This window comes from Blastomyces dermatitidis (assembly GCF_000003525.1).
Source record: "Blastomyces dermatitidis ER-3 genomic scaffold supercont1.7, whole genome shotgun sequence".
Lineage (NCBI taxonomy): Eukaryota > Fungi > Ascomycota > Eurotiomycetes > Onygenales > Ajellomycetaceae > Blastomyces > Blastomyces dermatitidis.
Genome location: NW_025544780.1, coordinates 330,248 through 551,665, shown reverse-complemented (window position 1 = coordinate 551,665; position 221,418 = coordinate 330,248). Strand labels below are relative to the sequence as shown.

Here is a 221,418-nt window from a genome sequence, read left to right as displayed (position 1 = left end):
CATGACAGGTGGTCCCGTTGCATGATGAAGCTGTCAGTAAACAGAGGTCTTCAAATCATCAACAGAGGCTGAATATATTGCATTCTTCAAGACTGTATATAAGATTGTCTGTCTCTGAGAGCTTCTAGAAGACACTGAATTCATCTCATCTCATCTCAACAATCTGAATGCTGATGATCATCTCATTCTCATCACAGTCAATGATCTGACTTATATAATTCATGCTGATAATAAGTTCATCATAGAGCTATTCTCTTCTGAAGCAATTTCACACTGCTCAAAGTATATAGAGGTTTATTTTCACATTCTTTAGAATCTTGTCTGCAAGAATGAGATATCTATCTGATATGTTTTATCTGCTGAGAATGCAGTGAATGAGCTTACTAAATCACTTGAAATGTTGAAATATACGCGTTGGAAAGAGAATATAAAGAAGATAGAGAGATAGAAGGATAAAAAATGATGTATATCATGACTGATTTTTCATTACTTCACATTTTTCAGTCATTTTTTGTATCTATACTTGATTTGAAGACGAATTTTGTATATAGCATTGTGTATAGTTACTCTGATGAGTGAGGGTGTCAGGTCACGTGATCTGGCTTACTAATTCTTTCATTATATAACTTCTTACAAAGCTAGCAATCTTTTAATCATACAAGCTTTACATCTTTCATATAAAGATTATATCAGATATCTTATCAGAATTGAAGAGTTAGTTAGATACTCAGTTTAATAGAGATTTTAAAGCTTTTTTATATTATATAGTTGAGAACTTTATGAGAGAAAAAGATATAAAAGAATATTTCAGATCTACTTATATAAAATAGTATTATAATAATTAGAAAGATTCAGATTATAATTTATTATAATATAAATTTAGAAGTGAAAGTAGTATGAGATCTATTCTCATCACTATAAATAGTGAATAAAGATAATTTGAATTTCTGCAATTTTATCTGTTATAACTTATAATGAACTTTTTAACTTATCTCTTATAATTTGAAATATACTCTTGTCAATATTCATATGAAGCAACTGTTCCCTTGTCAATCAATTGAAGTATTTATCAAATTGAGATATTGAACTGCTTTGAATTGAAGATGAAACAGCGGATTCAATGGAAGATTCAATGATGAATTTGATGAAAGATTTCAACAGTGTATTTAATAAAAGATTCAACGGCGGATTCAATGAAAGATTCAACAGCAGATTTGATGGAAGATTTCAACAGTGTATTCAATGAAAGATTTCAACAGTGTATTCGATGAAAGATTCAACGGTGAATTCGATGGAAGATTTCAACAGTGTATTCAATGGAAGATTTCAACAGTGTATTCAATGAAAGATTTCAACAGTGTATTTGATGAAAGATTCAACGGTGGATTCGATGGAAGATTCAACAGCGGATTCAATGGAAGATTTCAACAGTGTATTCAATGAAAGATTTCAACAGTGAATTCAATGGAAGATTTCAACAGTGTATTCAATGGAAGATTTAACGGTGGATTCAATGGAAGATTCAACAGCGGATTTGATGGAAGATTTCAACAGTGTATTCAATGGAAGATTCAACGGCGGATTTGATGAAAGATTTCAACAGTGTATTCAATGAAAGATTCAATGATGAATTTGATGAAAGATTTAACAGCAGATCTAGATGTGAATGATAATGAGATTATGAATTCAGTTCTTCTATTTCTTTCATCATATATTTCATCATCATCACATTGATTATCTCACTTGAGAATGTCATATTGAATGAAGTTGAAGCTGTCAGAGCTGAAGAAGAGAATATAATCACTGACATTTGAGAGATCTGTATAGAAGAATTGATTGTAGAAATTATAGATTTATTCTTCTAATTCTTCTTCTTCTTTCTACTTATTAATCATTTTATCATCTCTCTTATTCTTTATCTCATTGATAATCACCTGTTCATACAATCTGTATGAGATATCAGGTTCAGAGGTAGAGATTCACAGATATAGAATTCTCAGACTGAGTCTCTATATTCTTCTCATTCATCTGCTTCTTCATCTCATCATTGACCGGATCCTCTCCATTATCCGGAACTTCTGGAACAGGTAGTTTGAGGAGACTGAGATGCAGAGTAGAAGTCTTTGTACAGGCTTGCAAAGCAGCAGGACAGCAGGTTGTTGTAACTTGTAAGACATATTGAAAAAAGGATTGATTGATATATGTGGATTTGATGATAAAGGTAAGAAAGACGCATATTTGGATGATATTGAATGATTCTAGAGAAACATGGATATTTTGATTTTTTGGTGGTGTTTTGCTACTAATTTTCAGGGGGCGCTGGGAAAATTCTGTTTGCGCAAGTAATATGTCCGCCACAATATGTCCGCCACAATAGTTCACCTGACGCCGCGTATGCCGGCTCGAGCCTCCACCCGTCGTTGACGACTTCATCTCGACTTTATCTCGACTTCATCTCAACCTCCATCTCAACCTCCCCTTAACACCATCTTAAGCTCAACCTCTCCCACCGCTTCATCTCTTCATCTTCCCATCCCGTCCATCCCGTTCAACCCCTATTCCAATCTGTCACTGTTGACCGCTGGCATTTGCTTTTATCTCCCCCATTCCTGCCCGCTTCCCCACCTTTCATTCCTGCTGGATTCCCCTCCGGCCCTTCTACCGTCTCTGTCACCAACACATACACTTGCAATTACAACCACGGAACGGACTACCCACTACCCATTCCTTTCGTATCAGGTTTTTCAGAACAGTATATGAGCCTGACTATTCTCCCGGAGCTCCTCTTGCTTCCGCCTCTATAACAATTAGAGTGAAAGCAGTGACTCTTTCACTTTTCCAGAAACCGTATCACATTTCCATACTCATTCTCTAATCGGCTAGCTTTCTCGAAAATTAAGATATCATTTGCCAAACGAATAAAGTAAAGCAAGGTCCAAAAACCAGATTCGTCTTCTATCCGAGAATACCACGGAAGGGAAGAACAAAAGAAAGCAAAGCAAGATCTCATCGCTTGTTGCCTTTTCTCAATACACACAGAGATTCAAGTTCGTCGTATATTGCCTACAGAGCGAAAGCTGAACACTGTCTAAAGCTTCAAGACTACTAACTCGTGTTACTTGTCGTGACCGCTACAGCAATCACAGCTCCGATTTGAAAGCCATTCCTCACCTGCTCTCCCGCAGCCTCTCTCCGACAAAAATATTTCCAATTACTCTCCTCTATCCCTTGCGAAGGGCTATTGTCCTATCTAATGTAAACAGGTTATCATGGAGCGCAACAAGCGTATGTACTATCGTGTGACTGACTCCTTGTCTCTTCGACCCCTCTATTCTCGACTACCTACATACTGACACTAACTGATCTCATTCATCATAGTTGTCGTGACCATCAGTCCAATCAACTTCAAAGACCCCATCGAGAACCGTGTCCTGACTATCTCTTCCGAGAAAGATGAGATCGTCATCGGCCGCTCCTCTAGAGTGCCAACCAAGGACCTCAATCCGGCTCGCGATAATGCCTTTTTCGACTCCCGGGTCATGTCGCGCAGCCATGCCGTAATCACTGCATGTCTGCAAAAAAAGGTAACACTCTCTCGCTTTTCCATGTATACATATGTATACCTCGGGATGTCGTCATTACATGAGGTCTAATCTGGTTGGTCTGGAAACATAGCAAGTATCCGTCTCCGATACCGAATCTATGCATGGTACTTGGCTGAACGGTAACAAACTTATCAACAATGAAAAGGCGCTTTTGGGGAATCTCGATGTCTTGACATTCGGAACAAAGGTTACTCGCGGCTCAGGTCTGTGGTTCCTCTCTCCCTATTACATCTAAAAAGCTCCCTCGACACATCTAATGCATTCATCTTCTTACAGAGACTTTTGAGCCCCTCGAAGTTCGTCTCACCCTATCATGGATCAAGGAAGTGTATGTCTTTTTTTTCCCATGCACTTTCCCATTTGTTCACTATTACAGTTACCAACTATCCTTTCTTCTAGGAAACCTGCCCCGGTGGACCCTCCAAAGCCCAGCAAGCGTCACTCAGTCAATACCTTCGTCGTGCCTGAGGACGATGACGACGAAGATAAGGACTTCGATGACCCGCAAGCTGAAGCTATATTTGTCAAACGATTTGATATTGAGCCTTTACCCCACGAGCCTTCAGTCTCCGCTGATTCCGATGTGATATCAATTCACTCGTCAAATAACGATGGCGAGCAACAAGAAAAGTCTTCTCCACCATCTTCCATGCCTAGTAGATCCGGGGAAAAGGAGGATGATATACCGAGATCCGAGCAGGATGTCAGTTCTGAGTGTTCCCCAGCCAGCAAACCCCCCTATAGTTCCGTTGCTGTGGCACAAAGTGAAGTTACGGAAAATCAAGTGTCGCAGCGTCCTATTGATTTAGCATCCGACAGCTACAACGATGTCAAGACGGCGCTGCCGACCCTTATTAAAAATGACAACATATATGACGCAGAGTCAGAAGACGAACATAGCCAAGTTTCGCAGGAGGACCTCTACCCTAGCTCCAATACTATGGGAGAAAGACTTGAAATTGGGACTAAAGCCAAGTACAACCCTGATTCTGGCTTGCCTCAGAACGACAACACCAGAGCCAACGAAAATACCGGCAACACAACTGAAACCGGCATTTTGAATTCTGCAGAATCTTTTAAAAACCTACATGCAACGTGTGCTATGTCTGAGAAGCTCGATCGGCCCTCCCAACTAGCCGATACGACGAGTCAACCTGAATACCCCCGGCCCGTGACTACTACTCAAAATTTTCCCAAGCCCGGTGATTGCGATGATAACAGATACCGTGCGATTACGAGCTCAAGTATGCCTGAGGAACAAATGAATACTCCAAATCCCTCAGGTTTGGACTATAAGCCAAGCCAGGCCGAATCAAGTCGACATAGGGACCGCAATCTTGCTCTGGGCCCAAACAGAGCAGCCAGCCCTTCCGACAAGGCACTTGCTAGACCGGCCATGGGCGATTCATATTATTCTTTCTCTGAGGACAATCCCTCTGGCCGATGGATCCCAGCTTCTAACAAAAGCCATCGCCCATTCGGAAACCCCGGATCCGTTGGACTAGAATCGCCTGCAGAATTATTCGACGGGCTAGTGCCTTCGACCACCAGTGACTACTTGTTCCCCCATCTTCCACCCTTACGGCTGCCGTATTCAGACGGTCCATTTACCGCTTCAAACGAGGAAGATAACAATTGTCTAGATGATTCCGATTGGTGGGTTGCTCCATCCCTCCTTGCTAACATATACTCAGTCACTTATTCTTTGGATAGTGTACGCGACCATGGCCTGGCTGAGAACACCAGGGATCTATACCGCTTCGGCTCGCCTTTCTCGCCCACTCGTGTGCATGTACCGTTTCCCGCGGCGGCGTACCCCAACTCATCTCATCAACTCCAGTACGCCCCCGAATCGCAACCTCAGCGGCAACACGCTTGTCAGACCGCGGGTGATGGATCAAGCCATCCGCCACAGCCTAAATATGCCAATACCATGCCAAAGAATCGGAAAACAACGACCTCTATCCCAATCGCCAACATCATCGATGGGCACAAGAAGGTCACCGAGCTTAACCCACCAACCAACCCACTAAAACGCAAAGCGAACAAATTAAATCCAGAACCCATGCTAGCAGAATCATTCAAAAGCATTAACGATTTCTACAGTGGTGACGGTTGCGACGATAATGAAGATGCCAGCTTCCCGGACGCCCAGCCGCGAGACCTTGTCATATCTCCAGACGTCACATCCCAACTCTCAACATCCAACTCAACAACCAACTCAACAACCAAAATCGACTCCCAGGATCTCGGAGGGCCGTCCTTCTCCAGTGCAAGAACAAATGAATCAGCACATCCCCCACCGCGGGCGAAGAAGATCAAAGTAGAGACACCAGACGTTCCACGCGGCGCAGAGGCCAAGACTAGTTTTGCCCGCTACGCCGCCAGCGCGTTGTTGGGTGCTGCAGTTGGTGGAATTGGTGTTGTTGCTGCGTTGGCGTCGCTCCCGCCGGATTTCTTTAACTAATTCAGGATTTTATTTTGGCCGTGGTTGTCTAGGGGTCAGAATTTTGTTCCTGCTCATTCCTTTTTCCCTTTCCTTTCTTTTTTCTTTCTAAAATTTTCATCTTGCCCATTACGTTTCTCATTTTTGAGCGGGGGTTAATATTCAAAAATCACTGAAGGGTAGGGAAGACTGCGTTTCGCAGATGATTTAAGCTCCCTGCACCCCCCGGTAGCGAAACGATCTTCGGTTCGGCTCTGTCATTTTGATTGCCTTCTTGTTCGATCTTAGGAAGAAGACGAGAGAATTTTACTGACCTATACCTTGCCTGCTGGACTCGGTACCATGCCATACTATGATACGATACGAATAAGCTAGCTGACAATATGGTTAACTTACTAAATATTCACTTCTATTCAACTCAAACCCAGCACAAAATTAAGCCAACAATGATATGGCGCAACTAGGGTTTCAGGTGCATGCGGATGTCGTATTCTACGGCGGAATGACCTTTATTATGACTAAATGTTAATCGCGGATGGAAAGGGGGGTATATCCATCGACCTTCTTATCGGGTGGCGTTGGTTGAGGCGTTTTAACTTTCATCAGGGCAATCATTCAATCCCTTTTCCTCTTCATTTTTTCCTATCCTATTTTCTTTCCTTTACTGTGCGATATGGGTGCATGCGGATCTCATCCCTTTACGACACCTAAATGAAAAGTCCCATCCCATCCGTAACTACCTCACCCAATGCTCATCCCAAATCTTGACAATGGGTATGGCATTCATTTGACATTTCCCTTACGCTTCGCCTTTCGACATGGCCATAGTTCTCATCTTATTTTCATGTCTTTGTTCTTTTGCCTTGTTTAATATTTCTAGGTTTGATGTTTATGTTTGTCTTTCTAATTGTTATTCTTTCCCCTCAATAATCACAATGACATGGAAGAATCTCAATTTAAAGATGCGGGTTAGCTCTTTTTTATCTCCCCAAGCTTGCTTACTAGGCAGTTAATAATTTCTTTTACTTATTTACTGGATCTTTTACTACGTTCATTTTTAGTCTCCTTGAGGATTTCTTTGTAACTGGAGAGAAAACTACAAGAAAAACTATTGAAATTTGAATAGCAGAAAGAAGCCTAGCATTCCTCTCCTATTTCAGTGGTGATTTAGGAGAAATTGAAGTTATCCAGGCGTTACTTTTTAAAAGTTACATAGTCAGCAAAATCAACCCGCGTCGGCACGCCGAAAAGTTTACCAGGGTAGTTGAATGAACTAAGAGTGAATGAAACTCTTCTCTGCTTGGATTATGCAATGAGTTTAATTATCTTGATCTAGTAATTATACAGAGCGCAGGCATGTCGAATCCAAACAAAAACAGTTATAAAAAGAGCAGTAAAAAATATATATATCAAGCATTACAGCAAAGAAAAGGAACATGAAACCTGTATTCGCCAACGAGGATGTTAATAGAAATGTGGAATAGAGAGAAGACCGTGTGTTTGGCGATGGACCGATGCGGGGGAGGGGGATTGTACAAAGCATGGTATAATTGTAAGTTATATGGTGTCCAGCATACACAAACGTAGACCAAGGTTGGAGAAACTGAGGCGTGCAGTGTAGGGGCGAGAATCATATGGTACAAGCAGGACGTAGAGGATGAGGAATGTTGGGTATTGTGATCTTAGGCATAAACGGATAAAAAAGACAAGCAAAACAAAAAAACTCCAAATCAAGTTTGCGAATGCGAGGGATACAACGGGGGATTAAAAAATGTAGCATATTAGTTAGGTTGAGCGGGTAGGCGACAAATAGCAAGCATCACGTTAGGATAGTCGTCACCGCTCTGGGGGAGAAGATATAATATGTCAGTGCACGGAAAATGGCGGCGTCGTCGTAACGGTTTCGTATATTTGAGAAACATTTCCAGACAGATGGTACTTGACAAAAGCGTTCTTACGCAAACGGCGAAGCGGCGGTTGCAGGGACAACAAGCAAGTATTGCTCAATGTTCAATCGAGAGGGTCATGGCGGAATGTACAATCGTCGCCTTTAAGACATTTGCCTTCCTTCCAGTACCTGCAAGGAACGAGGCCTGCTTTAGGCTATATCGAGTGAATGGCCCATTAGTTAAGGAAACCTAAAATTTAAAAGGGCCAAGGCAGCTTACATGTTTCTTGTGCTTGAAGTCTCCATTCATCCTAGGCCGCTTGTTGCCATGTCCGTGACCATGCCCGTGCCCGTGGCCGCCGTCGTCATAATCGTTATATCCACCAATCTTTTTATGCCCGTGACCATGACCTTCGCGCATCCGCTTCCTATCCGCATCCTCATAATAGGACCCATGCTGCTGTTTCGGCTGATTCTGATTATAGCCCACAAGTTGAGACGGTGGCTGCTGTTGTGCTTGTGCCTGCACCGTCGCGCCGGGATTTTGGAACTGCGAAAGGATCGAGGCGAGATTCGGGGCCTGAGATGATGAAGGCACTTGGCCCTGGGACGGAGGAAAAGCAGGAGACCCTTGTTGCAGCTGTGCTTGCGCATTCATGATAGCAAGGAGTGCTTGGATGTCTAGGCTACCTGGCAACGCCCCGGGTTGGGTAGCCTGCGGAGCTTCAGGGATTTGCAGCATTGGAGTAGCAGTGGGCGGACCTTCGCTTGTGGGGAAGTGGCCAAAGGTTTTCTCCAGGTCGGATATAGGGTTTAGTGGCTGAGATTGTTTAGGTTGTCCTGGTTGGGGAGCTTGCTGGATGAGTTTGAGTAGAGAAGCAATGTCCACGTTGGAGTTTTGCGGTGTCATAGCCGATTGGGGTGGTTGCGGTTGTGTTGGTGGTGGTTGCTGTGGAGTTGGTGCTCGGGCTGCGAAGTACTTTGCTGAGCGCGCCTGTTTAATTAAGAATGTTAGAAGACTGCACCGTGAAAACATTTTTGACATGTGCTTATATACCTTTGTTCGATCTCCCGGTTCGCCAAAAGGGACTTCCGGCTCATAAGCTTCATCCGGATCAGGGGCAGGTGGTTCTTTAGGAGACGTCGGAATATCAGCTGGCGATGTATAGAAGACGCTTAGAGTTTTGGCTTCACGCTGCTCCTGAGCTAGCTTTTCGGGGCTCTCGGGTTCCTGAATTCCCCCTCTCTTGAGGAAATTCCTCTGACGCTCTTCAGGATCAAGCTCTGAGAAGTCGATCTCTAATCGTGACGTTAGTAAGCAAAATAAAAGAAAAAAAATACGCAATATTTGACTCGAAAGGGGATCGATCGTCTATACCTATTGGTGAAGTGTAAGGATAGAAGGTTTTTTCTCGAGCTTCCGGATCATCGTCATCATCATCATCATCCAAATCATCCATCCCCCGATGAAGTTTAAGTGTCCTTCCCTCGCCTCCTACATCGGCAACATCACGAATCATGCTGTCATCATGGCCAATTTCTTCCTCGGGATCATGAGTGAACAGACGTATTTCAGTCAAAACATCGTCTGGTTTCCAGCTGACACGAAGCTTACGGCGCTCTTCTTTTCTAAGCCGTTTCTTGCGTTCTTCCTCTGTTTCTGGAGGAAGATCTTCTGCCGGCTTGCTGGCCACCAATTCCTTCGGTTTGCTCAAATCAGCCATTGTCTCTGAGAATGAGAAAGCGGGTTTCGGGGCGGCGGTCGGCGGCGGAGTGGGCTTCTTTTCCGGAGGTGGACTACACATCTTATTAGCATAGACCTATTCACAAAAGGAGTTAATCAACACATACTTTGTCTTCTCTTTAGCAGCAGCTGCTGCACGCGCCGCATTCGAAGTTCCTGGCTTTTTCGACGCAGACATCAAGCTGCTAAAAAGGCTCGGAGTCGGTTTTGGGACTACCATATTAGGTTTCGGCTTGGCAGCAGCAGTGTTTCCGGCTGCTGCCGTGGTTTTGGCATCTAGAGTCGTGGCTGTGGTTCGTTTGGTGGCAGCTGCTGCTGTGGGTCTCGCAACAGGTTTGCCGTTGGAAGGGGCTACAGTTCGTTTTGTGGACGGCGAACCACCTGTCTCCGGTTCACGAGGCCTCTTGGCACCTGCAGTGGGCGGAGGCTGGTTACGGATAACGATTTCGGGGTTCATAGGCACCATTCCATGTTCATCAAGCGTACTCTCTGTCTTTTTAGGCGTGGTCTTCGCGATTTCAGCCTTCCTTTTCGTCAACTCTGCGGCGTTGGATAAAATTGTTTGGGCTAGCTGCTTAATGACGTCCCCCCCTTTCTTCACAAATCGGGAGAGAATCTTGTCATTTTTGGTTTTCTCAAGCATGGCTTGATCCATTGTCACAAATTTTGTCATGAGCTATCGTCCCAATCAGTAACTACTCCAAGAAGAGGCAATACGACAGGTAGAGCGAAGTTAAATATTACCTTCAAAATGTTCACTGTCAGAGGCCCATCGCTATCTGCTGCCGTGTGTCGATCAAGTAGAAAGGAATATAGAGCGGATACGATAATTGGGTGTTCACCGAACCTAATATTGATATAAGTATCTTTCTCATCGTGATCGATTAATTTCTTTAAAGTAGAATACTCCGTATATGAACGAGGAAAAGAAGCAAACGGACAAGACAGTCAAAGGCTAGGTCGCAACTTGGGGGGGGGGGAAACGCCCTCGCGTATTATGACATGACACCGCCGTCGAGTTCCGAACAGCTGGTATCTACATAACATTTTAAGTGGCGCTTGGTAGGGGTAAAAGTGTTGGTACAATTAGATGCAGCGAAATATAGAGGCTAGCACATTAATTGTGCAGGCTATTTTAAGCTTCATACGTTCGCTGCACATTAACTCTCCTTCAGAAAATTCTAAGAAGTAGATGTAATAGCGCTTGGTTCTTGCCTTTGACATAACGCAAATCAAGCTAATTGTCCACACGAGACATTATTACTTGTAACATATCTTCGATTTTCTTCTGAAATTTTCTTCTGCGTTTTATCTCCCCAAACAACTACAATTTGGGCGATAATAATGACATGCCAGGTGTACAGAAACAGGGAACGAAATAAAAATTGAACATACCTTTGGATGATGGCTGGATGGCCACCGTCTAGCGCTGTTGTCACGATCAAATCTATAAGACGCCGTTGCAATATGACCTCCTTCTTAATTTCTGGGATTTTATCCTCTTGATTTTGATTCTCAGCTGCTTTTAATATTTCGCTCTTAGCTTTCCAAGTATCGCGGACGCCCTTGACAAGTTCCGAAAATACCGTCAGTGCGTGTCGTATCGTAGATATTGGTGGCTGTTTATTCCTCGGCGACCAAACTGCTTTTAATGTGTCGTACTTGATGGCACCTTCAATATCCAGAGGGCGCAAAGGCGGAAGAGGGAATGGCTCTGGTGCGACGTCAAGATCCGATGAACTATCGAAGTCACTACTATCCGAGCTAGTTGAGGCATCGAGAAGCCGTGGCCCTTGCTTCACCACAGCTTTACTTGCTGTCTTTGTGCGTTCCTGAGCCTTTTCTGACTCATCTTTCTTCTTCCGTTTGGTTGGTGGCTTATCAGCTTTAGTTCGCGCTAGTACTTATTAGCGGGATGTCCGCGATGCACATATCAAACAAAGTTGATGCAGAGTTGACGGTAAGCGTACCTTTCGTTGGCTTCTTTCCGCTTGCTGTAATTTGGGGAATTAGCTGCACCGTGTTGAAATTTTGATTCGCGCCAACCAAACGAGGAGCGATCTCCGCACCGTATGCCTGATAGAGGCTATGTCAAATAGTTAGTTATACAAAACCCCTTTGAAATAAATGGGACTGAAAGGCTTACTCAGGTGCAGGACGGTTGTCTAAATCCGCAGGATTAATGACATAAAAATCGTTTTGGGAAGAGCCAGGTTGGATCATTGAATGCTGAGATGCAGAAAGAAACTGCGGATCAATGGTATTATGATATGCAGAGCTCGGATGACGCGTCTGGAAGCCATTTGCTAAATTGATGGTATCATTCTACAGATGGGTTAGATCTATCCTCAAGAGGTCAGTGTTAGAACTCACTTACTTGCATATCATTTTGCAATGGCACAGGCCTTTCATAAGATGGCAGCGGACTTCGAACGGGGGATGGCGCGAGTTGCGATGCATGATTTACTCTCTGCAGATCAACTGCACGTTGCTGACTAAATCCATTCTGAGTTGCTGAAGGGGAATTCGCATAAAAGTTTTGGGGATCGAAAGTGTATTGGCGATAAGGGGTATTTTGTTGCGAGGCCTCGTATGGAGGAGGATTCGGTTGTGGAAACTGGTTGATATGGTATTGCGCCGGCAAGGTATAATTCTGCTGCGATTCTTGTACCATCTGAGGTTGCAACTGAGACTGCAACTGAGGCTGTAATTGAGGCTGTTGCCATTGTTGTTGTTGTTGTGGTTGTTGTGGTTGTGTTTGCGAATATATATCTTGTGGTTGCTGCTGGGGTCTTGATTGGGGGTTGGCATGTGCGGCCTGAAAGACGGGGTGGTCCCAGCCTATACCAAAAGGCGGACTATCGGGCTGATTGGAACTGTACAATGGGTGTATCCCCGCCCAGAACTCTCCGGAATATGCATTTGTCGCGGGTTCAGGCGCAGGTGAAGGGTTCGACGAAGGGTCCATGGTCATTTTGACTCCTCGCCCCCTTTGTTTCTTTCTATGTCCGGTTCAGGGTTGGCCAGGTCACGTGGTTGAAGAAGGCGGGAGAGACGGTTCCTCCCCAATCTGGGTTGACTTATTGCCGCTTTTAGGATCAAGCTAGGGGAGGGGAAGGGATTGGACCCGATCTAACTGTATGCGTACTAGCGCGAGGCTGTGAAAGGACAAGCCAATCTCTTTTAGGAAAGACAAGGGTGCTGCCCAGTCTCTGGTGGTTTCAACAGCAAAGCAAAGTTTGATATTCAGCCCCTTCGCTTGGGCCCCCTTTCTAACAGTAATAGCTGGCAATATCTGGCTGTTTGTGCTTGATGCTTGTGGGTCTTCTGCCTGTGCTGGTGCAGAATTGTGTTGGGGTGTGTCTCTCTCTCTCTTTGAGGGTTTGTTAGGTGACTCTTTTTTTGTTAAGGGCCCCAGAAGGCCATTTGTTGCGGGGCTTTCAATAAATGTTAGACGTTAAAAAGAGAGTAATATAAATAGAGAAGAGAAAAATGAGCATATGCAGGAGGATCAAATCGGCTTACTTTGCCCTCCTGATTGTCAGTTCTGGCCGAAAAGTGTTTGGGGGTTGGTTGCCGGCTTTATATGGAGGAAACTCTGCTGCAAAAATAGACGACCACCCAAGAGGAATACACCACAAGTCAAAAAGTACAGCAATATCCACCACAGCAGCCGCTCAGCTTCTTCCAAATACCTCCCAGGCTGTATTGTATTGTTTTCCAACTCAAAATTCTCTCAAATGTCCCTCTTCTATCCTCGCACCTTGTTCCTGCGCGGTATTCTCCTTCTGGAGCCACCAACTTTAGGGCAGCCTTGCCAGTTTTCCACTCGCCTTAGTCCACGGAGAAAAGTCTCATACAGGAGCCCGTACCTCAGTTTTTCAGCTTAATAGCATAGTGAATGCCTTTACGATGAGAATTCAGCAGTTGAGAAGGGATATGCGGGATATGGGGATGATGGAGAGTGCGTTTGTTGTTTGAGAGACGATGGGAACTGACCGGCACGACGACGTTGTTTTGTCATCCGCCACCGGTCCGGCTGATTTTCCGGAAAGAAATAGCGGAAGAATAGTACTTCCGGGACTCCGAACTGCTGATTATGTCATCAGTACATCGCGGCGCAGAGCGATTATACAGAAAACTTGACCTCGCTAAGTGCGCCACTTGACCTCGTTACATAATCATGACCCCGACCTCGCACAATACAGTAATAATCAGTTGGTAATTGACTTTCAATCTTTCAATCCACTCAATCTTTCAATTCACTCATTCTCATTCACTCAGTTCATCAATCAATCAAAGCATATATAGCTGATTCATAATCAATTAAATGAACAGACAAATTCATATAGAATATAAAGAGATATTTTACAGAATTTTAAAACATATTAAGATAAAAATATTTAATAATTGATTTTAAATTGATTTTAAATTGATTCTGAATTGATTCTGAATTAATTATAGTAATAAAAATAGATTTAATCTATATATTTAAGTAATTAATAATTGATTGAAAATCAGTTGATAATCAATTCAGTATTATTATTAAATTCAAGAATAATTTCAGTATTGAATTGATTTTGAATTGATTTTAAATTGATTTTAAATTGATTCTGAATTAATTGTTAATTAATTATAGTAATAAAATAAATTCAATCTGTATATTTAAGTAATTAATAATTGATTGAAAATCAGTTAATAATCAATTCAGTGTAAATTATATAAACACTTACTTTATTATTAAATTCAAGAATAATTTCAGTATTAAATTGATTTTAAATTGATTTTAAATTGATTTTGAATTGATTGTAGAATTGATGGTAAATAATTAAGAAAGAAAGAGTGGTTTCAAATTACAAGAAAAGATGTATTGAGCGAGGTCAGGTAGTGGCACGGGCCACATTTGCGAGGTCAGCTTACATAACGAGGTCAAGTGGCGCACTTAGCGAGGTCAAGTTTTCTGCTTCCTGTACTGAGATCTGGCGATAGCGACAACAACAACCAGCTATTATGTATCTACTTTGCACCGCCGATTGATTATGATCTGCGCCGATGTCCGGCTCGAATGACTTCCGACCATACTTTTTATGCTCTCAGTAATCTTTAAATAATTCATCCGAGGCAGGAAGAGTGAACTCTTTTCGAGCCCCGCCAACCCTCCTGACAGGCGCATCTCCGTCTATCTACTTCCTGATGGCTTCACATCTTCCTTCTCTCCGACAGAGGCAAATTGGTATGAACTCTGCTCTAATGGTCCTATATTGAATGTGACTAATATATCCCTTTATTTATATAGCTTCTATTGAGAAGATCCTAAATCTGAACCATGAAGCGCCTCACCAGAATGACTTCCACAGCGACGCTGTTGGCCCTACTGGCCTAATACACTCCACTCCAATACTCAATGAAGATGGCGATCCCATATGGAAAGTGTTGGTGTTTGATAACTTGGGCCGTGATGTTATAAGCAGCGTTTTGCGAGTCAACGATCTTCGAACATGGGGTGTCACAATCCATCTGTAGGAGTGCTCTTGGAGTTAATTCGTGCTTTCAGGAGTATACTTTCTTTGCTAACGCATGGGAATTAGAAATATCAAAAGTCTTCGATGTCCAATTCCCGACGTTCCTGTGATATACTTTGTTGAGCCAACTCCGGAGAACATAAAGCTTATAACCTCAGACTTAGAAAGAGATATCTACTCGCCTGCATACGTGAACTTTATATCGTCGGTTCCACGACCACTCCTAGAGGACTTTGCCTCTCAAATAGCCTCCACGGAAACATCAGAAAAGGTTGCCCAGGTTTACGATCAGTATTTGAATTTTATCGTTTCGGAGCCGGATTTGTTCAGTTTGGGAATGGGGAAAGATATGTACTGGAAAATAAACAGCACCCAAACCACAGATGAGGAATTGGATAACATGATAGACAGAATTGTGAGTGGTTTGTTTAGCGTCAGTGTCACTATGGGTATGCTTCTCCTTAAATATTCTTTCATCCTAGTGCCTCTCACTAACGCAAGTGAAGGCTCCATTCCGATAATCAGATGTCCGAAAGGAGGAGCATCCGAGCTAATTGCGACTAAACTCGATCGCAAACTGAGGGACCACATATTAAATTCCAAAGATAACTTGTTCTCTAGCTCCTCCCAACGGCACGGTGCTGGGGCCCCATCAAGTCGTCCTGTTCTGATCATCGTCGACCGTAACGTGGACCTGGTGCCCATGCTCTCCCATTCCTGGACTTACCAATCACTGGTCCATGATGTCTTAAAAATGCATCTCAACCGTATCACGGTTGAGGTACCGGTCGACGACTCGAACCCCACAAAGGGTACAACCAAACGTTCATATGATTTGAGTGTGAACGATTTCTTTTGGAACCGCAACGCAAGCGTCCCTTTCCCGCAGGTGGCCGAAGACATTGACGCCGAATTAACGCGGTACAAAGAAGACGCGGCCGATATAACGAGAAAGACAGGCGCTTCTTCCATCGAAGATCTTCAAAACGACACCAGCGCATCGGCCCAACACCTCAAGGCAGCTATCACACTCTTGCCAGAGCTACGGGAGCGGAAGGCACTCCTCGACATGCACATGAACATCGCCACTGCTCTCCTCAAAGGAATTAAGGATCGACAATTAGATAATTTCTTCCAGCTCGAGGAAAATATTACGAAGCAGAATAAATCGCAAATTCTTGAAATATTATCCAAGCCTGACGGGGGCACAAATCCATTGGACAAGCTGAGGTTCTTCTTAATTTGGTTCTTAAGCACAGAGACAGACCTCTCCAGAACAGAACTGAACCGCTTTGAAGAGGTACTCATGCAGGCCGGATGTACCGACATTAGCGCAGTTGCATTCGTAAAAAGGGTCAGAGAAATAACTCGGATGACAATGATGACAACCGCTACCACCGCAACCACCCAACAACCTTCCTCCGACCTCTTCCGCGGTTTCTCTTCTCTCTCAAACCGTCTTACAGACCGCATCACCTCCGGCGCCCTTGGCGCGAATTTCGACTCCCTAATATCCGGCGTAAAGAACTTCCTCCCTGTAAACAAAGACCTAACTCTAACGAAAATCACGGAATCGATCATGGATCCCGCGGGCGCATCAAGTTCCGCGATTGCAATGACAGAGAATTACCTCTATTTCGACCCACGCAGCGCAAATGCACGAGGCGCCGTCCCACCGGCGGCCTCGACCCGAAACCAGCAAGGTGGGAGTAGCATGCCCGGCGCACTTGGCGGTACCGCACCAGGTACTGGTGCCAGCTTCGGCCAACGGCGACAGGGATTCAGCGAGGCAATCGTATTCACGGTGGGCGGTGGGAGCATGGATGAATATGGCAATCTTCAAGATTGGGCACATCGAACAGGGGGCGGTTCCCTAGCCGGCGGCGGTGGGCTGGGTGGCTCTTCGGGCCCGGCTGGTGGGGTCAGCGCTGGAGGTGGATCAGGGGTATCTGACGCGATGTCAAGACGAATTGTATATGGGAGCACGGATCTAGTTAATGCGACAGAGTTCTTGACTGAGGCGTTAGGCAAGCTTGGGAAAGAAAGCTGATTTCTAATACAATGTTTTCTCATTTTTTTTTATAATATATTGTTACCTCCCTCCAGCCTGATATAGTGCTCCCTTCTGAGAATGTATCACTCAGCACACACTTACCTGTCATCTCGTGTACGGCGCTAAAGGGTGATTTTTTATTCGAAGAGGCGTTTTTGATCTTTTAGCGACCTATTCAAACGACTTGAGAAATCGGTCTCATTTACTAAATATCAGAATGTGCAGCGTCTACAGGTAATGCCACATCATATAATGTTATTATGGAGTTTGCATCCCGCTTCCGAGTTTACAGTCATGTTATCATGCTGCAATATCTTATTCTTGACTAACCCTAACTTCCTACGCGCCTATCTGGACCACAAGGCCGCTATCACATGAAGATCATTTGGCCCCTGTCAGGCCTGAGCCTTTATGTATATTCCTATTGCAGTTATTAAAACAGTCTGATAATCGGCAGGTCTCGTTTTCCGTGTCGAATTATCATTGGCCGTTTAACTAATTTACAGTTACAGCCTAGGTCCACAGCAGCTTTCTCAGCTAGTGCAAGCAGGATGTTCAGCTTTAAGAGTTATCGGGATGCTGAGCGTTGGATACTAATGTTCTCTTGCTCCCTTATGTTGGTCAGGTTATTAGATAAATCCACTTGAGACATCGTGTCCCGCTAGGATTTCGGGCAGCCCTAGATATGAGTCCGACAATGTCCTACATATAATTCAGGCCGCGATATGTGTCTGTATCAACCGGGCAGACGGCAGCAACACAGCATATCCAATAGGAAGCGATAACTACTAGGATACACAATGTTAAAACGATCCGGCCCGCCAGAGGGTGAAAAACGCACTGCCCACACAGCTGCTCTCACTCAAGCACGCCCCTCGCCTTGGGAGATTTAAATCCATACGAGCGGTGTTGACGGGATGGTTCGCAGCACCAGGCTAGGTGCAGATGCCATCGGCTACCGGCAGCTGTCTCCTGAACTCAAAATCAGAGTGGTTGATCCCTCGAGTTTTACATGCACGACGTTGGCAATCCTGTAGCGGATGGGCGGGCGGTATGATCCATTCTAGAGGCCGTTCATCCATATCCGGATTATTCTCCACGTCCAGGGATGGCGGTTCCCTTGTAGGGCAGAGGAAGAAAGATGAAGAGGAATCATTACTGAGAAAACGGATATGTTTCATATCTGAGCAACAGAACCGCCGGTAGTTGAAAGGGTGCGGGATGTCTGCTCTGGGATTCTCGGGTATTTTGCTCTATTTTACGATGGCCATTGCTTGGGTTAAGTTTGGCGAACATTGCATCCTGGCAAATTGTGTTCCTGGGGTACTTTTCTCTTTCTATTCTGACATTTCTTCCTGCTTGTGTAGCTTCAAATCTACAGGTTGCATACGGAGTATTGTTGAGATTGGAACTATATGCAACCAAAATGCCAGGTCGCGAACACGCCGTACGATATCAAATCTCCCGAGAAGAATCAGGGGTTTTGAGGCACGTTCCGTTGCACGTTTTGTCTTCGTGGCTATAGATATATAAGTTAAAATATAGATTTTCATTTTTTATACTCAAGCTCAGTATTTATGGTGGCTGGGGTAAGCAGGACTTGACATCTTTATACTCATAGTGAAATTTCAATACGGTCCTCTCCAAACCATATCCATATACCCCCTTTTCCCGCGTCGATAGCCTGGAAAAATTCGTTCAGTTGTTAGTTGGTATAGAGCCAATGTGGCTCAATCCTAGGCTCTCTTCACAACCCAATCAATTCTACTGAATTTCCTAACCTCCAGGATTCCGAAGGCAAGTCTCAGCTCTCTCAGACTAATTGCCCCATTGAGAATTCCTGTCCTCCTCAGACGAGACAAGGTCCAACCCAAAGATATTATTAACACTTTACTCCCTGGCGAGCCCCTGTAACTCGATCCCAACTGGACCGTCCTTGCAACGTCCTTTGTCGTTTCAAATATTCTCTCTCGCTCTGACTTCACTTTCTACAGTCATGCCGTGCCATTGGCTATTTTGCTGCTCTCGATCCTGTCGACAATTGCTGTTGGTGATCCGATGGCAACTGCAGCACATCCAAAGCGTCAATTCTGTCAGCGTCACTGTCAACGTCCTGTGCTCCTTTTCCTCGTGTGCAATATGCCTACATAGTAGGATAGAATGTTGGTTTGGCTCAATAGTTAACTGGATAGACCTGGGATCTTGACAGCTGCTGATACCTGTTGGCGGACCCTTTTGACTTTTGTGTCAAGGTGCTTGATAGTTATCCTGTTATTTAGTTCAGCCCTCTCGCTCGCGGATTATGATATCTTGCATCCAATTAACTACGCATCATTCTCTGGCTACCTTGTCGGCTTGGCCTGCTTTAGTGTCTCCCCGACTCAAGGAGAGATAGTTGCAGTGGTCTTGTTGACCTCTGTACACGGTTTTAGAACCTCTGGCAAAATTATACATTCGGCAAAATGAGGATTAAATAATGTGCCCACTTTCGTTGAGCTTGGGCTGAGCCTTGAACCAGTTTTTATGCAGACAGGACACCGAATATAATAACCACGCCAATGTAGGAAGCAAGCCAGGGAAGTGCCGTCGTGCGACTACAAACCTCAGAGCAGCTCACCCTGATTAGTTGGCTTGCGGATATACTTATTTACCACCTACCGCCTGGCTATCCAACTTCATATCCTTCCCTTTGAACGCTCGCTCGTGCTGGACCCCAAGCCCACCGTTGATGACCGGGATCCAGGAGTAGCCTTTGTCTACATTTGTTTGGTTTGGCGACCTTCTTCTCCATCCAAGCCAGCCAAATTTTCTGTGATATTGCCAATGGACCGAAGCGAAGGCCTGGTACGGTACCCACTGCCATCTTCGCTCCGTGGTCCCTTCACATTCCGTCACATGAGAGTTGATTCTGCGCTGGCACTTCCTCCCATTCATACACCGTTTGTGGAGGAAAAGACTCCCAGTACAGCATATACGAGCTGGGCACAGCTGGCATACAATGTGCCATCTTCCTTGATCCCATACGGATTGCTTTGTTTTTTTCTATCGTCCTTTTTCTAGACAGATCCTGATGCTCGCTGGCCACCCCACAGAACCCAGTAAATATTCCGTCCGTTCCGGATTCTCCATTATTCAGCTCGTGAGGGTTTGTGTCATCCGCCATACTACCGATATCTAACGCCTACTCCTCCGATTAGTATTTCAGACGTGCATGATAATATCCTCTAGCGCTCTTGTCAGAATAGATTGTTCCCATGCACCATACGCCCCGCGTTTTACCTCTCTTCCTCCTTTCCACTCAGTGGGAATTTGACATATTGCCCTACATCATCAAACCCTGGACGTTTCAACCGCATGCTGTAGGGCTGCTGCGACCACACGGTTCCGCCTTGGCGGCAATGCCTATTTCCGTGCTTGATTTGTCAATTCGTCTATCTGATAACAGACCGTTATTTGACATGCTATGCCTAAAATATCTCTCCTGGGCTGGGCGGTGAGAGCCGGGCCACCGATTACAGATATGCTGCGGCATATGAGAGCTCTTAGCTGTCCATTCTACTGGTACCGTACTACCTGAATTGGGGTCATTTGAAAGCACCAATAGAAAGAACCTATTCTGCAGTTGGCATGCAACATATCTCCTTCTTGTCGAGTCCGCAGCCTCTGTTGGCCATTCCTTTGAGTCAATTGCATGACACACGATAGCTGCCCTCCAACATACTGCGCCCCATTTACACAGACTTTTTTTTTTCTCGAGCCATGGCTGACTTCTCAGAGAAGCACGTGGTTATTGCGCTATTTGTGTGACAGCCACTGATGCCCCTGGGTTTGAGCAAGTTGAAAGCGCCAGCGTGATGAAATCATTTCTGCTGACAGGCGTTTGTTTTGGTTGTCCTTTTTATCAATCTTATCACAGTCGCCTATTTTCTGTTAACCCCTCCTTCGGCGCTCTCCTATGCCGCGAGCCCCAAGCAATCCGGTGCTATTTCTTTAAATTTGGCCGACTAGAGGGTCATCAAATTTCACCATGTCTACCCTATCCCTATCAATAGTTCGCATCAAGGCTAGGTGAACTCTGAGCGAAGTCGGGGTCCCGGATTGTCGAATGCCGGAAGCGTGATCATAATCCCTATCCTCCTAATTCGATATCCCGCTATCGTCAGGCCGGAAAATCCAAACCCCCACACAAGGTCAGCCGTTAATTGGAAAGATGTTATTATCTTTGCCTGTCACATCCTCCCTGGTGCCACGGCAGGTCCAAGGTATTGGTACTGTTGCATATCTCTCATTGCTTTCTGTCATAATAATCTACACACCCTTATTGGGTACACTCTCCCAACACTGAGTGGAATATGCGATGGAGGAATGGGACGAACTATATAATGGAGTTGTTCTCCCGCCCTTATCCTCGTCATCTTGATTGCAGTTCTATATCAGGATCCCCTTCACTAGTATCTTCTGAGTCGAACACGACTACTTATTGTCATTTCCTGCCACTGGTTTTACATAGCGCGTCTACGCACCTCCTTTGAAAGATCTTCTTGTCTCATTACGTGGTCTCCATTAGTTCAGGATTTCATTGCTCCATCCAGAACCGGCTATTGCACATTCTGTACGGCGCTGCTTCTGTGCCTGTTCATTAATCTACGTCAACCATTTCCGCTATACAGCTCCAAGCACAAGTGTTAAAATGGAGAGCATGACCCCAATGGAGACGCCTTCTTATCTCCTTGACCCAGGCCACAATTCTTGTATTGGCAGAAACATTGTTATTGATTGTCCCGAGTGTAAGGGGGGTCCGCGGTAAGTGCTGAGGCTGAACTACACACTCTCCAGAAGTTCATACACTTAACCAATCGTTCTTCCAAAGTTATACGTGCGCGCGTTGCCACCAGAGGGGTATTTTACGATACCCTTGCTGGCAATGCCAGCCGCAAGAAGCTGTTAGGCAGGCTATAGCCATGCGTTCTGCCCCGGCAAGTGCAATTTCATAACATCAGGAACAAACGGTAAGTGAAACCCACCTCTCTCAAACAGCCATGAACTGTTGAATGGGCTCCACTGGAGGGAGCGGGTAATACACCCCCTGATTTCATTTATTGTACTGATCAACTTAATAGATTGCTAGGGAGCTTGCTCCCGATTGAAGCCGTACTCATATTAACTTCGTGGTATGAGGCGACTACATATTTAGGGACTTACTTAAGACGGCTGGCCGAATAGAGGCGATATTTCAACTCGTTTTTGCTACAATTGATGGCCTCTACAAACAAATTGCACCCATTTCCCTCTTAAAATGGTTACTTGGAAGCGTCCAACTTTCGCCCCGGCCGGCATCCTTGTATAGTGATATAATTTCCTTCTTCTATCTTTCTTGCGCCTTGTATTCTCCACAACCCTTCCATGATCCCTCCCCCACTTTCTACGTTCCATGGCATCTTTCTATTTCCTTTCACAAACTTAAGATATTCTGATATGTGCAGCTCCTACATTTCTACCGAGGGGCGTTAAGAAAATGGGCGCTAGAGAATGGCGCATAGGTATTTGGTGACATATGCATTCACGAGCTCTAACGATTTTCTTTTCTTCCATTCGTCCCTCTTATTCCTTGTCAGTTTCGGCTATATCATTTGGCATGCGCGGCTGAGAAATTTAACGCCAGGTGCGTTAGAGGGATTGCGATTGGAACGGGTGTGGAAACGGCGATAGGAGTGAGATTGGGACCCCCCTGACCCTTTGTGTGTTTGACCTCAAGCTATTCATGATTTATTCAACCCGCATAGAGGTTGACTTTAGGGAATTCTCTCTCTTTTTGTTTATTATTATTTTTTCTCTCGCTGTCTTACACTCGCTCCAGACGACTTACCTATCAAATTAGGTTATGAATATGAACCACTATGACACCAATAATTTATACTACAATCTATTCCGACCTTGTATATGCACACAGCTTATTCTAGTACGACATGCACACCCCGTAAACGTGACAAACCCCATATCACAAATAAGATAGTTAATATGTATGCGGTACGCACAGAACAATGCATACCAATATCCTAGGAAAGACCACATACCTACCACCAAGATACGTATACCGATCAAGTCATGCGCGGTCAACGTGGCTGGATACCTGTGACCTCAAAAATGGGACTAAGCAACGCTGAAATACAAAAATAAGTCTTCTATCCATCCACTCGGCACTCCCCGCTTTTGTCGCGTCGGTTATTGAAAAAAGTAGCCTCTAGTCGCGGGACAAAATAAAATATGGAGAGGTGGGGAGAATTGTACAGTACTTAGCAGGAATTGTGGGGATGAGATTAATGAAGCAAAACAGAAGAACCAAGATTTTCAAGAACGAGAGGTTGAGTAGATATGCCCTGCATATAAACAGCACATGATGCAGAGAGTGAAACAGCCCGCAGATAAAATAAATCATGATATCAGCCACCTAGTTAAAAAATCATTTCCGAAACTCGCAGATGCCAGATCAAAATCAAATCCCTGAATCTCACGTTCAACGCCTAGCCCCACCTAAATAGTATCTCCAAGGAAAAAGAAACGCCACATTCGTCCCTCTGCATTCCCCTCGGTAAACCCGTCTGCTCAATCGGCGAGTCTATGTATATGTAAATCCAGTTAGAAGATCGTTATCTTGCATAATGAAGTACAGTAACCATATAAAAAAAGATATCAGCAAAAAAACCGAATATCTACATAGTAGATACGAACCTGTAGCTAACCAACGTATCCACGCGATGATTGCTAGTACTGAAACTTCTCAGCTGCACCTTCTCCCCATTCTCAATTTCCTTGGCATCACTATCACCCCACTCCATGGGTACCTCGGAATCGGCGTCTGCATACACGAGCACGTTGAATGTACAGTTACCATCCAGGACGGGGAGGAAGGTGACAGAAGCGGTGATCTGGCGGAAGATCGCTTGAATTTCTTCTTGGATCTCCTTTTCGGATTTCTCGGGTGGAGGGGTTGCGGTGGAGGCCGGATTTGTGGGGCTGAAATTTCACATCGTTGTTACGAGCAAGTTAGCCAGAGATTTTGAGCACGGCGAACTATATGTACACATTTTGTAGCCGAGTGGCAAGGAGTTGGCTATTAGTCCACGTACATAAGAGCATTCTCGTTATCGGGTGACACCTTTTGCGCGGATCGACTCCGGGAAGATCTGCTGTTGCTGAATATTTGGACCTGCCATTACCATAAAGAGTCAGAGTCGCATCGACTTGGCATCTTCATTGTGGTGGGATGAAAGTGTTTTAAGCCTACGTCGAACTGCCATCTTTCGACATGCTCCCCTGTATCCTTGCTTGTGATCACAATGACGAGCTTGGATATCTTGCCTCCAATCATCCACTTGTTGAGCTGCGACATGATCTTTTTTATATAAGCTTTGACTTGGTCGTCGGAGGACACTAGGTAGACACTTATTAGAGAACGGGGGTACGGAGAAACAGGTAGCCAGCCACCAACCAAGCATATTCAGGCCATATTTCTTGACGCTGTGAAAACCCATCAGCATCAATTCTTCTTGCCCATTCAAGAATTATCCTGTGTGCCCTCACGCTGTGAAATCATCCGCTGGATATACCCCGCGTTGGAACCTATGACGTCTGGTCGTTAGCTTGCTTTACCCCCCCCCCCCCCCCCTCTTTGCGCTGGCCGCTTCTTCTTGCCCGGGTCTGCACGTACAGGATTGAATGTATGGAGTACTCGAACTACAAATATCAGCATCTGTTCAATAGACTGTCTGGTATTTGGTAAGCTCGCTTACAAATTCCGCAACTAATTTCGAGGACCCTAAACTCCAATTATCAGATTGAACTCATGTGGTGCGGGGTGCCGGTTCATTCAAAGACGAGCAACAGACGAGCAACAGACCCTTCAGTGACAACTTATGGACTTTTGACTTCTCTTTTTGCGTAGACATTTTGGCAGAGTATGTGTATCAATGAGTGAATATGAGAAGATGGAGGATGAAGATCAGTAACTAGCAATTGCTCGTATAACGACTAGACGGCGTGTCGAGCAAGAAGATGAGAAAATGCCATCGCTGGATGTTTTCTTGTTTACTCTCTCGGCGTCGCTACGGCAATCGCCAAGTCACGTTAACTACTCCGCGCTCGGCCCACCTTCCTTTCTGGGCCGGACTTAGCAGAGCCGCAAATTCTCGCCGAAAATCTTTGAGTTCCAAAAAGAGAACTTAAAATCTCCACCGAACACAGAAGGCTGCCCACCGTGAGATATTGGATGAATTACCCAGCAACAATACCAGTGACGCCTGATACCCGACGTCAATGCGGATATCCCGATGCGAGGATGTCTGCAGTCAGTCAAATGGCTGACCTCAGCAGTGCGGCAGTCCCAGTCCCTTACTTCGTCAACTAGATTCCCGCGCCGGCTTTTCAATACCTCGACCCTCCACTATGCGCAAGGCAGGAAGCCAGTCTCGGAGCTAGAGCAACGCATCGCAGCAATCCCAATTGAACGCTTCCGGAATTTCTGCATCGTTGCCCACGTTGACCATGGCAAAAGTACGCTTTCCGACCGTCTCCTCGAACTTACTGGCACAATCGAGGCGGGTGCGAACAAGCAGGTTCTGGACAAGCTGGATGTTGAACGAGAGCGTGGTATCACCGTCAAGGCACAGACATGCAGCATGCTCTACAATCACCAGGGCGAAGACTACCTGCTGCATCTCGTCGATACCCCTGGTCATGTCGATTTCCGTGCTGAAGTGTCGCGGAGTTACGCGAGTTGTGGAGGGGCCTTACTGCTCGTTGACGCTAGCCAGGGGATCCAAGCGCAGACGGTAGCCAACTTCTACCTTGCCTTTGCCGAGGGTCTCAAGCTGGTGCCGGTCATAAATAAAGTCGATTTACCCTCCGCAGACCCTGAACGCGCTCTAGACCAGATGAAAAACACATTCGAGTTGGACCCCAAGTCCGCTGTGCTAGTATCTGCAAAAACCGGGCTAAATGTGGAACAACTTTTACCAACGGTCATCGAGCAGGTTCCTGCGTACGTTCTATTTTTCTTTTTTCTTTTTCTTTTTATTTTTATTTTTTGGGATCCAAACCCTAGTTAAGAAGCTGTTCCCTGGTGCTAACACGCACACATTATTTAGGCCTGTTGGAGATCATACAAAACCTCTCCGAATGCTTCTTGTCGACTCATGGTACTCGACCTACAAAGGTGTCATTCTCCTCGTTCGAATATTTGACGGTGAGGTTAGAGCAGGCGATCAGGTTGTATCATTTGCGACTGGGTTGAAATACTTTGTGGGGGAAGTCGGCATTATGTATCCGGGACAAACCGCCCAGTCTGTTCTCCGGGCCGGGCAAGTTGGTTATATTTACTTCAATCCGGCTATGAAGCGCAGCCAGGAAGCCAAAGTAGGCGACACGTATACAAAGGTTGGCTCAGAGAAACTGGTCCAGCCGCTCCCTGGATTCGAGGAACCTAAGGCCATGGTGTTTGTCGCAGCATACCCCGTGGATGCCAGCGACTTCCCTCACCTTGAAGACAGCATTAACCAGCTCACATTGAATGACCGTAGCGTCACATTGCAAAAGGAGTCGTCCGAGGCGTTAGGCGCTGGGTTTCGACTCGGTTTTCTTGGAACCCTCCATTGTTCCGTTTTTGAGGATCGTCTACGACAGGAACATGGCGCGAGCATTATTATCACACCACCAACCGTGCCATTTAAAGTTATATGGAAAGACGGGAAGGAAGAAATCGTCACAAATCCCGCTCTCTTCCCCGAAGAAGAAACGCTGCGCGCAAAAGTAGCTGAACTGCAGGAGCCATTCGTCCTAGCTACACTGACGTTCCCTGAAGAGTACCTAGGAAGAGTCATAGAACTTTGCGAATCCAACAGAGGCGAGCAGAAGAACCTTGAGTTCTTCACGTCAACCCAGGTGATTCTCAAATACGAATTGCCCCTGGCCCAGCTAGTTGATGACTTCTTCGGCAAACTCAAAGGATCCACAAAGGGCTATGCCAGCTTGGACTACGAAGAATCCGGTTGGCGACGTAGCAATATCTCCAAACTCCAACTTCTCGTAAACAAGGTCCCTGTCGATGCGGTGTCGCGCGTTGTGCATGCGAGTCAGGTGCAGCGGCTAGGACGTTTGTGGGTGAGCAAGTTCAAGGAGCATGTTGACCGACAAATGTTTGAAATAGTGATACAAGCCGCTGTGGGCCGGAATGTTGTGGCGAGAGAATCGATCAAGCCGTTCAGAAAAGACGTGCTGCAGAAGCTGCATGCTTCTGATATTACACGACGAAAGAAGCTGCTGGAGAAACAGAAAGAAGGGCGGAAGAGACTCAAGGCTGTTGGGAATGTGGTGATTGAACATAAGGCTTTCCAGGCCTTTTTGGCGAAATAATTCAATCTGTTTTTTATTTTTATTTTTTTTTCCCGCCCCATGTAGAATATATATCAGCTATACCACTGCTGTTTTTTGGGTCATCTTTTGCTGTACATTTTTTGCATCTGATATAGCTAGAGCATATTTGGGCGTTGACACACCGTTTTTGTTTTGTCTTTTATATATCCCCGATAAGATCAACTCGATTTCAACAGGAAAATAAAATAATTATCAAATTCAATTCCTACTCAAACCATTCAAGACGTTGTGAGTCGCGCTGTCCACAAAGTCGTCGCGGGCGGGCCAGGAAAAAGTTTTCGTCGCCAACCCCGCCATCGCCGAAAAAAAAAAAAAGACGTCAAGAAAGTCCAACGATGACTGACTCCAACTCCCAACGCAACTCAAACTCCTCACTGAAATCTAGATGCGCCACCCTCCCATCCTGCAAACTCAACTATTATTTGATCCATAAATCTATTCCTACCCGAGCTTCAGCTTATACCATTAGCTTCAACTTGCGGCATAGCTTCGCACCGCCAAACACAGGCTGAGAATGATTGCTTCGTGATACCGGTGTCATGCAGTCTGCAGAGGCTGTACAAATCGACCTGGGAAAAGCCCAGGTTGTGGATCGCGTGCCAAAGGTCATCAAGGAGATAAAATTCGGCGTCCTGTGAGTGAACCCCCGGCGAAAGAAAAGAAAGAAAAAATTGGAAAACTTAGTTGCGACACGGAGTAAGAACCAGTGAGGAAGAGTTTGACTAACCACAACACCGCCCTGCTATTGCAGCTCGACCCAAGATATCGTCAGTCAAGCCGTCGTTGAGGTTTCGGATAGGAAGCTCTTCGATCTCGAAAATGACCGCGCCGTCGCCCCCCACGGCCCTCTCGACGGGCGCATGGGAATATCTAGTAAGTCGGGTACCTGCGACACATGCGGCGGAGCATTACAAGTCTGCAGCGGGCATTTCGGTCATGTAAGGCTGGTTCTACCGGCTTTCCATGTGGGTTATTTTAAACGGGTTATCAGTATTCTTCAGGAGATTTGCAAGGTTGGTGGTTCTTCCTCCGAGTTCTCTTACTTCCTTAATATATATATGTATCTGTGAAGGCTGTTTATTTGACTGACACAAGGTTCCTTCTCTCCCCGCACAACAGGAATGCTCCCATATCCTCCTTCCCGAAAATGAGCGGCGGGCGTTTCTTAGAGAATTAAGACGGCCTGGTATAGATAACCTCAGGCGTATGCAGATTGCGAAAAAGATCAACGAGCGATGTCGAAAGACGCGCACCTGCTACAGATGCAACGCAGTCAACGGCGTAGTGAAGAAAGCTGGAACAAGCGCACTGAAAATCACGCACGAGAAGTTCCGTGCCTTCAACGCATCGTCGTCCGTGAAGAAGATTCCCCCGCCTAGCAAAGTCGTCTTCGATCAGTCGTTCGAGGAAGCAAAGAAGAGCAATCCGGATATCGAGAAACATTTCAAAAAGGCACATGACGATCTACACCCACTGCGCGTGCTGAAGCTGTTTCGCAGCGTTTCGGACAAAGACTGCGAGCTTCTTGGTCTGAATCCCGAGGAGGCTCGACCAGAAGTGTTTCTTTGGCAGTATATTCCCGCTCCACCAGTGTGTATCCGACCGTCGGTTGGGCAGGAAGCTGCCAGTACCGAAGATGACTTGACAGCAAAACTTGGGGATATCATCCAGAGTAATATCAATCTCAAAAACGCACTCTACAAAGGTGCACCGGTACAAACCATTATCGAATGCTGGGATTATATGCAGCTGCAGCTTGCGGTGTATATCAATAGTGATGTGCCGGGGTTGCAGAAGGCTGATTTCGGAAAACCCATTCGGGGCTTCTGCCAACGACTCAAGGGAAAACAAGGGCGATTCCGAGGAAACCTTTCAGGGAAACGAGTGGACTTCTCCGCCAGAACCGTCATTTCTCCCGATCCGAATCTTCGAGTTGATGAGGTTGCTGTGCCTCAACTGATTGCCATGAACATGACATATCCTGAGCAGGTAACAAGATACAACAAGGAAAAGCTGCGACAGCGAATTCGAAACGGCACAAAGACTTGGCCAGGAGCAAATTATGTTTTCAAGAAGAGCCAGAATTTTAAGATGAACTTGAAATTTGGTAACCCTAACCTGGTTGCCAATGACTTGGAAGAAGGGGATATTGTCGAGAGACATATTGAAGATGGAGATATTGTTCTGTTCAACCGACAACCGTCCCTCCACAAACTCAGTATCCTCTCTCATTTTGCTAAAGTTAGACCGCACAGAACCTTCCGCCTTAACGAGTGTGTCTGTAACCCCTACAACGCCGATTTTGACGGCGATGAAATGAATCTACATGTCCCTCAGACCGAAGAAGCGCGAGCTGAAGCGATGGAATTGATGGGAGTTAAAAATAACCTGGCAACGCCAAAAAACGGCGAACCTATCATTTCCGCTATTCAGGATTTCATTACTGCTGCTTACATGCTGAGCAGTAAGGATGTTTTCTACGATCGCAAAGCTTTCACACACATCTGCCTTTACATGCTACAATCTGATACCCGATTTGACCTTCCTCCTCCCTCGGTAATAAAGCCTCAAATGTTGTGGACAGGGAAACAAATCTTCAACGTGTTGATGCGGCCCAACAAACAATCCCCAGTATTAGTTAACCTAGATGCAGCATGTCGAGGATTCAAAGCACCGAAAGGAACTCCTCGTGACTTGGACGCCAACGATGGATGGCTCTGCATTCGCAATTCCGAGGTCATGTGCGGTGTCATGGATAAATCTACCATCGGATCCGGCAAGAAGGATTCAGTATTTTATGTTATGCTTCGAGATTTCGGTCCTGAAGTCGCAGCTGAGGGCATGAACCGGCTCTCAAGGCTTTCCGCCAGATGGTTCACCAACATGGGTTTCTCAATCGGTATCACAGATGTATATCCTGGCGACAAACTACTAGAAGAGAAATCCCATATTGTAGAAGACGCCTACGCACAGTGTGACGAAGTTATTCAATTATTTAGAACCGGGAAACTCGAGAAGGCTCCTGGATGTGACGAGCAGATGACAATGGAAAACACGATATCCGGTATACTCAGTAAAGTTCGACAGCAAGCTGGAGCGATATGTATCGCAGAACTGAGCCGATGGAATTCTCCTTTGATAATGGCCACTTCCGGGTCCAAGGGTTCGGATATTAACGTCGCTCAGATGGTCGCCCTCGTCGGCCAACAAATTATTGGAGGCCAACGGGTTCAGGATGGCTTTCAGGATCGAACATTACCTCACTTCCCCAAACATGCCCGCCAACCTCCTGCGAAAGGTTTCGTGCGGAATAGTTTTTTTTCGGGGTTGACGCCGACAGAGTTTCTTTTTCATGCCATTTCTGGAAGAGAAGGTCTTGTCGATACAGCTGTTAAGACTGCAGAAACTGGCTACATGTCCCGTCGATTGATGAAATCGCTTGAGGATCTGTCGTCGCGGTACGATGATACTGTAAGGAACTCGTCTTCAAATATTGTACAGTTCCAGTACGGCGATGATAAATTGGACCCGGTCGATATGGAGGGCCGAGCTAGACCTGTCCATTTCGATCGTACATTTACTCACTGTGAAGTGACCACTTTTGACAATTCTGACAAGGGCCTTCTTCCAGATGAGATAATCACCTTGTGCCAAAACTTGCTCGCTCCGGCGCGCGCTAAGCTTACAAGATTTGACCTGTTGGGCAAGAATTTAGATTACAACGACCGAAGTGATCACGGCATCGATCAACTGGAAAGCGCCAGAGATTTTCTTCAGTCCATTGAGGATTATGTACGTGCGAAAGCTGAAAGATTGAGGGCCATCGACGGTGGAACTGAGCGACGAGGAAGGGGTATAGATCATACCGCCAAGGTGTCAACCAAAGCTCTCACCTCATTCATCACCGCCTGCTTAACCAAGTACAAGAGAGCCCAAGTTGAGCCTGGCCATGCAGTTGGTGCTGTCGGTGCACAATCAATTGGAGAACCGGGCACGCAGATGACATTGAAAACTTTCCATTTCGCTGGTGTTGCGGGTATGAGCATCACTCAGGGTGTACCGCGTATCAAGGAAATTATCAATGCCTCCAAGGAGATCAGTACACCAGTTATCACTTGTGAGCTGGTTAATAAACATGATCTTCGTGCAGCACAGATTGTTAAAGGCCGAGTTGAAAAGACCTTTATCCGCGATATCATTTATTACATCGAAGAAGACTGGACCGGCAACGAAGCGTACATCAATATCAAAATCGACTTCTCCACCATTCAAAACCTTCAGCTCGAACTAAACCTCCAAGATATCCTTGTGGCCATAAAGAAACACAAGCGATTCAAATCCGCAGATTTGAAGTTCCGCTCCTTTGGCTCACATATCCACATCTTCGTCGACCAACACGCTACCCGAACGGCCCTCTCCAAGACTGAAGAAGCCGCTACTGGTGCCGACCCATACATCCGCCTCAAACACCTCAAGCGCCTCATCCCCAACATCCAGGTTATTGGCCATCCCCAATGTGCCCGAGCCATTATACGCACAGACGAAACAAACACCACCAACACCTTGCTTGTTGAAGGCTACGGCCTGCGCGACTGCATGACCACCGACGGCATCAACGGCCACCACACACGCACAAATAATATCATGGAAGCCCGCACTGTGCTCGGCATTGAAGCCGCGCGGACCACCATCGTCGATGAAATTAGCGAGGTCATGAAAGACATGAGCATCGACCCACGGCACATGCAGTTACTCGCCGACGTCATGACATACAAGGGGGAGGTGTTGGGGATTACACGCTTTGGTCTCGCCAAGATGCGCGATTCCGTGCTACAGCTGGCTAGTTTCGAGAAGACGGCTGATCATCTATTCGATGCGGGTGGGGCGGGGAGGACGGATCTTATCGAGGGTGTTTCAGAGTGTATCATTGTGGGAAAAAGTGTGTCGCTAGGCACAGGGGCGATGGAAGTGGTACGTGCGCTAAACTTTTATGAGGGTCAGATTGGGCGGAGGAAGACGGCCTTTGAAGACGCGTGGGTGGATATCTGTGAACGTGGGGGGCATGCAGCTAGGGCGGCGGACAGAGGAGCAGGGCCGAGGGCTGCGAAGAAACAGAGGAGGGAGGGCGTATAAGGAGCATAATGTAATTTAAAAACGTTTTTATTGTCCCTCTACTAGTTCGTGTTTCATATAGACGCACCCCCTCCTCTCCCCCGGGACATTCAGCGCTCTGATGCTATGTATTTATGATCTGATTTATGTTATGCATGTACGTATATATTGATTGACGCTTGGATGACATAGACTACAATAAAGGAGATTAGGAAAATTGAGAGCATCAGGAAGCGTTGTCCGTTGAATATCTATCTATTCACATGACTTTCTTGAAAGGCTCGATCGAGTGTCTAGCAGTACAAACATCAACATCCAGACATCATGCACGAAATCCTAGGTATTCTATTTGTCGGAGCACGGCTCAAGCCAAAAAAAGAAAAAAGAAAAAGAAAAAAGAAAAAAAAAGTAGAGAGAAAGAAAGAAAAACAACTCCAACGCATTCCAATGTCTCCAGGCCAATGCATGATTCGACCTGAAAAACTTCTCCGGCGCAGGCAAAAAGACCGTATCCAATTCAATCTATCCATTAACCCGAAGTGAGATATCGTCCTCCACTAGATTCCCGAAACAAATTCATGCCAAGTTATCTCATGTCGAAGGCGGTTCTGGTGGCAGGAGAGGTTTGGGGGTCCGACGCCGCCTGGGTCGTGGGGGGTATCGTTCCTGTCGCTCTGCTTGTCTGTTCAGTAGGCTATCGACCCTTTGCCGGATACTCTCAATCCTTTTGTCCAAATCTATTGATTTTACCTCGTGTCAGCTATTTTGCATCTCGCTCAATCCCAGGTCATACAGGGAAGAGGGGGTAATTCAAATTCCGCGAGCGAGTCGGGTAGGGAACGAATATCTTACCATGTGCGTTAGGGTGTTCCTCATTCTCGTGTAGGGTGACGTTAGATAGCTTATTTGAAAGGAGATTCCATTCTGTTTGGACGTCTGCATGTGTTTCTGTCGGAGTAGGCATGGACGGCTGAGTATCCGGCTCTGGGGTTTTTTCAGCAAAATCAATAGGTGCCCCGCGAGACTGTGATGCGGTATCGGTATATTCCTCTATCAAGTTCGAAAGGGGTGAATATCTATCCACGTCCGCCGTCTCTCGCTTCGGCAAGACGCTATGATATTCTCCCATCCCATCTCTTGACCCGCGTTCGAGATCTTCAGAGGACGGATTATCGTCATTCCCCTCTTGCGAACCTCGCTGATTGTTATCCTCACGAATATATTTAGGCATGGCGAAGAGAGCAAGTTGTTCAAGATGACGTGCGAGGTGACGTTCGAGATGATGAAGACTGAGGACTTGCTCTCTACATAAAGGACAGTCAACAGCAGATAAGGTGTCCACGGGTCCGGAACTTTGCAGGAGAGCTGCGCGGGAATCTCCTTGTGGCAATTGTGCAGCTCGATGGGCAGTTTTCTCGTGGTTAAACCAGGTGCGTCGCCTGCTGTACACCTGGTTAGGCGTTGAGCAATCGCGGAATGTGCAGACGTACGGCTGCAGGTCATCAAAAACGTGTCGTGCCCAGGATAAAGGCCCACGAACGGATATCAGATAATAGCAATAGGGACATTCAAAGCCTTCAGGATTGCTCTCGGCTTCTTCAGGGAGCGGGGGGAGGTGCAGTTTAGTATCATCACCGACTGTTGATGCGTAGGAAGTTTCCGACAGGGCGGGACCGATGTCTGCGTCTCCCACTGCCGCCGCGCCATAGATGAAGGTTGTAGCCGTAGTTTCTGACAGTAAGGTCCTTCGTGCAGCTTCTGTGTTGGAGGTGTCTTCAACCAACGCTGTGGCGGTCGGCTCATCCCCCAGAGCAAACTTTTCATGGTGTCGTTCACGGCCTTTCAAATATTCCCGTCGTTTCGTGATGGCTTTACCCAGTCGCTGGGTGAGCCAGCGTTCTGCATGAGGAAATTTCTGCTCAACGTGCCGAATGTCAAACAGCGTGAAGTGGGAGAGATCAACGTTGGTCTTTAACCGGTCATGTTGGGCTGGCTGGCGAATGACCATAGACAATTTGTAGAGGCACTTGATAACAACTGTAATGTCCTCTAGCAGCTGGAATAATTCTGCTGGCTGAGGGAGTTCCTCCTCGTGCGGAATAGATCCATCGTCTGAATCGTCACTGTCTGAGCATTCTTCAATGTCTTCGTCTTCAGGCGGCCTTTCTCCAGATACAATGGCGAGCACTATAGTGGAGATGTTTCTAGCATCAGCTGTGTTCTCATTGAGACAAAGAGATATTAAGAGAGAGGCAAAAACAAGGCCAGAACAAAAGGTTCGAAAAGTAAAATGAGGTTTTGAAATGACAAATTGTTTCCGTTTATAGAGAAGAATAGCTATATCTCGAATATTTCTAAAGTTTCAAGTTCGTTGAAATTCTCGCGGAACAGAGACCAAAACAATAAAAAAAAAAAAAAAAAAAAAAAAAAAAAAAAAAAAAAAAAAAAAAGGGAATACGACGACCAAACGACCAAAATAAAAAAACAACCAGCCCTCACCTTCGCTCAAGGACCATTTTAAGGAGTCCAGGAGAGAGGCAACCTGCGCTCTAATATGGGATGCATCCCGGAGGCGATATTCCAGCGACGACCGTCCGCTCTGATGTGCGCCTATATTACCGGTCCAAACTCGCAGACGGCCATATTCATCCTGCAGTTGTGGCAGAAACCTCTCCAGTGAAGGGACATATTGCTCCAAGGAAGTCGGGATGTCTATTGATTCATCGTCGCCGCCATAGTGGAGTGTGAGCGGACTATGCCACGCCGCGATGATTTTGTCGCATCTGGAGCAGGCCTCCCCAAACAGATACAGACAGGCAACGAGTCTGTTGGACAGAGGCGAGGGCATACTATTAACTATCGCTTTCAACATCACCGTCCTCATGCCACAATACTTTGAAACAGTGCCAGTGAGCTTGTGGATAGTCGGCTACCTAATAAATCGGCGACCAGTGCGTCTCGCTGTTGAATTTAAACAACAGCTGTAGCCCGATACCCAACACAGCCGACTGCAGGCTAGCTAATTCAGATGCATAGAGACCCAATCGTGGCTGGTATGCGGAAAGACGGCGTTGATTTGGGCGAACAGGCTGGGCGCTTAACGCAACCTTCTCAGTCGTCGTCTGAATCTCTTGAACATATCCTCTTCCTCAATTCCTCCTCGCAAGGTTGATCCCAAAGGGACTCCGCCACATTTTGTTAAAAAAAAAAAAAAAGGGTCTTTTCCAGGCACGTCCTACTGTTAACTCGCAGCGAGGCAACTAGATAGCGCGCAGAGCCTCAAAAAAATGAGCGGTTTCGAGATTGCCGGCGTTGTTCTCGGGGCTTTTCCACTCATCATCCACCTTGCTGACGGGTACATGCACGGCGTACACACAATTCAAGGCTGGACCAGACATCGGAGTCAGTTGATGCACTTAAAACAGCTCCTGGAGACCGAGCAGACTCGGTTCCTCAACACATGCGACAGTCTGTTTCGTGCCTGCACACATGCCTCAACGTCCGAGATAGAAGCACTGCTTGCCGGTGTCGACCCTACGGGTGTAGAATGGCTGAAATATCAGGAATCACTACGGGACTTGCTTGGCCGCTCGTACGAGCCCTATATTGCGACTATATCGGATATGAAAGATGCGCTAGAGGAGATGAAGAGGATTCTCAATCAATTTCAGGTGGGAAATTCGTTGCTTTTTGTCTTTGGCCGCCGCGAGCGTCGGTGCTAGCGAATTTTAAAAGAGGTTGGCAGTTCTCAGCGTCCATTCAACTCAGATATCGTTTTTGCCGTTGTTCAGCATGAGATCTCGCAATCACACACACACACACACACACACATCGAAAACAGATTCACTAATAGCCCGAAAGGAGACTCCCAGGACAAAATCTAGACGCGCTCGCCGACTCGCCTTCACGCTTTCAAGGCACGGACGTGAAGAGCTGCTGGACCGCATTAGCAAGAACAATAACATGCTGGCGGCTTTGTTTGAGCAACGACAACGATTAGAAGTTAACAGGAGACGATCCACATCTTCGGGTTACGGGCGAATACGGCAACATTGTATCAATATATATCATGCCCTCAACCAAGCCTGGGGGTGTTGCTGCAATCCTGGCCATATTGCAAATTTACATTTGTCAACGCTAACGGTCAACGAAATGGCATTTCCGGCTGATATAAGACTGCGAATAGTATTCCAGGCAATGGCAGACCAAAATACTGTCACAGCAAGGTGGCAGTGGCAACAGGCATATATACAGCAGGTCAAAATGCCGGAATCAAAGCCATCCGAGCGGCCTGTCTCAACATCATTTATATCTTCCGCGAAACTTAGTAAGAAATTGTAGGTGACAATCACCTTCAGGCTCTATAGGATAATTTTATTTCTGATGCTCTCCGACCTTTTAGGCCTTGGCTGAAGCAAAAGAAAAAAGTAACATTTGCATTACCCGCGAAAGAGAAAGAATCGCTGTCACCATCGACCCCGTCCTCATCGTCATCATTACTCTCGACAGCAACGACTTTAGCTCTGCCGGCCCCTACCAGCAAGCCGCCTCCACCACCCTTAACCCCCACCAACGCTCCATCGGGGCTTACAATGATATCAAATCTTTGCGCCACGCTCTCCAGCTTGACTTTGGAAAAGTCTCCCAGCCCCACCCAGGGGTCCTGCATTGGGTATCTCCAGGGACATTGCGGGCTGCCGCATGAACTCCACTTAGAACCACCCGATACTGACTGGGAAGTGATCTCGCTTCATGATGCGATTCAGGTATATCTCTCGAACACGCCCAGTTCGCAGGGGGAAAAGCCAGGCAGCCAAGTGTCGTCACCACTTCGGCGAATCAAACCTTTAACGCGCAAGGAACGATTTAAATTAGCCGTTGCCGTTTCGACAAGCGTTCTTCAATTTGATGACACGCCCTGGCTCAAACAACCCTGGGGCACCAACGACATCCATTTCTTCGTCAAGCCTTTCTCCTCAATGCCAGAACAGGCCTATTTATCAACAGCCTTCTCACAAACCAGCCAAATACCCACGAATCAGCAGAGCCGTACACAGTATCCACCTTTGATCCGCAATAAAGCACTCTTCACTCTAGGCATCGTGCTTATCGAACTCGCCTTTGGAAAGTCTTTGAAAGATTTGAGAACAGACAAGGACGTCGAGGAGAGCCTTGGGATGCCAGATCTCGTCGATACGTTTACCATTAAACGCCTGTTGGAAGCTGTAGAAGATGAAGCTGGATACGACTACAGCGAAGCCGTCCGCCGCTGTATTGAATGCCCCTTTGACGGTAAAGAAGCAAGATTTACAAACGAGTCATTTCAGAGGGCAGTGCACAACTGGATCATAGAGCCGCTGAAAGTAAGCTTAAATAACTTCTGCGGGTCAGCGAACGCGGCCAGTTTGTAAGCCATCTCAGCTTTGGCACATTTCATGGGCACTGGGAGGTTCCACAAGCAACGCCATATGTTAGGAATCAAATAAGAGGTTGTTGTTTGGTAGTTAACTTTGGTTTATCTAGAGACATACACACCGCTGAGGATATGGGTAAAAGTAAATCTTGAATAAAATACCTACTACGTGGAGATATCCTTCCTTTAACCAGTACCTACGGAGTACAGTGGAATCAGTTTCAATACAAAAGAAAAGAATTAGGGTTAGGGCTATTCCGTGCCCTAACCCCAGCCAACCGCGGCATCCCGTGGTCCCGTGATCCGGCAAGAAGATGCCTCGGCTCATCAGTTAGTTAGTTAACCATCAATTAATTGTATACAAGCTTCAGCTCGGCGCCGAGCTGTGAAGAAAGAAGTACAGTAATAAATGTGAATTGAATCGATCGATTGCTTCACAGGAAAAGGAAGCAGGATAAGATAGCGACCTGAAGCCCATATGTAGATCCAAAAGAAATCCAACCCCTGCTGATAAATGTAACGGGTTCAAAAGGTCATCGCATGGCGGCCAGCAATTAACAACCACACCCAGCAGCAGCAGCTTATCCCTTATCCGAACTACGGCGGCAAGCATGTGTAAAAATAAGATGTACAGTAGTTAGCCAGGAGCTCCAAGCCTACGGCGTATCCATATTTATTATTGGCATCAGATCCAGATCTTTTCCCTTCTTGTTGTCTCACTCCTGTTAATAATATATACCACCAACCCGTTACGCTATATTACAATCCTCACATAGCCACTCGAATCAAACCAGGGAGAATCCAAGCCCGACTCTCACATAGCAGACCATAGCAAGGCCCCTTTGTAGAAGCGGAAATACACTCCTCTACACAACTCACCATGGCTGCTAGCTTACCCTCATACAAATACTTCAACGTCACCTTTCCGCAAGAATATGTTGCCCACGTCGAAACCAACCGGTCGAAGAAGTTGAACGCCTACTTCGAGCCGTACGCCTTGCCTCCCCTCCTCCCCTCCTCCCCTCCTCCCCTCCTCCCCTTCGTCAATCACACCCAACTAACCAAACCCACCACAGCATGTGGCTAGAACTGCGCACGATCTTCGACACCCTCTCCGTCTCCCCCTCCGTCCGCTCCATCATCTTCACCGGCGCCGGCCCTGCCTTCACCGCCGGCCTAGACGTAAAAGCTGCGGCCGAGGGCCTCCTCAGCGGCCCTGACAAAAGCACCACCGACCCAGCCCGCACCGCCGCCAAACTGCGCCGCCACGTGGCTGACTTCCAAGACTGCATCACCGCCATCGAGCGCTGCGAGAAGCCCGTCATCATCATCCTGCACGGTATCTCCTACGGGCTAGCCGTGGACCTGGCCTGCGCCGCGGACGTGCGCCTGTGCTCCGCGGACTCGAAGATCTGCGTGAAGGAGGTGGACATCGGGCTTGCGGCAGATATCGGGACGTTGTCGCGGCTGGGCAAGATCGTGGGTTCGTTCGGGTGGGTGAAGGAGGTGTGTATGACGGCGCGGATCTTTGGCGCGGACGAGGCGCGGCGGGTCGGCTTGGTGAATGAGGTGTTTGAGTCCAAGGAGGCAGCTGTCCAGGCTGGGTTGAAGATGGCGCATGTGATGGCCAGCAAGAGCCCCGTGGCCGTGCAGGGGACAAAGGAGTTATTGAATTGGTCGCGGGATCATAGTGTCCAGGATGGTTAGTATTTTTTTCCCTTTTCCATTCTTAATCTGAGGGGCCGAGGAAGAAGGAGGGAGACTGGGTTTGAGGGGACTATCCTGACAAATCACTAACATACGTATGTTCAACCAGGCCTCCGATATACCGGCGTTTGGAACAGCGCCGCACTACAGACGAGTGATATTCAGCGTGCTCTCCTCTCCGGGCTGGAAAAGCGCGTCCCGACGTTTGAGAAACTGTAAGAGTTGAGGCCAGGCCAGGTTCACTCTCGGGAAATACCTACAAAGGCGTTTTATTTTTGTCTATATACGCGCACATATATATATATCTAGGTATATCCCAGCTGCATGCTGCATGGCCGGTATACATATGCACATGCATCCATCCTGTGCATACTAACCGAGAGAAGCCAGTCGCGGTATAGAGCAGTCTTATATTCCTCATGTATATAGAGGGCTTCGATTTGTCTATTTATTTCAACTAACGACGCATAGCTGGCTCCACGTAAATAAATATCCCGAGAAGAACAGTTCCAGAAATTTTAAAAAAATAAGAAAAAAGAAAAAAGAAAAAAGGTTTCGAAGATAAATCATATGAATCAGAGACAGGTTCAAGCTATGTAGATACCCATAGAAAATAGTGAATAAAAGCATCATTAGGTCGGAATTGATAGCGTAGGGAAAAACAAGGAGGAAATAGGGAGAAAACTGGGGATAATCATTTCCATCATTTCGTAAGAAAATATTAAACGTTAAAATTCACCACCCACGTTCATATGCGCCGAGAGTATGCCAAAAAAAGAATAAAAAAATATATTTGACGTTTTAGAACATGAACCATCAGCCAGAAAAATGGGCAAAACCCAAACATGGTGAACTGAGTAAGAGCATGCGATATGAAAGGATAACGCAAAAGGGTAAGGAAAAAAAAAAAAAGAAAGAAAGAAAGAAAGAAAGAAAGAAGAAAAGAGAAAAAACCCAGGCATTCCATAAAACAGAGGACGACTTCAACCTTGCAAATAGCCTCTCCCCCTCCCGATTCCCACCGTCTGCTTCTACCCCCCCCTCGTCGCCCCCGCCAACTCCTCCAACGCAGCCCGCACACACCCCCTCTTCCCAACCCTATGATAATAAACCATCAATGACGGGAAGCGTGTCTCATCCAAATAACCAACCTCGCGGATAATATCGCGCACGACAGGCCACAGCGCGCAGTCCTCGATGTCAAAGAACTGGCCGGCGAGATACGACTTGCCGCACAGCATGGCTTCGAACGCGTCCATCTGCTGCAGCACGCCGTGCGGGGTTTTCAGCTTCTGGAAGCGGCGCCAGGAGCGGAGGAGTTCGTCTGTTTCGCGGAGTTTGGAATGGAGGGATTGGTTCTGCTGTGTCTGTGTCTGTGTCTGTGTCTGTTCCTGTGTCTGTGTCTGTGTCTGTGTCTGTGTCTGTGTCTGTGTCTGTGTCTGTGTCTGTGTCTGTTGTGGCTGCTGTTGTTGATGCGGAGTGGAACTCGGGCTTTTGGACCGCAGTTGTGACTGGGGCTGCGACTGCGACTGTGATTTCAAAGGCAGTGGTCGTTCAGTATCGACGAGCCCTTTCTGCTTCGCGACGTGCAGAAGTATACAATCGTCGCCCGTGTAGCACGTAGCGCCGTCCACGTCCATGAACACCGGGCGCGACTCGAGGTTCTCACGCTTGTGCGGGATCGAGAGCGTACCCCGCAGCGCAGCAGGGAACTCATCGATAGTGGCAAGGTCATACCGCACGCCATTCTCCGCAAAGCAGATCTGGACACGGAGGTCGGCGACGTCGTCGCCGCTCAGCAGTAATTTGCCAGCAGAGGTAGTGACGAAGTTGACGACGTCGAAACCCTGGCCGTAATGCGCCTCCCAGTCGAAGTCGGACTGTTGGTTCTCCTGGCCAAAGGCTCTGATCATCCGTTCTGTTTCAGGGGAGTCGCCGTGGATGACCTGGCCGGCTGCTTGTTTGGCCTTGGAGACGGCGCCCTGGCCCCAGATGGTGTCTGCTTCTGGGTTCATGAAAGTGCCGATATGGCGGAATGTGAGGGAGATACGCTCGCCGCCATACGCGAGTTCTTCGGGCGTCTTTTCCGAGTCTGGTCGTTTATCGGCGCGGATGGCGTGGAGCCAGCGCATGTTCGTTTCCTCGCCGAGAATGAACAGGGAGTTGTGGGGTAGTGGGACTTTTTGGGTTTGGCGTCTCGTTGTTGAGCCTTCTTTAGAAGGAGCTTCGTTGCCGCCTTCTGCTGCATCTGCATCTACCGCATCTTCGGCTTGCGCATCAGCTTTTGCGGCAGATGATTTAGTTCGTAAAGTCATCGTTCTCTGTGCACCGAGACTGACGTTGCAGATATATGAGCCTCGGACGATATCCAAGGTTTTATCAGAATGTTCGGATATTCTATCCTGACCATCTCGGTACAGTTGGATAAGAACATGGTTGAGGGGATGGCCAAGGTGTTTCTCAACGACATGGCGCACGTTATTCACGGTTTTGGAGAAAGGCAGGAGGGGCGGGGACTCGTCTGCTGGGTGGCGGTAGATAGGTATCGAATTGTCTGGCTGCACTGCGCCCTGGACGGCAACTAACCGTGGGACCTGGCCTGACATATGATACATCTTTTGCCAGTTGACCTCCTCGCGTAGCAGCTGGAAAGACTTGGGAGATATAGCTAGGTCGTAAATAATACGGGAGTCACCCTCCCCAATGGTATCATCAGGGCCACGGAGGTCTGGTTGATTGTGCTTGTTCTTCTTATACCGGTGGGTTCCATGGGTTGCAGCACTTTGCGACGCCTGGAGGTCGAGCGACTGTCTCTGTGGCTGTGGCCTGTCGGGTTGATTTGTGTCATCCCGCGAAGCTGTCCTTCGGGGTTTTCTCATCCGCGGACGATTAACTTTACTCTTATGGTCCCGAGTGGTAGGAGCGGCAGTGGAAATGTCAGCGGTACGTAGAGCCGGTCCAAGGAAATTATCCTCGAAATCGTCGCCCTCAGGCTCCCGCTCCCCTCGAACAAGACTAACATCACCCGATTGCGACTGGTCTTCGCCAGTGGTGTTTGGCGGGGATGGATGTTTAGGGGGGGATTTCACAGCGAGAACACCCATATCGTCCTCGATACCAACAGGAGTAGATGCAGTCGATTGCTCGGGCCACTCCGAGGTGGGCACGGCAGCTTCCTCCCAGTCCTGTTCTTCGGCCAGCTCCTTACTTGTAATGCCGTTTGCGCCCATCATATCCGCCATGCGTCTCATGGCGTCCTCGTGGCGCGCAAAGCTGCGGAACCCAAGACAGTCCTCTATTAGGGTAACGTCCAAGCCGTGCGAAACCGCATCCAATGCAGTAGCGTAGACAGAAACGTTCGACAACGAACCGCAGATGTAGAGCTCTCTAACAAACTGGGTGCGGAAGGAGAGCAGCAAACTTTCGGACTGAAAGGCTGAGTAGTCAGACTTCACGAGGATAGTGTCTCTGTCATGGTCGATGGCGGAGAGGATCGGCGCGGGGAATTGACAGCCGACGCTCTTCGGCTGGCAGCAGCGCCGAGTCCCATCTTCATTGGGTAATAAAGGGCGGGATAAAAACGCCTCTGGATCGTCCGAGTAGGCAGAGAGCGGTTCCCGGCGCGATTCCCCACTGGCGTTCTGCTGTCGTCGCTTAGCGGAGGTGGCATGCCCGCTTCCACCCTCAGCGCCACCATTGGAGCTGGTACCCGTCCTGCCGGTATTGTTATCTGCGCCCGGGTGGCTACTATTGTTCTTGTCCTTGGTACTGCTATTGTTACTGCCGGGGGCAAGCGGTTTGTCGACGACGATCACCTCTCCGCCACTCTCAGGACGGAAGATAGGGCGACGCTCCTCGACTTGAGTCTGCACCCAGACCACATCGCCAGTCTCGCGGAAGCGCTGAGCCAGCCCAGCGATGGTATCGAGGAACTCGGGGACATTGCGCACAAATAGGGCCCCGTCCGGTTTGACGAAATCGTTCTGGAGGTCGAGGATCAACAGCGCCTTTCGGCTGGGGACATTGGGAAGACTTTGCGAGAGGAGGCTCGTCGGAAACATTGCAACAGGTTTGTTTGGTGTGGTAGTGGTAGTGGTGGCGGGCCGGGGGGAGAGGGGGGGTGGAGGTTTTGATAGTCAAATACTATTCGGCTTGGTTGTATAACGTTCTGGATATGATATGAGAGTCCAAGGAGAGGAGGGAGGGAGGGGCAGGGCATCAGCTCGCAGTCATGGTCGGTAAGTAGTTTTATTAGTTAACCCTAAGGAGGGATTCGCTAACTATTAATATTATGTATTATTGTAGAATAGATAAGTAAATAAGTAAAAAGAAAATATCTGGGGGGGCGGCAGCGGGCGATATTTTTATATTTATATGCCTGGACTGACTCTGGTTGCCGGCGAGCGGAGCCAGCAGCTGCACGGCGACGAGAAAAGAAATGCGAGACTGCGGCGGGAGGAGAGAGAGATGAGATGGAGAAAATAAAATAAAATAATAAAAATTACAACCAAGGCCTGCGAGGTGAATAAATAAATAAATAAGATATTTAAGTAGAAAAGGGCAGTATTTATCTCAACTTGCTGCGGCGACTTGTAGTAGTTATTTAATATAACTATTTTATAGTTGTAGTTACTCTGTAGTAAGTAGTTAGTTATTAAGTTAACTAGCTCTTCAATATCGACTTTTTTTTTTCTCCGGCGGCAAAGACACCGCACGCACAAACACGCTCTGTGTTTCTGCTCGGATTTGACCTGTTGGATTTTATTAATTATTGTATCCGTATTTTATGATTTTTATTTCTCATCCATCAATTTCCTTTTTCGTCAGCTCTGTTCGCGCGGTGGCTAATAATTTCTTATTAGCGTGTCCATCACCATTCCGGCGGCATTGAGATTAGGGTTGGGGTTGGGATTGGGATGGGGGATTTGGAGCAGCGGCATCTCAAAGAAATCACATCAACATCACTGGTTAAGACATAAAGGAGGAGGAATCTATCTGAGAATGCTTTGTTGGTTCTGCTGGGTTTCGATCTGCTCTTCCACTGACTGACTGACGTCGGCCACAGATCAAATAATCAGCAAGTAGGAGTAAAAGAAGAAGAAAATACTAGTCCAGGCGAACTCTAATCGAGCTTTCTGGGCTTTTGGCGAATGAGCTGGCGATGATGACAAGGCAGGCTTTGGCAGACTAATAATAAGTAACTAAGAGTAATCATATAGCAGTAGACAAAGGAAAAAAGAGAAATTCTAAGATTCCTGAAAAGTGGCTGGTTCTGAATCCTTAATAATCATAAGCTACATAATGTTGATTACAAGTGGAAGGGTTATTTATCTATTCATATTATATAGTTAGAACTAGAGCTACAATACAGATTATAATTTCTAAAATAAATCGCTCAATCGAATTATTTATATCCAGCCTGTTTCCTCTCAAAAACAGGCATCCTGCGGCAGTGGCGGCAGTGGCGGCAGCATCAAATCCACCAAGAGCTTGTTCTGCAGAATATATTTATATCTGTTATTATTAGTATTATTAAGTATTATTATTATTGTTATTGCTGTCTTTCTTCACCCTCAATTCCAGCAACCTGATTCTCCCTACAGAGTGCCCTCCGAAGATATATACATATATATAATATATCCATGTTTGCGGACCGTGTGCAGACCTGTGTCTATTATTATTGCTCACATTTTGCTTTTCTCATCTCATCTTTTCTTTTCTTTTCTCACATGCAGGAATAGTCTCAGATTAAGTTTGCTGGATATCAAACACGTACAGTTGATTGGACATTGAGACTCGAGAGTCTCCTCCTCCCTCTAACACTTACACTTGTCTGGCTTGGACTGGGAACAATAGCAATGTATTGAGCAAACATCCACAGTGTACATGTACAGTACAATAATAATAATTAATAAGAACATATTCATGTTGCCGGCAGACATGACAAGCCCATCCCAGAATTAGTCTGGACTCTGTACTCAGAGACAGAGACATTATAAGTAGTTATAATACTAAGCACAAATGATGACTCATCAGCATGTGACAGCGCCGACATCGGGCCGTTTCGGTCCAGGCGGTGAGCCCAACAAGGCAATTGGCGGCGGCAGAATAGCCTTGCCAGCAGAATTCCCCGATTCGGAAGTTTTCGACTCAACCTCAGCTTCTGCTCTTTTTTTTCTTTTTCTTTTTCTTCATTTCTTCATTTCTTCATTTCTTCATTTCTTCACCGGTTGCGAACACATATAAATCATTCCACACCGTTCAATTGCCCTCGACTTCTCCCTCTCCGCTCCCAATTGCCTTCAATTGCTTCATTTCAATTGACTCCCTCCCTCCCAACAGACAGACAGATACACACACACAAAATGTCCGCCAGACCCGTTGCTAAGGCCCTCCGTGGCCCTGTTGCCCGGTCCCTGTCCACCGCCTCCAGCATCCCTCGTCGCTCCTTTGTCTCCGCCGCTGTCTCCGCCTCCGCCCGTCCTGCCGCTACTTCCGCTCTCAGAGCTCCTTTTGTCGCCGCTCCCTCTGCCCAGCAGACCCGTGGAGTCAAGACAATTGACTTTGCTGGCACCAAGGAAACCGTCTACGGTGTGTTTCCCCATATCTCTGTCTGTATTCAACTGAACCGGGGGGAGGGGATGCTGACGGTGTCCTACCAGAACGTGCTGATTGGCCAAGAGAGAAGCTCCTCGTATGTTCCTATCCCCAATTCTCACAATTAATTAATTATATTCCATGCAAATTGGTTGGTTGTACTCGTTTTCTGACCACTCTCTAGGAATATTTCAAAGATGACACCCTCGCCCTCATTGGCTATGGCTCCCAGGGCCACGGCCAGGGCCTCAACCTGCGCGACAATGGCCTCAACGTGATTGTCGGCGTACGAAAGGACGGTACTTCGTGGAAGGAGGCCATTGCTGACGGCTGGGTGCCCGGCAAAAACCTGTTCGAGGTCAACGATGCCATCAAACGTGGCACCATCGTCATGAACCTACTCAGCGATGCTGCCCAGAGCGAGACATGGCCAACCGTCAAGCCCCTCATCACCAAGGGAAAGGTATATACAAACCTATTAACCTATTAACTCTTGCTGTTTTCTTTTTTCCCATTTTGAAAGTTTTTGCGTGTGTATCCGACCTGACCCAATCCTACAGACCCTGTACTTCTCCCACGGTTTCTCCCCCGTCTTCAAGGACCTCACCAAAGTCGAGGTCCCCACAGACGTTGATGTAATCCTCGTCGCCCCCAAGGGCTCCGGCCGCACCGTCCGCTCCCTCTTCCGCGAGGGCCGCGGCATCAACTCCTCCATTGCCGTCTTCCAGGACGTCACCGGCAAAGCCGAGGAGAAAGCCGTCGCCCTCGGCGTTGCCGTGGGCAGCGGGTACCTGTACAAGACCACCTTCGAGAAGGAAGTCTACTCTGACCTCTACGGCGAGCGCGGCTGCCTGATGGGCGGCATCCACGGCATGTTCCTCGCCCAGTACGAGGTCCTGCGCGAGCGCGGCCACAGCCCCAGCGAAGCCTTCAACGAGACCGTCGAAGAGGCCACGCAGAGCTTGTACCCACTCATTGGCGCTAATGGCATGGACTGGATGTATGCCGCGTGCTCAACCACTGCCCGCCGGGGCGCCATTGACTGGAGCAGCAAGTTCAAGGACACCCTCAAGCCCGTGTTCAATGAGCTGTATGACAGCGTTAAGGATGGCCGGGAGACACAGCGCAGCTTGGAGTACAACTCGCAACCGGACTATCGGGAGAAGTACGAGAAGGAGATGCAGGAGATTCGGGATCTTGAGATCTGGCGAGCTGGAAAGGCCGTCCGGTGAGTGTTTCTGGTTTACTTCAATTTTTTTATTTTATTTTTATTTTTTTATTTTCCACGCCCAACTACATGGAGCTAACTAATCCATCTGCAGATCCCTCCGACCTGAGAACCAGAAATAAACAACGAGAAAAACGAGTGTTGTAAGAGATCTTATGGATAGAGGGTGTCTGTTTTTTTTCTTTTTTTCTTTTTCTTTCTTTTTTTTCCCCGTCTGGGCAAGAACCAAAAAAATGTGTATTTCTATCTAATCCCCAGGACTACATTTTTGTGTTTTGATCTTTGCGATAAAAAGTGACTGGGTAAAAAAGAGAAGCTTCCAATGTTTTTTTCCCTGACGCCGCATGCACTTAATAAAACTTAATCCTTCCATTTTCTACCCCGTTATTCCCCGTGTTTCCAGTTTCCCTTTTTCACTTTTCGGTGTCCCGTCCTTCTTGTTTTGCGCCATTTCCTCTGCCATCGCTCGTGTTGTTTTCCCCTTTCTACGCCCGGTGACGGTGACGCGGGTGGGTGTGCAAAGCCTCGGCTGTGGAAATAAATGGCCCACACCGGCGCTGCCAGTGTTGCTTAGTATAGCTAACGACGTCAATATATTTTCTGCCATGTTACATTCTCCGAATAATGTTTGCGCCCTTCTCGTATTCCCGATGATATCAATCCCTTAACTGATCTGTATATGTATACGGAATATGTGGATATAAATACCAGCTTCACCTTGCCTTCAATTCCGTTCATTCTCCAACTCTATTACATCACCACCGCAATCCAACCCCAGAAAGTAATTCCCCTCCAGTCCAGGCCGCCCCACTGTTGAACCGCAAGAAAATACCCCGTACAAAAAACACCAACAACCAAAAACATCAACATGACCGACCCAACCCACTGGCTCCCGCTCACCACCTCCAACGTCCTCGCCGCCCACGACCTGGTCAAGCCCTACATCCACGAAACCCCAATCCTAACCAGCAAGACCCTCAACCGCATCGCCTCCACGCCGCAAGCGGCCGAAGCGCTCGTCGGCACGCCGTTCGAGGGCCAGCCGCCCGCGCAGCCGAAGATAAACTTCTTCTTCAAATGCGAGAATCTGCAGCGGATAGGCGCGTTTAAGGCGCGGGGCGCGTTCCATGCGCTGTTGCGGGCTGTGCAAGTAATGGGGGAGGAGGAGGTGAGGCGGCGGGGGGTTGTTACGCATAGTTCTGGTATGTCTGTGTCTCTATCTCCCAGACCAAAAACCTCCCTCCCTTCCCCCCCCCCCCCCAAACTAAACCAATTGTATCCACTCAGGAAACCACGCGCAAGCCCTCGCCCTCGCGGCCTCCACCCTCTCCATCCCCGCCTACATCGTCATGCCCTCGATCTCCACCCCGTCCAAAATCGCCGGCACGCGCTCCCACGGCGCCAAAGTGATATTCTCCGGCTCCACCAGCCAGGAGCGCGAAGCCGTCGTCGCCACCGTCATCGCCGAGACGGGCGCCATCCTCATCCCGCCCTACGACCACGCCGACGTCGTCTTGGGCCAGGGCACGGTCGCCGTCGAGCTGGAGAAGCAGGTGCGGGAGCTCGTAGACACGGATGCGGGGTTGAGTGTGCATCCTAAAGAGAGAGGAGGAGGAGGAGGAGGAGGAGGAGGAGGAGAAGGCGGGAGGGGCAGGCCCGGCGTGCTCGACGCGGTGATCACGCCCCTCGGCGGCGCGGGCTTGACCTCCGGCGTGGCGACGTATTACTCGACGCGGACGCCCAAGACGCTCGTGTTTGGGGCGGAGCCGTCGTTCCAGGGTGGCGACGACTGCCGGCGCGGGCTGGCGGCGGGGGAGCGAGTTACGAGCGTGAAGACGCTGACGATTGCGGATGGGCTGCGGACGCCGGTGGGGGAGGTGGGGTGGAGTGTTGTCTCTGACAAGGAGAAGGTGAGGGGTGTGTATGCGGTGAGTGAGGGGCAGATTCTGGCTGCGATGCGGCTTGTGCTGGAGAGGGTGAAGGTTGTTGTGGAGCCGTCGGCGGTGGTGGGGTTGGCGGTTTGTTTGTTTGATGAAGGTTTTCGGAGGATGGTGGTTGAGGAGTGTGCGCGGGAGGGGAAGGAGGGGTGGGATGTTGGAGTTGTGTTTTCAGGGGGTAATACGACTGTGGAGAGGATTGGGGAGTTGTTTATGGGCGGGGATAAGGAGGAGTGAGATGTAGATGTTGTGTACATACTACTAGTAGTATATGCACATAGACAGTATAGACGTAGAGGGCCTTTTCATAGCCATATAGTTCATAGTTCATATATACATAACATAACCGGTTATTTAGTACACCTCGTTCTATCCCTCCCCATCTCCATCCTCATCAATCCACCTAACGCCTCCCCCTCCCGTATGTGAAAAACCAAACAACCTCTCCGCCATTGCGTTTCTCTCCCTGTCCCAAGTCAACCCATGCCCATCCACCCACCCCACCACTCCCCCTCTCCTCACAGCATCTTGCCTCTCTCGCGCCTCTCCCTTGATCTCCTCCATCGTTAAAAACGGGGCAAACGGCCGGACAACTTCGCGCTGCACAACGACTCTACACGTCGGGAACGAGGGCCATGGCCTGGGCAGGTGCGGACGGAAGGATGGGCGGTGAGATTTATAGAGCGGGGTACGTGTAGTGGTCTGCGCATGGAGGGCATGAGACGTATTGTTGCTGTGGTGAGTGGACTGGGTAGCTCGCAGTAACCCCCACGTCGTGAAAACGAGCGGACAGGAGAAGGTTTGTTGCAGGGCGCGGAGTGCATGGATGATCTGATGTGGGAGCTGGGATTGGGCCGTGGGTGTATGTGTAGTTGAGTTTGTATCCGTATCATTGTGGTTCTGATTCTCATTCTGGTCCCGGGCCCGCCGTGCCCTCTCCTCGCGAACGCCATGGATGTTAAGGACCTCCATCTCACGTCTATCCTGCCAGTAAAACGCGCTTGCGCTATCGAGCAGGATGGCGTGGAGCGGGCGGGAATGTGATGCATGTTTATGCTCCCCCTCTGTATATGTCGTGCCCATGCCACGCAGAAGATAGCTTTCTATACTCTGTATCGTAGCCAAGAGAGACGCAGAGGACTGTGGGCGAAAGACATGGACATGAGAGAGGGCGGTGTGGAGCATTGTATTCATCCCTTCATCGTCACCTTCTTTTCCTCCACCTCCGTAATTGTGTCCAGCTCCGGGAAACGATATCCCCTGCTCCACCGCACTCTCTAGTACAATCCCCCTCGCAACTTCGCGCAATCTCGCAGCATCAAACCGACAATCTGTGTCGAGAAATACGACAGCACTACTACGTCCCCGTAGCGCGATGTTCTGGTAGGTACATGGTAGAACGGCGAGGGCGGTGATGTAGTACAGTAAATGAGTTTTGCCGTCTGCGGAGGCCGGGGAGGTGATTTCGAGGACGGGCTGGCGGGGTGTATATGTTGCTCCAGATGTATATGGTTTGGGGTGGAAGCTGCGGAGGATGTCATCGAGGGGTTTTATGCCCAGTGGTGTGTAGTGGGGAGATGTTGGCGGTGGGGAGTGCAGGTGGTGGAGGGTGTGGAGGAGCTTGAATATATCATATTAGTATAAATAGTATATCATATCTCCATATATATATTGTTGTAGAATACCTCCGCCAGATTCTCCTCCCTCACCTCCCTCAGCAGCCGCTCCCCATGAGCTCGAGCTTGTTCAGGACCAGCGACTACATTCGTGCTCGCGCTCGTCATCGTTCAGACACCAGCATGCATGCATTCCCCTCCACCAAGTATCCAGTTCACTTGTAATCCCCCATGCGATGCACGCGCCAGCAATGCCCTGGTGACTCGTGAGTGTGTGGTGTTGCAACTTCGGTAGGGTGGGTTGGTTCGTGGAATTGGTTATTTAAATATTTAGTTAACGCAATATTTAAATATATTAATAGTTGTCCAGATTAGTTTCTCCGAACTCCGCAAAATATAGTCCTACGCCTTTCTCATTGCTATTAGTATTAATGCTTCATCTTCTAGCAACACACCTTACCCCTTAATTACACTCTCATGCCAATCAATCAATCGCTCCTATTCTCTCCCACCCGTCAAACGTATCCATCTACTCCAATCTAATCCACAATGTCTCCCCTAACGCACTCCTTCCCGACCTCCGCCCTCCCCACCGCAGTCCAAACAACCACAAAAAACTTCCAGGAAACCGCCCGAAAGCCGCCCGGTGTGAACCTCTCCGAATGCGCTCTGATGGAGATGGTGCAGTACTCCTGTAACCCACCGGAGAAGGGGCCGCCACAAGGAGCTGCAGGCGGCGGTGTCATAGAGTGCGAGAGTGTGGTTCGGTTGTTTAGGCGGTGCGTATCGTATGGCACTATATGCGTATTCGTATAATTCGTATATTTATTTATGTACGAGGATTTCCAGCTGACTTTGGTCGTGACAGATGTGCGGGAGGGCTTACGGTTGAGACTACAACGTGGGAGAGGAAGGGGAAGGGAAAGAAAGAGGAGGGAAAGCAATGACCGTGTAAATGTTTGCGAGAAGCACAAGAAGAACAAATAACGCCACGAATTACGAATAAACTCGGATGGTATGATAAATATTCATGAACGATGCATGTGCCGTATCGTCCTTGTAAGACACGCAAATGGCCATTTCTATGCCATTCCCAATGTTAAATCCCAACCCAAACCCCCCAAACCGAAACTCCTGGCATCGATAACCTAGAGATGGAAGAAAACGAAAAGCGAACAAAAGAACGAATCCACCTAATCCCTCTGCTAAACCAACGCGCCCCTAGCCCCTTTATTATTACTATTATGCATCGTCCGCTTATCAACCTTGCGCACATCCGCCCTCGTCTGCTTCCGCCAATAAACTCTGTCGCAATTCACAATCGGACTCAACTCTAGCGTCCCATTCTCAGGAACTTTCAACGGTGACGACAACGAGAACTCAGCATCAGTCCCTAACCCTCCCGCCCCGCCTCCACCAACAACCCCCTTAACCGCCTTCTCGAACATACTCTCCATACTCTCCAACCGGCTCCCCCACAACTTCTTCCCGCTATCCCCATCCCCACTCCCATCCGCCCCATCTCGAAATAGCAATCCCTCCCTCCCAGCCCTCGCCAGCTTCCTCAACGCCTCCTCCCCCAAGCGGCCCTCCTCTGTGGCCTTCTCACGAATCTTCCTCGGATCTGTCTCTCGCGTCGTAAACACCGGCGTCTCCTGGTAGGTGTGCTTGCTGGGGAAATTGGGGAAGTGTTTGGGGATATGTGTACTCAGCTGGCGGTGTTGGGTGCCGCTGAGATCTGGGCCGAGGAAGGGGAGGTCTGTGGCTGGGTTGGGGGCGGAGGGGGGTGGGGTGGGGAGGGGTGGTATTATTTGTTGTTCCCGTTGTGGGGACGGCGGTGTTAGGTATTTGTGCAGAGAGTCGAGATGAATATTGGTATTTCGGAAAGCATGTTCGAAATCGAGGGGGATGGGCTGCATGCGGCGACAGGAGGACATGGATTGGCGGGTGTAAGAGAGGATATGCAGGATGTCTACAATCGTCAGCAAATATAGATGCAACCTTAAGTTACTGAAGGAAGCATGTAAATATAAAGTATAAATGTAAAATACATACACTCCTCAACCGCACTCCTAAAACTATCCAGCGCAACTGGGTCCGCATGAGTGAAGCCGCAGTCGTGGACGAGCACACCAATGGAGAGCTTGAGTAATGTATCCACGGCGGTGGTGTCTGTGAAGGCAGAATCAGGCAGGTCTGGTGTCATAGGTGTTTGGAGGCGGTGATGGTATTCACGACGCTGCCGTTTTTGTAGCGAAGAGGCAGAGGCCGCTGTAGCAGGGGGGATGGCCATTGTGAGGGTGTAAGCTGGGCGACTGTAGGATGAGAGTTTGGAGTTAGGAACTAGGCGGCGTACTGTTGGGCAGTGAGCCGGAAGAGAGAATCGAAGATCATATACACGTTGACATCAGATCTGCTGCTCTGTCATCGGCTAACAGAATGCATAATAGGACCGTGTATTGTATCGTGATTGCTGTTGACTCTATCAATCTATCCATGGATGCAATAATGTGTTGGAGCGCAAAGAATGCGCAGGAGAGAAGGTCACGTGGAGGGAGCTGGCCGTTGTGGATTCGAATGAGGATGAAGATGGAAATTGAATTCCTATAACTATAGATGTATTTGTATGTCTGAGTAGGTGATACTTTCTCTGCTACTCACATCTCCCCCTTCCAATGGGAAATCCATACATTAATTCCCTTTTCCACTAGCTTTTCTCGATATCCAACACGGCGCTGCCCGTTTTCCCACGTGATCCCGGCTCCCGAGTTAATCCGAACCCTCTCACAGCAATCCAACATCAGTCCACTTGCCCATATTCCTGCTATTGACAACAACCACCACAACATCTACTCCAATCCCCCGTGTATCGGACACCAGCTGCATCCCACGTTAGCCTGCTAGGCCTGTACATTTACTCCCTCTCATCCCGCCCAATCCCGGAGCAATGTCCGCCATCCAACCCATCACGGGTGTAAGTTGCTTGCCAAAGTTTCCCCGTTCAATTCGCCCGCACCGGTCGACTCTCTTCACTCTCAATTGAAACCAATCATGCTAATTAGTGTATGTAAAGATGCTCCGTCGGGGCCTCGTGCTGGATCTCAGCACTGCCTTTGGTGAGTCTTGATCCCGATTCGCTCGTTCGTTTCGTTGTTCGCGACGGTGGCTATTCTGTAGATGTCCTGGAGCGGGAATCGGAGTGGGGTCCTAGGAAGGGACATTATATATAAGCCGTTGCCATTTCGTCCCCGGTTATATACAAAGACAAAATACATCTCCGAGTCCCTCAGTCCCAATCAACAATCTCCAAAACGAATAGACTAACTCATCTCCCCTTCCAATCAGGCCTCGGAACCACCTTCGGCTACCTATTCTGGTACGGTATGTAGCAACATATCCCACCCCCCCCCCCCCCATTTTTTTTTTTTATCTGTATGATGAACAAATCATCTAACCCACAATTGAAAACCAGGCTACCACCTCCCCCGCGTCCGGGCCCGTGACCGCCTCTATGCCCGCCTCGAAACTGAGCGCGCCCAAGGACTGCTGAACTAAGCAATAAATATGAAAGAGTGAAAACGACGAAGGGAAGGCAAGATAGGATGAGGATATAATATGAATGAATCTCCGCTCAATAAAATTCCACATCCCAATTCCAAATTTCACTTTCCAATTCCACTCGGAACGAATCAAATCGAAGCGAAAGGGCCGGATGAACCGGGGTACAACCGCATTTTGCATGTACATTGTACATTGTATATATAACTATGAATTCCGAATTGAAAAAGTTTTGCTCTACCCACTCCGCCTGTTTCTCGCCCAGCTATCTAGACCCCAAAAAACAAAACAAAACTGAAAGCGAACCGGTATACGGAGCTCGGTTTGATTCGCAAACAAGATTGGATGCGGGTGGTTATTCCTTTTCTTTTTTATCCTCTTTTATTTGTTGGGTTTTGTATGTCTTTGTGTTACGTGTTGCATTATGTACATATAACGAAAAAAAAAGAGATTTCTGTTTGTTGGCCTGGTTGGCTTTTGTTCAAGGGAAGCTCTATCTATTTTACGAGGGAATTAGGTATTCTCGGCTTTTACATCCTACTCCGTGCAGCCCAGTCTATCTTAAATATGCGGGGAGGGATATTTAGTATGCATAATTCTTTCAGTGCACCACAAAGATATGTGAGTGAAGAAAGTCCATGTAATTGATAGATATAGGATTTTCCATATTATCCACCTTTCTCTCCTTCCCTTCAACCAAATAAACACCTCACTCTGGCTGTAAGGAGGTAATCTTCGGTATCCGGAGATTCCCATTTGTTCACTTGGTCCCCTCGTTCAATTCAATTCAATTCAATTCAATCCAATCCAGTACAGGTGAAGATAGATAGCAGATGATGGCTATAGCTGCGAATACATGCATGGTATTGCACACCTGGTCGACGTCCTGTCAAATAACCGCTGGTATTTCAGTCTCCGGCCCATAATCTCCTCGCATTTCACCAGATCCGTCGATGTTTCGTTGCCCAATACGCACTACGCACATGGGTCGACAAGTCAATGGACTCTATGAGCCCTGTCCTGTGTTTCTTGATGATTTTCTTTCTTGTTGTTGCTGGCACTGCTGCTGCTGCGGCATCCCCCATGGAAATATTCGGTCTTCTCCACTTCAATTCCAATGGATATAGAGGAGCGTTACCTTACCTATCCCTACCAGCACTCACACAACCCGTAACTAACTGTTGTTAAGCCTCAAAACCGCCGGCATAAACCCTCTAACCCCATTACTCAACCACACCCTCCCCAGCTGGCCCTCCAACTCCCGCAGTTCCTCAACCCTCACAACCTCCTCCACACACATCCCCGCCGCAAGCGCATATCGTCTCGACGTCCCCGCATTCCCACCACTGGATAGCGGCGGCGTGACCCAGTAATAAGAGGAATCGTCTGCTGGTCCTCTACTATCACCGTCACCAATATCACGCGCCTCCCCAGGCACAGGGATCGATGCCGCCGGACCAAGACCCTGTTTTCGCCGTCGACGGAAATACACAGTTGTTATGCTGCCCTCCATCACCTCACCGGCAGGGTTATATATCAGCACCTCCGTCCTATCAAGCGGCGATGCAGTAATTCCCGCGCGCGCGCGCGATGCCGTGTAGTGATCTCGCGCGGTGGTTTTGTGGCGGGTGAAGAGTGACGGGTGGGTTGGTTGGGTGTCAAGTCGTACCGTCCACGGTTCGATTGCTACCCTTGCCGCGGGGGTTGCTTCCGCATGAATGACATTGCAGGATAGGAGGCGCGAGAGATCTGCCGTTGCGCTTGGTAAGACTAATAATATATTACTGGGCGTTGAGAGCGGTGGTGGGGGAGCGTTGCTGGTGATCGGGACAGCTTCGACCGTGAGGGCGCCGGCGGCATCGAGGAGGACACGCAGGCGCCAGGGATGGGTTGGGTCGGATTTGATATGCTCATTAAACTTTTGGGTAAGCTGGGAAAGGACTGTTTCTCGGGGTTGTTGTTGGAGGAGGGCGATTGCGGCGGGCCATTTAAAGTCGAGGGAGGCGGCGAGGAGGCGGTCGTAGTGGTAGCTGAGGAGGTAGTACGGGGACGTTCTGGGGGAGGGGTAGGAGTTTGATATATCCGGGGTTCTGGGGAGATCTGGATCGTAGCGGAGAGTCGAGATGATTTGGAAGTTGGGGGCTGGTTGGGACGGCTGCATTGCAAGATGTGGCGGGGAAGATGAGGGGGGATGGGAAAGACAGCGGGATGTGCTGCTGAGGGGGCAATGCTATTCCTTTTTCCTTTCTTTTGGGGTATTAGTTCCAAGCGAAAGCAATCTAGTTCTCAGCATCTGATAAAGGCCAATTGAGTAATTTGCGCAGTTGATAGTTAAGTAAATTGGTGCGAATAATTGTTAAATAAACAAAGATGACTGCGGTGGTCAGACGTCATTGCTGACTCAGCGACTCAAATAACTAACTAGTTAAATGCTTTGACTTCATCCAGAGACGAGAAACAACAATAGACAATATCAGCTACAGACATCAACAACGTTCACTACCTCGTTTCGAGAAGAGAGCAGCGTGGATTGCGCCCTACCAACCATGCGTACAATCGGCTGGAGAAATCTTATCAATTCGAATTGTAACCCCTGCGTTCCAGAACTAGCGATGTAACTCACAGCAGACATGTTATGAGAGCTCTATAGCTCCGGCCCAGCATTTCAGTTCGCATGGATGGCATCTCGCTCGGACAACTAACACTGCAATTCGATTTTACTCGCTTCGACTGATTACTGAGCGAATCACATCTTCCTTGAAGGGCCCATCCAGGATTTCCACTTGTTCCACCTGTTCCACCTGTTCCACCTGTTCCACGTCGAATCCACAAGGTCCTCCTTCACCCTAGCAGCGCTATCGCAAAACATATCTATCGCTTTTGTGCAGCACTAGACAATAGCGCGATATCGAAAGGGAACCTTGTGAGAAACAGCTCTTCAAGGTAGAATTCAAGAAACAATGGATAATTACGGCAATGAACAGGGCATACAGGGCGGTCTGTTGACTAGTAATTCTGGCTATATAAGCCATCGAGATACCCGCCGGGAAACCGACATCTCACCACGGAGTTCAAGTATCAAAATTCTCAGGGCCTCGAAAGACAATTCTATTATTCCCCCCCGGCCTTCTTGACCATCACCATGAGGCTCCCCATACCTGTTGTGTTTGCGTCCGTTTATGCGGGAGCTGTCCTCGCAGTTCCCCATGCAGATTGGAACCCAGCACCGCCATGCCATGCTTGCGCAGGTTGGCTGCAATGCAACCACAGCCCGAGAAACGACTATCCCATCCACAACTCTTGCAATGCCACCGAGCGGAGGATGATCCGTCGCGGTTTACAGGATGCCATGACTCTAGCTGCCCGGGCCAGAGACCATGTGCTCTGGTATGGCAAAGATTCCGCTCTGTACCGCAAGTACTTCGGCGATGGCCCGACTAGCGAGGTAATCGGGAACCTAGAGCGGGTCGTCAGTGGGAAAAAGTGGAAGACGTTGTTCCGCTGCGATGACCCGGATGGGAATTGCAAGCATTTCCCCAGTTTGTCCCCACCCCCCTTCTTCCCAAAATTTTTCCAAGAGAAATGGCCAGTTAATCCCATCTAGAATACGGCGGCCACTGGCGCGGCGAAAACGCCACCGACGAAACCGTAATCTGTGCGTTATCCTACCACACACGGCTATATCTCGATTACTTCTGCACGCGCGGGTATACCGTCTCCGGTTCACCGCGCAACACCTACTGGGGCACCGACATGCTGCATCGGCTGTTCCACATGCCTGCCATCGGCGAGTCCTACGTTGACCACTTTGCCAGCTCCTACGAGGACGTGATGCACCTAGCGAAGTATAATTCCACCTACGCCACGCGAGATAGCAATACGCTGCAGTACTTTGCGGCAGACGTGTATGGGCATGAAGTCGCCGTGCCGCATTTTGGGTGTCCGGGTAAGTGGGAAGAGGAAAAATCGACGACTACGACGATGCCACCCACTACTCAACCGACACAGGACACACCCACACCCACGGTTCCGCAGCCCCCAGCGCCAACCGTTCATGTACCACCGGTGGGTTGATTTTCCCTTACGCCTTAGTTGCCCATTTAACCCTTTTAGCTTCCAGTATGGCTGTGGTGCTGTTGTATCTTGCTAACACGTTATCTGTTTATCAGAATTGCCACACGCACGAGGGCGGAGAGTTGCATTGCCTCTAGGCCGCATATAGGGCTTTTGAGGAATGCAAGCTCGACCATTCTGCAGGTATGGCCCGAGGATGGAGGAGGGGCAAGGCCCCCTCTCCCCATCACGAATGACAGGGATAGCGGAGAGAGAATGCATGTTGGATGTCCATGATACCCACGCGTATACCAAGCCAGCATTTAACAATACAATGATAAGAATGACTTAGAAGAAAAGAATATGACAATCGGATAGAATAGGGATAATCGACTAGAATAGTACGCTACATCCTTTGTTCATTTCATCTCCATCGCGCCTGCATACTTAGCCTCACTCTGCAGAAGCTCCCAAGCTTCCCCTGACACAACCATCGTCTTGCACAGCCACACTCACACCGGGAGGGATGGATCATTCCCCTTCTCATTTTAACTACTCCGTACTTCAGCCCTACCAGCCCGCGCAGCCACAGCTCTTGAACCAACCGTGATCAGATCAGGCCATTTATTATTATTGCCTCTCCACAGCTGAATGGCGGAAACAAGTGATAAAATTTCTGGGACGGAGCCTCTTATTATTCTGCCCAATCTTGTTACTCCATAGACGAGGGGTTCTGAGCATCGTTGATCAAGTATTCTCTGAGATAGTCACCGCTCTTCCCGAGTGTAAACCACATACAAAAAGGCTGCGCCGTATACTTGAGTAAAGATGTGTAGCTAGTCACCATTCAGACAAGTATTTATTATTATGGAGTATTATAGTTAGACCAGCATCTCACCTCCCATCAAAGGAACCCAATGCCAATCAACACAGCATCAGCAAAAAGTTGCAACCCCCCCCTTCTCTCCTTTCAGAAATCCATATACTAGCATGCGCCTCCACCGAACCCACGAACCCACGAGCCAGCTGAGGCGGCGCTAAGTAGTAGTTTTTGAGAGTTCTACTCAAGGATTTGTTGGTTAGTTTGCCTAGGAAGTCATTATTATTATTGAATGCTGTGTCGAGTGTCGAGGAGCTAATACTATATATTCCATGGCTGTATTATATATAATAAGATACCTGTATCAGGCAATATGGTATTATACGGTATTTACAAGTATATTGCTTCGTCCGCTGCTTATTATTATTATTATTATTATTATTATTATTAGTCGACAACTACGGCATACACCGCTGCCCACTAGTACGCTGTAAGGAAGTAACTAACCAACCCAGTCCAGTCCAATCAGCCGGTGGATCGTGGCTGGCCAGATGAGTGCTATATTTAGACACCGAGCAGACGGACGGCAGACTGCAGCTGGGCGGTGTTGGTTGGTGTTGGTTGGTGGGCAATGCAATGGTGGCTAAAGGGAGCAAGTCGGCGTGCAATAATGATCTCTTTGTCGCTTGGGTTGGATGCGATGGCATCTTGTCCTGAGGATTCTTTAAATCTCTTTTCTTCTTCTTCATCTTCTTCTTCAACATACCGCGATGGATCTGGTTTTGCGGGGATGAGATCAGTCTAAAATTGCCCTCATGTCATTATTGTCCCTCGCACGCATGTTCACATGGAACTTACAGCACATGCATCCTTGCATACTCGCTGTCCAAACCCCCTAGAGCGATAATATAATTGACAGTTCAAGGGACGAGGAATTTACCAGTATTAATTATCCCAGACATTCCTGACAGCTCACGGGCTCACAGGCACTGAAATGAAGTCTGGACATGGAAACCAGGCGGATATAAAAGATGCCCCCTAATAACCATTCCATACACAATAAAAAAATAAGGAGAAAAATCAAACCTCGTGTTGACCCCCCTTTGGCTCCTTAATATAAAGGGAAGAGGGACAACGTTAGTTGGTCTGTAACAGCAACCCCACCCGCGTCTCATGTACTCGGTTATATAATGCCCTCTCTGGGCTCTCTCTGCGTCTGTTTCGATCAGACAGACAGTAACTATGGATCAAGATCTGCAGCTCATTTCCCGCCTTGGTCCAAGACTCCAAGAGCCCTCGGGGGGTTTGTGCGGGATGGGTGGGTGGAACTATAAACTACTTGTACTGTACTCCGTACTACGCAGCGTAATCCGTTGGCGGGTTTCAGATGGAATGCACAGGGCACAATGCTACCTGTTCTGTTGTGGTTTAGTGGGTATTTTTCAGTTCAATAACGTGCTTATACGGTGTACCGCGCTTGGAAAGATAAACGCTCAATCGCTAATAACTGTCGATTTAATAATAATAAACGACCTCATGTCTCTATAACTATCCGTGTATGTATAGGCACCTCTCTCATACTCAAGAGAACTAGCTAGATTTCAACCGCCGGGAATTTTAGGGGCAATTGGGGTGATCTCTCGAAAATGCGGCACAGGCAACATATGCAATGCATGGGAGGTTTATCTTATTCTGATCACATTGCTACCCTTTTTCCATCCATGCATCGATAATCCGTCTCGCCTGCTAAGTGGATGCTTAACTGGCAAAACGTATGCCGTGGGTAAAAAGGGCTATCAGTCGAAATCAAGTTGAAACACTCAAAGAAAAAGAGCTTTATTAGAAATTGGTTTGGCAGCGCTCCGCTACATGTATGTGTTGTGGTGATTTTGTCCCTCTCAACCTGCCAACACCTCTCGAATTAGAGAGCTGGCGTCCCTGAGTCCCTGAGATTTGCCCAGGGCTCGACTGAGACAGGTTTCGAATGTGGGATCGAGAGGGTGGCTTGAAAAGTTATTTTTGATTCTCTCTCCGTGGGTCTTGAAACTTTATCCCCGTTATAATCAAACTATTATTATTGAGGCGGTGCACCAGCAGGGGACGATAATAATAATAATAATAGATGATAGACAACCCTAGGAAAATCCACACTCACTCAGCGCTGAGCTGAGCGGGCCGGAGGCGGAGGGTTGTGAACTGAAGAACTGAAGAACTGAAGAACTGAGGAACTGAGGATATGCAGGTGGTGATGTCGTGCGATCCTCCATGAGCGAGCGAGCCACTGATGTAGTTCAACCAGCCGGGACAACGTCGGGAGGGTGGGGCATGAGCGGATCATATAGACGACCTGTAAATATATGTTTAGGCCGGCAAGTTGGCATCATGAAGTCGACTACTACGACTGCGTAGAGGGTAACGCGCTGGGAAGTGCGAAAATATATATATATCGAGGTAATAGATATATATTTCTATACGGAGTAGAACTTGTTGGAATGCTGTAGAGCAAGGAGCAAGCACACAAAACACATGTATACCTTCAAACCTTCTGGAACCGTAACTGAGCGTATCTTAAACATGACGGGACGGACTAATAATCACCACAAGGTGCGGTCAACATCCATTATTAGTAATAATATCAGATGTACGGATGTATGTATGGATGGATGGATGTTGGGCTGTATTTGGCGTTGTACGGTAACAGTATGGTATTAAACCGCGCGAATCAGCCTGCCCAGCCGCGCGTAATATGATTGGGGGTCAAAAACGGTAACTTTCGGGGAATCTTCCTCTGGCCAGGTACGTATGTTACCTGTACATACAGTGTCCGCTAAAAAGTTTGAGACCCTCCCCTTCTACGCTAGGCTTAATATAGTTTAGGGTTCGATAGTTAGTATACAAAATATTAATGAGAATTTGAGGAAGAATCATGCCAAGGTGGATCAATTAGGGCTTTTCAATACTAAATAGTGACTACGCTAAACTATATTAAGCCTATGTAAAGGGCGGAGGGTTTCAAACTTTTTAGCAGACACTGTACCTAACCTATCAAACCACAGGCCGGCCTTCGAATGACAAAACAGCGCGGAGGCAACCCGAAGTACCGCGGTATCATACAGGTAACTATAGACACAGTGACAGATACAGATACACATACACATACCGTACCGTACACACCCGCCTCGAAATAAATCGTCTCCAAGTTCCGTTTCAAAGGCCTTTGCTTTTTTGGCTTTATTATCTTCTTTTTTCCTTTTTCTTCATTTTCTTGTTCCTTTCGTCCTTCAGCTGTTGTTGTTGTTGTTGTTGTTGCTGCTGCTGCTGCTGCTGCTGTTGTCATCGTTCGTTGATGTTGCTGCTGTTGGTTCATTCAGGAAATAATAATAATAAGAAGAAGCGCTCGCTTTCCCTCGTCTCTCGTTTCCTGCTTCCCCATCGTTGGTGGTGGTTGTTCCTGGGCTCGATCATCGCCCGACTCCTCGTCTATCTCCCTGGCTTAACTAGTTAACCTCTTCCACCGCCAGCTAGCTTGCCTGCCTGGCTTCGTTCGTCCCCCCTAAAAAAAAAAAAAAAAGAAAGAAAGACATCTTCGTCGTCTTAACTCTTCTCCTCTTCTCCTCTTCTCATTCTTGTTCTCTCCACCCAGCCAAACACTCATAACCCCCTTGCCTGTCTGCATCGCCCACCAGCCTCTCGTTTTGACTGTGTGACCGCAGCTGCCTCATCATGGCCTATCCAGGCTCGAACTCCCCAGGGGGTTATGGCGAAGGCCATCGGCTACATGACCTCCCCCCGTCTGGCAATGTAAGCAAGCACCTTATTCGTATTGCTACTTTGGTGGTGGAGTGCTCGCGGCATTGAGATCAACCCCCCCTTGTCCTTGTCACTTCTGCTGCTATTTACTTCTCGTTTCAGACTTGTATATACAACGCAGGAACAACAACAACCTTGCTAACTAACCCCTTTCTCGCTCCTCCAGCAATATAATCTCCCCGCTGAACACGATGCCTCACAATCGCTTCTCCACCAAAACCAAGGCCCATTCAGCGGTCCCTTTGACGACCCCCATCATCAGCACGGTGGCTCTCCTGTCCGACCTCCCTCGAGATATAGCCTCACAGAATCTTACGTAACCGACCATCCCCAGTCCCAAGATCAATACGGCGGCCACATGGAAAACCCAGCTGCGGGCTTCGGTGTCCCTGGCCGCGTTCCATCCCCCTATACTCGGAGCGAAACTTCCTCCACCGAGGCCTGGCGTCAACGACAGGCTCCTGGTAACCTGCGCCGTTATGCCACCAGGAAAGTTAAGCTGGTTCAAGGCTCCGTGCTCAGTGTCGATTATCCCGTCCCCAGTGCTATTCAGAATGCTGTGCAGGCTAAATACCGAAATGACCTTGAGGGTGGTAGCGAGGAATTTACCCATATGCGATGTGAGTTTTGTTTCTCCCACTTTTTTTTTTTTTTTTTTTTTCCACTTCCCTAGACAGCTGCCGCCTTGCTAATTTGGTATCTTAGACACCGCTGCTACGTGTGATCCCAATGAGTTCACCCTACACAATGGCTACAATCTGCGCCCGGCAATGTATAACCGCCATACCGAGCTGCTGATCGCTATTACCTACTACAACGAAGATAAGATGCTTACTTCGCGCACCCTGCACGGTGTGATGCAAAATATCCGTGACATCGTCAATCTTAAGAAGTCTGAATTCTGGAACAAGGGAGGACCTGCTTGGCAAAAAATCGTTGTTTGTCTGGTCTTCGACGGAATTGACCCATGCGACAAAGATACCCTCGATGTGCTCGCCACCATTGGAGTCTACCAGGACGGCGTGATGAAGAAAGATGTTGATGGAAAGGAAACCATCGCTCATATTGTGAGTACATATGCACACCGTCTAATTTTTGCCCTCGCCACTTTACTAACTACCAGTCCAGTTTGAATATACTACCCAACTATCCGTCACCGCAAACCAACAACTGATTCGACCACACGATGACGGCCCATCGACGCTTCCCCCCGTGCAGATGATGTTCTGTCTAAAGCAGAAAAACAGCAAGAAAATCAACTCTCACAGATGGCTGTTCAATGCTTTTGGCCGAATCCTCAACCCGGAAATCTGTATCCTGCTCGACGCAGGTACCAAACCCGGCCCTAAATCCTTACTTGCACTTTGGGAAGCTTTTTACAACGACAAAGATCTTGGTGGGTCCTGCGGTGAGATCCACGCTATGTTGGGTAAGGGCTGGAAGAACCTCATCAACCCCCTCGTCGCAGCGCAGAACTTCGAATACAAAATCAGTAACATCCTGGATAAACCGCTGGAATCCTCTTTCGGATACGTCAGCGTGTTGCCCGGTGCCTTCTCCGCTTACCGCTTCCGTGCAATCATGGGTAGACCGCTCGAACAGTACTTCCACGGTGACCATACTCTTTCCAAACAACTTGGCCCCAAAGGTATCGAGGGCATGAATATTTTCAAGAAGAACATGTTCTTGGCCGAGGATCGGATTCTGTGTTTCGAACTTGTAGCCAAAGCCGGGTCTAAATGGCATTTGTCCTACGTCAAATCGTCCAAGGGGGAGACTGACGTGCCTGAGGGAGCTGCGGAATTCATCGGTCAGCGTCGTCGGTGGCTCAACGGCTCGTTCGCGGCGAGTATCTACTCGCTCATGCACTTTGGCAGAATGTATAAGAGCGGCCACAATCTCCTGCGCATGTTCTTCTTCCATATTCAGATGATTTATAATACGTGTACGGTTTTCATGTCTTGGTTTGCGCTTGGTATGTCTTATTTACTATCCTTATTTCGCGAGAGAAACTCATCCCTTTCACGCTCTTTTTTTTTCGTTTTTGGACTATTATCGCTAATGCTATGTTCTAGCTTCCTACTGGCTCACAACTTCCGTTATCATGGACCTCGTTGGCAGTCCTCCCGCTCCAGAATCTGGGAACCAGCAGAGAGCATTCCCATTCGGCAACACGGCTACTCCAATTGTAAACACGATTCTGAAATACTTGTATCTGGCCTTCCTACTCTTACAGTTTATTTTGTCGTTGGGTAACCGGCCTAAAGGGTGAGTTTTTAACCGTATAATTCCATGATCCCCAACAAAGGAACCAGGGGAGCTCAGAAACATCCAATTCATGACAATATAACCACACTGAACATGCCCACTGTTGATGTACGGTGGTAATTTCTGTGGTGGTTGTATTGTGACGAGTTACACGCCTCGCCGGCATATTCTGCAGCCCCCAGATTCGGAGTGTGGACTTCCCTACTTTATCATTACAGCGGACGATATATTAACCATTACTTCTTCAGATCCAAACACTCGTACATCACCTCCTTCGTCTTATTCGGCCTCATCCAAGTGTACATCATCATCCTATCCATGTATCTCGTCATCCGTGCTTTCAGCGGTGGCACACTGGCTTTCACAACAGACCAAGGCATTGGTGAATTCTTCAAATCCTTCTTCAATTCCGAAGGACCAGGAATCATCATCATTGCCCTCGCCGCAACCTTCGGTCTCTACTTTGTCGCCTCCTTCATGTACCTCGATCCCTGGCACATGTTCACGTCCTTCCCCGCCTACCTCCTAATTATGTCTTCCTACATCAACATCTTGATGGTCTACGCCTTCAGCAACTGGCACGACGTTTCCTGGGGAACAAAAGGCGCCGACAAAGCCGACGCACTCCCTTCTGCACAGACGCAAAAGGAAGATGACGGCAAAGCCGCTGTGATTGAGGAGATTGACAAGCCGCAGGCAGATATTGATAGCCAGTTTGAGAGCACTGTGAAGCGCGCGCTGACGCCCTATGTGGAGCCGAAGGTGAAGGAGGGCAAGTCTCTAGATGATTCGTATAAGAGTTTCCGGACACGGTTGGTAACCTCGTGGCTGTTCTCGAATGGGATTCTTGCAGTCGCTATCACGAGTGAGGATGTTAATAAGTTTGGATTTACGGTATATTCTTTCCTGTCTTTTTGCTTGCTTGACCCATCCACCCCACTCCAGTCGGATTCCCTTCGCCCCTGTGAATGCCCATTGCTAACATAACATCCAATAATCTAGTCCCGAGCAACCAACCGAACCACACATTTCTTCCAGGCTCTCCTGTGGGCAACCGCAGCGCTGTCTCTAGTCCGCTTCATCGGCGCTTGTTGGTTCCTTGGCCGGACGGGTATTATGTGCTGCTTTGCGAGACGGTAGTTTTATTTGTCTTACCTTTTTTTTTTTTTTTTTTTTTTTTTTTTTTTTTTTGGCGGGGTATCATGGATTGTTTTTTTCTTTGCTTATCTTTTCGGCGGCACGAAACCTAGAGAGAGCCAAGGAGAGAGAAAGGGGAAACGACAAAATGAAAAGCGAAGAAAGAAACTGGTAGCTGGCATCTGGCAGCTGGCCACATCCCCCCTGATTTTTTACGAACATGCCCTTTTGGTTTTATTTTCTCCTTCGATTTTCCCATATTACTTTCCCTGTGTCGTTTTCCTCATGTTTCGTTGATGGCAAGATGTATTTTCCCTTTCTTTCCCTTTCTTTCCCCTTTTTGTTGCGTGCTGACCGATTTGCGTGAGAGTCTCTGGAATGTGATGTCTGTTGTCCCTCTCTATTCCCCCCAACTCTGCTGCTGCTGCTGCTGCCGTTGTTGTTTTCGTCGTCGATCTTAACGTCTAGCTCCGTCCTAACTTTTGTTGTAAATGTATTAAATCCTAGATGACGGCTGATTTTTTTCTATCATTCTTTTTCTTGTCCCTTGGTCTCCCCTACTTCTCTTTCCTTTTCCTTATTTGCAAATGCGTGATTGGTTGGCTCGCTTGCTTTCTGTTGTTACTGTGGCTCTTTTTAACGCGTTCATGATGATCTGATTGAATAATAAGGACACAACGCTGCGTACAGGATATAGGTACTGTTGCAAGCTAAACAATAATAGTTTTCCTACTTCATGCAAGCCCCGTGTCTTCGTTATTTGTCGTAACTTTTTATGTCTGTTGCTCTCCTCTTCTTTTCCATCTTACCTGCCCCGATTTAATCCTTGGTCTTAGACCCCTTAGCTTTTACAAAGAAAAGGTTCATTTCAATGCTGCCTTATGATGTTTTAATTTTCACTTTCTGTTCCCCGCCATGGTGCTTGATATGTCTGCAGCAAAGAATATGTATACCCACATTGAAGTGCTCGGGAGCCTGCATTACAGCCCTTTATTTCAAGAAAGAGACAAACCACTTTTGCAACGGTTAAGAAACTGTCAATTTCTGCTGCCTATATCAAAAACCAATCTGCACAGCCGCCGCTGTTCTATCCACCACGACAGCCTATGATTTCCACCCCTCCAAGCACCCCAAGCACCCCAAGCAACCCTATAACCAGCCCACTTCCAGGCGCCGCCGCTAAACTTAGCCTTAACCAATTTTTGGCAGGCAACATCACGTGTCTTGCCCCAAACCAAACCAAACTATCGTCATGTCATCCCATCCTGTGCTGTTGTCCTCGTTGGCTTTGAAATCTCTCTCATCTTCAAACCGTCAACAACCTCACAGTCTAGTATTTTCATTGCCCCCTCTCCCCCCTCATTTCTCTGACACAGCATAGTACAAAAATAATCCACCAGAGCACTTGGCCCGTGTACATACCCTGAAATCACACGCCACTTCCCCTTGCCCCCTTCCCCCCCCCCTCTCTCTCTGTTCTACCTCCTATTTCAGCGGGATCAGGTAATAAGATAATATAACATAGAAGATCCCGGCTTAGGTTACCTTGACTTCACAAACGCTTCATTTGCTTCCGACCTCTCATTTTCCCTTTTCTTTTTGGACCATAAACCAGCCTCTCCCCGCTGATATCAATCGATCGAAACCCGCCCCCTTCCGCCCAGCGCTCTACCTATTACGAACCTCCCTGCCCTCTTCCTACCCTCCTCCTACCTTACGAACTCGACGTGCTTTCGTCTGATAACCAACCCAAGCCCAAGGCAAAATTCGATATACACAACTGAATTGGGCTGGAAAAAAATCTTTCACGTCTGGGGACGGTTACACCGTTTTCTCATCTCGGGTTCTCTCTCTTTTTCGTCTCGTCTCTTTTTGAGTGGTTTTCAGAAACGGCTGAACCGGCTGGCTACACGGCTTTAGGAGGGAGAATACGAAAGTCTCTTGTTTCTTTTGTTAACGGGAGGAAGAATCGGTGGTTGGAATCCAGCAAAAGTTTTTGACTTTTTTGATTCTGCTCTTTTTTTCTCATTTTGTTGTTAAGGGTCTACGGCGCAAACGTAACAGAAAAGTATCAGGGGGAAAAACACACGGGACGCTGTTTTTGTGTGTGTGTGTACGGGATGCAAGGGTAGGAAACGGGAAAAATACGAGACGAGAAGGACGGGGTATCAGGCAGACAACAGGCGAGGCTTGTTGTGTGGTATCCTTTGCATATACTTTGCACATATAACGCTTTTGTTTTGGTGATTGTGTACCTGGAGCGCAGGGGTTTTCTTTTTGCAAGATGTTGAAGATATTGTCTTTGGTAAGTTAAATTGGCTGTGCGTTGTTGTTATTGACATCATCTTCTCCCTTCCCCTTTTGGCACTCCATTTTCAAATATCCCTGGACCTCCAGCACTTCGTTATCATTCACTGCTTATACTCCCTGGCTTCTGCTTTTATTTTTTTTAGAGACAGAATACATAGAAACTAACTGTCCCTGTGCTACAGAAAAAGAAGCAGCAAGAGGAGGCTGCTGCTGCTGGGCAGGTCAAGAATAAAGTCGGAGGTGCTAAAACCCGAATTCAACATGGTATGTTTTGCCAACATCAATATTTTGTGATAGGCGAAAATCTTTTCCGACTGGCGTAAATTAACTATGAACTTCGTCGATGCACGCTCACAGATCTAATCCGGGTCGGAGAACAGGAGGAAGACAGCAGAGGGACTGCACGTCCGATTAAATTTCTGTGGAAGGATGGTGATGACCCGTTTCATTTTAGCGTATTGATCGAGCCTGACGAGGGTGTGTACAAGGGTGGTTCGTTTAAGTTCGACTTTGAGATTCCCGAACACGAGTACCCGTATGCACCTCCTCGAGTAAAGTGCACTCAGAAGATATACCACCCGAATATCGATCCGCAAGGGAATGTGTGTCTGAATATACTGCGAGAAGGGTGGACAGCCGCGCTGGATGTCCAAGCGGTTGCATTTGGCCTACTGGTGCGTTCCCCTCCTTTTAGCCAAGGAGAAATGTAGAACCACAATGAAGAAAGTGAAATAAACTATGCGTTCCCAGACTAACACCAGCACGCAAACAAACAGCATATCTTCATGCACACTACATACGAAGATCCCTTGATCCAAGAAGTCGCTGATGACCTTCGGCTAAACCGTGAGGGCTTCAAGCGCAACGTTCGAACAGCCATGCAGGGGGGAACAGTGAGGAATATAAAGTACGACCGTGTCCTGAAGGGCTGAGATGAGCCAGGTGATTACAGTAGCAATAGAGGCGTTGTACTGAACGGGACAAAAAATAGAGCGGGGTTAGCAGAGCAAAATTCCGAGGATATCATCGAAACGAGTAACTATGTCCAAACTTTGAATGGGATAGAGATATTGTAATAGCGTACTGTACATACACTGCATGTGCGCGGTCCTCATTTTTTTTGTTTTTGCGTTCCTTCCGCGAATTATCTTTAGAATTATTTTATTTTCACGTCTGCCCCTCCATCTAAAAAACCGTTAGGGTTGTTCAGTTCATTAGCCCGATGTACTGGCTGTGCCCGTGAGTTAATAATGTCATGTCACACAGTATGCAGCAGAGTTGAATATCCTTTCCCAATTTCCTCCATTTCCATATATGTGAATTTCATAACAACAAACTATATCTCTAAGAAAGATGATTATCATTGACGAGCGCCACTCCTAGGTTGGAGTCATTCGAAATCAATGTGCTGCTGACAACGGCCTTTTATGCTCTATGGTATACTTAGATGGAGCACACGGGCACGCCGTAAAGTACCTCCGAGTTGCAAAACCCCGTGTGATATTCAAAATTCAGATTTCAGAATGACAATCAACAATACAATCCTCGGCATGGAACGAAAAAAATCCCCATAAGAACAACCCTCCCCCCCCCCCCCGGTAATCCATACCATCCTCACGGACACTCAATTTCAACAAGAGTGGCTACCCCAAGATGGTTCCCCCACAGAAAAGTGTTATTCCGACAGACCATACGAGCCGGGCTGTCTGGGCAGTATTCCGGCGGAACCCAGAGAAACTTTTCGCCGTTGCGTATCACCCATTCGTCTTGAAAATAGAGCTTCAACACGGGCTGTCGTTCCGATGCTGGTTGCGTGACGGTTGTGATATTTGGAATGTTTAGCAATCCGGATTCAACTTCAACGCTTGAAAAATCATCAGGAGAGCCTCCAATTTCCCAGAATCCAGTGTCGGTTTCAACCTTTCCCACTTCTGCCCCTGTTGCTATATCCAGCAATTCCACCGTATGAGAATCCTTTATGACCAGCAATTTGTTATCTTTCGAGAACGCAATAGCTCCATTTCTGATTAAGCATCGGGTTTCAATGTCTCGGAGATGCTTTCCTGTGGAGACATCATGCAGAGCGATTATGTCGCAAGGGGAACCCGAGCGGCGGGTTGAGGAAGCGAGCAAAGATCCGTCATCTGAAAATTTACATGGGGTCCCAGTTCCAGGTTTGTGCAAGAACTGGGTGGTTTTCTTCTCCAGATTGCAAAGGCATATCCTGTCGTCATAGTCAGACAGAGCAAATGCTTTTCCATCCTCCGAGAAGATACAGGGCATAGCGCGAGGATAACGGGCCTCAATGTGACTTAGATCAAGCAGCAGCTCATTTTCGCCATTGGACAGATCGGTTAGGGTGACAGCCTTATCAGTTTGAGAAAAGGTAGTCAAGAACCTATTATCTTCTGAGAAGACCAGGTGGCTAAACCAGTTTCCGTTGATGAATAATTTGAGATTAACAAGGTTATCGCATATCGCAACTCCTCCATCATACTGTGAGGCGGCCAAGAGCTTAACATCTTTGGAGAGAGCAATGGACAGTATGGGAAAAGGATCCGTGTCACCAGACGACTTAGTTATGTTCAAATCCCAGAGTCTAACAGTATAATCCATCGACGCAGATCCAAGAAGTTTAGTATCTCCCGAAAGCGCAATGCTTGTTACTATACCTTTATGGCCTGTGAGGACGTGACTGATACTGCCAGATCCTAGATCTATAATGATAATGATGGATTCAGATGCCACAACAAGGAGCCCGTCGTTTTCCGCGAATGCCATCATCGACTTTGGGTATTCTGCGGTGAATTTGCGCAATACTTTCCCATTGGATGACTCTCGGATTAGAATCCAGCTAGGGGAGCAATGTGCGAAAAGCTTACGGTTGGCGGAAAATGCGGTCACAGTAGCCAAGCCCCCGTGGTCTTCAAAGGAGTGCAATGCTTCCTCGGTTGACGGATTCCAGATTTTTATCACATCTTCTGACATTGAGACAATATCCCCGCTGTGTGAAAATGAGAAATTGCGCACCCGGTGCTTATGTCCGGTAAATGTGCGCAATAGGCGTTTCTCACGTACGTCCCACACTTTGATTTCTCGTTCTCTTAGTGTAAAGGCTAGATAACTACCATCCCCGGAGAAACAAAGATGGTTATGCCAAGGAGGGTCGCCTGTCTCAATCGTCTGTAGAAGCTCTCCTAAATCGGGGTCCCACAGCCGTATGATATGGGGAGATGCCGACGCTAGAACCTTATCGTTCGGTGAGAATAGAACAGTTACGAAACGTTCTTCGGATTGAGCAGGTAGCTCCCGGAGTACCATTCCTGTAGACGGTTTAATTATCTGTATCGAAGAACGGGCCGCAATGGCGAGGAGATCACTATTCCAAGCAAACGCAAAGTCGTAGCTGCTGGGAGGATGTTGGAATTTTTGCCTCTGTTCTCCGGTTTCAGCGTCCCAAAGTATGACTGCCTCGTTTGTTTCAGCGGCAAGCAACTTATTATCGCTCGAGAAGAGAATCTTTGCAATATATCCAGTGTTGCTATCAAGCGTCTGCAGGGTATCCCCCCAGTCAGTGAGGAGACCCGACACACGGCGGATCCACGACGGGACATGATCTTTAAACTGCTTTTTGACAACGCTGCTCTCTGGAGCGAAAGCCAAAGCTGACGAATAAACCTGAAGAGGTGCAGTATGTATAATCTGCCTGTTTCTCAGAACGAAACGTCTTGCGTCATTGAGGAATAGTGCTAGAGCGTTGCTCTCACCGGGCTATATTGTTAAAACGTTAGTTAGAGGGACGACGAACATTTTTGAACACAGGGCTACTTATTTACCGCAGTTAAATTTAGCAGCGTTTTGATCATTGGGATCGCCTCTGAAATCCTCCCCATGAGTGCGAGGCCTTCAAGCCAGTGAATGAAACGCTCCTGAAGGAACTTATCGACTCGGTCCTCATCGCGGATATGATCGCCACTCTGCTCCAAATGATATACCCAATGACGGCAGGCATACTTTACTTCATTCGGGAGGCACATATCTATCGTCTTCCTGTCAATATCCACTCTAAACGTGCCAGGTACTTTTATATCGCAAATGTTCGTTTTCAGAACCCCAGGCCGAGATAATAAGTCAAGGCATCTAGAAGCTACGCGCTTGTGTTGGTTCATTTCGTCGAGAAAGAACGGGGATTTGCCGCGCTTTTTTGTGTCGATAAGGAAATCGCGGAATGAAAGATGTGACAACCGGACGGGGGAATCTTGGTTATTTGGAACATTCAGGACCGAGTGAAGCATTTTCAGTCTTCGGTCGACCTCCGGTTTTTCAAGCCCGAGGAGATTTTCCAGTGAATTTGTGGACAGAGGCTCTGTGAGAATTATAATTGAGCCAACAACTTCTTCGAACTCAGCAAGCATAACCTCTTTCTCGTCTTCATCGAGACCAGTGAGTAACTGGTCCAGCACTGGAAGATAAGTTTTGTCGAATTTGGATGTCTGCGCGGCTGTTCGGTATTTTAGTACCAACCCTAGGCGCTTTTCTGGGTGGAATCTGGGATCGCCAACAAATCGACACGTAGTGGCCGCAAAAATGAAGAGCGGTAGCGCCATGTCCACGAGGATGTTGAGGCGACGTTGTCCAGGCCAATCTGGAGGTAGAAAGGAGTCGGACGTGCTGAGCGATTGGTTATGATCGTCCTTGACTTTCGATAGTTCATGCTTCAGAAAAACTGATATATCATGCGCAATGGCGGGGCGTGGGATATCATGCAATACTACGTCACGATGCATGTCTCCTGCCATGGCCTTAAAAACCCAATCGAATCGGTAATTCCGGCCTGCTAGTTACGAAGATCCGCAAGTTTATCGACTGAATAGTTTTCGTCCTGGCCAAATGGTGAAGGATGGCTTTTATATCTTGCTCGCGTTCGCATTCATCTAAAGCATCAATCACAATAACGAGATGTGGTGCCTTTGGAAACCGTCCCGTCAACTCAAGCAAAGGCTCCAAAATAAATTTCTCAAATTGCTCGGTAAGAGCCTTCTTGACCAAGTCAGGATCTGCTTCAATAGCCTTTTTCACATGTTCTAACAACACCGGCAATTTGGACACCATCTGGGCGATAATGGTAGTGAAAAATTTCGCTGCATGGCCACGGTCGCCTTCGCCCCTTCTGAAAAAGAAGCTGGCACCTAGAAAGCCCATGCCAGAAAGGGTTTGAGCCACAGTTCGTGAAATAGTAGATTTTCCGGTACCAGCCATCCCATTTAGCCAGAAGATGGCCTGGGACTGTTGATCCGTTGCCCAGTTAAAAATCTGCTGAAGGATATCCGTTCGGGTATCAGGGTGGCATTTTGGGTCACCCTCGTTGGCATGAGAATCGAAAGATGCCCCCTCAGCAGAGGGTAGGTGCGATAGAACTGTTGAGAGTGTTGCGTTATCTTGATTCTCTACTATGCTGAGAATAGCAACTCTGTATACACTCATTGTTAGATAATAATCCCTTAAAAACCAGTTCAAATTGATGTGTGGCTTACGTTTGATCAATCTGCAATGCTAAAAGTATAGTATTCCTACATCGCTCCATGTTCTGGAGACGTTTTTCGAACTCTTTGCTCTCGAAGGGCCACTTTAAAGACGACCGAAATTTGATGAAACCTGCGATCTTGCGGGGCTTCTTCGGCTTGACTCTGGCTTCCAGCTCTGAGAGCTGCGAGTGGCAGTCGACAACCGCATTGTGTAGTTTCTGCGAGGAAGATAGCTTCGCGGTATTGGGACCATTCAGAAGTTGCTTGGCATCATCGAGAATGTCGAGCAAGGAATTGATTTCCTTCTCGAGGAGTAGTTTATCAGCAGACGCAGCCCTGACCGCATTGATATACGTGAGACACTCAATGGCAATCTTCGCGGTCACCTCCACGAGCGCAACAATATTTGCAACTGCACTGACTGCTTCCATAATAAAGCATCCTCAACGCATAGAAGACAATCTTCATCAACGAAGAAGCGTAATTCACGAAAGGATAGAATTGCTTTCTCCATGATCGATGAGGTTCAGAGTGACAAGCCATGTCATTGCCTGCCTGCCAGCCTGATCCCGAAGCCGCCAATTACAAGGCGGGCGCTGCTCTGCATTGGTGTCACGCCATCATTAGCTGGAGTTTTACCAGTCGATTTGCACATTTAGGCGCCATTGGGCAGGATATATGCATCGCTTCGCTGTGCAGTTTGGCCGGTGACCGCACCCAATTGGGCGGAGGATAAAGGCTCAAACGACGACTGAAACCGCAGTGGTCTGCCATACGAACAAAACGACCTCCCAAACCAAACAATATCTCATGCCTCTCCTGGATCACATTCCTGAATGTTCGTAAGGGTTTGTCGGGTAGTAGCTGGAGGCGACCCTTGAACTAGCCCGAACTAGGGCTACGGGCCGTGAGCACCCGGCGGGCACTAGCAGACGTTAAATTAGCTTATCTACCCAATATGCCTCTAGATATAGAGTAGATTGTTGAAAAATGATTTTGTATAAGTGAAATAAATGGATGAGCCTGTAAGAATTACAGGGTTCTTATAACTGAAAGGTTAACCTTGGAATAGAGGTTGTTACTTAAACGGGCTTACCAATCACATTCTATATAATTTCGCCACCCATCTCTCTACTTACTATGTAACCTGTTTACGACACCCTTTCGACTCCCTTCGATAGCGAAGCATGGAGATCCCAAAAGAAACACCAGAGCCGTATTCGGCCATCCTAGTAATAGAAGAGGAATGGGCATGCTGGGACAAGAAAGCCATTATGAAGGCGCTTTTTGATCCTGTTGAGTATCAGAAGTAGAACTCACCACCTGCCTTCCTATTGATGAGAGCTGTTTCTCCTTTCAAACATGATCTCATCTATGCTATTCATAGCTTCGTATAAATAATCAAGCTGATATGCTCGTGCTAGGTGGAGAGATTGGAAACTCAACTTTGCGAAGGAGCAAATTGAAAGGTTTACTGTGGCACAGCGGCCTGACATGGTCGAAAGTCTGAAGGAGCGTTACCTTCCCTATGTTTTCTCAACCGTACTCCTCCAGGACCTCCGTAAGTCCTCTAAATGTCTACGAAGCGAGGCCAAAACTTCTTAAATGAGTCTCAGCTCACAAATAATGTTAGTATTCCACCTTCTGAACCGCCAGGACTTCAACCTATAGCCTACTATCGTCTAGAAACCCTGAAGGAGTTGTACGATGCGGATTGGACGACTCTATATCGTACGAATATCAAAGCTGTTATGGAAGCCTACAGAAATGGGACCCTGAAAGTCGTTAGTGGTGCAGTATCCTACTGGTATAACGGTCATATGAAAATTGCCCCAACTCGGGAGCCGGTCAATTTAGAGGAGGAGCTGCCAAAATGGAGAGCAGAACATGGGCCGGAGGGCATTGGGGCGAATCGGTACGTTTCAATTTACTTTTTCTGGGCCTTCAAACAAATTGGGCATTGGAAACCAATTTTGTGTGTGTTATCTTCTAGGTCTCTGCTCCGGTTCCCCAACTTGCTTCTCTGTCTACTCATCCGCGCGATCCTCAGAGAATCCCCAATGACCCACGCGTATACGAACAATCCGATATGCTTAGCGTAGGTTAAATTGAGCTTCTTTCATTGCGGGGTAATCCTATGTATGTACAATAAAATGATATCTTATTCCGTCCATGTTTCTTCTAGATCTATGTGAACGTTAGGCTTCCTTGGTCTGGATTAATACATACCATTCTCGTGCTTGACGACACAGGATCTGCTTATCTCGAGCTATTCAATGAAGACTGTTCCTCACTTGGATTTGACCCATTCATGATCCCGTCTGATATAGTTCGAGGTTCTGTCGATCTAGTAACCGCTTGTGTTGAAATAGAGGCCCAGTTTTTGGCGACTGATCTCAATTAGCCCCCCATCCAAGCTCTAGCCACTGTAAGGCGTGACGTGTTTGACGGAGAACGAAGCCGGTGTTCTGGACAGATTCTCAGAAAAGCGTTGTGTATAACAACTGCTCCTGGGGACATTGGGAATGGAGCGCTGATTGTCAGCACTCGGAAAACTCATATCATCCGTGCTCTACTAGTGTAGGAGCCCTCCTCGCCACCCACGCTTGTAGTCATATGGAAGGCCCTGGGTCCTATATGCACAAGTGCAAAACCTCGCCCGGGTAACTATGTGTTAAGGCACACAAGGGCTTTTTTCTCTCTCTTTTGTTTCACATTTTCCTTTTTTCTTTTCCTTTTCCTTTTCCTTTTTTTTGTCCTTTCTCGTGTTCTGCTTGAATCATTCGATTCACCTATAAGGACGTACATAGTTTCGCTAGGGTATAATAAGAACGCATCTGCTACTCTGATTGGTGAATATTTTTCTGAGTTTCTATTGGTCAATAACGCTGAGCTTCCAGCAAAGTTACCGTAATAGACTTAGTTAGCGCATGATGACTAAGCCTCCTGCTCCAGGCCAACCAAAAGCGGGCAAAAAAGGCATTGAATTGGAGGGCAAAGATCGAAGAAACGAAAAAAGAAAGCAGCTTGACGTTGTCGATATCCAACTCCCGTAGTTCGCAGTTTGAGTCTCTTCCGCCAGTCGTCAAGCTTCTTCGGTATCTCTTCTGATAGGCGAGACTAGACGCCAATGCCTTGACGATGAAGTTCTTCGAAAGCACCTTCAACTACGACTACTCTTTTCCCGCTGTCTCCCTCGCCTACTTCCTCCGTTATCCGAACCCTTACTCTCGCCATGTCCTGACGACCGATGTCATTGATCGCTATGTCGATCCTATCACAGAGCGCTTGCATACTACCCGGCTGATACTCAAGAGATCCAAGATTCCCTCGGCCATGTTGAAGTTGCTGCCCAAGGGAATTGGTGGCAGTGAGAATTCAGGCCAAAGTTTTATCCTTGAGACTACCGTTGTAGACCTGAAAGAAGGCTGGATGCAGACGGAATCGCGGAATATGGAGTGGACGGGCATCCTCAGCGTTGTGGAGAAGCAACTATACCGACGCCTCCCTCCCCCATCGGAAAACGGCAGCTCCAAACCCCGGACGTGGTGGTCAGGCTCGTCCATTGATGAGCCAAAGGATGAGAGGACAAGCGTGAAAACCACTGTTATATTTCGATCAAGCCTAGGGCAAGCGATGCTCAATCGTCCCAAGAAGATCGACTCTTTCTCAGCAGGCGAACATGCTGAGGAAGATCCTCATAGCAGACGAGGCCTCCTTGCATCATGGTCAACGGCCGGGATCCAGCGGACAATTGAACTCGTGGGCGTAAAGCGGACCCGAGATGCTGTGCTGAGGAGCAAGCAGGGCATGAACGTGGTTTTGGAGCGGTTACGAAATGGCGGAATCGTCGGTGTCCTGGAGGGGATGCGGGAGGATCGTGAAGCTGGCCATGAGGGGCCGTGGAAGCGTGTCTGGATGCACGGCGTTCACGGTCATCACGAGCAACCCCATTCCCATAACAATGCCGATGACGATGGTTAAGTTGGGATCTCGCCAGCGGACATGGAATATCCTCGACACCCTGCATTATCCAGCATTGGAGTAACCAATTGCCCTTCAATCGCCTCGTGGCTTTGGCCCACTCAAACATAATTTTCTACTTCATACAACAAAATCAGCATGGTGTTCTGGCGTTACGGTTCTGGATTTCAAACATCTCCTATTCCTTTGTTTCTACTTTTGAAATTTTGCGCCATTTTGACCTTTTACATAGTTGATTCTTTTTCTTTTCGATGTGATTATTAGCATTATTATTTTTCTGTTAGCTGCACAAAAAGCTGGCAAAGGGTGAGCAACAAAAAAGGAAATGACCCATTCCTAACCTGTACATTATTCTACCCGTCAGATTAGATATGGCGCATGGTATATGGAGGTTGGCGGTTGGGTGATTGACTGCCTAGTGTTGAACAGGCGCTCTGAGTTGCCTGTTCTTCATGTATTTACTTACCTTTTTATATATATATATATACATATTTTCTTCTTCCTTAGCCGTCCTGATATAGTTACACCGGATATATAGGAAATGCAACGCTGGCTACGCCCTTAGAGAAGATTTCACCGACAGACCCTTTGCCTCATTTCGTAGCTGTTGCGAGAATCCGATTGTACAGTACTATACAACATCGATATTACCAGTATATATATTATTTAATGACAATCATAATCAGTTCTTAAGTACTAGTACATTAGCTTTCCATCATTTTCACGATATTATATAAACTACTATGCAGGTGTGTGTTCTCCGCAGTTTTCCTGCATGCAGCTAAATGGTGGCTACACATTAAATATTCCCCCTCCAAACTTTGTCGACATCACCAGCCCACCACCACAGCCTTAAGGAAGCCCACGACCACCCGCCTCTACTGTGGGATATATCCGCCTATATCGACGCAAGAACACATACCCGATATCAATGGGTTAGTTCGACTCTCACGGATATAAAATAAAAGTCAAAGCGCTCACGCTAGCCAAAATCCACAGACCGTCTGTCGTCATTGTTCCGCAGCCCTATCTATCCGACGACGCCTGCATCGCATATATATATTGGGAAAGAAAGATATATAAAATATATAATACGAAAAATACTCGGAATATCAATCTCTACTAAATCGCCCCATCCATGGCGGCAGCACTCGATGAGGAGGACCTCTCCGTATCCCTCCCATCCCGGGAGCGCGATAGCACCCCGTCGCACAAGAACCGCGGCCATCCCGTTATACCACCAAAACGTACCCGTCTAGACTACGCCGATCAATCTCCTGACACTGCCCGGGACATGCAAAGACTGGACCAGTACACTACCGTTAAGATACTGGGCGAGGGTTCGTTTGGCAAAGTCAAGCTGGCAGTGCACCAGGCGAGCGGGAGGCAGGTAGCGCTAAAAATCATACCGAAGCGGAAGCTGCTTTCTAGGGATATGGTAGGGAGGATTGATCGGGAGATACGATATCTACAGCTCTTACGGCATCCGCATATTATAAAACTGTACGTACAGTGATTTTGTAGTTCCCTTCTCAGATTTGGATGTCTTTTTGGTATATTTCAACTTGCTCCAAGGATTTTGTTGAACTAACCAGATTATTTTGTTGTGGGGGTATAGGTACACCGTGATTGCAACGCAGACCGATATTGTCATGGTGCTCGAGTATGCGGAAAAAGAACTTTTCGACTACTTGGTGAAGCGTGGGAGATGTAGCGATGAAGAAGCCCGCAAGTTTTTCCAACAGATAATTTGCGCAGTCGAATACTGTCATCGTCACAAGATCGTTCATCGGGATCTGAAACCGGAAAATCTGCTCATTGACAAAGATAGGAACGTCAAGATAGCCGATTTCGGCCTGAGCAATATCATGACTGACGGGAACTTCTTAAAAACGAGCTGTGGGAGCCCCAACTATGCTGCACCGGAAGTCATATCGGGGAAGCTCTATGCAGGTCCAGAGGTGGATGTATGGAGTTGTGGCGTGATCCTTTATGTGCTACTGGTTGGCAAGCTTCCGTTTGATGACGACTATATTCCCGCCCTATTTAAAAAGATTGCTGCGGGAAACTTCCATATGCCGTCGTACGTGTCGACCGGTGCTGCCAAATTGATACGGGCCATGCTACAGGTACATCCTGTTCATAGAATCACCATCCCAGAGATCCGCCAGGACCCTTGGTTTCTTAAGAATCTGCCGAAATATCTCCAGCCCCCAGCAGAGGAGTGGGTCAGCTCGGGAGCAAATCCCAACGGACCCATTGACCCCCGCAAGATCGCACCCGGGCGGCCACTTGCTGTACAGGAGAAAATTCAACAGAAGGCGATTACCAAGCTCGAGCAGAGAATGGGTGTTGATAGGGAAGACATATATGACGCGTTGAAGAACCCGGAACCAAGTGCGATCAAGGACGCGTTCTTCATCATGGTGGAAAATGAGATGATGCAGACGAACTGTAGGTTTTTAATTTTCAGATCCCAATTGATATTTTTATTTTTACGAGCATGTTAATACTGACTTGTTCGTAGCCCCTACCGACTCTAGCGAATCGCCAGTCACCTCACCTGTTTCCCCAGAATCCTCGGCTTCACCTATTCCTGTTGGTGGCTCTACCCGTAGCGCCAAAAATGCAAATCTGGCGGCACCCCCCGCTCATCGAGGGCAACTCTCAACATCCCCCCCTCCAGCATCTACACCGTCACCGGTGCCAGCGTTCACCATTCCAGAGGTCGAAGAGGAGCGCGTCAGCCATGTACGCATTCTACCTACGAGTTTACCGTACGTTCACACACAAATAATGGACCAACGGGAGAGGGAGCGACATGCTCCGTCTTACGAACAGTCGACGGAGGAATCGCTCGGGCGACAGCAACAGCAGGACTGTACCGAGATCGAGACGGATAGCCACAAAGAGAAGTCTCCGGAAGAGCAGGCTGCCACTGCAAGGTCACTCAAGCCCCATTCACGCAGCCTTGTTGATCTGGAAAAGCTTAGCTTGGAGCCGCCCGAAGGGCTCGAGAAGATTTCTTCGCAGCCGAAAAGATCGCGTAAGTGGCAGTTTGGTATTCGATCTCGCAACCAGCCATATGAAGCCATGTTGTGTTTGTATAAAGCTATTCAGGCGCAAGGTGGCGTTTGGGAAATCCAACCTGCTGAATCTGGTAAGTCTTTTATGTTATTTTACTAGTCATTAGTTTTGATTAGAATAAACCCCAGTTAACATCCCCGTTTCCCGTACCGCAGACAACGATCCCCCGGCAACCCCTGAAATGTCATCAGAAATACCAAAACCCTTGCAGAACAAATATCCCAACCTTCCATCAGACTACTACATCCCCAAAGATCTCTGGTTCATCAGAGCCCGGCTTCTCAAGGAGGGAGTCCTTGCTCCAGGTCCATCAAACAGTAGCCATTCCAGCCGCAGTGATCTAGAAGAATACCGTCGACGAATCAACCTATTAACAAATCCGGAAGAGAAGGCAGCTGCCACCGCCGCCCTGTGCAGGAGTAATTCGGTGGATAACCCAAGCCTGACAGGCCCTGCCCCCACAACTTCTGGCGGAACCGGTAGTGGCAACGCTAGTGGTGCAGCTCTAGCGTCCTCAACGCCCGCCCTAGGATCCTCGTCCTCATCCTTACTCCAGCACCCCGGCGGGATTGTACACGGCGTTTGGGTATTCATCGATATTCAACTATACCAATTGGAAGAGAACAATTTCATGGTCGACTTCAAATGCGATGGGTACCAGAATGTAATCCGTGTTGAGAACGAGAGGGGAGGTAGTAGTGGTAGTGCCGGTGCTGCTGAGTGGAGGCCGGTAAGCAAGCGGATTCGAAATAAGGAGAAAGAAGTCACTAGCCCCTTCCCATTCTTGGACGTTGCATCGGATTTGGTTGCGCAGTTGGCTGCTGCGAATTAAGAATTGGGTCATTTTCTTGTTCCTCTTTCGGAATTTTTCCTTACATTTGCCCTAGCTACCTCCTTTGGTCATTTAGGTGTTATAGTCGTGGTGTTGCTTTTTGCATTAGGCCCTTTCTCAGACTCAAATCCATATGTATGATGATGTTGATGATGATGCTGACGACGATGACGATGTTGCGATTTTCGGTTATTCGATACCATTTGCTCTTTTTTTATATGATTGCTACGCATTGATGTGACATACAGACACACATCCAGAAAAAAGGAAACCAACAAGGTATTTCAGCGGAAGGAGAATGAAATAAATTTCGTTTTACGATCATTTCGGCGGCGTGTTGCATATTTCCGATGCTTCCCGGGCCAGTCAACACCATCCGTACATATGTCGAAAAATAAACATATCCCATTTCTGGTGTTTATTCACTTGCAACGCCTTGCCATAACTTTCGGAGAATGTATACCAGACGACGATAGAAAAGTACGGATATCCAGTGTGTTTGCATATTATCAAAAAGGAATGGAAATACCAGGTTTAACGTTATTTATGTCTACCGCTACCGCTGGTTCGGTATTACAATGATACGGCTACATCAATATTGGAGTTTGAATTATATGTAGGTTATAATCATTTCCCCCTTCTGTTTATTTCACCAACTCCAAAAAGGAAGAAAACACACAAGAAAAGGGGCCGGGGAAAGGAAAAGCGACCAAATGATGAGAAATACCATATCGTCATCCTTAGTCGTATGCCCACTTGGGAAATTCATACATCTCATTCTCATCTTATTCTGTCCCTGGAAAAGGCCATGAATTCGAGGGAACGGGGCTTTGTTTTTCATCGGGCCAGGACGAATATTTAATCTTCTCTCTGATGATCCCTACTTTATTGATTTTCCCCGCTTCTGTTTTGTGCTTCGTTTCCTACTGCGTACCGCTCACTGACTAGCTTCTAGATAGGACCCCGGTTCCGGTGGTAACCATTTGTTGGATTCTTATGTTCCAAGAGGGCCATATATTTATAAAATGCACTTGTATGGTGTTCAGCAGGGACTCTATATACATGTATATATATGTATATTGAGTTGCCCTCTCTGTTGTCTCTTTGCCGCGGGTCCAGACATTTCCCAGTTTATTAGTTCATATTAATGGAAAATTTAATCAGACCTGGGGGTGAGTTATGATCCCTCGATCTCAGTCATAGCAAATCCCCCCTGTCCATAACTAGAAGTTAAAGTAAACATGGGATACACCACAGCATCTCTATTAGGGGCCCCAACGTTCCATCCAAAAATCACGTGATGGCATTCACATCGACTCCTTGGCAACAGACGTCACCGGAACAAAAGCTCTTCTACCATTGCCATTACATCATCTTTGTATCACCGATCTCCTCTTACATACCTAGGTAGCTAGCTACTTAGGTAAAATACAAGTCAATTAGAAGCTATTTCTTCTGGTACAAAAGTTTATTTCAGCGCATGTGCTAGCCAGGAGCCACGATGGAAGCTCCCGACCCATGCTCGAATCCCATGGATCGAGATACGCGGCAACATTGTAGCGACTGTGAATGGCGAAATTGTTTGGGTGGTCGGGCCAGGGATGTTAGATGAGTACATAGATCCCCCGTCTGTTTTGTCTTTCCTTGCTGACATGGGCAACGACGTGGAAGACCCCTCCCCTTTGATTTTGGCGTTTGACAGCTTGCTAATCTGAATTGATTGACACAGGCAACACATGAAACACGGGATGCTATGAGCCCATACTTTCCCCCTTTGACTCCGGGGTGGTAATCTTGGAGTGTAGCTTTTGCTAGAGCGGGTAGATGTGTCCTCGATAACTGTTTGAATATACTAGTGGTGTGGGATTTGGGCCACAGCTCGACAGAATATAACTGCGATGAGATGAGATTGTGATACAGAATGTTTTGCTCCATCACGGCTTGCTTTGACAGAAAATCTAGGCCTGCACCACATGGTATGACTTCTACCCTGGGTACCTAACAGAAGACTGCATTAGATGTACCGAGCCACATCTAGACAAAAAGAGCAATTTTAAAAGAGAAAGTCAAAAGTGGCCTCAAGTATATACCTTCTGATGAATGCTGAAAAGAAAGTTATATGACGTAGCTATTTGGTCAACCTGCCCCGCAGCCCGAATATGCCGAATTGCCCCCCCCCCCCCTTCTGCATATTTCTCACCCTGCTGCTTCTTTCTTTTTTTTTTCTCTGTTGAATTCTAAATCGTGCAATTCATCTCAGGAAGTTATCAATTATACTCCCCTATTTGGATCTGACATACAGTGCCTAATATTGCAACATTCGGTATTTCAATTTACTTTCATCACATCTCATACATTCTCGCCATATAGTTGGTTAAAGGGCGTGCACAACGAGGACCGTCAAAATGGGACTGAGAACGGTTAACCTAGTCCTTCGGGGCATTGAGGTACGCAATCGCAGACGTCCAACCAGACACTCTTGGCTTCCGCCCATGAGAAGAGCGAAAGGAAGGCGGGAATGGAAGAGAAGAGATATGATAGCTGATATAGGATGCATTTCACCCACTTAGGCCATCTTCACTGTGATTATCATGGCACTTATCGGCAACATGATATCAGATGCATTTCACGACAGCTCGTCAACAGTGAACTACATCCTCTTTGTGTCAGCGTTTTCAATGTTGACGCTCTTCTACCTATTTGCTGCCGCGATCAGCGAGGCATTCATGATCCACCCTAGCGTCGTGTTCCTTGTTGATCTACTGAACACCATCTTCATTTTCTGCGGTGCTATTGCTCTGCCGTCGAAGCTGCGTGTGCATTCCTGTAGCAACGAGGTACGTGCAGAACAATTAAGGTTGAAATAGTGGAAACCTCCAAGGTTTTAACGATGCTGACAATTTGTCTGTGGTGTGCAGACATACACCTCAAGGAACTCGATAACCAGGGACTCCCCGAGCCCAGAAAAGCGTTGCCGTGAAGCCCAGGCAGTTTCTGCCTTCCTTTGGTTCCTGTGGGCGGCGTTCTTGGCATCCACGGTCATCTCTGGGCTCGGTATTCGCGGCATGATGGTTGACATGCGTGGTCCACGTCCTGGCCGACGCACCCGCCCGTCCATGTCCCAGGTGTAAGAAAGGCTAGATCTGTTGTCGGGGGAAGGGAGGGGGGGTGGAGACTGTGAGAAGGTTCGATGTATGTGATGTTAAAGTGTAAAGCGAATCGTGCAGTTCGGTTGTCGATGTCATTGAGGGTAGCGATTTTGTTCCTCTAGGGCAGGGCATTCTTTTTAACGATTTCAATAGGTTTCTGGCGGACAAGAAGTTCAAAGCTTAGCTTACGATCCTGAAAACTTGGATTAGGCGCGACTGTGTGACTGGGAACGTGGTGACCCCAGGCAAAATGAAAAAGGAAGTACGAAAATAAGCGATTGATTGATGAGTTCTATCTGTCGAGGTCTTGTCGAGTCGATGTGGTTTTTATATGGCACAACACTCATCCAAACCCAACAAGAACAAAAATATCCAAATATCCCGGGTGATGGATCTTTGTTGCATGCATGTGTGAATGATGCATTCAGGCTCTTGTTTACCCTTCTTGAGTTTCTTGTCAATTCTTATTGGTTTTCACACATCTACTACATATTCAGGCTATATCCAAGTTTTTTGCTTTTTTCATTACACTTAATGTTTCATCAATGGGTGAGAAGGGAGAGAAGTGGTAATGGGCGCTTGCTGTTGTGCTGTTGTTCGCCTGGTAATTGAGCTGGGCGATGGGTTCAGAGGCTGGGTCCTGTATATATATCTATCCGTCGGCGTTCGAGGTGGTTATTTCCGGTGTACATTACAAAAATGTTCTTAAGTTATGGTGAATTCCAACTCTCCGACTTCCTGGATGAGCTCCATGTACTGTGTTGAAAGCATCATTATTTCCTCAGGGCATGTTCGGTTGCACATACAAGTCTGTATAACCTTGTATTAGAAGACTCATTTACATGCTCTTGCGCTAGATCCCACTCTAATGCATACTATTCGAATTTGATGCTATTCAACCCAACTGAATTAATTATATATAAATAAAAACTAGAAAATATTGCGGTTAGGGTATTGGGGTACTCTATGTCCTATATTACCGCATCTACGCTGCGTACAGCAGCTCCACCCATTTCCACTTCTTTGGTCAGATTTAAGTATGAAGGTCAAATGGCCAGATTGATCTTAGGACCCCTTTCGTCTTTTACCGGCTCGTCATAGTCATTTGTCAATATAGCACTCAACATACCAATGAACAGGGAGACAGGTCGCGTTTCAAATCCTGGGCCGCCACGAAAAGCTTGTACTCCTTCTCAAGATCTGCTAGTTCTTTTGGTGTGGGTAGGGGGTATGCACTGGAACCTGCAAACCCTAACTAACTCTTTTCCAACTTCGAGAAATTTCAAGTAGCTCATGATGAAGAGCCACAGCGCCGTCCTTCCATGTCCCGTAGCTGTAGCGAAACGGTCGAAAAAGGTTTTCATCCATCAGCCTAGGTTCAGAAAGTTTTGGCGTCAAAAAATTGAGAGCAAACTTCAGAAGCTTTGGCGCATAGGCCTCCAGGTTCGGTAGGCATAGTAAAATCCGGTACTTCATCTGCATATCAAAAGGCTGGCTCATACTAGCTGATTGCCAATCAATAATACAGTTAAAGTAGAAGGATCATCTTCTGACACAAAGATGTTCCATTTATGTACTCCGTAGACCAGGGTGGAATCACACTGGAGTGGCAGCAGACTGGATCTGAGGATCTGTAGACATTTTCTTTAGGACAACGTGGGCATATTTTAGGAAGTTGAGATGCGCTTGAATAGATCCAAGACCAGCTTCAATTATCGTGGCGGACATAACGTGATCAACCACCCAACGCCCGCTTCATATCCATGGATGGGAACATCATCATTATCGTTATTAATTAATGTTATTGCCCGTGTCCATTCACACCCCGGCCCGCTTGAGCTTGAGGAATAGGTGGTTGCGACCGACCGTTACAAATCCTGGCCAAGTATGTTTGAAAATGCGGTGCGTTTCGTTGGAGAGGGGACATATACGAGGAACTAATCATAATAAATACAAGCATCAACCCCCTTACCCCCTCTACCACCCCTTTCACCCCCTACTCCCTTTACCATCACCACCGCCTCTACCGCCCCGCAGCCCTTCTATCACTTTCACTCTCTACCTCTACCCCCTCTACCACTTCCACTCTCTATCTCTACCTCTCTACCCCCCTCTTATCACCCCGACCACCACTATCACCCTTAGCACTCTCTTCCACTCTGTATCACCTTCATCATCATTATCAGATTAATCAGAGCTGTACAGGCTGCAGAGCCAGCTGTTCAATCCCATCTGAATTCAAAGAAGTGCACATGACATCACATGAGATCATGTTACAGAGCATTTGGCAAAATGAACATAGAGAAGAGTATAAAGAATGTAAATACTGTAGAGAATGTATGAAAGAAGCAGAATGAAAAAAAGAATGAAGATTTGAAGATTGATCTGAGCTGTATGAGTCAGAGCATTCAAATATTTTTGATAGAATGCATATGATATCACATTACAGTGTTTTTTGCATGGAAAAGTTGGTTTTTCTATAATAAATAGAGTATATTAATGAATGTATAGGTTGTAATGAATGTAGAGAAGAGTATAAAGAATGTAAATACAGTAGAGAACATCTGTAAAGAAAAGAATGAAGATTAATATCAGAGCTGTATAGGCTGCAGAGCTGACTTGTTCAATCCCATCATATCCATTGGATTTGATGGGGTGCATGTGATATCATGTGAGGTCACATTACAGGGCATTTTAGTCGGAAAAGTTGGTTTTTCTATAATATATAGAGAGATTTAACTAATTACTTGACTGAGCTTTGCAGTGATGAGATAATTGAGCATGATAAATAACTATGTGAGCACAGCTGACTTTTAACCGTTCCCAAAGGTATGTAGGACCTGGAGCTAGTTTGTATGTATCTTTCTGCCAAAACTGCGATAATAGCTGCTTACTCTTCTATAAGAAGAAGATTGAGTTGAAGGAAGTCGAACCCGCTGTCAGATAACTACAACAAGACAGCACAGAAGCACCGCTGTTCTGCCAGTCATAGCAGATGTGAATAGAGAAGAATTCCAGCCCTTCTTCCGCAAAGAAATAATAATAATAATAAATGCAAGAGAATCATACGAAATGGCAGTCTTTAAAGCCGGCCAGGGAGCGAGATGGAGCTCCAGCTCGTCGCCTGTGAGCCTGAGAGCCTGTGATTGTCTAAATATAGCCCCCCGCGAGATTGGCATCGTCCAGAAGTGCTAATAATAATATTTTTCTCCTGAGAGGATCGCGACGCCAGCGCTTGGTCACGCTAAGCCCAGCCAGCGTATGAGCTGAGACGCATCCCACGAGCCAAGGAGCAGACTACTGCGACCAGCCCCGCTGGCCCAAGCCGCTCAGCAGTTGCGAACCGCGGACAGCTGCCAGAGTGCCAATGATGCCTCGTCGGATATGACAAGAGGGCAGTGCGGCTTTGGCGGGCATCCTTCCTTGTAAGCCCTCGTATCTATTTAACGTCGCGCTGGCGTTCCTTCTTTAAGGCTTGGATCTCCCCCCCTCAGCCTCTCTCTCACCCTCCGCCGCGTCGATTTAATACGCCGACATATTTTCTTTTTTTGCTCAGATTTATTATTCTCTCTTTTTCTCTTTTTTCCTTCTTCCTCTCCTGTATCATTATTTGCTCAGCGCATTCCCTTTGAGAAAAAAGGAGCCTCTCGTTGGAAAAAAAGTTCCGCATCAATAATCGTGGTAACCTCTCTATACCCGTTCTCTACGTTTTTCGTCCAATAAGAGGCATATATATATAGACGGAAGGGTTCCGTGAAAACAAAATGAAGACCACGGGCTTTCTGCTCGCCTCGTGGGCAGCCGTTGCTTCGGCAAAGTTTTTCCAGATCGAAGTGAACACCGTCCCAGACAAGCAAGTCAATCTCGTTGCCCAACTGGATCGGCTTGAGCGAACACACCGTAAGTCAGAAACCTCTGTCCTAATTCCAACGAAGCGCCGCGCAGGGTTCTTGATATATGGAGTCTGCACATCTATATCTATATATAATATCTATCTACACTACCGTACAGTGCACTAACGCGTACAACCAGGCTCCGTAACTAGCGGACTCGGCGCTTCGGTCGAAGAGCCAGGCGTCTACTGTCAAGCATACTCGGACCCCAATGGCCGTGATGAGCTAGGAGAGCCATTCTGGAGGGGCAAGAGCGTCGTTTTCTCACAGGAGGCGGGTGAAGTTGTGCCCATCGGCTCGTTTATGTGCAAGGACACGGTCGAGAAGTTGAGGGACGATGGTGTAGACGACGATGATGACGACGACGATGATGACGACGACGATGACCTCGACCTCGACGATAAGGATAAGGGAGGTGACCTGGACGGTGATCTACAGGACGACGACGACGATGATGATGAATACCTCCAGGGGGACGACGATGGTGATTTCCAAGGGGACGATGGCGATGGTGGTGATACTTTAAAGGGCGACGACGACGACGACGAGTACATCCAGGGGGACGAGGACGATGATGATTTGGAATATGATGGGGCGGACTACGATGATGACGACGATGCCGGAAAGGATGAAGGAGCTGGCCTGAATCGCCTCAAGGGCGATGATGATGATGACGACGATGACGATGATTTCCAGACCGAAGGTAGTGGCGGGGACGAGAGAATTGAGTTGAAGGACGGAGAATACGACGAAGACGGTGATTTGGCCAGCGGCGGCGACGACGATTTTGAAGCTGGTCTGGATGATGGCGACGACGATTTCGACGCTGGCCTAGATGACGGCGACGACGACGATCAAGATGATCCGTTTTTGGACGAGCTAGACAAGAAGGCAAGTGTACAGTTCCGCACCAGCATTTACAATTTCGTACGAGGAGAAGTACAGCTGGGGAAACTTGTGTCAACAAGTGCGCACCTCCTCCCTCACCTCCCCTCCCCTCCCCCGTACACACAGAAATCACACATGGCTCGGAAACCAAGAGCAAGCAGGGGCAAATACGCTAACTAATGTTATCTTTCAACCAACAGAGGATGTAAAGCTCGGATCTGAAGTGGTCGAAGCCGTCGTCACTAGGGCTGAAGGCGTTTCCATTTCCTCTGTTAGCTGCCAACTGTTCGCGGACGCCGAGGGCAAGGAGAAACTGGGCAGCCCTTTCTCGATCTTGGACGTAAGGTTCGGGAGGGATGCCGTGCCGGTGATGGCGATCAAGTGCGATGTCAAGGGGTAAATAATATAATGGTTGCGCAGTTTGTGGAGGAAGGAAGAAAGGGGAGTGCCTGAAGCTGGCATATTTGGATGATAAGACAAATATGGAGGCGGCGGCAGCTAGATGCAAATGTTTTTTTTCTTTTCTTTCCTCCTGCTTTTCTTTGTCCAAATCATTATTCCCATTCCTCCTACTTATATATATCCGTTTGGTTATTCCTATCCATTTTTGTTTGCACCTTTTGTGTGTATTGAGGGCCAGCCCCGTTGTCTACTGGCTTTTCATTTTGTTGTTTTCTCGATAGAGATACGATACCATCCCGTATATACTGCCACCTGTACCACATATTCTCATTATATTTACAAGCCGTTTAAAGCTCATTTATCTATAATAATTATTTCCTCTGACTATCAAATTTTTGTAAATAGTGAACCTTGAAAGAGACAGTATATCTCCATTCCAAACCAAGCCGACAACGCAAGAATTCTGCAGCGTCAACTCGTTCCCTCCGCGGCGCAGCAATTATTCATCACACAACACGCCAATGCGCCTGTAGACATCGAAAGGGGGCGGCTTGGACTGTTCACGAGAAAACCACCCCGGGATGAATACGGGGTCGCAATGCAACGCGGGTGCCAGCCCCGAGGTGGTCCCCGTATTTGGTGGGGAGCGAGGGAAAAGGAGAAGGGCTCGGCTTGCCCTTGCATTCGTTTCGAACAGCGGGGCGAGAGAGGGAGAGAGAGAGCATATCATATCCCAGGCCACGGAGAAGATCAATTTGGATCAGGTTGAACGGGTTGAGTCCCAAGATTAAGATTGTGCAGAAGGCAGCGTGGGCAGTGTTCGTTTCTTTGTGGTGGTTCTGCAGCTTGGCCAAACGGTGCAGTCGGCTGGCATCATCCCACTGTACTTAATATTTATGTACGAGAAAACGAGAAAACGAGAAAACGAGCCATTAGGTCCCGCTTTTCAATCTTTATTTTTTATTTTTTATTTTTTTATTTTTTTATTTTTTTTTATTTTTTATTTTTTATTTTTTTTTTGGCTCACAAGGGTGTCAAATTGCCAACTACACGGTTGTTCGACGACAAATCGCTATGCCTCTTGTTTCTGCACTGAGTGATCAGAGTGACACGTCCACCTGGCATTATCAGCCCTGCAACAACAACAACATGCGGTGGAGTTGTGAGCGATAATGAGAAGAACCCTAAGGGTCAGAGCTTGAGAGAAAGGAGAGAGCTTAGGGCGAGAGTCAGTTGTTCAGAAACTGTCCATGGAGGCGTTCACAACGTCACATGCTGTCATTGAATGGTTGAATATGGCGATGATGAAGACATGCAAAAGAAGCTGCCTCTCCGCATATTATCATTGTCTGGGACCACTTGTCGCAGCATTTTTGCAATGGGTCGACAACTCGCGGGCGGCTGCTATGTAGAAGCCTGGAGACGTTGACATGATCTACCTACCCCAGCTTGTACTGTACACGTACAGTTGCAACACTGTATACATCGCAGTTGGGAGGCTCCCATCAATACACAAATATATATGGTTGACCATGCGCCTACAAGGAAAAAGGGCATCACACTCTACCAGCCCTGTGCTGGTATGCCCTCATCCCGTCTTTACCCAGTCAGTCCATAGACTGCCCAAATACCAATCCCCAAACCTAACCAGCGCAAGCCACTGGGTGCTGCCTTGGGGAAACCATACTGGTGCATCTCCCTCCTGTCACTGTAAGTCACTCGCCCCCTCTCTTCGGCCCCCCGAACCTTTCTGGCGGGTTTCCACTCTCAGAAACGAAGGTAGGTGGTGAGGGTGAGACGCGGCGGTGGAAAGTAGCCCACATATATATTGTGGTAATGTTATTGTAAGGAGCAACATGAGCGACAAGCACGTGTGAGGTATACCAAGATCCTAGGGCGTCAGTGGGGTGGTCCAACATTTGGACGATGCGTCGCAGTTAGAACCGTACTTCATAGCTAACCTGGAGTCAGTATCTCAGCATCAGGTTCCCAAATAACCGCGAAATGAGTCATCTGTGGGTATGGGCGAATCACCCAAACTCCCAAGCTGAAGCAGAAATAAACGCCTTTTACAAGAGAGCTTGATCCCACCAAAATGAACCTCCGTTCTTTAGATAACCGCGGGACTACCGCATTCGGGTGGCACCACCACCACCCCTCTGCCAATGCCGGGCAGCAAAACCACGTCACTGCACTGTAGCTATCGAACTGCGACTTTAGGTTCTTGTGTGTTCTACGCCTATGGAAGTTATTATGACTTAGGGAAACCGCTTCACGGGCGCGCTGTGAGGGGCTGCGTAATCTGTTGACAGCTGCGTTTTGCCTTGAGCGAGAGAATGGAGGAAGGGGTCGGAACCCGGGGGGTTTAAATGAAGAAAACAAAGTCAACATTGAGAAAAGAAAGAGAGGTGACGTGAAATGCGTTCTCACTCGTCTGTCTCTAGCCAACCATCCTGTGCTCCTTTCATGAGGGCTGTTGCAGGGTGCTCAATGAAGTGATTATAGATAGACCTATCAAATTCGGGACATTCAGAGATGGCAGGAATGTTTGTTGACCAAATCACATTAGAAATCCAAATTCCTTAGGGATTGTTTCCTCAGGAACTGTCATACTATATATCCTGCGATCAAGTTATTTAAGCGGCGGACAGGCTGTTGATAATTCAAAGAGGATGGGCTGGCATCATGACATGACAAATCTAAATTAGTTATTTCAATGTGGCAGGCAGAGGTATAAGAACATGCACCATCTCACTTTGTACAGAGTATTTCATCAAGGCAATAGTCAATAGTTACACATATCCTTGGATTACTTGGTCCCTCTTTGATATCGGGATGTTTATTTAGGGCCTGTTCGGTGCGTCCGTGTGTACTCGTTCTTTTTGTACGGATCTCCACTTTTTTTAAAAAGTACAGCCCCAATCTCATGACTGTTTGGTGAGCAGAGCATCTGTACTAATAGTACAGCTGCTTTTTACAAAGTACAGATGAAAAATACCAGATGTTCAGTGGATTGAGCGGCTGTACTTGTATCTTTTGTCAAGATCTTATGAATAAGCCATATTTAACTTCAACAGTGTGTGATGATGTAGAATAGCACTTTTAGAGACAATATAGTGTAGAATAGTATTCATAGTGAAGACAGTTAACTAATATTGATTAGAAAGAAGCTTATAAAAACACATTCTTTTTGAACAGACTCTGAACTCTGTTCAAAAAGAATGTATTTTATAAGCTTCTTCTTTCTTTATCTCATTCTACAGAAGAATATTGTCAGTAAAGATTATCAAGGTGATGCAACACTGGCTTGCTACTAAATAATTGATAAATATGCTATTTTTAATGAGATCCACTATTGTGTTCAAAAAGTACGGACGCACCGAACAGGCCCTTAGTTCCAGATTGCTTGGTGAGGCCTGAGTCATCTCCGAAGTTGCAGGCTCTGATTGGCCAATCAGATCCCGTCAACACCCCTCCAGGCTGCTTACATAAAGAGCGGGCACCGTAACGAGTTTAGCGCAACCCTAAGTCGGGGAAACCCAATTGGGAAGCCGCCAATCACAGGCGTGTCTGGCACCTCCTAATCAGGACTAGCATGCGCTAACTCGCGCTAGCCAGCGCTAAACACGGCTCAATCTCTCCGCGGGCCAGCCTCAGCCCAGCGCGACGACATCATCATCAACCGCCGAAGATCAGCATCGACCATCGACTTGCGCTGCCTCAGCCCCCCGCCGTGGCCTTAAAGAACTCAGACCTTCTCTTCTTCACCCTTTCTTCCCTTCTTTTAATTCTCCTTTTTATTCTCTTTTGTTTCGCCTCGTCCGTCTCTTCTTCGCCCCGGGGAAGAGTACCATCCTCCCTCTCGTTTTGCCCAATCCGTTCAACCTTGATCTCCCTCCTATTCGTGCAACGGGAGAGAGATTATAGGCATCAGTGTGCTCGACAAAGACTGTATGAGAGAGAGAGAGATCTGAATCTGGTGCCACTCTCTCCAGCGCAATCCCTCCAAGGTTGCCCTTCTATCTATAGAAGCAGGTAACACCTTTCCCTACGCGCATTTCTCAGCGTCTGGTGGATTACTTCTAGATACATTATTCCTGAGATATCTCTCCTGTATATTCATCCGCCTCATAACTTCCAGCCCTTTTTCTTGTATTCCTAGGGCAGATATACATACATACACATCTATACGTTCTTAACTCTTCCACATTCTTTGCATAATGACCACCTCCTTCCACTATCAATCCCCTCGTGTCGAGGAGGACACTGAGTTTCTGGACCTAAACCTCCCCAATGTTGCTTTTGATGACTTCTCTTGCATGCCCCAATTCGATACCTACCCCACAGCCGACTGCGAGTCGATTGATCTCTCTAAACTCGATCATTTTCCCTTGGATAGTTCGCTCTGGGACAATTTCAACCCAGACTTGTTTGCCTCTAGCGAGCCTTCCATCCCTCTATCTACTTCGGCCTTGAACGACATCTGTTCCACCGACTTCAATTCCCTCCCTGACCCGTCCTCCATTTGGTTTGATACTCTGCAAATGGGTCATGCCTCGCCCAACTTGTTCTCTCCTGATTCCACTTTTCCTGAATCCGCTCTACCCTCCCCCGATTTAGATGACTCCACCCAGCGCTTGAACTGGGTTAAATCCACGCTCAAGGATCTTGCCTTGGCCAGAGCAGCCAAGGATACTCGACCTGTATCGCAGAGGACGAAGCAGATAGATGCTTCAATTGAGTTGTACCTGCAACTTCAAAACGATATTAGCTCTGGATTCCTGGAAGACTGCAATCCCTCTGCCCAGTCAATGGTCTGGCAACATAGCTCGACCACCCTAAGCGATTCGTCATTCGATACTAACTCCTTCTCCGTGACTGGATCCCCCGGTTCATCAACTGGCACTGTCCCGGAACTCTCCCCCGCGTTTATGACAAGGGCTGGGTCAGCATCCGCCGGACCTTCAAGAACTACACTACCACCTGCAACTGGTGGAGTCGAGATGGTCCTGGACATGAATCTGAACGAAACCACATCTCTGCCGAGGAAGCATCGCCCAAAGACCCACGAAGAGCGCCAGAGATATATCGCTGTCCGTAGACAGGGTGCTTGTGAATGGCACCGCAAGCAACGCAAGCGGGTATGTTCTGTTCCACTTTGTCTTCAATCGTACTTTCCCCTATAATATTTTGGACTAACGCCTCAATTTTTAGTGCACATGTGTCGACAAAACGGAATCCGCCATCACCACCGTCAAGCGAAAGAAGCTGATGAAGCATGTCCAAAACCCTTCACCGCATTGTTCAGGCGCTATCCTACCGCTTTCGAGCGGAGATCGCTGGCGTCGCACCAATGTCCGGCCATCAAGCGGGCCGCTGGAATCCTCGTCCCCACTAGACGGGTGCCCCGTTCCCAAGATCACCTGGCAATGCCACGGAGAACGAGACCGGCCATTCGACGATTCACAATGTCTCGGATGTTGTGGATCGGAGGAACCCACGACGCCACCTCTTATAATTATGGCCAAAGCCAGGTCTATGCGCCAGGTTCACAAACCGATTATCAATCGTGGAACACTGCAATTGATTGAGAGGCAATCACCGATCGGGTCAACGGACTGCGACCCGAGACATGTCCTTCAATCGCATCCGCCAAACCTGCTGCAGACAAGGACAGAAACTCAGGCCCCGATTCCATCGCGTCCACAGAATGCAGTTGGTTTGCCTGGGTCTTTCGGGCCAGTACAGGATCTGCATATTCATATAATTGCAAGTCCTGGACAGCCTTCCTCGTCCTTCAATCCACATCTCTCCGGCGGCATCGCGGGAGATACTCCAATTTGGCCTATGCTAGAGCATTCTGGAGGGAGAATCCCTGACCACAGGCGCGTCGACGCAGCCGTCTCTGCTCCTGCGTGGGCTGGAGACAGACCGAGGAATTCACGTCTGAATGTGGTACCGGAGCCACCAACAATACGTGGAGACGTTGAGTCCGTCTACAGAGATGGCCAGAGTAGGGCTACAAACCGCGCCCAAACCGATGATTCTTCAATGGCCATAGCGTCTCTACGCGTCGTTCGTCTAATATTGAGAACGATATTAAGGCTAGCTACGCGATCTTCATCTCTATTTATCCCTTGTTCCAAATCCAGGCAACCATTCCATTCAATTAGAAAAACGGGGATGCCACATGCCGTTCGAAACAGATCAACTTCCCATTCTGAATGGCGAGAACCGAGCACCACCATGTCGGTACTATTACTAGCATGGGGATGCTTATTTGTCTCCCCAATCATGTCAATCGTTGCCTTTATCCTCTTACCTCATGTTACCCGAAACCTCTCGAAATCGAACCAGCTATCCAGGGCGGCCGAAATTAATCGCATTTGCCACCAACGTGTGCAAGGCGATCTAAGCCCTACCAGGGAGCAGTGCGGGGCGAAAATTCCAGCCACTCCTACCTCGATAGTCGGTAAACAAGCAACAGTGACAAGCGATAGGGAACACCTCATTTCCAGACTAGGACGCCACATAGAAGCCCAGCAGAGCAACAGCCCACTAAGCAGGAATATGCCATCCAATTTCGATACGATAGCCCGAATAGGGAGATCAACAAAGAACGTACGAAACAACAGGGCACACGCCTCTGAGAACAGCGCAGTTGCTTGTCCTGACGCCCTCATGGCCCTATCCCTCGCAAGAACGCAGTTCCGCTCTCATCACGATTACCCAGCACCGATAGAGCCCAATTCAGCTACCTCAAGCAGGAGCCAACAGTCAGAAAAACGGTAATTTTGTTCGGGCTTCGAAGTCAACATGTGGTATGTTAGCAGCTGCGACGGAACCAGGAAGCACAAGCCCGAGGGTGGCGGTTGCTTTTGCTGAATATTTTGATATTCCGTGTGCATCTCTTTTCACCCCTTCAGATGCCGGACAAAAACAGAACGACATGACATCGCAGCCTCTTCGTCCCTCTTACGTCCATGTTTACTTATTACTCCCCCCGTCATCATTTCCCCCAGCGCCTTCAACGGGGTAACTATCCGCTTTCCGGCCTTTCAGTTTTTGTATTTTGTCGTCTTATTACTTACTCTATATACCCCTCATTTATTTAACATTTCGGTTGCTTCTTGTATTTAGCACCATCTTCCTCTCGCACCTTAGCTAACATGTCACGAATTTCCCCTCCTCTGTCTCCTCACTGAGGCGAATTGGTATTCCCAATGGTCCACTTATTCTTTTTTTTTTCCCCGCTTTTTACCCGTCCAAGAGGGCCTAGGATTAAATATAAGAAGCAGTGTGGGAGTAAACAACACAATGAATACTAAACGAAGGGGTAAAATACGATTAGGTTGGACAGATCGACAAGCCTTGTTTTGAGATTGGTTATATTCTTGATACGGGCAGTGTAAATTTTATATGCTATTCTAGAGATGAATTAGTATTAGAGATATCTATTGCTTCTTCGTTCGCTTTACATCATAGTACAGCAAGTTTCCATGGGGGATTGCGGATAACGAAATTGAGAACAATCTCAAGTTGTAATTATGTATGACCAGAGTTAGAAATAATAAGAAGTGGTACGGATGTCGGCTGTTTATACGACCTACTCCAGCTGGAGATCTTGATAATCAGGTAGTTTCTAGCTTCTAGGTCATAGTTATTAGAGTAAGGAGAATAATTAGTTAGCCTTTATAAAATAAAAATAACAAAATAGTAATAAAAAGGGAGGTGCTCATTTGGCACCTATCCTCCCTGTAAATAAAGGTCGCGAAAATAAAAAAAAATATAGATGTCGTATAGAAAAGAAATGACATAGGAGCAACCCCATCCGCAAGCGACTCACGAGTCGAGTTTACTACCGGTGTCGTCTACGGCGCCGTCGGCGGTTCTCATGCTCGTAGTGGCGCCTGTGGGATACTATATGAGTCCCCGGCTGAACCGTGAACTCCCCCGCACTTACAGGCTGGTTCGTGCTGTCAGCGCTGCTCCCGTTATTGTTATTGTTGTTGTTGTTGCCATTGCCATCACCACACTCCGCGTTATCGTCATCTATGCGCTGCTGTCCCAGCACTCGGGGTAGTTTCTGTTTAAAGGATTCATGGACATGCTTGGTAGCCTGCACGGCGCCGACCATGCCACTCACCCCTGAACCCATAAGGACAAAGGGGGCGAGGATCGGGGCTGCCAGGGAGGTTGCCCAGAGGGTTATCCCGATCCACCCTGCGGTGGAGGCGGCAAATGTGGTCGCTGCCGCAGCGTCTTGACCGTTACTCGGCGGCTGATATATGTTCCCGACATCTTTCAGGTCAAGAGAGTAGGCGTGGGTGTCGTTTAGGGTCGGTAGGTTAAACCAGACGTACTCCTTGGAGTCGTGCTTTAGGCCCTGGACAGTAAGCGGGAATAGCTTGTCTGGGAAAATCAGCGGATCCTTGATGAGCATAGGTCGATAGGCGGGGATGATGAGATGGAACCGCGCTCTTCTGTTGTCGTCTCTGTCAAGATGCTGTCTCAGGAAGATCATCCACAGGCAGAGGGCGTCCAGGTTTTCGGATACGCCCAGGAGGTTCGGAGGGAGCGGGTTTTGAGAAACGATGTCGAAGAAGTACCCGTGCCAGTCGGTGTCTGGGTGGTACAGGAAGTAGAAATGCGGGACACCATCTTCGTGAAGCAACGAGGTTTGATGCCTGATAACTTTATAGACCTGCTTTGCGAAGGTTTTGGGAGCTTTCAACCCCGTCTGTGCCTGCAGCTCACGATGGATGTCACGGCCGATCTCCTCAAGAGCAGACCGTCCCTGAAGAACCTCAACGAACTGAGCGACGACTCGCAGCCCGTCAAGGAATGCCGAAAACAGATCGAACGCGTTTTTGCGCTTGAAGAAGACGGCCAGAGATTGTGCGCATGTTTGAATGCTGGGGATGCCTTGCCTGACTGCGTCTCCGGTTTTCCGCATTTCGTCCCGGTATACTCTCCCATTCCTCTCGCTGTTATACCCTTCCCATATATCTTTAACCCCTGCGGTTAGATCAACCAGGTTTGGAATACCGGGTATCAGGGACCATGCTTGGTTTGGATCGCTGCCCCCGGGTTTGTGACGCCTTCCGGACGCTTTTCTCTTCCCCTTGGCGGCAGCGAAGAACTCGCCCAAACCCACCATATTATTTTGACTGGTGTTGATATATGGGTAGACCAGGGATATATAGCTGCTATGTTCCCATGGAAGCTATCGAATCTGGTGGAGAGAGACTACCTGGGGCAACTCAGTAGTTAGTTTCGAAGGGGGATTCAACTAAATAATATGATATTGAATCTCTGGACTAAAGATATACATCAAACAAATATAGCCTGGACTTCATACCTGGGAATATAGAAATGTGAATATACACCGCCCAGCGTTACTATTCTGACTCAACGGCGGCCCGCGCTCGGTCAAATATTGGGTGCGGAAGAATATAGAAAACAAGGAGACGAAAGTCGATATAACGAGCAGAATACAAAAACACATGAAACGTGCCCTCTAATCTAACATAGTGGGCATTACTCCAGTCGGTCCCAGCAGCCAGTGCGAGGCCACCAATCCGCGGCGATTGTTGTCTCTCTGATATCCAATTGGCACCACGTATATTTTCACATACATGTTCCTCTTTCTCTGTGATAAAATCAAGGATGACCTTCTCTGAAAAGGAAAGCAGAAAATTAAGCCTCGCAGATTAGAATGGTTATGTCATAACCAGCCTTGAATTCAGAGGAGACGAACGTGCAAACCATGATAAGCAGACGACACAGTATGCCATGATATACATCTGCAAAAACGGTACGCTTTGGAAGCAGATAACCAGTATTTATGCTCTTCTATCAACACAGTGTAGTAGCGTCCCCATGACGGAAAGTTACATGCGACTGTCTGGGGATGGTTCGATGCGAGATGCAGGTTTGCGCAGGCTGCTTGCTACCTTTAAGATATACTTGTTTCGAGAGCCGAAGAAAGCGAATATAAAAGCTTGCTAATAGTAAAATTGAAGGCCGAATGAAGTATTATAAGCTGCTTTTCAGAAGTTGATGTTTGTGTCAGGTCACGTGATCTGGCTTACTAATCCTTCCACCATATAACTTTCCACAAGCTAGCAACCTTTCAATCACACAAGCTTTACACCTTCCACAGGTTATGAGACCCGTTTTGCGCAAAATCGCTGCCAATTCGGGATTCCTTGTCAATATAATCTATTTGAACTACTGCTTCATTCGATACGCCCATCAGGAGTTAAAATCGTCTTATTCTATCAGTATTGATGCGTTTGAGATCTTGATGATCAATAATACTACTGCTCGCTTAAAAAAAAAAGAGGCTTGCAGAAAACGCACCACATTTGCAAAAAAGCAAGAAAAGAGAACGATATTGGCAAGGATCCAATAAACGAATATCAAGATGGCGGATTCAATACGATCTCGCCCACACACACGTTCGCGATCTCGCGTCCTTTCCACTGGTGGACATCCTCCTGGAGCCTTTGAAAGCTCCATTGTTGAAACACCCTCTCGATTCGAAGCTGGTTTGAATTCAGATCCTGACACGGTCAGGCTGGCCCCCCGATCTACTCGACAGCTTGATGCTGGTTCTCTTGATGAGAATAATGGACACCCAGGTGTCTACCGTTCGGGTGAGGCAATATCAGATCAACAGATGAAGCATCTCAAGATGATGCTTGAGATGGACAAGGGGAAGCAAAGAGTCTTAGAACTCGAACTACAACTGGAAAAACTCTGTCAACAGAGATTCTCATCCTTCACAGATCAATCACAGAATGTCAACAATCACTCTGTCACCACATCAACAGCCACATGGAATCCTAATCTCAGTGAAAGGTTGGAATTCAACCTTTATGAACTGAATAGCCGTGTTGGCAAGGCTATCTCCCAATTCAAGGAAGATGTCAAGAATACTGTGAGACCAAACAGTCTGACTGGCACATTCAATTACACCACATGAAGCATCTTCATGAAATCGAAACTGGTTAATGCACAGTGCTGGTATATGATAGAGAAACAACAGACTCAGAACCCTCTACAAAGAGATGATGAATGGGCACCATTCTGGGACGCCAGAAACTGGTGACTCTACACATTCATCTCAAACTCCTTGGGTGCAGGTGTCAGACCACATTTCTCCAAGTATGATGAAAATCGGATCGCTTATACTCTATGGAATGCGATCGAACAGGAATACTCTGTCCTCAAAACACAGTTACATCATGAGGCAGTTCTGGAATTCATGTCTCTTGGTGGCATACAGGTCATCAATCTACACACATTCTTTGATAAGTTCCGGTCCGCCATCATGAAATTGGAGATGTTGGATGCTTCCCCCTCAGATGCGTGGATATTTGATACCTTCTACTCAGTCCTACCCAACAATTGGAGGAATTATGTTCAGAAGAAGATAGAGGAGATACAGGATTCCAAATCCACAGCTGTGGTATTGGATGTTGATCTTCTCATGGAGGAAATCCGTTCGCGGCTTGATCCTCCAAAAGATAAAAAGAACCTGCAGAATATAGATTCTGCGGCTAACTCAGCTACAACAGCTACAACGCACAACCTGAAGGTCCTACCCAATGCGGCCCGTAAAGCGGCTGCGGCGATTCCTTCGGCGACACCAGGCCTACCCACTGCGGCCCGTCAAGAGATTGCGGCGATTCCTGATCCATCAATTGATAATCTATTCATTGATGAGGAAATTCGACCTGAGTGTCCATTATTTCTCGTACCCACTAATAATTGGTGGATTGACTATGATATCTCCGCGAGAATACCTACCCTTTTAGTGCAGAATACACTGAACTCCCCAGAACCCACAGTTGAATCTGATGACCCTCCGACATCTACAAGGGATATCACTATAGTGAGGGAATCAACAGTGGGGGAATCTTCAGTGGGGGACAGTCTTGAAGACCTACCCACCGATCCCGAGATCGCTGCACTTCCGATCCTGAAAAACCTCACGCGCGCCAAAGCTTCCATGGAATGGAAGTATTATTACAAGGCCCGTGTTAAAGAGGTCAACCGTTTGAAATATACGCGTTGGAAAGAGAATATAAAGAAGATAGAGGGATAGAGGGATAAAAAATGATGTATATCATGACTGGTTTTTCATTGCTACACATTTTCCAGTCACTTTTTGTACCTGTACTTGATTTGAAGGCGAATTTTGTATATAGCATCGTGTATAGTTACTCTGGTGAGTGGGGGTGTCAGGTCACGTGATCTGGCTTACTAATCCTTCCACCATATAACTTTCCACAAGCTAGCAACCTTTCAATCACACAAGCTTTACACCTTCCACAGTTTGAATGTCAGAATGACTCTTTAGCACAGTCGTGTTTTCTGTGCGGTCAGAGTGAAGCTAGGATTAGGGTCCATCGAGGGGAGGAATCCGAGAATATAAAGAATATAAATATCATTACTATGAGCGAGACTGGTGATACAAGATGGTTATGTCGAGTTGAGTGTGGGCTATGGTTTGCGTTAAAGTAGTAGTAACCTTCTACAAAACTGCCAAAAATAAATAAATAAATAATATATATATATATATATATATCTTTTATATTACGATTATGTCGATCTATCACAAGCCGCAATGGGCTGCAAAACCACCACTACGAGACCCCAATGGATAAAACCAACTGGGTACAGGCAGGTTCACTCTGCTGGTCTGTATGAAACAACCTTGCCAAAAGTGTCTGCCATACCCCAGATCCCACGTCGCAGACACGACAACTGCACGATTTGCGAATGGTCGACGAAGACGTTCACATCGATCCCAAACTCACGGATATACCAATTGAACACGCGGGGGTCGGCAGCTATTTTGTTTGCCCCCAAAAAACCCCCGTCAGCCCGTATGCTAAGAGCAAGCTCATGATATGCGGGCTTTCAAAACTTATAAACGAAGAGTCAGAATTCTGGGATTGCATACCTTCAAACATAACCTGCTCCGGTGGTAATTCCTTCATGATCTGTGAAACCACATCCGTTCGCCAGGACCTGACGTTCTCTGTGATGCCCTCGCTCTCAATCATTAGCCGCTCGACTCCAGCGTCGAGGAATCGTCTGCCTAAATTGATCAATTTTCCAGGATCGTTGGTGCCGAATGCTTCAAGCTCAGCGACAGAAGTATCTGATTTCAATATGTCAGTTTTGAGTCTGTCTCGAAATTTATTGAGGTAAATATGACAGGGGACAATGAACACACATACCTCCGCCAGCCCCAAACTGGATGCCTAGCTCCGGCTTTGCCTTGAGACCATACGAGTGGACTTTATCCACCAGCCGGAGCCAATCGTCTGCAGGAATCGAGAGGAATCCAGAAGAAATCTCGACAACATCAAACCTATTTCACGGAAATTGTCAGGTCACCATCCCGAATTGAAACGGGCGGATTACTCTCCGATTCATTTTAGAGTGAATATTCTTCAAGACCAACCCCAGATCTTTGCATTTTTGCAGATATTTTTCCATTACAGAAGGCGCATCGTGGTGTGTGAGGAGGTGCTCCGCCCAGCCGCCCTACCAACTTGATTGTTAGCATCCTGTGCTGCGATGATGCTTAGAATGATGACACAAACCGTGGAGACGTAAACACCATGCTCATGAGCAAGGTCGATCAATTCCCTCAGTTTCTTCTCTTCAAAGAGCGAAAAGGAGCCTACCAATAATTCAAAAAGTCTCCTGTCAGTTATCAAAACACAGTGCCCTTTGAAGTAGAACTACTTGGAAGTCCGTAGTTATTAATTAACCTCCTGAAAATTTCAGCCCGTCCACATAGTAACCCATCCTATTCAAGAGGTAGTGTCAGATCAGTTCAAGCCAACCTAACCGAATATAATAGTGAAACTGATACCCACGTCTCAAGAACATCCGCCAGGTATCTTTTCCCCATCACCTACATGACCACGAGCGTCAGCATTCGACTTGTTCAACCCAGCAATTACCCTCTCATAGTTGTCCTCATGAAATGAACAATGGCAGAAGAGCGAGGAAAAGAGAAAAAGAAAAAGAAAAGCGAACATACCGAATAATACGGCCCTCTAATCTCCGTGACACCCCGCTTCCTCGGCTTTGCAGGAATTGGATTTGACCTCGCGAATCCAAGCCCATGTTGCTTGTCCTGCAAAAGCGTTTTGACTTTAGATTCCTTCTTAGCTAGCGCTGAAGCGGAGAAGTTCCTAGTGATATCATTATTATTTCCCTCCGATCTCACTCCGCAGAAGAAGGGTCGCGGGGCGGTTGTTCTTGGGATGCTTTGTGCTGGCACGACGAGGCGGGATAGCACGTTGCAAGGAATAGGGACGCCAGATCGAGTTATTGGGATCATTTTGATGATTGAAATTCAGATCTTAACTGTTACTAAACCAAATAAAAAATAAAAAAAAATAACTAGGGCATCAGGATTAGCTATTTACATGTAGAGAAGAGATATAGATAGCTCCTTATATTTATCTCAGCAGGAATGGACGACTTTGTTAACATGTACAGCAATTCTGACGACACCTTGATGTAAGAAGAGACCAGGGATCTGAACCTCGACAAACAAACCTTTTCGCTGGGAAGCTCGTTTTACCTAGAAGAAGTCTGTGGGCGAAGTAGAACTTGCGAGCTTGAGCTTCGATTGAGTGGATGTTTTGTGTATGATGTCATAGGGGGGTTGATGTCATACCCAGAGAAAAAACCAGGGAGGTCAAGAACTATAATATATGCATATTTAAGAATTAGTTATTCTTGGTATTTCATTCAACACAGACACGCTTCTTCAAAAAGGTTCTGCGAAAAACAGCGCCTAAGATTTATCAGGCAACATTCAAATAAATAGGCAGAGAAAAAATTCGATTCCATCGATTCCATCCTATTGCCCGTTACGATTCCGCTGTGCTTCAATATAAACAGCTCAACCCTCATCTCGACATCCGAACTCATCACACAACAATGGCGCAAAACACATACCACCCGCCACCATTCCAAAGCGACCTTTCAGTGGGGCAAGAAACAGGCACCTTCAATCAACGATCCGAACAGTCCCACACAGCCGACGCCGCGACCCAACACCCACCCACGGATTCTCCTAACAAGGGCACAACAGCGGGCACAACAGCGAGAACAACAGCGGGTACAAGAGCGGGGACAACAACCGGATCAGGTCTAGGCCACGGCATCAAATCAGCCGTTGCGGGTGTTCACGTAAGTGTCAAGAACTAAAATGATGATAAATAGAGTGTAATTATTTGTTTAGCCGACCTTTGCTAATGAAACGAAAACTATAGGGACTCGGCGAAAACATTCGTGGAAACGTGAATGCAGCTGTTGACCGCGCGATGAAGGATCCAGAGGGCGTGCGGAAGAATGAGACGATCGCGATAGAAGGGGAGCGGGAGGTTGAGACCGGTGAGTTTAGTCGGGCGACTAAGGCGAGAGAGAGCGGACATGAGTATGACACGCTGTGATTCTGGGGTATATTTTCGTTTTTATTTCCTTTCGATGGCCGGTTGAGAGTTCAAATTGTATGCCACTTTAGTTCATGACTGTATGATCAATTTGCATTTTGAGTAATTTCAAAAAATAAATAAATAAAATAAAATAAACAGGCAGCCTCGTGGCATCTTCCTTGCGAGTGACATAAATATTCGACTGAAAGTTGTATGGGATCTGGCATCAAGCTGAGCCAAACCGCATCGCACGGAGATCTGAAACATCCTGAAGAATGTGCGCACTATTGTTCATCCTCATATGTGCAGATTGCTACCTAGGGTACGTCACTCGCACCGCTCGAAATAACGTGACAGATTTCATGAATATGATCGAGGCATTGCCAATTCAGCATGAGAATGGCCGAGTCTCGATATATACCGGGCAATTTGACGAAGAGTGTCAATAGACTTGTAAATGAATACGCATCATCTCCCCCGATATAGAAATGAGATGGTGTTTGGCAGGAATGCTCTGTAGGGTCCTGTGCATAGCATTTCCTCAAAACGAGGACCCCGGGCTCTGAATCAATCAAGTTAAAAGAGTATATACACTCACCACGGTCGGATACCCTCATCTGATGCTCATTCTCGCTGCTCACCTAGGCAAAGTAATTGTAAGCATGGGTGTGCCTCCCCATCGGATGTGAGCCATTCTGGTCGTACAAGTTGACATTCGGAGCCTAGATGTTGATTCCAGAACTTGACAACACCACAGGGTTGCCTACAAGGGGGGTCTAGCAAAACAAGGTTACCTACGCAGCCACATACTCCAAACATGGAAGAGTTTCATATTTGAGATGCAGTCGCATGTCCTACCTCCTCAGAGGGGTGAGATCCTCCACGGGAAGAGAGCTGAGCTAGTTGAGGATTGATTGTTAGGTGACGACTAATGTAGCTCAACGACACTGCATGGTTTGGGGAGTTGAATTGGTCTTCTCTTCATTGTCATTGTCATTGTCATTGTCATTGTCATTGTCATTGTCATTGTCATTGTCATTGTAACTTAATTGTCATTGTCATTGGCATCTCGACAGTTCGTATGAGGAAGAGGTTGGGAGGAGGTTCAAAAAAGAGGGAGCTCTGATTGGCTAGTCTTGGTGTTATATTATGCTTAGTCATATTTTGTTTCAGCCAATAAGATCCCGTCATCATCGCTGGCCTCAAATTGTCCCAATCAGGCAATTCCATCTGCTCCAGAAGATCATTCGCAGTTAATCGACTCCTCCCCCTTCATTCTTCTGCTTTGCTACTAATTCTATTATACGGAACACGGTCTGGAAGACAGTCCTGCCAATGTCCAACCCTTGACGTGATGCCAACCCGCCTACTTGGACACTGAATCCCCTAGTAATAAGAATCCACTATGCGATGGTGCCGGCGCTCGTCACCATCCCTAATCTTGACAGCCTCAACCCACCCCAAGGCCCCGCCAACCAAGACATCCCCTACAAGCACGGGCCTAAGGGAGCACGCCGTTGTGGCTGCGGTTGCGGGTAACCCGATAACGTCGCCCGTCGTGCCGCATATATGTTGCGCTTTCTGAAAGCGTACTGGCAACAACCCGGCGAAGAACGACGGGGAGAAGCGTTAAGGAGAAGGTGGGAGAGTTACTGTCGCGTTGACGTTGTGATGTGAGTTCTTGAAGCTCCAGATTTCTACTTGAGAATGCTATCATTTTTGAGGGTCCACCAGGGTTCTCCGTCCCGGCCACTATCGGGATATACTGATCCATGGATAGTCTGGCTAGCCATTGCTTACGACAACGGTTAACTAACTAGTTATTAATGCACTGACTGACTAAACCTTCCACGCCCAGCCCCTTCCTTCTCGCCGTTACCGTGGTGTTCGCCCTCTTCGCCGCCATGAGCGAATCACTAGCTCTCTCACATCTCGAATATACCACCGTGACGGGATACTTCCTTCAAGATGATCCCACAACATATCCGGCAGATTTTGACTATGTATGTTCGGCATCTGCTACCCTCAGAGTGGAATCCGAAAGGAGAGGGGGGGCCTTGCGTAGCTAATAAAACATAGTCAGCAAGTGCATTCGGCCTCATAATCCAAAATTATGACACAGATAAGGATTTCGATCCAAACTATGAGAAGACGCAATGGGAGCGTTTCGCCTACAAACTCCAGTCTCTAAACGACCACGCAGACAAGCATACGGAATTCAAACTCTTCTACATGGGCCGGCATGGCGAGGGTTACCATAACGTTGCAGAGGAACTTTACGGAACTGAGGCGTGGGATGTATGTGCATGTACCCTTAACATCGACAACACTCTCAAACTAATCGCCCTTCTAGTGCTACTGGTCCAAACTCGACGGCAACGGCAGCATAACCTGGTCTGACGCTCGACTGACAGAAACCGGCATCACCCAGGCCCTTCATGCCCGCGCCACATGGGCCGCCCAGATACAAGACCACATACCCCTTCCACAGTCATACTACACCAGCCCCCTGGATCGATGCCTGCAAACAGCAAAATTAACATTTAACAACCTACCACTCCCGCCAGACAGGCCATTCAAACCAGTTGTGAAAGAGGTATGCATTACTCCCCCAACATCGCACTCTGCAAAAAGCAAAGAAAGAAAGAAAACACAAAAGCTAACCAACCGCACACACACGCGCCTCCCCAACAGCTCCTCCGCGAAACCCTAGGAGTGCACACCTGCGACCGCCGCTCTCCAACAACCCATATAACAAAAACCTATCCCACCTACACCCTCGAACCCAACTTCGCCCCCACCGACCCCCTCTGGGACCCAAACCTGCGCGAGTCCAACTCGGCTCGCACCGCCCGCCTCCGACAGCTCCTAAACGACATCGTCGAGCACAACAGCGGCCCGAGCAGCACGTATATTTCGCTAACGGCGCACTCGGGGGCGATTACGTCGTTGCTGGAGGTTGTAGGGCATAGGGCGTTTAGGCTGGAGACGGGGGGAGTGATTCCGGTGCTTGTGAGGATTGTGAGGAGGGAGGGGTCGCGGGGAGGCGAGGTTGTTGAGCCGTCGGGGAAGGTGCCGGAGTGCAGAGAGGGTTTGGTGGCAGGGGAGGGGGAGGAGGGTGGGCGGACGGAGTTGAGGAATTGAGGGTCGTTTATGACATATTTTTTCCCCTTTTTTCTGCCAGTTGAGAGTGGTGATTGATTGGCTGGCTGGCTGATTTATCCATTTATTTGAGATTATATGTAATGGAACGGGATGGAAACGAGATGGGATGGTTTGTCGTCGAGTTTTCTATAATTTTGAGATACCCCCTTTCCACCGTCCGTCTTCATTTTACGTTATTCGGTCTTCACTTTTCTAGTCTCCCGAACCAAGACCGAGGGAGGTGTATAACACGATCAATCATATACAGAAACAAATCATAAAATAGAGATTATACTACATTCCATATTCCCCGCACATGAATATATATCTTCATTGGGCTTCCTGTTCATTATCAACCACACACGCACACCACGGAGCGTAAGATTACTGAGCAATAGAGAATCGAGGAAATCGGGGTATTTTATTGGCCGCGAACTGCGTGCACGTTAGGAAGAATGGCATAGAATGATCATCTGGAACGGAACAAGGCGCTGAACACGGTGAATTTGAAACCCTTTTCATGCCGGGGTGGGACATCCGAACACCCAATTCGAAAAAAAAAAAAAAAAAAAAAAAGGAGAATTGGGGGGGGTGGGGTTGGGTTGGGTTTAATAATTATGGACGTACTACGATGACAACCACCACGGCTCAGCTCAGGTGAGCAGGCCCGGAGAAAAGCATAAAAACAAAAGATATTACGGAACTGGGGACTAGACTCCTAAGAGGCAGAATAGAGAAAAGAGATAGACCAATTCAGAACCACCAAACCAAACCAAACAGGTCAAATCAGGCAAATCAATCAGACAAGCAAAAAGGAAGCAAAGCGCGCGGTTTATTGGTCTCAATAAATATATGAAATTAAACGGAGTTAAGTGAGGAGAGGAGAAGTGCTAGATCTTCCTCCCCTGCCACCGCTTCTTCTGGCCCTACAGATATATGGGTATTTCTTTCAAACCAGAGCGCCGCGGTGAAAAGCAATATCGAGAGCATGATTGTGGATAATTTCACGTAATTTGTATTAAAGTAAAAAAAAAAAAGAAGAGGGCTATGAGCAGCCAGCTCAGCTATCAGGTTGCTCAGCGATCAATTCGTAGCCGCCCTCGGAGGGCAAGACGCGAGCGGCGAAGATGATGGTCGCAGCAGCGAGGAGGGCCAGACACCAGCTGACGGTACACATGATGAAGGAGTCGTCGAGGCGGAAGCCAAGGTAGAAGTGATCGTCGTTGTCGTTGAGGTAAGACTGTATATACGTAGAGTATGCAGGTTAGTTATATGATACAGTGAAGCAGCGGGTTATAACCGTTAACCGTTAAGGTACTTTCTACAAATATCCCGAATGAAGGCAAATAGGGGTTCCTGAAGAATTAAAAGAAAAGAAAAGAAAAGAAAGAAAAGAAAAGTATAGAACCTACCACCAACCCCATACTGGCGCACTGCACCAGGGCAACCAAAAGCAATAACATGGAAAGAATCCGCCATCCAGACTCGCGCATCTGCTTGCCGCCGGCCAAGATGATAATATAGGTAATCAATGTCATGCCCTCGAGCACGACGGCGAAGGACATGAGGAACCCGACGGAGCGCCACATGGAGCAGAACTGGCGGTCGTCGCCGGTGCAGTCATCGAATTGCGGGAAGCGCACGCAGGTCGTGGTCGTCGTTGTCGTGTTGGGGGTGGTAGTGGAGAAACAGCGATAGTGGAGGCCGTAGGAGACGCCGGCAGACTGCATAGGGAGAGTCAAATGAGTATTTTTATTTTTCATATTTTTTTTCACTTTTGTAGCGACAGGGGAAACAAAAGGGCCAGCCGTACCGTTCCTCTCTGAGAGCTGATCCATCGCGGCAGGACTATTGACGCCAGCGTCAGGGCGAATGCTGTGATGGTTGTTCTTGTTAGTCTGATATCCAAAAAGGAAAAAACACAGCGAGTGAAGAGTAGGCATGAGCAAAATACATACTGGTCAAAAACACAAGCAGCGTCGCAGCATATACGATGGTCTTGGTCACGAAGCCTGTATAGTTCCGCCGCCCGCCGCCAGGCACGAGATGGACGTCCATCATTCGAACAACAACAGCAGCAGCGGTAACAACCACAAACACACAGTGATATTTCTATCAAAGACTATCCCCTCCCCCACGGAGCTTTGACAGTATCAAACGCTGAAAGAGCAAGCTAGAGTATAGACTAAGAGGGCCGCCAGCCAACCGGTCGGACAACCCTTTTTTATGAAGGGAGGCGAAGGAGGAGCCGCATTCGAGAGGATACGGAGAGACGCGCGAGGGAGATGCGACAAGTTGCAGCCCGCTTATTGCAGGTCTGCAGGTCACAAGTCAGGACTGACTGCGTGCAGGAGAAGCGGTGGAGAAGCGGTGGAGCAACGGTTTTGATATTCAGAGAGATACGGGGTGTGGTTGATGAGGGGTTGGCTATAGATGGAGGCTAGCCAAGGTGGTGTTGGTGGTTGGGGGTTGCGAAGAAAACGGGGAGAGATTCCGGGTTCTGTGGACAGGTCAGATGGACATTCGAACTTATTTAGCGGAGGGGGGTTTAGTGCAGCTGGAGGTTGGATGGATCGATCTCGCAGGGAGGAGATATCGTATTTTATTCATTTCCTTGAGAAGTTTCCGGCCGGGATGACGCTGCTGGGAGGGAGGTTGATGAGGCTTGCTTGCGGTCTGTGCCGGGGGGGGGGCGTGATGTAGCAGTACCTGGGCCAACGCCATTGTCACCGTCTCGAGGAAGTATTTGGTACATGACAACAGCGTGTCCAATCAGGGCGAGCCAAGCCTCTCGACTTTGGCGACAGACTCATCCTATATATAACTATCCTGACAACCAAAGAAAAAAAAAAAAAAAGGGAAGGTTGGTAGTAACAATATCTTGCCTCCTCTAGACAGCAGTTATCAACCTGGCGTCTGAAGGTCCAGAGACAACATTTGACACGAGGTGGTTCTGGGGCAGATATCACATCCCAAAATCATCGCGGGTGGGAAATTCCCGACAGCGGCGGGACGTGAATATCCGTCTAGCAAGCTTTTCAGAGGGTGTTACGTCTTATTTTTAGAGAAAGCGGTAACTACACCCGTCCTTTTCTATTCCCAAATCTCATAAGCAAGTCACTTCAATGGGAATCCCTAGCATAGAGCTCAGCACGTTTGGACCTAGAGGCGAGAACCATTGCGCATTTTTACCCGGCTTGTTCTTCTATCTGTATGCATACAGTCAGGGTCAGGAGACGCAGCAGTGTAGTGTGGTGATTGCTTATCTCTCACCCCGCGCAATTTTACCCCCAGGTGTATATGCGTATCAGAGAATCTCTGCGCCGATATCCGTCACCTACTTGAGGATATCCTTCATAATGCCCTTTTATGATACCGTTGCTCCGTGCCTGGATGGGATCAGGGCGCATATATTGACACCCACTCCCAGTCCAACCAATCTCAAACAGTGAAACTTGCTGATTCCCCTGGCCATGAAGAGCCCATGTTCTACACCAGGAAATGTTCTGGGGTGAATACATTCTTTTCTGCCCTGTGTGTTTGTGTTCGACCCCATCTACACCCAGGCAAGCCCATACATAATAACATGATGCCCGCCCGCCCGCGCAGCCGCATTCCTTTTCATGGCTTCCCTTGGGTCAATCAACATCCAGGATACACCTGTCCACCAGGTCCAAGATGAATGAGACCAGGCAGACCCGGCCCCGAGTCCGGCTCGGCGGCATGTAAGCTCCCTTCAGGTCCTCGCCATTCACAACAGGGCTGGCGTGAAAACGATGATGCTGAGAAGATAGCTGAGTTTTCTGGTGGTGATTTTCATGCTGCTATCTGCTGGAAAATGAATGGCTCCATATGGCTGTATGGGGCGTCAGGGTGCTGGGAATAGTGTGAAAGACACCACCAGCACCTCGCTGCTGGTCTTGCTGGTGGTCTTGCTGGTGGTCTTGCTGGCCATTAAGATTTCAGGGTATTGGATAGGCGCTCGACAGCACCTCATATTGTGAATGCCTAACATTGATGAGGTCTTCTTCGATTTCGAATGAATTTTACAGTCGAGGAGGGGGAGGATGTGCTATTCATATCCCTACCAACCTGCTGCTGACTTTGTGCCCGCCGTTAATTGGCGATAACTTGGACCACTGCAAGTTTTGTCTCTAACAGAGTGAATCAATGTAGATCATTTATGCGGGAAACAAAATCGTGATCCATGCATATGCGCTATACTGAAATGAAAGCAAAAACATGAGGCTGATTATGTATCATGCTATAGTCAACGAAATCTCCTCTTCTCCTAATATATCCCCCTATCCTTCTAGTCTCACTCCTCCATTCTGAAACTTCTTTCACGGCAACCACATGTACACTTTGACCTAATCACAGTGCTTGATTGGTTCTTTCTCAGAAGATCAATATTTAAAGAGAACCCCTCCTGGAGTGATTAAAGTCAGTCAGCCTCCACCCACCACTTACATCCAGCACGCAAGACGGAACCATGAAAAGGTGAAGACAATTTTTATTACTTTTTCGTTTATCCATAGACTGCTTACCACCTCAACCAGCTCTCTCCCAAAATCCCCAGCCAGCCCCATATATCTCTGAACCGATAAATGATAAATAGCATCTCTTTTTGATCATGAGTCAGTGACCGACCACGATCACCACCACCACCACCAGCAGCAGCAGCAGCCCTTGCTTTTACATGTATCAAGGAGCCTCCCTATCTATATACCCCAGCCAGCCAATAGCTATCTGACATTTCCCAGGAGAATCGTTCAGCGGATTGATTTGGTGTAGGAAACAGATGTTGTCCATTTGACCGACAGCGGCAAGGGGCATATATATAAATATATATGCCTTCCCCTCCCCTATACAGTTTTAGGAGCTTCGCACGAGTCGGGGAAGAGAAAAAAAAGAAAAGAAAAGGAACTCTCTCCTCAAAACTCCGCGTGGATGCTCGCATGAGTCGATTTACACATGCAATGGTTGAACAGATTCAAAAAAGAAAAAAGGAAAAAAAAAAGGAAAAAAAAAAAAAAAAAAAAGGCCAGACGAAGTTATCATCACCGTGCAAATACATACATAAGACACTGCAGCACAGCACACACTGGTAGCAGCTGGAATATATTTGATAGAGGGGAGTAAGTAGCGTGCCATTTCAGCGCGAGTCCCTTGGAAAACAGAAGAAGGGATTGACCCAGCAAACGCACTCCTGAAGTCACGGGCCAGACGGGCAGCTGCTCGCTCAAAGAAAGACTCCAAATGGGGAAATGGAGAGCGAGAGTGACCTTTCGACACTGAGCAGGTCGGCGGTGGTTTCCTGTCCACCACACACCCGCGACCCCCCCCCCCCCCCCACCAATTGATTGGCCGGCCAGCTTTTCAGACAAGAAACAGAACCGGGCTGGCAGCTGACAGGAAATCGTAAAAAGGTTGGGCGTTGCACAGCAAGCTTTCTCCCTACTCAGTTATCTGAGACATTTTGTTGACATCTTCTTTTCTTGTCGATTGGTATATAATTCCCGACAAAAGCTATGAACGTGTGTTATATAACAGATGGCATGTCGGGGATCAATGATAGTGAGATATATATATATATATATATATGTGTGTGTGTGTGTGCTTCAAAATGAGTTAGCTATATCTCAATCCATTTTATATAACTTAAATATTTTGCAATCACGCGCTGATTCAAGCCACCACCCAACACCAAATAACATCCACCTCGCTCTTCCAGAGGAAGAAACTGATCCGGGGTCCCTTACCAAAGAAAACACAACCTACGCTATAGTTACCACCAAACTTATTCTTACTTTTTCCAGCCACCATGGTTGATGATTTGGGGATTTGGGGGGAGGGGGTTAGTTTGGAAATGACAATCGGGACTCAAGCAAGGTTTCAGGCTTCAGCTGAGCCAGTGAAATTCAGTGCACACTACGGGGGGTACATACATACATACATGCCATGGTACATCTGTACATGTACCAGCGTATATCCATGTTTATCTCCCCGTTTAATTTTAGCATGTGATCAACGGCTACCTGCGTCGACTGCAGAGAGAGCGTATGTAACCTTGGTAGGGCTAACTAGGCATTGTTGGGGAGATAGTATGTAAATGCTTTGAAGGGGGTGCGTAGTTTATTTGTTGTATCTACGTACGTACGTACGTACGTACGTATGTAGATGACCCCGTCTCTTCAGAGTATAGATGAATATGTTAATGGATATCTGGAAAGATTCTATCTTCAGCTATTTATTAGTAAGAGTCAAACACGGAGTACATTGTTTTGTGCATATCTCTCATTTCTATTCTGCACTATGATGTATGTCTAAACATGTAGCTATAGTTAGTACTATAATAAGATAATGATAAGGTAAAAACCACAGGCAACATTAGACTCTTAATTAAAGAATAGCTGAGGAGAGAGGGAAAGTAAGAAGGTTTAAATAAATAGCAGAAGGTGGGTGTGATGCTACATGAAGAGATGAAGAGCTGTGCACATGCATACATGGAAGATGAAAGCTGTGTGAAGTTTGTCTGAAATAGTCTAGTTAACTATTAACTATAGTAAGTTAAGAAGTAGAGAAGAAAGAAAAGAGAGCTTCAAATAGATAAATAAAAACTGAAAGCAAGAATTCTTTTTCTTCTCCTTTCATTATTATTAACTTAATTAACTAAATATTTAACTTTCTTGATACAAAAAGGAAAAAGGGAAAAAACTGAAAATTCCTGCAAGCAATGAACAGTTTTGAACCAGCTCATCATGACCACTTTTTATGCCCAGGGTGATTGTCAATTATAGTCTGGGTCTCTTTGTTTCAGACTTGCTGATGGGTAATAAATAAAATAAGAAGGCTTATACATAAATTGATTCAAATTAGAGAGTGATTATCTTGAGAGATCTTATGGAGTACTCTTGAGCAGGTTGAGATCCAGCTGTAGCCAGGAATTTGACATTTGATGGTGATGAAGAGTTTATGAGCACAATTTGAGATCTAAAAAAGATTGCGATGGAATTCTTCAACGAGCTAACTTGGCTTCAAGAGATAGTTATGTATGTTAGGTAGTAAGTTACTTTAGCTTAATCCTTGTCATAGGCTATGAGCCAACAACCAACCAACCTGCTGTTCTATACAAAGGAAATTTTGTAGATAATCATCATAATAATCATCATGCTGTTGCTCTGTGTGACATTGCTGCAGGAAATAATAATACATAACTATACATATTAATAGTAGAGTACATTTCTCTTTATTCCTCTTTCTAATAGGAAGAATAGAAGAGGAATCTGGACCCGGCCATTTGGGTAATAATTCAGGGATTCCACTGAAGCCGTCGGCAAAGGTTCCTGTGCATACATTTTCCGCGGGAGAGGTACCTGTAGGCTGTAGATACGTAGTTAGTTAACTAGCTAGTTATGTAAGAGCCTCATCCTCGCCGCGTCTCGCTCCCTTTTCGCAATCCTCGACGCCCGAACGACGTCTTCCATCTCAACCTCACCTCACCTCACCTCACCTCTAACTCATCTCTACTCTTCTCTTCTCTCCAGTAGTATCTAGTCTAGTATCTGCACGTCTGCTTCTGCTTCTGTTTCTACTCACTCTGCGACACCCTTGCAACATCTGTCCTTCTCCCCATCTCCGCATCTCCAAACTGCTACCTCTCACTCTCCCGCTGTAGCCGACCTATAAACACCGCTGCCCCCGTGTGGGCTCCCAGCCCCTGGCCCCGCCCACTCATCATCGTTGTCAGGCTACTGTACTCCGTACACCAGGCCAGGCTGGCTAACTAACACTAACTAACTATAACTAACTACTCAGGCTACTTTAGCTTGTTGTGGTTTATTGCTCCCTCCTCCTCGTCTCATCTAGTAGCCGGCTCCAGTACCAAGCAGCCAGCCTACCCTACCCTAGCTGGTTATTGATCACCCAAGAAACCCGTTCCCCGTCTAACCTCGCCTCGCCCCCAAAAATAACATCCCCATCCCTCTTTCATCATCCCGTCTTCTGCTCTCGTTGCTTGCTCGCTTGCTTGCTTGCTTAGTTACTTGTTTGCTCACCTGCTCAACTTGCTTGCTTGCTCCTGGGTTGCTTTCTAGGGTTACTTTAGCACTTCGTCTGTTAAGCGCGTGCCTGCAAAAGGGGGGAAAAAAAAATCAAAAAGTAAATAACGCAAAGAGAGAAACAAGAGATAGTTCCTTTTTTGCTTTCTTCTCTTCTCTTTTATTTGCTCTTTTATTCTTCTGCTTCTTCTTTTCTTCTTCCCTTTGAAACTGGTAGAAGGGGACCCTGCTGACCGGGCAAGGTTTGTGTTTGGCGGAGTGAAGAAAGAAATACCAAAAAAAAAATAAACCGAAGGAATGGAATTGTACAGCAGCCCCGATCTCGCTCATCGCTGCGCTTGATTCGGTTCGATCCCGTCCTCCCCCCATCCATCGACCACCCAACCACTCATCCACCAGCCGTCCTCCGCTGTCCGCCTTCCGCTATCCCTCCCTCTATCGCTGCCTCACTCTCACCCCATCGAGATCCCTCCCAACAATCTCTTCTCGTGACCCTAACTAATCACGCCTTCTATCCTCCGCATTCGGGGTTCTTTCGGGTCATTTTCGCTTGCCTCAGAGCTACCGTTGATAACGACTCCACGCCATTTCTTTCCCGTGAGGTCTGATGGTTCTGATGGTGGTGATACTGAAGCTATTCAAGCTAACTAGTGCGCCTGCAACGACTAAATTGCCGCTCAGTTTAATATCTTCGTTCAAACTCTTCATCTACCCGATTTAATCCCGTCGGTTTCCCTTTATTTTTATTTTATTTTCCCCGGTTGTTTGCCTTCCACCTATATCCTCTCTATTATACTACCCCTTGCCGATGGATAGGAGGATGGATATCATTTCGCTTTTATCGCCGCAGGACTCCCACTCGGGCAAGTCCACTCCTGCTCCTCATCCTGCTGCTGCTGCTTCCTCCTCCTCCTCTGGCGCCACCCCCACATCCGCCCCGACGCCTTCGCCTGTATCAGCCGTTTCCGCCTCCGCTTCTCCTCACCAGAATTATCACAAATCACGACAGAATTCTGGCAGATCGGGCATGACCTCGTCTCCGCTTGTCCATCAAGTCCTCAACAACCCGCAACTTCGCGATCCGTCTCCCCAGGACCTCAGCCAAGGCAACGGTACTGGCACCCCGCCGCCGAGCGAACTGCAGCCCACCAGACAAACCTCTACTCCTGGGATAGATGCCCTGGCAGATCTCGCCTCCATGCAGCGTCCTCAGCCCCACCGCGCAAACCCCCCAATGAGGAGGAATACCAGCACGGAAATACACGAGAGCCAGATGTCCCCTTCAACCCTCAACCCTACCGTCAACCCCATTCCGCGAAACCACACCACACCCCGACCCCATTTTGATGTGTCAGAAGGGTTGAAGGAGGCTAACAGAAGAGACTTTTCAAGCTCCTCGCTAACGCCGGACATGCAGCAGATGGCCTCAGAGCTATATGCCTATATCCAGCAGAACCACCATGCCTACGACGCGCGCGTTAAGTTCATCCGTCTACTCCACCAAGGGTTTGTCGAACATGTCTATCCGCCGTCGTCGCCAGGTTCCCGCGGCAAACCTCAGGAGTACGATTTTCTCCAGGACCTGCGTGCTGCACGAGAAGAGCTCGATGGCCTCTTCGCGATTGGGGAGGATCTATGGGTTGAATGGATACAGGACGAAAGTGTGCTGGCACGTACGGTGGAGGAACAGATAGGTGTAATGGAACTGTGTCGACGGTCAGTAGATGAAGAGTACGGCAGCACGAAACTATGGATAATATATGGCGAGTGGATGCTGCATCTCTACAACTCTGTTTCCCAGCCAAATGACGCCTCCGTCTCCCGCCAATGGTCAGAGGAAGATAGAATGGTGGCTCGGGAGGCATTTACGTGGCAGTCAGTCGTAGAGGTCTGGATGAATGCGGCGGAGGCTACAAACTGGAGAATAAATGATAGTCACCTGGTCTGGGACCGCTATCTGGAACTCGTCGTACAAGATGTGGGCAAGCAGCCGTCTCCAGAGAAACTCGGCCACGTAAGGGATTTGTTCGTCAATAGGCTTCAGGTACCCCACATGACCTGGGATAACACCTTCCAACTATTTTCCAACTTCATCTCTACCTATTATAACAACTATTACGAAGAGACCATGGTGGATATGACGAATAGAGCCGCCCGCGCCAAAGCCTTGTGGAATGCTCGCGAGATGCGAGAAGTGGAACTTCGGCGGGCCGCGGAGGCTGGAGACAGTACTACGGAATTGAGCTTGTTCGTGTCGTACCTTGAGTGGGAACTGAGCCAGAACCGGCGAAAGGGCCATTTTAGCTTCGAGCTCGTGTGCGCTCTCTATCAACGTGCCGTGCTACGTTTCCCCATCGAGGTTCGTTTATGGGAAGACTATATAATGTTCATAGTAGAGGAATCAATGGACGGAAGCCCGCATGGCCACTACCTCCCTGCTCTCCCTTCCCTGGAGCGCGCCACTCGGCACTGTCCATGGTCCGGAACGCTCTGGTCGCAACACATTCTCAGCGCGGAGCGTGTGGGACGCTCGTTTACTCAAATCGCTGACATCAAGCACAAGGCGACGCGGACTGGTCTGTTGGACGCCGGAGGCATCAAGCAAGTGATCAAGGTGCACACCACATGGTGCAGCTACCTGCGTCGACGAGCTTTCCAACCTGACTCGACAGATGAGGATCTTGATGTGGCCGAGGTAGGCATCCGCTCTGCAATCGAAAGCATCCAGGAACTAGGCGAGAAAGACAATACCACAGTTCCCAATGACCCCCTCTTCCGCCTCGAGCGTATCTACATCCGGTATCTAAGTGAAAGTGGAAGCTGGGATAGTGCCCGAGAAACCTTCAAGGGCTTAATCGCCCGCCACGGACACAGCTACGAGTTCTGGATTATGTATTATACATGGGAACTGCTCTGCTGGAGCAAATTCACCCAGTCAGATGGCAGCGCAAGCGCCTCGCGGAGAACCCCGAACCCCAGCCTTGCTACTGCAGTATTAAAACAAGCTCTCCAACGAGCGGACGCGGACTGGCTGGACAAGATCAGGTTGACATACATTGACCACTGCGAACACTACGAGGATGCGGACGAGCTCCAGATAGCCGTTATAGAGATTCGAAAGGCGATGAAAGCCCGAACGAGAAGACAGGATAAGGAAGCTCTACAGGCGGCAGCTCAACAATCGGCAGCAGCAGCGGCAACCACTACTGCTCCTCAAGCTGAAACGCCAGGAGTGTCGTCGGCAACCAGAGTAAGACCTGAAGCCGAGAATGAGACGACACCCCAGGGAAGCAAGCGAAAACGCACAGTTGAGGAACTGGATGTGAATGGGTCTGCCAGCAAAAGGCCCAGAGCGGCGGATCTCGGTGCTGATGCCGGCACTCCCCCTCCAAAAAGGGATCGCGAGAATGCTACTGTCATTGTGGAGAACTTACCGTCAGACGTTACCGAGTTGAGAGTCAGGCAGTTCTTTAGGGATGTAAGTTTGTAGCTCCCCCGTTTTATTTATTTGCTTTGTTGGATCGAACAAACAAGAAAAAAGGGGTCTTGTACTGACTGTTTCAACTAGTGCGGTAAAATCAATTCTTTAAAGCTGCTGTCACGACAAGGAACTCAACCCAGTGCAACTGTCGAGTTCGACACGCGAGAGGATGCATTGGCCGCACAGACGCGAGATCAACGGACATTCGAAGATCAAACGATCTCCGTTCACATCGGAACGAATACAACGCTGTTCGTCACGAATTTCCCGCCCACAGCTGATGAAGCGTATGTTCGCGATCTTTTCACTCCGGTAAACGATTCATCTTTACCTTGACCTTGGCTTTTTATATTTTTACTATCCCCCAGTTCTCTTTTAACAGATGGAAACTAATCGTTTATTTTTATAGTACGGCGAAGTCGTTGATATCCGATTCCCGTCGCTTAAATACAACACGCACAGACGCTTTTGTTACGTCCAATTCCAAACGGCCAGTGCTGCTCATGCAGCGACAGAGTTGAACGGAACTCAACAGGAAGTCTCCGGGAACTCGATGGTTTCGGCGGAGTCGACGAAGCTACCCCTCGTCGTGAAGATATCGGACCCTACGAAACGGCAGGATAGGACAGGGCCGATGGAGGAGGGTCGCGAAATCCACGTCTCGAATCTCGACTGGAAGGCGACGGAAGATGACTTGGTGGAGTTATTTACGGCGTATGGAGAAGTTGAGGGGGCGCGAATTCCGAGGAAGGCTAATGGGGCGAGCAAGGGGTTTGGATTTGTGGTTTTTAGGACGAAGGTATGTTTGGGTCTCTTTGTCTTCTTCTATGGTAAAAACCAGCGCAGGACGAATTTTAACACATCTGCTAGAAATCCGCCGAAGCTGCCCTCGCTATGCACGAGCAGCTATTCCGCTCTCGCCCACTCAACGTCCACATTTCTACTCCCACCCCCGCGAAACGCCAAGCAACAGCGATTATATCCCGCGTCGGCGGCCGCTCCGAGTCTCCTTCCATGGAACCTAACGGCGCCTCGCCTTCCTACTCAACAGTACCACACGCCCCCGACCAACCCACGGGAAATGCCAGCGACAAACACCTCCGCACCCTCGCCCTGATGAACATCCCAGACACCATCAACGACACTCGCATCCGCACCCTCGTCTCCCCTTACGGTGCACTCGTGAAACTGATCCTCCGCCCAGACCACCAAGGCGCCATCGTCGAGTTTGTCGACGTCAGCGACGCTGGCCGTGCATCGCTAGGCTTAGACGGGTATGAGATCGCTCCCGGGCGACAAATCCGCGTCGGTAGTGTGGGCGAGATGTTGAAGATGCCGGCGGAGAGGAAGGTGGATAGAATTCTTGTGGGCAAGGAGCGGGAGCGGGTGGAGAAGAAGGGGAAGAAAGGAGAGAGGGATACGGTTGCAGTTCCTGCGTCCGGGCCGGCTGGGAAGAAAAAGATGGTTATGATGAAGCAGCCCGCTGCGCCTATTCGGCGACCGGGCCAGCCTGGAGGTGGAGTAGGATCGGGGCGGAGGGGTGGGTTGGGTGTTAAAAGGGGTGGTGGTGCTGTTGGTACTGCTGCTACTGCTGCTGCGACAGGTCAACAGCCTGCGCCCGCGAAGAAAAGCAATGATGATTTTCGGGCTCTGTTGGAGTCGTCCAAGTCACGGGAGCATGGCCAGGAACAACAGCAAGGACAATAACGAGAGTACAGCATCCATGAAACCGGGGAAGAAGGGTGTAAGTAGGGCAAAAAAAAAAAAAAAAAAAAAAAAAAAAAAAAAGGAAATGCCCCCTCAAAAATGAGAGAATAGATCACCATACGTGATTGTATCTGCAACCTTTTTTAAACCCCTTGCCCGTCGCCTCTCTTCGTTTCCCCCCTCACACCGCCCTTTTATTGCATGATCTATATTTTATTTCCTTTTCCTTTTAAGTTTTATATTTGCCATATGTTTTTCTATCTCCATCTCCATCTGCATCTTCCACACCTCACTCAACTAACCCTCTAATGCCCACCATCAAATGCCCCAATGTCAAATGCCAAATGCCAAATGCCAACGCCCAAACACCAAAACAAAAAATGGCCTCCATAATTGTATGTACGTGTATGCATGATATGTCTTTTATTACAAAAAAATTCTGTTCTCAACTTGTCTTTGTTGCTCCCTCTCTCTTATTTTTATTTTTATTTTTATTTTTATTTTTATTTTTTTCCAAATCTAATCTAATTTAATCATTTTATACACTTTGCACCATCCATGCGGATCATTTCTTGCATTCTCTGCTCATTTTGTACCTTGTTGATGACATTTTCTTTTCATTGAAAAAGATTTCTCCCTCCTCTTTAACTTCTATCCTCGTTTCTCCTTGTCTCTACTTTTGCTTCTACCTCTACCTCTACCGCTATCTCTTCCCTCTCACATAATCTCTACATATCATTCCCGCATCCATGCCTTGCATATTTTTGTGGCCTTCTTGTCATGTTACATAATTCTTTGCTGCTTGGATTATACCATCTATTCATTCATATATTTATCCCCCGTCCCTGCCATGTCAGTTCGCTTCATTTTCATTTGATGAGGAAGAGAGAGTTGAGGGCGATGAAATGAAAATGAAAATGAAAATGAACATGGAAATCAGATGAAAAAGAGTATATATATATATATAATACAATAATATTCTCTAAACAAGTATTTCTATTCTTGAGTTTCCATGTTTATGATCATTCCGGGAAGTAGATTTCTGAAGATATATGCCAAGACTTGATACACGTGATAACGTCCATCGGCGAGTTCGGCGTTCAACTCCGGTCCGCATGCGGCATAGCGCGTCTTCTGCTTTTTACCGTCAACTTTCTCCGACTTGCTTGAATTTCACCGCAACGGAGGATGATAAACTAGCATATCCTCACCCTGAAACCGGTCAATTGAGAGCTACAGCTGGCAAAAATGGCCGCTGCTGCATGTGCTGCCTTTACCTCCCGGCAGCTGTCCCGTGCAGGTGAGCTTGAAACCCATCCAATTCCACTTTCAACCCGGGATTGGAATTGCTCACATGAAACTGACTGACACCATAATACAGCCGGGCCACGACTCCCAACATCCATATATCGACGAGCATTCGCCTCAAGCCCTTTCCTGCGGGCCCCCACAGCCGCCTCCAACACCTCCGCATCCTCATCGCAACCCTCCAAAACGAAAAACAAACACCTGAAAGTCTCCCAGCCCGCCGCCTCAGCAATAACCCACGGCTCCCTCGTCCCGGGCTCCATCTTCGATGAAGACGAGGGAGTAATGCCCAGCCCCTACGCAAGCACAGATGGCCGCAAACCCCAACGCCTCACATCTAAAGACACGGATGCGGATGCAACAAACGCCGTAGCTGGTAGGCCCAAAGTCCCCCTCCACGAGCGGGACCAAGACAATCTCTTCCGTGCGCTCGTCCCATTCCCTAACCGCCGCGCCCGCTGGGAGAGGAAGATGGTAATACGCTCGATACGGCGACGGGGCCGACTAACGCGGCAAGAAGAAATCGCACGCACAGAGCGCGAGTCGCTCAGCAAGAGCCACTTCTTCAAGACCAGCGTCAAGAAGCTGATGATGGTTGCGCGGCAGATTGCGGGGAAGAACATCGACGACGCCATCTTGCAGATGCGCTATAGCCCCAAGAAGGTGGCCAAGGACGTCAAGTTGCATCTGGAGCTGGCAAGGGATGAGGCCATCGTGCTGCACGGGATGGGACTTGGGAGGAGTCAGAGTCAGAGTCAGAAGGATACCACTGTAGCCAGTGCGGATGCGGACGCGGAAGGGGAAACAGGAGCGGCGGGAACTAACACCACCACCACCACCACCGCCGCCGCCGCCGCCGCTGCCGCCACGAGCCCGATTACCATAAGGCTCAAAACCGGCCAGCGCAAGACCATCACCGACCGCACGGCGATCTACATCGCGCAGGCGTGGGTGGGCCGCGGCACGTTCGGGCGCGAGCTGGACTACCGCGCGCGCGGCAACGTCAACATCATGAGGCCGCCGTATACGAGCCTGACGGTTGTGCTGAAGGAGGAGAATACGCGGATTCGCGAGTGGGAGGAGCGCCACGCGAAGGAGGAGAGGAAGCGCAGGTCGCAGTTGAGGGTTGCATTGCCGGATCGGAAGGTTTATGGGCAGAGGCAGTATTATAGTTGGTAGTGTTTTGGGGGGGAGGGTGTATTTATTTATGTATGATAGGGAAGATGGATTTGTGTGGAATTTGGTTTTTCCCTTTTATTTTTTTATTTTTATTTTTTTTTTATTTTATGTTGTTGGTATGATTGTGTTAATATATACAGTATCCGGTTCTTTTTCTCTCTTGTTCTTTTTTTTGCTTAAATTTTTGCAGGTACTTGTACTGTACATGGCTACTAACTAGAGGATAAACCATAACTAACTTTTTCCCCAAAGGGCCAAATCTGATTATCATCCCGTTCTCTCTACTCTCAACTGCAAAGCCACTTCGTTGGTCCTGGTTATTATCCTGACTTTCCAACTTTCCCAAGTTCTTCACAACCTCGTATTCGATGAAGGTAGTTGAGTCCGACTAGGAAGTGGGTTGTTCTACTTCATCCTCCACGTCAAGGGTTCGACCATATCGAGTCATTCTGTTTGGCGCCTACAAGATCTTTGTTTGATGAAAATGTTATTTCGTGAAATAACAATTATCTCCTATACACCAGAAACGAGGCGTTTTTGTCAAATCCAGTCAGGCCCGGGCTCCTGTCTCCAACATCGTTGAATAAACACACTGCAACCTGTCCATCAAAAATAATATACCCATCCCCCTTGACTAAGAAAGCAAAAGGAACTCCAAAAAACCAAGACAAGATGAAGGCCCTCGTCCTCATCGACCTACAAAATGAATTCCTCGATGCGGAGAAAGGCCGCTATGTCATCCCCGACTCGTCCAAGATACCCCTCCTAGAGAACATCAGGAGACTTCTGCCTGCATTTCGCTCCCATGAATGCATAAAAGGTATGGTGTGGGAGGGCGAAAGTCAAGCACAATCTGATAATCTGGTCATATGGGTGCGCGCTGAATACTCGGGCCCGAATGAAACGAGCCCTGCCCTCGACGCTGCTTCCTCGTCCTCGGACCGGGGACATCAAGATGGAGATGGAGATGAAGATGATAACCTCCCCATCCGACCCGTTACTGCTACTAGAAGCGCCCATGAAAACTCCCATTTCCTTACTGGCACACACGCCGGAAAGACACCCTGCTGTCCGCCAGGTTCGGAGGCCGCGCAGTTCTACCCGGCCATCACCCCGCTGATAGACACCGACAGAGACCTCATCCTAACAAAGACCTGGTTCTCCGCGTTTAAAGAAACAGGGTTAGCGGAGATCCTGCGATCCCGGGCTATCAACGAGGTGTACTTCGCCGGCCTACTCTCGAACGTCTGCGTCCTTGCCAGCGTCACAGACAGCATCAGACTCGGTGCCACGCACTGGAAAACGCACGTCGTCGTCGACTGCCTGGGTTATCTACGAGAGAAAAGCCACGTCGCCGCCCTTGCCAAATTATCTGCCATCACCTTCACCCTCACAACCCCTAATGAGCCAGACGCAGCAGCGCCAGCGGTACCCGCGCCGTTAATCACCAGCACGCATTTCCACCCGCATCCAACCTTCTACTACGTCAACGGCAGCATCCCCTCCTGGCGCGTGCAGATAGCCCTACACCATAAACAGCTCCGAACAAACGACGTCCGCATGTACGTCATGCGCACGCCCAAACCGACGCGCTCGCCGGCGTTTCTCGCCATAAACCCGCGCGGCAAGGCGCCTGTGTTCGTCGACACGGACCCCGCACGCACGCGCACGTGTGAATCGTTGGCGATTCTGCTGTATCTTGAAGAATACTACCCCGGTACTGCGCTTGCTACTTCTGCGGGTTGTTATAATAATGACAATCCATCCCCATCCCCATCGGCACCGCCGCTCCTGCCCCCGCGCGACCACCGCCAGAAACGAGCGCGCGTCCTCTGTCTCATGCAGGAATCCGAGAATCTACACTCGGCCTACGACGCGCTGGAAGATGCATACTGGGCCGACAAAAAGACCGAGCAGGCCGACGGCCCCTCCTCGCCCTCACTAGCCACAAGGCCAATAGTGCCCTCAGCCTCCGCAAAATTCGAAGACTTCATAATCAACCAGCGTCCTCTACTCATCCAAGCCATCCACGCCGAGCTGGCGCTCTGGGAGACGCATATCGCCGCCGCGCACGCGGCGGGGACGAGATTCCTGGCTGGCACGCACACGCTGTCACTGGCTGATTGTGCGCTCTACCCGATCCTGGCGTACATGGTGCATCGCGGTTTTGTGTTTACGGAGCGGTTTGAGGGGCTTGAGAGGTATTATGGGGATATGACCAGGTTGGAGTGTGTGCAGCGGGCGAGGCCTGAGGGATGGGGGGATGGGAGGGGGAGGGGGAAGACGGATGTTTTTGGGGGGAGGTGAGGGGTTAGTTTCGTATAGTGTTTTCGCTGTATTCCATCATTGAACAATATTCTTTTGGTTATTTAATATAAAAAAGTATAATAAGCAATATATCCTTTTCGTGAACGAGAAATGAAGCAACGTCAAATTTCCAGCAACATTACAACAATCATCGACCAGAACATACGCCCGCGTGGCTTAGTGGTAAAGCGTATCACTAGTAATGATAAGATCCTCGGTTCGATTCCGAGTGTGGGCAGATTCAAGTATCTTCTATTTCTTTTTAGCGGCCGTTTATTTTATTTTTCATGTTTTGGTTTCCTGGTGTGAATTTGGGAGCAAAGGCCGGGACAATTATGGCCTCCGTCGTTGTTGTTGTTGTTGGGGGACTTGGCGGGAACAGAAGGTTAAATAAAAATCATTAAGCCCTAACCCTAAAAGACAGCCCGGGCGCTGTTTATTTATTTCTGAATATAAGATATTATTTTTCCGGCACAGGGCGAATAGTAGGCGAGTCAAATATCGAGATTTGCGGATATTTTTAACGCTGGCTTCAACTTTCACATCTAATGGCTCATGAATATCATCATACTTGAAATACTGTACGAGGAAGCCGAGTCAGGACATAGCCATAGAGCTCTATTTGTGGTCGTATTGATACATACAAAAAACTAGAGGTTATACGGGGGGGGTCCTTGGTGGCGTGATAAATATCATGTCTTTTTTGCCGTATATCTATCCACGAGCGCTGGGTCCCGGGAAAGGTGCCTTTCGTCTAGAACCATGACCTGGGATAGGGGCGGATGGGGTTTGCTAAAGAATAAGGTTACGGAGGAAAACCGAGTTTCTCACGGGCGTCTGCGTAAAGGATGAAAGGTTTTTCATCCCTTGAGCGGGTAGCTAGCAAGACTAGAATTCATGAAAGGAAAGTTCTAGTGTCAGTTTTCAAACTCCTTTTTCTTCGGAACATATGGAATATACCAAGGCCGAACGGCCGTCTCAGGCAGTCATTGATTGAATATGTTTTCGATTATGAAGGGCTATATAGATGGCGACTGGGCTATAGAGAGCTCGATAGAATGGTAATATCGAGCTCGAAAATGTTGAGAGCTAAGATAAACCGAAAACAGCTTCATCTGCCATGCTCGATGTGAAAACGTTCAGGTCTATGTGAATTAATTAATAGAGGTCAAAATTCTGATATCGCCAGTACTGGATGGGATGTAGCCTCATTAGTAAACGATATCTAGTTAACTAACTATCCAAGATTCAAATCAAAGAAAATTCCGGAAAGGATAGCTGCTGCTACGGGGAGAGAGATCAAATTGAATATAGATAGCATAACAGGCACGAGAAATAGCTATGAATTCGTAAATAGCTATATAGCCCATCATAAATCTTTCCCTTGACTGACGATATAAACTGGCTTGTCGCAGATTGGTGGTATAAAGGGAAAAGATCTAGAGAGAAGAATATTAAAACCACCAATAACATAGATTCTGCTGCTGCAAATGATAGTTAACAATTATGATCCCACTGTGGAATCCAAACAATATATGAACCCGATTTGGTGGCTTAATCCAATAAACCGACGGGAAGAAAAATAAAGTAGGAAACCAAAAAAATGTGATTAAACAGGGATATGGGGAAATGAAAGAGAATAACCCCAAATAAACCAAGACCAAGCGCAGAAGCACAATTAACATCGCTAACCATATAAATAAAACAGTCCCACTCATATAGTGCAACAAACGGCCTCACCGCAAACATCTGTGGGGTGGTAATTGTAGATAAAGAAAATTGGAAACAAGAGAGACAAACGGTTTTAGAACAACGGGTGAAAAAAAAAAAATAAATAAATAAAGCAATCCGATAGACAAGACAAAATGACCATCCTTCCCCACCCACACTACACCAGGTTAATAATGAACAAAGACTTTGGAAAAAGAATGAATGACGCAAAGGGCTAGCACTAGCAGAGAAGAAACACATTCCCGATATGTGAACGAACGAGTCGAAAGACATAATAGTAAATAGGTAAAAAAGTAAAATAAAAATAGTTAAGTTAACCGCCAACAATAATAAAGGAACCATAATACAAAAATAACTAAAACAAAGTAAGAATGAGAAAGGAAAATAAAACACAACCAAAACATCTCATCTCGCAGTTGACTTTGATATACCCCCCTTCTCTCACAACGTCGTACTATAGACAAGGAAATGCACTCCACACGACCTACAATATTCGAAAAATTAAGACTTGTTTATTTTTCTCTTCGTCGTCTTCTTAACCGCGCCGTGATCGGAAACCCTCAAGGCACGACAGGTCGGATTGATAAGACAAGCCGCGCGGCCAATAGCATACTTGAGGGACTGGTTACTTGCATCATTGTCGCTGGCCTCAGAGCTCATGGCGGCGGAGTCGGGGCCTGCGGGAGATCTGATGCTGGGGTCAGTAGCGCGCCGGACTCTGGTTATGGTGGGGCTTGTGTCGGCTTGTGGGGTGGGAGGTGCAGTTTGCGTGGAGCGCGTAGGACGGTGAAGGGTTTCACTGGCAGCGCTTCGCCTGGTGAGGCCTTGCGTGGGCCCAGATGGTGCAGATGTGATGAGCCCGGTTCTTGAAGTCGGTGAGTCAATTAATGGGAGGGGACGCCGAAGGGTAGGACGAGTATCACCACGGGTGCTGCAGCTGGGTGTGACGGAACGTGGGCGTAGGTTTGGCAGGATTTCAATGTCAGGGAAGTGGGGAAGTTGTTTTTGCTGTGCTATTTCAGTCAAGTGGGCGCGTAGGTCGCGGAGGACTGAAAGAATCTCGTCGAAGGTCTTGTTGGGACCGACTCGAGTGTGGAGCCAGTTTGGGACCGGATGCGGAATGATCGTTGGGGATCTCTTCTTCTTCTTCCTCCTCTTCGGCGGTAGTATTTCCTCATCTGTTGGGACGCTGTCCACCAGGTTCTTGTCTTCGCCCTCGTCCTCGTTGCCATGATAGTCTGACTCCCCTTCTTTCACTGGGTCCTTGACGCGTGGGGGTCTATTGATAGGGGTAAAGGTCCTGCTCTTACTGCTTGGAGATGGCTCGCCCGGCTCATGAGCTTCGGCTTCTGCATCTAGCATGGCTTCGTCCTGATCGCCTTCAGCCTTTTCGCCATCATTGCCTTCCTCGTTGATCTGCCTAGCAGTACGCCAGGTCTCTCGTCGACGGAGCTGCAGATTGAAATTCTGCACTCCGCCCCACGCGCGCATGTTCTGGACGGTTTCTATAGCTAGATCGCACTGGCGGAATGGCCATTCAGCCGTCCGGTACCGGGCCCGCTGATAGTGTTTCCGGCAGTAATAAATCCATACATGTTGTGGAATATTGACTGTGCACTTCTTGTTGCGACCGAAGATGTGAGAGATCACTTTACGATAGTGATTTGATTCTGTCGAGCATGCTTGCCCGCTAAACTGACATCGTGTTTCTATCTGGAGAGGCTCGGAGAAGGAGGCTGCCATCTCTTCCCAGGGGGAACACCCTTTGATCGCGGCAAATTCTTCGAGAGAGACCAGTAGGGGCGGCTGGTCAAGTGCGAGATATATTAAAGAAGTTTGGAGACCGAGGTGTAACTATTTAGTACGCTAATAGAAAGAAAATGTTGGAATTGTGCACATATGTAAAAAAAACCTTGAGAGGGGAGTTGGGTGGAAACCAAAAGAAGCTGAGAATAAGAAATAGATAGAAGAAGAGGCGCCGGGCCTTTTATGCGCGTGGAGTTTCAGACACGATCAGACACGTCCTCCGGTGATCAAATCTGATAACTTCCAGCGCACGTAGCGTTGTGAAGGGATCGGGTTTGACGTGCGGGACGGGCGTGGAGAGCAATGGATGAATATGACGCAGGACGAGAGTGAATCTGCCTGCAGCTTGTCCAAAATCTTCAGATTGCTATTCCTTAGCTAAGGTTTTGACCCGTGCAAGAAAGCCTCAGGCCAGTAGATGGGACAGCAAATTAGAGCTAGAACGGTGAGGTGTTGCCAGCGTGTAGAGTGTGAATAATGGAGCCAAACGTAGAGAGTGATGCTGTGTATAAAGACATTCTCCAGAACAAAAAATGCACCGACACAAACACCATGGGATCTGATAAAGTGAAAGAGCCACTTTCCTATGATCAAAGAAAACCCCCCTGCCATAAAAACAGGCAGAGGGTGATAGGAGAAGGATAGAGAGTTGAAAGAGGTTTCAACTTTTCGCTCTTATCCTCATTGCAAGGATGAATGGGAAGTCCCACATGTTTGAAAGCCCCAGGCTCTCTAAGAGTGAAACGGGTTCGTTATCTGAATAATATAATATTCCCAACTATAATCAAGAACGATCTTTGCGAGCAAAGGGCAGAAACCTTAAGAGCTTAGAGTATGGGTGCTAATATTTGTATGACAGCACAACAAACTAGAGAGAACATTGGAACATAATATCCTTCGTCAAGCGGCGGTTTTCCTCTCTCCACTAGGGGAGGGCTGAAATGGTTGTTCTACGGCCTTTCGATGGGTCCCCGCTTGTCCATTAGCAAGATAAGATATTTTGGACAGCTTCCTTCAAATGTTCAGATATACCACTCGGGGACTAGCCTGATACTGGCCACTGGCGGCCTGACATGATGTCAGACCATTGGAGAGGGGAGCTCCGAGGGGGGCCCGTCCATCGCAATATTTGTATATCTGAACTTAAATATACGGCATGCTTGATGGCTGAAGTAGTGAATCAAGCATTGATTTCCCTATTAAAGCATTTTCCCAAGATGACAACACCAAAAGGTAGAGTGCTGGTGTTTGTTATGATGATCATCAGGTATCTTCAAGTGAGAGATTTTGCAAAGCCTGGAAAGTGACCATAGCAAGCTCAGACATATTTGTGGTGAATTGAGCTGTTCCTGACAAGGCATCACGACGATAATAATTTAGCTTGATGATATAATATCAAGCAGCTACAGACTGCTGTCGAAAACATCCCTATGCGTGATGTTAGCACAGCTAGCTCCTGAATAAAGTGATTGTAGTTTGAGTGACTGATTTTGTCTGGCATTGTTTAAAGTGCATAGACATCAAACAGCTCATTTGAAACGAGAGCAAAAGCAAAAGGATAAAAAAAGATAACTCTTCATTTGCATAAGCCTCTGTCAAACTTACCAACTTAGCCATTGGCCTATCCTTGCTGGCATCGACAATCAACAATCAACAATCAACAGCAGTTTGATGTCGTTAAAATCTTCAGAGATCGATAGATTAACTTACATAACCTGAAATGGCAGGCTGATCACATGACCTTGACGGCATCGAGTTGCGATCGGTTTAACATCTCGCTCGTGGCGGGATATGTCAAGACTAGTAAATTACAATGAGGTGTGAAGTCTATGATGCTATAAAGGAGACGTGCGAAAGGTGTAGGAAAGAGGAAATTTCCTTTCGAAACAGATCTAATCTAGGGCTATGTAGTATGTGTAGTTAGTATACGCTGTAGAGAACATTGTCCCACAATCTTATATTGGCAATCCCGTGGCGAGCTGTGAATATTTGGATGGAGGTGATCCATGGATATTTGGTCACTATGGTTTAGGATGGTCGAAACAGATTAGATGTGGATCCGCGGATAAATAATTAAATTATTTAGCCGCCTCGGAATTTAGCCGCCTCGGAATTTGATAGGCTTGAGGGCATGCAGAGATAATAATGCTTAAAACGCAATTAACCCTCAGACAGTGTGCAGGGATGTGCGTGAGCTTCTGTATATTCCACATTCGTGGGGTTTAGGAGGAATGCTCATGGTGGCTTGCACCATTATGAGAAGGAAGAAGGGAAAGGAAAAGGAGGCAGAGATGAAACTAGCTGACAATGATAATATCAATACTATCTATCATCCCATGGTCTGTTGACACACAACTGGCCTTTCTTGTCTGGATATAATTTTTGGTTGTCTTTGTACCGCTGAACACAACACCATAATTGTTGGCATATGACGGGATAACAGTTTGGTGACTGACCAGCTAATTGGTGGCAGTTGGCCTATATTCTGCCCGGGATTCGGAGTCTTCTGATGGGTAATGGGATTTCAAGATGAAGTGATTCTAATAGGAGAAGGTAATGGTATCATGGACGGTAAAACGTCCCATGCCTAACTCTTCCCTAGTGAAAAACATGGACTGATTGGGGAAGTAGAACATAGCAAAGAGCACAGCAAAAAAAAAAAAGCGTAATTCGAAACCCGAAATCGTCAAAATCTCAGAATTTTCCTGGGCCTGGCCTTGTCAGGGGCATCGCATCATTATCGTATCAGCGTCGGGGATCCCAGTTTTTTATGTCACTGTTGAGTAGCAGATGTAATCTCCACAACTGGCATGTTGCCTAAGTCAGTGGCATTTGACTCCAGCTAACAATCTAGGAGTAGGAGGATGTCTCTATTATTGATGAGTAACAGGGAAACTGAAAGTCCGAACTGGCCAAGTCTCGTGAACTAATTGCGAAAAGAATAGTGGTATCCTGAATACTTAACTATATGTGGTGGGTGATATGTCGATACACTTCCACGGTCTGAGTGTGTATACGGCCCTCCGGGATCATATATGGAGGCACACGTATATATGCAGGCATTAAATATACATACATACAACATTTAAAAATTCATTTCGGTAGTAAGTTGACTATTGTCGTAGCACTAATAATGTTTAACTGAGGCGGTTGGTGTTGTTGGGGGTCCCGCGGTTCTTCTACCAGCAGGCGCTGGTGGTGATTGAGCTCTTTTGCCCCAGTAGCCTACAGGTGTCAGGCGGCTTAGTCAGAGCTGACACAGCGGACCCCGGGCGGCTGGAACCTCCAACATTTCCAACATCAAACATCCATCACTAACTACATGTCTGCACAATGTACATGTACATACATACATCACAACAGACGACACAAAGCAGCATCGGAGCTCTGCAATAACCTCGATGTAGCTAGGTCCCCGTGGCTGCTGGGAGGACTGAACCTACTGCAGGTTGTCCTTTGCCTTTCATCATTTCATCATACTTCCACCGTCTCTGCCGAATTCTTTGTCCCTGACATGGAGTTTTTATGGCCTTGCTCGGAGGCAACACCCAAGACCCGTCGGCAGCGCAACCAGAGCAGCGCTTCTGTCTGCCTTGCTAGCTTTTCACGCTTTTAGTGCTTGACTGTTTGTTCACTAGGTGATGATTTTGGGTGACGCAGCTCGCGAAGTAACAGTTTTCACCACCTTCCCTTTTATTTTATTTTTTATTTTTTTTGCTGAGCAGTCATTCATATTTTGTATTCTGTGGGGATGTTTCCGTATGCCTGCCTAAACACACTAAGAAATACAAGGAGGATTGATTTCTGTTTCCCAGGGAAAACCCTCGTTAGCATTTCCTGAAAATGGCTTCTCATATCTCGAGACCTCGAACCTGTGCAATACCAATTATAGACCCCTCTGGCCAGCTAGTTTCTGTGGATGGTGTGAATGGGGCTGCTACAACAAGCCCACCTTCACATAGTCATCCGAGGATTCAAACAAATGGGGGTCTTTCGATAGCACCAAGTAATTCCTCGCGGCAAGATGTCCCGGTTCAAACTTATTCAAATAGCTATACAGCTACAGCATTGAATTCAAGGTCGCAGAATGCCGTCGTTGGATTTCAAGGCCAACAACTCAACTATCTTGAACGAAGAAGGGAAGCATTCTCCGTCGATGAATCATACCAATTCTCTCATAATCCACAACTTCCGACATGGCCAAATCATAGACCGATGTACGACAGCACCAACCAGCTAGCGGGCCGCTCAACAACTTGGAAGCCGGATGTGTATGCCCGTAGCTATGTTCCGGCGTATCTCATTGCCATTAACCGATCTCCAGCGGTTGATAGGTATAGCACGCAACTGAAGAGCATCGATTTTGCGGCATATGTTGCCCGGTTCTCAGGGACTTCGTTTTTGGAGCCATTGCCCGTTGAAAATTTACCAACGCTCAAGAGCGTGCCCGTGTCAATCTCCCGCCACACCAAGAATCTGTCGCCATCCTCTTATCTTTATTATTTTGACGAATGCCTTCTATTGGAAGGGATGAACTATTCCCAAGAGCTAGCAGGACACAGTCTCTACAACGTCTTACTTACATTGACGGATGCCAGACAGAATCTGTACAGTCTCCATGTACCAGGCCTTAAGGATGGCGCCCCAAAAGTTGGCCTGGGAGACACCGTACTTGTTCGACAGATAGTACCTTTCCCACAACTTGCCCAGCAAGGGGCTGAATGGCTGAGTCATAACAAGACAAACCTCACGGGGTCCATTGCGCCAGGCTTTTCAGGTCACCAACATCACGCTGTTGTATGGGGCATATCCGTGGCGAAGGAAACGCTCATTATCCGGGTCGATCATCTTCTCCCAGCATCTCGACTCTGCAATATCCAATTTACTGTCCAACCAGATCTGTTTGTACCTCTCTGGAGAGCTGTTGTTGACGTCACAGATGGCAGACCATGGGAACACGAAGATGTCAAGTCGGAGATGGCTGGGTCAATTGAAAACAAGCAAAATTGGCTTCGTCATATGCTCTTTCCAGAGCCAAGTGATGCTGCTTTGCAAACGACGCTCCCCAAAGGAGCTTTCGAACACAGCTGGGTCGATAAGGACCTGAATTACGAGCAGATGAAAGCAGTCGATTCTATAATAACTCGCAATTTTGGTACTATTCCATTTTTGATATCTGGGGTACCAGGGTCTGGTAAAACAAAAACCGTGGTTGAATGCACGCTACAGCTCCTGCGTCGAAATGATAAAATAAAACCTCATATTTTGCTCTGTGCGCCATCCAACCCCGCAGCCGACACCCTGGCTATGCGGCTGGCTAAGCACTTGCAACCTCACGAAATGTTCAGACTTAATGGATGGTCAAGGTCATTTGCAGAAGTCCCTGACCAGCTGTTGCCGTACACTCATTCGGAGAACGATCTTTTTTCAATACCCGAGTTCAAAATTATGATGAACTACAAAGTCGTGGTGACAACCTGCCAGGATGCCCATATGCTTGTTAGGGCACGGCTGACTAACCAGGATCTAATGAAGTTGGGATACGAGATGTTGAGTTCTATCTTACCAGGGATAAAACCAAACCCGCGGGATATGCTTCACTGGACAGCCTTGATCGTGGACGAAGCAGCGCAAGCCACTGAGCCTATGGTTTGTGTCCCACTGACGGTGGTCTCAACGCCATTGTGTGTCAAGGAAAGCGTTGACGTGACCAACGCAAGGTCCACCTTACCGTTATTCATCATGGCAGGAGATGAGCACCAGCTCGGACCTCGAGTTTCAAATACAAACACAGCGTTCTCAGTCTCTTTATTCGAACGCCTATTTTCCCTCCCTATTTACGCCGATCACCCCCTCTCTCGCCGAAATGCCGGACCGTATAAGAAGCTAACGCAAGAAATGCTTCCAATTCCACGACCAGCATTCACCAATCTTACCCGCAACTACCGGTCTCATACCTCCATACTTGCTATGCCATCCGTTTTGTTTTACAGCGACACCCTCATCCCCTCAGCCACCCCAGCACACCCAGATGGACCGGTTCCATCGTGGCCAGTATGGAAAGCACCCCATCGCTGGCCAATGTTATTCGCCTGTAACACCTCTCCCGACGATGTGGAAGAAATCCTTCACAGCCCCGCCGGCAGTGGCCTTTTTAACCAGGGCGAGGCTCTCAAAGCTCTACAATTCGTACAATCTCTTCTCGACCATTCCAATAGCCTAACATACCCTTCTAATACCACTAGTACCGTAACTCCAACATCCTCAACACCGCCAATGCGCCCCATCACCCAACAAGAAATCGCCGTTATAACCCCTTTCCTGACCCAAGTAGCCCACCTCCGCCGCCTCTTCCGCGATCACAACCTTCACTCAGTCAACATTGGGCCCGTCGAGGCATTCCAGGGTCTAGAAACGCGTTTCCTGATAATCTGCACGACGCGCACACGCGCCGAGATGCGATTTATAGAGCAGGACCAGTCATTCGGGCTGGGGCTGGTTGGCGAAAGGCGCCGGTTCAACATGGCCATGACGCGGGCAAAGGAAGGGTTGATAGTCATAGGCAGTCCGGACGTTCTTGTTGGCGTGTCGAAGGATGAGTCTTGGCGGGCATTTCTTAGCTTTTGTGCGAGGAATGAGTGTTGGGATGTCGATGAGAGTAATGACGAGGTGCGAGAGAATATGTGGGCGTGGGCTGATAAGTTAGCTGGCCATCGGAGGCGGGGGCATGGGAATATGAATGTGAATGCCCTCGTTAATGGCAATGGGAATGGGAACAGGAATGCGGGGAATGGAGAGGATTTTGAAGAGGAGGATGATATACGGCTTGAGGGATATGTGAGTCGTTTGGAGCGGGGTTTACTTTATGCGCAGAGCGCAGGGGAAGATTGTGATGGAGATTACGGGTCTGTTGACGGAGAGGATCCGACTGATGCTACTGGTGGCGATCGCCGGAGAGGGAGTCAGTGGGGCAAAGGGAAGAGGAAGGGTCGCCTGGGCAAAGGGTGGAGTACGGCGGATGACTATGATTCTGCGATGTGGACGGCGGGGATCGCGGCTGAAGAAGTACTACGAGGTTCGCTTGATGACTGACTTTACTTCGCTGGGTCGGTTTTATGATGCTACAAATGGAGTATATTTGGTCGGTGGCGGGAAATAGTGTTTTCCGCTCTTATTTTGCGTTTCTTTCTCTCTTTTCTTTTCTCTTTTCCCGCCTTTTTTACATGTCAGTGGATTAATTTTGTCTTCTCCTCTATTTCTATCTCGATATGTTTTAAAATTTGTCCAAGTTTACACTTTTTGACCTGCAAACACCAGATGAATGTCGGTGGGTTCGGCTGTTGAGGGCGGTAGCTTTGTTAATTATGTGTTTTTGTTTATTTTTTATTCTTTTATTCTTCTTTCTTTTCAAGGACAGGCACACGTATGGGCGACAGATGTGAGGAGAGGAGGAGGAGGCAATGTAGGATGCTATCCTAAAATCATGGATTGATGGAAAGGGGCAAAAAAACTAAAAAAGAAAAAAAAAGAAAAAAGAAAGAAAAAAGAAAAAAGAAAAAGAAAAAGAAAAAGAAAAAGTGAAGAAGAGAAAAAACCTCAACCAAAAACAAGGGGGAAAAAATTAAAATAAAATAAAAAAGTCCTTAAATAGAAAATAGAGAAGTGGACAGAAATGAAATGGGGAAGGAAAAGAATAAAAATAAAATAAAATGGAAAACCAACAAGAGCCGGGTGTTGATGTATGGAATTGTTCAGCCCCTTAACAACCAGTTAGCGTAGCTATCCTACATCCAAGAACTTTTCACAAAAAGAGTGTAGTTACGTAACTTGATACTGACAAACTCAAATCCCATTACGCAGTGATAGGAGCTCAGAAAGGAAGAAAAAGAACACACAACAAAGTGATTCTGCTGCGTACGCGACGTGTAGGCCCAAAAGTAGTTAAATACTGTCCGATTCTCTTCTAGAAGGCTAGGCGTTAACCCCTCTCTCTATATATACATATAAACAATCCTATGTGATCGCGGAAAGGGCGAACGCAGGGGCTGTGTGAGCGGACGGCGGGAACCCTCCCCGGATGTCTGTCTTGTTTCCGCCTGACTGTCGGGCGCCGTGCTTTCCGCCCTGGATGCCCGGGGAAATTGTTGACAACCGTTCGCTGCCGAATCCATCGTGACCAACTGTAGGAAATCGATAGGCTTCTTCTTTTGGAAGCCCCCTACATCCACTCCTTCTTGTTCCCTGGAGCGGAAGCTCCACCCATTGCCAGAAGGCCATCTGCTTTAATGCGATAGTAAGGGGTAATTCGCTGCTTCAGGTCCCCGTAGCGGCCGTCTTCGTTCTTCCAGACCTCGGCGATTACTATGGCATGCTTCTCAGCGGAAGCTTGGGTGTATGCTTGGGAATCTGAAGGAAGGACTGGGTGGGAATGGGTGGAGCAGAAGCGAAGCTCCAAGGAACAAAAAGGGGTTGGAGTAGGGGGCTTCCGCCACAACTCAATAACCATGACCTCATTGCTCTGCTAGCTATGATGATGGTGAAGAGAAGAGAAAGCTCTCTGACATGCGCTGCACGAAATATAGGAATATTATCTCACTTATTGACTGCATGTGGTGTTTCACATGGCTGTGGTTAAGCGTGGGTCATTAGTCTTGATGCTGTATCATCATACTTGATAAGGTGTAGTTCTCATGTAAACGTCGCCATGATCGTCGCATCTAGTGTGATAGGCAACGTTCCCCTCGTTCCCTGCCTCTCCATTCTGTTCATTGAGGGGTTGGAAGTTCGAGCCTTCTCAGGACGCCACTTGGTAAACAATAATCTCCTTAAAGGCGATAAGAACTCAGAAAGGAAGAGAAAGTACACACAACAGTACTCATCGATGATCCTCGAGGAGCTATATAAAGACTCATGTTGACGGGGTAGTGGGAAGCGATTGTGGCTGTGACTATGACTACAGCTCGAGACTGAGGTTTTCTCTAGGACTCACGCTGTGATGGCCAAGGGGTGTGGAGTGTTGGGCTTGGTAAATGGCAGAGTAGGGAACCATTCCAATGGACAACAGAGTCGACAAAGGGGAGGTCAGGCCCTCAACCTAGGGCCGACGTTGCCACAACGGCAGGGATTTGGCCTGTTCTTAATTTTGAAACAATCAATTGAATCCTACCGACGCTTCCAGTTTGCTCGTGTAATACGGGATATCAAAATAGGGGATATCAAGTGTCTTGACAACGTCAGCATCTTCAGTACGAGAATGCACATATACCAAGGCCACTTTATCTATTAGTTGATGAGTGAACTTGTGAAGCTCAGATAACGGGATTTCTCGGTGGTTGATGTAAGGGGTGTGGCTATTTTTGGGATTATTATATCGCATGCGAATCATGATGACGGCGGTTGGCGCCCTCAACGCCCACTTATGGGGCTTGGCAACGGGGTCACAATCAGGGATAATTCATCTGGGAATTGCTCAGTCTGCTTGCAATAGGTGTCTAAGCAGTGCTTCAGCCCACTGACTGGTGTCCATATCATCCCTGTCAGGAATGATTGTGACGTGTTTCGTAAATTTGCAAGTTATGTCTTTGACATATTAGATTCACCATCCAGTGTAGGGCGGTATGAAATTGGTTTGTCATCGTGTGATGTGGGATATCTGTTGATGGTAGTATTTCTTGCCTCTGCATCCAGGGAGTTACTCCTTAATGTCCCGTACGTCCCTTCAGCCTGCCCTTCCAAAGGAAAAAAAGGATTGTGCAGAGATGTGGCGAATTCCTGTGATTCACTTCATCATGTACTCTCAAATAGACATGCCGAGTTAATAATTACCGTTGAGATAAGATCTCGATTAAAAGCAATCACCATTGATGAGCTGTTTGGTCGGGGTTATCTTCTTCGTGATATTTGATGAAAAATAATCGTTCTTTTTCAATTGCATAGCCCAGTAGAAGGAGTATTGATAATTGGATGTGGATAAGATCCATGATACTGAACATGAAGATAATTTCGCTTCAGTTGATCAGAACAATGCGAGTGATAGTCCTCTAATAACCGACATTGATTAAAGCGTTGACAACGGCATGCCGATTTCAATTAGGCTTACGAGACATCAAGCACAATTGATATTGATTTAACTTGGTTTGATCGTTTGAGGGCATGGGGAACCAATCTCCATTCGATTTCCATGTATGCAGATGTTTCTTTCATCCTCTAATGATAAACAACATTTTTGTTCTCAGCGATCCTTTGGTTGTCCATGCTCACAGTCCTCCATGTTCTCTGTCTCCAAAAACCAATCATGGTGTTTTCCAATTGCGTTTGGGATGTTCGACCAGTTCTGTAATCTGTCAGAAAATCTGAGAACCTTTGCTTTCCTTCTCGAAATAACCAACCTTCCACAATCCCTTCCGCTCAAGCCAACATTGCCTGAAAAATTGATTAGCACTGTTGCGTGTATGCTTCTGAGATAGACTGTATTCAAGGGGATATTTTATCCACGTAGGACGTAGGGTTGAGCGGAGGCCAGGCGCATGCTCAACATCACTGCCGCGATATCACATGCCGTATACGCACTAGAACCCACGCCGATCTGGTACCCCAAGGGGAAGGGGCCCTCTACGGATACACCCTTCAAGCAGTAGCTAGGTCATCCAAGGTGACAAGTAGCGAGTACAGGATAGAGCGAGTGTAGATAGTTGTGCATCTAATATGTATGAGGACAAAGTCCCATTAGATATAGAGAGTCGGCACTCAATGCGTTGGTAATAAGTGCTGTAGGTTCCAGGCCGAGAACTGTCTAACAACCGGTGTAACTGATGGTTGCCCCTATGGGTTTATCATCAAAAAGAAGTAATGCACAGAGCAGGGACATAACACCATTGAAAGGTTCCAGAGATGAGGTTTATTATAGCTTGTTAGTTTTGCGATGAGTGATGGGATGCGGCATAGTTAACTTGGGATTAGCTGTTATGTCAACGGCGGTCGAAATATGGCCGGGAACTCGGCCCAGGATTCGTGTTGAAATATTCCAGATAGCTGAGTACGCAGAAATTATATTCCGGATCACTCTCGCACTAGCTGGACATGTATCCTAGTAGCGTCTGATGATTAAATACGGAGAAGATGAGACATCTCTCCCTTCGCCCTTCATAGCTCACCTCCACACTTATAACACCATACTGGCCCCTGTCATTAACTGATTCGAAAAAGCTCGCAGTAGCCCTTTACTAGTTTCCCTCGCAAGGGATGCAGCAAGAAGATCTCGCTGCATGCATGGTATGGCAATGCACAGCAGTGAATATCCGAAAAAAAGGAGATAGTGGAGCAAAATAATACTGTCTTTTTTGTTGAATAAGAATCTCATGGCTGTCTGAGAGGGATGCCAGCTTTTGCTCGTGAATAAATCCGGAGATTGTGACAGACGTTATCAACTGAATGATTTAGTCTTTTCATCCAGGGACATCCCCGTCCTCATTCCAAAGCGCGCTTCCGCACATCTATTCCCGGGGGGGGGGGGGGGGGGGTTTGTAGAGGCTTGCCCCATATAGTTTCGAGTTGCAAATTCACTGTTGCGGTGACAGCAAATGATCATCAGTAGGGCTCGCTAGAATGTAGTCAGTCATCAAAAAGTTCCCTGATAGACAGCCCATGTCAGGCGAGTCTAAAGGATAGGATCTCCTCATTAATAGCCTTAATACCTGCTGGGCGTTTAAACTGGATGGACTCTGTCATAATATTCTGATAGGAAATATTTAAAATGATCTCTGCGTCCCGCAATCATGCAAATGCGACACCTGTCCGCCATAGAATCATTAATAGGGATGTTATTGTGGATCAATCTCGCTTCAAAACCAGGATCAGACAAGATCTCCCAGAATTCACCGGTTCCTGCCGCAAGAATGACTCTAGAGGCTATTATGGATAAGGATGACATTGGACAATTCCATCTCCCATCTTTGCTTGCTTGGCAGGTACTCAATTCACGAAGAGCTCCATAGCCTCTTCTAAGGTAGGAGAAGAATCTTTGTCCATGGGGTACAATCGTTTGAGTCTCGGGCGTAGGGGTTGTGATGCTGGTCTTGGTGGCTTTGACAGGTCGCCGGCAAAGGTTCATCCAGCTAGTCATTGCGTGGGCATGGAGAGGGGATATAGGAGTGGATGGGTGAATCCTACTAAAGAAATATATTTGTATAAGAGGATGATGCTGTAGGATGGTAATGAGAGCGACGGAGTCCAACGCAGGGGCACTCCTTAGGCCGTGTGTCACAACTGAGATTTAGCTCGTGGCGAGGTTGGAACAAAGAGAGCAGGTATAAACGCCACAGCTATTAGTGGGAGCCGTGTCTGGTGGCATGTGGAGTTTAAATAGTTCTCGCAGTAATTTTCGAGGTTGGGGCCTCCGCTTCAATGGACCCTCTGATGAGTTTTCTTTGCCTGGCTGAGGGGAGGTAGGAAACGGTAGCTTTCTTCAGTCAAGGCTGGTGAACAGGACGAGGCCGTCAATAGGGAATTAGATCCAACTTCGTGCTTTTAGCGGGTAGAAACAGCTCGACTCGACATCGTGACGAATAGCAGCTTTCGTTGCGGTAACCTAAGCGGTTGCTTTTTATGGCGAAACACAACCTGCGTGAGAGGGAAATTATATGTCAAAGCTCCTCGGAAAGAGGATAACAGCCTACCATAATGTGGTAATCAAGGTATTGAATAACTTATTATACGCTAGACGGTGTCCCCAGCGGTTGCGCAAAAGCGCGATCTTAGGGGTAGTAATATATGTCAATCAATTCTCCCGGCCTGCCCGTCATGGGAGGTAAACCTGTCTAAACATCGGTGTATAATAAGAGGGGGAATTTGGGAGAGATTCCCTGGAATACTCTCGTTGAATGAAAGAGTCAAGACGAATATATGATGAATATAGGGAAGGTAGTGAACTACTACTAGTAGTTAGTTGAATTGCTGCGGTGGCGACCTAGTGACCAGGCATTGACGGTGATGACGGTAATGACGGTTGGTAGTTATATATGTAATAATAATAATGATTGATCTGAAGTTGAAGTAAGAAGAAGATCCATGGATGCCAAGACCCTTTCCAAAGCGGGCTAGACTGTGGCACTGCCAAGATGTGGCTGCAGGGCTTGATCGCTAAACTAGGCCCGGTGGCGGAAAAATAATAGCCCGGAGGCTGCGGTCACGGGGACATATGCTTGGCATTTGAACGGTGAATCTGAACATCAACAAAACATCACGAAGTAAATCATTCCCAACGTCAAGACAACGGCCAGATACCGGATATGAGGATCAGGGAAGACCACATCTACTACTAAAAGCCTGGCGGCAACAGGGAATAGTAAAGGACAATCCAGGATTATTGTGTATTTCCCAGCCAATCCGCTGCTGGCCCCCGGCCTCTTGAGCCCGGTCTGGCCTCACATAACTAGTTAGCTGCTGTTCCCAGCCACTTCTGGCACCAACCACGCCAATATCAAAACATCCCGGCAGCGAGTCATTCTTCATTATTCATATATCTCCACCTCCTCCACCACCATTGCTCCAATTCATGGACAGGAATCCTCTCTCTTCCTCTCTCCTCCTCTCTATTGCCTGGCTGTTCTGGGCTATTGTCCCCTCACTCTTTTAACCACGGACGGCCTACACTACGACCTTATTCTCGCTCTCTTTAACTGGTCTTCGCCAACCGCGTCCCTCTAGCGCTCTGACTGGCTAGGCTATATTTATCCTACCTGATCAATTGGTCCTGGTCGGGACTGATTCGTCTTCTCTGTCGTCATTGGCCCCCCGGCTGTGTACTCTCTCTCACTTGAAAATACTCTTATTTCACCTCCGCCTGCTTCGTCCTTTTCCGGTCGAAAGCTGCATACGACAACAACGGACAGCACCGGGCTTGTCGTATTTATTGCTTATTTCTCTAATTTTTCTCGTTGACCGACATTTGAGGTTGAAAAAAAATTAATGAATACGTTCTTTCGTTTTTTTAATATCTGTTTACTTTTGGATGCTTTGGAACACCAGGAAAGTCAATCAACAACAAAATAGACAGGGCAACTGGTACTGTACATGAAATTTCCCCGCCGCACATCATCATGGTTTCCAAACTGTCAAAACCAGCGCAGGCGCCTCAGCATACTGCTGGCATCTTTGCAGATATGTCTGTGGATGGCCCCCGGATAGGGACGCTGGTCGCTATCATCGACCGCGCCAAAAATTTGCCCAACAGGAAAACAATGGGCAAGCAGAATCCTTACTGTGCCGCGCGGCTGGGGAAGGAGGCGAAGAAGACGGAAACTGATATGAGAGGCGGCCAGACCCCAAAATGGTTAGTGGACGGAGATTCACTTTACCAGGTTCTCTTTTGTTTTGTTTTTTTTGGTGGACTAGATCATATTTCTAACAAATGGCTTTCCCTTTTTCTACCTTGTTTAGGGATCAAGAGTTACGGTTTACGGTACACGACTCACCCGATTACACACAGTTAAAAGTCTCCGTCTTCAATGACGATAAGAAGACAGACCTCATCGGTGAAACATGGATTGATATTAAAAACGTGATTATCCCAGGTGGTGGGCAGAATGACTTTTGGCATGCATTGCAGTACAAAGGGAAATATGCGGGGGATATTAGGATCGAGTTGACCTTCTACGACACCCGCCCTAAGGATGAAACGGTTATCGAGCGGAGAAAGGAAGCAGATAAAGTCGAGGCAAAGACAGAGGCGGCACAATCAGGCGTTTCGGGTCCTCGTCAAGCCAAACCGTCAAAGAGAAGACCTCTGCCCGCTGACCCTACTGGCTCGTCTCCGGCCCGCCCATCTTCATCCGATCGCGTCGCTCCTCCTCCATCTCGAGAGAATCACCCAATTCCAACGCGACAACCAATACCAGAGCCGCCCCAGTCCCAACCACTAGCCCAGGCACAGCCACAACCGCAGCTACATCCGCAGCCAGCCCCCCCGACGCAAAATCCACGGACATACGAAACTCCTGATGATTTCAATCGTTCATGGGGGCCTCCGCCCCCTAACGCTGCGTCGAAATACTCTACTCCGATACGCCAAGCTTATCAACATACGCCGCCTCGGGAGGCTGAAGAGCTACCAGCCGATCAGTACGATCGCCGATCTCAACCCCCGATGCCTTTGCCTCGGGAACAAGTCTATTTTCAAGAACCAGAATATAGCCACAATGTTCACAATAACCACCACCAGTCGCTTGACCATGGCCATCAGCACTCAATCGAGCAAAACGGATATGAACATCACCCCTCACCCATCACCCATTCCCGCGATTCTTACCAGACACTTCCACGGCAAAATAACTACATTATGCCAGTACCAGAACATTACAGTGGCGGCTCACCATCATATCCACCTCCTTCTCGCGGTTCTCCTTACGGCGCTGCAGAAATGCGCACACAACCTCCAGAGCCTCCCTCACAATCTCTAGTCATGACTGGGCCTAGTGATCGCCATAACCACTACCACCAATATAGCCCCTCTCAGCCCAACAACGACGTGTTCCGTGATAGCCCGCTACGCCACTCTGTCAACCAAACAGACCGCCGCCCTCGCCATGAATGCATGCAGCCGCACGTTCATGACGAAGATGAGGAAGGACCGCCCCCTCCGCCCCCAGTACATCGCCAGGTCTTCCAACAACAACACCAGCAGCAGCAACAACAACAGCATCAGCAGCAGCACGCACCACCATCACCACCACCGCCGCCAGTGGAGTACTCTCAAAACGAGATGGCACCCATACCAATGCCGGAGCCTCTCAATCTGGGCGCAGGCAGGACCTCACCAATGCCAGTCGACGATCAAGTGAAATACATCCCCTACTCTCCAAATTACCAGAACCAGAGTTTCTCATCTGCAGAAAGGGAGCCAATTTATTCAGCTTCCCCGACACCTTCGTATAATAGTATTTATGGGCATGATAGGGGACGTTCCCAGGATCGTCCTAGCACGTCAAACGGGGAGATTGTCCCCTCGGCTTTGGTACCCGGCTACGAAGCATCTGTTGCAGATGAGCTAGACAGAAACTTGTATAATGGCCAGCTCGAACGTCATCAAAACCATGTCCCGCCACCACCACAGCCCACGCCTCCTTCTCAGCTCGTGCGCGCATCTCCAAGTTCGATGCTTGAACGGCCTCCACGAACAAGTCCTGACCTCCGACATGTTCCTCCCCGCAAATCTGTCAGCCCACATCCACCTCCCCCGAAGGAGCTCAGTGTTCCAAGTGGAATGCCTTTCTCGCCAGACTGTTATGACATTCTGGACCCGCGCACCGCAAACGCCGCCGCCCTTCAACAGGCCGCTCCTGCTTACGAAACGCCCGAGGGCGCCATGGAAGCTGCCCGACAGCGGGAAGTGGAGAAACTTCGGGAACTAGGGCCCATAATCGGCAATGATGGTCGGGTCATTGACCCTTCCGACCATCTACCCACGGATACTTGGGCGCCGGAGCCAGAACGTAAATCGCGGAAACCAGAAATAGTCGTCCGATTCAAGCATGCACCACAGAGCTCGACGCGGTTCTCACCGCGTGAATCAGCTGCGTCGCCACCAACTAAATCTTCATCGACCTCTTCTTCCTCCTCCGCACTGGTTATGAAAGCACGACCACACTCCGTGACCCCCGTCCAATCATATTCGCAGGCACCTGCGACCATACCTCTCCACCAACAAACCATCAACTCCTCTACCACTCCACAAGCCCGCGCCCGCCTCCAACAAACGTCCCGCCCACACTCATATATACAACCCACGAATAACTCCAGCAGTGGCAGAGCCAGTGGCAAAGACCTCATCTATACTCACAGCCATAATCATACCACCAGCCAACGACCTAACAACGCCCTCCCCCTCCGGGAGCGAGATCCGTACGGGTATAACGGTAATACTAGCGCAGGCACCCCGCAATACGCCAACCACAGCCCGAACCACAGCCCACACAACTCCATCTCCACCGCCCCTATCCCAGTATCCCACCATTCTCACTCGCCCTCAAGCCAACAACTTACCCGCCATCCTCACTCCCATTCACACTCTCATTCACACGGCCACTACCATTCTCATTCTCCAACATCAAGCTCGATATCCACCGGGCCGCCTATCCCCGCGAAAGTCCCTGTGCACAGCAGCAGCGGTGGCGGTGGCGATGTAGGGGAGCTAGACGCGTTAAGTGAGGAGATACGGCGGATTGATATTGGAGTTGGTGGAGTTGGGAATGCGGCGAGGAGGGGGAGGGGGAGAATGTCGTATGTCGGGAGTGGTGGTCCGGGGCCGGGGTATGGGGGGTAATGTGTGTGGCTGGATTGGGTTGGTTGGGGTTCATTGTTGTTTGGTAAGGAACCCCCAGGCACTGACTTTGATCGGCAAGGAACCTCATTCTTTATTTGATTTTTTGGACTTATTTTGGTATATACGAGCGGAAATGAAGAGATGAGTGGATGATTGGAACGCATTGTGTGACATGGTGTCTTTTTCTTAATTTTCCCCCTTTTCTATAGACTGAGGGTGGTGTGGTTGGTATATGACAAAAACATATTCGGCCGGCATTTCTTTCTCAATTTTCATTTTTTTTTTTTTTTTTTTTTTTTTTTTTTTTTAATTTATTATTATTTGTGTCTATTCCTCTCTGTTTGTTCCTTCTTTGTCTTCTCGATTACATATATCCCCAATTCCCAACCGGATTTAACATTTTGGGCTGGAATTTTGTTGCATCGGGTGGATGGATGGCGGGTTTTGACCAGACTACCTTCCTACGTCTGGGAGATGGAAGACGGGAGAGAAATTCTTATAGAAAACTGATTTTATGTAGATCTCTTTCGGTTTTGATCTTCAGCTCTCTTTTTAACTATTCTCGCACTAGTCTATTTTCCACCTCCTGTATTTGTTGTGTGATTTCCTTTTAAATATTTTCATATTTCTTATTATCTATATCTTTTTCTATTTGTGAATATCTGTTAGTTACTGTAGATATTGAGTCAGCATTTTAATATTGAGAATGAGTCTGTTTGATGACTTGTGGTTGGTTTCCATCTTGTGCCGGATGTGTCCTTGACTCAGAGTGTTTAACCAAATATCAACTGACACCTCCTGTAAACCTCCTGCAGTGCCATGAGAATGATAACCATTTCTTTATATCCTGCCTCCTGTTTATGTCAATGTATTTATTGTATATACGAACCTCCGCAAGTTGTGGAGTCGGATCAACATTATCCCGCCCCGGCGAAATTTCTCCCGAGCTTCAAAAAAAATAAAAAATAGTTGAAGCCGCAATTGTTTATCAGACAACACCAACACTAATATCTATTTCTATGCAATTGGCCTGCGAACTACTACGAGCCGGGAACCTCAGTAGCGCAATGTATCGTATACCTACCTGTTAAATCTTACTTAAAACTCCACGACTCCCCCAATCATTGATTCCCCAGCTCCAACCACCCACCTCACCTCACCGCAACCATGGCGGCCCCCGTCCTCCCTCTCCCCCAAACGAAACTCCCCTCTATCCCTTCTACCCGCCTAACCCCCGAACAACAATACTGGCGCTCTTTTAAGAACCCTCTTCTCCTCCCCTCCCCCTCCAATAGCCCCATAAACCACATCTCCCAACCCTTCGCCTCCTCGATCACCTCCTCGACCCAGAAGCCAACAGCAGCACCCCCAGACCTCTTTACCGTCGCAACCGGCGCCCGCGTCCAACTCTACTCAATCCGCACCCGCAAGCTCCTAAAAACCATAACCCGCTTCGACGATATCACCCGCTGCGCCTCCGTGCGCGCCGACGGCCGCATCCTCGCCGCCTCCGACGACAGCGGCACCATCCAGGTCTTCGACATCCACTCGCGCGCCATCCTCAAGACCTGGCGCGAGCACAAACAGCCCGTCTGGGCCGTGCAGTTCTCGCCCGCGGATCCCACTGCGCTGCTCAGCGCGAGCGACGACCGCACCGTGCGCCTGTGGGATCTGCCGAGCGAGAGTAGCGTGCGGACTCTGCTGGGTCATGAGGATTATGTGCGGTGCGTGGGGTTTATGCCTGCGGCTGGTGGGGGCAGGGGGACGGATTTGCTCTACTCGGGTGGATATGATGGGCTGGTGAAGGTCTGGGATTCGCGGGCGGGCCCGGGAGGGAGGAGTGTGATGACGTTTAAGATGCGGGGGCCGGTGGAGAGTGTGTTGCCGTTGACGGCGGGGACGACGATGCTTGCTGCGGCGGAAAATAAGATTGCGGTGTTGGATGTCGTTGCGGGGAAGCCATTGCATGTTATCAAGAGTCATCAGAAGACGGTCACGGCGCTGTCGCTAGCGTCGGGCGGGAGGAGGGTTGTCAGTGGCGCGCTGGATGGGCATATGAAGGTGTTTGAGACCACGGGGTGGAATGTGGTGGGCGGGAGCAAATATCCCTCGCCGATTTTGTCGTTGGGCGTCATTGCCACGGGGTCGGATAGGGAGGACAAGCACATCGCCGTCGGCATGCAGTCTGGTCTGCTATCCATCCGCACGCGGTTATCGGGTGAGCAGAAGGTGCGCGAGCGCGAGCGGCAGAGAGAGATGCAGGCGCTCCTCGACGGGAAATTAGACGAGCACGACAAACGCGTGGCGAAGCAGCAGAAAAAGCGCGGAAAGGGGTGGGAGAAGCGCCTGCGCGGTATGGATTTTGTCGGGGAAGGGATTGATATCGTCATTGACGCGCAGGGCCCGGCGGCCTCGACCCGGAAGCGTAAGCGGGAACAGCCCTGGGAACTCGACCTGCGCAAAGGCCGCTACGCCGCTGCTCTCGACGCCGTCCTGGCCTCCGCCAATAGCAACAATAGCAATAATAATAATAATAAGAGCACCGCGGCGAATAGCAAACTGAACACCCTAACCCTCCTCACGGCGCTGCGGCACCGCTCCGCCCTCCGCGCAGCGCTCAGCGGGCGCGATGAAGTCACGCTGCAACCCGTGTTGAAGTGGGTGTATAAATCCATCACGGACCCCAGGGTTGTGGATATGTGTGTGGAGGTTGCGATGAATATACTGGACATCTACTCGGGGAATTTGGGCCAGTCGGCCATTATTGATGGGATGGTTGAGAGGTTACATGCGCGGGTGCGGGAGGAGGTGGATCGGGCACAGCAGGCGTGGATGACGAAGGGGATGTTGGGGATGTTGAGTGTTTCTTGAAATGTTGATTTTGGTTTCTTTTGTACGTGCTGTTGGGATATCTCATTATATTTTATCGGATGGCTGTTTGGGAGTTTTGGATCCCCCGTTTTTTATTTCCCTCCCACTACATACTCGAGTGCATAGTGCATAGATTTATGTTTCTGTTTCCGTTTTTAGCGAATTCTGCTGGATGAAAAGGAGGAGAAAAAGCAACAGTGTTCATAATATAGATTCTGTTCTGAAATAGCATCCCCGGCCTATGTGAAGCCAAGAGTCATCATAATAATTGATTCAAAAAACATCCACCTCAAGGCCCTAGAAAGGAGGGCCGAGACAGATATATATGAGAAGAAGACATCGAGAAATGAAAATCATACGTATCCATCAATGCTAGCTTCCCGCTCAACTGCTACCGACGGATGGACGGCAATAGTCTATGTCCTGTATCCCCCATTCCCATCCAAAAGGCTTTAAAATATCCGCATCAAAGTGTTGTAAAGGAGGGTCTGAAACAACAAAGGGATATATATCCACGACAAAATCATCGAGAAATGAAAATCATACACGTCGCCACTCACCCATAAATCACGCCAGCTTCTTCTACCATCAACAGTCCACACAGACATGGGGCAATTTTACCGTAGATTCCCCACTTAATAACCCTGAGCATACAACCTCGTAAACCCCTCCCCAGGCTCCGGCTGCAACCAGTTCCGCTCATCATACTTCCACCCTTCCGCCCCCTCAATGACATGAAACGTATACGCAAACCGGCTGATGTCGCTGGTATTCCGCTCACTCTGATGCAGCACGTTCCCATGAATGAGCACCAACGACCCCGCAGGGACCTCCAATAACTCAAAATCCTCGTCGCGAGGTACATAGGGCTCCTCTTCTTCCCCTCTCCCATTCCCATCATCATTACTATCGACCAACTCCCCCGCCAGCCCAGTCCCATCCCACTGCACAAACTCCGTGCCCCCATCCGCCCCACCACCAACACACCTCACAAGCCTGCGCCGAATATACCCGCGCCGATGACTGCCCTTCCACACCCCCAGCGTCCCATTCCGCGCCCCGGCATCCTGCAACGCGATCCACCACCCCACGGCGCTCGGCGGGTCCGTGTACAGAAACTCGCTATCCTTGTGCGGGTGCACGGCCGCGCCGATGCCGGGCTGCTTGCAGATGACCATGGACTGCAGGACGCGCGGGTCGCGGAAGCCGAGGTCGCGGGCGATGGCGGCGTTGCGGGCACCGGTGGATGGACATGGAGATGTAGATATGGACGTGTGTGGTGGTGGTGCGGGGATGGTAGCCTGTGCAAAGGGCGGGGAGAGGACATGTAGGGCGTGCCCGATTTTATTGATGGAGAGGGTTTTGGACTTGCGGAGCTGCGGCGGGCTGGAGTTGGGGATAAACGCGTCCGGCTCGAAGAAGAAGTGGATCTTGTTACCGGAGGTGAGGAAGTATTGGTCGCCGATGTGTTTTGCTTTGGCGTTGTTGGTGCTACAGTGGTCTGCGTCGTCGTCGGATTCGTCGCCGGTTGTGAAGCAGGTGAGCGGGTGCGAGTCGAGCGGGAAGTCGTTCAGGAGGGTGTGGGTGGTCTGGAGGAGGGAGGAGACTTCGTCGCTGCTGAGGAAGTTGGGGATTACTAGGTAGCCGTTTTCGCGGAATGAGGCCAGTTGGGCTGGAGTGAGGCCGGGGATGGAGGAGGGGGGCGGCGGAGGGGGAGGGGAAAGGGTTGCAGCGGACATGGTGGATGATGGCGGGGGGACGGGCCTCGTTGCTGTGGGTTTCGGAAGTATGCGAGGAATAGTGCTAGCTCATATAGCCGCAGGGCAAAGATGGTGAGTTATGTAGATATGAGCTTCGTGATGTTTTTTGAGGTCGATGCGGAAGTTTGGAGCCTGAAATATATCTCCAAATGCGGGGAGAGAAGTTAGGGCTAGGATCTTATCTAATCTGATCCAAGGTGTATTAATAATATCTGGAGAGCGGAAGGGCAGGGAGCAAGTACGGATGAGATGAGATAGAGATAGAGATAGATAGACGTAGATTCTGTTACTATATATGGTGACAAAATGCTGTTTACTCTTCCCTGAACTAAATCTAGGGTAGGGGTATGGTATCCCGAAATCCAAAATCTGCTAAAATCCAACCATAGAGAAGGTAGACCGAAAATAAACCAGTTCCCTCAAAAATAGGGGGTCATCATAGAAGAGAAAAGTAAACCCGGACGATAGTTAATTTGCATAGCACATTCATTCCATCATTAAGAGGGGGAAATGTTAAATCCGCAAGATAATTTACCTTCGATCCCGGAAGAGAAATCGTACTTCATTCCATCGTTAATCATTATTCAAGGGAGGGAGGGGGGGGGGGGGGGCGTTCAACCGTTCTACTTCCATATCCTCCACATATCATATCCATATCAAAAACTCCCACGTCCACGACCACTACCGGGTAGTCTAATCCTCCCCTCTCCATATCTCCTCTGGATCTCCTCAATCAATGCCGGAAGCTTGTACGTCCAATGACAAACCATCCCAGCGAGGAAGCCAATCCCATCGTTCTTAAACGCAACCAGCATGCCCACCGTGACCATCATGACAGTCCACCTCTGCTTCTTCTCCGCCTCGTTCAGACCGCTCCCAGGCAGTCGTAACCCAGACGCATTCCCAGAGCCTGGGTGTTTGACCATATCCCATGCGCGGGACGTATTCAAGCTCTCGCCCACACTCGCCAGCTCCAGCCCAGCTGCAATCACCATAACGCCCAGGAATGATTTGGGAAACCGCTGCAGCAGACCAACAAGCGTGTTTCCGAAAAACAGACCAATAATTAGCTTGAAGGCACCGAGGAGGATGATGCTCGCCCCGCTCCGAGCGCCGAATCGATATTGCGCCGCCAGGCCGCCAGAGCCATGACACACCGGCATGGCACCAAACCAGCAACCCAGTAGATTCATACCAGCAACGCTAAGCCCAATGGCCGTAGTCGACGGCGTCTGCACCTCCGGTAACAGATCACCAGCCAGATACACAACGGCCACGATAGAATTGAGCGTGGTCAGCGGGATCTGCCCAATGCCCGCGTCAACGATACCCACCCTCCACTCATCCCCGACAGGGGTAAAAACACCGGGCCTCCAAACGCCAAAGGACGGCAGCCTCTGATCCGGCGACGTCCCCAGCAGCACAAACGCAAACCCAAGCCCGACCACAAACACCACCAGCCCATACGGCACGCGCCGATAGATGCCCGTCAGCGCCAGCGCCACAAACGCCACAAGCATCCAGATATAATTATCCCCCCAGCTCGGCCCCGACCAGCCCAGCTGGCTCTTCAGAGACGCACCCGCAGATATGACTAGCGACAGGCCCGCGCCCACCTGGATCCCCTTGACGACGGGGGTGGGCACGACGCGCGCAAACCATGTCAGCAAGCCCGTGACGCTGAAGAGGAGGATGCAGGCGCCGACGAAGATGCCGGCGGCGGCGATCTGGCCCGGTGTGAAATGCTTCGCGATGGCGACGGCGGCGATGGCTTTCATGGGCTGGACGGGCAGGGGGATACCGAAGAAGAGGCCGGTAAGGATGTTGTAGAGGCCGGAGAAGAGGAGGGTTGCTGGGAGGGAGACGGTGTTGTTGATGGCGAGGGCGGTGAGGAGGGGGAGGAAGGTGCCCAGGTCGCCGAGGGCGCCGGAGAGTTCGGATAGGGGTTGGTTGCGGAGGGTTTGGCGGTTGTGGCGGGAGTGAGGCAGTTTGGGAGGGCGGAGGTTGAAGGGGAGGGGCATTTTGACGGTTTAGATGGCGGCAAGAAGTGTTGGCTGGTGGGGGAGATGAGGGAGGCGCGGGTTTTGGAGGGATAGAGGAGATATCATGGAGGGAGATGAGATCAGGCTGTTGTGCTGATATTGTGGTGGTCGTTCGTTGTGGAGGAGGTTACACAGCGGATGTTTGGAAGATTGTGTTTGGTCGGGATTCAGGGGCTAAATATAATAATATTTATTTAAATAATTAAGATTTCAAGTTGGGCCGGTTCAATATTATTTAGTTAAATATTTAAATATTTAACTAAATAAATAAATAAATAGTTGATATATTTTTTCTCGGATATTTATTTGTTTGAACAACCAACGCAATCCATAATAATTATTTATTATTTAGCTAAATACTCTTGTTTCAGTTTCCTTTGTTCCTCTAAATATATAACTAATATTTCTGCATTTCTACAACTCGGAAACATGGCAAACGCAGCACAACATTCCATTGTGTGATCAATAATAACTATATCTGATTATACAGCTGCGATGACGGTGCGCTCTTCTTGACTCTTCCAACGACCAGGAGCTTATTATTTCCAACCCAAACTGGGTTAATCTTCATTAATCCCAATGCTGTAACTATTGTATATAGTCCTATATATATATATATTCCCAGGTTTATGTGTATAAATAAATAACTACTGCTACGAAGATGATCTCCGCCACCAGCGCCTTGATCATTTCTCAACGGTTTTTTCTTTCTTTTTCTATTTCTCCCACAAATTATCCTTGTCTTGTGCCGACCAAGGAATGGCGGAACAAGGATAGCCAGAAAAAAAAAAGGGACGGTTAGACAAAGCGAGCAGCGTTTGAGATCCCCTCCTACTCATCCATCTTTTTTTTCTCTCCAGGCTGTCGCAGCATAGAAGCCCAGTGTTGCAAAGCGCGAAATTACCTGGTCCCGGTGTCCCTAGCTCAGCAAGCCCTGTGGTATAGGCTGATAATATGTACTCCTGCTCTCTATTTTCCTCGTTTGTGTGTGTGTGTGTGTGTGTTATGCATCTATTTTCCTTTCTTCTCGCTGGCTGGTGGTTGGCCAAAGGGTGAAGGATGAAGCCGGGTTTCCATATGAGCAACGGGCCCAAGAGCCGTTGTTGTTGTTGTTATTGTTATTGTTCTGCTCGGAGAGGAATCTCCTAGAATTTCCCACTTCAATAGATGTCGTTTGTGTTATTCGTCGGACACATTGTGCGCGTGTTGTGTTGTGTGTCTCATATCATTCCCACAAATCCACCGAAGGGATTTCTGTCCGCGGTTTTTATAAACGCAATCTCTTTTTGATATCTTAAATAATACCGATATACCCGCTCATCGAGTCAAAGAAGTGCATATTATTCAAAAAAAATATTGCAGGGAGCTCTACTCACAACCAGTCTCATATTACTGAATCCTTACTCTCATATCAAACACTCCCTAGCACATCAAACCACCCCAACCGTGTCAACCCAAGCGATGTCGAAACCAACCATCCTCCTGGTCCACGGCGGCTGGCAATCCCCCGCCGTCTGGACCTTCGTGACGCCTCTGCTCGAGAAGGCCGGCTACTCCGTCTACCCAGTGGCCCTCAAGTCGCCTGGTATGGTGCCCGCCGCGCCCGACTTCTCCTGCGACGTGGATGCCATCCAGAGCGGCATCGAGGCCGTGCTGGACTGTGGAAAGGATGTGGTTGTGGTGATGCACTCGTACGCGGCTGTGGCGGGGTGCGAGGCGTTGAAGGCGTTTCATGGGGAGATGAAGGGCTATTCTCAGGATGGTGAAGAGGTTGGAGGAAAGGGGATGGATGGAGATGGCGAGAAGGAGAGAGAAGAGGAGGTTTCCAGTGCTGTGAAGAAGGAGACAGATGCAAAGGCGATGTGTGCTGGAGATGATACAGGACTAGCTCAATACATCCCTCGCCGCGGCCGAATTGTGCATCTGGCATTCATTGTTGGCATGGTTCTGCCTGTTGGAAAAGGCCTGTGGACACCAGAGCGCACAGAGCTAAAGGGTTTTGAGCTGAAGGTATTTATTTGACTTCTCATTTATACATCTCTTTCTACATCCATGTCTTCACATCTTCCCATGACCAACACTATAACTAAATAAACAAATCCCCAGAACGAACAAATCCGCATCCTCGACGGCCCTGCCCGCTTCTACAACGACCTGCCTCCCCTCGCCCAGCACTACTGGTCCTCAAAGCTGAAACTCCAACCACTCCCGTAAGGTCCCCTCCATACATACATACATACATACATACATACATACATACATACATATATATATATATAATACCTCTCTCCAAAACCCAACCCCACAGCTCACTAACCCAAAACCCACCAGCGTCTTCTTCTCCCCGCTCACCTACCCCGCCTACCGCCACTACCCCTGCTCCTATCTGATGAGCAAACACGACGGCGCCGTCCCCTTCAAGGTGCAGACGCGCATGGCCTTTGGTGCAGGGATTGCGCGGGACCGTATCGAGGTGCTGGAGGACGCCGGCCATTCGCCCATGATTAGTCGGCCGGGGAAGGTGGCGGGGTTTATTCTCAGGGCTGCGGGGGAGGGAGTTGGGGTTGGGCGGAGTCGGTTGTGAGTAGGTCGACTGGGATAGAGTGATATGGTGGGGTATGAGGATGTGGATGGATGGGTTATGTTGTATATGGGAAATGGGATGGGGTTATTGAATGGAACAGACTTTTTTATTTTGTTTTTGTCTTTACAAAAGAATAACTCACGTAGATAGATGGATTAGAAACACACAAAGAGTCAGTTGTTAACGGAACTGGAAGTGGGAATGGAATTGTATTCGGGGTTACTACTGGCCTGTAAATTGGTATGTTCTTTTCTGTCAATATCACTCCTCTGCGTCCATATCTAGTAATGCATTTAGGATTAAGTGTTGCTACAGGGTTGACATCTCGCGCATGCACCACACTTAAAAATATGCGAAAGAAAGAACAGACATCTCAAATGGAGAACCAAAGAAGTAAACAGATGTTAAGATTAAGTGGATTAATTATTGGATTAGTCTATCCCGCTCTATGTCGCCAAAACAACTTTTTTTTTTTGAAAAATATTGGAAAAGGGGATTTAAAAATCGGGTGATCATCCCCTTGCCACCCCCTTTCTATCTCCTCAGTTATCTAAAATCCCAAACTCCAAACTCACAACGTCAAAGGACGGGGGCCCTGGATCATGCACCCAGCGCCATAGAAGAGATGGGAACCCTTTTTTCCGAAACAACAACAATAACAGAGAGAATATAGATACCAACCAAGGCCTATTACCCACGTTAGTAATAAATGGCATCCCTGGCTCGACGAACACGTCTAGGCGTCCGGATAGCTCGGCGTCGGTATTCCGGCCCAGTTTCGTAGTCTGGTTCGGGCTCGGGCTGTTTTGGTGGCGGTCTCTGCTGTGATGGGGCTTGGTAGTCTGGTGGGGATTCTTTCTTTGGAGGAGGGGTTTCTTTCTTCGGCGGAGGAGATTTTCTTTTCGGGGGGGGCTCGTAGTTTGGCGGAGATTCACGCTGCGGCGGGGATACCTTCTGCGACGGAGCTTGATAGTCTGGTGGGGATTCTTTCTTTGGAGGAGGAGATTCTTTCTTCGGGGCAGGGGATTTTTTCTTCGGTGGAGCCTCGTAGTCTGGAGGAGACTGACGTTGTGGCGGGGATTTTTTCTTCGGTGGGGCCTCGTAGTCTGGCGGAGACTGACGTTGAGGCGGGGATTTCTTCTGTGATGGAGCTTCGTACTCTGGCTCTGGTTTTGGGGCTGCTGGACGGGCGGTTTTAGGCTTCTTGACACTTTCGCCCGCTCCGGGCTTCGGGGGCTTTGCGGGATATGCAGGCGCCGCCGGCGCAGTCTTCAGGGGGGTGGCAGTGGCTCGAGGAGACGCGGCCGCGGGGGGTTCTGATGCGGCTAGAGGGGGCCCCAGAGCTGCCGATGGGAAAGTTTCTTTGGGTGCACCCCTCGGGGTTATAGTTTTAACTGTAACTGTGATATGGCTATATGCAGTCGAGAGCGGCCGGGGAGTCCTGTCTAGTGAGGCTGCAGGACAATCAACGCCTCCGCTACCGCAGTCATCCGTCGCGAGCGCCAGAGGAAGTGATAGGGAAAGGATGGCGATGAGTAATGAGCGCGTCATGGTTGATGGTTGCGAGGGGACCGGCGTGGGAGCGGTTTTCCTTTGTCTCCCTTGGTCAAACTCGGTGCAAAGCGATCAAAGTATAAATACTATAATTGATAGTACCCTGTCAAGTCAATGGAAGACCGCCCATTAACCGACGACGATGAGCCTGGATTAAAAGATAATCAAAGCTGTAGAAGCAGGGTATTATAGACAGGGGGGGTGTGCTTTGTTATTTATAATATATCATTCTCCCATCGGGAAGAATTCCTTCCCTGGAAAGGAGCCTTGTTTGTTGATAGACGCAATATGGGGGTTTGGGCCCTGTTATCCCAACAAAACAGGACGAGAATATAACCAAACGAATATTCGCGGTGCATGATGCATGAAGAGCCTTCTGAGGTCTAGAACGATAGTTTATAAAGAACATACTGCATGAGACGCGGTATAAGGGGCCCCATGGGCGCGAAGTTCTATTCATTCTTTTTCTTTTTTTTCTTTTCTTTTTTCTTTTCTTTTTCTTTTTCTTTTTCTTTTTTTTTTTTTTTTCTTCTTTTTTCTGTTTTTTTTATGGACCTGTTGGTACGACTCTAACCGCAAGTGTGTTGGATGGATGGACGCATTTGAGGTTGGTTGAAAGTCGGAGGAATATCTTCTTTGATTAACACCTGTATGATACCACTGTCCTTGAAAGAGAGACCAACTCCGCCAGAGCTACGCGCTCTAAATGTATCTGGGAAGGTCAGCTCATCTGCGCAAAAGCCGCCTGAATGCCATAAGATAAAGGGGCTTCTTCCTCAGCTTATGTATGGCTCTCTCGTTTTTCGGTAAGTTAGCAGCAACGAAATGCTCGGCTGGGGAGCGCTTAGGGAGATAGATGCACTGGAATTCCGGATGAAGTCGCTCAGCATTCACCTGCATACTATAACAGGTGCATGTTGGTGTATAGAGATGGATAAGATATATCCCCCAGAGAATGTGCCCCGATTTGAATATCTCCCTCACCACCGAAACTATGGGACAAAGTCACACCCTCGGACATTTGGAATGTTTCAAGTTTGGTTCGCGGCAAATAGATATATATATATATAAATATATATATATATGTGTGTGTGTGTGTTATCCCAGGCGAGCAGCTCTGCTTGTATGGCCAACAGTACCAATAGAATTGGGAATTGGGAATTGGGAATTGGGGCTGGGTTGTTGCAGTGAGTAGTTGTTGCATGAAGAAAATTTATGCAGGAGATGGACAAAGAAACAAAGTAACCAAGTCTCAGTAAAAGTTAGCCAACTGGTTACATAACTAACTGGGGGCTGGAGCTGTTGGGTTCTGATAGAGTTAGGGAGTTAGAAATACTCAAGAATAATACATTGCAGATAACTAAGTTATTTACTTGAGTGATGATGAATGATGAAGTGGTGATTGACAGAATCTTCAGTTTCAAATATATAACCAACATGTTGCTAGAATGAGTGAGTTCCCTAGTTATTTATTTATATTGTTAAACCAAATTGATTGCAAAAAAAAAGAAAAAGAAAAAGAAAAAGAAAAAGAAAAAGAAAAGAAAAGAAAAGAAAAGAAAAGAAAAGAAAAGAAATAACACAGCAGGGTATATCAGTATATCAATAATAGAAAATAGGTACAGACAACGGCTGTGGTGGTTTACAATCTGCTTTTCTCTTCTATTTATGCGCTCATCATACATTCAACATTGCTAGAAGAATATTTCATAACTCCCTATGCCTTTCCCCGGATCCAGAATTCTGGCAAAATGTGTACATATGTATGTACATATATATAAACATCATCCATGGCTAGTTAATACCTTCTCGAATACGCATTATCCCCTAAGTCCCAATAATTAAGAGTGCCATCATCAAATCCATCCATGGCCCAGATGGTCTCCAAGCTATGGTCTTTGAAAAGCTTCCGTAGGGCGTCCGAAGTGCTTTTAAAGAACGCGGGAGTCTCTCCCAGCAAATAATCTCGCTCAATGCATCTCAGCACTTGATCGCCATCCTTCTTGACAGCGAAGTCCGCATCGCCTCTATCCACAACGATATCGGCTACATCCTCGCTCCTGTGTCCATACATACTTTGCCCATCCTCATCAGAATCGTTTGGAGAGTCGATTTTTTTAACGAGCGTGAACCCGGCCTCTTGAGCTCTGTGCCAAAATTCTCCCTGTGGGGTATCTCTGCCCACATCTCTCCATTCATGTCGTGGCAGCCTCATCCGGACCCATCCATTATACGGCTTGAACTTGGTCGCTATGTAGTCCTTCCATTCAAAAGAACTTGGAGTATCAACCCACGCCCCTCCGTCGCCCTCGCTTGCACGCATCCAAAGCTGCCGGTAACCATCAGCTCCAAGGAGGGACCCGAAGCAGTCCGTGGTTTGAAAATCCGTGTAGGGTCCTCCGCGTACCTCGCAAAAGACCTCGAGGATGTCAAGCTGCAGTCCCGGGAATAGGCCAAGAATCGCACCAAGATGGAAGTATCTGACAGGATCCTCACCGACGTTGTCGTCGTCGTTGTCGTCGTTGGTGTCGTGCTTCCGATCAGATGAAACGCCGGTAGACTTTTCCTTCGAAGATAAATTGAATCCCACGGGGCAATGGTGGACTACCATGTGCCGAAGCTGTGAGACTTGTTCAGAGCTCATCTTGGTAAGAGTATTTATCACATCTGTGTTTTTATAGCAGAAGAGCTGTACATTTGGAAGCACGAGTGGCTCAGACTCGTGGTAGAGTTGATGGCAGACCCGCAGAATAGCCAATTGATCTTCTACGGCTTCATATGGGTATGTGAGCTTCTGGCGTATCCGGACGGATCGAAAATAGCAGGTAAAAATGAGCCTGCGGATCTCAGGGGGCAAGCCGAGGAGCGTTGGCGTACTAGGGCCCGTGGCGTGGCCATAGTGAGGATATTGGTGTCCAGGGGAAAATATACTGAATATGAGATGTGACATTTCATCTAAGATTTGTTATGAAGGAGTGTGAACAATATTTAAATGAATGATCAACGACCAGATCGACTGCGAAGACTCGCGGGTTCGATAACTATCGCCGACGCTAACTAATGACATTGGTTCTATCTTTAAAATAGTTAGTATAACTATAACTACACACTACAAAAAGACACCACCGAGCATCCTGACGTGTTGAATATAGCCCACTTTCATCAGGGTGCGCATATTGTGGCGGACATATTACTTGCGAAAACAGAATTTTCCCAGCCCCCCTGAAAATTAGTAGCAAAACACCACCAAAAAATCAAAATATCCGCATTTCTCTAGAATCATTCAATATCATCCAATACACGTCTTTTTCAATCAAATATCATCCAAATACGCGTCTTTCTTACCTTTATCATCAAATCCACATATATCAATCAACCCTTTTTTCAATATGCCTCACAACACCTGCTGTCCTGCTGCTTTGCAAGCCTGTATAAAGACTTCTATCCTGCGTCTCAGTCTCTCCAAACTACCTGTTCCAGAAGTTCTGGATAATGGAGAGAATCCAGTCAATGATGAGATAGAGGAGCAGATGAATGAGAAGAATATAGAGACTCAGTCTGAGAATCCTTGATATCCGTGAATCCCTACATCTGAGTCTGACATCTCATACAGATTGTATGAATGGGTGATTATCAATGAGATAAAGAATAAGAGAGATGACAAAATGATTAATGAGTAGAAAGAAGAAGAAGAATCAGAAGAATGAATCTATAATTTCTATAATCAATTCTTCTATACAGATCTCTCAAATGTCAGTGATTATATTCCCTCCTTCAGCTCTGGCAGCTTCAACTTCATTCAATATGGCATTCTCAAGTGAGATAATCAATGTGATGATGATGAAATATATGATGAAAGGAATAGAAGAACTGAATTCACAATCTCATTATCATCCACATTCAGATCTGCTGTTCAATCTTCCATCAAATCCACCGTTGAATCTTCCATCGAATACACTGTTGAAATCTTCCATCGAATCCACCGTTGAATCTTCCATCGAATACACTGTTGAAATCTTCCATCGAATCCACCGTTGAATCTTCCATCGAATCCACCGTTGAATCTTCCATCGAATACACTGTTGAAATCTTCCATCGAATCCACCGTTGAATCTTCCATCGAATCCGCCATTGAAATCTTCCATCGAATCCGCCATTGAAATCTTCCGTCGAATCCGCCGTTGAATCTTCCATCGAATATACTGTTGAAATCTTCCATCAAATCCACCGTTGAATCTTCCATCGAATACACTGTTGAAATCTTCCATCGAATCCACCGTTGAATCTTCCATCGAATACACTGTTGAAATCTTCCATCGAATCCACCGTTGAATCTTCCATCGAATCCACCGTTGAATCTTCCATCGAATACACTGTTGAAATCTTCCATCGAATCCACCGTTGAATCTTCCATCGAATCCGCCATTGAAATCTTCCATCGAATCCACCGTTGAATCTTCCATCGAATCCGCCGTTGAATCTTCCATCGAATACACTGTTGAAATCTTCCATCGAATCCGCCGTTGAATCTTCCATCGAATCCACCGTTGAATCTTCCATCGAATCCGCCGTTGAATCTTCCATCGAATACACTGTTGAAATCTTCCATCGAATCCACCGTTGAATCTTCCATCGAATACACTGTTGAAATCTTCCATCGAATACACTGTTGAATCTTCCATCGAATCCACCGTTGAATCTTCCATCGAATCCGCCGTTGAAATCTTCCATCGAATCCGCCGTTGAATCTTCCATCGAATACACTGTTGAAATCTTCCATCGAATCCGCCGTTGAATCTTCCATCGAATACACTGTTGAAATCTTCCATCGAATCCGCCGTTGAATCTTCCATCGAATCCGCCGTTGAAATCTTCCATCGAATACACTGTTGAAATCTTTCATCGAATCCGCCGTTGAAATCTTCCATCGAATCCGCCATTGAATCTTCCATCGAATCCGCTGTTCCATCTCCAATTCAAAGCAGTCCAATACCTCAATTTGATGAATACTTCAATTGATTGACAAGGGAACAGTTGCTTCATATGAATATTGACAAGAGTATATTTCAAATTATAAGAGATGAGTTAAAAAGTCCATTATAACAGACAAAATTGCAGAAATTCAAATCATCTTTATTCACTATTTATAGTGATGAGAACAGATCTCATACTGCTTTCACTTCTAAATTTATATTATAATGAATTGTAATCTGAATCTTTCTAATTATTATAATACTATTCTATATAAGTAGATCTGAAATATTCTTTTATATCTTTTTCTCTTATGAAGTTCTCAACTGTATGATGCAAAAAAGCTTCAAAATCTTTATCAAATCTCTTCAGAATTGAAGAGATATCTGATATGATCTTTGACATTCTCTAGCAGTTTCAAAACAGTGAAGATTTCATTGAATTCAATATACACAGATGATAATCAATGCTTCACATGATCTCAGCAGATATATAATCATTCTTAAGAAGATGTACAATCTTGTTGATGATGAAATCACAGAGTTGAGGTGACATATTGATGATAAAGGTAAGAAAGACATATATTTGGATGATATTTGATTGAAAAAGACGCGTATTGGATGATATTGAATGATTCTAGAGAAATGCGGATATTTTGATTTTTTGGTGGTGTTTTGCTACTAATTTTCAGGGGGGGCTGGGAAAATTCTGTTTTCACAAGTAATATGTCCGCCACAATATCATCATCACTCACCAGGCAGCAATTGTGAAGATGGACATTCTTGAAGAGTTTGTCCTTGTCTGTGAATGACCCTCCAGGGCAGGTTTCACACATCTGCAGCCTGGCTTCTTGTTTTGAGGATTCTGAATGAGTAATTTTAAGCCGTGAAACTGAGACTTTTTTCTCTGGCAGCAGCACCAGTAAATAAGTAGATGGTGTGTGGAAAAGTGAAGGGCACAATTGGGTGAGAGAGGACACATTCATCCTTAGAAATGATGAGGTTTCAACACTACCTACCTCTATACAACTCTGTGTCAAGAACATTAACAGTTAGCAGTAGATCAAACTAAGAGTATGAGCACTATTTAACTATCTATCATCAGTTGTTGAATGTTCTTAATCAATATATTACATGTTGACATAGTTTTTACTCTGGTTAATTGACAGGTAACTAACCAAAGCTCATTAATAGTAACATAAGGTCATATTTCTAATTCACCTCTCTTTCAAGAATTATACAATTACCTAATTTTGCAACTATGTCAGTAACTAATGTAAAAGATCAGAATTGTAAGTTAGTTTGAGCAGAATCTCTCATCCCGTATACTGTCTGGCAGCTGAACCAAGTGGCCTGCACTCAGCGCTACAACAACCAGGGAATAGAGGAGAAGGAAGATATGACCAGTGCTAATCTGCGCTACCTCAAAGCATCCAGTCTCATATCTATTATTGAACACTATAATTCCTATCAAGACTATCATGGCCTCTGGAGTACTCTGAGAAACAGATCACACTCTAAAGGAACAGGTGTTCAACCAGCCTCCGTTACACCACTCACTGCTTCTTCAGCGTCGATTACACTCTGTGTTGAAGCATCCTCACCCGGATAGGACAAGCGGAGAAAGCTGCACTACCCAGCCTTGGTCATTGTGACATTGAAATGCGTAGCTTCTAATACTCTCACCGAGGCAGCCATGTCCACTATGACGCTGAACTCCTAGCCTAGCCTCCTCTCCCTCCATGTGTGGCATAGCATCAAAAAGCGCTCGTCGCATTGCGCCCCCTGGTATCACCCTTCCTTCGAACTTCTGATACGTGCTTCTGTCAATGTTTGCTTCCACTACCCCCTCCCCCAGGATTGAAGGGCGCTGATATGCACCCGAGCCGGAAGAATACTGCAGGTTCTGAACCATTCTGTCAGGTTGCCGCCTGGCATCAATGCTGAAACAATCCTTAGAAGCTGTTAGGCTTCAATGCCAGCAGAGCTTTTTCCTCTATCTCTCAAACTCACCAAATACTTGATAAGACAGTTGGGCTTTTTTTTTTTTTTTCACCACAGACCGGTCCCCTTTTTCCCCACTACACAGGTTCCACGATGGTAGAATAAATTTCAAAGCAAGGCCAAAATAGCACCTCACGGCCTCACGGGTTCGGATACCATATCATCTTGTCTCAGATTGACTTCGCTTGCGTTTACTCACTTGTCATTCCACTCACACCTATGACCACGTCCGACATAGGGCTTGGGACGCTGTATAGGATAGGGGATACAGTTGCGCTTGGAAAAAAGGGTGATCTGGGGTCGTACTGCGTTCGTGAGAGCCTGAGCGCTCTGGGGGTGCAGGATGCCTACCCTTCGGCGAGTCTGTAGCGGCGAACTGTAATAATCAGGGCTTCGATTGCAGTTCTCCGCAAACACTGGACCCTTGATCCATCCAACCGGATTTCTCCTCTACATAGCTTTCTTAAGAACTGTGAGGGGAACCATGTAAAATAGCCTGTCTGCTCTCCACAGAGCCAAGGAAGGGAACAGCGACATCACAGCAGGAAAGTATGAGGTGGAGGGTTCCATATATCCTTTGAGGCTGTGGCTCAATTGGGTTCACAAGGCTTTTCTGGCCTTCATCGGCGCACACACCACTTTGGGGGGTAGGTTAAAGTGCCTCGGGCCGAAACCCATAACTTTCCTAGCCGCACAGCGCTTCGTGACCACCAGGAGATTTGTTTTCCGGGAGAAATAGGATATAGGCAATAGAATACAAGAATATAAAGCTTGGAAAGCGCTCTCTTCTCTCCAAAATGTCCGTCACTCATGGGCTTTTTTTTTCAGTTAGAAACGGGATTGAAGGAGCGCGATCTGTGCTTGGAATTAAAAGACATGTCCTCCCTCCCTTCAAATAGTATCTCCGTGTTTAGCCATTTTTCTGCTTCCACTCATGAGTCTCTTTTTCTCTGTGTGCCATAGACGCATCAGATTCATCACGTTGCAATCACCTGTGAAGAAATCATCTCCCATGAGTGGTACGCTGGGGAGCAACCGTGGTGCAGCTCAAGCACCAGTTGCGGCAGACAGAACGACTTTCAAGCTAGTTGCTCGGCCATTCAACCAGGGCCCGGAGGAGAACGGCAAGCCCAGGTCGGTATCTAGATAAGGCTTTTGGAGGTACCAAACGAGCGGTTATATGGGGTTGATTTGATATCGAGGGTGGAGCGCTGGGCAGCCTGAATGGATGGGATATGATTCTGCACGGCGCCTCTTGCAAATAGACGCATGTATGGAGTGAGTGCATGACTACACAGTAGTAGTAGGTATCAGATCCGAGCCCGGACGTCCTCGGCGAGTGTTGTGTTGTTGACCTAAGTGCTCAGTGTCTCACGCCGTCCACCGGTTCGATTCTGAGAAATAAGGCCGGCAACACCATCGGCGCCACTATTAAGCCCGAGTTTAATATAGCGCGGAATGCCGATCTCTGGCTCGGCGTTGATAAGTGTGTTTATAGCGGGGTGATGTTGGTTGACCTGGAGCAGACTTGCAGCTTGCATTCCCCCACCTTTAGGGATTGACCGATTTGGTGGCTCCAGTAGTTAGGTGCAGTGAGTTCAAGTCGAACTCTAGTTATATTCTCCCGGATATGTTGGGGAATTGGAGAATCGATCCGGTTATTTTCAGACAACTTTTGTAGCTCACCACATTGCTCCTCTCGCCACTGTGTCACTTCTGGAAGCAGACATCATTTGAGGTAGAGGCAGAGCCAGAGCCAGAGTTAACCTCTTAGCAGTATTGACAGCTCTATATCAGGCAATATGAGTAGTTACATCAAGGAGAAATAAACTAACTTGTAGATAAGGGACTGACTCTTCTTCATCCACCCAATCTCCCGCAAGAAAAATGATGAGCTCGGCCGAAATATTCACATATCATCCATCATATCAGCATATCAACATATCAATCGTTGACAGTCATCCCTGTCCCAGGCGCGAGTCCCTTGGTACAGCAGTAACTCTAGCGCACTCGCTCGCCATGGACTATTTAAGCGGAAGCCAACCCCGCGAACACTTGGGATATCATTATTATAGGGCAAGGAGAATGAACCCCACTGGGAATGAAGAATAATGTCTGCTTCTCGGAGCCAAGTGAACTTCAAGGCAAACTAACAACCTTCCGTGAAACCTGATAAAAAAACTCGGACTCGGAGTAAATACGCCGCTCGCCTTGTTCGCCGATCATCACCAACGTTGCAGACGGGGAACTGGGCAAACTGTAACGGTTGCAGCGTACACGTCCCAGCAGCGGCCAGTTCGCGGTGTCTCTGCCTCCACAATATAATACTGGTCCGGTCCATCATGTCTTCTGTCTACACTGCGTCCGGGAGGCTCCATAGGACTCCCCAGACCCCGTCCACATCGGGGCTCTGGTTATGACTATAGTATGGGTAACAGTTATAGCCATGGTCATTCCTATGCTGTCTCCACCGGCGAATGACGATATACGATCAGATGCAAGAAACAAATTAACACATAAACCGTGCCCTGGCCGACGTTGAGTTCGTGTGTTGCGCTTCCTCCTCCGCCATTCAACCTTTTCTTACAAAAAAGGCTGACCATGCACTTCCATTACCGATCCGGGCTCCGGGCCTTTGTTCTCGCCCTCCTTGCTCTTGGCTTGGGCCAGTCGACGCGGCTCCCGAGTGCCGTCCGCCGCCAAAGGTCAACAAGGTTTGGCCTCCTCCGCAATAGATCTCGCCGCTGGGCCGGGCGGTCTCACTCCGCGGTCCCGTCACTATTGTAACTGGGGATGCCGAAGACAAGGCCACAATAGATGCAGTGAAGCAGATTGTCATCTCTGCTGGCGGTACTCCCTCAGTCGCAGACTCCTTCGATGGCTACCAAATCTTCATCGGCACCAAGAAAGAAAACCCGGACGCCCTCTGCCGTCGCCAAGGCACTAGTTAGGTGGTAGTTAACTAAGTACGCGGATGGCCTTGACGCCGATGGCTACCGCCCGAGCATTGCTCTCAATGGTGCGGATAAGCGCGGCACTTACTACGCGGCACAGACCCTTCGCCAGCTTGTCGATGGCGACGACCGTGTCCCCGGTATCCAAGTGTGCGACTGGCCGCTCATGTCCATCCGTGGCTCCATTGAGGGGTTTTATGGCATTCCCTGGTCGCATCAGTCGCGCCTCGACCACTACGTGTTCTACGAGAGACATAAAATCAACACCTACATCTACACTACCAAGGATGACCTTAAACTCCGCCATGAGTGGCGCGATCTTTACGAAGGTGACGCCCTTGAGCAGCTCAAGGAGCTCGTAACCACTGCGAATGTCAATCATGTGGACTTCACCTATGCTCTTTCCCCCTGTGCTTCCATCTGCTACTCGTCCGAAGAGGACTTTAATATTACTGTCACCAAGTTCAACCAGATCTGTGACCTTGGTGTCCACAGCTTCTACATTGCCCTTAATGACATTCCCCTCCAATTCCACTGCGAAGAGGATAAGCAAAAGTGGGAGAACAAGGGTAGTTGGCACTGGCTGGCGGAAGCCCAGACTTACTATCTGAACCATGTTTCAGAAGGAATACATTGAACCCCTAGGTCTCCTCAACCTTGAGACTGTCCCCACCAACTACACTGGCAGCCAGCCTGATCTGTACAAGGAGAAGTTTGGTACTACCCTGGACAAGAAAATCTGAGTCCAGTGGACTGGCGAAGGAGTCTTCAGCAACAAGATCATCATCAAGAGCATCAATTGCACTCTCATGACCTACATAACCGAGAAAATGTTCATCTGGGACAACTTCCCAGTGAATGACAGCAAGCATGACTGCCTCTTTCTCAACCCCCTCACCGGCCGTGCTGCTGTTCTGTACAAGTACCTCCTGGGCTTCACCTTCAACATGATGATTGAGCCCTATCCCTCGCTACCCACTCTCACCAACTATGCCAACTACATGTGGAATGAACCCGCCTACAACGCCGATGAATCAATGGCCGCAATTCTGCAGGAACTCTCTGGTGACAACAAACAAGTCCATGAGGCCCTTGTTGCCTTCTCCGATCTCAACCAGAACTGGCCCTACTGTACTCCAGAGGTGCACTTGCCCATGCTCGACAAGGACATCGGGGCCTTCTGGGCCGGCTGGTCCAACTGTGGCAAGAGCAATGATGGCTCCAAGCCGCTCTGCAAGTGCCTGCAGCTCCTCTCCAAGCTGCTCAAGATCATGCCACGCATGGTCATGAAAGAGTTTGCGACAGACATGGAACCTTGGATGATGGTTGCGAGCCAGTGGGTCAAGGCCTGTGAGCACCTGATTGACATGGTCGACGCGCATGATAAGGGCGAGGAGAAGAGGGCGGAGTGGGAGTTCAAGGTGGTGCAGGAGTGGATTGAGAAGATGAAGTAGAAGACTGTGGACAACTGCAACAAGAAGGGTGAGAACTTGCCAAATTCAATTGTGCCTCATGTTGCTGAGCAGGTGTTCACAGGGTTCCTTGGGAATGCTACAGCTATTTACAAGAGAGAGTTAAGAAAGGGTGGCTGATTTTGCAGTTTGTTGCTGCTGTACAGAGCTTGCTAATTTTCTTTCATTCCCTTCTTTGATGATCTATGTATATGTACATTTTACTCCTAGATATGATGTATAGATTGCTCTTTATATTGATATATATATATTTATAGTTGACTTATAGTCTAATTCTCCGCTCCCATCTCTTGTGTTGTGTTAAAGAAAACATAATAAAAATAAAGGTAAAAACAACAACAACAACAACAACAACAACAACAACAACAACAATAATAATAATCCTAATAACAATAATACTGCCAGGAGAACTTCTCAAAAAACATACCAGAACCTAGGAAAGAGATTCGCGCTTCCCGCGTCTAGTCATACTTAGACGCGAACTCGACTTCAAAGGCTCATTTTCCTCCTGCTTGAACACAAAATCCATTCTTTATCTTATTATTGAATAACGGGCCATGAGAACTTTTACCTCCCTAACAAGGTACTGCTGCATGAAGGTACCATCGGGACGCTGCCGAAGGACGGGCAAACATATTGGCGGTAGCTGCGTAGTGTTGGGCGCATTTGTTTATTTGGGTTCTCGACGCGCCCGAGTGTGTCTAAGAGTGGTATATATAATAAGACCTTGGGGGAATCTCATGGCCAATGAATTGAACGACTGCGAACGGAACTGCGAAAAGAAACACGCAGATTATTTCTCACCATGATCAAGAAAGCAGCTATTGCGTTTTGTTTGATACGGAGTCCAATAATGTATCAAGCCCTCATCTCCTGTGCCAGGGAGTCAGGCAGATAACCAGCTGTCCTAGTTAAGGGGTCGCCTAATCTAACGTTAGATTGCAAATTTTAAATGTGTTCAGTTGTATTTAACGCTGGACGAACCGCGGTGATCAGCACTTTGCTTATAATCATGTCAGCATCAGTGTCAGCGCGCTAGATCTAACCGTTGGAGACCTCCGGTTTGTGTCAAAATGCGAAGCGGGCGGAAATAATCACATTGTACAGAGTACTTCTGTGCTGGATGCAGCTGTGCTCTACTAGAGACTAGTAAAATTAACCTGACTTAAAACTATAACATTACTCTGTATCTAAACCGAAAATTTCGGCTAACGTTTTACGCGTTTTTTGATACCACCAACCAGCCAACTAGCCAGCGAGCTCTGCCCTTGCATCAACCATGGAGAAGGAGCATGCAAATTTTTTTTTTCTTTTTTCATTTTAAATATACAAATATACAAATAAATGAATTAAATAAATGAATAAATAAAGAAACAAAAAAAGTTGAACTATGCCCCTGTCACTCCCTATGAAAGCTTCGAGCTCTCGAACTTAGTTTGGAGTGACTTTTCTTAGACGGCTTGCATCCCACAAATGATATTTGAGGGGTTACATTTTGTATATATCCAAAGGTATGGTATCGTTTTAAATAACAGAATCTATGAGAATCTATCTCGTGGACCATCTATATGCAAGAACATACGGAAATATGGATATCAAGAAAACAATCTCAGAGGAAAAAACAAACGAAAAGGAAAATGCAACAATATAGCAAGCTGTACAAAACAGCAATGCTAAAACCACGACCAGCGCTTGTATAACCAAAAAAGCGCCCACAGAAAACCCAAACCGTAAACGCCAGATGCATATATAAACATTTCAACCACCACTCCGTGCTCAATAGCCCGGCGATGGGGTCGCAGCATCAAATCCGCAGTCCCTGCGCGGCTCGAGCCCTCTCAGGCGGTTGGCGACGTCGCTGACATAGCTGGGGGTTCCGAAGTTGACAATCTCCAAGCGCAGGGGGTCAACAACGCTGCCGCTATTATAGCAGCGCAGCATGGGGCCGTACTGGCGGCGATTCTTCTTGAAGCAGGTAGACAGGCCCTCGGTTTGGCCGGTGCCTAGTGCGCCGGCGAAGATCATGGCTCTAATTGTTGAGTCGGGGCAGCCGCCGAAGGGGGTGCCGAGACAGCTCGGGCTGCCCAGGGCCTGCATGAGGCCGGGCGTCACGCCGTCGCCTGCGACGGTGCGGACGTTTCCTCTGGATTCTTGCATCATGATGGTAAGGAAGATTCCTCTGTAGTGGGGTTTGAATGTTAGCTACTGTGTCCGTCTGGCGCTTTGCTCTGGCAGGTTTGTTGTAAATACGCCAAATGGGAACGTGTTTTAATCAATTGAGACATACTTATCAATTCCCGCCGCCGCCGCAGCTTCGCCAATATATTTCTTAATCGCGTTCATCTCAGACTTGCTATTGAACTTTGACATGACTGGGCTATTAATGGCCCATAGCTCATTGAATGAAAGCCATTCCTCAGCCGCTGGGAATTGCGTGCCCTTGTAGCATACAGGTCCGGCTGCCTGCGATTGATACCGGGGCAGAGAACGCGCGCACTTTCCAGTTTCGTACCCGTTGCGCTCTCCTGGGCAAGCTGGAGCTTTATTAATTGGCGAGGCTGCAGTCAGGCTCAATGCCAGGACCTGGAGGGCGAGGATCTAAGAAAGCTGGGAGTTAATAACACTACTTCGACTAAGGGAGTGGGAGCTCTGGAGAGGTAAAAGACATACCGATTTGAGGAGCATGGTTAAGGTGATATTTAATGATGAAATATATATGAAAAGATATAAAAAAGTTTGGAGAGAGAACTTTTGGGGCGCGAGCGAGTCTTGAAATATGTTCACATCCAATGGGTATCAAAGATGTATGATAGAAATTTTTTTTGAGGCGTAGACAATGGATTTATAGAGATCGGCAGGGGAGCTTTCGAGATGCAGATCAGATAATGAACTATGAAATGTTGGTGTTTAGAGTGATAGATATTCCGATTCGGTGGGGGTAGTCGGGGAAGTTTATATAGGCGAATCTCAGCAGCAAATCCACACCTGAGCATCGCGTGCGTCTCTAATAAAGCACAGTTCACCGTCTAGCTCCTGTTATTATCGTATTGCACATTTAGCTCATTAGGGAAATTATTCTGGCCCTCCATGTTGGCGGCCAGGATGTTGGCTCGAGCCAGGGACATGCTCGGTTCTCAGCCCCCACGATACGGCCCATGACATGGCTGCAATTCGAGCTGACGGGGCCAAAGGGACAGCCATACCGTTCCCTCAGAAGAAGTTTTGCGACCCTGAATACGGAGAGCCCCCAGATTGGCCCAACGAAAACCCCGAAGGATCTCTTTATGTTCCTTGCATGTCCACCCCACCCACAGCCGCAGAGCGCCAGGCATCTCGCCCAGCAGACAAAAAAATCCGCACTTCTTGCATTCTCCTCCACACCCACCGCGTCCGGCCAAAAGGCCACACGAGGAGAGGAACAACGCGATTGGCCAGCCAAGCAGCAAATTTCATGATTTGGTTCTGACAAGATGTTTCTTATTATAGACTCTCGCGGCTCTTAGCCCCAGGTTAACCAGATTCTCTTGGCAGTACAGAGGACTGTATCTTAGCGACGGCGGTTGATCAGAAGAAGAGGAGGGCATCAGGGGAATCGCGGGCACTTTCAATATAGGTGCAACAATAACAATAGCCGCCTGCTTGGGGTAAGGATCAATTCATCCTTCTAACTATCTTGAGCAGGATGAATAAAAAAAGAGAAGCGAGATAAGATAGAATTGACCGGGAACTGGGGACAATTCTGACACGCAAAGCCGCAGTGCGTGCAGTTGTATTATTCCTGGTGCTTTGGCAGTGGCTTGGTTCCTTGTTCGGTGCGGGGCCACAAGGGGGCATCATACTGAAAACGAGCAGAGTCTGCTGTCAAATGAAATCCCGTTTCCCACCAGCGAATGGATGCTAACTGAAGCCAGTTAGTTAGACTCAAGCAGCCAAGATATTTCCAGGCACCGCCATTGGGGCTTGGAGGGGTTTTGTTGAAGGAACCGGGTGGTGGTGCCATCTGCTCACACCAGGAGTACATAAATTCGGGTTCGATGCTCGCGTCTTGCCCCTTGCTCACGGTGACAGTCTGAGAGGTTGCTTTTGAAGAAAGTATTTTGATGAACATGTCCCTGTCAAAGTTGAAGACTCTCTTCTCTCCATTTAGAATAAGAACAGATCCTCAGCCGGCTACTGAGATAATCAGGGACATTTTGCAGTTATAATTAACTGTGTATTTTATTCTTCAACTTGACCACAGCGATGACGATTCTAAAAAAATAGAATAAAAAAGAAAAAAGAAATCCTTGGAAATTCCTTGATTTCCTTCCTAGCCACCAAATAGCATCAGAATAGTATTAATTATTCTTGGGAACCATCATTTGGTAATTGGAGTCGACACTTACCTCTATTCCCCCCTTCACTGCATTTTGGGACCAGGGGATAGGAAGAATATCCAAGGAACGCTGCCGCAGATGGAGATTACTGCCATGGCACACTGTACCTACATATTGCATCCTCTCTCTCGTGGAATCAGTCCTTGCCGTGCCACGAAAAATAAGTCGCGTTTGTCAACAAAGAAAAACTGCAATCTGGGGTCAGTTAGAGCTTTACGATCGCGTTGATCGGACAATTGTCGCTCGCTGCACACGGCGCCCCTGTTACCGGGAAAAGACCGTACAAAGTGAACCTGAACCATCGCCCAAGAAATGGTATATAACGTCTGCTGTATGTGAGATGCTGCTTACATTGCGTGTTGTGCCATATTCATCTCTCCATCGCCAGCTCTGCACCGTACACATCTTGGTGATGCGATGTGACACGATCACACCCCCCTCAGGTACGCACTCCGCATTCTGTCTCATATCCCAGTATCTGGGAAACACTTCCTTTTTGCCGTTTTCAGTTATACGTCGAAAGAAGCATCAATTTCACCAGCGTCAATTCAGTTATTCTATTCATCCACATTTACATACAATCCCCCGCCACCAGCGGATATCATATTCAATCCGACAAGCGAATCAGCAGAGCCACTGGAGGGCCCTAGATTTCATCTAAGATACACTGACTTAACCCTTGTCATGAGCGCTTGTTTTGGACTTCAGTTACAGAAGGTGTGCTGCTCTACACACCAGAAACGTCCTAGTTCATATCTATCACATTGCATGAACATCTGTCTGCCTCCAGATCTATATAAGCCAATAACCAAGTGCGCATGATCGAACCTCTTTTCCACGGTTAACTGTCATTTGACCCATACATTGCCTGTCGGGGCTTGGGGAGAAAAAATAATTACGACTTGCCTTCCCTGACTTGACTAGGGCTCGCGGTTTCGAATGGCTTAACTAGATGCTATTTGACCCTCAAACCCTCTTTACATCGCTCTCCGCGATAGATCACAATGCGTCTGCGCCATTGCTCGACTGAAGATAGAGGTCCCCCTGATGCCGTGTCGCTAATGATGCGGTTGAGATGGCAGAAAATGACGTTCCCCTAATGGGGTTTCAGAAGGCATCAAGCTACATAGCCCAGATGGCTTAGAGAGCCTTGATAATGCTTTTCAATTCCGACATGTAATGTACTATCACTCTCTTGCCCTAAAGAATTTCTCCTCTTCTGCATTCCGGCTGATATTGGGAAATTTACATTAGTGGTTTAATCCCCATTCCATTCATCCTGTACATTGTATACCTAGCAGTTGAAATGTGCTGAGAGAATGATTCACAAGGCCTCTTAGATATCTTTTACGGTGGTGATCGAATATAATAAACCTTACCGAGCTTCATCATCACTGTGAAACAACTTGAAAAAGGGTAGTATTCAAGAGTCTATTTCTAAGAATGGACCACCTCAGTGTTCTCGCTCAGAAGAACGAAACCAGCCCCCGCTTTCTGTTACCGCCTTATTTCTTGAGAGAAAAAAATAAAAAAAAATTCAAGACCTCTATAGAATTTTCATTGTGCAGATGTGAGACTCAGCTCTGACACACACTTCTCAAGCTATAAATTTTGCTACAACTTGTACAAATTGTAGACCAGGTCAGCAGTTCTGCAGGAATTAGCAGAATCAGTTAATGATATGTGAATATGTTTCAATTAACATGGCTAGCTTGTGAGCTAGATGTGCTGTAAGAAATCCCGCTCCTCGCGGATTCTTTACCCCTATTCCTATCTCTCGCGTAACCAATAGGGTTAGCGGCTCTTGACTACACACAACTATATAGACTGGAGTTCATGAATACTATTATACATTTAATCTCTATATTTTATCTTTCTATCATGAATACTTCTAGTAGTTAACAGTATATATTATATTAAGCTGTAAATATCTGAATAATCATCTGTGAGTACTTATTCTTATATTTCAAGCTCAGTCAGTCAGCAACTGTCTATTATAACTGAAAGAACTAGAAACTTGTATACTTTAATCTCTATAAACTCTACTACAGATACTCAGAAGTAGTCACTTAAATTATAAATAATCTTTATAAAAGAAGTCTTAGAGAACTTATTAATTATTTATAAAATATTATTCTCTATATCTATAATAAAGAAACTCTCTGAATTTATGAATAAATTAATCTTAGTAAAAAATATTCTTAAGTATTTTTTATAAGACTGAGTTATTTTTCTATAAGAAATATTTACTGTTTATAAATAGTTTTAAACTAAGTCTCTAGATATAATCTTTAAAGATATCTATAAACTGAAAAGAAACTTTCTTAAGCTATAATTACTTAAGATTACTTATTAAATTATAATCTATAAAAGCTTTTATAAGTTTATATTTAAAATTAACTTATAAGCTTAGCTGTATAATATAGAAGATAAAGAAGCTATTATCTATATAATAACAGATCTTTATTATATTAAAATCAAGAACTGACTGAATTATTTAGAGAATAATTATAAAAGATTTTACTAATTTATTCTTAAAATTTATCTAGAGAATAAGTTAGAGAACTTTATAAGTTAAATAGAGAATATTTAAACTATAATTATTAATATTAGAAAAAGAGATAAAAAATTTAATAAAAACTACTTACAGTACTTTATAAAATTATAGTATAAATTAAAATCTATGAAAATAAAATTCTGAAATAAAATCTGAATAATAATATTTATAAAGAAGCTGAATAAAGATATATAGAATAAACTTATTAAATAAGACTCTAAGTTCTTAACTTTAAAGAAACTGATAACTTTTATTTACTATTTATAAATTACTGTGAGAGTTATAAATTTATAAAGAATAGATTACTAACTAACTCTATAAGAGTTAGAATAACAGAAAATAGATTTATCAGAAAAAGATAATAAGATATAAAGAGATTTATATCTAACTACTAAGTAGAAAGAAAGAGCTTTATAAGCTTCTATAAATAGAGTATATAATAGAAAGACTAAGAAAAAGAGACTTTATTTTATCTATTTTAAATCAGAATATCTCTGTGTAAACTATCTAAATAAACTAAAATAGAAATTTAAGAAGTTATAGACAGAGTTAGTAATAGTTTTTTTAAGAGTTTTAAAACTGATATCTGAATCTATTACTTCTCTGATAAAAATACTTACTTATAGAAAGAGATTATACTGCAGTACTACTACTCTATAAGTATAAGAAATATTAATAAACTCAGAATCTCAGATTACTGTAGTATTTCTAAAGCTTATAGAGTAAATAAGCTGAATAATGAAAACTGAGTATTTACTCTTATAATAAGTAGAGTATAAAAACTCAGATCTGAGAGTTAAAAAACTTATAAGAATTATTTTTAAATTATAAGATCTCTCTAAAATCTAAAGAAGATTTATAGAAACTGTGATTATTATAAATATTATAGATAATATATACTTAAAACTTATATAACTTTAAAGATATAATTTATATATAGCTGTTTATAAGTCAGATCTATACTTCTAATCAGTATTAATAGACTGCCCCGGTGGCCGAATGGTTAATGCGGCCACCCGGTAGCGCCTTGGCGTGGGAAACCAAGGCGTGTGGGTTCGAAACCCGCAGGGAATACATTAAATCCGGAACTCAAGCACCTCAGGTTTCTAATAAATACAGAGGTGTACAAATCGCTTCAATAAATCGCTCTATGTTCCTGGGCTGGGAAGTTATTATCGCATGTATCTAATTGTCACTCCTTTGTATTTCCTATGTTCTTGTTATCTTGGCGTGATCTCAACACCTGTATTTCCTCCTGTATAACCAACACTTGGCCTGTATTTAACATCACGCAAGGACTCATTATAAGCTCCGCTTGTATATGAGTATAATAAAAGAATAATAATAATAATAATAATAAAGTATTAATAGACTTACTTATAGAGATAGAATCAGTTAATACTATAGAGTTAATTAAAAAAGATAAGCTTATCTATATAATAACTTTATAAATATCTGAGAATCTTACAGTTATAAAAACTGAGTTTCAGATATTAGAGAAATATTAAAATCTTATAGAGATATTCAGCTTAGTAAAAATAACTAAGCTTTTTTCTTATTATAAGAAAAATCTAATAATAGATTTAATAAAAGAATAGAAACTCTTCTAAAAATTAATCTATAAGCTCTTTTATTATAAGATAGAGATTTTACAGACTTATATAAAGAAAAATCTGAAGAATAACTTTATTTAATCTTTACAGATCTCTATAAAAGTCTCTGTAATATTTATAAAAAAGAAGAATAAAGATCTCAGATTATATATAAACTATTATAATTTAAACTTTAAAATAATAAAGAGTTACTACTCTCTATCTCTGATCAAGAATATAATTAATTATCTTACAGAAGCTATTATATTCATATAACTGAATATAATTAATATATATATATAACTATAAATACAGTCTGAGAATAAATAAAAAACTGTCTTTAAAACTATATTAAAATTATTTAAATATCTAGTAATATCTTTTAATCTAATTAATATCTTTACAGTATTTCAGTCTTTTATTAATAAAATACTTTATATATATCTAAATATCTTTATAATAATATATCTGAATAATATGATAATATATTTTATAAAGAAGAAAGAACATACTGAGTATATACAAAGTATATTAAAGATCTTAGATAAGATAGAACTATATATTAAGCTTATAAAGTATAACTTCAGTACTTATTAGATTAATTTTCTAGAATATATAATTATCATAGATAATATTCAGATGAAATCTTTATAAATTAAGACTATTCTATTATAATTAGAACTAATTAGTATTTATAAGATTCAGATCTTTTTAGACTTTATAAATTTTTATAGATATTTTATCTTTATATTTATAAAAATCTTCTTAACTCTTATAGATATACTGAAGAGTGAAAATAAGAAGAAATTATTTTATAAATAAAAAATAAAAAGATTATTAAGAAGAGAGAGCTGTAAGAACTTTCTTATCTTAAAAACTTACAGAGTCTTTATAAGATTAAAATAGATATTTATAAATATAGTAATACTATTTCACTTTAATCTCTTACTCTTAATCAGATTAAAGACAGATATCTTCTTCTTTATAATTTTAAAAATAGTCTTATAACTATAGTTAAATAAGAACTGAGTTTTAGTAATTTTTTTCTTATAGAAGATATAACTTATAGAGATTAATTATAATATTTATAATCAGAAGCTTCTTATAATAGTAAAATTCTTTTATTATTAATATTACTACTTTGAAAGTCTTATAACAGTGATTATTATTAAAACTGATTATAATAGCTTATAATAGTTTATTTTAATTAAGAAACTTTTACAGTGATAGATTCACTGAGTTCAGAGATTAAGTAAGTTCTGATTCAAGATAGAATATATTAAGAGAATTAAGAACTTAGTGAATAGACTCTTTTATACATCAGACTATATTAAGAAGATCAGAATAATAGATATAGAGAGATTAAAGAAGATAAAAAAGCTTTACAGAATACTCAGACTGAGTATTATAAAGAGATTAACTGAAGAGTCTCTTAATTTTCTATAAGAGAAGAAAAAGAAGAGAGAGAAGAAGTCTGTATAACTACTCTTTATAATACTGAGAGTTAATACTCTGAGAATCTCTGTAAGAATTCTTGAAGAGAATATCTATAATCTGAAGAGTTTACAGACTTTGAGAAGCACTGTAAAAGATCTAATATAAGAGAAAATAGAGTATAAGTCTTTATAAGATCTTCTATTCAGATTATCTGAACTATAACTAAAGAATAAATATACTCAGTATATTCAGAAACTACTTATAATAAAAATTAATTCTGTAGAAATAAAGAGTTAAAGAGACTTAAATAATCTCTTATAAAGAGAGAACTGAATTTATATATCTATAAATAAGTTTCTATATATAGAATTTATTAAAAGATATTATAACTCTTCTCTAGCAGATTATTTTACAGATACTAGAACTTATAAGTTACTTATAAGAAAATACTTCTAACTGAAGATATAAGAACTTATAAAGAAGATAGTGAATTCTTATACTATTTATTAAAGTTTATAAGTAATGTAGTTTAAATTATATAAAGAACTTACTTCTCTACTCATTTTATAGAAATCTTGAAAATAGTTAGAAATGAATACTCTTATAAGTCTCTCTGAAAATAAGAATATATATAATATCTGCTTTAACAGTGTGCTTATAATAGTGAATCACTTCATTAAGATAATATACTTTATACTCACTTATAAGAACTTAAAATTAAAGAATTTAACTTATATCTTTATTTATAATGTAATCTGATTGTATGAGTTATCTATAAATATTATCTCAGATAGAGAATTAATCTTCATAGAAGAGTTCTAATTTAATCTGATAACTATACTGAAGATCTTATAAGATCTAAGTATAACTTTTCATTAATAGATAGATAATCAGATAGAATATTTAATAAGTATATTAAAATAGTATCTGTAGTACTTTATTAATTATAATTAGAATAACTGAATACATTGATTATTACTTACAGAGTTTGTATATAATAACTTAAAGTATATCAGTACAGATAAAACTCTCTTTAAAATACTCACTGAAACTCATTCACAGATGATCTTGATAGACTTATAAAAGTATATTATAGAGTGTAATAATACTTGTGAATAGACTGGCTGATGAGATCATGAATTTCACATTTGATCTCATTTAATCTGATCTTATACATTTCTTAGTGTGAGTCTCACCAGAACCAAGTCTCAAAAAAATCTGAAAATGAACCATTTCTGAGAGAAATGGCATGAAAAATGATCAGATTTAATTCAAGAACAGTGAAATGAGAGTAATTTCTCAGAATAAACTGTGAAAGATGATTATTCTTTCAAAATCAGAATGAGACTGAGACTGAAGATCAAAATCAGTCTCATTCAGTTCACTCAGTGATTGCTTATATAATCAGAATTTGATAATGATTATTGATAACACTTATAAAATAACTAAATACATTCTTGTGTAAGTTTATTCTTTACTTTCTTATGAAAACTACACTTCTCTGATATACTGTAATCAGAGATATTAAACTGTCTGATAATTTCATGTTTTATAATTATGAGTTTCTTGATTGTTTCTTCTTGTAATTGTTTCTGATGATAGTGATAAATATCTTGACTTGAGTTGAACTTTTGCTTCATTCTCACCTCTGTCAATGAAATTGTCAGAATATCATGTATCATCAGTGCAACAGTTGAATATATACTCTCAATAATTTTTTATAACTCTAGAATTGATTTAATGTGTAAATTCTTCAGATCATCTTAAAGATAGTGATTAAATTCAGTTTTATAAGTATGTAGTTTTGCCTGATTTTCAGTTGTAATCAATGTATGCAAGTTCTGTTTCAAAGTTAGTATTATAGTTCTATGAAATATGAAGTGTTATCAAAGATTGTTACTTACTAGAGAATTGTATTTCACTGTCTTCATATTTTAAACATCTGCTTATTCAAATCTCTGATAGTTGACATTGTAGTAGTCTCAGATTAATTTAATATATAAGTCTCATTTCTTCTCTGTTCAATCTTGAGAAGTGTAGATATTAACTTGATAAGAGAGATCTAGTAGAGCTGCTACAGTATAGTACTCTGTAAAAGATTGTTCAGTTTTACTGTAGTAATATATCAGTTTATCTCTTACAACAATAATAGCCTGCACTATAGCATTATCTCAGACTGAATTTCTTTTTAAGTAATTTAACTGCTTCTCAAGATAAGTAAATAAACTGTTATACACTTATCAGACTGACTGCAGTATTGATATACAAGTGATTGAGACTGTCTTTATTATCTTATAAAACTGAAACAGTAAATCAATTACATATTTCAACTAAGTTCACTTCATATCAGAAAGTTTCAATATCTGAATCTTTTCTCAATCAGAGTATTACACTCAATGATCAATTATCTGACACAATCAAAGAGTCTGAACAGTTATCTTATATGTTAAACTTCACTATATTCTAATATTCTGTATCATATTCAGTGATGTAACTGATTTGTTTATTTATTGAATATCATGAAATTATTGTTATTATTTAGAGAAGGTACAAATCACATTAATAATGTTTCAAATCTGTGATATTTAAATTATTAGTCAATCTATTCAAAATTAACAGTAGTGTTATTAAAAAGTGTTATTAAAAAGCAATATTAAAAAGTATTATTAAAAAACATTATCTTTTACAAAGTAAATGTAAAAGTTACTTAAGTAATCACTTTCATCTCATTCTCATTTCAAGAATCAGTCATCTCATTATTCTTTATCTTAATGTTAAGATTCTTTATCAGTGTTTATATCACAAGTTGAATCACATGAGCAATGCAGAGAATATGATCTTGCTTATTATTTCAGAAATACAAAGTCAATTTTTACTTCAAGCTCTTCATTATAGTGTAGTTATTTACAGCATTATCAGTTGTAATTATAAGAAGACTGAGACTAATATTTTAATAGTTATTTTTAATCACAGTTATTAATATCTCTGTTATATAATTCTCAGTATAACTACTGATCAATGATTTAAATTCAATTAATGTCTCTTGATAAGTTTAGTTCTCATCAATGTAATAACATATAACTCTTATAAATGTAAGATTATTTGTACTAGTTCATACATTCACTGTGAGAGATACTCTTTGATGATTCTTCAACTCTGATTCTAGATGTTATATATTAACTTTGTAGTATATCTTGAGATTGAACTGAAGACAGAATCAATGTAAAATATAAAGATTTAAATTAAGCATTTGAAGAAGTGTTCAGAATTCAGAGTTTTCAATTGATTAAAGAGAAAGATTCAGAGATATACATATACAAAGTAATTATTTATGAAAGTTATCAGATAAGAGTTATAGAATCAGAGTACTAATACATGATTATTTTCACATAATTTTCTTCAAATTAAAAAGTTAGTATTATCAAAAATTGTTATCTGATAGAGTAACTTATCAGCTCAGTAGTAATTTTCTAATTATTTTTCTTTTATTATCTGTATTCTGATAACTTTAAATATCAGGAAATTTCTTCAGAGCTATGATCAGTTCATGATAAATGTTTCTGAATGAAGTTATAGTGATTGTAGTAGAGAGATGACTTTTTAGTAATCTATAATACAATCTATTGATAATTATTTCATAGTTCATCTCAATATTTATATTGAGTTTTCTATAAATTTCATGACCTGAAATCAGATGTGAAGAATGAAGTGATTATTTATTATAATTAAAAGAGAGTATTCTGTGTTAAATTATAAATAATATAGACTTTATGATTCACAGTAATTTCTTAAAGAGTTTATGAATCTTCAATAGAAGTAAAAGAAGTGAAAGAAGTGAATTCAGAAGAAATAATAATAATTTAAGAAAGATAATAATTTATTTTCAATAACTGATCACTGATGTGTGTAAGAAGAATTAATATAAGAGAAAATAATCTTGTTTCTTAGCTTAGTTATAATTTTAGTACTAACTCAGATTGAATATCATTAATGTATAAAAGTAAATAAACAATCTTGATTAATCTCTGTTATATTTCTTGAAATATATTAATATTGTAAAAGAGAGTGTTATCAAATTATATTATCAGATAATATCATTAAAAATATATTAATATTATGAATATCAATGTTGAAAAAATGTTGATACTTATATATTATAGTGATTTGTGAATCATGATAGTTAAATATATATATATATATATATCATTTCTGACTTGATTACAACTTGTACAATAATTTTTAAAAACTCAAAATCAATTTTAATTATTAATAATTAAAAACTTAAACTTACAACTAACTAATATAAAAAGAAAAAAATCTACTTCTTCTCTTTCTCATTCTTCTTATTATTCTTTATAATTTACTTCTTATTCTTCTTCTTAATATTCTGAATCATGAAGTGTATTCAAGACCTGAACACAGCCTCAATTCTCTTCTTCTCTGCCAGCTTCTGCTAATTAATTAGAGAACAGAAGTGTTATTAAAAATCATTATCTCTTAATAAATAAAAAACTTATCAGTTTTAACTTCTTTATCTCTCACTTCAACACTCTCTTAATCTTCTTCTATCATCTCTTATTTATAGTAATACTCTTCTTCTCTCTCTCTCTCTTTATCTTGAACTCAAATCATTCTCAGAACTTCTTCTGATCTCACTGCTGCTGTATGAGACTCTTCACTATCTTCTTCTTCAATCTCTTACAGATGATGCTATCTGCATTATTTATATACTTAGTTCAGTCTAAATCTATCAGAAGCATTACTTAAAATCATTATTATTCTACTTTCTTACAGAGTCTCTTCAAGGTATTATAACATGTCTTATGATCTGTCTTCTCTCACTTGAACATCTTCTTCTTCTCTTTCTTCAATCTGTGACAGCACTCACGCGTCTTGATAGTCTGCAGAACCGCAGAATATTTAGAGAGAGATGATATAATATTTCAGTGAGTATTGAAGAGAGATGAAGGCAGAAGAGATGATCAGAAATAATATAATAATAATAATAATGATAATAATGATGATGATAGTAATGATAATAATGATAGTGATAATGTTAATAATAATGATAATAGTGATAATGATGATGATGATGATGATGATAATAATAATGATAATAAAAGAGAAAGTGCATTGAAATATATTACTGACTTATCAAATATAAAGAGATAAAGAAAATATTAACAGCTTTCAGAGATATATAAAAACAGCTACAGTATTACATAGTAACATTATCTTCATTCAATACATACAGTGTTGATATTCTTTATATACAGTTATTATATAATCTATATCAGAGATACATGCAGAAAACAGATCTTTGTTACTAGAAAGAATAATTGCAGTGATTCTCTGTTTTCATATTATAAAGATAAGTTATTCTTATTTCTTTCTTCTCTCTTTTCTCTTCTTCTTCAACTCATCACTAAGTTCAAGCTGGTATGAAAACTATTAAAACACTTTTAGAAACTCTCAAATTGAAGAGTATAGACTAATCAAATTTTAAATATAGAAGAATCAAATTATATTCAATATTACTAATTATTCATCTTCTCTTAATAAAATCACAGTTATGTCTTTCCCTCTCTCTCCTCCTCTCAAACAAAACATAGCTCACGAAAAGCGAGTATCATGCCAGGCTATAATGACCAACACAGCCTCAGTATGCAGAGCTGTATACACACAGTGTGTGCTGAACTGAGAGACTATGTGAGTTGTAAATCAGTGCCAGCATCTCAGAGAGAGTTATGTGATGTGAGAAAGCTGTAACTCTCAGTCATATGCACAGAGAGTGAATCATCACAGTAAGTGCATGTGTATTGTATGAAAGTAATACTTTTTAATAATACTCAGTCTCTGATATCATGAAAATAGAGTCTCTCTGTGAGATTCATTTTTATCAGAAGTCAGAGAATTTTATATTTCTCAAGATCATCTTCACTCATCTTATTCATGAAATTGATGAGAGAAATCACTGATTTCAGTGTTCTATTCTTGATATCATTCAAGTGACAGCAGAGTTCATCCTGACCACACTTTTTAAGTGTATGTTTTCTAAATATTCACATTTATACATTATTATTATTATTATTCTTCAATTATAGATGTATGCAGTCAGAGACTATGACATCTACCTGAGAATCTTTAGTTCTCAGGGTTTTTCCTATATCTATAGAGTCAACTATTATACATTTATCAATTTCAAATATGCAAAATCAGAAAATTCCAGCTCAGAATACAAAAACTGTTTACAAATTACAGTATTTCAACATCTTCTGATAGTTTGAAATCATTTGAAAATATTATGACAAAAGAAAAGAGAATATAGTCTTAAAGATAGACACATTAAATAGATAGAGAAAAGAACAGAAGAAAACAAGTACAGTAAAGAGAGACTATAACAAAATAAAATTATTAAAAGATGATGTATAGCTGTTTTAACAGACTATATCTAGTCAATTTTCACCTCTTCATATTCAGATACTTCTGAATTCAGTCATTTTCTTGTAGCTGCTCTAGTTTCTGATAGAAAGTCTATTAAGTATTTAGTTCCTGTCTCAGTTGAGAATAAGAACCTCATATTTAATTGATTTAAATCATACTTCTTCTTTAATCTGACTCTGAGACTATTGTATAATACACAATGCATTACAATATACTCAGGATTTTCATTCACATTGCAGAATGAGCACTTTGTTGAATCAAATCTATCATCAAATCTTTGTATATAAGATTTGAAATAACCATGTCCTAGTTTCAGCTGAATTATAGATGAGAATATTTTCTTTTTACATTTAATTGAACAAGATTTCCACTTTGGTTTTGTCTCAAATCTTGAATAATGTATACTCTTCTTTTGTTTCTGCCAGCTTTCATTTCACTTGTTTAAACAAGATTCTTTTATCTTTCTCTTTATGAAAGATCAGAACACTGTTTTTTGAATAGATCTGCTTAATTCTGAACTCTTTTTTGCAGCTGAATCAGTCAATTCATTGCCATGAATATTCATATGAGCAGGAACTTAATGCAGATGAATTATCAGTTTTAATATTCTTCTCTTTTGAATTTTCAAAACAGAGTTTAAAATCAGTTTAAGATTCATTTGATCATTATGAATCTGACTATTTCTAAGTCTTTTTAAAGCAGCTTGACTATCAGAGAATATTCATGTCTCTTTCAAATTATTTCCTCTTTTATGAGATTTTACTTCAATGAGTTTGAAAGCTTTCACTATTGTAAATAGTTCAGCATCAAAGACTTCAGATTCACAGCCTAAATTTCAGAAATCTGAGATAAAATTAATATTATCTTCAGTATAAGCAATGCCTGCATCTAATCTATTCAAATTCTCATTTTTTGAGTCATCTGAGTAGATCAGAATAGAGTCTTTTATATTAATTATAGAGATCTTCTTCAAATGCTGTTCATATTCTCTCTCTTTAGATAGTTCACTTATTTGTAAGTCTATGAGAGATTCCAGCTTTTCTCTTCAGAGAGATATCTTCTCATGATCAATTTTCTCAACATTTAATGAAGAAAATTGATTCTTAATAAGTGTCACGCTCCCGGCCGCGCCAAGGCCCCGTTGCGGTTCCACACGGCTCATCGCTTCCATGCGGATGATTTCATCTCATCTGAACCAGTTTTCAACCACTCTATGACATCATTCGGATGTATCATAGGAAGATCCGATTGATGAATATGAGAACCCCGCTTTTATATGAGGTCAGCAGATTACTCTTTCTTGACAATAAGGTGCTGCTGAGGTATCACTCTGACTATTCTCACTTGTGAAATGAGAGAAGGGTATCTGCTCATTGTCTATATAGAATAGCTAGATGCTGACTCCTCATCAAAGAAGTCAGTGATTTGTTTTACTTCTACTGAAATATATATGAGAGTTACTGTGTATCTTATACAATCTTCTTAGTGTACTAAGTATTATATTTGTGATATTCTCACAATAACCTTGTAGTCTACAAGCTCACTATTTAAGCAAGATAGTCAAGCTCACTTATACAGCTTCTTAAACAACTATTTCTATGTAATACTGCTAACTAGTCATCACTTCAGTTCTGTTATATTACAATTCAAATTGCTTAATCTGATTATACATTTGAATCAGTCAAGCTCTAATAGATTAATATAATCTCACACATCTGTGCTGAGACTGACTCAATCTCACTCTCTGAGAAAAACACTACATCATTCTCTAGAGTGTGTACATCTCTACTCTGACAGAAATCTGAGATTTCTGAACTCACTGCATATTTTGATATAAGCTCTTCAATCACTCTGTCATCACTGCAGCCTCTACACACCTACATCTATTATGAAGATAGAGAGATTAAGATCAGAGATTCTCTGAGATATAAGAGAAACATCTTGTCTGAATTTCACAGCTTTATCTGTACTCTTGAATGAAAATTCCACCTTAATCTGAGCCAGTATAATACTTATGAGATATGAGTAATATACACTGTCAATCTTCTTGAAGACATCTCTGTGACTACTTGAGTCATCAAGAAGAGAGAGCTTGAGTGTATTAATGCTGTCATGACTTGAGAAGAATTCAAGAACTTTCTACTGAATCAAATCAAAGATCACTGCAACTGCAGCTTTACAGTGATGCAGTGATTCAACTTATTATATTAATAAGATGATGAGAATTCTTCTGATTTCAATACAAGATTTGAAGAATATTGAGAGGAATTAACTGATGATTTGAATCAATTAAAAACACAGCTTTATCTCACAAAGCTGACTCACAAGGTGCAGATAATAATATTATAATATCAGAGTTTATCAATTAATCACACTGAGCTTGTCAATCTGGCTTTCTGAATCTATTTGAATAATCAATTCTCTGAGAAAAAGGCTAATAAGATCTCTTCTAAGTAATCAATAACAGGATCTAAACAGTGCTATAACAGCTTCAGTGTGAAGAAAGTAAAGAAGAATTTCAAGTATTCTAATTCTTCACTCACTATGAAGAAATGTCAAAAAAGATTTAATAAAGATCTCTGTTTCAACTGCAGAGCTAGTGATTACTATATCAGTGATTATAAGAAGCTGAAGAAGAGAAGAAACTAAGAAGACATCTTCTTAAAGTTAACTCCTCTTCTGACAAATGTATTCATGAAAGATAAAGAAGAGAAAGAAAAGAATTAACAATTCTCACATCTCTGAGTTCATGTTATAATCACAATGTATACTTCAAATGAGAAGATATCAGTGAGATGCCTACTCAACTCTGAGATAGATATTAATTTCATATTCTATTTCTTTTCTTTGATGAAGAGTTGAAAGAAGATAGATCTGTCAGATCATGTGAAATTTACTAATGAAATAAAATATCACTGTTTTGACATAATTCAGGTGAAGTATGTGATCACAGACTCAGAAGAAATCTTTAAGAAGAGCAGTCTGCTTCTTCATGCAGTTAATATTATAGATAAGAATATTATTCTAGATCTTCTGTGATTGAGAGAAAACAATTCTCTCATTGACTGAGTCACTCAGATGTGACAGTACTGCCTCACTGATGAAGAGACAGTGATAGAGAAATCTGAAGAGTTTCATCAGAAGAATCTTGAGAAAAGAATTGAGTCAATATACTGTGTAGCAGATGATTGAGACTTGAGAATAGATGAAGAAGTCATCACTCTCACTGCAAGATTAGCAGCAGTATCTGTCATTGAAGATGAATGTACATGATATCTCTTTACAGATTTTAAGAATGTCTTTTCAGAAAGAGAAGCAGTGAAGTTTTCTGATATCAAGATATGATATAAGATTTGTCTTAAAGACAGTGTAATAGTACTGTACAGACTTCTTTACAACTTGTCTGTAAAGAAGTTGAATGTTCTGTGTAAATATCTTGAAGAAGTGCAATCAAAGAACTGAATATATTTATCAAAGAGTTCAGCAGAGGCATCTATACTCTTCATACTCAAGAAGAATGATAGACTACATCTATGTGTAGACTACAGAGGCCTCAATAAGATGATGATTAAGAATTACTATTTATTATTATTAATTAATGAGATGATTGATTGATTATCTGAAGTAAAGATGTTCTTAAAGATTAATATATAAGATGTCTATCATAGAATCAGAGTTAACAAAGATGATGTTTGAAAAATAACTTTTCATACTAAGTACAGCAATTTTGAATATCTTGTTTTATCTTTTGATCTTTGTAATGCTTCAGTCATCTTTCAGATCTATATAAATGAGATGCTGTGAGGCCTTGTCAATATCTTCTACATAGTATACTTAGACAACATTCTAATCTTCTCAAAAATAGAGAAAGAACATGATACTCATATTTGAGAAGTGTTGAGTCACTTGAGACAGTATTAACTCTATACAAATACTGAAAAATACTTGTTCTATATACAGGAGATTGATTTCTTAGATTATATTGTTGAGATGAATGACATTTCAATGAACAGAAGCTGAGTCTCTGTCATTGAGAACTGACCAGCACTGCAGATGTACTGTGAGGTGCAGGTGTTTCTAGAATTTGTGAATTTCTACAGACAATTCATCTATACATATTCACAGATTACTGCTTCTCTTACAGATCTGTTGAAGAGAAGTGTGAAAGACAGAAAAATGAGACTATTTATTCTCACTCAAGACACTGCACAGGTGTTTGCAGAATTGAAACAAGCTTTTACAGATGTCATGATGCTGAATTACTTTAATCTTGACTTACTCAGTCAGTGTGAGACTGATACATCTGAGAATGAAATCTGTGAAATCTTTTCACAGTTGACACTGAAGATCTTTCAATATTAAAAGAATCAGAGAATAATCATCTCTGAGAAAACAGATAATAAATTGTCTGTAAGAGAAGACTTTTTCACAGAGTCTATAAGACACTGTGAATAAAGATCAGTGATCTTCTTCTTCAAGAAGTTATTACTCATACAGAGAAGGTATGATACTCATAATCAGAAGATGTTAGCAATTGTTGAATTCTTTAAAATCTAGTGACATTATCTTCAGAGTAGTAAGTATTCAGTGTAAGTTCTCACTAATTATACAAATCTGCATTACTTCTTGACAACAAAGAGCTTGATAGAATATTAAGTCAGATAAGCAGAGCTGCTTTTGAAGTATGATTTCTATATCTGATATTATTCAGATCAGCTTAATCTCATCAATATACTGTCTAAACAGTCTGATTATAATATCATTGATATGAAGAAGAATTCTATAAAAGAATCTCTATCATCACTGCAGAAGAAGCTGGCTGTAGAGAATTAAGATTCTCTAAAGCTCAGAAATGATGCTGAAGAGACAGCTGTGTGACTCAGTATAGAAGATGAAAGAGAACTCAGGTCTCTGCAGAGAACTGACACTGAAGATTATAAGCTTCTCATGTCATATTTTACAATCATTGAATTGATAAAGAATGAAACAGTCTACAATCTTTTAACTTAACTACTTTTAAAATTCATTGATAAGTTACAGAAGAGAAACATCTCTACTACAGCTTGAATTCAGAAGTTAAAGAAGAAAGAATTCAGTTTGAACTTGAAAGAGACAGGTTCTGAGTGAGATGATACTGCTAAGAAATCAAGTCACTGATAACTAGAAGAATGTGAACTTCTACTGCTGAATAATTCAGTCTTTATCTCTTGTAGTAGAGTGATGTATCAGAAGTTATTAAGAATTTATTATAATAATTCTCATACAGAGTACTTTGAGTTAGAGAAGACTGAGAAGCTTCTAAAATATAAATATACTTAAGACAAGCTTCAAATAGATATTAAAGAGTATGTTAAGACTTACAATATCTATCAAAGAATAAAGATTTCACAGTATAAGTAATACAGTGAGTTGATATCACTGCCTGTTTCAAAGAACTTATAACAGAATCTATTAATGAATTTCATAGTTAATCTGCTGAAGTCAACAAGAGTCAAAGAATATAACTCAATTTTAATCATTGTTGATTACTTCACAAAGATGATCAGATATATTTCTACTTATAAAAAGATTAAAGCCTCTGAATTGACTGACCTGTTTTTAGATATCATCATTTATAATCATAGTACTCTGAAATCATTGATAACAGATTAAGAATTCCTCTTCATCAGCAAGTACTGATCAGCTTTTTACTATCATCTTATAATAAGATATCTTCTCAGTATCACTTTTTATCTGCAGACTGATGATCAGACTGAATACTAGAATCAGACACTAGAACAGTATCTTCAAGTATTCTGTTTATATTATCAGAATGATTGACTTAAACATCTTCTGATCACTGAATTCATATATAATAATACAAAGAATATAATCTTAAAGATATCTTCTTTCTATACTTATTATGAATATAATTCTTCATTACTCAGTGACATCACAGATGATGTTTTAAAGAGAGAAATAGATAGTCAGAATATTAGACAGATACAGAGAATGAAGTATCTCTCAGTATCAGAAGTAAAAGTAAGATTGAAACTTTTAAATAAAATTTATAAGAAGATAGTGAAAAGTATTCACTACACTCAGAAATAATAGATGAAATACTATAATTAAAAACATCTTTCAATGAAGTTCTTAATAGAGAATTAAGTACTACTTTCAGCAAAGAATATCAAGATAATAAGACTGTGTAAGAAGCTCAGTGAGTGATGACTAGAATCTTTCTCAGTAATAAGAGTAATAAGTAAGCAGATATATAAGTTGAAATTACTCACAGAATTGAAATCAATTCATTCTGTTTTTCACATTTTCTATTTGAAGCTCTATAAGTAATATCTCAGAGTGAAGCTGTCTTGACTGAATGATATTAAGATTGAGAATGATACTAAATATCTTGTGAAGAAAATATTGAACAAGTGAATATATTACAGTAAGCTTCAATATCTTGTTAAATAAGAAGATTATTCATTATTAGAGAATTCATGAGAACTGCTTGAGTATTTGAAAAATGCTGAGAAAGAGATTACAATCTATGAGATAACTAGTAGAGATTATCTCATTACATATCAGAGACATTAAGTAAGAAATACTGCTTAAGACTTCTCATTTTTCTTAAAGAATTTTTTTTAGAGATAATCTCATAATGATGAGCTGATATCTTATAGACTCTGTAGCACTCTTCTTCTATTTTCTCTCAAAGAGTTTTTAAAAGTTTAATGAGACTATACAAGTGTAAAATTCCTGAAGCAGTTAGAGAAAAGAGATATTAAAAATTAATAAAAAGATTAATATTATCAATCTGTAGACTGCTGCTATTCTAATAGAGCTGCAGCTCACTGAAAAAGTAAAAAGAGAGATCAGAGCTTACTTATTAATAATCATATTCTCATTAAACTCATTCTTCACTGTTAAAGTCTCTGATATTAATATCTTTGTCTATTAAGAAGTTAGTACTGCAGTGCTGTAGAAGAGCATACTGCAGAAGAGTATAAGAGATACTGAAAGTATTAATTTATTAACTTATAAAACATCTCAGTCATCTGTTTCAACTGAAGTGAGATTCTCTTTAATTAGTAATTAATCTCTATAATACTTTCAACAGCAGCACTGACTGATCTCTTCTTAAGATCAGTTATTCTGAGATATTTTTTCATCTCAGAGATTCACACTTTCATTTTCTTTTACAGATGAGTAAGAGAGATCTCTTCAGTCTTAATGAAATCTATCAATACTTAAAGCTCTGAGACTTTCACTCTATACTGCTTGAGTATCTAGACTTCTTATCAGAACTGACATGATATCTTCCTGTGAGATAATACTTACAGAGAGACAGAAGTCATTGTTATAAATATAATAGAAATAATGAGAGTGAGAGAAGAGACAGATATATAAAATCCTCTTCTTCTTCAGCTGCTTAGTGCAGTGCAGATAAGTAGTAGTACTGATCAGAGGCTGCACTGAAGCCTTCTCACAGAGAGAAGACAAAGGAATTACAGGACTCTGCAGACTCAACTCAGCAGCATTTCAAGCAGGGCTTGAGTATACTGTGAGAGAAGAACTACAGATTGAGCTCCTCAGAGTCACTGTTCTCAGAATCAAGCTCTTCCCAGGTTCCTCTCTGAATGATCACACAGGGTCATACATCACTGTATTGACTGAGGAGGGAGGCGGCGTCACAACAGTGGTAAAAGAGGCAGGGAATGAATCAGACACAGATGAACTGACCAGCAGAAGGGACAACATCTCACTGCAAGGCATGGCAACTACTGTCACAGCTGTAAAAGAAGCAGGAGAAGAAGAAGATGTGACAATAAGAGTGATACTCTCACAGCTCATTGACACTGCTGTCTCTGCCTTCAACCTGGCTTTCTTGACAGTCACAGAGGCCGCTGCTGCATCATAAAGACATTTGTTACTCACTAGAAAATGTCAGAATAAGCTCTTGATTATTCTTCAAGAATGATACTCTCATACACTCACTGTTACAATTGAGAAGAGGAAAAGAAAAATGTTTCATAGAGAGAAGAATCTTTTCAAAAAATCCTATCACTACTGTTAGCTTTGTCTCTAAAACACATCACTTTTGCAGAGAATTTCATATATAGAATAGAATATATTAAGAGATCTGTAAGTCACTTGTTAACTACATTTTTCACATTTCAAATTGATATATAAGAAACTCACTTATCATATATTTGATTTGAATGATGATGAGAAAAGAAAGATCTATACAGTCAGTAGAAAAACTCATCTATTTCTTTATATTATATACAGTATATATACTGTTAATTAGTTGATAACTATTACTATATAATAAAGATAATTTCTAATCTGATAATCTTGAGAGCATAGAAACTATACTCTTAAAGAGAAGAGTATTATCATGCTCTCAGCTGTGTCAAGATCTTATTATAATTTCATACAGCTCATTGCTTTTATACAGATGATTTCATTCTGTCTGAACTGATTTTTAATCACTCTATAACATTATTCAGATGTATTATAGAAAGATTTAATTGATAAATATGAAAACTCTGCTTTTATATGAGATCAGCAGATTACTCTTTCTTGATAATAAAACACTGCTGAGGTATCACTCTGGCTATTCTTACTCATAGAATGAGAGAAGAGTATTCACTCATTGTCTATATAGAATAGCTAGATGCTGGCTTCTTATTAAAGAAGTCAGTGATTTATTTTACTTCTACTGAAATATATATAAGAGTTACTGCATGCCTTATACAATCTTCTTAGTGTACTAAGTATCATATCTGTGATATTCTTGTAATAACCTTGTAGCCTATAAGCTCGCTATTTAAGCAAGATAGTCAAGCTCACTTATACAGCTTTTCAAACAACTATCTCTACATGACGCTGCTGACTAGTCACCGCTTCGGTTCCGCCATGTTACAATAAGTGAACATAGTCTATACAGTTGAGAGAGCATTTTCTTTAAAGTATTATTCTCATTTCAATCAAGAAATCTATTTCAATTCAGTTCATTTTCTGAGTTAACTGATGAAAATGAAGAAGAGACTCTTTCTCTGATTATATAATTTGAGCTCATCTTCATGACTCTCAGAGCATAGTTCATACAGGTCTTTTCAAATTGAATAGCAGAAGATGAAATTGAAGCTTCAATTTCCATTGCTTTAATAGAAGATGACTTGAATACTTTCAGAATTCTTCTCAAAGCTCTGTTTTGTAGACTTTGAAAGAGTTCAGTGAAGTTTTCTTGATTATTTCATTAAACTTGAACTTCATAATCAGCTACTGAGATAATACAGGCTATGTATAACTGTCTCATAGTCTGAAAGAATAGACCTCTCTCAGTATTTGATAGTCTGATTATACTATTCAGTAGTCTCTCTGTCTTGATGATTCTTTGTTGAATATGATATTTAAAATTCAGCTTGAAGTTTAATCATACTCCTAGTCATTTGACATTTAAACCGGGTTTAATCTCTTTATTCAAAAGAGTTAGACTTAGTTCTTTCTCATTAAATCTGAGAAAAAAGTGAATTAGCTCAGTTTTATTCATATTAAATTGAATTAGATTGATATCTACTCTAACAAAGATTTTCTTTGCTGCTTTCTCAATCACTTCTAAATTCTCTTTGATTGTCTTTGAACTGTAGAGTAGATCAATATTATCTACATAACTTGAAGATCTCACTATTTTCATCTCTCTATTCTTGAATAGATATGCAGTGTATATTACAAATAAAACAGGTGAGATTGAAGATTCTTATGATACTTCTATTTTTATCTCAGTTTTATCTTATTTTCTTTCATCAAAGAATAGTTGTATAATTCTTTTAGATATGAAACAATTGACTCATTTTATTAGAGAAAGTGACAGTTTTAACATCTTCAAAGTTTGAATCATCTTAGACTTTGACACATGATCAAATGCATCTTTTATATCAATAAAAACTGCAGTTGAGACCAGGCCTTCATGCTTTACTACTTAAATATCATGAATAACTGAGAGAACAGTATCAATTGCAGAACATTGTTTTCTATCTCTCATTTATTCATTAAATAGAAGAGAATCACTAATAGAGCTTATAAAAGATAATCTAGTAGCTATTATCTTTTCTAGAATTTTTTTCAAACAGTTCAACAGAGATATTACTCTATATGACTTAGAAATTGAAGTCTTTCTATTAGGTTTTGCAAGGATTACTTCAGTAGCTTCTCTCCAGCATTCAGAATGAGAATCATTTTTTAAGAGATTGAAAAAGAGCTCAAAATATTCATTCTTCAAGTAGGAATATGTGTTTTGAATAATTGAGTGATTAATTGAATCAGGCCCTGCAGCAGTTTTAATTAAACTTGAGAATATTGCTGACTCTAGTTCATCATATGTAAGCTCAGGCCATTCCCAGTTATTTTCATCAATATATTCATGAAATGACATATTCTTCTCTTCTAAATGTGATGAGTTTTAGAAGAGAATTCTCATAAAAGCTTGACATTTTTCCTCAAAAGAATTTGCTGTATATAATTCATTCTGAAATTCATATTCTAAGGTTGGAAGCTTTGCTACACTTCTTGTTTTAGTATAGTTGAAGGCTTTGAAAACTTCTTTTTCTTATGCTTCTTTAAGAAATTTGTTCCAGCAATCTGTTTTGACTTTTTTAATATCTGAAAAGTATTCATTTCAAATAGCTTTGAACTCTTCATCAGATATTAAGTGATTCTTTCAATCTCTCTTAGCAGTGACTAATTGCTTTCTTTTAGAAGTGATATTCTTATTTCATCAAGGTTTGAAATACTCAGAAGACTTTTTCTTTGAAATATTTTCTTCAATACTTGTTAGAAGAATAGATGTAATCAGCTTTACTCTATTCTCAAGTATTTCATTTGATATATCTTGACTTTGATTTCAATAGAGCTTACTCTGTCTTTTAGATTTCAGCTGTTTTACTCTTTCTTCAACTGCTTTTCAATCAGCTTTATCAAAGTTATACTGATTAGAGAGAAGAGGATTTTCACTTCTTTATTTTTCACTCAGTTCAATATCAAATTGAATGATCTCATGACTCAATTCTGAGGTTTCATTTGAATCAATAAACCAGTTTATAAGTCTTTTTTCAATTAGATTTTATGATATGAAAGTTAGATCTATAATAGATTTCTGTTTCATGCCTTTTCTAAAGAATGTTTATTGATCAGACTTGTTAACTAAATCTATTAAATGCTCAAAAGTTCATTCAATCAGTTTATCTGCTCTTACTGCTCTTGTGCACTCTGAGTTTCATCAGAAATGATATGCATTGAAGTCTCCTGCAATTATAGAGTTTTTTAAGAGAGTTATATTCAAAAATCCTCTATCAATTGTTCAGATATTGTTGTTTTCTTTCAATGATTTTTCATTATAGATATTTATAAGTTAAATAGTATCAAACTCATTATCTTTATCTATAATGTCACCCACTAGAATGTCAGAGTCAGATATAATATCAAATCTCAGATTAAATTGATATCTTGATCTTTTTCTCTCATAGATTGCTACTCTTGATTTTATCTCAGATTTTTCAGGAAGAAAGCAGTAATAACTTGAATGAGAAATGATGTACTTTTACTCAGTATCAAAGTTTGATTCTTGAAGAAGTACAAAGTCAACTTTTTATTCAAATGCAATCTGAAGACAAGAATAAATACAATTTGAGATTCTATTCACATTGTTTTGAATAAATGTGATTTTTGAAGAGTTTTTAAACTTTTTTTGTTGTTTTTGTTGTACATTCATACTAAAAGAGAGTGAAGATATAGTAGAATCTAATCATTATCATCAGATAGTAGATTATAACTATTTTGAAAAGCAGGAATCTCAACTGCTTACATTCTATCTAGTTTATTATCAGAGTCATTTCTCAATTCTCTAATCTTAACAGGTGTTTGAGAATTCAAATTCTGTTTACATTTAACTGAAGAATTGAAGTTTGAAGATCTAGATAGTTGAGAGTTTCTTCTTTTTAAGCTTACAGTTATGAATTTACTAGCTTGACTTTTCTCTTCAGTTTTAGATTCACTTTAAGCTTCATCTTTTCTTCAGTTCTTCTGAGTTCTTGAAGCAAATACACATTCTTTTGAGCTAGATGCATGTTTTTCTTTGCAATTGAAGCACTTAAGCAGAGTATATTGACATATTTCATCTCTTTTTGAGCATATTTCACATTTATGCTCACTAGTTTTATGATCTCTAGCACAGAATGCGCATTTTAAGTCTCTGAAATAAGAGATTACAAAGTGTTCATATCTTTGACAGTTTGAACACTGTGTTTGAGCTTTGAGATTCATTCTTGAATCTTTGTATTCATGAACTCTCATTTTCAAACCTGCTACTCTTACTTCAGAGATTCTTGATTATTCAAGTGTCTTTATATACACTAGAACAGAGACATTTCTTCTGCTTTATCTGAACTTAATTGAATTAAGTCATACAGACTCTTTTCTCAGTTGAATAGAATTGTATTCTTCTAATTCATTTTTGAGAAGCAGCATTTCTTTCTCACAGTCAAAAATTTCAACTGAAATATTATAAAGAATGAATTTGTCTCACTTTTCATCTCTTTCAGATAGAATTATTGTATTCAGTAGAGATTCTATTACTGATTTTCAGAGATTCTCATTCTGAATGAGGAATTCTGCACTAAATTCAGGCATTGTAGTCAAAATAATAGAGTTTTCAAAGAAAGATAGCTCAATTGAAGCTATGACTGATTTTTGAACTTCAATATCAGTCATTAACTGAGAAAAGAACTGCTGATTAATTTCATTTCTAATTCTGAAAATAAGATTTGAGTTTAGCTTGTTTTTTTGCAAGCTCTTCTGATTTGAGACTTTGAGAATAAGTCTTCTATTTCTGGAGATTTGAAAGTTCTTCTCTTTTTACATTTCTTTTTTTTTCTTTCTATGAACAGAGATCTGAGAAATATTCTTCTCAGTTTTCTCAGAATTTTGAGCAGATTTTAAACTAGCAGGTTTGAAGATAGCAGATTCTGCTACTTGAGCATATGTTTTCTTCTGATTTGAAGAAGAAGATGAAGAAGTAGAAGATGAAAAAGAGTCAGTGACTGTACTGAAAGATTTCAATGTTTTTTGAATTATATTTGAAATTTCAAGTTTGAACTTGATCACTTCTTATAGTTATCTAGTCTGAGTATGAAGAATTAACAGAACTTCTTCATTCTTCTCACTCAGACACTGTTTTTCAAGAATTTTACTTACTTTTTCCAGTTTCTGTATTTCAAGAACTTGTTATTTCTCTATTTCTTCCTTCTTTCTTCTCTTTAGAATTTCAATCTCAGGAATGACATCTGAGAAAACATCTTTTTTCACATTAACTGAGTGTACTCTTGAACTTATTTTACTCACTGAATGAAAAGTTGATCAGACTGTTTCAATTGAGAGATTTATCAGTATATTTTTAAATGAAAAGTTGATCAGACTGTTTCAATTGAGAGATTTATTAATCTATTTTCAAATGAAAAGTTGATCAGACTGTTTCAGTTGAGAGATTTATTAGTCTATTTTCAATTGAAAAGTTGATCAGACTGTTTCAAAAGAAGAATGAAAGACTTTTATGTATAAAACACCTGATTTTTTTCACACTAGTTCAGTAACTAGATTAGATTTTTGAAGAGAATCTAATAAACTAAAAGTGATTTTTAAGATAAATCAATAAAATCTTTACAAACTCTTTCTTGAGATACAGTGAGAAAAAGTATGATATCAATTGATAATAAATCAGATAATATGACAGTTTTTAAGAGAAAAACTGACAAAAAATAAGTTAATTTTTTACAGAGAAATTGATTAAAACTATTCAATTTTATTCTAAATCATTCAATTCTTCTCACACAACAAGTGTGCAACTCAAATCAGTTAATAAAGAGTGTAAAAGAGAATTAAGTATTAATAAAAGCTCTTCAGTCACTGAAAAAGTAATTCTTACTTAAAAGAATATGAAATTATGACAGAAAACAACTCTGTTTTTAATTCTTTGTAAGAATATTATGTAAAACTCAGAGAAAAACATCTTACTTTTTCAAGAGAAGTAAAAAACTATTTCTAAGATCTTTTTTTTTTATTGCATTAACTGCTGCAGAAGAATGAGATAGAAACTGCTAAGATATACACTACTGTATACTCTCTATCAAGACTTTCTCTCTTCAGAGTCTTGATATTATAGAGAATATAAGTCTGTTTCTATATAATAATGTAAATATTGTCAGCAGGATGTAGAGAAACTGGTTATTTATATCTCAAAATAGAAGACTTTGTCAATGATTATATTAATATAGAGTTAATTCTTAAATTTAATAGAAATCTAGTGTTGCTGTTCTTAATTTCTTACAGAATCTATTGAATATTGAGATATTAAAACTAGATTTAATATATCTCACTGTGCAGGGATCAAAGGCTCAGTCAGACCTTGAAGTATACTGATTTTATAGTTGTCATGTCTGCTGATTATGTATCAAGTACAGTTGCTGAGATATCTTTTTGTACTTTTCTGTCGGGGATGAGCCAGGTTGAGAGAGGTGATACAAGGGTGAGACTTGATGTTAATGTCTAGATATAATACACTGAAGACAGATCACAGAGATTGCACTTCAGAAGTGACTGTTAATTATGTGCTTGATATTATCACTGAGATATCTTTTTGTATTTTTCTGCCAGGGATGAGCCAGATTAGAAAGGGTGATATGAGGGTGAAACTTGATGTTGATGTTTTGAAACATCAAAGATGAGCAGGGTTTTCACAGAGATCACTTCTCAGATATCTTCACAACTACAGATCAGAGATCTTCCAAAATTGAGAAGATTGATGCATATAGCTAGGTCTCTTCATCTTACAATTTGTATAGCACTTTGGCCCGGGGCTGTGATGTGATAGGGAAGAACAGGGGATAATTCCATACAGGAGTTTCAAACAATGTCCAGTTCACATTTGGCTGGATACCTCCACCATCACACAGGGTATGCAGTCGGTGATGGGGTCAAAATGCTTGTATGATCGAGGGCTTTTCAATGAATCTATTGGCGGGTTCTTATTCGAAAAATCGAGCGAGTTCGTGATGAAGCGGTTGTGTTTGTTCACATTTATACAGATATATACTGATTATTTATTAGATGATATTAAGACAATGACTCATCACAGCTGTGTTACTCTCACTGTGAGAGATACACAGTTAATGATGAATATTGTAAAGACTCTGAAGAGTGAGTATTTTAAAAATGCTGCAGCTCTGCAATCTTGATTTTTTTTTATTTTTATTTTTTATTTTTTTCTTTTTCTTTTATTTTTTTTTTCTTTCTCTCTTTTTTTTTATTTTTTTTTTTTATTCATTCTGATTTTTTCTTGTTTTTGTTTTGTTTTTTTTTTTTTGTTTTTTGTTTATATTTTATATTTTTTTCATAATTAAAATTATATGAATTATAATCTGTGTTCAGAAAAGTAATAATATTTAATAACACTCTCTGTTGAATTTTCAACAAATAAGCACTATGTTATGATATTATGTAAGTGAGAAGTGATTTCATGATCTCATTTAATATCATTCTCAATAATGAGATCAGAATGAAAATGTAACTAAGAATTTAAACATATTCTTTATTCAGAACTAGATTTTTATTTGAAAAGTGAATCTGAAACCTTTAATATTTGAAATAATGTGATTTGAAATCAATGTAATGAACACAAATCATGATCAGAAGTAATGCTTTTAGATAACATAACAACTGTGAAGTTTGATTCTGATCTCAGACACGGTCACACGGTCAGTCTACTTGTGAATAGACTGAGAGAATTCAGAAGATTCAGAAGAAAGTCTGTAAATTCTTGAGAAAGACTTAAAAGTATTAGAAGAGATACTATAACTTTAAGTATATTATAAAAAGTTTTAAGAAAGATAATAAAGTCTGACTAAGTCTAAAAAATATTATTATATAAAGATCTAGTAAGAAGCTGAATCTCTTATAAACAGAGTCTTATAAGATTATAAAGAAAGTTAGTTTACAGTTCTATAAATTAAAACTGCTATTTAAGTTATAGATATATAATATTTTTTATATCTCTTTACTCTATAAATATAAGAAATTCTCAGAAGAGAATTCTGTGACTTATTACTCTATTTATAAAGTACTAGAGAGTGAAAGAGAATATCAGATTAAAGAAATTATTAACTCAGAGAAGTAAGATTATAAGCTCTGATTTAAGATTCAGTAATAAGAGTACTCTGATAAGATAAATGAGTTCACTTAAGAATTATCTAAGTAGATAAGATATCTGTAGAAGCTGAGACATGACTTTTATACTATAAATTCTGATAAGTCAGAATGATATAGTCTTTACTAAGAATCTGATTATAATAAAGATATTAACACTGTTATTTATAAATTCTAATTTATAAGATGATAAGTTTCTACTGAGATGAACAGTCTGTGATATATATAAAGAGAAGAAGAAATCATACTCTTATTAAAGTTAAAAAATAAGAAAATAAAAACAGAATCATAAACATAATTTAGAGATTAATAAAGAAAAAACAAAGAAAATTCATACTTACACTTTTAATACTTATAATATTAAATCTTCTTATAACTATTAATTTTCTTCTTTAAAGAAGCAGAGAGTATCATACTCATAATACAGATAATTATTACATTTGATATAAAAACTGTCAGAAATGTACAGACTTCAGAGAAGCTAAATATCAGAGTATATATAATTATAACAGAGTCTTGAGAACTGATTATCTATATATATAATTAAATATCTCTTATAAAGCTATATTTACTTCTTCAGTTATGCTGAAGTATTCAGTCTGAAAATAATTAAGATATAGAGAGAGAGCTCATCTATTCAGATTAACTTCTATTATAAATTTATAATATTTACATTATCTTAATTACTCAGATTTTACAGATATCTGAAAACTCATCTCTTATTAATAATAAGATTGCAGAAATGTGTTATGATATAAGAATTATTGATAGAAAATCTAGATATATTTATATATATCTGATCAGAGATTGTGTAAATAGAGAAGAGATAATTATAGATCTGCAGAGTTATAGAAGACACTGATAAAACTGAGAGCTTTATAAGAACTGTTATCTAGAGTCTGTAAGAAATTACTTATAAGAAGACTTACAGTAAAGAAAAGAACTACACTGTGTAAAGTCAGAAACTGATCTGAAGAAGATATGAAATTAACTACTAATCTGAAGATTGAGTGCAGTAATAAAGCTGAGAGAGATGAAGACACTGTTATAAATAATAATATCTCTGTTTTATCAGCTGATAAAAAGTGATCAGAGAAGTTATAGAGATATTTATAAGAAGCTCAGCAGCAGTCAGACATTATTTATAAAGATATTAAAATCAAAAATTTTTTATTCTTAAGAAGTTCTTGAATTAATATACAGATATTGTCAGAAACACTCTCTCTCTATTATCTAAGTAAAAACACTTTGTAAATGAATAAGACTACTTACAGTTTATAAGAATAAGAGCTGTTATAGAAAAAGAAAAAAAAAGATGAGATTTCATAAACAGATCTGAGATATTTATACTATTTTAAAGAGATTTACTTACACTATAAGTGATTCTGTAAAATAGTCAGATTACTCTAGTAAATAAAGAGTGATTGTGAATCACAGATCTGAATCTTTTTATATAACTATAAAAAGTAATTACAGATTATAAATATTTTAATTCTACAATTTTACAGAGTTGATGAAAGAATAAAAAATTTCTCATAATTTTACAGTATTAAAGAACAATGATTTATGAGAATAAGTGAAAGATTAACTTATAAATACTTCTCTTTAATAAGAATAATCTTACAGAAAGTAATTCATCTGTGAGATAAATCTGTATAATAATTACATAAGAATCTTGTGAAAATGATTAAAAGTCAACTGAAACTTTTCTATATAAAAGATGTGAGATGAATCTGTGTGATAGTCAGAGAAGAATCTGTAGATTACAAAGAATCTCACAGAATAAGAAACTAAGTGACAGACTCTTTTCTCTTTATAATAATAATAAGAGATTTTTTCAACCGCTCCACCACGAACTCGCTCGATTTTTCGAATAAGAACCCGCCGATAGATCCATCGAAAAGCCCTCGATCATACAAGCATTTTGACCCCATCGCCGACTGCATACCCCGTGTGGTGGTGGAGTTATCCAGCCAAACATGAACCAGATGTTGTTCAGAACTCCTGCGTGGGATTATCCCCCATTCTCCCCTATCACATCACAACCCCGGGCCAAATTGCCATATAAATTGTAAGGTAAAGAGACCTAGTCATATACATCAATCTTCTTGATTTTGGAAGATCCCTGATCTGTAGTTGTGAAGATATCTGAGGAGCAATCTCCGCGAAAACCCTGTCCATCTTTGATGTTTCAAAACATCAACACCAAGTCCCACCCTCGTACCACCCTTCTCAATCTGGCCCATCCCCGGCAGAAAAATACAAAAAGATACCTTGGCAATAATATCAAGTATATAATCAACAGTCACTTCTGAAGTGCAACCTCTGTGGTCTGTCTTCAGTGTATCTAGACATCAACACCAAGTCTCACCCTCATATCACCTCTCTCAATCTGGCTCATCCCCAACAGAAAAGTACAAAAAGATACCTTAGCAACTGTACTCAATACATAATCAGCAGACACAACAACTATAAAATCAGTATATCTCAAGATCTGACTGAGTCTTTAATCTCTGCACAGTGAGATATATTAAATCTAGTTTTAATATCTCAATATTCAATAGATTCTGCAAGGAATTGAGAACAGCAACACTAGATTTCTATTGAATTTGAGAATTAACTCTATATTGATATAATCATTGACAAAGTCTTCTATTTTGAGATATAAATAATCAGTTTCTCTATATTCTGCTGACAATATTTATATTATTATATAGAAACAGACTTATATTCTCTATAATATCAAGACTCTGAAGAGAGAAAGTCTTGATAGAGAGTATACAGTAGTGCATATCTTAGCAGTTTCTATCTCATTCTTCTGTAGCAGTTAATGTAAAAAAAAGATCTTAGAAATAGTTTTTTACTTCTCTTGAAAAAGTAAGGTGTTTTTCTCTGAATTTTATACAATATTCTTATAAAGAATTAAAAATAGAGTTATTTTCTATCATAATTTCATATTCTTTTAAGTAAGAATTACTTTTTCAGTGACTGAAGAGCTTTTATTAATACTTAATTCTTTTTTACACTCTTTATTAACTGATTTGAGTTGTACACTTGTTGTGTAAGAAGAATTGAATGATTTAGAATAAAATTGAATAGTTTTAATCAATTTCTCTGTAAAAAATTAATTTATTTTTTGTCAGTTTTTCTCTCAAAAACTGTCATATTATCTGATTTATTATTAATTGATATTATACTTTTTCTCACTGTATCTCAAGAAAGAGATTGTAAAGATTTTATTGATTTATCTCAAAAATCAATTTTAGTTTATTAGATTCTCTTCAAAAATCTAACCTAGTTACTGAACTAGTGTGAAAAAAATCAGGTGTTTTATATATAAAAGTCTTTTATTCTTCTTTTGAAACAGTCTGATCAACTTTTCAATTGAAAACAGACTTAGAAATATCTCAATTGAAACAGTCTGATTAACTTTTCATTGAGTGAAAATAATGAGTTCAAAAATACACTCAGTTGATGTGAAAAAAGATGCTTTCTCAAATGCTATTCCTGAGATTGAAATTCTGAAGAGAAGAAAGAAAGAAGAAATAGAGAAATAATAAGTTCTTAAAATACAGAAACTTAAAAAAGTAAGCAAGATTCTTGAAAAGTAGTATCTGAGTGAGATGAATGAAGAAGTTCTGTTAATTCTTTATACTTAGACTAGACAACTACAGAAGATGATCAAGTTCAAACTTGAAATCTCAAACACAGTTCAAAAAACCTTGAAAATTTCTAGTATAATCACTGACTCTTCATCTTACTCTTCTTCTTTTCTTTTTCCTACTTCTTCTTCTTCTTTGAATCAGAAGAAAACATATGCTCAAGCAGCTGAATCTGCTGTCTCTAAACCTGCTATCTCAAAACCTGCTCAAAATTCTGAGAAAACTGAGAAGAATACTGCTCATGCCTCTATTCATAGAAAAGTGAAAAAGAAAATGTAAAAAGAGAAAAACTTTCAAATCTTCAGAAATAGAAGACTTATTCTTAAAGTCTTAAATCAGAACATTCTGCAAAGAAACAAGCTAAACTCAAATCTTATTTTCAGAATTAGAAATGAAATTAATCAGCAGTTCTTTTCTCAGTTGATAACTAATATTAAAGTTCAAAAATCAGTTATAGCTTCAATTGAGTCATTATTCTTTGAAAACTTCATCATTCTGACTATAATATCTGAATTCAGTGCTGAATTTCTTATTCAGAATAAGAATCTCTGAAAGTCAGTAGTAGAATCTTTACTAAACACAACAATTCTATCTGAAAGAGATAAAAAGTGAGATAAATTCATTCTTTATAATATTTCAGTTGAAATTTTTGACTGTGAAGAAGAAATGCTACTTCTCAAAAATGAATTGAAAGAATACAACTCTATTTAACTGAGAAAGAAGCCTGTATAACTAAATTCAATTGAGTTTAGACAAAGCAGGAGAAATGTCTCTGTTCTAGTATATATAAAAACACTTAAACAGTCAAAGATCTCTGAAGTAAGAGTAGCAGATTTGAAAATAAGAGTTCATGAATATAAAGACTCAAGAATAAATCTCAAAGCTCAAACACAGTGTTCAAACTGTCAAAGATATGAATACTTTGTAATCTTATATTTTAGAGACTTAAAATGTGTATTCTGTGTCAGAGATTATAAAACTAATGAGCATAAATATGAAACATACTCAAAAAGAGATAAAATTTATCAATATACTCTGCTTAAGTGCTCTAATTACAAAGAAAAACATGTATCTAGCTCAAAAGAATGTATGTTTACTTCTAGAACTCAAAAGAACTGAAGAAAAGATGAAGCTCAAAGTCAATCTAGAACTGAAGAAAAGAGTCAAGTCAGTAGACTTATAACTGCAAGCTTAAAAAGAAGAAACTCTCAACTATCTAAGTCTTCAAACTTCAATTCTTCAGCTAAATGTAAATAGAATTTGAATTCTCAAACTTCTGTTAAGATTAGAGAATTGAGAAATGACTCTGATAATAAACTAGATATAATGTAAGCAGTTGAGATTTCTACTTTTCAGAACAGTTATAATCTACTATCTGATAATAGTGATTAGATTCTACTCTACTCTCTTTTAGTATAAATATACAATAAAAACAATAAAAAAAGTTTAAAAACTCTTTACAAATCACATTTATTCAAAATAATGTGAATAGAAACTCAAATTGTATTTATTCTTGTCTTCAAATTATATTTGAATAAAAAGTGGATTTTATACTGCTTCAAGAGCTGAATTTTAATACTGAGTAAAAATATATCATTTCTCATTCAAGCTACTACTGCTTTTTACCTCAAAAGTCTGAGATAAAGTCAAGAGTAGTGATCTATGAAAGAAAGAGATCAAGATATTAATTTAATCTAAGATTTGATATCATGTCTGACTCTGATATTCTGATGAGTGATATTATAAATAAAGAAAATGAGTTTGATACTATACAGCTCATAAATATCTATAATGAAAAGTTATTGAAGAAATATAACAATATCTGAACAATTGATAGAGGATTTCTGAACATAACTTTATCAAGAAACTCTATAATTGTAGAAGACTTTAATGCACATCATCTTTGATAAAATTCAGAATGTAAAAGAGCAGTGAGAGCTGATAATCTGATTAAATGAATCTTTGAGTATTTAATAGATTTGATTAATAAGTCTGATCAATAAACATTCTTTAGAAAAGATATGAAACAGAAGTCTATTATAGATCTAATCTTCATATCACAAAATTTAATGAAAAGAAGACTTGTAAACTGGTTTATTAATTTAAATAAGACATCAGAATCAGATCATGAAATTATTTAATTTAATATTAAACTGAGTGAAAAATAAATAAGTGAAAATCCTCTTCTCTCTAATCAGTATAACTTTGAAAAAGCTGATTAAAAAGCAGTTGAAGAAAGTATAAAACTGTTAAAATCTGAAAGACAGAATAAGCTATATTGAAATTCTGATCACGATATCTCAAATGAAATGCTTAAGAATAGAGTGAAGCTTATTACATCTATTATTCTAACAAGTGTTAGAGATAATATTTCAAAGAGAAAATCTTCTGAGTATTCAAAATCTTGATGAAATAAGAATATCTTATTTAAAAGAAAAGAATTAGCTACTGCTAGAAGAGATTGAAAGAATGATATAATATCTGATGAAGAGTTTAAAGCTGTCAGAAATGAATATTTTTCAGATATTAAAAGAGTTAAAACAGACTGCTGGAATAAATTTCTTGAAGAAGTATAAGAAAAGAAAGTTTTTAAAGCTTTTAACTATACTAAAACAAGAAGTGTAGCAAAACTTCTAGTCTTAAAATATGAGTTTCAGAATGAATCATATACAGCAAACTCTTTTGAGAAAAAATATCAAGCTTTTATGAGAATTCTCTTTCAGAACTTATCAGATTCAGATTCAGAGAAAGAGAAAGAGAATATATCACTTCTCAACTATATTGATGAAAATGACTGAGAATGATCTGATCTTATACAAGATGAATTAGAGTCAGCTATCTTCTCAAGTTCTGTTAAAACTGCTACAGATTCTGATTCAATTAATCACTTGATTATTTAAAATACATATTTCTACTTAAAGAATGAATATTTTGAGCTCTTTTTCAATCTCTTGAAAAACAGATATCATTCTGAATGCTGAAGAGAAGTCACTAGAGTGATTCTTACAAAACCTAATAGAAAAACTTCAATTTCTAAGTCATATAGAGTAATATCTCTATTGAACTGTCTAGAAAAGATTTTAGAAAAGATAATAACTACTTAACTATCTTTTATAAGCTCTATAGATGATTCTCTTTTATTCAGTGAATAAATAAGAGATAGAAAACAGTGTTCTGCAATTGACACTGTTCTCTCAGTTATTCATAATATTCAAATAGCAAAGCATGAGAGTCTGGTCTCAACTACAGTTTTTATTGATATAAAAGAAGCATTTGATCATGTTTCAAAGTCAAAGTTAATTCAGATATTAAAGATATTAAAACTGTCACTTTCTCTAATAAAATGAGTTAACTGTTTTATATTTAAAAGAAGTATACAACTCTTCTTTGATGAAATGAAATAAGATAAGACTGAGATAAAAATAGAAGTATTACAGAGATATTCAATCTCACTTATTTTATTTACAATATACACTGCATATCTATTCAAGAATAGAAATATGAGAATAGTGCAATCTCTGAGTTATGTGAATGATATTGATCTAGTCTACAGCTTAAAAACTATCAAAGAGAATTTGAAAGTAATTGAAGAAGCTGTAAAGAAAATCTTTGTTAGAGTAGATATCAATCAAATTCAATTTAATATGAATAAAACTGAGTTAATTCATTTCTTTTCTAGATTCAATGAGAAAGAACTATCTCTAACTCTTTTAAATAGAGAGATTAAACTCAGTGTAAATGTTAAATGATTAGAAGTATGATTAAATTTCAAGTTGAATTTTAAATATCACATTCAACAAAGAACTGTCAAGGCAGAAAGACTATTGAATAATATAATCAGACTATTAAAGACAGAGAGAGGTCTATTCTTCCAGACTATGAGACAGTTATATATAGTCTGTATTACATCAGTAGCTGATTATGAAGTTCAAGTTTAATGAAATAATCAAGAGAATTTCACTGAACTCTTTCAAAGTCTGTAAAACAGAGTCTTGAGAAGAATTCTGAAAGCATTCAAATTATCTTCTATTAAAGTAATGAAAATTGAAGCTTCAATTCCTTCTTCTAATATTAGATTTGAAAAGACCTGTATGAACTATGCTCTGAGAGTTGTAAAGATAAGCTTAACTCATATAATCAGAGAAAGAGTCTCTTCTTCATTTTCATTAATTAACTCTGAAAATGAACTGAATTGAAATAGATTTCTTGATTGAAATGAAAATAATTCTTCAAAGAAAATGTCTTCTCAACTGTATAGACTATGCTCTCTAATTAAAAATCAATTTTCTTCTTTAAATATTGAAAAAGTTGATCATGAGAAGTTATCTCTCTGAAGAGAAAAGCTTGAATCTCTTATAGACTTACAAATAAGTGAACTATTAAAAGAGAGAGAATATGAACAGTATTTGAAGAGAATTTTTACAATCAATATAAAAGACTCTATTCTGATTTATTCAGATGACTCAAAAAATGAGAACTTGAATAGATTAGATGCAGACATTGCTTATACTGAAGATAATATCAATTTTATCTCAGATTTCTGAAATCTAGGCTCTGAATATGAAGTCTTTGATGCTGAACTATTCATAATAGTGAAAGCTTTCAAACTCATTGAAATACAATCTTATAAAAGAGAAAATTGTTTGAAAGAGATATGAATATTCTCTGATAGTCAAGCTGCTTTAAAAAGACTTAGAAATAGTCAGATTCATAATGATTAAATGAATCTTGAACTGATCTTAAACTCTGTTTTGAAAATTCAAAAGAGAAGAATATTAAAGCTGATAATTTATCTGCACTGAGTTTCTGCTTATATGAATATTCATAGCAATGAATTGACTGATTCAGCTGTAAAAAAGAGTGCAGAATTAAGCAGATCTATTCAAAAAATTATGTCCTGATCTTTTATAAAGAGAAAAATAAAAGAATCTTGTTTAGACAAGTGAAATGAAAGCTGACAGAAACAAAAGAAAAGTATACATTATTCAAGATTTGAAACAAAACCTAAGTGAAAATCTTGTTTAATTAAATGTAAAAAGAAAATATTCTCATCTATAATACAGCTGAAACTAGAACATGACTATTTCAAATCTTATATACAAAGATTTGATAATAGATTTGACTCAATAGAATGCTCATTCTGCAATACAAATGAGAATTCTGAGTATATTATAATACACTGTGCATTATACAATAGTCTCAGAGCCAGATTGAAAGAGAAGTATAATCTAAATTAATTAAATATAAGATTCTTATTCTCAACTGAGACAGAAATTAAATACTTAATAAACTTTCTATCAGAAACTCAAGCAGCTATAAGAAAATGACTAAATTCAGAATTATCTGAATATGAAGAGGAGGAAATTAATCAGATATAGTCTGTTAAAACAGCTATATACTATCTTTTAATAATTTGTTTTGTTACAGTCTTTCTTTATTTTATCTTTTCCTTTCAATTTCTTTCTATCTATCTATTTAATATGTCTATCTTTAAGACTGTGTTCTCTTTTTCTTTGTCATGATATTGTCAAATGATTTCAAAGTATCAGACAATGTTAAAACACTGTAATTTGTAAACAGTTTTTGTATTCTGAGCTGAAATTTTCTGATTTTGCATATCTGAAATTGATGAATGTATAATAGTTAACTTTACAGATATAGGAAAAACCCTGAGAACTAAAAGTTCTCAGGTAGATGTCATAGTCTCTGACTGTATACATCTATAATTGAAGAATAATAATAATAATAATAAGAGATTTTTCCTCACTGAGATTTTTTATAGATATAAAGAGTTTTTAGTGAGTATTACTGTAGTACTGAGCTGATTCTATGAAGTCACTCAGTGAAAGACTTCACAGATGAAGTCTTAGAAAGAAGAGAATATATAAGAAATCTCACTTCTCACAGATTTTTTATCTCTATTTCTATCTCTTATATAATTAATAGAGTTAGCAGCTCTTGACTACATACAACTATATAGACTGAAGTTCATGAATACTATTCATAACTCAGCTTAAATACTATTATACATTTAATCTCTACATTTTATCTTTCTATTACAAATACTTCTAGTAGTTAACAGTACATATCACATCAAGCTGCAAACATCTGAATAATCGCCTGCGAGTACTTATTCTTACATATGCTCTGAAAAGAGAAATGTAAGAGGTCTACATCAAATAGATCAGTATTAAGATATAGATCTCATATAACAAAAGTGAAAAACATTAGAAAAGGAAAATAAAAGAGAAAGTATAAGAATCAGCAATCAGAGTGAATATTTATATATGTATGAGATAAAGCTTCAGAGTGAAAGAATAGAAACTCTGTGAGTTCTTCAGCTGAGAATTGATAACTGAGAATCAGAGCTTTCAGTAGAAATCTATAAAGTGTAATAAAATAGTCTTATGATCAGATATAGTCTGTTACATTAGTCTCTTTCTTTCAGAAGTGAGGTTTGAGTTATAGAGTTACAGAGATGTAGTTCTTATCAGTTAAAAGCTGCTGTTTCAGATAATACAGAGCTCAGAGTTCAGATTAAATAATTATAATTAACTCATTTCACAAGATATTATCAGCTACAGTTACAGAGTCTTCTATTAAGAATATCTTTAATCTCTTATTCAAGTTTATTATCTTCTTCTATAATCTCTGACAGCTGTCAGTTAGAAGTTAGTTAAGAAGAGAATAGATCAGTAGTAGTATAGTAAAGTAAACTTATATAAAAATATTATAAATTTCTGATAATATATTAAGATAATAGTTATAACTGTCTAGAACTTCTATTACTTTATATTTAATATAATAGTAGTTTAGTGTATAAGATAAGTATATAATCTATATATTCTTAAGATTTAATTATATTAAATCTTCTATCTTATATTACTTAGTAAGATCTTGATAAATATTAATTTAATTCTCTTAATCTTATTTAATACTTGCTATAAAGACTTCTGCTTAGTTATAAGTATCTCAGAGTCTAGAACTTCTATTACTTTATATTTAATATAATAATAGTTTAGTGTATAAGATAAGTATATAATTTATATATTCTTAAGATTTAATTATATTAAATCTTCTATCTTATATTACTTAGTAAGATCTTGATAAATATTAATTTAATTCTCTTAATCTTATTTAATACTTGCTATAAAGACTTCTGCTTAGTTATAAGTATCTCAAAACTTTATTACTATATTATCCGTAATCTGAATTAAACTATAGAGATTTAATATAAATAGTGTAATCTTTAGAAGATTTAACATCTTTATATAATATCTATATATAAGAAAGAATAAGTTTATATCTATTAAAATAGTATTTTAGTTATTAATAGTAATCTCTATATATAGAAGAAGATTATATTAATTATCTTATAAATAATTACAGAACTTATAAAGATAATTCTTTATAATCTGAATTATTTATTATAATTTATTATTAGTCTCAGAGTGATAAATAGTTAATAAGTAATATATAATTTTAAGAACTTGATAGATTCTTATTCAGAGAGTACTTATAAATTAATTATCTTAGTCAGATACTATAAATCTCAGTAATTTATATATTTAATAGAATAGACTCTGTAAGAAGACTTCAGTGATTTATTTAGTATTTATTTTATTACAATATTTTAATATTATATTTTTACTTAGTTAATTAATAATAATCAGAATATTCTTATAATTCTTACTTTTAAAGAGATTAATAGCAAAGTTAATAATTATATCTTATTATGACAGACTGTGTCTGATCAATTATATAGACTATTCTGTTACACTTCACAGATTTCTACTGCTCTGATTCTCAGTCACTGATTCTTGGCTGAAAATCTCTATTACTTCAATTCTCAGTCACTGATTCTCAGCTGAAAATCTACAGAATTTCTATTTTTTTACTCTGAAGCTTCACTACATACATTATTATATACATGTATAAATATTCACTCTGATTACTAATTCTCACACTTTCTCTCTTTTCTTTTCTTCTTTAACATTTTTCACTTTGTTATATAAGATCTATAAATATCATACTGATCTAATCAGTGTAGATCTCTTATACTTGAAAAATATTCATTATCTTCTTATTAGAAATGATTACTCAGTGAGATATCTAAATGTGTAATAATATGTAAGAAATAGAGAAATAATTAAACAGTTAAACAGACACTGAGTTCTCAGATAGAAGCTTGCTTATCAGTTACTCTGACTCTGTAACAAGATCTTACAAAGAGAATAAGATTTTATAAAAAGAATATCAGTAAGAGATCTGAGAGTTCTGATATTACAGATATATAAGATATTTATACAATTACACTTCTTCTGATTTCACAGATATTATATATTCAATGATCAATATAATTATATCTGTAATGTAGAAAAACCGAAGCAGTGACTAGTCAGTGATGTTATATAGAAGTAGTTGTTTAAGAAGCTGTATAAGTAAGCTTAACTATCTTACTTGAATAGTGAGCTTGTAGACTACAGAGTTATTACAAGAATATCACAGATATGATACTTAGTATACTAAGAAGATTGTATAAGACACACAGTAACTCTTATATATATTTCAGTAGAAGAAAAACAAATTACTGACTTCTTTAATAAGAAGTCAGTATCTAGCTATTCTATATAGATAATAAGTGAATACTCTTCTCTCATTTCATAAGTGAGAATAGTCAGACTGATACCTCAGCAGTGTCTTACTACTAAGAAAGAGTAATCTGCTGATCTTATATAGAAGTGAGATTCTCATATTCATTAATCAGATCTTTCTATGATATATTCAAATAATATTATAGAGTGATTGAAAACCAGTTCAGACAGTCTACAGAATGAATGAAATCATTCATATAGAAGTAATAAGTTATATGAAATCATAGCAGAGTCTTAATATAGTTAGAAGTGTGATAATACTCTCTTCTTTAAGAGTATAGTTCTGATGTTCTTAAGATTATCAGATTAGAAATTATCTTTGTTATATAGTAACAGTTATCAACTGATTGACTGTATATATACTGTATAAAGAAATAGATGAGTTTTTCTGCTGACTATGTAGATCTTTCTTTTCTCATCTTTATTCAAATTAAATATATAATAAGTGAGTTTCTTATATATTAATTTGAAATGTGAAAAATATAGTTAATAAGTGACTTACAGATCTCTCATCATATTCTGTCTTATATATGAAATTCTCTGTATAAGTGATGTGTTTTAGAGATAAAGCTAACAGTAGTGACAGGATTTTTCAAAAAGATTTCTTTCTTTTATGACACATTTTTCTTCTCTCTCTCTATCTGTAATAGTGAGTGCATGAGAGCATCATTCTTGAGAGACAATAAGAGACTTATTCTGACATTTTCTAGTGAGTAAATGTCTTCATGATGCGGCTGCGGCCTTCATAACTGTTAAGAAAGTCAGGTTGAAGATGAAGATAGCAGTATCAATAAGCTGCAGAAGCACTGCTTTTATTATCACATCTTCTTCTACTTCTCTTACAGCTGTGATAATAGTTGTCATATCTTGCAGTGAGGTGTTATTTCTTCTGCTAACTAATTCATCTGTATTCAGTTCATTCTCTGTCTCTCTCACTGCTGTTGTAACACTGTCTCTTCTCTCAGTCAATACAGTGATATATGACTCTGTGTGATCATTCAGAGAGAAACTCAGAAAGAGCTTGATTTCAGAAACAGTGACTTTGAAAAGCTCAATCTGTAGTTTTTCTTCTATAACATGCTTAAGCTCTGCTCAGACTGCTGCTGAGTTAAGTTTACAGAGTTCTGCAGTTTCTTCATCTTCTCTCTGTGAGAAGACTTCAGTGCAGTCTCTAATTAGTATCACTACTTATCTACACTATACTAAGTAGCTGAAGAAGAGAGAGATTTTATACACTTATTTCTTCTCTCACTTTTATTATTTCTATTATATCTGTAATAATAACTTCTGTCTCTCTGTAAGTATTATTTCACAGAAAGACATTGTATTAACTCTGATAAGAAGTCTAAATACTCAAGTAGTACTGAGTAAGAGTCTCAGAGCTTTAAGTATTGATAAATTTTATTAAAACTGAGAAGATTTCTCTTACTCATCTGTAAAAGAAGATGAAAGTATAAATCTCTGAGATAAAAAAATATCTCAGAATGACTAATCTTAAGAAGAGATCAGTCAGTACTATTATTAAAAGTATTATAGAAATTAATTATTGATTAAAGAGAATCTCACTTCAATTAAAACAGATAACTGAGATATTTTATAAATTAATAAATTAATACTTAAAGTATCTCTTATACTCTTCTATAGTATGCTTCTCTGCAGTGCTGCAGTACTAATTTCTCAGTAAATAAAGATACTAATACTGAAGACTTCAACAGTGAAGAATGAGTTTAATAAGAATATAATTATTAATAAGTAGACTCTGATCTCTCTTTTTACTTTTTCAGTAAGCTGTAGTCTTATTAGAATAGCAGCAGCTCATAGATTAATAATATTAATCTTTTTATTAATTTCAAATATTTCTTTTCTTTTAACTGCTTCAGAAATTTTACACTTATATAGTCTTATTTAGACTGGCCGCCGGGACCATGAATTTCACGTTTGATTTCATTTAGTCTGGTCTCATACATTTCTTGATGTGAATCCCGCTGGGACTAATCATTAAATAAACATGCAAAGTGACTATATATCAGATCTCAAAATGAAACCATGACTTGAAAAAAATGAGAAAGTGGTCTCATTTGGTTTCATTTAGTCCCATTCTTGACATAAAGTTACTATTTTTAGACATTTTAAGGTTTTTTTTAGACTATTTTTAATTTTTTAAAAAGTAATGCTTTTTGATAATACTCAAATGAGATTTAAAGCCATTTAAAGCAATAAAAATAATTTAAATTGAGAAGTGGAAATCATGGTCTCATTTGGAAAATGTAACAAGAGTAGACAGTAAGTTCCACTGGAACAGTATGAAACTACTATCTAATGTTAGAACCGTGTAATGGGATCTGTCAAATTGACAATGAAACTATCAAAAATTCTGATCCTGGTCTCAGACACGGTCACACGGTCAGTCTAGTCTTATTAAACTTCTAAAAACTCTTCAAGAGAAAATAGAAGAAGAGTGTTATAAAGCTTATAAGACACTGACTCATTATTATAAAATTATCTTTAAAAAATTCTTTAAGAAAAATAAGAAGTCTTAAGCAGTATTTCTTACTTAATATCTCTAATATATAACAGAGCAGTCTCTACTAGCTGTCTTATAACTTATAATCTCTTTCTCAGCATTTTTCAAATATTTAAGTAGTTTTCATAAATTCTCTGATAATAAATAATCTTCTCATTTCATAAGATATTGAAGCTTACTGTAATATATTCACTTATTTAATATTTTCTTTATAAGATATTCAGTATCACTCTCTATCTTAATATTATTCAGTTAAGATAGCTTCATCTCAGAATATTACTTATAAAGCTTTAAATAGAAAATATAGAAAACAGAATGAATTAATTTCAATTCTGTGAGTAATTTCAACTTATATATCTGCTTACTTATTACTCTTGTTACTAAGAAGAGTTCTAGTCACTACTCACTGAGCTTCTTATATAGTCTTATTATCTTGATATTCTTTACTGAAAGTAGTATTTAATTCTCTATTAAGAACTTCATTAAAAGATGTTTTCAATTATAGTATTTTATCTACTACTTCTGAGTATAATAGATACTTTTCACTATCTTCTCATAAATTTTGTTTAAAAGTTTTAATCTCACTTTTACTTCTAATACTAAGAAATACTCTATTCTCTGTATCTGTTTAATATTCTGACTGTCTATTCTCTTCTTTAAAATATTATTTATAATATCACTGAGTAATGAAGAATTGTATTTATAATAAGTATAGAAAAAAGATATCTTTAAGATTACATTCTTTACATTGTTATATATGAATTCAGTAGTTAGAAGATATTTAAGTTAATCATTTTAATAATATAAATAGAATATTTAAAGATGCTGTTCTAGTATCTGATTCTGATATTCAGTCTAGTCATCTATCTACAGATGAAATGTAATACTGAGAAGACATTTTATTATAAGATAATAGTAAAAAGCTGATCAGTATTTACTGATGAAGAGAGATTTTTAATCTATTATCAATGATTTCAGAGCACTGTAATCATAAATAATGATATTTAAAAACAGATCAGTCAATTCAGAAGCTTTAATCTTTTTATAAATAGAAATATATTTAATTATCTTCATGAAGTAGTTAATAATGACTAAAATTAAGTCATATTCTTTAACTCTTATCAACTTTAACAGATTAACTATGAAATTCATCAATAAATTCTGTTATAAGTTCTTTAAAATAGACAGTGATATCAACTCACTGTATTACTTATATCACAGAATCTTTATTCTTTGATAGATATTATAAGTCTTAATATACTTTTTAACATCTATCTAAAGCTTATTTTAAATATATTTATATTTTAAAAGCTTCTCAGTCTTCTTTAATCTGAAGTACTCTGCATGAAAATTATTATAATAAATTCTTAATAACTTCTAATACATCACTCTACTATAAGAGATAAAGACTGAATTATTCAGCAGTAGAAGTTCATATTCTTCTAATTATCAGTGACTTGATTTCTTAGTAATACTACTCTGCTCAGAGTCTGTCTCTTTCAAGTTCAAATCAGATTCTTTCTTCTTCAACTTCTGAATTCAAGCTGCAGTAGAGATATCTCTCTTCTATAACTTATTAATAAATTTTAAAAGTAGTCAGATTGAAAGATTATAGACTATTTCATTCTTTATCAATTCAATGATTGTAAGATATAATATAAGAAGCTTATAATTTTCAGTATCAGTTCTTTACAGAGATTCAGATTTTCTTTCATCTTCTATACTGAGTTATACAGCTGTCTTTTCAGCACTGTTTCTGAGCTTCAGAGAATCTCAACTTTCTGCAGTTAGCTTCTTCTACAGTGATGATAGAGATTCTTTTATAGAATTCTTCTTCACATTAATAATATTATAATCAGACTGTTTAGATAGTATATCAGTGAGATTAAGCTGATCTGAACAGTATCAGATATAGAAATCATACTTCAAAAGTAGCTTCACTTATCTGACTTAACATTCTATCAAGCTCTTTGTTGTTAAGAAGTAACACAGATTTGTATAATCAGTAAGAACTTACACTAAGTACTTACTACTCTGAAGATAATATTATCAGATCTTAAAGAATTTGATAATTATTAACATCTTCTAATTATAAGTATTATATCTTCTCTATATAAGTGATAACTTTTTGAAGAAGAAAATCACTGATCTTTATTTATAATATTTTATAGACTCTATGAAAAAGTCTTCTTTCACAGATAATTTATTATCTGTTTTCTTAAAAGTAATTATTCTCTGATTCTTTTAATATTAAAAGATCTTCAGTATCAACTGTGAAAAGATTTCACAGATCTCATTCTCAGATACATCAGTCTCACACTGACTGAATAAGTCAGAATTAAAGTGATTCAGTATCATAATATCTATAAAAGCTTGTTTCAATTTTATAATAAACATCTGCACAGTGTCTTAAGTGAGAATAAACAGTTTTATTTTTCTATCTTTCACACTTTTCTTTAACAGATCTGTAAGAGAGACAGTAATCTGTGAATATGTATAGATAAATCATCTGTAGAAATTCATAAGTTCTAGAAACACCTGCATTTTATAATATATTCATAACACTGATCAGTTCTTAATAACAGAGACTCAGCTTCTATTCATTGAAATATTATTCATCTTAATAATATAATCTAAAAAATCAATCTTCTGTATGTAGAATAAGCATTTTTCAGTGTTTATATAGAGTTAATACTGTCTCAAGTAACTCAATACTTCTTAAACATGAGTATTATATTCTTTCTCTGATTTCAAGAAGATTAGAATGTCATTCAGATATACTATACAGAAGATATTAACAAGACTCTACAGTATCTTATTTATATAAATCTGAAAGATAACTGAAGCATTACAAAGATTAAAAGATAAAGTAAGATATTCAAAATTGCTGTACTTAGTATAAAAAGCTGTTTTTCAAACATTATCTTTATTAACTCTGATTCTATGATAGATATTCTATATATTAATCTTTGAGAATATCTTTGCTGCAGATAATCAATTAATTATCTCATTAATTAATAATAATAAATAGTGATTCTTAACTGTCATCTTATTGAGATCTCTGTAGTCTACATATAGATGTAGTCTATCATTCTTCTTGAATACAAAGAGTATAGACATCTCTGTCAGACTCTTTAATGAATATATTCAGTTCTTTAATTATACTTCTTTAAGATATTTACACAGAATAT

The 221,418-nt window shown here is 43.6% G+C and overlaps 57 protein-coding genes and 1 non-coding gene across 70 annotated transcripts; 35 read left to right on the top strand and 23 right to left on the bottom strand.

Moving 5' to 3' along the window:
• The first annotated feature begins 2,327 nt into the window (after positions 1-2,327).
• Positions 2,328-8,139, top strand: BDCG_06623 (uncharacterized protein). The gene is made up of 7 exons (XM_045422376.1): positions 2,328-3,047; positions 3,138-3,285; positions 3,379-3,584; positions 3,676-3,808; positions 3,882-3,933; positions 4,005-5,261; positions 5,319-8,139. The coding sequence occupies exons 2-7, from the start codon at positions 3,270-3,272 to the stop codon at positions 6,070-6,072; spliced, it is 2,418 nt and encodes an 805-aa protein (XP_045278029.1). The 5' UTR covers positions 2,328-3,047; positions 3,138-3,269; the 3' UTR covers positions 6,073-8,139.
• On the bottom strand, positions 7,321-13,685 carry BDCG_06622. Of its 2 annotated transcripts, XM_045422375.1 has the most exons (11): positions 13,209-13,685; positions 12,061-13,120; positions 11,830-12,008; positions 11,654-11,769; positions 11,079-11,580; positions 10,428-10,530; positions 9,791-10,359; positions 9,318-9,736; positions 8,997-9,238; positions 8,220-8,933; positions 7,321-8,154 (listed from the first exon to the last, which is right to left on the bottom strand). In XM_045422375.1, exons 2-11 carry the CDS (start codon positions 12,655-12,657, stop codon positions 8,062-8,064), a joined length of 3,534 nt encoding a protein of 1,177 aa, XP_045281769.1. In that variant the 5' UTR covers positions 12,658-13,120; positions 13,209-13,685; the 3' UTR covers positions 7,321-8,061. The 2 variants fall into 2 exon arrangements, with proteins under 2 accessions (XP_045281769.1, XP_045278028.1); XM_045422374.1 differs by having other exon boundaries at positions 12,061-13,685.
• A 972-nt stretch (positions 13,686-14,657) lies between these two features.
• BDCG_06621 (SNARE docking complex subunit) lies at positions 14,658-17,604 on the top strand. Its single transcript, XM_045422373.1, has 4 exons — positions 14,658-14,916; positions 14,980-15,202; positions 15,272-15,654; positions 15,712-17,604. The coding sequence occupies exons 1-4, from the start codon at positions 14,877-14,879 to the stop codon at positions 17,253-17,255; spliced, it is 2,190 nt and encodes a 729-aa protein (XP_045278027.1). The 5' UTR covers positions 14,658-14,876; the 3' UTR covers positions 17,256-17,604.
• Positions 17,605-23,043: 5,439 nt separating this feature from the next.
• Positions 23,044-27,972, bottom strand: BDCG_06619 (mitotic spindle assembly checkpoint protein MAD2). Its single transcript, XM_045422372.1, has 9 exons — positions 25,156-27,972; positions 25,049-25,074; positions 24,967-24,992; positions 24,840-24,878; positions 24,748-24,776; positions 24,544-24,689; positions 24,386-24,465; positions 23,988-24,272; positions 23,044-23,874 (listed from the first exon to the last, which is right to left on the bottom strand). Exons 1-9 carry the CDS (start codon positions 25,202-25,204, stop codon positions 23,862-23,864), a joined length of 693 nt encoding a protein of 230 aa, XP_045278026.1. The 5' UTR covers positions 25,205-27,972; the 3' UTR covers positions 23,044-23,861.
• On the top strand, positions 25,444-27,960 carry BDCG_06618 (translation factor GUF1, mitochondrial). The gene is made up of 2 exons (XM_045422371.1): positions 25,444-26,295; positions 26,402-27,960. Exons 1-2 carry the CDS (start codon positions 25,586-25,588, stop codon positions 27,663-27,665), a joined length of 1,974 nt encoding a protein of 657 aa, XP_045278025.1. The 5' UTR covers positions 25,444-25,585; the 3' UTR covers positions 27,666-27,960.
• A 21-nt stretch (positions 27,973-27,993) lies between the features above and the next one.
• BDCG_06617 (DNA-directed RNA polymerase III subunit RPC1) lies at positions 27,994-33,179 on the top strand. The gene is made up of 3 exons (XM_045422370.1): positions 27,994-28,320; positions 28,438-28,699; positions 28,806-33,179. Exons 1-3 carry the CDS (start codon positions 28,226-28,228, stop codon positions 32,817-32,819), a joined length of 4,371 nt encoding a protein of 1,456 aa, XP_045278024.1. The 5' UTR covers positions 27,994-28,225; the 3' UTR covers positions 32,820-33,179.
• A 28-nt stretch (positions 33,180-33,207) lies between these two features.
• BDCG_06616 (uncharacterized protein) lies at positions 33,208-38,370 on the bottom strand. Its single transcript, XM_045422369.1, has 3 exons — positions 35,298-38,370; positions 33,651-34,985; positions 33,208-33,535 (listed from the first exon to the last, which is right to left on the bottom strand). Exons 1-3 carry the CDS (start codon positions 35,680-35,682, stop codon positions 33,390-33,392), a joined length of 1,866 nt encoding a protein of 621 aa, XP_045278023.1. The 5' UTR covers positions 35,683-38,370; the 3' UTR covers positions 33,208-33,389.
• On the top strand, positions 35,235-38,555 carry BDCG_06615. 2 transcript variants are annotated; one of them, XM_045422367.1, is made up of 3 exons: positions 35,235-36,469; positions 36,660-37,135; positions 37,201-38,555. In XM_045422367.1, exons 1-3 carry the CDS (start codon positions 36,086-36,088, stop codon positions 38,207-38,209), a joined length of 1,869 nt encoding a protein of 622 aa, XP_045281767.1. In that variant the 5' UTR covers positions 35,235-36,085; the 3' UTR covers positions 38,210-38,555. The 2 variants fall into 2 exon arrangements, with proteins under 2 accessions (XP_045281767.1, XP_045281768.1); XM_045422368.1 differs by having other exon boundaries at positions 35,235-36,535.
• A 66-nt stretch (positions 38,556-38,621) lies between these two features.
• Positions 38,622-40,767, top strand: BDCG_06614 (enoyl-CoA hydratase/isomerase). The gene is made up of 3 exons (XM_045422366.1): positions 38,622-39,201; positions 39,288-39,913; positions 40,028-40,767. The coding sequence occupies exons 1-3, from the start codon at positions 39,092-39,094 to the stop codon at positions 40,135-40,137; spliced, it is 846 nt and encodes a 281-aa protein (XP_045278022.1). The 5' UTR covers positions 38,622-39,091; the 3' UTR covers positions 40,138-40,767.
• On the bottom strand, positions 40,751-45,132 carry BDCG_06613 (isochorismatase). Its single transcript, XM_045422365.1, has one exon. It carries the CDS (start codon positions 43,977-43,979, stop codon positions 40,950-40,952), a length of 3,030 nt encoding a protein of 1,009 aa, XP_045278021.1. The 5' UTR covers positions 43,980-45,132; the 3' UTR covers positions 40,751-40,949.
• Positions 45,133-46,283: 1,151 nt separating this feature from the next.
• BDCG_06612 (ketol-acid reductoisomerase, mitochondrial) lies at positions 46,284-47,865 on the top strand (the record flags this gene model as incomplete). Its single annotated transcript, XM_045422364.1, has 5 exons — positions 46,284-46,509; positions 46,581-46,612; positions 46,700-46,978; positions 47,076-47,743; positions 47,838-47,865. 5 exons carry the CDS (start codon positions 46,284-46,286, stop codon positions 47,863-47,865), a joined length of 1,233 nt encoding a protein of 410 aa, XP_045278020.1.
• A 746-nt stretch (positions 47,866-48,611) lies between these two features.
• BDCG_06611 (threonine dehydratase) lies at positions 48,612-49,917 on the top strand (the record flags this gene model as incomplete). The annotated part of the gene is made up of 2 exons (XM_045422363.1): positions 48,612-48,945; positions 49,031-49,917. 2 exons carry the CDS (start codon positions 48,612-48,614, stop codon positions 49,915-49,917), a joined length of 1,221 nt encoding a protein of 406 aa, XP_045278019.1.
• On the bottom strand, positions 49,001-51,721 carry BDCG_06610 (Rad51 family DNA repair protein). The gene is made up of 2 exons (XM_045422362.1): positions 51,366-51,721; positions 49,001-51,300 (listed from the first exon to the last, which is right to left on the bottom strand). The coding sequence occupies exons 1-2, from the start codon at positions 51,462-51,464 to the stop codon at positions 50,050-50,052; spliced, it is 1,350 nt and encodes a 449-aa protein (XP_045278018.1). The 5' UTR covers positions 51,465-51,721; the 3' UTR covers positions 49,001-50,049.
• A 32-nt stretch (positions 51,722-51,753) lies between these two features.
• Positions 51,754-53,973, bottom strand: BDCG_06608. Of its 2 annotated transcripts, XM_045422360.1 has the most exons (3): positions 53,695-53,964; positions 53,352-53,611; positions 52,078-53,268 (listed from the first exon to the last, which is right to left on the bottom strand). In XM_045422360.1, exons 2-3 carry the CDS (start codon positions 53,587-53,589, stop codon positions 52,502-52,504), a joined length of 1,005 nt encoding a protein of 334 aa, XP_045281766.1. In that variant the 5' UTR covers positions 53,590-53,611; positions 53,695-53,964; the 3' UTR covers positions 52,078-52,501. The 2 variants fall into 2 exon arrangements, with proteins under 2 accessions (XP_045281765.1, XP_045281766.1); XM_045422359.1 differs by having other exon boundaries at positions 51,754-53,268; positions 53,352-53,973.
• On the top strand, positions 51,765-53,777 carry BDCG_06609 (uncharacterized protein). Its single transcript, XM_045422361.1, has 2 exons — positions 51,765-52,075; positions 52,165-53,777. Exons 1-2 carry the CDS (start codon positions 51,846-51,848, stop codon positions 52,241-52,243), a joined length of 309 nt encoding a protein of 102 aa, XP_045278017.1. The 5' UTR covers positions 51,765-51,845; the 3' UTR covers positions 52,244-53,777.
• A 270-nt stretch (positions 53,974-54,243) lies between the features above and the next one.
• On the top strand, positions 54,244-54,851 carry BDCG_06607 (cytochrome c oxidase subunit 7; the record flags this gene model as incomplete). The annotated part of the gene is made up of 4 exons (XM_045422358.1): positions 54,244-54,270; positions 54,370-54,412; positions 54,642-54,677; positions 54,769-54,851. The coding sequence occupies 4 exons, from the start codon at positions 54,244-54,246 to the stop codon at positions 54,849-54,851; spliced, it is 189 nt and encodes a 62-aa protein (XP_045278016.1).
• A 325-nt stretch (positions 54,852-55,176) lies between these two features.
• BDCG_06606 (uncharacterized protein) lies at positions 55,177-57,390 on the bottom strand. Its single transcript, XM_045422357.1, has one exon. It carries the CDS (start codon positions 57,013-57,015, stop codon positions 56,029-56,031), a length of 987 nt encoding a protein of 328 aa, XP_045278015.1. The 5' UTR covers positions 57,016-57,390; the 3' UTR covers positions 55,177-56,028.
• Positions 57,313-61,630, top strand: BDCG_06605 (CHA1 protein). Its single transcript, XM_045422356.1, has 4 exons — positions 57,313-58,393; positions 58,459-58,919; positions 59,024-61,158; positions 61,294-61,630. Exons 1-3 carry the CDS (start codon positions 57,997-57,999, stop codon positions 59,063-59,065), a joined length of 900 nt encoding a protein of 299 aa, XP_045278014.1. The 5' UTR covers positions 57,313-57,996; the 3' UTR covers positions 59,066-61,158; positions 61,294-61,630.
• Positions 60,151-61,031, bottom strand: BDCG_17348. 3 transcript variants are annotated; one of them, XM_045426485.1, is made up of 2 exons: positions 60,586-61,031; positions 60,151-60,528 (listed from the first exon to the last, which is right to left on the bottom strand). In XM_045426485.1, the coding sequence occupies exons 1-2, from the start codon at positions 60,594-60,596 to the stop codon at positions 60,186-60,188; spliced, it is 354 nt and encodes a 117-aa protein (XP_045281762.1). In that variant the 5' UTR covers positions 60,597-61,031; the 3' UTR covers positions 60,151-60,185. The 3 variants fall into 3 exon arrangements, with proteins under 3 accessions (XP_045281762.1, XP_045281763.1, XP_045281764.1); XM_045426486.1 differs by having other exon boundaries at positions 60,151-60,503; XM_045426487.1 differs by having other exon boundaries at positions 60,668-61,027.
• Positions 61,631-62,900: 1,270 nt separating the features above from the next.
• Positions 62,901-68,123, top strand: BDCG_06604 (chitin synthase G). The gene is made up of 7 exons (XM_045422355.1): positions 62,901-63,528; positions 63,704-64,157; positions 64,243-64,604; positions 64,666-65,512; positions 65,613-65,805; positions 66,054-66,699; positions 66,808-68,123. Exons 1-7 carry the CDS (start codon positions 63,451-63,453, stop codon positions 66,943-66,945), a joined length of 2,718 nt encoding a protein of 905 aa, XP_045278013.1. The 5' UTR covers positions 62,901-63,450; the 3' UTR covers positions 66,946-68,123.
• Positions 68,124-68,134: 11 nt separating this feature from the next.
• BDCG_06603 (ubiquitin-conjugating enzyme E2 M) lies at positions 68,135-70,548 on the top strand. The gene is made up of 4 exons (XM_045422354.1): positions 68,135-69,247; positions 69,435-69,516; positions 69,610-69,926; positions 70,029-70,548. Exons 1-4 carry the CDS (start codon positions 69,227-69,229, stop codon positions 70,182-70,184), a joined length of 576 nt encoding a protein of 191 aa, XP_045278012.1. The 5' UTR covers positions 68,135-69,226; the 3' UTR covers positions 70,185-70,548.
• Positions 70,549-70,866: 318 nt separating this feature from the next.
• BDCG_17347 (uncharacterized protein) lies at positions 70,867-74,051 on the bottom strand (the record flags this gene model as incomplete). Its single annotated transcript, XM_045426484.1, has 2 exons — positions 70,867-73,023; positions 73,089-74,051. 2 exons carry the CDS (start codon positions 74,049-74,051, stop codon positions 70,867-70,869), a joined length of 3,120 nt encoding a protein of 1,039 aa, XP_045281761.1.
• Positions 74,052-74,055: 4 nt separating this feature from the next.
• On the bottom strand, positions 74,056-75,208 carry BDCG_17346 (uncharacterized protein; the record flags this gene model as incomplete). Its single annotated transcript, XM_045426483.1, has 2 exons — positions 74,056-74,722; positions 74,787-75,208. 2 exons carry the CDS (start codon positions 75,206-75,208, stop codon positions 74,056-74,058), a joined length of 1,089 nt encoding a protein of 362 aa, XP_045281760.1.
• A 756-nt stretch (positions 75,209-75,964) lies between these two features.
• On the top strand, positions 75,965-77,181 carry BDCG_06601 (uncharacterized protein; the record flags this gene model as incomplete). The annotated part of the gene is made up of 5 exons (XM_045422353.1): positions 75,965-76,077; positions 76,202-76,338; positions 76,434-76,692; positions 76,771-76,875; positions 76,980-77,181. 5 exons carry the CDS (start codon positions 75,965-75,967, stop codon positions 77,179-77,181), a joined length of 816 nt encoding a protein of 271 aa, XP_045278011.1.
• Positions 77,182-77,773: 592 nt separating this feature from the next.
• On the top strand, positions 77,774-79,483 carry BDCG_06600 (MSF1 domain-containing protein). Its single transcript, XM_045422352.1, has one exon. The coding sequence runs from the start codon at positions 77,919-77,921 to the stop codon at positions 78,759-78,761; it is 843 nt and encodes a 280-aa protein (XP_045278010.1). The 5' UTR covers positions 77,774-77,918; the 3' UTR covers positions 78,762-79,483.
• A 109-nt stretch (positions 79,484-79,592) lies between these two features.
• Positions 79,593-84,964, top strand: BDCG_06599 (CAMK/CAMKL/AMPK protein kinase). Its single transcript, XM_045422351.1, has 7 exons — positions 79,593-80,264; positions 80,380-81,215; positions 81,289-81,921; positions 82,004-83,296; positions 83,636-84,292; positions 84,410-84,804; positions 84,941-84,964. Exons 1-4 carry the CDS (start codon positions 79,900-79,902, stop codon positions 82,678-82,680), a joined length of 2,511 nt encoding a protein of 836 aa, XP_045278009.1. The 5' UTR covers positions 79,593-79,899; the 3' UTR covers positions 82,681-83,296; positions 83,636-84,292; positions 84,410-84,804; positions 84,941-84,964.
• BDCG_06598 lies at positions 84,825-86,774 on the top strand. 2 transcript variants are annotated; one of them, XM_045422350.1, is made up of 4 exons: positions 84,825-85,127; positions 85,251-85,517; positions 85,599-85,872; positions 85,983-86,774. In XM_045422350.1, the coding sequence occupies exons 1-3, from the start codon at positions 85,086-85,088 to the stop codon at positions 85,809-85,811; spliced, it is 522 nt and encodes a 173-aa protein (XP_045281759.1). In that variant the 5' UTR covers positions 84,825-85,085; the 3' UTR covers positions 85,812-85,872; positions 85,983-86,774. The 2 variants fall into 2 exon arrangements, with proteins under 2 accessions (XP_045281759.1, XP_045278008.1); XM_045422349.1 differs by having other exon boundaries at positions 85,599-86,774.
• Positions 86,775-88,575: 1,801 nt separating this feature from the next.
• On the top strand, positions 88,576-91,961 carry BDCG_06597. 4 transcript variants are annotated; one of them, XM_045422346.1, is made up of 5 exons: positions 88,576-88,658; positions 88,735-88,826; positions 88,889-89,729; positions 89,862-90,613; positions 90,811-91,935. In XM_045422346.1, the coding sequence occupies exons 3-5, from the start codon at positions 89,594-89,596 to the stop codon at positions 90,817-90,819; spliced, it is 897 nt and encodes a 298-aa protein (XP_045281756.1). In that variant the 5' UTR covers positions 88,576-88,658; positions 88,735-88,826; positions 88,889-89,593; the 3' UTR covers positions 90,820-91,935. The 4 variants fall into 4 exon arrangements, with proteins under 4 accessions (XP_045281756.1, XP_045281757.1, XP_045281758.1 ...); XM_045422347.1 differs by having other exon boundaries at positions 88,576-88,682; positions 88,735-88,955; positions 89,048-89,729; XM_045422348.1 differs by having other exon boundaries at positions 88,735-88,955; positions 89,046-89,729; positions 90,811-91,507.
• Positions 91,962-94,612: 2,651 nt separating this feature from the next.
• On the top strand, positions 94,613-99,598 carry BDCG_06595 (uncharacterized protein). The gene is made up of 2 exons (XM_045422344.1): positions 94,613-96,153; positions 96,227-99,598. Exons 1-2 carry the CDS (start codon positions 95,233-95,235, stop codon positions 97,802-97,804), a joined length of 2,499 nt encoding a protein of 832 aa, XP_045278007.1. The 5' UTR covers positions 94,613-95,232; the 3' UTR covers positions 97,805-99,598.
• Positions 98,414-100,817, bottom strand: BDCG_06594 (uncharacterized protein). The gene is made up of 2 exons (XM_045422343.1): positions 100,374-100,817; positions 98,414-100,265 (listed from the first exon to the last, which is right to left on the bottom strand). Exon 2 carries the CDS (start codon positions 100,170-100,172, stop codon positions 98,871-98,873), a length of 1,302 nt encoding a protein of 433 aa, XP_045278006.1. The 5' UTR covers positions 100,173-100,265; positions 100,374-100,817; the 3' UTR covers positions 98,414-98,870.
• Positions 100,818-101,190: 373 nt separating this feature from the next.
• Positions 101,191-103,356, top strand: BDCG_06593 (uncharacterized protein). Its single transcript, XM_045422342.1, has 3 exons — positions 101,191-101,957; positions 102,055-102,124; positions 102,163-103,356. The coding sequence occupies exons 1-3, from the start codon at positions 101,442-101,444 to the stop codon at positions 103,125-103,127; spliced, it is 1,551 nt and encodes a 516-aa protein (XP_045278005.1). The 5' UTR covers positions 101,191-101,441; the 3' UTR covers positions 103,128-103,356.
• A 210-nt stretch (positions 103,357-103,566) lies between these two features.
• On the bottom strand, positions 103,567-105,659 carry BDCG_06592 (cysteine sulfinate desulfinase). Its single transcript, XM_045422341.1, has 9 exons — positions 105,475-105,659; positions 105,084-105,407; positions 104,917-104,954; positions 104,809-104,846; positions 104,638-104,717; positions 104,496-104,578; positions 104,269-104,402; positions 103,989-104,189; positions 103,567-103,875 (listed from the first exon to the last, which is right to left on the bottom strand). The coding sequence occupies exons 2-9, from the start codon at positions 105,384-105,386 to the stop codon at positions 103,712-103,714; spliced, it is 1,041 nt and encodes a 346-aa protein (XP_045278004.1). The 5' UTR covers positions 105,387-105,407; positions 105,475-105,659; the 3' UTR covers positions 103,567-103,711.
• Positions 105,660-105,745: 86 nt separating this feature from the next.
• On the top strand, positions 105,746-107,110 carry BDCG_06591 (uncharacterized protein). The gene is made up of 2 exons (XM_045422340.1): positions 105,746-106,246; positions 106,330-107,110. Exons 1-2 carry the CDS (start codon positions 105,995-105,997, stop codon positions 106,507-106,509), a joined length of 432 nt encoding a protein of 143 aa, XP_045278003.1. The 5' UTR covers positions 105,746-105,994; the 3' UTR covers positions 106,510-107,110.
• A 950-nt stretch (positions 107,111-108,060) lies between these two features.
• On the top strand, positions 108,061-109,635 carry BDCG_06589 (phosphoglycerate mutase; the record flags this gene model as incomplete). Its single annotated transcript, XM_045422339.1, has 5 exons — positions 108,061-108,164; positions 108,350-108,494; positions 108,571-108,789; positions 108,845-109,087; positions 109,186-109,635. 5 exons carry the CDS (start codon positions 108,061-108,063, stop codon positions 109,633-109,635), a joined length of 1,161 nt encoding a protein of 386 aa, XP_045281754.1.
• Positions 109,636-109,696: 61 nt separating this feature from the next.
• Positions 109,697-113,186, bottom strand: BDCG_06588 (uncharacterized protein). The gene is made up of 4 exons (XM_045422338.1): positions 111,594-113,186; positions 111,449-111,510; positions 111,048-111,359; positions 109,697-110,875 (listed from the first exon to the last, which is right to left on the bottom strand). The coding sequence occupies exons 1-4, from the start codon at positions 111,694-111,696 to the stop codon at positions 110,696-110,698; spliced, it is 657 nt and encodes a 218-aa protein (XP_045278002.1). The 5' UTR covers positions 111,697-113,186; the 3' UTR covers positions 109,697-110,695.
• Positions 113,187-117,080: 3,894 nt separating this feature from the next.
• On the top strand, positions 117,081-123,913 carry BDCG_06586. Of its 2 annotated transcripts, none has more exons than XM_045422336.1 (4): positions 117,081-121,173; positions 121,264-121,488; positions 121,586-121,975; positions 122,047-123,913. In XM_045422336.1, the coding sequence occupies exons 1-4, from the start codon at positions 118,504-118,506 to the stop codon at positions 122,881-122,883; spliced, it is 4,122 nt and encodes a 1,373-aa protein (XP_045281752.1). In that variant the 5' UTR covers positions 117,081-118,503; the 3' UTR covers positions 122,884-123,913. The 2 variants fall into 2 exon arrangements, with proteins under 2 accessions (XP_045281752.1, XP_045281753.1); XM_045422337.1 differs by having other exon boundaries at positions 117,088-121,173; positions 121,264-121,463; positions 122,047-123,876.
• Positions 123,914-124,131: 218 nt separating this feature from the next.
• BDCG_06585 (mitochondrial large ribosomal subunit) lies at positions 124,132-125,370 on the top strand (the record flags this gene model as incomplete). Its single annotated transcript, XM_045422335.1, has 2 exons — positions 124,132-124,183; positions 124,265-125,370. The coding sequence occupies 2 exons, from the start codon at positions 124,132-124,134 to the stop codon at positions 125,368-125,370; spliced, it is 1,158 nt and encodes a 385-aa protein (XP_045278001.1).
• Positions 125,371-126,042: 672 nt separating this feature from the next.
• Positions 126,043-127,677, top strand: BDCG_06584 (uncharacterized protein; the record flags this gene model as incomplete). The annotated part of the gene is made up of 1 exon (XM_045422334.1): positions 126,043-127,677. One exon carries the CDS (start codon positions 126,043-126,045, stop codon positions 127,675-127,677), a length of 1,635 nt encoding a protein of 544 aa, XP_045278000.1.
• A 166-nt stretch (positions 127,678-127,843) lies between these two features.
• BDCG_17345 lies at positions 127,844-127,915 on the top strand. Its single transcript has one exon. It is a non-coding gene; the product is annotated as a tRNA-Thr (tRNA).
• An 846-nt stretch (positions 127,916-128,761) lies between these two features.
• BDCG_06583 lies at positions 128,762-134,291 on the bottom strand. Of its 2 annotated transcripts, none has more exons than XM_045422333.1 (2): positions 132,820-134,291; positions 128,762-132,642 (listed from the first exon to the last, which is right to left on the bottom strand). In XM_045422333.1, exon 2 carries the CDS (start codon positions 131,149-131,151, stop codon positions 129,910-129,912), a length of 1,242 nt encoding a protein of 413 aa, XP_045281751.1. In that variant the 5' UTR covers positions 131,152-132,642; positions 132,820-134,291; the 3' UTR covers positions 128,762-129,909. The 2 variants fall into 2 exon arrangements, with proteins under 2 accessions (XP_045281751.1, XP_045277999.1); XM_045422332.1 differs by having other exon boundaries at positions 128,762-132,844; positions 132,925-134,265.
• On the top strand, positions 133,347-139,778 carry BDCG_06582 (uncharacterized protein). The gene is made up of 3 exons (XM_045422331.1): positions 133,347-133,785; positions 133,846-134,367; positions 134,446-139,778. The coding sequence occupies exon 3, from the start codon at positions 135,058-135,060 to the stop codon at positions 138,304-138,306; it is 3,249 nt and encodes a 1,082-aa protein (XP_045277998.1). The 5' UTR covers positions 133,347-133,785; positions 133,846-134,367; positions 134,446-135,057; the 3' UTR covers positions 138,307-139,778.
• BDCG_06581 (uncharacterized protein) lies at positions 139,433-140,599 on the bottom strand (the record flags this gene model as incomplete). Its single annotated transcript, XM_045422330.1, has 3 exons — positions 139,433-139,735; positions 140,204-140,308; positions 140,381-140,599. The coding sequence occupies 3 exons, from the start codon at positions 140,597-140,599 to the stop codon at positions 139,433-139,435; spliced, it is 627 nt and encodes a 208-aa protein (XP_045277997.1).
• Positions 140,600-141,095: 496 nt separating this feature from the next.
• Positions 141,096-144,269, bottom strand: BDCG_06580 (uncharacterized protein). The gene has a single exon (XM_045422329.1). It carries the CDS (start codon positions 143,333-143,335, stop codon positions 142,919-142,921), a length of 417 nt encoding a protein of 138 aa, XP_045277996.1. The 5' UTR covers positions 143,336-144,269; the 3' UTR covers positions 141,096-142,918.
• Positions 144,270-144,465: 196 nt separating this feature from the next.
• Positions 144,466-148,814, top strand: BDCG_06579 (uncharacterized protein). Its single transcript, XM_045422328.1, has 2 exons — positions 144,466-145,543; positions 145,651-148,814. Exons 1-2 carry the CDS (start codon positions 145,311-145,313, stop codon positions 148,529-148,531), a joined length of 3,114 nt encoding a protein of 1,037 aa, XP_045277995.1. The 5' UTR covers positions 144,466-145,310; the 3' UTR covers positions 148,532-148,814.
• Positions 148,815-148,839: 25 nt separating this feature from the next.
• On the top strand, positions 148,840-152,297 carry BDCG_06578 (U3 small nucleolar RNA-associated protein 15). Its single transcript, XM_045422327.1, has one exon. It carries the CDS (start codon positions 149,699-149,701, stop codon positions 151,400-151,402), a length of 1,704 nt encoding a protein of 567 aa, XP_045277994.1. The 5' UTR covers positions 148,840-149,698; the 3' UTR covers positions 151,403-152,297.
• Positions 151,585-153,392, bottom strand: BDCG_06577 (phytanoyl-CoA dioxygenase). The gene has a single exon (XM_045422326.1). It carries the CDS (start codon positions 153,139-153,141, stop codon positions 152,038-152,040), a length of 1,104 nt encoding a protein of 367 aa, XP_045277993.1. The 5' UTR covers positions 153,142-153,392; the 3' UTR covers positions 151,585-152,037.
• BDCG_06576 (sulfate transporter) lies at positions 153,393-155,388 on the bottom strand. The gene has a single exon (XM_045422325.1). The coding sequence runs from the start codon at positions 155,181-155,183 to the stop codon at positions 153,819-153,821; it is 1,365 nt and encodes a 454-aa protein (XP_045277992.1). The 5' UTR covers positions 155,184-155,388; the 3' UTR covers positions 153,393-153,818.
• Positions 155,389-155,557: 169 nt separating this feature from the next.
• Positions 155,558-158,204, top strand: BDCG_06575 (uncharacterized protein). Its single transcript, XM_045422324.1, has 3 exons — positions 155,558-157,214; positions 157,311-157,414; positions 157,536-158,204. The coding sequence occupies exons 1-3, from the start codon at positions 156,666-156,668 to the stop codon at positions 157,786-157,788; spliced, it is 906 nt and encodes a 301-aa protein (XP_045277991.1). The 5' UTR covers positions 155,558-156,665; the 3' UTR covers positions 157,789-158,204.
• Positions 155,635-160,750, bottom strand: BDCG_06574 (uncharacterized protein). Its single transcript, XM_045422323.1, has one exon. The coding sequence runs from the start codon at positions 159,337-159,339 to the stop codon at positions 158,488-158,490; it is 852 nt and encodes a 283-aa protein (XP_045277990.1). The 5' UTR covers positions 159,340-160,750; the 3' UTR covers positions 155,635-158,487.
• Positions 160,751-160,895: 145 nt separating this feature from the next.
• Positions 160,896-162,436, bottom strand: BDCG_06573 (uncharacterized protein). Its single transcript, XM_045422322.1, has one exon. It carries the CDS (start codon positions 162,290-162,292, stop codon positions 161,141-161,143), a length of 1,152 nt encoding a protein of 383 aa, XP_045277989.1. The 5' UTR covers positions 162,293-162,436; the 3' UTR covers positions 160,896-161,140.
• A 295-nt stretch (positions 162,437-162,731) lies between these two features.
• Positions 162,732-162,914, top strand: BDCG_17344 (uncharacterized protein; the record flags this gene model as incomplete). Its single annotated transcript, XM_045426482.1, has 1 exon — positions 162,732-162,914. One exon carries the CDS (start codon positions 162,732-162,734, stop codon positions 162,912-162,914), a length of 183 nt encoding a protein of 60 aa, XP_045281750.1.
• Positions 162,915-163,232: 318 nt separating this feature from the next.
• Positions 163,233-164,325, bottom strand: BDCG_17343 (uncharacterized protein; the record flags this gene model as incomplete). The annotated part of the gene is made up of 1 exon (XM_045426481.1): positions 163,233-164,325. The coding sequence occupies exon 1, from the start codon at positions 164,292-164,294 to the stop codon at positions 163,233-163,235; it is 1,062 nt and encodes a 353-aa protein (XP_045281749.1). The 5' UTR covers positions 164,295-164,325.
• Positions 164,326-165,353: 1,028 nt separating this feature from the next.
• On the bottom strand, positions 165,354-169,404 carry BDCG_17342. 2 transcript variants are annotated; one of them, XM_045426480.1, is made up of 2 exons: positions 168,171-169,404; positions 165,354-168,104 (listed from the first exon to the last, which is right to left on the bottom strand). In XM_045426480.1, the coding sequence occupies exon 2, from the start codon at positions 166,225-166,227 to the stop codon at positions 165,913-165,915; it is 315 nt and encodes a 104-aa protein (XP_045281748.1). In that variant the 5' UTR covers positions 166,228-168,104; positions 168,171-169,404; the 3' UTR covers positions 165,354-165,912. The 2 variants fall into 2 exon arrangements, with proteins under 2 accessions (XP_045281748.1, XP_045281747.1); XM_045426479.1 differs by having other exon boundaries at positions 165,354-169,404.
• BDCG_06572 (uncharacterized protein) lies at positions 167,095-168,161 on the top strand (the record flags this gene model as incomplete). Its single annotated transcript, XM_045422321.1, has 3 exons — positions 167,095-167,454; positions 167,624-167,802; positions 168,158-168,161. Exons 1-3 carry the CDS (start codon positions 167,251-167,253, stop codon positions 168,159-168,161), a joined length of 387 nt encoding a protein of 128 aa, XP_045277988.1. The 5' UTR covers positions 167,095-167,250.
• Positions 169,194-169,907, top strand: BDCG_17341 (uncharacterized protein; the record flags this gene model as incomplete). The annotated part of the gene is made up of 2 exons (XM_045426478.1): positions 169,194-169,262; positions 169,284-169,907. The coding sequence occupies 2 exons, from the start codon at positions 169,194-169,196 to the stop codon at positions 169,905-169,907; spliced, it is 693 nt and encodes a 230-aa protein (XP_045281746.1).
• Positions 169,908-170,079: 172 nt separating this feature from the next.
• Positions 170,080-170,724, top strand: BDCG_17340 (uncharacterized protein; the record flags this gene model as incomplete). Its single annotated transcript, XM_045426477.1, has 1 exon — positions 170,080-170,724. The coding sequence occupies one exon, from the start codon at positions 170,080-170,082 to the stop codon at positions 170,722-170,724; it is 645 nt and encodes a 214-aa protein (XP_045281745.1).
• A 1,381-nt stretch (positions 170,725-172,105) lies between these two features.
• Positions 172,106-174,965, bottom strand: BDCG_06570 (uncharacterized protein). Its single transcript, XM_045422320.1, has 3 exons — positions 173,413-174,965; positions 173,030-173,340; positions 172,106-172,921 (listed from the first exon to the last, which is right to left on the bottom strand). The coding sequence occupies exons 1-3, from the start codon at positions 173,425-173,427 to the stop codon at positions 172,519-172,521; spliced, it is 729 nt and encodes a 242-aa protein (XP_045277987.1). The 5' UTR covers positions 173,428-174,965; the 3' UTR covers positions 172,106-172,518.
• Positions 173,847-175,075, top strand: BDCG_06569 (uncharacterized protein). The gene has a single exon (XM_045422319.1). The coding sequence runs from the start codon at positions 173,903-173,905 to the stop codon at positions 174,206-174,208; it is 306 nt and encodes a 101-aa protein (XP_045277986.1). The 5' UTR covers positions 173,847-173,902; the 3' UTR covers positions 174,209-175,075.
• The last annotated feature ends 46,343 nt before the right edge of the window (positions 175,076-221,418 follow it).

Coding starts and splice junctions, on each gene's coding strand:
- BDCG_06593 (XM_045422342.1), top strand. CDS start 101,442: ATGGCGGATTCAATACGATCTCGCCCACACACACGTTCGCGATCTCGC. Junction 101,958..102,054: donor AGGAAGATGTCAAGAATACT/GTGAGACCAAAC, acceptor GGTATATGATAG/AGAAACAACAGACTCAGAAC. Junction 102,125..102,162: donor TTCTGGGACGCCAGAAACTG/GTGACTCTACAC, acceptor CCTTGGGTGCAG/GTGTCAGACCACATTTCTCC.
- BDCG_06580 (XM_045422329.1), bottom strand. CDS start 143,335: ATGACTAGCTGGATGAACCTTTGCCGGCGACCTGTCAAAGCCACCAAG.
- BDCG_06574 (XM_045422323.1), bottom strand. CDS start 159,339: ATGACGCGCTCATTACTCATCGCCATCCTTTCCCTATCACTTCCTCTG.
- BDCG_06621 (XM_045422373.1), top strand. CDS start 14,877: ATGGCTTCACATCTTCCTTCTCTCCGACAGAGGCAAATTG. Junction 15,203..15,271: donor TGGGGTGTCACAATCCATCT/GTAGGAGTGCTC, acceptor CATGGGAATTAG/AAATATCAAAAGTCTTCGAT. Junction 15,655..15,711: donor TAGCGTCAGTGTCACTATGG/GTATGCTTCTCC, acceptor ACGCAAGTGAAG/GCTCCATTCCGATAATCAGA.
- BDCG_06614 (XM_045422366.1), top strand. CDS start 39,092: ATGGCTGCTAGCTTACCCTCATACAAATACTTCAACGTCACCTTTCCG. Junction 39,202..39,287: donor TTGAACGCCTACTTCGAGCC/GTACGCCTTGCC, acceptor AACCCACCACAG/CATGTGGCTAGAACTGCGCA. Junction 39,914..40,027: donor GGATCATAGTGTCCAGGATG/GTTAGTATTTTT, acceptor ATGTTCAACCAG/GCCTCCGATATACCGGCGTT.
- BDCG_06600 (XM_045422352.1), top strand. CDS start 77,919: ATGAAGTTCTTCGAAAGCACCTTCAACTACGACTACTCTTTTCCCGCT.
- BDCG_06599 (XM_045422351.1), top strand. CDS start 79,900: ATGGCGGCAGCACTCGATGAGGAGGACCTCTCCGTATCCCTCCCATCC. Junction 81,216..81,288: donor TGAGATGATGCAGACGAACT/GTAGGTTTTTAA, acceptor ACTTGTTCGTAG/CCCCTACCGACTCTAGCGAA. Junction 81,922..82,003: donor AATCCAACCTGCTGAATCTG/GTAAGTCTTTTA, acceptor CCCGTACCGCAG/ACAACGATCCCCCGGCAACC.
- BDCG_06582 (XM_045422331.1), top strand. CDS start 135,058: ATGGCTTCTCATATCTCGAGACCTCGAACCTGTGCAATACCAATTATA.
- BDCG_06583 (XM_045422333.1), bottom strand. CDS start 131,151: ATGGCAGCCTCCTTCTCCGAGCCTCTCCAGATAGAAACACGATGTCAG.
- BDCG_06622 (XM_045422374.1), bottom strand. CDS start 12,657: ATGACCATGGACCCTTCGTCGAACCCTTCACCTGCGCCTGAACCCGCG. Junction 12,009..12,060: donor CATTGCAAAATGATATGCAA/GTAAGTGAGTTC, acceptor ACCCATCTGTAG/AATGATACCATCAATTTAGC. Junction 9,737..9,790: donor GCTGCTAAAGAGAAGACAAA/GTATGTGTTGAT, acceptor TAAGATGTGTAG/TCCACCTCCGGAAAAGAAGC.
- BDCG_06575 (XM_045422324.1), top strand. CDS start 156,666: ATGTCGAAACCAACCATCCTCCTGGTCCACGGCGGCTGGCAATCCCCC. Junction 157,215..157,310: donor TAAAGGGTTTTGAGCTGAAG/GTATTTATTTGA, acceptor ACAAATCCCCAG/AACGAACAAATCCGCATCCT. Junction 157,415..157,535: donor CTGAAACTCCAACCACTCCC/GTAAGGTCCCCT, acceptor AAAACCCACCAG/CGTCTTCTTCTCCCCGCTCA.
- BDCG_17342 (XM_045426479.1), bottom strand. CDS start 166,227: ATGGTTCAGAACCTGCAGTATTCTTCCGGCTCGGGTGCATATCAGCGC.
- BDCG_06598 (XM_045422350.1), top strand. CDS start 85,086: ATGGGACTGAGAACGGTTAACCTAGTCCTTCGGGGCATTGAG. Junction 85,128..85,250: donor TAGTCCTTCGGGGCATTGAG/GTACGCAATCGC, acceptor TCACCCACTTAG/GCCATCTTCACTGTGATTAT. Junction 85,518..85,598: donor TGCATTCCTGTAGCAACGAG/GTACGTGCAGAA, acceptor TGTGGTGTGCAG/ACATACACCTCAAGGAACTC.
- BDCG_06617 (XM_045422370.1), top strand. CDS start 28,226: ATGCAGTCTGCAGAGGCTGTACAAATCGACCTGGGAAAAGCCCAGGTT. Junction 28,321..28,437: donor GAGATAAAATTCGGCGTCCT/GTGAGTGAACCC, acceptor CTGCTATTGCAG/CTCGACCCAAGATATCGTCA. Junction 28,700..28,805: donor TTCTTCAGGAGATTTGCAAG/GTTGGTGGTTCT, acceptor CCCGCACAACAG/GAATGCTCCCATATCCTCCT.
- BDCG_06623 (XM_045422376.1), top strand. Junction 3,809..3,881: donor AAAGGTTACTCGCGGCTCAG/GTCTGTGGTTCC, acceptor ATCTTCTTACAG/AGACTTTTGAGCCCCTCGAA. Junction 3,934..4,004: donor CTATCATGGATCAAGGAAGT/GTATGTCTTTTT, acceptor CCTTTCTTCTAG/GAAACCTGCCCCGGTGGACC.
- BDCG_06591 (XM_045422340.1), top strand. CDS start 105,995: ATGGCGCAAAACACATACCACCCGCCACCATTCCAAAGCGACCTTTCA. Junction 106,247..106,329: donor CAGCCGTTGCGGGTGTTCAC/GTAAGTGTCAAG, acceptor CGAAAACTATAG/GGACTCGGCGAAAACATTCG.
- BDCG_06578 (XM_045422327.1), top strand. CDS start 149,699: ATGGCGGCCCCCGTCCTCCCTCTCCCCCAAACGAAACTCCCCTCTATC.
- BDCG_06609 (XM_045422361.1), top strand. CDS start 51,846: ATGTCTCCCCTAACGCACTCCTTCCCGACCTCCGCCCTCCCCACCGCA. Junction 52,076..52,164: donor GTGGTTCGGTTGTTTAGGCG/GTGCGTATCGTA, acceptor TGGTCGTGACAG/ATGTGCGGGAGGGCTTACGG.
- BDCG_06613 (XM_045422365.1), bottom strand. CDS start 43,979: ATGTTTCCGACGAGCCTCCTCTCGCAAAGTCTTCCCAATGTCCCCAGC.
- BDCG_06606 (XM_045422357.1), bottom strand. CDS start 57,015: ATGCAGCCGTCCCAACCAGCCCCCAACTTCCAAATCATCTCGACTCTC.
- BDCG_06616 (XM_045422369.1), bottom strand. CDS start 35,682: ATGAGGACGGTGATGTTGAAAGCGATAGTTAATAGTATGCCCTCGCCT. Junction 34,986..35,297: donor AAAATGGTCCTTGAGCGAAG/GTGAGGGCTGGT, acceptor TCTCCACTATAG/TGCTCGCCATTGTATCTGGA. Junction 33,536..33,650: donor GGAACACCCTAACGCACATG/GTAAGATATTCG, acceptor TAAAATCAATAG/ATTTGGACAAAAGGATTGAG.
- BDCG_06570 (XM_045422320.1), bottom strand. Junction 172,922..173,029: donor GCGGCGGCGGGAATTGATAA/GTATGTCTCAAT, acceptor ACCCCACTACAG/AGGAATCTTCCTTACCATCA.
- BDCG_06615 (XM_045422367.1), top strand. CDS start 36,086: ATGAGCGGTTTCGAGATTGCCGGCGTTGTTCTCGGGGCTTTTCCACTC. Junction 36,470..36,659: donor GGATTCTCAATCAATTTCAG/GTGGGAAATTCG, acceptor ATAGCCCGAAAG/GAGACTCCCAGGACAAAATC. Junction 37,136..37,200: donor GCGAAACTTAGTAAGAAATT/GTAGGTGACAAT, acceptor CCGACCTTTTAG/GCCTTGGCTGAAGCAAAAGA.
- BDCG_06603 (XM_045422354.1), top strand. CDS start 69,227: ATGTTGAAGATATTGTCTTTG. Junction 69,248..69,434: donor TGTTGAAGATATTGTCTTTG/GTAAGTTAAATT, acceptor CCTGTGCTACAG/AAAAAGAAGCAGCAAGAGGA. Junction 69,517..69,609: donor TAAAACCCGAATTCAACATG/GTATGTTTTGCC, acceptor GCACGCTCACAG/ATCTAATCCGGGTCGGAGAA.
- BDCG_06610 (XM_045422362.1), bottom strand. CDS start 51,464: ATGACGAGCGCGAGCACGAATGTAGTCGCTGGTCCTGAACAAGCTCGA. Junction 51,301..51,365: donor GGGAGGAGAATCTGGCGGAG/GTATTCTACAAC, acceptor GATATATTCAAG/CTCCTCCACACCCTCCACCA.
- BDCG_06595 (XM_045422344.1), top strand. CDS start 95,233: ATGACCACCTCCTTCCACTATCAATCCCCTCGTGTCGAGGAGGACACT. Junction 96,154..96,226: donor ACCGCAAGCAACGCAAGCGG/GTATGTTCTGTT, acceptor CTCAATTTTTAG/TGCACATGTGTCGACAAAAC.
- BDCG_06586 (XM_045422336.1), top strand. CDS start 118,504: ATGGATAGGAGGATGGATATCATTTCGCTTTTATCGCCGCAGGACTCC. Junction 121,174..121,263: donor TCAGGCAGTTCTTTAGGGAT/GTAAGTTTGTAG, acceptor TGTTTCAACTAG/TGCGGTAAAATCAATTCTTT. Junction 121,489..121,585: donor TTCGCGATCTTTTCACTCCG/GTAAACGATTCA, acceptor TTATTTTTATAG/TACGGCGAAGTCGTTGATAT.
- BDCG_06577 (XM_045422326.1), bottom strand. CDS start 153,141: ATGTCCGCTGCAACCCTTTCCCCTCCCCCTCCGCCGCCCCCCTCCTCC.
- BDCG_06594 (XM_045422343.1), bottom strand. CDS start 100,172: ATGGTGGGTTTGGGCGAGTTCTTCGCTGCCGCCAAGGGGAAGAGAAAA.
- BDCG_06618 (XM_045422371.1), top strand. CDS start 25,586: ATGCGAGGATGTCTGCAGTCAGTCAAATGGCTGACCTCAGCAGTGCGG. Junction 26,296..26,401: donor GTCATCGAGCAGGTTCCTGC/GTACGTTCTATT, acceptor CACATTATTTAG/GCCTGTTGGAGATCATACAA.
- BDCG_06576 (XM_045422325.1), bottom strand. CDS start 155,183: ATGCCCCTCCCCTTCAACCTCCGCCCTCCCAAACTGCCTCACTCCCGC.
- BDCG_06579 (XM_045422328.1), top strand. CDS start 145,311: ATGGTTTCCAAACTGTCAAAACCAGCGCAGGCGCCTCAGCATACTGCT. Junction 145,544..145,650: donor GGCGGCCAGACCCCAAAATG/GTTAGTGGACGG, acceptor TACCTTGTTTAG/GGATCAAGAGTTACGGTTTA.
- BDCG_06569 (XM_045422319.1), top strand. CDS start 173,903: ATGGCTGCAATTCGAGCTGACGGGGCCAAAGGGACAGCCATACCGTTC.
- BDCG_06588 (XM_045422338.1), bottom strand. CDS start 111,696: ATGATGGACGTCCATCTCGTGCCTGGCGGCGGGCGGCGGAACTATACA. Junction 111,511..111,593: donor GCTGCTTGTGTTTTTGACCA/GTATGTATTTTG, acceptor CAACCATCACAG/CATTCGCCCTGACGCTGGCG. Junction 111,360..111,448: donor TCAGCTCTCAGAGAGGAACG/GTACGGCTGGCC, acceptor CTCCCTATGCAG/TCTGCCGGCGTCTCCTACGG.
- BDCG_06605 (XM_045422356.1), top strand. CDS start 57,997: ATGAGGCTCCCCATACCTGTTGTGTTTGCGTCCGTTTATGCGGGAGCT. Junction 58,394..58,458: donor GAATTGCAAGCATTTCCCCA/GTTTGTCCCCAC, acceptor AATCCCATCTAG/AATACGGCGGCCACTGGCGC. Junction 58,920..59,023: donor CAACCGTTCATGTACCACCG/GTGGGTTGATTT, acceptor TCTGTTTATCAG/AATTGCCACACGCACGAGGG.
- BDCG_06604 (XM_045422355.1), top strand. CDS start 63,451: ATGGCCTATCCAGGCTCGAACTCCCCAGGGGGTTATGGCGAAGGCCAT. Junction 64,158..64,242: donor GGAATTTACCCATATGCGAT/GTGAGTTTTGTT, acceptor TTGGTATCTTAG/ACACCGCTGCTACGTGTGAT. Junction 65,513..65,612: donor CATGTCTTGGTTTGCGCTTG/GTATGTCTTATT, acceptor GCTATGTTCTAG/CTTCCTACTGGCTCACAACT.
- BDCG_06619 (XM_045422372.1), bottom strand. CDS start 25,204: ATGTCTACGCAAAAAGAGAAGTCAAAAGTCCATAAGTTGTCACTGAAG. Junction 24,879..24,966: donor TACTCCATACATTCAATCCT/GTACGTGCAGAC, acceptor CAGACGTCATAG/GTTCCAACGCGGGGTATATC. Junction 24,690..24,747: donor ATATGGCCTGAATATGCTTG/GTTGGTGGCTGG, acceptor GTGTCTACCTAG/TGTCCTCCGACGACCAAGTC.
- BDCG_06597 (XM_045422345.1), top strand. CDS start 89,594: ATGAAGACCACGGGCTTTCTGCTCGCCTCGTGGGCAGCCGTTGCTTCG. Junction 89,730..89,861: donor TCGGCTTGAGCGAACACACC/GTAAGTCAGAAA, acceptor GCGTACAACCAG/GCTCCGTAACTAGCGGACTC.
- BDCG_06608 (XM_045422359.1), bottom strand. CDS start 53,589: ATGGCCATCCCCCCTGCTACAGCGGCCTCTGCCTCTTCGCTACAAAAA. Junction 53,269..53,351: donor TAGGAGTGCGGTTGAGGAGT/GTATGTATTTTA, acceptor TGACGATTGTAG/ACATCCTGCATATCCTCTCT.
- BDCG_06592 (XM_045422341.1), bottom strand. CDS start 105,386: ATGATCCCAATAACTCGATCTGGCGTCCCTATTCCTTGCAACGTGCTA. Junction 104,955..105,083: donor TTAGAGGGCCGTATTATTCG/GTATGTTCGCTT, acceptor GTGGTCATGTAG/GTGATGGGGAAAAGATACCT. Junction 104,718..104,808: donor CGGGCTGAAATTTTCAGGAG/GTTAATTAATAA, acceptor AATTATTGGTAG/GCTCCTTTTCGCTCTTTGAA.
- BDCG_06573 (XM_045422322.1), bottom strand. CDS start 162,292: ATGTCACATCTCATATTCAGTATATTTTCCCCTGGACACCAATATCCT.